At 36.3% G+C, this 288,358-nt stretch overlaps 5 protein-coding genes and 2 long non-coding RNA genes across 9 annotated transcripts in view; 3 read left to right on the top strand and 4 right to left on the bottom strand.

The window, feature by feature from the left end:
- Positions 1–936, top strand: part of LOC117320061 — a 973-nt gene extending 37 nt beyond the window's left edge. The window contains exons 1-2 of the long non-coding RNA XR_004530916.1: positions 1–462; positions 801–936. The exon at positions 1–462 is cut by the window's left edge and continues 37 nt beyond it. This is a non-coding gene — a long non-coding RNA (uncharacterized LOC117320061). The remainder of the gene's footprint in view (positions 463–800) is intronic.
- Positions 937–19,668: 18,732 nt separating this feature from the next.
- Positions 19,669–39,822, bottom strand: LOC117320051 (calcium-binding and coiled-coil domain-containing protein 2-like). Its single transcript, XM_033874745.1, has 12 exons — positions 39,799–39,822; positions 39,182–39,207; positions 32,898–33,194; positions 32,103–32,529; positions 31,084–31,364; positions 30,416–30,649; positions 29,402–29,555; positions 28,749–28,851; positions 28,353–28,433; positions 27,569–27,696; positions 20,407–20,535; positions 19,669–19,821 (listed from the first exon to the last, which is right to left on the bottom strand). Exons 3-7 carry the CDS (start codon positions 33,186–33,188, stop codon positions 29,490–29,492), a joined length of 1,299 nt encoding a protein of 432 aa, XP_033730636.1. The 5' UTR covers positions 33,189–33,194; positions 39,182–39,207; positions 39,799–39,822; the 3' UTR covers positions 19,669–19,821; positions 20,407–20,535; positions 27,569–27,696; positions 28,353–28,433; positions 28,749–28,851; positions 29,402–29,489.
- Positions 39,823–61,816: 21,994 nt separating this feature from the next.
- Positions 61,817–160,339, top strand: LOC117341835. Its single transcript, XM_033903698.1, has 75 exons — positions 61,817–62,069; positions 67,109–67,270; positions 69,596–69,686; positions 70,702–70,848; positions 71,212–71,403; positions 75,622–75,719; positions 76,042–76,211; positions 76,661–76,785; positions 78,962–79,060; positions 79,936–80,080; positions 80,568–80,666; positions 80,945–81,067; positions 81,506–81,827; positions 82,787–82,951; positions 83,252–83,339; positions 83,982–84,125; positions 84,292–84,483; positions 85,265–85,362; positions 86,039–86,208; positions 87,841–88,064; positions 88,326–88,470; positions 88,628–88,726; positions 89,100–89,222; positions 89,605–89,924; positions 90,337–90,359; positions 90,450–90,608; positions 91,040–91,127; positions 92,793–92,936; positions 93,307–93,498; positions 93,992–94,089; positions 94,620–94,792; positions 95,774–95,898; positions 96,429–96,527; positions 97,076–97,220; positions 100,412–100,510; positions 100,924–101,046; positions 102,219–102,540; positions 103,552–103,716; positions 105,146–105,188; positions 105,817–105,963; positions 106,218–106,409; positions 106,710–106,807; positions 107,464–107,627; positions 108,723–108,847; positions 110,500–110,598; positions 110,753–110,897; positions 111,425–111,526; positions 111,758–111,880; positions 112,450–112,753; positions 112,981–113,142; positions 113,659–113,746; positions 113,888–114,028; positions 114,605–114,796; positions 115,827–115,924; positions 116,302–116,471; positions 117,150–117,274; positions 117,816–117,920; positions 119,120–119,264; positions 119,540–119,638; positions 120,093–120,215; positions 122,791–123,075; positions 123,905–123,956; positions 137,626–137,901; positions 141,638–141,793; positions 144,090–144,177; positions 149,733–149,876; positions 151,768–151,959; positions 152,518–152,615; positions 153,273–153,442; positions 154,536–154,660; positions 154,895–154,993; positions 156,074–156,218; positions 156,365–156,463; positions 156,794–156,919; positions 157,310–160,339. The coding sequence occupies exons 1-75, from the start codon at positions 61,845–61,847 to the stop codon at positions 157,584–157,586; spliced, it is 11,043 nt and encodes a 3,680-aa protein (XP_033759589.1). The 5' UTR covers positions 61,817–61,844; the 3' UTR covers positions 157,587–160,339.
- Positions 159,563–185,155, bottom strand: LOC117320026 (angiotensin-converting enzyme-like). 3 transcript variants are annotated; one of them, XM_033874737.1, is made up of 13 exons: positions 184,769–185,155; positions 179,358–179,525; positions 178,700–178,793; positions 174,852–174,995; positions 173,770–173,961; positions 171,132–171,229; positions 169,498–169,667; positions 169,030–169,154; positions 165,043–165,141; positions 164,555–164,699; positions 163,180–163,278; positions 162,585–162,707; positions 159,563–161,902 (listed from the first exon to the last, which is right to left on the bottom strand). In XM_033874737.1, the coding sequence occupies exons 1-13, from the start codon at positions 184,955–184,957 to the stop codon at positions 161,620–161,622; spliced, it is 1,929 nt and encodes a 642-aa protein (XP_033730628.1). In that variant the 5' UTR covers positions 184,958–185,155; the 3' UTR covers positions 159,563–161,619. The 3 variants fall into 3 exon arrangements, with proteins under 3 accessions (XP_033730628.1, XP_033730620.1, XP_033730615.1); XM_033874729.1 differs by lacking the exon at positions 169,030–169,154 and adding an exon at positions 166,301–166,425 and having other exon boundaries at positions 184,769–185,153; XM_033874724.1 differs by lacking the exon at positions 169,030–169,154 and adding an exon at positions 166,037–166,161 and having other exon boundaries at positions 184,769–185,152.
- A 23,727-nt stretch (positions 185,156–208,882) lies between these two features.
- On the bottom strand, positions 208,883–218,951 carry LOC117320014. The gene is made up of 5 exons (XM_033874714.1): positions 218,543–218,951; positions 213,330–213,537; positions 212,445–212,566; positions 209,696–209,784; positions 208,883–209,105 (listed from the first exon to the last, which is right to left on the bottom strand). Exons 1-5 carry the CDS (start codon positions 218,943–218,945, stop codon positions 208,941–208,943), a joined length of 987 nt encoding a protein of 328 aa, XP_033730605.1. The 5' UTR covers positions 218,946–218,951; the 3' UTR covers positions 208,883–208,940.
- A 5,692-nt stretch (positions 218,952–224,643) lies between these two features.
- On the top strand, positions 224,644–226,096 carry LOC117320006. The gene is made up of 2 exons (XR_004530904.1): positions 224,644–225,427; positions 225,492–226,096. It is a non-coding gene; the product is annotated as an uncharacterized LOC117320006 (long non-coding RNA).
- On the bottom strand, positions 226,072–253,475 carry LOC117319995 (KAT8 regulatory NSL complex subunit 1-like). Its single transcript, XM_033874698.1, has 8 exons — positions 251,463–253,475; positions 248,920–249,776; positions 237,132–237,231; positions 236,827–236,912; positions 234,268–234,408; positions 232,432–232,699; positions 232,010–232,166; positions 226,072–229,530 (listed from the first exon to the last, which is right to left on the bottom strand). The coding sequence occupies exons 1-8, from the start codon at positions 252,821–252,823 to the stop codon at positions 228,838–228,840; spliced, it is 3,663 nt and encodes a 1,220-aa protein (XP_033730589.1). The 5' UTR covers positions 252,824–253,475; the 3' UTR covers positions 226,072–228,837.
- Positions 253,476–288,358: the final 34,883 nt, after the last annotated feature.

Below are 288,358 nucleotides of genomic sequence, written 5' to 3'. Positions count from 1 at the left end.
GTAGCACGAGTGTGATATATGCGATACGTCACGAGTACCCATTTTGTATCTGTTTTATCCAATGACAGCCGAGGTTTTGTCACCCACGTGCCTAGGGGTGGAGCTATACAATTGATAAAAACCTGTCACTGTGATATGTTTCCCGCCAATTTCTGACACGTTTCATTCTGTCACAGTAGCCTATTCATTTCTAGTGAGACTGTCAACCATGGCGGATCAGGTACTGATCATTGATGTCGATGTGTTTACCGACCTCGACCAAGTATGAGTATGAACTGGAAGATAGTGACACGGTAGCTACTGACATTGGATTATTTGATACCAAGGAATTAACGCAACCAATTGTAAACAAACTGAATGGTAATGTGAAAAACATGTGAAAGACTGCAGGATTCGAGGGAAATTACACAAACGGTAACTGCTCCGGAAAGAGGACCTGCGCTACTTCCCTTTACCAAGCAGGTAAGTCTAAAATCATATTGGTTGAACAAATTGTGAAATGAAATATTTTTCGTAAATTTCGACGTTCACGATGTCACGAATCTTTCAAAGTCCATGAAATTGTTTAGATACATGGATGAATCGGTTAATCGGTATTTTTATCCACTCGTCCTGTTATTATTTTCATCACTATTTTGTTTATGATAAGATTTTTGTGCAACGAAAATGTACGATTATATTTGGCGTAATCTGAATAACCATTTTTTTAAATGACTGAAATTTTATATGTAATCATGAATGCATTTTTTTACTGATCTGTTAAAATATACTGAACAGGGTTTTATATTCTGTTTCGTCAGGTTTTGATGAGCAACTCAATATGGACAGGACGGAACATCGCAGCACGGCTGTACGTTCATACAAGGTGAAGAAAGAAGACAACAAAGAACATTTCTAAACGGCACTCGTATTTCATTAAATTTTGTTTAAAATGTATTTCCTGTCTTTGTTCATTTGTCACGCCCACATTTGAAATTGGCCCCGCCTCAAGACTGAGGCATGGACCAATCAGAAATGCCATGTGATATTTCAGATATCACATATGTGATATTTGAAATATCACATAGTATGCAATATATCGCCAACAAAAGATCAAAGAAAAACCGAGGCGTCATTGGATAAAAATATTTATCGCGAGATTTGTCACAGAGCCGAGAACGAGGCTACTACATCACACACATGGCCATTCACATATCGAGCATACATGAACAAATGTATGTATGTATATCTAATAATGCTTTTATTTAAACATATTAACAGAATAGTCGCGTAATAACTGAACAAGATAAACATAGTTTACATTTAGATACGTAGTTTTTTAATGTAGCAATATGCATACAACAAAAAATCGATAAAATTTAGATCGGTGAAGTTTGATTGAAATGCAGTGATTTGGTTGATTATTGGATGACAACTTGACTTGCCATACAAAAAGTCAAAACATTAAGATACAGGTTAAAAACTTCGGGTCTTCGTGACCGTCTTGGTTTAATGAGGACCATAAAATACTTACCGACAATGCTTATACCTTGAAACTCATATGTATGGCTGTACGTATAATCTATTTTAATACACTTGCTGTGTAAAACCATTGAAATAGTAGGTGATGAGTAACACTTGTCGGTGCTAAGCAGAATTCATGTCTCAACAGTTGCAATATGTTCGTTCTACTCATTTCTGAGTGTGCTTATCATGAACACCATATTACAAACTTATTGAAGTACGCAATCCCATGGACATATATCTTTAATCGGATGATACTTAGCAATACCAATAATGAACATGAAGCTAACATGTATTTCTTACTTTTAATCATTTCGTTGATTTCACGTAAATTTAAACAATGATAGTTCAATCACTTTATAGTCAAGTGCATTCATCGTGAGTCCCAAACACCGGTCTCATTGTTGCATTATGCCCCCATCACACTTAGACAAAGACCACGAAGACCGCACTGCGTCCTTAAAATTTCGAGAAACGCAACGGGGTCGTGGCAAAAATGGAGAATTTTGCAGTTGTCACGTTCATATTACGCCCTCATTACGTCCTTGCTGGGTTCTTACTACGTCCTACACGTTTCCACTAAGACCTTATCTCGCGCATGTTCGCGCGTGCACCACGCTCTGTGTGTTCTTAATACGCTCTTACTACGTCCAAAAAGATCTTTCTACGCTTGCATTACGTAATTACTACGTTCTCTCTGCGTTTGCCCGTTCCCTATAAATACAACTTGACTTGTTTCTTTTTTCCATTCCCCTGCAATATTCACAATAGGCCGTGGTGGGAGAGGCAGAGGTAAAATGCTAAAAAAATCCACCACCAGTTGCCAGCGTTGTTGCATCCGAAGCAAGCAACGATGATGACGAAGAACCGCATTTTTCGACTGGTACAGGTAGGGCAGAGATAGAGGGCCATGACAGTGGCGACGAAACAGAATTTGAATTGAGTATTTATACAGCCGATCCTCTGGACGTGGTTTTGACGTGGTCGTAACCTGTGACAGACGTGTCGTAAACTTAATGAGCACCGTAAGAACGTACTGGAAACCTAACGTGGTCATCAACAACGTGGTATTGGCGTACCTTGGTCATTGTACAAGCGTAGAGAGGTCGCAATAGGAACTACATTGACGTAGCAAGAACGCACTGACAACGCAATGAGAACGTAATACAATCCTTTCCATCAGCGCTACGCTTCCACTGCGTCAACGAAGTTCTCATTGGGTTTTGGTTACGTCATTACCCCGTCAATACCGCTGGTACTGCGTCCCTGTTACGTTCTTGCTACGTCCTGATTGGACCACGTCCTCGCTACGCTTTTTTTGAACATGCTCAAAGTTTGTTCACGTCCTCCAGGTCCATGAAGACCATAACACGTCCTAATCGGTTTCTATTGAGTCTTTACTACGTTGTACAAGTTCTTTCTGCGTTCGCATTGCGTTCTTCAATTTTTTCGAGGACGTGGTTGGACGTAGTGGAAACGTGACCTAGTGTGATGGGGGTATTACTCAATCCATGTTCAAAAGTTTTTACAAATGATTGTTTTTAACTTGATGGACGTTGGACCATCTATATTCTATCATGTTTCGGAGTTGAGAAGCAGATTTTTGAAATATATGTCATTTTGACCTTTTCTGGCCCCGCCTCTCAGGCTTCCGGGTGGTGGGGACCACATATTTCACAGTTTTGGTTGAACATTCATCGAATTTTGTCGCAGGTAAATTGTTTACAAACGCACAAAGAAAAACGATGGACAAAGGGCAACCTAAAATCATGTCTGAAAGTGGCACTGGAACAAAGAGCTTCACCTTTACCTCTCACCAATTATGATCTTTCAAATTGTTCCTTGCCAAAATGCCAACAACGTATATAATATCTAGATACTAAATGACTTACTAAGCCATATTTTACACTGCGCTCTAATATTCCAAGATGAACTTTTAATGTATGCATATAATGTACCAAACTTGTAGAGTCCAGTTGAACATTACCAGTTTTTGTGTACTCTTAAAACCCGAAATGGCCACTTGGTGGCGATATTGTGATTCTGGTCAGTCCCAAACAGTAAAACGCACAAGGACTAGATTCTACTACATTATAATGTACAACTAAATTAAAATGGGATTTGAAAAAGTTATGTGCAACATTTTCTGATAATAAGCAATCAAAAGCTGAAACTGATCAATCCAATGAAGTCACATGTCCCAACAGATGACTTGCTGCAAGTTAAGACATAGCTAAGTCGTTATTACGAGATACTAAGTCGTTATTACGACATATCTAAGTCGTTATTACGAGATACTAAGTCGTATTATACGACATAGCTAAGTCGTTATTACGGGCTACTAAGTCGTTATTACGACATATCTAAGTCGTTATTACGACATAGCTAAGTCGTTATTACGACATAATATATTTTTTCGCTGTGACCCTAACTGGCTTCCGTAGTTTCTTATTCTCCTCCATCAGAGAGAAATCTCCAAAGTAAAATTGCCACAAAATGCTTCCGTAATCTGTAACCTGTAGCGATGCTCTAAGATTATGAGTTCACCATATGGAAAATGGTCTATACACATTCCCGTAGGGCTAGATATCCCACAGGTCATAATTATAGAATTTATATATGTATTAATACAAATCAATGCCAACATGGGGTGTGTGACGGCCCCTACCGCCCTAATTAACGGATATAGATATACATGTAGGCGTCTTACAGACTCGCCGAACTAGACTTGTTCAACGATATTAAGAGGAAACATAAACATCAGCAGTGTATATGCAACTGCAGTTTGTATCTGGGATGTTATTTGATCAGTTATCGAGAGAAGATAACAGTATCATACGCGACAGAACTAGTCCTACATATTTGAAGTGAGAAAAACAAAATTGTATGCCAACCTCGAATCGAAACCTTAATTCTGTCTCAAAATCGGTGAAATAGGGGTAAATAAGAACAAAATAGTTATGATTGCATGGTGGTCTTTGAGAAACATCAGACCAGATGATCCGGAAGGATAAATGTCTTCTGCTTCTTCGACTAAATCCGATGACATTGCTCTCGTTTATTTTGTTTAACGTCCTATTAACGGTCAGGGTCATTTAAGGACGTACCTGATTGGAAGATGGAGGAAAGCCGGAGAATCCGGAGAAAAACCACCGGCCTACGGTCAGTACCTGGCAACTGCCCCACGTAGATTTCGAACTCGCAACCTAGAGGTGGAGGGCTAGGTATAAAGTGTCGGGACACCTTAACCACTTGGACACCGCGGCCTACTGACACGATATTTGCTTGAAGCTTCTACATCCGAATGAAAATGTTTATGACCTGTTGGATCTGCGGAATCAATCATTCTATATAGTCCCCTACTCACATCGTTACGATTACATGGTCCTCGGAAGTCCTGGGCGGTGTATTAATTCTATATTGCTATCCTAGGGTCTGCGAGATGTATTATCATGGTACCTTTAGGTACGTACAATCGGTACAGTCCTGAGGTTGTGACATTTACTGAGAGTCTAAAGTGACTAGATTTGTGAAACAGACGTAATCTATGGAGGTACCAGTTAGCCTAATCTGTACTATAAATATACAACTGTATCCATTAACCATGTCAAGACCACAAAACTTCCATGATATTTGTACACGTTTTACCAGACACGAACTAGAGGTGACTGAGTTAGAATGCTCTTATGTTAGGGTCAACACGTTCATCCGTTAAGTATATTTTTCACTTGTCTTACGTGATGAGATTTCATCGTGTGTTTCCAATAATCTCAGACAAAAGGGTTTGGCATAGTTGTATATCATGTCTGTAGAAATGACGCATTGGTAGTGTCCGGTGTCCGGACTAAATATTTGTTGTCGTGACAATATTATCGTAACAAGAAAGAAAGAGTTTAAGCGGAAGTTAAACGAGAATAAAACATATTATATTGAAGCAAACTCAATTACATCAATAAACATGACCAAATATATACGTGTGGATGTAAAAAACATCAGATATATACATAGAGATGTAAAGAGTTCAGATATACGAACGTTTGGATGTAAAGAGTTCAGATATAAACGTTTAGATGTAAAGAGTTCAGATATATACGTTTAAATGTAAAGAGTTCAGATATAAACGTTTGGATGTAAAGAGTTCAGATATAAACGTTTAGATGTAAAGAGTTCAGATATATACGTTTAAATGTAAAGAGTTCAGATATAAACGTTTGGATGTAAAGAGTTCAGATATAAACGTTTAGATGTAAAGAGTTCAGATATAAACGTTTAGATGTAAAGAGTTTAGATATAAACGTTTATATGTAAAGAGTTCAGATATAAACGTTTAGATGTAAATAGTTCAGATATAAACGTTTGGATGTAAATAGTTCAGATATAAACGTTTATATGTAAAGAGTTCAGATATAAACGTTTAGATGTAAAGAGTTCAGATATAAACGTTTGGATGTAAATAGTTCAGATATAAACGTTTAGATGTAAAGAGTTCAGATATAAACGTTTAGATGTAAAGAGTTCAGATATAAACGTTTGGATGTAAATAGTTCAGATATAAACGTTTAGATGTAAAGAGTTCAGATATAAACGTTTAGATGTAAAGAGTTCAGATATAAACGTTTGGATGTAAATAGTGCAGATATAAACGTTTAGATGTAAAGAGTTCAGATATAAACGTTTAGATGTAAAGAGTTCAGATATAAACGTTTGGATGTAAAGAGTTCAGATATAAACGTTTAGATGTAAAGAGTTTAGATATAAACGTTTATATGTAAAGAGTTCAGATATAAACGTTTAGATGTAAAGAGTTCAGATATAAACGTTTGGATGTAAATAGTTCAGATATAAACGTTTAGATGTAAAGAGTTCAGATATAAACGTTTAGATGTAAAGAGTTCAGATATAAACGTTTAAATGTAAAGAGTTCAGATATAAACGTTTAGATGTAAAGAGTTCAGATATAAACGTTTGGATGTAAATAGTTCAGATATAAACGTTTAGATGTAAAGAGTTCAGATATAAACGTTTAGATGTAAAGAGTTCAGATATAAACGTTTAGATGTAAAGAGTTCAGATATAAACGTTTGGATGTAAAGAGTTCAGATATAAACGTTTAGATGTAAAGAGTTCAGATATAAACGTTTAGATGTAAAGAGTTCAGATATAAACGTTTAGTTGTAAAGAGTTCAGATATAAACGTTTAGATGTAAAGAGTTTAGATATAAACGTTTAAATGTAAAGAGTTCAGATATAAACGTTTAGATGTAAAGAGTTCAGATATAAACGTTTGGATGTAAATAGTTCAGATATAAACGTTTAGATGTAAAGAGTTCAGATATAAACGTGTGGATGTTAAGAGTTCAGATATATACGTAGGGATGTAAAGAGTTCAGATATGTACGAACGGAGGGATGTAAAGAGTTCAGATTTAAACGTTTAGATGTAAAGAGTTCAGATATATACGTTTGGATGTAAAGAGTTCAGATATAAACGTTTTGATGTAAAGAGTTCAGATATAAACGTTTAGATGTTAAGAGTTCAGATATAAACGTTTAGATGTAAAGAGTTCAGATATAAACGTTTAGATGTAAAGAGTTCAGATATGTACGAACGGAGGGATGTAAAGAGTTCAGATATAAACGTTTAGATGTAAAGAGTTCAGATATATACGTTTGGATGTAAAGAGTTCATATATAAACGTTTAGATGTAAAGAGTTCAGATATAAACGTTTAGATGTTAAGAGTTCAGATATAAACGTTTAGATGTAAAGTGTTCAGATATATACGTTTGGATGTAAATAGTTCAGATATAAACATGTGGATGTAAAGAGTTCAGATATATAAGTTTGGATGTAAAGAGTTCAGATATAAACGTTTGGATGTTAAGAGTTCAGATATAAACGTTTGGATGTTAAGAGTTCAGATATAAACGTTTGGATGTTAAGAGTTCAGATATAAACGTTTGGATGTTAAGAGTTCAGATATAAACGTTTGGATGTAAATAGTTCAGATATAAACGTTTAGACGTAAAGAGTTCAGATATAAACGTTTGGATGTAAAAAGTTCAGATATAAACGTGTGGATGTAAATAGTTCAGATATAAACATGTGGATGTAAAGAGTTCAGATATATACGTTTGGATGTTAAGAGTTCAGATATAATCGTTTAGATGTAAAGAGTTCAGATATAAACGTTTAGATGTAAAGAATTCATATATAAACGTTTGTATGTAAAGAGTTCAGATATAAACGTTTAAATGTAAAGAGTTCAGATATAAACGTTTATATGTAAAGAGTTCAGATATATACGTAGGGATGTAAAGAGTTCTGATATGTACGAACCGAGGTATGTAAAGAGTTCAGATATAAACATTTAGATGTAAAGAGTTCAGGTATATACGTAGGGATGTAAAGAGTTCAGATATTTACGAACGGAGGGATGTAAAGAGTTCAGATATATACGTTTGGATGTAAAGAGTTCAGATATAAACGTTTGGATGTTAAGAGTTCAGATATAAACGTTTAGATGTTAAGAGTTCAGATATAAACGTTTCGATGTAAAGAGTTCAGATATAAACGTTTAGATGTAAAGAGTTCAGATATACACGTGTGGATGTAAAGAGTTCAGATATAAACGTGTGGATGTAAATAGTTCAGATATAAACGTGTGGATGTAAATAGTTCAGATATAAACGTGTGGATGTAAATAGTGCAGATATAAACGTTTAGATGTAAAGAGTTCAGATATAAACGTTTGGATGTAAAGAGTTCAGATATAAACGTGTGAATGTAAAGAGTTCAGATATACACGTGTGGATGTAAAGAGTTCAGATATAAACGTGTGGATGTAAATAGTTCAGATATAAACGTGTGGATGTAAATAGTTCAGATATAAACGTGTAGATGTAAATAGTGCAGATATAAACGTTTAGATGTAAAGAGTTCAGATATAAACGTTTGGATGTAAAGAGTTCAGATATATACGTGTGGATGTAAAGAGTTCAGATATAAACGTGTGAATGTAAAGAGTTCAGATATACACGTGTGGATGTAAATAGTTCAGATATAAACGTGTGGATGTAAATAGTGCAGATATAAACGTGTGGATGTAAAGAGTTCAGATATAAACGTTTGGATGTAAAGAGTTCAGATATAAACGTGTGAATGTAAAGAGTTCAGATATACACGTGTGGATGTAAATAGTTCAGATATAAACGTGTGGATGTAAATAGTTCAGATATAAACGTGTGGATGTAAATAGTGCAGATATAAACGTGTGGATGTAAATAGTTCAGATATAAACGTGTGGATGTAAATAGTGCAGATATAAACGTGTGGATGTAAAGAGCTAGATATAAACGTGTGGATGTAAATAGTGCAGATATAAACGTTTAGATGTAAAGAGTTCAGATATAAACGTTTGGATGTAAAGAGTTCAGATATAAACGTGTGGATGTAAAGAGTTCAGATATAAACGTGTGGATGTAAATAGTTCAGATATAAACGTGTGGATGTAAATAGTGCAGATATAAACGTGTGGATGTAAAGAGTTCAGATATATACGTGTGGATGTTAAGAGTTCAGATATAAACGTGTGGATGTAAAGAGTTCATATATAAACGTTTGGATGTAAACAGTTCAGATATATACGTAGAGATGTAAAGAGTTCAGATATACACGTGTGGATGTAAATAGTTCAGATATAAACGTGTGGATGTAAATAGTGCAGATATAAACGTGTGGATGTAAATAGTTCAGATATAAACGTGTGGATGTAAATAGTGCAGATATAAACGTGTGGATGTAAAGAGTTCAGATATATACGTGTGGATGTTAAGAGTTCAGATATATACGTGTGGATGTTAAGAGTTCAGATATAAACGTGTGGATGTAAAGAGTTCATATATAAACGTTTAGATGTAAAGAGTTCAGATATAAACGTTTGGATGTAAAGAGTTCAGATATAAACGTGTGGATGTAAATAGTTCAGATATAAACGTGTGGATGTAAATAGTGCAGATATAAACGTGTGGATGTAAAGAGTTCAGATATATACGTGTGGATGTTAAGAGTTCAGATATATACGTGTGGATGTTAAGAGTTCAGATATAAACGTGTGGATGTAAAGAGTTCATATATAAACGTTTAGATGTAAAGAGTTCAGATATATACGTAGAGATGTAAAGAGTTCATTCAATTTCTCGACTATTGAATCTCTAAAGAATGAGTCGGGTCCAAATATCATCTTATCTGAAGATCATACACACACAATTGTAGTAAATAATGGTCTTCATATAGAAAAAAAAACGGGCACTATTCAATCAGTCTGTGGACTTCAAAGACAAAAATAGATCACATAAATTGTGGTGAATGTAGATAAGCGTGTTACATGAATTAGATGTCTGCGGTAGTAATATCTAATTTAGTTTGTTAAAAGAAATACTCATTACAGAAGATCGGTGTGTTTGTAAACTATCAGTTGGTTTTTCAATCGTTATCAACATAATTGAGACAGCAAATCCATTTACAGTTACTGTCAAATCAGAACCTTTGATATTTAACATAACACACACACAAATCCTCCTAATGATTTCTCAAGTTTGCTTTCATTTTAAAGTGTGGTCACATTGGAATGCCATAAGTTGGACGAGGCCCATAACGTATAGCAGTCACCAAGTCACATGATACTGACTTGTTAACCAAAATCAACTTAAACTGGACGTAGGCAGAGGGACACAAATACCAAAGACTTTAAACCAATAATTAATCACTCGGACAAACCCTCACACGACATTAATCTAAAGCGAGGTATTGTCGAAGGCATTGGGTATCAAAACAAGACAATGAAGGTAAATGTTAATGGGTGCCTCAGATTTGGGTAACTTTTACAGGAAGATACTTGTTGACGATAAATGGATTTAACAAATTATTCCTCTTTGTAACAGAACAATATATATTTAATTAAATGAACAGTACCACTACTTTATATTATGAGATAGTCTACCATGGAATTGATATTGTTGTTTTGGTTTGAACGTGGGTTTGCTATATATAGTTCCTTTAAAATCAAAATAAGAATACCAGTTATATTGTAAGTGAGAGAGTGTTGTAATGTTTGAGATATATGTAATTATAACAAAGAATATCAATATTCCAGCCGTTCGATTGGTTTATAAAAAAAATTGTGTGATATTGCAATTATCATTGTGGCCATGATGAGTTTATAAACATGTAACACTTATGTCAGATGAAGGTAAGCAGTATTTCATATACGTAATAAGTTAATACTCAACCTGTGTGCCACGTTCCGACCAGAATCCCTACTGCTACCAGTAAATCCAGATTCCATCTGTGTTCCTTCGCCATCCTTAATTATCACCTTGGAATGAATTGATACCTGTGAATTGTATGACTTACATCATACGTCACCGCAAATTGGCTACAAACATAGTATTTAATAAATCCTCTCCATGAAATCAAGTTACATTTCTGTATAAATTTCCCGTTTCCTGTACACAATCATGATATACAAGATAGTATATATATATATATATAAACTCCTATTAATTCCGCTGGAATTTTCTTCAAAATGGCTTCAGTAGTGTTGATTTACATGATATTCCTTTTGAATACACACTTTCACGACAGTATTGACCAATCCGGGAGTTTTAGTTGTACATACTCCGAAAACAGACGGATTCGTTGTACTTCCAGTACTTTTCGTCATTACAACTTAACAAAATAAAGCGCTCAGTAACCATACGATGTTCCGCTGATTCCCTGTTTCATCCATTTCGATGGGTCAGTTATTTGATGTACATTCGAAGATACACCACTGAACCAATATTGCAGACGACATCGCACGCGCGGAAGAGCACACGCGTATTTCCTTTTCGTTATGTATTGAGACGATTTATCCAGACAGCTCCTGTAAAAAGAGTTACGATTTTTATCTTGTACCATTCTGCTAACCTTCAAAGAATTTCGCACGGAATAGATAAACCATGTTTCGATGTTTTCGCTGAAGATCAAATGGTGATCGTAGGATGAATGTGTACATGTATATTACGTGCAGTGCCTTGCACGCTAGCATGCGCATGTTGACCCTCTTTTGCAGCCTCACTGCTACATATATCAAGCTGTGTCATATAACGAATTTAACCTGTTGAAGGGATATCCGGAAATACGATTCGATGCCCCTGTTTAATATTAGTGAGATACTGACAGCCATGCTGAATTGAGTGACATATTTTGATTCATTACTTGTAATCAAATCGAACTGTGCCCTATATTGGCCACTCCACGTTATGTCAGGGACACCACATTTCCCTTTAATTACAACTTCCCAATAATCTAAATCCTACGCTAGATTCCCTTCAATATAATGAAGAGAAGTTAGTGATGTATCGCTTCCTTGTCCAGGAAATTGACTGGTACCTACATGTACATATAGCTGTGCTATCAACGTTAGTCATTATATTTAACAAAACGTCCGTAATAGGTTTACACATATGAACGTTTTTTTTATTCAACCTAGTTACCCGCTTTACTTACAGAATTTTTATCTTTTTTTTTGTTTGATATAGCTAGAGTAAGCCATTTTCGTGTAGTTTAAAGATATATACATCATGCGTCCATTGTAAGCAAAACATGCTTGCCAAGTTCAATTTGAACGTTCAAGGTTGCAAAATTAATTTGATAATCCTTTTTTTCGTATTTCTGAAGAATTTCCAGACCAAGGAACAGCTCATGTAGTCTCCACTTTGGCTGTAGACGAACGTTTTGAGATGTGAAGAGGTTTTTAGCTGAGCAAGTAACGGGATGCTTCGACCAAGATACGCATCAACGAAACCAGTGTCCTCCACAGCTTTGTTAGCTTCGTTAATTCTCAGATTTATCATTTTTAAAATATTGCTGCTTTAATGAAATAAATTTTCGATACAGAGTTAAGTTAATGTGATACTGAAGTTTTATTTTGTGGAATGTACATGTAGATTACATTTTAACTGGTATCTTCAGGTAACTATACTTGGAAAGCTTACACACATTTTCTATGTACGTAACTGAAACTTGATTGGTTTTGGCAGCAGAGTTATACTTTTCTGAAATTAAAGTTTTATGTTGAGACAGGTGATAAGTTATAACAAGCGAAAAACAGATGTATATCGCTAATTGGTTTTAGGCTTCTAGTTGTATTAGCCAACTTCTATAGGAAAGGTTAAGGGCCGCAATCCTACAACAAAACTTCAATATGGAGACGTTGTCATAGACAATATTCTACATCGTTTGGATACACTTCAGGCTTCATAAATCACTTTTTACAAGGGAAAGTAAAGGTGAATTACGGCAGCTGAAGCTGTTTGAAATAATTGTGTGTATTACCACCTAATGTACGCATTCTGATCAGTGGCATGTGTAAGATCCATTGTTATTTGTACTCTACAATGTTATAGTAGGTGGCATTGGTAACTTATAGTACTGAGACAGATACCTACACCGCCATTGGAGATAGGAAGATTTATTTATAACTGATTTTAAAATACTTACAAATGTTGAATAAATGTGACTAATACAATAGTAACCTGGCAACATTACAATACATCTAGAACGTAAGACAATGTTTATAAGTTTGTCACAATGGTATTTTTATTTCTATTTTTGTTCAAAGTACAGAAGTCGTCTTGCTATCCGATGAGTATTAATATTGCTGCATACGTCACCAATGTAACACACACTTGACCATTTTTATTGGCTGCGCCAGTCAAAGATCGATTGTGACGTCATAACATTGACACGAACGTTATAATTGTATAATTTAATTTTGTATGAAACACGCATTTTCATTGACTGAAATAATTTTGTTATACCTCCATAACAAAATTTTTGACGTTGCGAAATATAACGTCATTTTTGATTAGCTGATGACGTTGCGTAATAATTTATCACAGAAAAGAGTGCGCCAAAGAAAGTGAAATATCTTGGTGTGTGTATAAGACGAAATCAAATTATAAGAATTAACATAAATTATTTTTTCTGTTATACAGTCATAACATAAAAAAAAAAAAACTGGAGTGTACTCTCTTCATAAACCGCTTCGCGGTTTATTTAAAGTACACTCCAGTTTTTTCTGTTATGACTGTATAACAGAAAAAATAATTTATGTTAATCCTTAAACATCATTAATTTAAACGGCACAGTAAATGACAATATCTGTTTGGTTTTGTCCTCCATATTTCCAATCATATCATATCAAGATTTTCTGATTTATGCGATAACAAAAATTATAAATTTGTTATCATTTCATGAGATTTCATAACATATTGTTATAACGAGGACAGCGATGTTCGCCTCAGCCTCCGATACTGCCCCTATCCCCTCCTTTTAGTATAACATACAGAAGTAACTAGGACAAAGCGATGTTTTAAAATTAGGTACATGTGCCTGTATATAACATAGAAACACAAATGACGAAGGAAGGCAATGTTCTGCTCGTTTCCTTGAATGAATATACACTGTGATCCAGGTAGCCATATCATCTGATAAACAATTTGTTTCCATAATCATGTCACGGTAATACTAGTCATCAGGTGTCGTAGATCGTGAGTTAGAGGCCCAAACAGCGCACGAGTCACAACTGTCTTCCTTCATCATTTGTTTCTATACCAAAGGTCATTATAACGGCACAGGAATCATTTGTAGCTAAAAACAAGAAATAGAAACGCTTTTGCTACAATGTACTAAGAAGTAAAAATATCAGTAAACGGATAAAAAATATTTCATATAAATACACTAACACATATGTGAAATACACATATTGCTGAACACTCCTGTTCGGTTTCTGAAATATTTGTTGAAATACGCGGTGTCTTGAATGAACAAATGTTAGGGTGATCTTTTAACATCACTATAGGTACTGATAGCACACCGACCATGTCCTAGAAAGTACCGATAAATTAATACTACAAGGATTAGTCTGATATCCAGCTGTGACGTTCGACTTCGCGATGGCGTCTTTGAATAATTTCATTAAAACAAATGTTTTATTAATGAAAACACAAACATGATGACTGTTATACGTATATTTCATATTATAAAATTACATATTACAAATAAATTATATATACATCAGAACTTCATCTAAAATTGACGATCATCTCTATTTACGAACTATATTTTGTCGCGTAGTGATTCGGTTCACATAATTTAGCTGACTAACTTTGAAAATTGACTAACTCGAGTTAGATAAACATGATACACATGCAGTCGTCACTTGTATGGGGGAACGCCTATGTGTATTGAAATATATGTTTATAAATTAGAACAAGTTAATTTTATAAATATTGCGATAAAGTTTGGAAACCTTCTGACTTGGATACATGACATAGAAAATGCGTATAGCTTTACTTCCATTACTTCGATATATCATCCCGATTATATGTCATTATAACGGCACAGGAATCATTTGTAGCTAAAAACAAGAAATAGAAACGCTTTTGCTACAATGTACTAAGAAGTAAAAATATCAGTAAACGGATAAAAAATATTTCATATAAATACACTAACACATATGTGAAATACACATATTGCTGAACACTCCTGTTCGGTTTCTGAAATATTTGTTGAAATACGCGGTGTCTTGAATGAACAAATGTTAGGGTGATCTTTTAACATCACTATAGGTACTGATAGCACACCGACCATGTCCTAGAAAGTACCGATAAATTAATACTACAAGGATTAGTCTGATATCCAGCTGTGACGTTCGACTTCGCGATGGCGTCTTTGAATAATTTCATTAAAACAAATGTTTTATTAATGAAAACACAAACATGATGACTGTTATACGTATATTTCATATTATAAAATTACATATTACAAATAAATTATATATACATCAGAACTTCATCTAAAACTGACGATCATCTCTATTTACGAACTATATTTTGTCGCGTAGTGATTCGGTTCACATAATTTAGCTGACTAACTTTGAAAATTGACTAACTCGAGTTAGATAAACATGATACACATGCAGTCGTCACTTGTATGGGGGAACGCCTATGTGTATTGAAATATATGTTTATAAATTAGAACAAGTTAATTTTATAAATATTGCGATAAAGTTTGGAAACCTTCTGACTTGGATACATGACATAGAAAATGCGTATAGCTTTACTTCCATTACTTCGATATATCATCCCGATTATATGTTAAAGAACCATCGTAAACAAATGATGCAGCAGCCTGTAGCCTCTTCATCATGTTTAAAACCCTATGATGGTTTGTTATTAAAAGCTCGTTATATAGCTCTCCCCGTCCACGAGAATTAATTATTTACACACTAGAATGATATCGACCTACCGCTGTGATATACAAACCGGATAGAGAGTTCCTCTCACACTTCTAGAAACTGGAGTTCTCTAGTTTAAGTTTATTCTCGATGGATAAATCGTTCTCAGGCAAATCTTGTGATGCGCTTTTATCATTCATTTCAGTGTTTCCCATTCAAGTTTGCACAAATTAAATGTATTTTTAAATCGTTAGAGTTTTCAATCTGTGCAATGTTTTCAAACTGAATTGCTGCACCAGCGTAAGAAGCTCGTCTGCGTGTGTCGAACTGTTTTTATTTGTTTCTATTGCGACATTCCCGGTAAAAGTAGTACGTGAATATCACAAGAAAACTGTGCAATTTAATTAACATTAGTAATACCTCTTGTAGTTCGAATAACTTGGATGTAGAACACTGATGTAAACAAGATTAGTGATGATGGCGTTCATTTTCCTTCTAAGATCCGTTTATGTTGGCAATAGTTTCTATCTAAAACCTTTTTTATAATGATTCTTATTATAACTCATTTCAGAATAAAACATTTAAGAAATATCCAATATGTATGTGATTTCTATCACCAACGTTAATTCGATAACGGAACGGAGAGAAATACCGAACTCTTAGCCTTGTTATAACACAAAATATCGTTTACGTATCCAATCATTTCATACATGCTGATAGCTCAGCATCTCACAATGTAGGTAATGAACTGCACCTGTTTACATCCACGCGTTTGATTCATGCAGCAGAAACTTACAAAGGTCAGACATATTTTGCAGAATTAATGTGATGAAAGTATTCAGAGTCTGGTTTTAGTTTTATTCCTTTTTATATTACTAAATTCCAAACCGATTGAATAAAAAGAAAAGATAACAATAACACTTATATTATAAAGCATTTATATATTGATGAAATTACTTATAGACCCGTGGTTTTGGATACATGACAGCAGAGCAAAGTAAGACTTAACAAAGGTTCGGGTTATACTCGCGTCTTGAAAACAACCAGCATTGCTCTAACTTCCGGTAGCAAGTGAAGATCATACTAGGAAGTGTCTTCCGGTTAAACGTACATGTGTCACATGCCAGATTACTAGAATTCGAATCTGACCTTGGTGATGGTAAATGTGATGGCACATATATGTAACAAGCTCTATCTGAGTACCGTCTAACAAACCAAACTATAGCATTCGAAACTCTTTGAGTATAGTAATTTGATATCAGAATACTTACAGCGATGTTTCCAATATGTTTTAAAATGTTTTGTCAACAACTGACCCAATGTTGGGACTCGGTGCAGTAGTACCGACAATAACATGTTTTCCGTGGTCATACAACTGTTGAATTACGAGGGCTGATTGATATGTTGTGAGCCTCATATTGAAGGATTTTAATTTTGCCGGACATATTGTATCATTTTTCAACATAAACACCTTCAGTGTCTAGACACTTATGCCAGCGGTGTTTAAGGGCTTCAATGTCACTTTTATTGAATTCCTTTTCTTGGCTGTTCAGAAAGTTATCCACTGTATGTAAGGGTTAAGGTTAGGGTGCCTGAAATAGCTGTTTTCAGTTTTGGAAATAGATGAAAGTCTGATGGAGCGAGATCAGGTGAATAAGGCGGATGCTTAATCAATTTAAAGCCACAATCGTGAATGGCAGCCATGGCACTGACAGACTTTCTCACCCTAACCCTTTCCCTAAGCGATTTTGTCCATTTTGAAAAAGCAGCTTGTCTTGTTTACTTTAGAGTGCTACCTCGTCAATATAAACTAACCAAATGAGACCAGTCCTTGGGTACACGGCCCTATATAGTCAGAGAACAGTAGGACTTAAATAGAACATCCTTGACTACCTCCTTCGATACGCGGCTCACAACAATAATCCCTCGTATAAAGCTTCCACCCGATAGAATTGTCTGACTGGTTCCAACACTGATCTTCATCTGCTTATTTCTTTCCTACTCTGTAGGTTCATTGGTGTTTGAAGTGTCTTTCCGGGACGTTAACATCCAGGTAGTGATTATTTCAAACCATTTTTAATATTTTCTGCAGTTCTAAATTCGGGTCAAATAGTCGTTTTCTAAGAAATTAAAAAAAAACAGATTTTCGTATTATGCCAGTTATCATGTCTGTCCCTCAGAAAGAATAAATGCCAGCCATGGATGTGATCATTAACTCGATATACACACAATAGTTTAACTTTCATTGTACTGTATAAGCTTTATAATATCATATAGGTACATTGTATGTACTTACTTTAATAGGGATAACCTCTAGTCCAATTAACACTGGGTTTATCAACACAACAAGCATTATCGTTTATATCCAGTAAATATACATTCAGCTATGCATATTGGATATACAATGATCCGATAAACAACTTGACTAACTCTTGACTAATGTAAAGTCACTATACAATAACCACCACTTGAACGGAACCTTTTGTTTACGAAGTTAGGTAATACAACTACTAATCTGTGGGGTTGTTTACATCCCGTAAACAGAATTCTGTATACAATCTTGATGCATGAGATCCCTACTGAGTCAGGTAACCGCCATAACCACAGATATACCGTGAAATGGATAAACCAACACCAGACCTGCTATCTTCACAATCACCCCAAGCTGCTTTGAACACTGCCTGGAAACATCATGTTTAACATTTAACTGTAGCTTAAAAGGAGGCCAGGTGTACTTTGTGGTAAATTAATAAAACATAACGGACATAGTATCCAAAATATAGTTCACTTTGGAACTTATGCAGAGCTTCCATTCATTATTGTCAGTTGTGGATATTTATATATTCAAAACTAATTTTCAAATAATTATATTTGCTATTTGTTATCAACCAGACTTTAAACAGCAAGACCCAAACATCAGAATATCATAGTTGATTGCACGGAGTCTAAGCATCTCCTTCCAGGTTGTAACTCTTTTAAAACCATTCTCGACTATGTTTTAATGTGATTATTTGACGACATTGATAAAGTCATTGACACAGGAAGTACAGACTTCATCATAATGCTAAAACGCACTTGCTAACCATCAATTGTAATAGCATTTCTGTTCCGGTTCAGAGAGAAAGAACATAACATGTTTTAACCTATCACGGTTCCTTTTAATTTCCTAACTTTCTAACAATTCTTGTCTTAAGCATCACTAGGACGACATAGCTGTGTGGTATAAGTGTAAATGTACATGTATCATACGGCAGGTGTATCTATGATTACATATATTGATTTTGGATTAATATTCAATGATATTCACCATTGCGTATTTCATAAAGTTCTTAAATAAGAAAAAATAAAACGCAAGTTGTTAGTTGTATGAAATGTGTTTTTATTCATTTTCGATCCATGCATATAATCATAGGAGATATTATGGTGGCTTTATCTCCCTATGATTACTCCTAACTAGGTGGTAAGTAGTCGGATTTTAACCTTAACCAAAGGATTGTTCTTGATACTGATGACAAATGTATGGAAATTATTGCCATCTCAGTAAAATGAGGTTCTATTCAATATAGTTCTGACGAATGTTTTGATAATTGATAAATTATATATCGCCGCTTATCATGTCACATTTATTTAAGGATGGTACGACCAGTTTCTGATACACACTTACATGAACACCTTCCTCTGACCAAAGCGCTCGTGGAAAAGGAGATGCTCCTCGACCACGTGAGAGGAAACTTCCGGTCCGAAGGACTGCCCGCATGTGTTGCACAATTTAATAGAAGCGTGTGGCCTTTTCCTCCTGATGATCTTGGTATCGGGAGCATTCTCATTCACAAATGCAACTTCAGATACGACAGTTGGTCCAGCTTCTACGGGTGAGGCGCGTGTCGGAACTGTGCTGCACGTGTCATCTGTTTTCTTTGACGTATACGGCGCAAACTTCACAACTTGTTTGGAAGCACTCGAAGCAGCTTTCCCTTTCCTAAGTCCGTATTTTCTAGAGGCTACTTTCGCTTTAACAACAGACTCGGCAGGTTCCTGAAATGGAATACTAGCATTGTACAATACAGAGTGTGGTCGCATGTTGTAAACCTAATGATACGTAGTTCTCAGTATTTTGATAGCAACTACATTAGTTCTGGTATCAAGTTGGTTTTGTGAATGCTATAATGCTTAATTCACAAAGCACAATGATTTAATGAAAACACTTTCAACAGACGGCAACTTTTTTACCGTATGCAGAACAATGTTTTAACCTTCAGAACAGTACACAATATTGAAAGTTAAGGCTATAATAAATGTGATTCACATGATTGTAAATGGATCGCAAAGGGCATAGTAAATACATAAAATAAAATAAGAAAACCCGTTATTCTACAATACCTTGTAAATAATTGTTACACCATCTGATGGTTGCATTGGGTTCTTATCGAACAGTGTAGAACAGTATTGATTCCTTCATATATTTTCATATTTCTCTCTATTAAGCACTGGTGCGTAGTAGTATAGTCAAACATTAATCACTACAATATCTAATTATAAGCTCTAAACTTTTTTTGAAGTTATAAACGTTACAAAATGGATGAATAAAATATTTTTTTAACTAATTTAAGGTACACTTACTCTAATTTTCCTGGCGAAGAGACGCCACTCATTGGTGAGATCTTTACCACGAGAACTGAGAAGAGCCCGGATGCGCCTTGTCATTTCTACTATTCTCCGGTCTTTATCTTTGTTGGCATTTTCCAAAGTCTGTAAAATGTCAAACAACAACAACGAATTGTTAACAGGTTGTTTCTCTGATATGCAGTTCATGATTCCGAGTATTGACATTCACGTCAATTTACCTGAAATTAATTGGTTCATCTGTAAATGTATATGGCAAATATGCGCAATCTTATTGAGTTTGCTATCCGATATATATGTTATAGATACATAAACAGTCGTTACCTCCAACTCTGATAACTGGAAGACCCTGCTTAACTCGAAGTTAACATTCAGTTTTGACAGGAAACATTTTATATAAAGTACACTCGGTTGCCTCGGATAGATGGGATACAAAGTATCTCAAGGTTTTCTCTTGGACTTCGAGCTATTGTGATTCAACTAAATCCGAATAATACATAAATATTTTTCAGAGTTAAAATCTGCTCCTTTTGTGGGAACTTTCGATTGGGAATTATTTTACTACATTTTCCTCGATGTTAACATTGTAGATGATTTTAATACTTTAAAAGCCATCGAGCCAAAACATGTTCAAAAAAGTTAAAATCAGAGTAAACATTATTAAATTATACAAAATCAAAAGCTCGAGAACATCCTTTATTTTGTGAACTCTAACATTGATAAAGGATGTGGAACGTTATTAAATACATTGCTATATATTTTTGATATATTATTCAACTTCATCAAAGGCAGTGCGATAACGAATGTGCTTGTGGACACATTATTAGACAAAACACATTTCAACATTATTGTTTACGCCAAAGCAATTAATATCGCCATTTCGTTAACATCTACTGGTTTATAGGGCAAAGATAGATCTTACATTTTTATGTGACACAAAACCATTATTGTATGTGGTAATGAATATCTGCTTAGAGGACAAAGAAAGCGAAGTAATCTGCTTCATAAACGTTATCCACTGCAGTGAAATGCAGACAGATAAAATCAGTTGTAGTTCTGAAACCCATGGGACTTCTACATATTGAATGCAGAATATTCAAATACAAACTGTAGTTCCGCTGGATATATGCCTACCACTCCTCGTCGTGTTTTCAATAACAAAGCTGACTTAGGTAAACGATACAACCATTATGTGATACGCTAGGTGATCTAACCAATCGGTCATCAGCTGGTTTATGTTAGCGACATGTACGTTAATGCAACATCAGTATTGCACCTCATCCCAATGATTACACATTATCTATCTCCACATTCTGTGTTTCTCCATTAAAATAACACCACATAATTTGTAACTGGTGTTCCTAGTTAAGGCCGCATTACTGTAATTCTTCATGAATAGCATTTTAAATCCTGATGATCCAGTGTAATGGTGCCAATTAGATAGAGATGAGGCAGAAATGTAACCAAGACGCGATGGCAGTGTACATTTGTGATTCAGCACGAATGAATCTTTCGAAATCCCCAACATTATTTATGCTTTTTATTTATGTAAACATAAGTGTTTATTGTTACACATACATATGCATAAACCTTAGATGCCAGTCCGTTGCGTAAGATACCGCAGATAAACATTTCATTTGTTAAATGGGGAATACATAAACGGCATATTTCTGCTGTCATGAAAATATTTGAAGGTGCCTGACTCTAAAAAAACGATAACCAACAAGATTATAAGTAATGTACAGAAATGTAAGAAAGGAATACCGCCATTAAAGGACGCATCAGAGATATTACCCTGTATATGAAAAGTGTTGATTTTACAATTTCAGACACACGGGATATGATAAATGAATATAAGGTTTTTATCATAGAAAATCAAAATATTATAATCAATATCATTTACATTGTCTATAATTATAAAAACGATCTGTGTATGCCCTCCTTCGAGAGGAAACAACTTATACATAAAGGCCTACATATAGTTGACACAAACGATAAAGATTCTGGGAAGTAATCAGCAGCAGGGAATGAATGAATGAAATGAAGTAATGCATGGAACAAATAGATGCAATGAACGGATGAATGAAGTATGGCGAATGCTAGCTCTCATGAATGAGGACATTTTTGTATTCGTTGGTGTCTTTGAAAATATGAATTTATTTAACCTTCAAAAAATACTGATAATTAATTTGCAAATTATACCGTATCAAAATATGGGATATGTCATCATATGTGATTAACCACATTTGTTAGTAATGCGTATCAATTAAAAAAAAAAAAAAAAAAAGCATTCACATTTTTGTGGTAAGCAAATGTTGGAAACGAGAATGAATATTCAAGATCACTTAAATTTTTATCTTCAGTCGTAAATTAATCCTCTGGAAGCAACACGAAATATATATATTTATACGGTTTGTCTACAACAGTGGAGATGAACGATTGATGCGATTCTAACGACAGTAAAAACAGAGGCAATCCTTGCCAGCTTGGGAAGTGTATCTATCATACCTGAGATTCCAATGAGATTTTGCTAGCTACAAAATAACATTCCATTTTCAACTAAAGTTATCTTTAACAAAAACAAATCGTCTTGCAAGTGTGCTGCTGTTTACTAAATAACTAAATCGACATTTCAAAAGCATTTGATTGAATTCCAATTTGAACAAAACAAATATGATAGGTATGGTACCAAGTAAAGGTCACTGTTTCGTTTAAATGATTTAGTGAAAGGGCGGTCAAAATAGTTATTTTGTAATAGCATATCGTATACAATTAATTATCATCGATAAGGGATCATTTAAGTGTTGATTATAAAAGTGCTATCTGTTGGTAGCATCAGTTAATGTCATTTGATAAAACTATTAGGAGTGCATTTTTAAATAAAATTAAATTTAACATCTTTTCATAAATATGTTTTCGGGATGCATTAGAAATGCCTAAAGCAACATGCTGTCATAAAGATAACTTCCTCTTAAGAGTGACCTCCCTTGGCGATGGAGTGCACAACACATTTTGGTTTTTGTTGCTTGATGCAAACGGTCTTGTAATTCGACACTGCTAGTGACACTGTGAAGCGAACAATGTGATATATGTACATGAATGTCATTGGCGTCTGATGTGCTTTGAACTCGAAACCTGACAGACAGTCAGCTTTAACATGGTTGTTTCATTGTGTAGTTAGTAGGCGATTCTTTGTATTTACTGAAGATCTGAAGGTACAGTCAATATACAGACACACAATCATGTGGCTTACATATAATTAAGGCCCAATCTGACAATGAGCAATTATTGGTAACAAGCAAACGTTAATTAAAACCTTTTATATATAACTGGTTTACCGTATCATTATCCTTGTCCTAGCCCCCTCTAAGAGCAAACGACGTAAAGTCATTTGAGTAAGAGTGCTGACGTTGTTTTAAAGTTGGGCTACATTAATGTATTATAGAAACAGGATTTTGTTTGTTAAGTGTTGGTTAACGCCCTATCAACAACTATTGTCCATTAAAGGACGTGTGGAAGCAAGATGTACTCCATCAGTAATAACCCTCTTAGTACAGTCTGGAACTCATCGGCTATAATTAATCTAATAGTTAAGAGCCAATACGAATACACTCAGATTTCATTCGTGCCATATTACCAATTGTCAATTATTGATCTGTCGAAGTCTTCGGTGACATATGAATTTCAAATTTTGACACACACAAAGAGAGAAAATATAGACATAAAAGCAATACAAAATATTTGATATGACGCCAAATATAACAACGATTTATTGCGTGAATGCTCACATCAAATAGCTGTGCCATTATCTACACTTACATCCAACAAACCAATACTATATACGTTTTAAGACAGGAAATGTGAATCATTGACAAGAAAAGATCAAAATTGGTAAGAAATACGACACCGTGATCGCCACATTTGTGGCATTATTACGAATTTGAGTTTCGTGTAGAAAACATTCAAAACATGATAGTGGTTTCTGCGAACATGGGTTGCAAGAACATAACGTTTACGAGTATAGATCTCTAACAAATGCGAGGGATGAAAGGAACACAGGGTAAATGGGAGCGTATATCACCGACTCAAGACTTGAGATTGTACAAGATGTATAACACCAACACACGAGATGTGGTAGTGTATATCACCAACACAAGAGATGTGGTAGTGTATATCACCAACATACGAGATGTGGTAATATTTATCACCAGCACACGAGATGTTGTAGTGTATATCACCAACACACGAGATGTGGTAGTATATATCACCAACACACGAGATGTAGTAGTGCATATCACCAACACGCGAGATGTGGTAGTGTATATCACCAACACACGAGACGTGGTAGTGTATATCATCAACACACGAGATGTGGTAGTGTATATCACCAACACACGAGATGTGGTAGTCTATATCACCAACACACGAGACGTGGTAGTCTATATCATCAACACACGAGATGTGGTAGTGTATATCACCAACACACGAGACGTGGTAGTCTATATCACCAACACACGAGACGTAGTAGTGTATATCACCACCACCAGAGACGTGGTAATGTATATCACCAACACACGAGATGTGGTAGTGTATATCACCAACACACGAGATGTGGTAGTGTATATCACTAACACACGAGATGTAGTAGTGTATATCATCAACACACGAGATGTGGTAGTGTATATCACCAACACATGAGACGTGGTAGTGTATATCACCAACACACGAGATGTGGTAGTGTATATCACCAACACACGAGATGTGGTAGTGTATATCACCAACACACGAGATGTGGTAGTGTATATCACAAACACACGAGATGTAGTAGTGTATATCACCAACACACGAGACGTGGTAATGTATATCACCAACACACGAGATGTGGTAGTTCATATCATCAACACACGAGATGTGGTAGTGTATATCACCAGCACACGAGATGTGGTAGTGTATATCACAAACACACGGGTCCTTGGAGTGTATATAGCCTATATAACGTAGCGAGGTAATAATGTTCACCAACATGCGAGATGAGGGATATTTTTAAAGATCTTTAGATCGGTGGCCGATTGTTTGACATTCTTTGTAAATTAGGCATTCATTAAACAAGTCGAGGCAGTGAATATCATCAACACACGAGATGTGGTAGTGTATATCACCAACACAAGAGATGTGGTAGTGTATATCACCAACACACGAGATGTGGTAGTGTATATCACCAACACACGAGACGTGGTAGTCTATATCACCAACACACGAGATGTGGTAGTGTATATCAACATCACACGAGATGTGGTAGTGCATATCACCAACACACGAGATGTAGTAGTGTATTTTACCAGCACACGAGATGTAGTAGTGTATATCACCAACACACGAGATGTGGTAGTCTCTATCACCAACACACGAGATGTGGTAGTGTATATTACCAACACACGAGATGTGGTAGTCTATATCACAAACACACGAGACGTGGTAGTCTTTATCACCAACACACGAGACGTGGTAGTATATATCACCAACACACGAGATGTGATAGTGTATATCATCAACACACGAGACGTGGTAGTGTATATCAACAACACACGAGATGTGGTAGTATATATCACCAACACACGAGATGTGATAGTGTATATCACCAACACACGAGATGTGGTAGTGTATATCAAGAACAAACGAGACGTGGTAGTGTTTATCACCAACAAATGAGACGTGGTAGTGTATATCACCAACACACGAGATGTGGTAGTGTATATCACCAACACACGAGATGTAGTAGTGTATATCACCAACACACGAGATGTGGTAGTGTATATCACCAACACACGAGATGTGGTAGTGTATATCACAAACACACGGGTCCTTGGAGTGTATATAGCCTATATAACGTAGCGAGGTAATAATGTTCACCAACATGCGAGATGAGGGATATTTTTAAAGATCTTTAGATCGGTAGCCGATTGTTTGACATTCTTTGTAAATTAGGCATTCATTAAACAACGTTTTTAGTCCAGGTACAAACAGTGATACGCTACATCACTTAACAGGCCAGCAGAACAGCAGATGGGGAAATTTGTCTGAGGTAACCTCGTCATCGCCAATGTAGCGATACACTGCAAAAGTTATTTTGACAGGAGAACGGCCTTCTTAATACAAATGCAAAATACACAGAAAATAGAATGATGTGTAATTAGCCTAACGTCAGAGGGATTCTTAAAGTCATGAAAGTAAACAAAAGCTTTTCGTTTTCATTTCTGCCAATATTGATCAGGGTTGTTGGACTACTGAACAAATTTATCTAATGGCGAACACTTACTTGGAATACTAATCTCAATAGTGGCATAGTAAATGAATTAGTTTAACCCATAATCAATTGAGATATAACCCTTACAACAATATAACTTAGACGAGAAATTAGGAGAAAATCAGTTTCGTAATACGTGACAGTTAGTTATCATATCTTACTACCCGATGGATCAGCTGGTTTAATCATCAGAGTGAATACATGTGATAATTCGTCTGCACCAGAACATCTTTTTGTGAAAAGAATGGTACAGTCGTTAGCAAGGGAGGAGTTTCTGGCTGTTTATCTACCAGGAAGCATAGAAGATGTTAGATTTACAGGAAGGTGTTTGATGGATAGAGCAGTCGAATTAAGTGAAGAGGAAATATTTACGCATAGCAAGGTAGTGCAATGTTATCAAGACGTTACCACACCGGAAGTAGAAAATTGTGGGCGGTGTGAGGTTTTGAACTTACTTCAGATTTTCCGATTTGTGATTTTTGTTTTTGTTTTGTTTTTGTCTTTAGATAAGCACATTATATACAAAACTGCAATCTAAACCGTTTCACTATGTAGATATCTACAAGATATCTACTAATGACAATTGTAGATATCTACAAGATATCTACTAATGACAACTGTAGATATCTACAAGAGTGTCACAGCGACTGATTTTACTGTCAACATCTTTAATAAAATGACAGTTACTGGATATATTTAGTTAAAATGTTGACATAAATATCGCGAGGGGATTTATATCATTAGTTCATGTCATCTTTCATATCAATAACAATTTTTAGAGGTATCATTTAAGACTTATATTTGACAACAAATGAATATATGAGAATAGTATTAGGAATTGCTAAATTTCCTCACCACAACCTGTTGTCTTAGATTCTGCACGGTACTTGTATGTCGGGAGACACTCTCCCGCAGCGCAATTACGGCGCCGGCAAGGTTCTGTATTGTTGACGATTGGTTGCCTATCACTGAGCGCATTCGTGCTAAATAAAAAAAAATAGAATCACGTGATCAGGTCAGTTGTTCGTTAGTGTATACCTATTGTTATTGCGCAGTATTTAGTGTATCTTTATACAATTATCGCGGTAAAATTTAACAAACATATACTTATCTATAACAACATATTCATTTCATAGAAACGCATTCTCCATACTGCCAAATAAGAAATGGAAAACAAATTTAATGAAAAATAATCACATATTACTTAAATTAAGTACACTTTTATAGTATACATTCTAATTTCCCATTTTAATCAGGAAGTGTAGCTACACAGTTTCCTTGAATGCACATGTATTTATGGAATCATTCTCATTATTTAATCCAGCGTAATAATAACTTTGAACATTTTATAATCGATACGATTATGTGTTGTGTAGCCTAAGATATATTACGAATTAAAATGCGTGGTAATTACAAATCGTACGGAAAAGAGTACCTTGATCAAGGTGCATGTAACTTGAATAGATCATTAAATCAGATGTTCCAGAAAGTGTTTTTGCAAAACATGATTTACCACTAATGACCATACATGGAAACTTCAATAACATTCAATATCTCTATCTCCAACAAAAACAAGGATTCCGTCGCTATAACAACACGAATTCCTTCAAATTATTTATGAAAACTTTCCGATACTTACTCATTCTTTTGGGGCTCCTTGTCATCCAGCCATTTTCGTGGCTGTTACCCCGGTGCAGATCTACAAGGGCGTGTTTACCTCCTGTGTGGGGTAAATACATGATGAAAAAATACATAGCAATACCCAGAATTACATGACCTTAATGCCACTTCAATAGTATAAAATAACATGATGTATATTCTTACTTATTAAGTTCATAATTTTCATGTCAAAGATTTAACCGTGAATGTTGCACTCGTCGACCAGGCCTTACTCTTCTTTGATTTAAATCTGTATTCGCCAATATATCGGAAACAACAATGGAAATCAAATCAATAATGAATGCCGCCTAAAAATCATCTTGAAAATATTTCTTGTTCTCCAGAATCATGACTAAAGTAAATAAAAGCTAAATACCATAGTTGTCCACAAGTAGTTTGTAACCCCTCTCTTGCAGGAGAAGGAATGCATCCATCAGGTAATTATCTGTCAGTGACCCCGGAGACAGTTTCAATTGGACCTGAAAAGACATGTTTACAGAGTGGAAACTTCTCTATCATACAGACCTGTTGAACTAGGTCATAAGTTTTTATTCTACATCAGCTCACAGGGTAAAAATGTTTACGTGTGATCAATCTACAGCTAACTAAACGGTTCTATAACATTTATACAACGTTGATTTCATTATGAGAATTCATGGATATATCACAAAACAGAAATACATAACAGCATCACATTCAAATGTTATTTAAAGAAAACTCACATTTCCCTACAATGCAAGCAATTTTTCTAAAGTGACTAAACCGTGCTTTGTTGCACGGAAATGAATGTATGTGTCCATAGATAGAAGCTATTTGTCTGCCGTAAATAGAAAAAAGCAATATCAAGATGAAATCATATGTTTAACGTCTTAAACACAAACAGAAATGGCGACGGAATTTCAACACTTACAAGTCGAATACAGGTTTTGTTTCTATTGTCATAATAGCATATATACATTCACGAAACGGGCATTTATGACCTACTCAAATAAAGGATGTTCCCTAACAAAACAAAAGAAGATAGTGTACCTTCACTGCAGATTCCTGTGCTGCCTTTCGTGCCTCATGAAGTTCTTCCTTAAGCGACCGAACGGTTTCTTGGAGAACGGATCTGGTCTCAATCGCTTCGCGGTAACGAATGTCTTTTTGCTTGGCGATCAGCTTTCTTTTGTGTTTTTGCATGCTGAAAAACAAATCGTTTAGAATGGAAAATTCTCGTTATACATATTTTAAATAAAAATTCACTGTGTAACCCTAAAAAGGCGTTGTCCGAGTTTTACGTATTTGGTAGGGCTTATATATGATTGTTTCAAATGTTTCAAATGTTTTACTATGTTACATGTGGAGGTAATGTAACCGCACGTAATATCAAAATCTGTGAATGGAAAAGAAATACACAAATGAAGTCACCCTCGATACATGTTATCACTGCGGCAAACGCTACAGAAAACGGGTCTAGAGCCGTGGCATTAGATAATATAGTCTTATAACAGATGCAAACTCTACAGACAACGGACCTAGAGCCGTGCCATTAGTTCTACTAGATATTGTATTATTTCAACAGCGTCAAACGTTTCAGACAACGGGCCTAGAGCCGTGTCATTAGATAATAGATACTATCATCAATTATTTGATGTGTATCCTGTTTTATCGACGATTTCTACGGACATAATCCAGAGTATCTCTTATCAAAGTCACATGAGTCATTTTTTTCAGTATTTGATCTACTGATGGGGTAACAGAGTAAACTAAGAAGACTTTCGCTGCTGCCGAATTGTCCCATGTCCGTTTACAAAGTAGATACTATTGCACTGTAATAAATAGACGATTAACATATCCCCGGTACAATATTAATAATTATACGATCTCATCATATGTCAATACATGTGTTGACAAGGTCATAGGTAATTCTGTAGCACATATTGGCTTCCTGTTACCTATATATATACTTAACCATATATGGCTTTCTTCATGTCCCAAGATACCCTACATTGTATCAGTATATTCTATATGAAACCAAAGCATGAGATTATTATGCCAAACCTGTATTTGTTTTTTCAGACTCCTGATTTCCTCCCGGAGTTTGTTCATTGCCTTGTCTGCACGCTCTTCCTGACGAATGAAGTCAGTAGCTGTTGTCTTTCCGAATGCACATGTTTTGCATCGTTTGGAACTTTCTCCCATGTTCAAAAGAACGCTTTTAGGTCCAGGCATTATGGGAAGGCGAACTGGAAACTCAAGCTCAGGGATATTGGCTTCCGATTTACTCTGGTCCTGCTGCAATAATAAGAATTCAAATGAAAAGTACAAATTAGATAATGGGCAACATGTCACGTGACGCTACACCATTGATATCTACATGTACGTCCTCATCAGACATTTGCGTATGTAGCATAGCAAAACATGGCATAGTGTGACATAAGATAGCATTCTAGCATGCAGTCTGTAACCATAAGTTTATCATACTATAATACCCGCCACGACGATAGATGATGCAAAGAAACATTTGTTGTTGTCGTCGGTTAAAGTCTTGGTACCAACCATATGCATCAATTTCAATTTGACATCGTGTTCGCGCTTGAAAACACGCCACGTTTTTATATACAAATTTATTGAAATCTTACGACGTGTAACGTGGTTACAAAGTACAAATGCTCAATGCACAGAAAGCTTTTTTCTGAATTATTTTTCTATATACAAGGTTTGCTCACCGGCATCTCTGTGACTTTTGGAGGGGTAGCGATTGTGTTGATATCGAAGATCGGCTTTGGTACGTCGTAAGGAACGACGGATCTTTCTTTGTTCTCCACATAATTCCTCACGACCGGGTACAAATAGAGCAGCTGAAGCATATCAGGAGCAAGTTCTCTCTCAGGGCCAAATGTGCTCATCAAGGTTTCATGGTCTCTCACAACTGTCAATACTTTTTCTTTCTTTGCCACAGCCTTGGAAACAGCAAGTCGGTTATCGGCTACGTTACTTTCTGTTGACTCTGAAATGTTTGATATATAATAATGAAAGAGAGACAAATGTATTTTGTACTATTAAACTTTTATATAATATACAATAATTTGTTTCACCGAAAACCAACATGGAAAGAAATAGAATCAAGTGGCTTTGTGCACTAACTCTTGGTATTTCTTAATTTCATGTACTTTTTTGTCTTGTTTTGTAAGTAATGATATAACTCATCATGTGATGTAAAAGATGCAATATATGTGTTTAACGATAGGACATTTATTTTATAGTACAGTACAGTAATATATATCACAAGACCCCAGTTTCAGCAATATTTCTAAAATTTTGGAAATTATCTCAATTCAAATTTTCCATAAGAACAATATTATAGAATTAAGGAACGTTCCTTAAATAGGGTTTACACATTATGTCCAATAATATTTTTCCTATGGTAAATGTATAAGTTATCGGATTTCTTTTACTTAAGAACAGCTGTATGCGTAAAAAACCACCACATATATGTGTGATATATGATTTGCTTAGATATCAAAACTTAAGTTGATCCATCGTGCTAATAAGAATACTAATTGAGACTTTAATTTATCCATGTTCTCCAAAATTTAATGCAAACGACTGAGCGATGAGAGACAGTAGAGCAATTATTATTATTATTTTTTATTTTATTTTTTTTTATCATAGAACATTCATACATTTGATGGAAAAAATACTCATGATAACAGAACTACTGTATCCTTTCCAGAATAATCGTTACCTGTGTTTTTCTGATTTTCCTGTTCTTGCATATGCTGTTGCTGTTGACAAACCATGTTTTCCAGCAGATCAAATTCCAAATCGCCATCAAGTTTCAGGGGGTGACAAATGTCAGCTGACGCAAGAGGGTGGACAAAAGTGAAGGGCTTCAAGGAGGACTTGGGTTTTTTGACACCTTGAAGACTCCTTTCAAGTACATCAAAATGTAGATCACCTTTGTCAGGGAAAAGTTCAAGGGCCGAAAACTTCCTTTTCGCCAACAAATTCGTATTGAGAGGTCGTTCGATGGAATTCTCCAAAAGGTCGAAGCATAGATCTTCATCTTCTCCTATGACCCCTTCAAGACGGAAGCTTGGGCTCACGCCAACTACGTGATTCCAAGCAGTGACGTAAAGGAATTTGAAATTGTCGTCCAGAGTCTTGGCAGGCTGAATGTCATCCCGACAATAAAACGTTTCATCATTAAATTATCACCAATTTCACGATTTCCTGAGATATTTCTATCCTTTTGATGAAAGTATTTATTCTAACTAATGAATAAGTATACAATAATTACGATCCTAGTGCTTGGTACATGCTCTGGTCGACGCAATATTATGTTGGCTAAAATTAAGAGGGTTAGTTCGTCTTCTAAGAGATTTTACTTTCTGTTATTACAATATAGTTTGATATATCTAACATCTTATCCAGCACATAAAATGGATATACAGTTGGTCGGATGCTTTTTGGAGGCTCTCTCCTTTCTTGTGGAGCAATAAGATATTTTTAGATAAAACCGTTCTGAGCGAAAATTTACCTCAAAATCTTCTGACGTGAAGAGCACGCTGCGGCGGTTCGTGCGCCGGGGGTCAATTACCGTGGAGGGAGCCCAATGGTAGCTGATGTAGTCCCGGTAGGAGTCCCATCCCTCCTGGAACAATCCAACCCAGTCCCAGCTCGAAGGTGTGAATTCTGATCCTAGGCTGTACCTCGCGACAATGTTCTGACCTCGGATACAGGCGCCCCGGATGGGTTGGAAAAGTACCAAATCCTCTACAGGGTTAACACATTCAAGGTCAAGGTCACAATCCTTCACGATGTTGGACATAGTTGGCTGAATATATCGGGAAAATGTTAATTAAGTATGAACAATCGATATCGGGCACGCACATATGTACTACAAGGTTTGAAAAAAATTGTATGTAACCGATAAATATCAGAATTGGAAATAAAACAGTTCCAAGAGTTCGTCAACCTTGATGCTGTGCTCATCAAATGATACAAACCAATACATATCATCAGAAGGTATCACTGACGTGTGGCCGATGTTCCAATGCAAATTAAGAATGGCAGCAAGGATATATAACAATAAAGAAACAATCCCGGAATCGCTTAATTGACTGTCTGAATCCTTATTTACCCAGCAGAGCAATCTTGAGTGAGAAAAACCCTTATTAGAAACTACATAGACTAAGCCCTTAAATGTAGGTTGTTCCGATTTGATAAACCATATTAACTTCCTAATGTTTACATTCAGTATATTTGAAAGCATTATCAAATTGTATTCATTTTTCATAACAACATTAGCCTCATCACAGTGTTTAGTAATGTCGGGGACCCTGTTACCACGGGAAGAACTCTCCGCCGTCACAGTGTGTAGTAATGTCGGGGACCCTGTTACCACGGGTAGTACTCTCCGCCGTCACAGTGTGTAGTAATGTCGGGGACCCTGTTACCACGGGTAGTACTCTCCGCCGTCACAGTGTGTAGTAATGTCGGGGACCCTGTTACCACGGGTAGTACTCTCCGCCGTCACAGTGTGTAGTAATGTCGGGGACCCTGTTACCACGGGTAGTACTCTCCGCCGTCACAGTGTGTAGTAATGTCGGGGACCGCGTTACCACGGGTAGTACTCTCCCCCGTCACAGTGTGTAGTAATGTCGGGGACCGCGTTACCACGGGTAGTACTCTCCGCCGTCACAGTGTGTATAATGTCGGGGACCGCGTTACCACGGGTAGTACTCTCCGCCGTCACAGTGTGTAGTAATGTCAGGGACCGCGTTACCACGGGTAGTACTCTCCGCCGTCACAGTGTGAAGTAATGTCGGGGACCCTGTTACTACGGGTAGTACTCTCCGCCGTCACAGTGTGTAGTAATGTCGGGGACCGCGTTACCACGGGTAGTACTCTCCGCCGTCACAGTGTGTAGTAATGTCAGGGACCGCGCTACCACGGGGTAGTACTCTCCGCCGGTCACAAGTGTGTAGTAATGTCGGGGACCACGTTTCCACGGGTAGTACTCTCCGCCGTCACAGTGTGTAGTAATGTCGGGGACCGCGTTACCACGGGTAGTACTCTCCGCCGTCACACTGTGTAGTAATGTCAGGGACCGCGTTTCCACGGGTAGTACTCTCCGCCGTCACAGTGTGTAGTAATGTCAGGGACCCTGTTACCACGGGTAGTACTCTCCGCCGTCACGTACAGTGTGTAGTAATATCAGGGACCGCGTTACCACGGGTAGTACTCTCCGCCGTCACAGTGTGTAGTAATGTCAGGGACCGCGTTACCACGGGTAGTACTCTCCGCCGTCACAGTGTGTAGTAATGTCAGGGACCGCGTTACCACGGGTAGTACTCTCCGCCGTCGGGTGTTTTCTTTTTCTCGTGTTCCTTTAAACAACCACGATCCAAGTAATTTTTACATAAATCAAATTTAGTTACGGTCTCTTAAATGTTCTTAGCATAAAAATCTCTCCAAAAATCTCGCAGAATAAACGTTGTAGATGGAACTACAATTGATGTGTGTTGTTTGTTTTGACGGTTGTTAACACCGTGCCGAAAACTGTAACTTATCGCGAAAACGGCCGTTCTCTCTCCGACATCACTCCTAGGTTAAAACATGAGAAAATGCTGGGGTTTTTTTTTAATAATGTTAATATGAAGAATGGAATTGATTTTTTCAACATTCATTAGGTCATAGCAACATTGTCGTCTGGAATATTTACCGTGAATCGCTAACCACATTTATGAAATATGTTTAAAAACTAATGATGTTATAACCTCCTGAATGTTGAAAAAATAAATTCCTTAATTGAAAATGCCATTAAACCGTCGATGTACATTTGTATGTGGAACGTTTTAAACGAAAGCTAACATAGGACACACAAGATATTAGCACATTTTAATTAAGCTTTGATAAGGATATTTTCATAGTTTCATGCTGGCATTAAAGAAAAAACTAAATCTCATTTGCGTTTCCAAGTGACAAGATCCGCCCATAACTGAATTTTTCCGAGACTGAAAGTGACGCGAATCAGCTATCAGTGACGTCATGTACGGATCTTGTCACTTTCGAAACAAGAATGCTGTTATGTTACGAGGAAGGACACAGACATTAACAGGATGTAAGTTATCATTGCTAGACACCGATTACTAGTAATTAGTAGCCAGTAGACAAACACCCGGAGAAACACACGTAGAACAGCATACGTGACAAGCATTTTGCGTCATGACCAGTTCTGAAATACAACGGGGGTACGGTACAATTCAATGTCAGTGAGGTAAGGGTACCGCAGGAGAGCATATCGCATACGTGCCAAGTATTTTGTTTACATTCTGTAGTCAAGAGTCGGACGTAAACCTTATACATGTAAGCAGATGACGTTTTCCGTAGTCAACATGTGCAAAAATATAAAATTAATCGTATCATGATAAACCAATTCCGGATCTTTGTTTTATTTTTCTTCTTCGTTTTGTAAGATACAAAAATGTATTCAAATAGTTTACGTTGTTGTAGTTTGGTTTTGTTTACAACATTGAATGACAGTAAGCTGTACACATCGCGTGTGTGTAATCAACAGTACATTGTACTTATAGTAAACAGGAATCTCAATCCATTCATGAAAAAGAAGTAGTTCCGCAAGGTGGCGCGTTGCCCGTGAATATACCAATCATTATCAAGTGGTCGTAGCTTATTTCTTGTATTATCATTTTTTTATAGAAGTATGAAAAAAAAAAAATGACGAATCAGAAAGCAGCATTCTGCGTACAAACTAAGAACCTAAAATGAAGAATTGCTTCCAAAAAGGCGACCGTGGAAACAGAAATAGGTCGAAAGAAATGTCTAAATCAAGCCAGTGAAGTGCAATAGCAGCATAATTAAATACGTTTCATAATTTTCAATAATTCATTTCAAAAGAACGTCAAGTACATGTGTATATTCTGAACTGTGTCAATATTAAAGTGAATTAAAACAAGGCTTACAGATTACGGTAGCCTCGGGGATTTATGCTCACAAAATGCGTCCTAATATATACTAGAACATGCCAGTCACAAACATTAACAGTCTACTCTATTATTGAAATGTTATATTTTACTACGCGGAGCAATGGAAATGTGCCACTAGAAATGGTTCCGAAATTACACCGGGTCACTCTAGTTTCGGACAAACAGGATATATGTATCAATAATTACGATGTTGTAGTTGTTTTGTTACACATTGTATTGATGAATAACCTATTAAGCGTGTGCAAACATACCTCGATACAGAAATACAGATATTCTCGGGCAGCTGGTGTGAACGGGTTTTAGTTTATGAAGAGGGAACTTGTATTTCATTGCTTGCATTACGTGATTTCGAATATATACTGACCGAATATATACTGACCGAATGTATACTGGCCGAATGTATACTGACCGAATGTATACGGACCGAATGTATACTGACCGAATATATACTGACCGAATGTATACTGACCGAATGTAGTAAACAATAAAGTGAAGCAATGATGGTTGAACAACTGTAATCTACTTTGTTTACTATGTGTAAGTTTGACAGAATTTATTACCAGTCACAGTTTAACTTCGCTCCGCCAGGGTTACGCTACACTTTCTAAGTTAGAAATCCCTACTTAAACTGCACATTGATTCAACAAATGACCTAATTATAATCCATGATTCGCATTTGGACAGAAAGTTACTTTATAACATTTCATACGATTTCTAAAAGGTGAAAACTATGGCAGTGACATGCGTTACGGTGTTGTAAAAACTATGACAGTGACATGCGTCAGGGTGTTGTGAAAACTATGACAGTGACATGCGTTACGGTGTTGTGAAAACTATGACAGTGACATGCGTTACGGTGTTGTGAAAACTATGGCAGTGACATGCGTTAGGGTGTTGTGAAATCTAACTTCACAGTAGTATACGGGAAACAACTCCCGAAACTTTGAGCGATTCGCAATTAAGTGCAGACTTATCTCGATTCTTCAATTCATGAAATCGACAAAGACAAGATTAAATTTTCAAAATACACGCAGTTGGATAATAAAAATGGGATAATGTATAATCGCGTGCCATTCATGCTTCCCCAAATAAATCCAAACTTCGTGTTGAACGACATGGTTAGTAGCTATAGGGATGGTAAACATATTGAAACATTATCCTAAGTAGTACAGTATGGGTTCCTCAATATACCCCCTCAAAGACATTTCACAAAAACAAATTTAAGTCTAAACGAATGGTTCAGATAAACACAGTTTAGATCACACGTGTAAGATAATCATACATACTGGGAACGGAGGGATGGAAATATATCGTCCGGTAAAAATGATAGAAAAAAATAATTGATGACAAATGTTGAATTGCATGGTTGGAGACACGTGGAAATGTTTTGAAGGGAAGGAGGAAATTGAAGTTTCACCATCAAGTGGGGGGTATATTGATGTGAAGTGGACTAGATATATAGGGTTACGGAAGAAGGGAAGTTTTAAGTTAGTGCGAAATGGTCTATGAGGAGAAAGTTTTCCTGGGGTCCCAACGCAAAACACTGGGCATCTTGTCGGGATTGTGTCTGAAGTGGGGCCAGAACGCACTGCTATGTAAAAAGGAGGATTTTTGCTAAAAAAAAAAAAATGGCACGAATACTTTATAACATATTTTACTATACTTCCTTTAAACAGATATAATAATAATAGATAAACAAAACCGAAAACACAAAACAAAAAAAAAACAAAAAAAAAACGCTTTTGTTTTTGTTATCATTCCATAACATAAGAATATGTTTAAGTTATTCCGTATAATTTAATCTTTACCATGTAAATATTCACTTTATTGAGGGACTCTTCTGTCACAAATCATTACGTTGATCCAACCGCCAATCAAAAGCGACACACTAAACGGTGACGTCTGTTTTAAGTTATGGACTGATAACATAAATGTCTAAGCCGACGAAAAGGCTTGTTACATATTAGTTTTGGGAAAGAGAAGTGTTGAGAAATATAGAATGTGTGTAGGACAGGAATGGAAAAACGAATGTGTGTGTGGGACAGGAAGGGGGAAACGAATGTGTGTGTAGGACATGAAGGGAAAACGAATGTGTGTGTGGAACAGGAAGGGGGAAACGAATGTGTGTGTAGGCATTGAAGGGAAAACGAATGTGTGTGTGGAACAGGAAGGGAAAACGAATGTGTGTGTAGGACAGGAATGGAAAAACGAATGTGTGTGTGGGACAGGAAGCTGAAAACGAATGTGTGTGTAGGACAGGAATGGAAAAACGAATGTGTGTGTGGGACAGGAAGGGGGAAACGAATGTGTGTGTAGGACATGAAGGGGGAAACGAATGTGTGTGTGGGACAGGAAGGGGGAAACGAATGTGTGTGTAGGCATTGAAGGGAAAACGAATGTGTGTGTGGAACAGGAAGGGAAAACGAATGTGTGTGTAGGACAGGAATGGAAAAACGAATGTGTGTGTGGGACAGGAAGCTGAAAACGAATGTGTGTGTAGGACAGGAATGGAAAAACGAATGTGTGTGTGGGACGGGAAGGGGAAAACGAATATGTAAAGGAATGTGTGTAGGACAGGAAGGATAAAAACGAATGTGTGAAGGAATGTGTGTATCACAGGAAGGATAAAAACGAATGTGTGTAGGACAGGAAGGATAAAAACGAATGTGTGAAGGAATGTGTGTAGGACAGGAAGATAAAAACGAATGTGTGAAGGAATGTGTGTAGGACAGGAGAATATACATGAATATGTGAAGGAATGTGTGTAGGACAGGAAGGATAAACATGAATGTGTGCATTTTCCTGTTATACTTACCTTGTGTTCTGACACGGTGGGTGTTCCTGAAATAGATATTTATATCTATAATTCTGTATTCATAATTCTGTATCGAAAATGTTTAAACGCATTTTAGAATGTAGTGATATAATTATAATTATAATTAACCTAAACAACCTTACGAATCATCTAGTTTGAAATTGCGGTACTAAATTACAATGTACACTTTGTATTTTATGACTACTTTGTATTTTATGACTACTTTGTATTAGTTTGTCTTTTGAATTAAGTACGGCAGTTACGGGAATCTGTGAAAAACCTTTACTCCAGCGCTTTTATTTCGCATGCACTTTCGTCGAACTGTGCCTTTGTATCATAGATTTCTGATGCAGGAATAAAGAATATGGTCAGAAAAAAGGATTGAATTATCGGGAAGCAATGTTTTAACACGGAAACACTGTAACGTTAAAACTAAAATTGGTTAAAATATTGCCCGTTCATGCATATTTTTCCGTAATTAATTGATTGAAAAGTGATTATATGCTTGGTTTGATTATCTAACAATCATAAATAATTAATAGCTAGTAATGTTTTTTGCTGAAAAGCGAGAAAATATTAGTTATCAAACTACTTTTACAGATAAAAAATAAACCCACCTTTTCTTGTTGGTAAGGAGCTCATTCAGTGACGTTACAATAGCAAGGGAGATAACTCGCACAGCTTTGCGCGACACTATGCCCGCGCGTCATTTTCTACCGTCGCGTAATAACATTACGCAGTCTTGTTGTTGTTTTTGATATTTATTTCACACTGTGTGTATTTTGTACAAGGGAGCAAATATGTCATAAATAAACAAACATGATGTTTGATCTGAGCTTATATCAATAAAAAAGATTACGCATAAAATACATGTACACTGTAACACAATATCTTTGAATATTTAAATTTAAAAAATATCTTTATCGATTTATGTGCATTTATTTATTTATTCATTTATTTATTTATTTTTTTAGTTCTATCATATTTTATTTTATCTATTTTATTTTAAGCAAGGGCTATATTTGTCAATTAAATCATAAACGACAACTGGTTGCCTCGTAAAAATGTGTACCAGCTTTAATTTTGGCACCCGTGTAGAATTTCGAAGACCACGGATATATATTATTAGTATCTTCGAAGTTTTATACTGACGCAGGAAAACAACCATCAAAAATAAAATGGTAATATGTTGTCTGATAAAGAACATCTGGAGATATAATGTCGTAATCATTGCAGTAATCACGATTTAAAACATGTATAGATTCTCCTCTAACCATGCTTATCTCCCCTCGTATCTGCTGGGTGTGACATGTTAAAGGCAAAAGCGTGTAGCTCCGAAGTAAGTTCCCGATAATGTTACCGCCAGATACATCACAGAGCTAGCTCAAATACCTTATCATGAAATAACATATATATGAAATTCTTAAGGACGATTACGTACGAAGTCTCGATAAATCCATATACATAAAGCCCCTTCATGTATATTGAGTTTATAGTATGTACAGACCATGGACTAACTAAGGACAAAGAATACAGACTAGGAGCGTACAAACGGAATACAGACTAGGGGCTAACAAGGTGACTAACAAACAGACTAGAGACTAACAAACGGAAAACAGATTAGGGGCGTACAAACAGAATACAGACTAGGGGCGTACAAACGGAATACAGACTTGGGGCGTACAAACGGAATACAGACTAGGGGCGTACAAACAGGATACAGACTAGAGACTAACAAAGGGATACAGACTAGGGGCGTACAAACGGAATACAAACTAGAGACTAACAAACAGGATACAGACTAGAGACTAACAAACAGGATACAGACTAGAGACTTACAAACAGGATACAGACTAGAGACTAACAAACAGGATACAGACTAGGGGTGTACAAACGGAATACAGACTAGGGGTGTACAAACGGAATACAGACTAGGGGCGTACACACGGAATACAGACTAGGGGCGTACACACGGAATACAGACTATGGGAGTACAAACGGAATACAGACTAGGGGCGTACAAACGGAATACAGACTAGGGAGTACAAACGGAATACAGACTAGATGAGTACAAACGGAATACAGACTAGGGGAGTACAAACGGAATACAGACTAGAGACTAACAAACAGGATACAGACTAGGGGTGTACAAACGGAAAACAGATTAGAGGCGTACAAACGGAATACAGACTTGGGGCGTACAAACGGAATACAGACTAGGGGAGTACAAACGGAATACAGACTAGGGGCGTACAAACGGAATACAGACTAGGGGCGTACAAACGGAATACAGACTAGGGGCGTACAAACAGAATACAGACTAAAGACGTACAAACAGAATACAGACTAGAGGCGTACAAACGGAATACAGAATAGAGGCGTACAAACGGAATACAGACTAGGGGCGTACAAACTGAATACAGACTAGGGGCGTACACACGGAATACAGACTAGGGGCGTACAAACGGAATACAGACTAGGGACGTACAAACGGAATACAGACTAGGGGCGTACAAACAGAATACAGACTAGGGGCGTACAAACGGAATACAGACTAGGGGCATACAAATGGAATACAGACTAGGGGCGTACACACAGAATACAGACTAGGGGCGTACACACGGAATACAGACTAGAGACTAACAAACAGGATACAGACTAGGGGTGTACAAACGGAATACAGACTAGGGGCTTACAAATGGAATACAGACTAGGGGAGTACAAACAGGAAACAGACTAGGGGCTTACAAATGGAATACAGACAAGGGGCGTACAAACGGAATACAGACTAGGGGACTTACAAACGGAATACAGACTAAGGGCTTACAAACGGAATACAGACTAGGGGCGTACACACATAATACAGACTAGGGAGTAACAAAGAGAATACATGTTTGGTTTGGTTTATTTTGTTTTACGTCCTTTTAACAGCTAAGGTCATTTAAGGACGGCCTCCCGTGTGTGCGACATGCATGCGTGTGGTGAGTGCGTATGTGTGTTTTGGGAGGCTGCGGTATGTTCGTGTTAAGTCTCCTTGTGGTAGGCCGGATCTTTTGCCGATTTATAGTGCTACCTCACTGAAGCATACTGCCGAAGACACCCAGCAGCACACCCCACCCGGTCACAGTATACTGACAACGGGCGAACCAGTCGTCCCACTCCAAATATGCTGAGCGCTAAGCAGGAGTAGCAACTACCATTTTTAAAGACTCTGGTATGTCTCGGCCAGGGGACAGAACCCAAAGCCTTCCTCACAGCTGCGAACGCTCAACTAAAGACCAAAAGTGAGGTATTGTCAAGGGAGACATTAGGAAGAAGAAAGTTGTTCAGAAAGAAGAGAAAAGATAAGATCCAAAATTTAGTCGCCTCCTACGATCATGCAATGGGGCAGCAGGTACAATTCTTACATCCTACCCGCAGGGCACTAGGGGCGTACAAACAGGATACAGACTAGGGGCGTACACACGGAATATCGATTAGAGGCGTACAAACGGAATACAGACTAGGGGCGTACAAACGGAATACAGACTAGGGGCTTACAAACGGAATACAGACTAGAGGCTTACAAACGGAATACAGACTAGAGACTAACAAACGAAATACAGACTAGGGGCGTACTAACGGAATACAGACTAGGGACGTACAAACGGAATACAGACTAGAGGCGTACACACGGAATGCAGACTAGGGGCGTACACACGGAATGCAGACTAGGGGCGTACACACGGAATGCAGTCTAGGGGCGTACACACGGAATGCAGACTAGGGGCGTACACACGGAATACAGACTAGAGGCGTACAAACGGAATACAGACTAGGGACTTTCAAAAAGTATACAGACTAGGGGCTTTCAAACAGTATACAGACTAGGGACGTACAAACGGAATACAAACTAGGGGCTTTCAAACAGTATACAGACTAGGGACTAACAAACAGTATACAGACTAGGGGCGTACAAACGGAATACAGACTATGGGCAGACCAATGGAATCCATGCTGGATTCTGATAAGTAAATGCGTGTTTAAGACGACCAATAGGCGATTAACCGGGAGAATGCAGTACACACAGCCAAAACAAATCAGTAGTAAGGAGGGGGAAAGGTAAACGGTGATATTTTCAGGAACTTTGATATCATCACGATTTCTTTCATCAGTTTAGACTTTTTGAATCAGCTACATGTAGCCATGGAACATTTCCTCTGAGAGATGACAGGGAAGGTATTATACACCCGCTTTAGATTTGCTTGCGAAAAATAAGACATTAAATCATGTTCGTACTTAGTATAAAACACGGTTCATAGGCGACGCGATATGGCGGAAAGGAATCCTAAATAAAATGGCGCTGTTGACCTGTTACTCCTTTAGATCCGAGATTAAGACACACGTTAAGATCTCCAAGAAAAGTGGGTCAAAATAGGACCAAACGAGGAAGGTAATCTGTATAGACACTATGTGCTCGTTTATCAAAGTCAACTTTACATGGAAATATTAATGGTATGCTATATCTTATCATAGACGAGTTAAATCGAACATTTAATAGAAATATCATGATCTGCCAATATTAGATTGTTCTTAATATAGCGTTGGCTATATAGGCGACATAACATACAGGAATTTCCCCCTGAAGTTACCCATTAATAAGCAGTAGATAATGAAAATATGTCCGTACCTTTATATAAATCGGAGTACCTTTATATAAATCGGAGTACCTTTATATAAATCGGAGTAACTTTATATAAATCGGAGTACCTTTATATAAATCGGAGTAACTTTATATAAATCGGAGTAACTTTATATAAATCGTCGTACCTTTATATAAATCGGAGTAACTTTATATAAATCGGAGTAACTTTCCAGATTGAAACTGTTCTCCATGATACGTTTGGTCTTGGATATATATACAAACCAAAATCCTTGCAACGCCATTTCCGGTTTTCCGGTAAGGTAAAAACAAGATCAGCGATAGAAACACTTCCAATATTACGTCACATTACATATCATATACTTTTAATGACGTCATATCGTCATTTTTTAACACATTCTACATACTAAATGTGTATTGAAGTATTATGAAAAATCACCATTTTGCGAAAGTTGTTTTCAAGATGGTAACGACAAAGTAAATAAATGAGTCCACTTTGGTGAATGCGCTTCTTTTCGACCTTGCAATTTTTGTGTCAGAATCGAAAATGTAAGAAGGTCATTGACCTATCGGGAGGTCATAGACCTGACTATATTATAAATGACATTTGGACACGTCGTAACTGTAACTACTACAGATGGAAGGTTACTGGTAAACAGATAACGCTACTATCACCAATAATAAACTGACATTCACATCTCATATATGTCCTCAGGTATATACTCCTGGTACTCACGTCGTACACGAGCCCGGCTACATACTCACATATACCATCAACCACAAATACAATTCATCTTATATGTGGTACGGTAAGGACCATCAAGGCAGAATACAAATGTATTAACCCACACTCGTCCTGTTTACTGTTGATTTCGTCTTAGATATGTTTGAATATTAAAAATTGTTACTTTAATTGTTGGTATGTATACTCATTGATAGCATACACTGTTTTCCATGTTTCAATGTATTATTGGTCCCTCCTCTGTAGATATGTCAGTAATTCAGTAGTTTTCCGTTTTAACGCCTTACTGATTGATGGTTCCTCGCTAGTCATACCTAACCAACTGGTGGTTCTTCACTCCTACTGATGTTTACTCACTGTGTAATTGTACCTACTGATGGTTCTTCACTACCAATATCTAACCTAATGGTGGTTATTAACTCTTACTGATTTTTACCCAATATTTAGTTGTAACTTCTGATGGTTCTTAAGTCTTACTTATGTTTATTCAATGTTTAAGTTTACCTACTGATGGTTTTTCACTACCAATACCTAACCTTACGGTGGTTCTTAACTCTTACTGATTTTTACCCAATGTTTAATTGTAACTACTGATGGCTCATCATTACAAATAGCTAACCTACTGGTGGTTCTTAATTAGTTTTTACTGACCTTTTTGTTGTGACTACTTGTGGATCGTCATTATCAATACCTATTTTACTGACCTAATGGAAGAGACGATGGCCTTTGGTTCAGTAACACAGATAAAGGCTGACAAAGAAGACGAGTCTTACACGGGGTAATGCTCCCCAAGTGTTTCACGACACAACCACGTCATAGGTACGCTTGATTTGAATGGTATTTGACAGCGTATCAGATATAAAGAAGACCTGTAACGAAGCTTTGCCAGGGGATAACGCTCCGTGTATATTTATAGGGAACAGATTGTACTAATCTTAGAACACACGTGGTTCCTAACGATACAGATGTAGGACTTCCTATAATAGCGTCGAGAAGTGACATCTCCCAGTGTTTCCCGCCTTTCACTGATTTGTCCCCTGTTTTAGCCGTACACATTTCACGCATTGACCATTTGTATCGGAGGTGATCAATGACCTCGCAATGGTTGAGAAACTGAGAAAAAGATAAAACCGTGTTTCTTATTCAGTTACCACAAAATTATATTTTCTTAAAAAACAAGCATTTACGTTTCGCATGATTAAGATATATATCTTATTAATAGTATAGGCTTTGTTCTATTAACCAGAAACTTTTTAATTGTAATTGGTCTTGTTGCCAAATTTATCCAAATCTCAAAATCGCTGTTGTTTGTCCAAAAATGACTCAAAAGTTATATCTAAAATAAAATCACCAAATTATCCTATAGAATGAGACTTGGGGTGTTTATGTATATATAAATACAAGTATATTTCAAGTTTGGTTGTGGCAGCACATATTCTCACAGAAAAGTTAATCTGAACACCGAGCTAAATGCAAAACGTGAATTTTGGTTCGATGATTAGCAAAGTCCAATTAACCGTTGAGATTAGGGTGAAATCAACAGTAAACCCATGTACTGACTATCTGAGATGATCTTGCTTATACATACAAGTAAATATAACTACAAAGTAGGTTTGATGATAATACCACTTATAATTATTGACAACTTTGAGTTGAATACCAATTGTTGACGACGACACCACCACCGAAAAAAGAAAACAAAACAAACATTGAAGTCTAGCTCTGCGGCTCGTTTCCCCGGGAGACAATAAAGATGGTCGTCACGATAGCTTTGGTTCCTTGTTTCGTTGCAAATGTCACTTTAAATACTGAACATTATTTTTCTATTTGGACACCTTTCATTTTTATGATATCTGTGACTGATTCAAGGCTGTCTGAGAACGCCGCATCACTACCGTATTACAAGGGTGTCTGAGAACGCCGCATCACTACCGTATTACAAGGCTGTCTGAGAACGCCGCATCACTACCGTATTACAAGGGTGTCTGAGAACGCCGTATCACTACCGTATTACAAGGCTGTCTGAGAACGCCGCATCACTACCGTATTACAAGGCTGTCTGAGAACGCCGCATCACTACCGTATTACAAGGCTGTCTGAGAACGCCGCATCACTACCGTATTACAAGGCTGTCTGAGAACGCCGTATCATACCGTATTACAAGGCTGTCTGAGAACGCCGCATCACTACCGTATTACAAGGCTGTCTGAGAACGCCGCATCACTACTGTATTACAAGGCTGTCTGAGAACGCCGCATCACTACTGTATTACAAGGCTGTCTGAGAACGCCGCATCACTACCGTATTACAAGGCTGTCTGAGAACGCCGTATCACTACCGTATTACAAGGGTGTCTGAGAACGCCGCATCACTACCGTATTACAAGGGTGTCTGAGAACGCCGCATCACTACCGTATTACAAGGGTGTCTGAGAACGCCGCATCACTACCGTATTACAAGGCTGTCTGAGAACGCCGTATCACTACCGTATTACAAGCACGATAGATGCAATATAAATGTTATCATTAATTTATCTACAAATGTTCTATTCTAATAAACTTCAATTCTAATTTTAAACTCTGTGTGTTGTGTTTATGATTTATTTTATTAGTTGTATCAGTTGCCCCGAAATATAAGATTTGTTTTATTTGCATTTGTTGACGGGGAATTGAAATGCAGTTTTGTTCCAGTCAACGAAAAACAAGTGAACATATAAACGTAAGTATAAGTATATACAGTCGATATTAATACAATTTGGATGACAGATGAATTACAATATCGTACCCGCCATCCTAATTCTATTCCTATCGACTACCATAGCGAAGCCACTTAGAGGATAGAAAAGAAAACATGACATGCAATCCAGCGCGCGTATAGCCGCAATACTGGATTACCTGTCTTAGCACCATTTCTCTTCGCTAGGTTGCGCTCAAGTCATGTATTATGACGTCACTAATTATAGCGTCATTCTAAAAGGTCAAAGTTCGCCGGCAAACTACAAATACAAATACATAGATGTAGGCAAGATTTTACCTACATTTACAAACATTGATAACAAACTCAAACAAAATTTCTAGAAAATTGTGATTTTTTTTTTATTATGTAGATTCTAATTTGATTAAACAACAAAAGGATATTAATTACCGACAATACAATCCTTTATATAAAATAGTCATTTATACGATGAACTCTGAATGACTAATATGTCAGGCAAGGCTCATTAACAAAATGGTCAAACCATAAACACCCATGTTATATATAATTAGTGACGTCAACGTTTTGTGTTGAGACTTCGTTTTGAAGATTACATTTATGGCCGGACCAGAAGTTACAACATTATCACACAAACGTGAATATCATAATATAAATACTAAAAATTAAGATGTAGTCAGTAACAATGCATATAACCTAGTTATGAAAACGATATTGTTATCTAAGCTTTGAGTTTGGTTTTTCTTTTATATGTATTACACTTTGTCGCTTGGCGTCATTTTTGTAATTTATTAGCAACAAAACAATGGAAGAAAGAGATGGGATATATCGAAGTCACAAATTAAACAGAAGTCTATATAGTCCAAGCATCCTCTAATACACGTCCATCTAGATATGTCGACGTTTGTCCGGTAAAATGTCTTCTGTCTGGTGTTGGATCAGAGAAAACTCATTACATTACATTACATTACATTATATTACATTACATTATATCACATTATATTACATTACATTATATTACGTTATATTATATTACATTATATTACATTCCTTCAGATCATACCTGGATATGTTCCCAGATACTTGGTCCGGATTGTGAAATCCTACAGATACCGTGACCCATTTAGACATGTCGTAATCAAAGATACAAATAAATTGGAGAGTAATATCGCGTTAATAATGAATCACAAAATTATTTTACTATAACTAGTAGTACACCTCAAATAGCCAGTGGCTGGTCATTGCCTTCAACACACTAACAAAGATATGTTAGGATTGGATAAGGACATTCGGGAGTCGAACTTATCTATATATACTATTGATTTCTATAATACATATCACCAAATTGGAATTAACGTATATTATGGTTTGGTTAACCAATACTCGATCTCTGGTTAACCTGTTCTTGTTACTCTCACTTCTCGGTACATTCCAGGTCAATGTCCTTCATTAAATAAGGCACCAACCGTCACTTAATACATTCAATTAAACTTGCCATTAAGTTAATACGCTCAGTCAGGCAATTGTTCTTTGTATACCATTTCTCATCGTGTATTACTGCTTCGGGAAAGGTAACGATTTCCGGTCTTTGCCTTTGAAATGTCTTTGTCTTATGTGAGGTTTTCATTAATAAGGTTATTATTTTTCCATTTTAACAGTCAAATGTACCAGATATACGTAAGCCATGATAACAATGGTGACTTATGTGATAAAACGCGTAACTATGGTGAAGTATATATTGTACCGGAACAATGGAGGAACGTCACCACCCCTGTCATTCGGCCATCGTACCGGAACAATAGAGGGATGTCACCACCCCTGTTATTCGGCCAACGTACCGGAACAATGAAGGATCAATTTCAATTTCAATTTCTTTATTAACTGTGGGCCATATTGCCCATTAGCACATATTATAATATACAAAGTCGTAATATACGTGAACAGCAATAGAAATTACAAAGTGGAGAACGAGTTCAGAGTTTGTACATATAGCCAGGATCTTATTGGCTTCGAAAATAAGATTTGCATATACAATTCACTGACATAAGTTATATTAAATATAAAAGTCTATACTTAGTCAAATCATGTACTATTGGTTACATATAATATTGATATAATAACAGTATATTAAAAGCTATGTATTTGATCCAAATGAATGATCTCAACGGTGAGGGAGATGCGAGAGTGGTTGGGGATACCCCTACCAGAAACTCGCACATCCCCCGTTGAGATCAGGCAGATCTGATTGTATGGTGAAATACTTATGTGTATCAAGTTAAAATATATGGAGCAAATGTAGGGGAAAGTGAACAAGTTAAAGACATGCGGCTCGAATCTTATTAGCTTCGAAAATAAATTTGCCTAAACGAGTTAGCTGTTTGATATTATTTACATTCAATAGCTGTATCAATTTAAACATTGAAGGTTTCTGCCAGTAATATTTTTTAATGAGACGACGTCTTAAGTTATTATACATGTTACATTTCAATATAAAATGATATTCATCCTCTACTTCAGTCGTTGACTTACAAATTATACAATATCTCTTATGTCGATCAATATTCTTGTAGCGGCCGGTTTCGATTGCTAAAGAATGCGCAGACATACGAATTTTCGATAAACATATTCTGTAATTCATAGGTATATATTTTGTTAAGTAAAATTGAATGGAAAAATTGTCCACAATATACTGATATAAAAAGCATTTAGAAGACTTTTCTAAGAGATCTCTTAAATATTGCCTAGCTTGATCAAAAATTCTTTGACGTATACAAGATAAAGTAGCTTTAGAATTATGTGATGATTGGCAGAGCCATACATCACCAAAACCTAAGGAGCAAAGCAGATCCTTTACACATTGTACCCAATTAAAACATGACCCAGTGTTCTTAGTTAACAAAAAGTTGTACGCAGTATTTAAAATAAATTTTTCGTGTCATGATCGTCACCACCCATGCCATTTCTGCCGTCGTACCGGAACAATAGAGAATCGTCACCACCCATGCCATTTCTGCCGTCGTACCGGAACAATAGAGAATCGTCACCACCCTGCGTCCTTTCAATCATGATCATTTTTGATACAATATAGCAGGCTAAGGTATGATTATCTAGGGGACCAGATCCTCGTATATTGAGATTGCAACTCTGAGATTGATTACGGAGATGTAATCGGGTTGTGTCAGCCGACATACCGTGACATGTATTCTCGTATAGCCCCATATGTTACACACATGTATCACACGTATAGAAGCTTGCGACGTGCACGTGGTTACATAATTATACAATTGAGATAATAAACAGAATATGGAGCAATCGTCTTTTAAACATTCAAATACCTTTAGCTGACTTCATAGTCAGTACGCATCTAACTGAAAATTATGTAAAACACCGCGTCTGCTAGCGTTGTACGGTGAGAGAAAGAGAACCGAAAACATGGAGTTGTGATAACTTCATACACTGATATCGGTAGATAGTCTTAAAATTAAATAAACAGAAAACATATTTGTAAAAATTGCAATATAGTTTTTTTTAAATGAAAAGTACACTGTGTTCAGCATAATCTGTGATAAAGCTATAGAAATGGAATTTACTTGAGATCCGCTTTCCATCATGACCTTTACAAGGTCACACAAGGTCTAATTGCACCATCATTTTATCTTCGGCAGGTGGGTTAAGCAAATAATTTACGTAAAATGTATGTATTTGACAGATGGCTACATTTACCCAAACACATAGCCGTACATCGTTATGTGATAAGAACGAATGTCCAGAAGCTACGGTGTGGTAGGGAATCTGATACCAGGACGGGGAACGCGCTGTTCAAAATATGTGTCAGTCCTGTATTCTGTGAAGTTCAAAGTCACACTTCATTTCTAATTATGTAGTTACTGGTTGATACATTATTATAATTTTTCACATCTGACATATCTTGTATACAATGAACAGCTTGTTGAGGTTTTTTTAACTAAAGCTCGCTCACTAAATAAAGCAGCATGACTTTCCTGATACAAAGATTTGGTTTTCAAATTAGTTTAACTCTAAATTAACAACTAGATAACACACATCTTAATAATATAATGATGTGTTATGTATCATGAATTGAATCTTACTTGTTATTTAAATACTAATTTTAATATAGGTGCTGCTCAGTAAGAATTTTGATTTCTAAATTTTAACTTCTGAAAACGCAGTGCTATTTTTCAAGTATAGCACTGACTTCACGGAAGATAAAAAATCGTGGAGTGAAGTAGAGAGTACGGTTGATAAGAGAGGTGGAAGGGGGGGGGGGGGGGGTCATATGTGGTATTATACACAGATATATACAAATGTACCTATCAACAGGATCGTGATAACGCCACCCAGCTCACACACGAATCGTTGAGAGATATTGGGTTGTTATGCAACATCTGGGTCGAGATACGGAAGAAAAACTCCAGATTTATGAGCCTCTCGAATGACAACCCGATGTATATTAGTAATACGTCAGTGGTTCGTTCCTTGTTATAAAGGTCATTGGGTATCACTGGGGAAGGTCATATCAATACTCATCTCGTAATTAGTTGGGGAACTATTTACTTGAATTTGGTTATCTATTGGTATTGTGCTGTCACCCACAATGTGAATATCATTAAAACACTGCCTTACTATAGTATACGGAAATAACATGGACCGCACTGAATATTCATGTTTTATTTTCCTTTAGTTGTTGGGCGTTCATATTGCCTTATAACCCCCAACAGAACAACTTCCTTGTGTACTTTTATTTACATTCCCTCGTCTTACTGTACACAGAAAATAAAACAAAACATATCATCTACAGCATATGTGGAATAAGCGGAATAGCCTATAGCGCGTGCTCCCTTTCCATCAACGGAGACGTTCCACACGCCTTCTCCTGGAAAGGAGACTTACCGTGCGTTCCTTTATCGGGTTCGCACCAGCTGTACCAGAACGCGGCGTACCAGGACAACTGAACCGGTTTACGTGATTCCTAAACGTACCACTTGGATCAAAGATGGCCGAACTGCGATATGCTTCATTCGTCACACTAATGTACGTTTTGTTTAAAACGAGACGAGGAATTTCCATTTGCATTGAAATTGGATAAATAATACTTGTTAATATATACCGGAACTATTCAGTTATTGGGTATACATCCGTTACATTGTAAAAAGAAAAATAATAGCTTTTTTGTTTGAAGCGTATGCATGTACTTTGTAGAGACGGCCGCCATCTTGGGAACTCACTTGAGATTCATTAGCGTTCCATTATATGTCACTGTACCTATTCAGTACAACTGGTACAAACCAAATAAAGGAACACAAGGTTAACCTTTTGCTGCCACGATAAAAAGGTGATTCGCTGAATTGCGAATTGAGTTAAGCTGGACTTTCAAAGCCCTTATCTTAACGTCGTTGTTCTATGACGTCAACAATTCATGCAAAAGTTTCGAATTACAAAATTCTGATTGGTTATAGTGCATCAGTTAAAGTTTGGTAAAAATCTAATCCAGACTCTCAAAAAGCATATTTTGATTTAATGTTACATTGTATTCTAATCTAAGAGATGATAGATATTAATTTCAATGGAGCTAAGCATTATTTTTGTATCGAATCAATGAAAAAGAATGGATGCATGTCTTTCGAATCAATTCTCCGAACCGCCTTGGCAAAGACGCAGAAACTATAGTCGGTGTGACAAATTGATATCGACAATAATGGACGAACCGCAATACCCATTAAAACTGTCAGGCAATTCCTGAAATAGACTTTACAACAGTTTAACGTAAAAACCACATCTCTTTATTACGCCCGTTAATTGACGCAAATTGTGAAACATAGAATGTACATACACTGTAGTTTAATAATTATTTTCTGCGTTGTACTCTGACCGTACATTATACAGAATATAACATGATTTCGGTGTCACTAAGTAGACCGGATTTATTGGAGATGATGAGCACATTTTATTTATCTATATTAACAAGCTGGGTATTTTTTTTTTTTTTAATTATTATTATTACTATCCTCCTGCTCTAAATGCATACATGTTAATAAACAAACCGATTCATTGTGCGAACCCTTCAATGGTGGAGCAGCAAGGTAAGATATAGTAATGGCACTAACAGTTAACTTGAAAGCTATTATAATAACCCATGAAACATGCTCTTGTCTTTTCTTATAAACCGGAGTGTAGTAAACGCTCTGCTCCTCTCGAGGGACGAACCGACATAATTGACGCGCGTGCCTACTGATCTCTGCTAGTACATGCGGGTTATTGGTATTCAACTTCAAACAATTTGGTAATGTAATTTGATATTTCTTAAGTATGGAACATTGAAAACTATTTTTGTGATTATCAAACAGACGATATTGGAAATCAGTGAATGAAAGTGCACAGACATTGATAAGATATTTATGTTGGAGCAAGCGTAATGTTGAAGTTCTTCACCACAGACGATAACGGCAAACTCTGAACACTTCGATCGTTTGTCCAGTTTAATCAGACTGATCCATGACATGAACGTGTTTTACAAGTGGCTTTGAAGTACATCAAATGAATTTATAGTTTATGTAGACGGGAAACGTGTGTACAGATAGAGCAAACCTTGGCTACCGGACTGACGGGTTTATGTGTACGGGTTACGTGTGATAGAGTGAACCTTGGCTAGCAGACTGACGGGTTTATGTGTACGGGTTACGTGTGATAGAGCAAACCTTGGCTACCGGACTGACAGGTTTATGTGTACGGGTTACGTGTGATATAGATAACCTTGGCTAGCGGACTGATGGGTTTATGTGTACGGGTTACGTGTGATATAGATAACCTTGGCTACCGGACTGACGGGTTTATGTGTACGGGTTACATGTAATAGAGTGAACCTTGGCTAGCGGACTGACGGGTTTTATGTGTACGGGTTACGTGTGATATAGATAACCTTGGCTAGCAGACTGACGGGTTTATGTGGAGGGGTTACGTGTGATAAAGCGAACCTTGGCTAGCGGACTGACGGGTTTATGTGTACCAGTTACATGTGATAGAGTCAACCTTGGCTAGCGGACTGACGGGTTTTATGTGTACGGGTGACGTGTGATATAGATAACCTTGGCTAGCGGACTGACGGGTTTATGTGTAGGAGTTACGTGTGATATAGCGAACCTTGGCTAGCGGACTGACGGGTTTATGTGTAGGGGTTACGTGTGATAAAGCGAACCTTGGCTAGCGGACTGACGGGTTTATGTGTGATAGAGTGAACCTTGGCTAGCGGACTGACGGGTGTATGTTTAGGGGTTACGTGTGATAAAGCGAACCTTGGCTAGCGGACTGACAGGTTTATGTGTACGGGTTACATGTGATATAGATAACCTTGGCTACCGGTCTGACGGGTTTATGTGTACGGGTTACATGTGATACAGATAACCTTGGCTAGCGGACTGACGGGTTTATGTGTAGGAGTTACGTGTGATGGAGTGAACCTTGGCTAGCGGACTGACGGGTTTATGTGTAGGGGTTACGTGTGATAAAGCGAACCTTGGCTAGCGGACTGACGGGTTTATGTGTACGGGTTACATGTGATATAGATAACCTTGGATACCGGACTGACGGGTTTATGTGTAGGGGTTACGTGTGATAAAGCGAACCTTGGCTAGCGGACTGACGGGTTTATGTGTACGGGTTACATGTGATAGAGTGAACCTTGGCTAGCGGACTGACGGGTTTATGTGTAGGGGTTACGTGTGATATAGATAACCTTGGCTAGCGGACTGACGGGTTTATGTGTAGGGGTTACGTGTGATAAAGCGAACCTTGGCTAGCGGACTGACGGGTTTATGTGTACGGGTTACATGTGATAGAGTGAACCTTGGCTAGCAGACTGACGGGTTTATGTGAACGGGTTACGTGTGATATAGATAACCTTGGCTAGCGGACTGACGGGTTTATGTGTAGGGGTTACGTGTGATATAGATAACCTTGGCTAGCAGACTGACGGGTTTATGTGTAGGGGTTACGTGTGATATAGATAACCTTGGCTAGCGGACTGACGGGTTTATGTGTACGGGTTACATGTGATATAGATAACCTTGGCTACCGGACTGACGGGTTTATGTGTACGGGTTACATGTGATATAGATAACCTTGGCTAGCGGACTGACGGGTTTATGTGTAGGGGTTACGTGTGATAAAGCGAACCTTGGCTAGCGGACTGACGGGTTTATGTGTACGGGTTACATGTGATATAGATAACCTTGGCTAGCGGACTGACGGGTTTATGTGTACGGGTTACATGTGATATAGTGAACCTTGGATAGCGGACTGACGGGTTTATGTGTACGGGTTACATGTGATATAGCGAACCTTGGCTAGCGGACTGACGGGTTATGTGTAGGGGTTAAGTGTGATAAAGCGAACCTTGGCTAGCGGACTCACGGGTTTATGTGTAGGGGTTACGTGTGATAAAGCGAACCTTGGCTAGCGGACTGACGGGCTTATGTGTACGGGTTACATGTGATATAGATAACCTTGGCTAGCGGACTGACGGTTTTATGTGTAGGGGTTACATGTGATATAGCGAACCTTGGCTAGCGGACTGACAGGTTTATGTGTACGGGTTACATGTGATAGAGTGAACCTTGGCTAGCGGACTGACGGGTTTATGTGTAGGAGTTACGTGTGATATAGCGAACCTTGGCTAGCGGACTGACGGGTTTATGTGTACGGGTTACATGTGATAGAGTGAACCTTGGCTAGCGGACTGACGGGTTTATGTGTAGGAGTTACGTGTGATATAGCGAACCTTGGCTAGCGGACTGACGGGTTTATGTGTACGGGTTACATGTGATAGAGTGAACCTTGGCTAGCGGACTGACGGGTTTATGTGTACGGGTTACATGTGATAGAGTGAACCTTGGCTAGCGGACTGACGGTTTTATGTGTAGGAGTTACGTGTGATATAGCGAACCTTGGCTAGCGGACTGACGGGTTTATGTGTAGGAGTTACGTGTGATATAGATAACCTTGGCTAGCGGACTGACGGGTTTATGTGTAGGGGTTACATGTGATAAAGCTAACCTTGGCTAGCGGACTGACGGGTTTATGTGTACGGGTTACATGTGATATAGATAACCTTGGCTAGCGGACTGACGGGTTTATGTGTAGGGGTTACATATAATAGAGTGAACCTTGGCTAGCGGACTGACGGGTTTATGTGTACGGGTTACATGTGATATAGATAACCTTGGCTAGCGGACTGACGGGTTTATGTGTACGGGTTACATGTGATAGAGTGAACCTTGGCTAGCGGACTGACGGGTTTATGTGTACGGGTTACATGTGATAGAGTGAACCTTGGCTAGCGGACTGACGGGTTTATGTGTAGGGGTTACGTGTGATAAAGCGAACCATGGCTAGCGGACTGACGGGTGTATGTGTACGGGTTACATGTGATATAGATAACCTTGGCTAGCGGACTGACGGGTTTATGTGTAGGGGTTACATGTGATAGAGTGAACCTTGGCTAGCGGACTGACTGGTTGATGTGTAGGAGTTACGTGTGATATAGTGAACCTTGGCTAGCGGACTGACGGGTTTATGTGAAGGAGTTACGTGTGATAGAGTGAACCTTGGCTAGCGGACTGACTGGTTTATGTGTAGGAGTTACATGTGATATAGATAACCTTGGCTAGCGGACTGACGGGTTTATGTGTAGGGGTTACGTGTGATATAGATAACCTTGGCTAGCGGACTGACGGGTTTATGTGTAGGGGTTACGTGTGATATAGCGAACCTTGGCTAGGGGATTGCCAGATTTTCCTCTTCCTTAACCAGTCACATTGCAGCTGTTAGTTATCTTTAAAGGATGACGTTAGGCTGAATTCACTATGACGAAAATTTTATCTTGCCAATTAGGAACAGTATTAAGAGATTTAGCTTTATTATAGATTTTATTGTCCGTTGGCGTCGACGTCCAGCATCTGTGTTCATAAAAAAGTTAGGGGTTAAATAATAAAATGGTTGTTCCGTTTATGTGCCCTAATTTATTGTTGGTATGAATGTTTACGAAAGCTGTCAGCTTACTTCACGCCCATACCAAAACGAAATCCAGGATCTGGTTTTGAGAGATGGCTTGGACCAAAGACAGAATCTGTATACAAGTCAGGAATGTAATTAGAAGGTGAGAATGAATGTCGGGATGTGAAGCAACGTTTATGCTCTAAATCGTTATTTATTTATTTTTTTAGATTAAACAGTTTCAAAACCAATCCTGCCTATAGCTAACGGTAAGTATAATAGCCACATGACCATCTTAGAGATAGGTGTTCCATTTAGCTTACATAAATAGCTGTTGTCGACAGGGTTTATGTTGTAACTTGTGATCAATAGCAATACCGCCATTTATATATGTAAGTAAGATAGTTACAGAAAGTGTATGTTTTATCAACCAACTCTCCTTTTGTCGGAATCATTGTTGTCACAATGAGTCTTGTCCTAAGCTAGGTTGTCGGGTCTCGCACACTCACTAGAGAAATCTATATATCATATTTACAGAACAATACTGTCATTCACTGAAAAAGACGGAACACACGAATAATAAAATGCAAATGAACCTCCTTCATATGATAACATTATTGTGTCGGCATATACGGATTGAATGGATATTTTTCATTTTCATGGCTGCTATGTATAGTATACAGTTATTGTATGGTTGTGAGGGAAATAGCACTTTTATTGTCCCTCGAGACATGTACTATTTCCCGAGGCGAAATAGATAATGTCAATTGGGACAATAAAAGTGCTATTACCAGAAATACTCATACAACAACTGTTGTATCATACCAGCATTTTAATAATTTCATCTTATTATCTCGAACAAGTGTTCCCCAAGGCAGTCTTTCAGCATGTTAACTGCCGTTTTTATTACTTGTGTGTTAGCGGTGTCTCTTTCAGAAAAAAATTCTCTCTAGCACTACTTCATCCAGATTATCGAACATTGTAGATGAAGTCATTTTCTGAAATATTCCTGTAGCATTCACTTAAACGATTTTAGTAAACAAACTGTGTCTGCTTCGTATTGGTGTCCAAAACGCTTACGTTCTCGAAAGAGCTTACTGACTTTATTTTAATACAAGGGATGGCGGTAGAGACGATCCGAAGGGATATACCAAATACATTGTCCAGGCAGAATGAACGAATCAAAAAAGAAAAAGAAAAACACAAAGAGCAGGGTCATTTTTAAATCTTGTACTTTTAATAGCTATAATACGAATAGATGCTAACTTCATGGAACAGCCGGTGATCCCGCCAATACACCATCGTTTACTGTGTCCTTCCGCTCCGCAAATTCCAGTCGATTTTTTGTTTTTTGTTTTTGTTTAACTTATCATTCAAGACAAAAACAAATAAAATAACATCGAATACAATAATTCGTGTTAAATTACAATCATTTTAAATGAATAGATGGTAAATAAAACACAATTTACGGAAATGAAACGGGGACTATTTTCCAGGTGTTTTAATATTTAACTGTTGTAATGTGTGGGGAATCAGCACATGAAATGATGTTTTCATACTGTATTCATAGTTTTTCCATGGTCAAATGTTCGTTGTTTTTTATTGATATGTTCATATAAAGAATCAACGCTCAAAGTGTAAATATAGATAAATTCGTATAGAAAATTCAATGCCATACGATACAAGTGTTTGATCACCTTTTTTCACACCCAGTAAAAGATTTTTCTGGCTGGATTTCTTTTGTGATACAATATACAATAAAAAAAACTGAAATTTTAGACGGCAATATTTCTAATTTACTCCAGTGCTACCTCTTGGTCGTCATAAGAAGTTAATAATTCCGCTAGTATTGTCCATTCCTAAAGATATTTTCTCACATAAACTCATGTAATTGGTTTTATTTTCTGTAAAGATTTTGATCGTTGTATTGTAATTTTAGATTGAAAGTATTAAACACAGGAAATATGGTCACACAGTGATAACGTATATTAAGAGGTGTTACAATCGTCCTCGTACTGGCGATTATAAACCACGATCCGTACACAAGTAGTTAAGAAGGAAAAGGATGCAAAACTTGAAACAAACAAACGAAATACGTTTATCGGATTGTTACTTCCGATAGGATTACGACATTTTATATAGGATGACGATTATTCAGGGCCGTATCTATGTATGTCCTGACTTGATTAATAGCTGAAGTTGTTCTTAGGATTAAATTTACTTAAAACCAATCCCCAGTAAATCCTGACAATATCTAAAATTTAGAATAAAAATGTTAAAATCTGCAACTGTATGAAGAAGTGATAGAAAACTAGATAACAGCAATTCTAATTCATCATAACAATTGTATATATCATAACCGATGGATAATAACAATTATGTAAACTGTCACTAATATCACTAACCGAATGTAAGTGATGGGACAACCGGACATCAGAAACATAGATTCTGATGAGGAACCACTGACGTTTGAACCATTAACGTCTGAAATATCGAACTAACGAGTCCAGAGACATTACTGAAATCTGAACTATCGGATTAACGGGTCCAGAGACATTACTGAAGACTGAACTATCGGATTAACGGGTCCAGAGACATTACTGAAGACTGAACTATCGAATTAACGGTCCAGAGACATAACTGAAGTCTGAACTATTGGATTAACGGGTTCAGAGACATTACATGTACTGAAGACTGAAATATCGGATTAACGGGTCCAGAGACATTACTGAAGACTGAAATATCGGATTAACGGGTCCAGAGACATTACTGAAATCTGAACTATCGAATTAACGGTCCAGAGACATTACTGAAATCTGAACTATCGGATTAACGGGTCCAGAGACATTACTGAAATATGAACTATCAAATTAACGGGTTCAGAGACATTACTGAAATCTGAACTATCGGATTAACGGGTCCAGAGACATTACTGAAATCTGAACTATCGGATTAACGGGTCCAGAGACATTACTGAAATATGAACTATCAAATTAACGGGTTCAGAGACATTACTGAAATCTGAACTATCGGATTAACGGGTCCAGAGACATTACTGAAATATGAACTATCGGATTAACGAGTCCAGAGACATTACTGAAGTCTGAACTATCGAATTAACGGTCCAGAGACATAACTGAAATATGAACTATCGGATTAACGAGTCCTGAGACATTACTGAAGACTGAACTATCGGATTAACGGGTCCAGAGACATAACTGAAATATGAACTATCGGATTAACGAGTCCAGAGACATTACTGAAGACTGAACTATCGGATTAACGGGTCAAGAGACATTACTGAAATATGAACTATCGGATTAACGAGTCCAGAGACATTACTGAAGTCTGAACTATCGGATTAACGGTCCAGAGAAATTACTGAAGTCTGAACTATCGAATTAACGGTCCAGAGACATTACTGAAATATGAACTATCGGATTAACGAGTCCTGAGACATTAATGAAGTATGAAATATCGGATTAACGAGAGCAAATATATCAATGAGAACTTAACTATCGGATTTTTTGGTCCAGATACATTACTGAAATCTTATCTCAAATTCAAAAGATGTCTGAAATAATGTTTCATTTAATAAATGTCTGAACAGTAGATTTAGATAAGAAACTTTCAGACCAATATGGGCCAGGGATTAACTACATCTATATGAGGGCTATATCAGGAATGCTCAAGGCAACACTTTTAAAGTTAAGGTGTGTGTAAATATTAGGGAAGGTCAATACGAGTCCTCAAATTCCACTTGTCGATGGTGCACGGACAATGTGCTGATGTATGAATGGAATGTGAACCAAGTGTAGGTACATACATCAGATAGAGACAAAATCCCTCATAGCTACGTACACTGCTCGCAGCGCTCACAGCGGTATTTTTATACCACCGCTGAATATGATTGCATGCAATTGTTCTGGACCTCAAACCCTGTAAAGACGTATAGAGTATCAGGAACGAATGCTGAATACATTTCCGGATGAAAATGGTGTTTTTCTCCAACGACATGCATTTATATTTTATGTGAACCCATGCATCGTGTATGGTCAATGTAATACCGCCCGAGTACTGCGAGTGTCCCGGATGTTAACGTGGTGTTGGATGACTTTTACATAATTCCATCAATATATTTATCATCAAATAGAACCAAAGAAAAGGAATTATAATACTACTGGAATATTTGGACACAGATCGGTACAAGAACATTGTATATGTATTGGTCATGTGTGTATAATATACAGAGCCAAGACTGGGGTCAGTGTTCCGGATAATAATAGATATCGATGAAGTTATAAAGTGTACACTTTTCCTGTAGATACGATATTATATTAAATTGACCAATTTACGTGGTTGATATATTTATAAACGTAACGAAAACGGAGGAAATTCAATTTGAAAAAAACGCTACGTTTTCAAACTTATAGGCGATTAAACAGTTTCAGGTGTAAATGAATTATATATATTCCATATAGAATTTAATTCGCGGATGCTATCTTCAGTATTACGTAAATGTAATCTTCATTCTGTTACGTCACATTCCGAATTCTGGCATGGATGTATCGAGATGTGTGGTTCTAGTGTTATGGTTAATGGTAAGTGTGGAATGCTATGTCCAGAAACGAGAAAGTGGTGATGGTGACAAAATTGCAGACGAGGAGGCTGCACGTGCATGGCTTGACCAGTACAATCAGGACGCTACGGACATGTTTTATAACAGTTCGGTCATCTGGTGGAATTATGAAACAAATATAACGGACTACAACCAAAATCTTACAGTAAGCATCGGTACTTTATTAGATGTAAACTTGTAGATACAATATATATACATGTACTGTACGTATTACATACAGCGGTAGCATGTTTTATATAAAATCATATTGTTTACACACTTTGTTTGGCTAAAATAGTGTCACATGATATACCCGATAAAAAGTCATATCGACCGAGAGGACAAAAATGTCGGTAAAAAGTGCCGGCTAACTGGATGTTTCTAAAAATAGATTCATTTTCAACTACTTCTCCTTGGTATTGTTCAACAGTGTAAAATAAAAGTTTTGAAACATGGCAAGCAGTAACTTTGAAAATTAGAAAATTAAATTATCATCAGATTTAGTGTATTGAATGCATTTTAAGCAGTTTACTTTTTAATTAACTTTTGATTGGGTAATGTTTAAGATATATATGTATAATGAATTACAAATGTATTTACAAATGCTTCACAAATTAGTCTCTATCATTACATAAACACATGTTACTAGTATTCAGTGGGTGATTATTGAACATAAAAACAGTAATTTTATAAGAAGACTAGTATAGCCTTTTGATTTCTGTTAATACATAGTTTTATTAACCTAAACAAAAATGTCAACCTCGAACTTGAGAATTCGTCCTCAGTCCATATTTTTTCAGGTTAACATAACGATGTATCGGCCCTATCAAATTGCTAAAATTGTATAATACATCTACCTATACTAGAGTATCAATACCTGTCGTATTACATATCAGTATCAGGTATAATACATGTACATATACTAGAGTATCAATACATGTACATATACTAGAGTATCAATACATGTACATATACTAGAGTATCAATACATGTACATATACTAGAGTATCAATACATGTACATATACTACAGTATCAATACATGTACATATACTACAGTATCAATACATGTACATATACTACAGTATCAATACATGTACATATTATTATACTAGAGTATCAATACATGTACATATACTAGAGTATCAATACATCTACCTATACTAGAGTATCAATACATGTACATATACTAGAGTATCAATACATGTACATATACTAGAGTATCAATACATGTACATATACTAGAGCATCAATACATGTACATATACTAGAGTATCAATACATGTACATATACTAGAGTATCAATACATCTACCTATACTAGAGTATCAATACATGTACATATACTAGAGTATCAATACATGTACATATTATTATACTAGAGTATCAATACATGTACATATACTAGAGTATCAATACATGTACATATATACTAGAGCATTAATATCTGTCGTATAACATGTCTGTATCAGGTATAATACTTACGTACTGGTAACAAAGTGTATCATGTACACACCTGTATCAGGTATAATATTTACGTACTGGTAACATGGTGTATCATGTACACACCTGTATCAGGTGTAATATTTACGTACTGGTAACAAAGTGTATCATGTACACACCTGTATCAGGTATAATATTTACGTACTGGTAACATGGTGTATCATGTACACACCTGTATCAGGTGTAATATTTACGTACTTGTAACATGGTGTATCATGTACACATCTGTATCAGGTATAATATTTACATACTGGTAATATGGTGTATCATGTACACACCTGTATCAGGTATAATATTTACGTACTGATAACAAGGTGTATCATGTACACACCTGTATCAGGTATAATATTTACGTACTGGTAACAAGGTGTATACTGTACACATCTGTATCAGGTACATGTATATTATTTATCCAGATGTAACATGGTGTATCATGTACACACCTGTATCAGGTATAATATTTACGCACTGGTAACAAGGTGTATCATGTACACATCTGTATCAGGTATAATATTTACGTTAATGTAATAAGGTGTATGCTGTGCACACCTGTATCATGTATTTCATTATGAATGAAGAAATAGAAAAAATTACAAACCTCTATTATGTACACACCGGGAGAGGGCTTAATATAAGTTGGAAAACTTGTGCCCAATCCCTTTGTAACAAATTGTAAATTACAAATAAAATATGTTTAAATCAAAAATGTACACTATTTACATAATGGTAACAAGATGGTATCTGTTCATGCCTGTATCGATTTACACTGAACTGTACGTACAAATGATACACTTCGTATTTTATGCAACAAATTAAACGTTACACCTGTTTACGTACAAAGCATTATTACTGTACGTACAAACCATATATAACACCTGTGCATACAATTATACAATACACCTATCTGTACAAATAATGCACAGCACATGTCCGTACAAATATTACACTACACCTGTCCGTACAAATATTACACTACACATGTCCGTACAAATATTACACTACACCTGTTCGTACAAATAATGCACTACACCTGTTCGTACAAATAATGCACTACACATGTCCGTACAAATAATACACTACACTTGTCCGTACAAATAATACACTACACCTGTCTGTACAAATGATACACTACATCTGTCCGTACACATGATACACTCCACCTGTCCGAACAAATAATACACTACACCTGTCCGTACAATTAATACACTACACCTGTCCGTACAAATAATACACTACACATGTCCGTACAAATAATACACTACACCTGTCCGTACAATTAATACACTACACATGTCCGTACAATTAATGCACTACGCCTGTCCGTACAAATAATACACTACACATGTCCGTACAAATGATACACTCCACCTGTCCGAACAAATAATATACTACACCTGTCCGTACAATTAATACACTACACCTGTTCGTACAAATAATACACTACACATGTCCGTACAAATGATACACTACATCTGTCCGTACAATTAATACACTACACCTGTCCGTACAAATGATACACTACACCTGTCCGTACAAATAATACACTACACCTGTCCGTACAAATAATACACTACACATGTCCGTACAAATGATACACTACATCTGTCCGTACAATTAATGCACTACACCTGTCCGTACAAATAATACACTACACATGTCCGTACAAATAATACACTACACCTGTCTGTACAAATAATACACTACACCTGTCTGTACAAATAATACACTACACATGTCCGTACAAATAATACACTACACCTGTCCGTACAAATAATACACTACACATGTCCGTACAATTAATACACTACACATGTCTGTACAAATAATACACTACACCTGTCCGTACAAATAATACACTCCACCTGTCTGTACAAATAATACACTACACCTGTCCGTACAAAAAATACACTACACCTGTCCGTACAAATAATACACTACACCTGTCCGTACAAATAATACACTACACCTGTCTTTACAAATAATACACTACACCTGTCTGTACAAATAATACACTACACCTGTCCGTACAAATAATACACTACACCTGTCTTTACAGATATTACACTACATCTGTCATACAAATAATGTACTACACATATACGAACGGAGCATACCCTACATCTGTACGTACACTATACAGTACAGTACACCTGTACTGTATGAAATACATTTATCTATGGACACGAATCTACCTCTCTAGTTATATTTTCGCCTAAATTCGAAGTATAACGTGTATATAGAACGTTCATTCGCCCTTACTTTGTATGTAGCGAGAAAGGATAACATCATTGAATATCTGTGTCGTATCCGGCAAGATTAGGCACATGGTGACCTCTATCTTTAGTCCCAGCAGCCGAAAACTCGCAATCTTCTTCATTACATGAATGAATGATTTGATAATGTCTTGCGTACCATATGATAACACATTCATCGTTCGACGCAGTAAGAAATGGAAGTTTGATAATGTCCGTTCCGTGTTCCGTTCCTTGACAGTGACAGGTTTTAGATAAGAAGTCCATACGGTTTGGAGCTAATGTACTGTTGTCATCTGATATCAAAGAATGCTCAAGTTGTAAAAATAAATCACGGGTTTGGTTTACAAACAAAAGTTTGGGAATACATTAAACATACTTATCTGTTGTGCCGACATAGCCTGCCTTTTTTGCTATATTATATTGTAACCAAATAACGTCTGAAAAAAGAATGCTGAACTTAAAATCCTAACAATAACACAGTAAAATGTTGTTGTCCGATAGCCTGGAGAGGAATGCTGAACTTAAATCCTGACAATTACACCAGATGTTTTTTGTCTGATTTTCTTTCTTGCCAGGGTGTACAGTGTGAGAAATGTTCGAAGATTTCGTTTGTTGGTCAGAGACAATGGTATCTACTAGAATAAGTCAGATAAGCACGATATTAATGTGAAAAAGCTATCCATTTTTCAGGAAAACGAATTTCAAGTTGTATACATGAATTTAAAAAGGACCTTAAACATTATATTATTTTCACTGTTATATTCGTAATTAATGAGATACTGATTGTTGTTTCCCGCACAACTTAACGATAATAATTAATCTCCCAAATGCACAATATATAGTAATATCAATAACAGACGATGTTTTTGTGAGGACATAACGTAGATCACGTGCTGTCTACTACATATAGTATGTTCGGGTATGTTCGCCCATCGTCGGACTGTCGGTCTCGTGCGTTTCCGACGATTTTGTGCGCTATTCAAACATGTTCTGTAAAGTTCATAACAAGAAAACATAAAGACTGAGTCATGTTATCATAAGATGGAATATCTATGTTAACATTTAGATAATTAGTTAAATACGGACAGTATGGAGACTGATACGTGTATGTATGTGTGTGTCATTTCGTCCCGTAGAATATCGCATTCCGCTAAAAACTTCCTAAGATGCGGAAATACTATTCTACAAACAGGAAATACAGATATATTTTAAAAAAAATTCGAGCACGTATAGCGAATTTAGCATAGATATTGACACTATGTTTGCGCATTCAGCAGGGAATTACACTTCATATTTTAAACTGATAAGATAATAATTTTTACTCTGTATTGATGACTTATTTTTTTAAACGTACATGCATTTTAATAACTGAAAATATCTCTTATGAATTGTATCAATATTAACATAATTGAAACTATTTTTAAATATCGTCATTTTATTTCATTCTAGTTGGAAACATATTTGGAAAGTTCAAACTTTAATAAAAAGAAATCCGAAGAAGCCAACCATTTTGCCTGGAGGAACTTCACGGACGTGTCCTTACGTAGACAGTTCCGATTCCTCACTAAAAGAGGAATAGATGGAATCAAGGATGAGAACTTATTAAAAGAGGTGAGATAAACATTTCACAACTCAGTCATGGTCAAAATTTAAGTTTCTTTATGATAATAATTTGGAGGAATTTGCACATTTTATATGGATGCCATTTTCAGATTTGCGCAAATTACAATAAGCCCTAAAATGAGAAAAACATCCATAACTACCATTCAATTTATAGAAGAATAAATATCATATACATGTATGTTCATAGAGCAGTGCATTACACGTTACTCCGCACAAATAGTCAAAGATATACACAGTCAAATCGTTTTATTGCAATAACTACGTCACAGTTTTAGTTTTTCATATTTTTTTCATTTACGACTTATTTTAAAAATGTAAAAACAAAAGTTTGTTTTTGTCAACTGTAGAATAGAATCTGCTGACAATAAACAAGTAGTGTAAACGGAAGCTAAACAGGATTATCTCCCCTTCGTCATCATACGAGCCCATTTCAGGTATACCCACTCTCAAGTGTCTGGATGCTTAGACGGATCCAGTGGAATGAGGGATTGGTTGGATCCCTTTCAAATCCAGAGTGCTGTATACTAAATCTATACCCGGCCTATCGAGACAAAATCTTTAATCCTCTCTTCTATTACTATATATCTGTATTTAACGCACTACCTCTCCCCATGAAATCTGTTTAGGTAGATACAGATACAGAGTTGTACTACTTATATTGACAGCACGACTGGAATACGCTTACTTCATCAAAAAATCTGCATTGAGCAACAATCCGAAGTTATGAAAATGTGTTTATGGTGTCCTAACTGGTCTGACTCCGAATATATGTTGGTGTCCTAACTGGTCTGATTCCCAGTTTATGTTGGTGTCCTGACTGGTTTGATTCCCAGTTTATGTTGGTGTCCTAACTGGTCTGATTCCCAGTTTATGTTGGTGTCCTAACTGGTTTGATTCCCAGTATATGTTGGTGTCCTAACTGGTCTGATTCTAGTGTATGTTGGTGTCCTAACTTGTCTGACTCCCAGTGTATGTTGGTGTCCTAACTGGTCTGATTCCCAGTTTATGTTGGTGTCCTAACTGGTCTGATTCCCAGTTTATGTTGGTGTCCTAACTGGTCTGATTCTCAGTGTATGTTGGTGTCCTAACTGGTCTGATTCCCAGTGTATGTTGGTGTCCTAACTGGTCTGATACCCAGTATATGTTGGTGTCCTAACTTGTCTGACTCCCAGTGTATGTTGGTGTCCTAACTTGTCTGATTCCCAGTGTATGTTGGTGTCCTAACTGGTCTGATTCCCATTTTATGTTGGTGTCCTAACTGGTCTGACTCCGAGTTTATGTTGGTGTCCTAACTGGTCCGATTCCCAGTTTATGTTGGTGTCCGAACTGGTCTGATTGCCAGGTTATGTTGGTGTCCTAACTGGTCTGATTCCCAGTTTATGTTGTTGTCCTAACTGGTCTGATTCCCAGTTTATGTTGGTGTCCGAACTGGTCTGATTGCCAGGTTATGTTGGTGTCCTAACTGGTCTGATTCCCAGTTTATGTTGGTGTCCTAACTGGTCTGATTCCCAGTTTATGTTGGTGTCCTAACTGGTCTGATTCCCAGTTTATGTTGGTGTCCTAACTGGTCTGATTCCCAGTTTATGTAGGTGTCCTAACTGATCTGATTCAAAGTTTATGTTGTTGTCCTAACTGGTCTGATTCAAAGTTTATGTTGTTGTCCTAACTGGTCTGATTTCCAGTACATGTTGGTGTCCTAACTGGTCTGACTCCCAGTTTATGTAGGTGTCCTAACTGATCTGATTCAAAGTTTATGTTGTTGTCCTAACTGGTCTGATTCAAAGTTTATGTTGTTGTCCTAACTGGTCTTATTTCCAGTACATGTTGGTGTCCTAACTGGTCTGACTCCCAGTATATGTTTTGTCCTAACTGGTCTGATTCTCAGTGTATGTTGGTGTCCTAACTGGTCTGATTCCCAGTTTATGTTGGTGTCCTAACTGGTCTGATACCCAGTATATGTTGGTGTCCTAACTGGTCTGATTCCAAGTATATGTTGGTGGCCTAACTGGTCTGATTCCCAGTTTATTTTGGTGTCCTAACTGGTCTGATTTCAGGTGTATGTTTGTGTTCTAACCGATTCCTTTCGATGTTGGGTGTCCGTATGTTGATTGATTTTGTGTTCGATATGTATTTCTGTCCTGTTTTGTCCTTTTATCAGTTGGTATTTGGATATTTATTATTTTTTATTTGTTTCATTTGTACTTGTACTATTTTTTTCCAATTCAAGAACGTGTTTTTTTTTTTAAATCACCAAATAATATCACGGAGGAGTTTAGTGAGAAAGATGATTTATTTTAAAGTGCTTTTTTTCAGATTGTTGAGCTACAGTCCGACATGGAGAAAATTTACAGCACGGGAAAAGTCTGCTACAAATCTTCAGATAACTGCTTGACACTTGAACCTGGTAAATACAGATTGATTGTATAGAAAAATTGTACAAAGTGTTGACATTATAATTTATTGCCAGATTCCAGGAAATTTCTTTGGGTTTTCAAGTTGAAATGTTCATTAACTCTCAACTAATTTTGATAACATACATAAATGGAGTATAATATAAAATCATACAGTTTGTATGCTCTAAAACGTTTGACTACATCTTACTGAAATGTTGAAAACTACTATAAATGTTTTGATTTATGAATTGGAGAAGTAGCCAAACTTGCCATGAGCCCCGCCTCAATCTCCGCACTACGTCATTCTATCAGTGTCTATTATCCGTTCATTAAATGTAATATGGAAAGTCAGATTTTAATTGCGTTATGTAATAAATCAGACTGAATACCCTCGGTGACCAATGTGATGGTCTCATATTTAGCTATATTACATTTGTCAATATGGATCCCTTGTTCTGATTATATGAGAGACCAGAACACAACAAACTCTATATTTCAATGTTACAAATATATCGGAAACCCCTAAATGGTAGAATGTGCTGGTATATTTCTGTATTTTCATGTTGCAAATATATCAAAAAATCCCCAAAATGATATAATGTGCTGAGGTATTTTTTTGATATTCACCTTACGGCATTCGTTTGTATTTGTCTCAATATATGATATCACATATTCATAGAAGACAAATTTTAAATCATTAGTAAATGCTACACATCTAATTCAGCATTTAAAGACCTTCGATATTCCAGCAGTAAACTGCCTCAAAGAATTGCAGACAAATTTAATTACGCGCGTTATTCAATTTGTCTGCAATTCTGTGAGAATTATTTTCCCAAAGAAGGCAGCTAGATATGAAAGTATTGACCGAAATCAAAAGACTATGTATTGATAAATATATTGATATGGATATTTAATGTCAATTCAAAAACAAAAAAACTTGGCAAACTCAGCATGAAAGATTGAATCGAAAGAATAATAATCTGTATAATTTGATTAGAGGGTGAGTTTTTTATCATTCTCTTGCAGATTTAACACGCGTACTTGCCAATTCTAGAGATTATTTGGAGTTGCTGCAGGCATGGAAAGGTTGGAGGGATGCTACTGGGAGGAAAATGAAGGATGGATTTGAACAGTTTGTCAACCTCAGCAACCATGCTATTAGATCACTAGGAGGTAAAATTTCGTACCAGAATATTATGTCTACTATTCTATGTACGGGTGAATCTGGATGATCACGGGTAAATCAAAAACTACACACGTAAGACAAACGAGCATGGGAATCCTGCGGTATCTCAATTTGTGTTGAATAAAGACTTATTGTTGGTTTCTTTTGAAATTTAAGTATTTGCAAGTAACACAAATGAGTAATTATTTCACGAAGTCTTAACGAAACAAACAATTAACGTTAAATATACTAACACAGAAACATAGTGTTTTGGGGTGTTTGTTAATCATTTATTGCTACGTTTATTATTGATAACTCACTTTGACATGGTTTTTTTTTTCAAAGAAATGTTCTGATTTTATCATCCTCAGACTTCGATAATTATGCAGATTATTGGTTGTCGTGGTATGACTCTGCAACCTTCGAGGAGGAAGTTATCGCTATTATGGAGCAACTGAAACCTCTTTATATGGAACTACATACATATGTCAGAGAAAAACTCCAGGATATATACCCGGACCACAAGTTCCCGGCCACTGGGCACATACCGGCCCATTTACTCGGTAAGAACATCTTCACCTTCGTTATGTGTTAAGTACGACTATAACTGGTCGACTGTCAAAATAAAAAAGCGACATAATACCGACATAATACCGACATAATACCGACATAATACAGACACAATACCGACATAATACAGACATAATACAGACATAATACAGACATAATACAGACATAATACAGACGTAATATAGACATAATACCGACATAATACAGACATAATACAGACATAATACCGACATAACACCGACGTAATAACGACATAATACAGACATAATACAGACATTATACCGACATAATAACGACATAATACCGACATAATACAGGCATTATAACGACATAATACAGACATAATACCGACATAATACAGACATAATACAGACGTAATACAGACATAATACAGACATAATACCGACATAATACCGACATAATACACACATAATACAGACATAAAACAGACATAATACCGACATAATACACACATAATACACACATAATACACACATAATACAGACATAATACCGACATAATACCGACACAATACCGACACAATACAGACACAATACAGACATAATACAGACATAATACAGACATAATACAGACATAATACAGACACAATACCGACATAATACAGACATAATATCGACATAACACAGACATAATACAAACATAATACACACATAATACAGACATAATACAGACATAATACCGACACAATACCGACATAATACAGACATAATACAGACACAATACAGACATAATACCGACATAATACAGACATTATACCGACATAATACCGACACAATACCGACATAATACCGACATAATAAAGACACAATACCGACGTAATACAGACATAATACCGACATAATACAGACATAATACAGACATAATACAGACATAATACAGACGTAATACCGACGTAATACAGACGTAATACAGACATAATACCGACATAATACAGACATAATACACACATAATACAGACATAATACACACATAATACACACATAATACAGACATAATACACACATAATACACACATAATGCACACATAATAAAGACATAATACACACATAATACCGACACAATACAGACATAATACAGACATAATATAGACATAATACAGACATAATACAGACATAATACAGACATAATACAGATATAATACAGACACAATACCGACATAATACAGACATAATACCGACATAACACAGACACAATACCGACACAATACAGACACAATACAGACATAATACAGACATAATACAGACATAATACAGACATAATACAGACACAATACCGACATAATACAGACATAATATCGACATAACACAGACATAATACAGACATAATACAGACATAATACAGACATAATACAGACATAATACCGACACAATACCGACATAATACAGACATAATACAGACACAATACAGACATAATACCGACATAATACAGACATTATACCGACATAATACCGACACAATACCGACATAATACCGACATAATAAAGACACAATACCGACGTAATACAGACATAATACCGACATAATACAGACATAATACAGACATAATACAGACATAATACAGACGTAATACCGACGTAATACAGACGTAATACAGACATAATACCGACATAATACAGACACAATACAGACACAATACCGACATAATATCGACATAATACAGACATAATACACAAATAATACAGACATAATACACACATAATACAGACATAATACAGACATAATAAAGACATAATACAGACATAATACCGACACAATACAGACATAATACACACATAATACCGATATAATAGACATAATACACACATAATACAGACATAATACAGACATAATACACACATAATACAGACATAATACAGACATAATACACACATAATACAGACATAATACACACATAATACACACATAATACAGACATAATACAGACATAATACACACATAATGCACACATAATAAAGACATAATACACACATAATACCGACACAATACAGACATAATACAGACATAATATAGACATAATACAGACATAATACAGACATAATACAGATATAATACAGACACAATACCGACATAATACCGACATAATACAGACATAATACCGACATAACACAGACATAATACCGACATAATACCGACATAATACAGACATAATACCGACACAATACCGACATAATAAAGACATAATAAAGACATAATACAGACATAATACAGACATAACACAGACATAATACAGACATAATACAGACACAATACCGACATAATACAGACATAATACAGACATAACACAGACATAATACCGACATAATACCGACATAATACAGACATAATACCGACACAATACCGACATAATACCGACATAATACAGACACAATACAGACATAATACAGACATAATACAGACATTATACCGACACAATACAGACATAATACAGACATAATACAGACATAATACCGACATAATACCGACATAATACAGACATAATACCGACACAATACAGACACAATACCGACATAATACCGACATAATACTGACATAATACACACATAATACACACATAATACACACATAATACACACATAATAAAGACATAATACACACATAATACCGACACAATACAGACATAATACCGACATAATACACACATAATACCGACATAATACACACATAATACCGACATAATACAGACATAAAACCGACACAATACAGACATAATACAGACATAATACAGACATAAAACCGATATAATAGAGACATAATATCGACATAATACAGACATAATACAGACATAATACCGACACAATACCGACATAATACAGACATAATACAGACATAATACAGACATAACACCGACATTATACAGACATAATACAGACATAATACCGACACAATACCGACATAATACAGACATAATACAGACATAATACAGACATAATACAGACATAATACAGACATAATACCGACATAATACAGACATAATACCGACGTAATACAGACATAACACCGACATAACACCGACATAATACCGATGTAATACAGACATAATACCGACATAATACAGACATAATACCGACATAACACAGACATAATACAGACATAATACCGACATAATACAGACATAATACCGACATAATACAGACACAATACCGACATAATACCGACATAATACAGACATAACACAGACATAATACAGACATAATACAGACATTATACCGACACAATACAGACATAATACACACATAATACACACATAATACACACATAATACACACATAATAAAGACATAATACAGACATAATACCGACACAATACCGACATAATACCGACATAATACACACATAATACAGACATAATACAGACATAATACACACATAATACACACATAATACACACATAATAAAGACATAATACACACATAATACCGACACAATACAGACATAATACCGACATAATACAGACATAATACAGACATAATACAGACATAATACAGACATAATACCGACACAATACCGACACAATACCGACACAATACAGACATAATACAGACATAATACAGACATAATACAGACATAATACAGACATAATACAGACATAATACAGACATAATACCGACACAATACCGACACAATACCGACACAATACCGACATAATACAGACATAATACAGACATAATACAGACATAATACAGACGTAATACAGACGTAATAACGACATAATACAGACATAATACAGACATAATACAGACATAATACAGACATAATACAGACGTAATAACGACATAATACATACATAATACAGACATAATACAGACATAATACCGACATAATACAGACATAATACAGACATAATACAGACATTATACAGACATAATACAGACATAATACACACATAATACCGATGTAATACAAACATAATACCGACATAATACCGATGTAATACATACATAATACAGACATAATACACACATAATGCAGACATAATACACACATAATACAGAGATTATACAGACATAATACACACATAATACAGACATAATACACACATAATACCGATATAAATCACAAGAAATAATTTTAAGACTGAAATATTTACAGTATTAATTTATCATATTGGACAAACAGCCCATTGCTTTGATTGCAAACGTTATTTTTTAGTGTTTTTTTTTTAGAGCGATATAACAATATTGTTCTGTTTAGGTAACATGTGGGCACAGAGTTGGGATAATCTGTATGACATCATGCAACCATTCAAGAACAAAACTGGTATTGATGTGACTCGAGCAATGGTTTCACAGGTATGAATAATCTATGTACATGTAGAAGGACAACTGTGGAATAAGTGGAGCCTAATTAGACACATCTACCCATGTACCGTTCTGCTGATAAATATAAAGCATTTCATTATAAATGTATAACATAAAGTAAATATGATCATTCTGAGGTTAATGGTTACAAAAACAAAGGCCAGGTATGGAATGTTATTTGAACCAAAGAGCGAATTTTATTGATTTAATATCACCAAATTAAAAATTGAATATGAAACACGTATCAGACATTAGAATTTCCTATAGCAAATAATAAAACATTGGTGCAAATGATCAATTATCATTTTTTTAGAATTACACAGTCGACAAAATGTTTAAAGACAGTGAAGAATTCTTCATTTCACTGGGATTTCCAAAATTACGAAAGAGCTTTTGGGAGAATTCTATGTTGGAGCGCCCAAATGATCGAGAAGTCAGTTGTCATGGTTCTGCGTGGGACTTCTATAAGTATTATGACTACAGGTGAGATGTCAATATATTTATTTGAAGTTAAACACAAGTAGCATGATTACCTACAAAGATGAAAATGAATTGTACAATGTATATAGACAGAACTAGTAGTTTAAAGGGCAGCCAAGTGGAAAATTCAGTTTATTTTATACTTTAACGCTGATATTTTCTGCTATGTTAAGCAGTGTTTTGAATTGTATGACTTCCTTAAGGGATTTTAGAATCTTTAATTCTAATTAAAAAAAAAGAAATGTCATGCGATGCACTGTAATTTTGGCAGGCCGTGATGCAGATGACACATGCATACTGAATTTCAGTAGGGTATAGACTTTTTTTTATAATATGCTAAAATCCTGAAATGTAGGAACATGAAAGAAAACACTTACTTCCTAGAAAATGAAATACAAAAGAGAAACCATAACACTCATGTAGAAGTGTGTATTTAATGATTATGTCCTCAGGATAAAGATGTGTACGGACATTACCCAGGACGATCTGTATACAGTACACCACGAGATGGGTCACACCTACTACCAGATGGCCTACGAGAATCAGTCCGTTCCATTTCGGGATGGAGCTAATCCAGGTAACCAACTGTTAAACACATACTGTATAGATAATATTCACAGGGGATTTGATATCGTTTTATCCAGCTCATTGCATAACGTGCAAAATAAATATTCAGCGAATATATTTTGTAATTACATTGAAATTTGTATAATTTAATACTTGCGAACTAGGTCTGACTGGTACAACCCAAAATTTAACGCCCGAGAACTAGGTCTGACTATGACAACCTCGAAATTTAATGCCCGCGAACTAGGTCTAACTGGAACAACCGCGAAATATTAATCACGTTAAATCGAATGTCTGATGAGGTAAACAACAACATTCAGTGCAATTAAATGTTTAAAATAGCGTGATTGAAATGAAAAGATGTGAATACATTTGTATTACTGCCTTCACATAATGATGTTGAATCCTTATGGGTAGATTTTAAATTAGGTTTATGATAATCAGGATGTGTCAATTGCCTGTCCTAGAGACTCGGAATAAGATTAGGTTCAGACACACTGCTAAGCCATATATTATATTATTGCGTGTATTTTATTTTGAAAACAATAAATAATACAGGTATGCAAACCGTTATGTTACCGTAACGCCGATAATACGAGGGCAAAATAGTAACAGTAATGTGTCCAAAACGAAGGCCTCTTAAAAGTACCATTCGAAAAGAGTAAGCTCTGGTCTTGCGGAAGGTTTCTTTGTCATGCTCACTATGTAAACGGAAGGGTCTTTGTCACGCTCACTATGTAAACGGATGAGATTTTTGTCACACTCACTATGTAAACGGAAGGGTTCTTTGTCACGCTCACTATGTAAACGGAAGGGTCTTTATCACGCTCACTATATAAACGGAAGGGTTCTTTGTCATGTTCACTATGTAAACGGATGGGCTTTTTTTGTCACGCTCACTATGTAAACGGAATGTAAACGGATGAGTTTTTTGTCACACTCACTATGTAAACGGAAGGGTTCTTTGCCATGCTCACTATGTAAACGGAAGGGTCTTTGTCACGCTCACTATGTAAATTGAAGGGTCTTTGTCACGCTCACTATGTAAACGGATGAGATTTGTGTCACACTCACTATGTAAACGGAAGGGGTCTTTGTCACGCTCACTATGTAAACGGAAGGGTCTTTATCACGCTCACTATGTAAACGGAAGGGTCTTTGTCATGCTCGCTATGTAAACGGAAGGGTCTTTGCCACGCTCACTATGTAAACAGAAGGGTCTTTGTCACACTCACTATGTAAACGGAAGGGTCTTTGTCACGCTCACTATGTAAACAGAAGGGCCTTTGTCACACTCACTGTAAACGGAAGGGTCTTTGTCACGCTCACTATGTAAACGGAATGTAAACGGAAGGGTCTTTATCACGCTCACTATGTAAACGGAAGGGTTCTTTGTCACGCTCAATATGTAAACGGAAGGGTCTTTGTCACGCTCACTATGTAAACGGAATGTAAACGGAAGGGTCTTTGTCATGCTCACTATGTAAACGAATGGTTTTTTGTCATGCTCACTATGTAAACGGAAGGGTTCTTTGTCATGCTCACTATGTAAACGGAAGGGTCTTTGTCACGCTCACTATGTAAACGGGAGGGTCTTTATCACGCTCACTATGTAAACAGAAGGGCCTTTGTCACACTCACTGTAAACGGAAGGGTCCTTTGTCATGCTCACTATGTAAACGGAATGTAAACGGAAGGGTCTTTATCACGCTCACTATGTAAACGGAAGGGTTCTTTGTCACGTTCACTATGTAAACAGAAGGGCCTTTGTCACACTCACTGTAAACGGAAGGGTCCTTTGTCATGCTCACTATGTAAACGGAATGTAAACGGAAGGGTCTTTGTCACGCTCACTATGTAAACGGAAGGGTCTTTGTCATGCTCACTATGTAAACGGATGGTTTTTTTTTTGTCACGCTCACCATGTAAACGGAAGGGTCCTTTGTCATGCTCACTATGTAAACGGAAGGGTCTTTGTCATGCTCACTATGTAAACGGAAGGTTTTTTGTCACGCTCACTATGTAAACCTAGGTCAAATCCACCTTCGATTCCTCTATCCAGCTGTCTTTCCCTACCCCGTGTTAGATCGATTTATCCCATCCCTAGAAACCACGGGATCCCCCTGTGAGGTAAGTGAGAAATAATTTGAATAATATATGTGTAATCTACCTTACAACTGTTGTAGCGTTCCACGAGGCTATTGGGGACACCATTGCACTATCTGTTGTCACGCCTGACCATCTACATAAGATTGGACTTCTGGACACTGTAGAAAATGACCTAGGTAATGCTTAAAAGTTGCATGATGATTAATCCATTAAAATATTATCGTTACATCCATATTCACTCAAAATACTTGTGGGGTACATTAGCGATTCATTACCTCAAAATGAAGTCACTTAAAATTAGTTTTTCACCGCAAATCTTCATAATCATTATTGCTTTATTTTAGCGACAAAATAATTTTGAAATTCGGATTGACTTGTATGCTAAACCCCAACAGGTTAACAGAAAAAAATACTCTAGCATACACTCCACAATCCTGACCGTTCCTCTGGTTGTGCTTTCATACATTGTTTGCCTATCTCAATTTACATTTGTTGATGGATATTAATCAAAACTAATATGGAAGGTGTTTATTGACGATACATTGATTACTAGTATGGTAAATAATGAGCGTTATTGGATAATTATTGTGGGAGTCACTGCCATTATTTTTCAACTTCTTGATTGCGCTCCCAATGCTACATTTCTCGATTGAACTTAATCAAAGTGATGTGGAAGTCGAGCATTGACAATGCATTGGTAGAGTTTAGAAACGATTGTTCTCGCTTAATTTTTGTAGGCACGTATGGCCTAGACTGTATATCAAAGATCATTCGGGAGTTTCTGCCTTTTTCACTTTAAAGATTGGATTATTTCCACTGCTGCATTTCTTGACACCATTTGATTGGCTCAATTATGACGTATGAACTGCAACATAATGATGTTAATTAATACGAGTAATTGTAATGTGATGTACCTAGATAATAGGTTCGTGTTACATCAATAGATTATTATGTACAACATAGAAAACATTTCTATATTTTTGTTTGTATTGCACCGGCGGCAGGGACACTTTACTACTCTGTATTAATATTGTCTTATCTGTTCTAACAGAAAGTGATATCAACTTCTTAATGAATGTGGCATTAGACAAAATAGCCTTCCTTCCCTTCGCTTTCGCCCTTGATAGCTGGAGGTGGGACGTCTTCAGGGGGAAAACGCCTCCTCAACAGTACAACTCTAAGTGGTGGGAATTACGGTAAGTAATGATGGGAACTGATGATACACAAATCATGATGATATACAGAATTCTATGTTGATTATTATCACTTCCATGATGCATTAATCAACAACGCACTGCCAAGAAAATGAGTCTGACGCTTGGATAGCGAGTAATGCAACGTGGAGAAACTGGTCAATAAATTAAGTATCATAACAGTTTTAATGTTGATTTGGTTCACATACAAATATTACAAACTAGATCTAACAAAGATCATTATTGTTGGCCGCCTTGAAATAAGTCTATAATCATTTTTAAAATCCTAGTTTTGTGCATGTCAACAACCGGTTTGAATTGAAACGTTAATTAACGCTGGAGATTACACGACCGGGCAGGCTTTTCTCAGAGACACCAAATCCATTATTAGCCAAAGACATCTCCCTGTGTGTGAGTGGTATTGGCCAATGAGATATGAGCAATGTGGAATTGTTTGTGTTTCATTATCGTTGTATAAACTGTGTTCCAGGTGTAAATATCAAGGTATATCTCCACCTGTAGAGAGGTCAGAGGAAGACTTTGACCCCGGGGCGAAATACCATGTACCTTTCCAGGTATCGTACATCAGGTAAGAAGTAAATGTATTAAATATTTTAAGCAATCGGTGTCAATAGAATATATACACGTTATGTCCTTTTTGACTTAATGAAAATAATAAGAAGAAAAACAATAGAAATAAAAGAAGAAACATCTGACTATAAGAGCCCCGTGATGCGTGCGGTAGGTTAATTTCAAGATTTTTATTGGAAGAAAAAAATAAAAACGAAAACAAAACAAAACAAAAAACTGGAACGTTAGGTATGTCAGACAATGCTGAAATGATGTGAGAACGGTTTCATTTTCCAGGTATTTTGCTGCATTTATCCTGCAGTTTCAGTTCCAGAAGGCACTATGCGACGTCGCGGGACACCAAGGTCCACTATATCGTTGTGATATATATAACTCCACTACTGCCGGTGACAAACTGAGGTGTGTACAGGTGGTAAATGCTGGTGTGTTTAGATGAAAAAATCAGATGTTTGATTGCAGGGAGTATACTCAAGTACATGTATAAGTAAAAACAAAATGCTCTGCGTGTCTAGATGACAAGGTCAGCATATCTCACTAGCAGTAACAGACTCATATCATTAGTATAATAGAAACTCTCAAGTCACTCTGTCATGGGATGATATTTGACAAGACAAAGTTATTTTTTTGATGAAAAATAAGATATCAGTGAAGGTTTGTGCAGATAATGGCGAGAATATTGACTATGAGTCTACAGTTAAACAATTGTATATTCTAATATTATTAGCTCTAGATTACTTTATCTCTTATTCAATGTTTATATTGCAAGCCAAGTAATATATACAATGTACATAATCACATACAATATGTATGTACCTTTATACCTTTATACATTTACAGAGAGATGCTTAGTCTTGGCTCATCCAAAACATGGCCAGACGCATTGGAATCGATGACAGGACAGAGAAATATGGATGCAAGTGCCTTCATAGAATATTTCCAGCCCTTAACAGATTGGCTGAAAATTCAAAACAAAGGCAAACGGGTTGGATGGACAGATTCAGCATGTCCTTCGCCGACTTCAGGCTTGATTGACAACGAGGAAGCGGGATGGGAGTGGATAGAACAGAATGATAATAGGTTTATCACTGTACACACCGAGATGGCAGTTGCTGAATGGCAGTATGCTACCAATATCACCGACCATAACAGTAAACTAAAGGTGTAAAATGTTTAGTATTGTTACAGTCAATTTTTGATATTTTGTATTGCATAATTTTCTTCCCGCACTATAGATATGTCATTCAGTTATTTGTATAACAATATATATTACAAGAACAAAACCATTAATTATGTGTCTTTTAACTTCCATAATAAGTCAACCTCAACTTCACAAGTATAAGACATACGCTCCTATTACATTAATACCTCCTTATTTCCTGAACATGTTTTGCCCTATCAACGAATGGTATAGGAATCGATTTCCTTACATCAATATCCTTATTTACTAGCGTTAGAGCTATTAGTCCCATACCGGTTGTGTGGGGGGGATTCGGAATGGCGGTGGGGGAGAAACTACAGTTTCCTTTCCGTCGTCTTGCATGTTCTTATGTACGTAGGATATAAAGTAAGGAATGTACGAACATCGAAGTTTGCCAGAGCTCTAGCGGCTTCAGTCATTGAGGTGAGGGATTGTGATCAAATATTACAAAATTACAAAGGGCCATAATATCTCAGGATATGACAAGACAAGATAGAACTTAAGGGCTGTTGGTTAAAGGTCAAGGTCATCATTACTTAGTTTAGTAAATCCTTTTAGCAGCTTTATTAATAGACGGATGTTGATCAGGGTTGATGAGAGAAGGTCAAGGTCTTCTATAACTATATTTTTCGAAAAGGTCATTTTAAGCCATAGCGGGTAGATTTGAGTGGTTTCATCAAACTTCAGACTCTTATTTATTATCCAAATATCTCGGACAAATGTGATATATTGAAGCATCTTAAAGAATGTGGCGTATGATAAAATCTAGAATGCTTTTCGTTTCAAATATTTTATAAAGTGTACGTTCTTTTTAGATGTCATTTGATATAATTTGTTCGGTCTGACATGATCATATCGATTCCGCATATGCCAAAAACGAAACAATCATTTTAACTGTGTTCGGTTTTGTACTTGTGTAGGTGGAAAGCAATGTAAAATTTGCGGAATATCAACGCGAGGCCGTTTTGAATGCAAGTGTGTTTGATTGGACAAACTTTCAAAATGAGACACTACGGCGTTTATTTAAGTACATAAACTCCACCATCGGCATCAACTCCCTGGAGGACAAAGGCAAACTTGAAAAGGTCAGTTTAACCATTTTGTATTTAAGATATGCGATTAAAAACGTAACTGATTCGCTTTTGTCAGATATTGTAACCATCGTTGTTCTACATAGAATTTACTCGCATGATTTCTTCTTTGCTTAACGATGGTAACGTTTGTCGATTGTTTTAAAATTGGATCTTTAACTAGTTCACCAGGAGCTATCAATAACGTCATCTCCCTTTTCTTGTGAACATTTAGTAAAAGAGATCGACGAATACCTTCAGCTATGTATGATACATTTAGGAAAGGCGTTAAGTCAATCTGTTGCCTTGTTTCAGTACAATTCAGTAATCTCTGAAATGGAGGCTATCACCAGCAAGGCCAATGTGTGTCTGTCAGATGGACTATGCCATCAGCTGACCCCAGGTACATTAATGTTTACTACAGTGATACTCTTACGTCACTTCTTGTCCTGTCTTTCTATTGTTAGCAGCCGTTTTATCTTTCCGAATACTTTTATTGCTATTCTTGCCTTAAATTAAACGATTATATAAAAAGGCAACTACTTGATTATTTGTTCGTTTTCAAGCTTCTAAAGTTTCCATTCATCAACTCCGCAAATCTTCGCTTTATAGATAAGACACATATAAAATGCATTTGTCAGTCTTTTCTTTCCACTTTTGAATTTTATAAGAATCTATCATTTGTGTGAATGTAATAATGATTTGTTTCATAGTGAATTTTATATGAAATAAGTTTTCGGTAATATGAATACTCGTATAAATACACAATATATATATAAATATATTAAAAACAATTATCATGCAATGAAGTGGCCATATACTTTCTTACAAGATATAGATAATTTAACAACAGGGAATGTAGGGAATATTTACCCGCGTTAGAGCTCCTCGAGCTTCATTAGCAGAGGTCCAACATTTTTGAAAACAGCTAGTGCATCCATGCTATATATATATATATTTCGTGGCATTTTACCTTTGGAAAACTACTGTTTTGTAGTCTGAATGAAGAAAATATTACACTGTTGTGATTTATTTTTATTTACAGGTCTGACGGAAGTGTTTGCCGAGTCCCGTAATTACAGCTTGTTGGCGGAAGCCTGGGAGAAATGGCGGGATGTTACTGGTTGTAAAATGAAAGCTCTGTATGAGGAAATGGTTAACATTAGTAACGAGGCATTTGCACAACTAGGTAATATAATCAGGGTGGGTTTCTACAACTGGTAAAGCCATATAAACCTGTGAAAATGCATTGACCTGTACACTGAATGTGTTTATGATAAGTCGCTTTATGTAGCGTATTTTTTCTTCTCGTAATAATGTGATTAAAATTGAAATGTTTTCCATTGTTAACACAGGATATGAAGACACCGGAGCATATTGGAGATCATGGTATGAATCTCCAACATTTCAAGACCAATTGAAGAGCCTCATAACTAAATTAGAGCCATTATACAAAAATCTCCACGCTTATATCCGGAGAAAGTTACGACAGTTTTATGGAGAGGAACACTTTCCTGCATCTGGACATATTCCTGCTCACCTACTTGGTAAGTTTGGTTCTTAAACATTGTGTGCAACCTTCAATCCTTGAGTGGTCAAAGAGACATCAATGTCGCTCACATACTTGACACCAAGTCATAGCCCTGATCAAAGACATGATCAAAATCAATATACGGTATTTTACGATCATTGCGGGTTGACATAGGTATTTGACCGCTCGAGAGATGATACAATCATGATACATATCTTTCATTGTGATTCGGTATTTCACGATTACAGGAGAAAATGAGGGGTTGTTGATGCGATGCTATTTTATTATAAAAGAAAACGTGTGGGGAGGGATGCATTGGAATTGCATATATGACCTTGTGTGACTATTACAGGAAACATGAAGGACATCAATGGAATACCTACACGACGCGGGGCCGCGGTGGCCGAGTGATTAATGTGTCCTGACACTTTATCACTAGCCTTCCACCTCTGGGTTGCGAGTTCGAAACCCATGTGGAGTACTTGCCTTGTACTTACCGTAGGCCGTTGAATTTTCTTCAGGTTATCCGGCTTTCCTCAACCTCAAAAACATGACACGTCCTTAAATGACACTGACTGTTAATAGGACGTTCAAAAACATACACAATCGGGTGTAATCAATTTCAATTTCAACAAATTTTATTGACATCGATGGAAAGTCAATAGGATTAGACATCAGGCATAGCCTATCTAAGTCTTCTCCTTAGAAACAACAAGTGTTACAACCGGGTGTAATCATTACAGGAAACATGCTGGTGGCAATGGGATGGCATATACGATTTTGTGTGATTATTACAGGAAATATGTGGGGACAGCAGTGGAATAACATATACGACCTTGTGGAACCTTTCAAGGACAAACAAAGTATAGACATCACTCCTAAACTAAAAGAACTGGTGAGTAACGATCGCCTGTCAGAAAAGAAACGTAGATATATAAGTAGATTTATAATTAATCGACAGTGTCAATCCTATTGGTTTAGATTTCTCTTTGATGATAGGCTATACAAATCGTTCTTCGTTTGTCGTCCGTCCGTCGTCCGTCCGGCATCCGTAAACAGTCCTTTTTAGCGGAACTGGACTGGACTGAACGCCGGTTGCCAGGTAGCTTACTAGGTTAAAACGAGTCCGAGTCTGCTTCCAGTAACCTTCTGTTACTGTCTTTCCCAAACAGGAAAAAGAAACAATTTTTTTTTCATTTTCATTATCACGACACAAAAATATATAGATGCGTAAACAAAATCGGAATTAAAACTTAAAACCTATGAAAAAAATTGATAAGTATTTTCACTTACAATACCAAATAGATTAGAACAAGATAGAGAAAACCTGTTTAGCACTTACACATATAGCAACGTACATATTCATTGAAAATGTAAGCAGAAAACATCTAGATGAAAAACATCAAATAGTTGCCTAACACTGCAAGCAACTGAACTTCAACTACAACACTGGAGAAACGGGTTTTCTTCCGAATTTCTGACATTTAGGTCTCTATTACAAGCTTAAAATGTGACACAGATCTTTAAGTATATTACATTGTATGTTATTATATATTGGCAATATTTTACAGAAACTAAATGCATTCAACCTATTCAAAGTCGCGGAGGAATTCTTTACATCCCTTGGCCTCATGGAGATGCCCCAATCATTCTGGAATGACTCCATGTTTGTTAAGCCGGACGATCGTGATGTTATATGTCATGCATCTGCCTGGGATTTCCATAACGGCAAAGATTTCAGGTAACATGTTACTTTACTTCGCTAGTCAGACACGTGAGCAGTTGAAGAAGTACGTTGTAAATGTCTCATACACCTATTGACATGGACGTATTGTGTTTTAGGTTGTGAGAGAAATTATCGGCATTCCATAAGTCATGGAGAACTAAATCAGAATTCTCTAACGAGTTTACTATTCAGATGTTAAATTATGTAGTCATCAATGAAGAAATGCAAACTGTTAGATACTGAATTTACTTCTAGTTATTTGGTCGCACTTTAGATTTTACGAAAACTTTATTGCTTACGATGCCTAGCCTACATGTAGATGCCTCATAAAACAAAAAACACATAGGGTTGATTGAAGGTTACTAGGTCAACGGCAAGATTTATTATTACAGTCAATAATGTGATTATTTCAATTTCACATTGATACTAATAAAATTTGTGGAATACTAATACATATGTTTTGAAGTGTGTATCTCTATCAAACACCAAAGCCATGTACTAATTGTATGGAGTTAGAAACAACGTAACAGACGTCATAATTTCATGCACGAATTATGTTCTCAATAAGGTTAAAAAGATTGAATGTCCTAAATACTAGCATCAACTGATGTAGTTGGTGTTTGAATTGACTCCTTGCATTACTGTAAGGATTAAGTATTCATTGAGATTGTTGCTTCTGGATTGCGTTCACGTTCTCTATAGGAAAGCAATTTAATGTTTCGTGTAAGCAACAAAACACATGTATTCTATATTATTAACTTTCTATTGTGTATATGCAGCATGCAGCTTTCTGATTGGTTCCTTTTTTTTCTTTTTTTTTCAAAACAATTTAAGCTCCGCTGGTTTGATAATGATTGGAAGAGTCAATGGCAACGCTCCACCAAGCGGAACTTCTTCTTTATCATGAATGCAATTCCTGTTTACAACAAGTACTATTGTATACGCACACGAAGTGTGTACGGCTTGCTGCCCTTCAATGTTGTAATAAAGGCGAACTGCAACAACGTTAGATATTTGAATACATTTCATAAAGAAGTAATTAAACAGTGAGGCACTAACGAGTTTGTCATATGATAGAATCAATTTCATGTTTTCGCGGAGGTTGAACTGCGGACTAAACTGGGCCTACGTCATCAAAACAAAACGTCGCTTTGCTTAAAATATGAGGTATGCGTTCGACCTTAAATTTGATACTACAGAATGAAAGCAAAATACACTGTTTCTTGCAAGTATGCAGTATGTTCTTTGGCGGTATCTCTACTTCCACTGACATATAAACAGACGGCACCCCCGTCATATTTCGCTACTAGTCATGTCGCACTATGAAAACAAAGATATTCTACCACGTGTGTGACTCCGGTTATTTCACCACTGGCTACTTATTAATCGGCGCCAGGCAATAACAAGTTTCATTCTCTACGTTACTGTCTTCCTCGTTTCATATCTGAACATTTTTAGTTCGAAAGTGACGAACCCCTGACTGAAATTTGCCGAGACTGAAAGAGTTTTGTACAGATCGTGTCGCCATCAATATAATTGGGGGATGTGATAATGGTAAATGAAAGGTTTGTTGAAGGATCCATCTATGAAATAAACATAATATAATTGAATGTTTAATAATCAATAAGATTACATTCATTAATATAGAATCAAGATGTGTACGAAGGTTGACACTGAGGATCTAATGACCATACACCACGAGATGGGACACATCCAGTACTTTCTTCAGTACAAGGATCGCCCGATACCATTCCGAAAAGGAGCTAACAACGGTTTTCACGAGGCTGTTGGTGACGTTATGGAACTCTCCGTCTCAACACCAGAGCATCTTCACAAAATCGGTTTCCTTGACAACCTTGTACACGATACAGGTCGGTAACTGTTTTACATTTTATGTTTAAAATCATCTCAAAACTATAGATGGATACCAGATTAAAATAATTGACATAAAGTGGTTGAGGTTTCCATAAGAGAACGTTTGTTATAATCATGTCTGTTATAGTTAGGATAGATTCTACTCACTAGGGTTGTCTGATTGATCAAGAAACGCTATTATTCAATAATATTTTATTGTATATTTTATCAAACATTTTCCCTGATTCCCTGTTTTGTGTAACGTGAATTATTTGTAGAGAGCGATATAAACTTCCTGATGTCCATGGCACTGAAAAAGATTGCATTCCTGCCATTCGGATATCTGGTTGACCTATGGCGGTGGAGTGTGTTTAGTGGAGAGACCACTCCAGAAAACTATAACGAAAAGTGGTGGCAGCTGAGGTATGTACAAATTTACATAGTTTACAAGAGTTTAAGTGTTGTGTTCTTTTGGTATATATACAATGTTTTTTTTTACCAGAATTGATGTTTTATGTGCAAAAGAAAAGTATATCAATTGTAATTACAACATATGTTTGTGTGCTCTATCATATATCAGGTGTAGACTACAGGGAATGTCACCACCTATCTCAAGGACTGCAGATGATTTTGATCCCGGTGCAAAGTATCATATCGCGTCCAACGATGCCTACATCAGGTAATATGTTTTGTAAATGCGGGATTCAGAGGTTTCTCACGAAGATTACTTCAGATAGGAACTAATATATATGGACAAGGTATTAAATAGCAGATACTACGCTATGGTTAATGATAATCTGGATAAAGGGAGCAATGGAGTATGTGGTTATACAAAAAATACAAATATACAAGTGTACCTGTATTAGCAATAAGACTTGCATTTTCTTAATTGTTGTATATCAATAAGACACAAATACTCAGTTGATATACCTTGTAGGTGAATACAAAATACTTGCTGCCAATGGATTTCCCGGATTTTGTTTGAAAAATGAAAGGAATTGCATAGACCTGTTTACTGCCTTTGTTAAAAATATTTCTATTTTCTAATTTAGGTACTTTGTTAGTTTCGTGCTACAGTTTCAATTTCATAAGGCTTTGTGTATTGCTGCTGGGAAAACTGGGCCTTTACATCACTGTGATATTTACCAGTCTAGAGAGGCAGGTAAACTCTTACGGTACGTACATAAAACAGTATATTCCAGATTACAGCATCGATATTAAATATGGCACAACAGTTTTTCAAAATATTTTTATAGAATGTTTCTGAAATTCAAATATCATATATAAGAACCCTCGTGATGATTCTGCATTATGTTGTACTGATCTACTGATAAACACCTGTAAATATTGTTGTAGTAGTACAGTGGAATACAGATATTTAAATGCATCAAAGAAACCCTTTCGCATTTCGATACAACCTCTATCATTTCGAGTGATGTCACAATCCTAAAACACCGTTGAATTCCTGACACAATGTGAAACGATATGGGGTATTTTTGTTCACCTCTATACCTCCATAAGTCGGGATTAAAGTAATATGTTTTTTCTAACTAACAGAGATATGCTAGAACTTGGTGCCTCGCAACCATGGCAAGATGCACTGGAAAAAATCACAGGACAGCGTGAAATTGATGCGGAACCACTAATGGAATATTTCAAGCCTCTCACTGATTGGCTGATTGAACAGAATCAAAACGATACTGTCGGTTGGTTGAAAGAATGTCCACAGGAAAAACCTGATCTTATCGACGATGTCGAGGCAGCCAAAGAATGGCTTTTGGATTTTGACGAAGAAATGCAGAAAATGGATTGGTATTACGTGTCTGCACTCTGGAAATTACAGTACCAACATGACGGACTACAACCAGCAGAGACAGGTAACCATAGTGATACATTTTATTTCTACCTAATAAGGCTACATATATGCTCTTTGTAAATGTTTTACTTCTTATTTGCCAGAGGCAATTTGAGGTATTTTTTTCCTCGTAATGTCTATTTCTGAAACACAGGCGATATGTTTGTTATTTCTAAATTACAAACTAGTCATTTGTGTGCGTTTAATTATCAATGTTGCATTTATGTGATTGACTTTTCCAAGTGTTGGGACTTTGTTTTTGTGACTGTTTGGTTTTCTAAAATGGTCACTGATGTAAACGTATATGTCAGTAGTCAAAATATAAGACATGAATGAATGGAGGCCAACAAAGGTCATGATTTATATTTTAGTTATATCATTGAGTAATATTAATAATTATTTTCATGATGAAAGCTATATGGTGAATATTTTAGTCAATGGACTCATAATCACCCTTGTGGGTTTTCATTTTCGTACATTATTCTGTTGGTATTATTCTTGTCGTGAGTTTAGAGGAATCAAATAGTGCAGTGATTTTATTTGGTAGACAGAGGCAAGCCTTGTAGCATCAGATTTCAGTAGAAGGGCAGCTATCAATGGGTCCAGGTTTAACTGGAAACATTTCTCTGACCCGGTGATAAAGAAACAGTTTTCCTTGATTGTTGACCAAGGTACCTCTCTAAAGGATGCGGTGAAGACCGAAGAGGTACATAAGCATGGTTTTATGGATAAAGGTTCAATATGAATTATATTTCTGTATGGTATATAGTATATTTTTATCAAAAAAAAATGAAATTAACAATTCTGTATCATTTATCGTGCCATATGATTATTATATTCCTCGTTATATATTACACTTGTTTTTAATTTATACAAGTGCATAGTACCTGCATGTATCAATTTAGTAATACATATAATGGCATATAACAAAGTTGCGAAATTCCTTCTGAATGTAAAAATTACAAAAAGTATGTACACTAACCAAATAATCAACTAAATGAAAGTCTATGATACTTGAAAATGTTACAAGAGCATGTATTATAGACAACGAAATTAATCATAATGCAAGATAAAGTAGACAATATGATGTAGTTAGTGTCATTTCCTGAAATTAAACACCTAATTTAATTACCGTAGCGCAGCAACGTGATGGCTAATCTTCAATCAACATACTCAAAAGCTAAAGCGTGCCTTACAAAAGACAGGTGTTTGACAATGGAACCAGGTATGTTGACAGCGTCAATGTTGTCCATTTCATAGAAATTTAAACTAAAAAAAATCTGAAATGAGAACACCACGTTGTAATGTTTATTTATGCATTGTGTTATCATTTCAACATCAATTTGTTTCTCTTGGATATTTTTAACATCCTGCTACGCATGTGGGTTAATGTTGCGTCCCGTTTTGTTGCTCATTAGTGTATTCATGTAAAAAATACATTGTTGTACATTGTTGCAACTTGTACATTCCAATGACGTCACATTGTTTACAGATCCCGCGTTGTCTGCACTGCCTGACACGAAGGCTTCATTCTGCGTTTTTTAGTGTTTTTGTTAGTTTTCTTACAATTCAATTGATCAGGTATGATTAAACAACCCCAATCAATATGAGGTGTGAATGTAATTTTAAGTTTAAACGGCATGTTGCGAAAAATACTTCAACTTTCACTTTGACAGTGCATTCGTGATCGGAGCTTCGATCGGCTGTCATGGCAACGACGAGGACGGTGGTTTTATCACAGTGTCGAATTTACAAACTTGCATGTACAGCCGAAAACGTCTAACTATACCTTATGTCTTTGGAAATCATCTGTAAATGATTATTTGAATTAATTGCGATCCATTGCATTCGTTTATTAACGTTTGTTCTTTTCTATATGCCGATTTCGATACTTAAAACACTGAAGAGTTCCAATATTGGAGAATGAACATTAACACTTGCTCTATAAATCGTTCTAGAGCACCCGACTACCCTAAATCAATAATTATGAAACAGGTAAGAGTGTGAAGGTAATTGTATGAGAACAACGAAAAGTGCTGTACATTCTTACGAAAATGACAAACATCGACAAAATTACTTAAAAAGTAGTCAATTAAGCGGCACTTCTTCAATTAACACCAGTTTATAACGCCGTTATGTAACCTTACTTGAATAAATAGAAGAATGTACAGCACTTTTTCTCGGTTTCTTAGCACGATAAATAAGTGCATCATATTTGTTTGTACGACAAAATACGTTGGTCGGGTGCTCTGGCCATATTTACCGACCAAGTGTTAATGTAGTCCTTCGTGCCGGTCACGTGACCACGCGAGAACAGGAGGACCGACGAAAACATCCCGATAAAGACGTTGGACACCTAACATTAAAATCCGACCAAGAAAACAAACAGAACTTACCGGGAAATCATTAAATATTGAATTTATATCAAAACATGACGATTTTTGTTCTTTTTAATTATAAATGCAACATTAACCCACATGCGTAATATCAGTGCACTGTTTGGAGGGTTGAAATCAACCATAGGGGATTAACCACCGGGGTCCGTACACGTGCATGTAGATCACTAAATAATAAGTGATCTTGGGGTCGGATCATTTGGTTAATTTTCATACCTGGTCATTGAAACGTGTCATACCCATGTGGATTCAACCCAGACGATAACGAAAAACGTTGTAATATGTTTAGTCGCTTTGATAAACGAGGTGTATGAGACGCATCCGGACACAATCCAATATATCGGATACTTCTCTAGATATGTACAGGTATCATGTAAAAGGCATTAACATCCGTGTTTATGTATTTCAAAAACTGCCCACTTTTTATTAATGATATACAAATCGTTGACTACTTAGATTTCCCCCTAGAATAACAGTTTTCACTCTTTCTTAAGACCTAAAGATACTGATGTCAACATCACGGAATCAAACGGAACTTCTACAAGCTTGGAGATCATGGAGAGATGCCACAGGTCGCAAGATGAAGAAACAGTATGCCAGATTTGTAGAGCTGAGTAATGAAGGAGCAAGGCAAAACGGTAACTCTTAATCAATATCTAATCGCCTTTTTTGGTGTTTGTGATATCTGGGAAAATCTTCATTTTATCCTGTAAAGGAACATAATGAAAAAAAAATTACATCAATAATACACACAATATGATATACACATGTTCTTATCTGTGATAGTTACTATGCTTTTGTTATCAATCCTGTAATTTGATCCTTGGTTCTGTTGAATTGAATCAAAGGTAAAACTGTGTTGATAAATAAAAATTATTAGGATATTATGTTTTTGAGTACACGGTTAGATACGCATTACCCGTCCTAATATGACCCTGGTAAGGTATTTAACTGCCTCTGAAATAAGGTGCATAATTTAACTACGTTGCAAGGACACTATTTTCTTAGGTTACAGTGATACCGGTGAATACTGGCGTTCCTGGTATGAAACACCCAGTCTACGTGACGACTTGGTTAAATTATTGGACCAGCTACAAGTTTTATACCTTCAGCTCCATACGTACGTCAAAGGGAGACTGAAGGAGTTTTATGGTTCTGAAAATTTTCCACGATCTGGCCACATTCCCTCCCATCTCCTAGGTAAAGTATAAATGTTTTACTGCCAAACGACACATTCAAATATAATGAATTTATAATCTTAAAGCAGTTTTTTAATGAAATATGAAAACTCGAACAAAAATACATGTACATGCATTTCGAAATCCATTCGGAACTCGAAAAACCACACCTATTCTAAATTATTATTTGGAACCGTCTAAATCTTTATGGCAATAACAATGGTAATTATAAGGTTAATCGTTGTGAAGGCTGTGTGCACTGTATTTAATAATTTCTCTATATGAGGAAGAGGACTTGGCCAAAAGAGGGCAGTGAAAAGACTACTATTGTGGCTCTTTGTGTTAAGAAGTCTGTTATATCATTGTGTACTGTTAGCGTGGGAGACACGTGTATTTCTCTCCCTGTTGTTGATATCATGGTGTTTTAATATGTAATGTTTTCTCCCTCGTTTGGTATTTAGTGTTGACATAGTTCCGATCCTTTTGTCGTGTCAATGTGTTATATGTTTATATAGGAAACATGTGGGCACAAAATTGGATGAACATCTACGACATAGTACAACCATTTAAAGACAAAGCGGTCCCAGATGTAACTAAAACAATGAAAGAAAAGGTAATACTTTTCCTGTATCTGAGTCACGTATTGCTTGGATAGGCTAATGTTTGTGCTGCAATACAATAATATGGCTCAAGAAACTAGACATAAAACCCACCCGTGAATTGTTTAGATTGAGACTATGTTATTGAATCTCATTCATAGATTTCAACCGAACAAAAATATTAAAATATATATATGATGACTCTTCCTTAATTGTAAGCGGAGCATGTATCATATATACTAATATTGTTGTTAATCTTGAAATGTGAAGTAGTAGCTATACTTTTACTGTATCTAATATCTACTGAAAAAAGGGACACAACGCCATTTCGGTATTTGGAATACTTGTTCATAGACAAAGGATAGATCTTGAGATATCACTTTCAATTTCTTTAATTCCATCATTCATGAAAAAAAATATTAGCATTTCGGGAAATATTCAACTTGGTATTCAACATTAGGTTAACAATATAAAAATATCTATTTGACTATTGTGTAGTAATTTTTTCTTTTTATTAACTGAACAATCATATTTTAATTTTCAGAACATCACCGTAATTCAAATGTTCAAACTCTCCGAGGAGTTTTTTGTGTCACTTAATCTATCTGCTATGCCATCGTCATTTTGGGAAAACTCCATGTTAGAACGGCCGCCTGATGGTAGAGATGTGGTCTGTCATGCATCTGCCTGGGATTTCGGGAACGGCAAGGACTTCAGGTGAGCTTTACAGTATAGAATGTTTAATATGTTTCTCCCCTCTCAAATGTACACGTATATTTTTGTCGCAAAATATAAATATCGCAACACGTTGGCACACAATTTTCTGCAATTTTGATAGCGATAACATTGATTTCTTTTGTGTCAATTCTGGCCATGAAAAAAGTCAGTTTATGTTTTCGATTTTCTTATTTATTTCATACAGAGACAAGTTAGAGAGGATGAAATTTTCCAACATTGTAATGCGTTAATCATGGGCAAATCTTTCAAATTACGATAAAACTTTTATGTGTGCGATTTGCCGAACATCTTGGCGCTGTATATACTTGTAGATGTTAAGTAAACTACGTGAATCCATTTGACAATCGGGATGCTCGAATTAAATACATATATACGGTGTTCGTACCAGGCATACCCTAAAATGTTTGGCAGGGTAATACAATAGTGTACAATTGCTAAACCTTGCAAATAAAATACCGTCTTGATTTAATACCCTAATAGATTACAGAATGTATAGTCTATTGTTATTTTATGTTCAATGATTCTTTATGATACAAAAAAGTAGACCGGCATGTGTGCATAGATGCAGGTACCTACTAAAACAACATTTCCCCTGTAAACCTTTTCCTCTCTAAATAGTTGATAATAAAAAAGCGTTTTAGCGTTTTAACGGATTTCCAAGTTAGGACCAGGCTCAATAAATGTTTGTTCTTTTGAGTTTAATATATTTTTGAAAATGTACGGAATAACGATGATGTATCGGTAATAGGAATTACATTAAAAAATATTGAAATATGTTGTAATATCAGAAACTAAACCACACACACAGAAATAATTCAAGCTTAGTGATGTTAAAAACGCTTTCGGAAGAGTTGATGAAAATCTTATATAAAGTTTTGGAGTCGAGGTGAAGAAATACAAATAGGAAACCTACTTGGTTTGGTATTGTATTTTTTAATTTGCTTATTTAAATATTTCCAGGATTAAAATGTGCACAAATGTATCAGTCGATACGTTCCAAGTTATTCACCATGAAATGGGTCACATTCAGTATTATCTGCAATACAAGGACCAGCCATCGGTCTTTAGAAGAGGAGCTAATCCAGGTATATCACACAAAGAAACAGATATTTTTTAACATTTCATGTGATAACAAAAATGTAAATGATGAAAAATTGCCAACCACAGTTTATATGATACCCTTTACGTCAGAGTATCATCTGTGTTATTTGTTTAAGGGTTGATTGTGCATGTACCATTTCCACGAGGTATTCGAAACTGGATTTATTTGATGTTGTGGTAGAATATATTATCAATTCAAACATCTTACACTAACAAAAACTCTGAAAAATACTAAATGTAAGCCTTTGTGAAGGCAATGCAGACACAACGCGGAACCTGTGAACAATGTGACGTCATCGGAATGTTGAAGTTCCAACAACGTACAACAATGTATATTTTACATGAGTACACTAAAGGATTGAAAGGAAGACAACAAGATACACATTATCACTTTTCAAAACAATTTGAGAGTTATTTACAATAGAGCCCTAATGAAATACATGTATAGGAGGCAGTTTTCATTACACTTTAACATAAAGACATCCGTTTTTATTAACATTTGTACATATTACAGGTTTCCATGAGGCAGTTGGAGATGTCGTAGCCATGTCTGTTTTAACACCTGTTCATCTGCACAAACTTGGTCTTCTGGAAACGGTCGAAAACGATTTCGGTAAAAATTGACTGACTTTTGAAATTGTATTTTCCAATGGGTGTATTTGATATCAATTTTTGTTGGATCTAAGAATATATCATGATGTTTTTGTTTTGTTATTGGTTTGATTTTGTTTGTTTTTATGGGTTGATTTTTTTTTTTTTTTTTTGTAAAAAGTATTGTATTATTTGAAATAAAATTCAAATCACTATTCTATAATGTAGTAATGCTCTATGGAATAAGTGTATCTAATTATTACGGACACTGTGACCTATTATTTAATGTTTGACTTCAGTAGTTAGAAATCTTTATACGGAGCATCTAGACACACTAAATATACCAATTTTTCTATTCGTTTGCACTTTTAAGTGGTAAATTATAGGTGTAGCAAAAGAAAACATATCGTGATTTTGCCCGATTATCGGTTAGACAGAGGTACAATTTAGGTTAATTTATTAAGTTATTGATATAACTGATTTTTTATAGCCTTAAAGCAATGCCAATAAAAACAATAAATAAGTGGGGGAAAACACTGTTTTAAGAGCTCGGACTGTGTTTTCTTATAGAAAGCGATATAAACTTCCTGATGTCAATGGCTTTGGAAAAAATAGCATTTCTCCCATTTGGATATCTGATTGACCAATGGCGGTGGAGTGTGTTTAGTGGGGAGACAACTCCAGACGAATATAATGAAAAATGGTGGCAGCTGAGGTAAGGATATAATTTCCTCTATTCTGGTGGTAGTGTTAATATATATGATTATGTTATGTCTATATCTATCGTGTCCCGTTCGTTGAAGTGCACCGCCCTCTTTCCGGGTAAATTATTTTCACCTTTTCGAGTTTTCTTGATAATTACTGGATTTGGAGAAAAAAGTTAAATGCTCTAATTCATAAAAGTTCGTCTCGTAATATTTAAATCACATGACTAAAGAATATTGTCTGTAGATACCTTTGTCTGTGTTGTTTAAGTCCCCATTTTGCCCTGATTAGAACTGTTTGGGTTTATTTTATGACATTTTGTGTAAGATATGGACATGTCATTTGTTAAAAATTCTTTATATATAAATGAGTTCATATTATAAGTTTTATAAGCAAGGAATGAATTGAAAGTAAGCGGGCTTTGGTAATGGAGACCAAAACAGGTCAATATTAATATCCTTTAAATATTTAAAGTATCTTGTTTGTAGATAATTTTGCGGTTTAATCATACAATATTTTCAAACAAACTCTCAAGATCTCCTCTAAAGCTTATATGAAGGGGTTATCAAAGTTATTTTATATTGGAAATATCGGAACAGTGTTCACATATGCCTCCCGCTATGACTTTGGTAATGATATATAACTTATATATGATATTTGAATAGCTGTCACAAATGACACTTATGTATTCTTCATTACAGTTCCTCGTTGCATTACCGATAAAGCCTCTGGTCATTTAAGTAAACAAGAAACACCAAGATCCTGAAAATTGAATTTACAAAATGATATTTATGTAAAAACTAGAAACCACAAAAGATATATTTGAAAAGTTCATGTTTGTAATTATTGAAATAGTCCAACTTCCGGGGTCAGCCGTCCGCTCGTAAACAATCCTTGTTATCGCTATTTCTTGAGAAGAACTGAAATGATGTTGCTGAAACTTCCATGCAGATTCGCCTGGTCCCTATTTGTGCCCGTTTACTTTTGAGTCTGAGCTGACAAGCATGTGGGTTAATGTTGTAATTATAATTGATCAGAACGAAGATCTTTATGTTTCTATATACATACATTAGTTATATATATTCCCGTCAGTTCTGTGTATTTTAAAAACTGGATTTCAATGTTTGGTGTCCAATATTATACTCGGGATGTTTTCCTTGTTCATCGTGTTCTCGCGTGGTCTCGTAAGCGGCACGAACGACTGCATTAACACATGGTCGGTAAATATAATCATGGCAGAGCATCCGATTAACGTATTTTTTCGTACAAATTAACGTGAAACAATTGTTCATCGCACTATGAAACAGAATAAAATTGCTGTTCATTCTAAGATTTATTCTTGTTCAAATATCTAACGGCAATAATTGACAAAGAGTCTATAAATTGACTATTTTTTTATAATAATTGGTTATTAACGATGGTTGTCTTTTTAGTATGGCAATTTTTGTTGTTCGCGTAAAAGTTGCTTCACGCCCTTATCCGTTTGGTGAGTATTGATTTTGGGCAATGGGATGTTCTGGGACGATTTATAGAGCAAGTGTTAATGTCCATGCTTTTAAGGAACTCTTCGGTGTTTTAGGTATCAAAGTTGGCATATAGAAATGAATATTCAAATGATAAAGGTATTCTGCAGAATTTGTTTTGGTTGTACATACAATTTTGTAGATTCAACACCGTCGTAAAACCACCGTCCTCGCCGTTGCCATGACAGCCGATCCAAGCTGTGATTACAAATACACTGACATATCCCAGAATAATTAAGGTTGTTTTATCATATCTGGTCAATTTAAATATAAGAAACTAAAACGAACACTAAAAACCGAAGAATAAAGGATTTATGTAAGACAATGCCGACATAACACACTAATGGGAAACAGAATGGGCGCAATATTAACCCACATAGGCAGGCAGCCATTTTCAATTTGTACAGTTAAATTTGTTATTTTCTCTTTCCCTAAATGTTTGTAGATCGTCCTTATATTTCATAGGAAGGATTTATTTTATTTTTAAGGGGAAAGAGGAAAAGAGGAAATGTAGGAAAAGGATATGTGCTACATAGAACCAATGGATGAAAGGATGGCGCTTAGATCCCAATCAGATCTCTTTATTTGCGAAGAATGTAAAAAGTCATATTATTAGTCCCCTGCCGTTTGAAAAACGGGGGGACTATAGGTTAACCCTCCGTCCGTCTGTCTGTCCGTCCGTCTGTCTGTCTGTCCGTCCGTCTGTCTGTCTGTCCGTCCGTCTGTCCGTCCGTCTGTCTGTCTGTCACGCAATAGTTGTCCGGACAACTCCTTCTAAAGTACTACTCCGATTTTAATGAAACTTGGTATACATGATCAGTATAACATGTAGTTGTGCATCCCACATTTTTTTTTTTTAAATTCATTTTTTCAAAATGGCTGCCGGCTTCTCATTGGTTGCAGGACTTGTCCGGACAACTCCTTCCTAAAGTACTACTCCGATTTTAATGAAACTTGGTATACATGATCAGTATAACATGTAGTTGTGCATCATACATTTTTTGTTTAAAATTCATTTTTCAAAATGGCCTGCCAAGCTTCTCATTGGTTGAGGACTTGTCCGGACAACTCCTTCCTAAAGTACTACTCCGATTTTAACGAAACTTGTATACATGATCAGTATAATATGTAGTTGTGCATCATACATTTTTTGTTCGAAAAACCAATTTTCAAAATGGCCGCCAACTTCTCATTGGTTGAGACTTGTCCGGACAACTCCTCCTAAAGTACTACTCCGATTTTAACGAAACTTGGTATACATGGTCAGTATAACATGTAGTTGTGCATCATACATTTTTTGTTCGAAAAACCAATTTTCAAAATGGCCGCCAACTTCTCATTGGTTGAGACTTGTCCGGACAACTCCTCCTAAAGTACTACTCCGATTTTAACGAAACTTCGTATACATGATCAGTATAACATGTAGTTGTGCATCCCAATTTATCTTTTCGAAAAAAACATTTTTCAAAATTGCCGCCGGCTTCTCATTGGTTGAGGCGTGTCCGGACAATCCTAAAGTACTACTCCGATTTTAACGAAACTTGGTATACGTGATCAGTATAACACGTAGATTAAAAAATGGGAAATAAATAGTTGCACTCCTGGTTAAGGCAGGGGACTTTGTATTGCTGTTGCAATACTATCCATCCTTGTTTATTTTGTTTGTTATACGTTTCAGGTGTAAGTACCAAGGTGTCTCACCTCCTATTGAGCGAAGTGAAGAGGACTTTGACCCTGGATCTAAGTACCATGTCCCTGGCAACACTCCCTATATTAGGTGAGTCATGCATGATACATACACATATGTATTTAAAATACATTAAAATGTTTTTACCAATTTAACATGTCATGATGTAAAAACTCATCTTCTCCATTACAATTACGTACCATACAGTGACGACATAGGAGGCGGGCTTGTATAGGCATAGGATGTTGCTCATTTCCGTTTGATCATTTTCTGTTTAATTTATGAAATTTACCCATCCGTTATGTGGTTGAGATCGTACCATAAAATCGTATTTCAGGTAAAGTTAAACGTCATTCCTGACCGTATCGCTTATCGTTTATTCGTATTTTCAACCTCAATTTTGTTTAAATATAAAACTTTTTTTTTCAAATTCCAGACTGACATATATTTTTTATCATCTTAAAAAAGGATCGTCCTCTCTGAAATTGAGCTGTCTGTTACAGGTACTTCATAAGTCATGTGATCGAGTTCCAGTTCCACAAGGCCCTGTGTGACGCAGCCGGACACACGGGTCCTCTACACAAGTGTGACATATATCAGTCAAAGGAGGCTGGCAAGTTACTGGGGTGAGTACATCATTCGAACCATATACAAATATAAGATATACCAAATGTAAATCTAGAGGGAAGTACAGCATCTACCTAAACGAATACAGAAATCAAGGCCCGTGATCGAATCAGTTTGGTATATTTTCCTGAACAGAACTCCATGTTCCTTATAAGACACAATCAGCCTTGGGAAACTTATAATTACAACCCAAAAGAGTCCTGTCTGTGAGTACCATTGTAGGGTGGAAACCTTCAATGGCTAAAGGTCAATCAAAATTGTAAATTAGGTGGTATACACCCACGTAAGGAGCGGAGTAGAAAGGCGTCATATTCATTGATATCCTTCTCAAGACTCAAATGAAATAGAACAAAATACTCTTCATAGAGTGGAGGGTTTTTCAAATTTGTTACCCTTATGGCTCACTATATAATTTATGGAAATCGCATTTCTGTATAATTTTTGAAATTGTCATTGGAAATAATACAAACGTAGTTGAATTATCAGTATGGGAGTGTAGTTTGATAGTATTCGTATGGTGGGCCAGACTGACCCCTGGGGGTTGATCTGCGGGGCAAATAAGGGTCAAATTGACCGAATTATCTCAGAAACCAGATACCAGATGAGTGTTAGGACACATGGGTGTCTTGTTTTTCTTTTTAAACAACTTTTACTCCAAATTTTTCCCTTGAAGCTGCCTTCGTTTCGGCCTTAAGTTGATCCTTCGCACCTGTGAGGAAGGCTTTGTGTCTAGTCCTCTAGCCGTTACAAAGGCCATAGATAAGCATTGAATACTCTCTGCATGAGGTGCAGTATTGAGAACTTAGTCGTCCGTTGACGATATAGTTTGACAGGGTGGGGTGTCATACTGTTATACCAGTTGTGGAATTTTAGCGTGATGGTACTATAAGAACCTCCGACAATGGCCAACTTATTTGTAATGTCATCCATAAATGACCGAGTTGTGTGAAAAAAGGGTAGACACAATCGGAACAGGAATCAATAACCCTAGCAAGATGATTTTTTTCAAAGACATGCAGTTGAATAAATCGTATACCAGCTTATATTTTGCAGGGTACCCAAAGTTCACCGTAGTAAGATTGTTATAAAATACATGTCATCGTTTAAGAAATACCTGTTATTGATAAGGGCGAAAATTCATATATTTAATTTGGCTTTTCTATTTATACAGCGACATGCTAAAACTAGGATCATCCGAGCCATGGCAGGTTGCCATGGAAGCTATTACAGGTCAAAGGTCAATGAGTGTGGAGCCAATCATAGATTACTTCCAGCCCCTTATTGATTGGTTGAGTGTGCAGAATGAAGGTAAACAATTTGGATGGATGGAAAAATGTCAACAGCCTCGCTCAAACCTCATTAAAGATGAAGAACTGGCAAAATTATGGTTGGCAGATTACAACAAACAAGCTGAACCTAGACATCAACGGGTATCGGAACTTGAATGGAACTTTTTACACCAAATTGGCTCTTCGCCTGTAAAACTCGACATGGTAAGTTCCTGAATATGATTGTTTGCTAGATTAAATAACATTTCAGTACATTGAGTTTCCCAGTGAGAAGACAAAATAATGCAAAAATGTTAACATACATGATAGTGTCAAACAACTTTTAAAATCAGCTAAGATGAAATATAGATATGTTCTGTTCCTAAAAAAATACTAACCATCACGCACATGTACTAATAATATCCTAAGGGAATATATGTGTGTAACAGTAGTACTGACAGAGTATACTGACCATTGTATAAATGATGTCATATACATGTAACAGCCTAATTAAACATGGCTTATACAGTTGACTTTGGCATCAGCTTCCGTAGGTAAATATATTCTTGATCAATGGTTTCAGACGAATTAATAATAACAAACTCCGTCTCGACGCAATGTATTTATATATATGAAATGGGTATAGGCATGGAGTAAGATATATTAAGGAGGCCATGTGATACCATCATGTATAATAACACGTTGTACAATACATGCATGTAATGTATGTATATGTTATACATTTCCCATAGACAGTAATGTTAACGTTTACCACTGTACTGCTTATATGGAGTTTTCAACACTGGTCCACTAGTCATAATTTTGAAGAATGTCATCTCGGAAAACTGTAAATAGAATGATTAAAAATTCTACCTATTTGAATTTTTTTATATGGGAGCCACCGTCTTGTATTGAATTCAGCAGCAAAAATTCATCTAAATTTACAACAAAATACACACTTAATTAACTCCCCCTGACAAAAACAGGCTAGGAAAAAAAATAACTTTTTTTCTATATATTTTACATCTACCTGGTACATGTATTGCCCAGCCCACACATAAAACTTTGGATACTTCTCTAACCTAATTATCCAATCAGTAGGCCCCGATGCATTCACCTTCCTATTAAGTCTTCTGCCCAAACGGGGAAAACCCACAATCTATTTTTGATTTGGTTTTGTGGTCCCTATATAATTATGTAGTATGTAATATGTATAGGGCATATTGATTTCCACAGGAGGAAGCGCAGGAGGACTTAGCGGAGTTTAATAATGAAGTCTGGTTGAATGCTTCTCGATTTGATTGGGAGAATTTTGTAGATAAGGACCTGCAGCACGAGTTCAGATATGTACGTCAGGATGTTGATACAGACGTTTTAACAGATCCAAAGAAGCGCGGAAAGGTAACATGTGTTTAAGTTTGTAATGAGGCCTACGCCGTTACTAATTCCTTTACGTGACAAACGCCATTTGAAAACCACTCAGTTCCGGTCGGGAATATCTATGCTAGTGATATCACAATAAGAATGGTCTACTATGATCTATATACAGATCACCTTGCTGAATCTGCTGTATGCTCGTGTGGTCATGGTCCTGAAACATCATCGCATTTCTTCTTTAATTGTGTTAACTTCGCTAATTGTCGTGTCATTTTACATAATACTATAAGTAATATAATGTATGAAAATGAAAATCATAACCACTTCTCTTTAAATATCCTTTTGAATGGATGTGAATTGTGTACTATTAATGAAAATACGAATATTCTATCTGCTGTCTCTAACTTTATCACAAGCTCAAAAAGATTCATTTAATCAAAAACAATCACTTTTTTGATACAATTAAATTTTAAAATTTTAACAAAACACATGTACATGAATTCTATTTCGAGATTTCCAATGGGTATATTCATTCATTATTTAAATATTTTCATTTCTATAATAGACTGAATAATATAATACATATTGTTATGAATTATTCATTTCAAATTGTTATTTACATGTTACCTTTTTTCTTTGTTTGTTTTTTACTCTCATGAAGTGAAACTCCAATATAAATTTTTAAAAACAATGTCCCATTGAAACGAAAATACTAAATAAACCTTGATTCCTTTTAAAAAGCTAACTGTTTTGTGTAGTTGTGTCTCCTTCCTCATCAGTGGATGGCCTACTTAAAGTGAAATGGACAGTCCTTGGCCTGTATCTGTATTTGGAGGGGGCCACAATTTCACTAAATATTTGCAAAATATAATCACCAACTAAAAAAATTGAATCATTTATTTTCTTACACCATTTAAATCTCATTTAATTATGATAATCATATTGGAGTTATCTCCCTTCAATTGTTTACATTTTAATTTAGATGACTATTATTGTTTTGTTGTGTGTTGAGTATGTGTACTGTTAATGAATGTCTGTATTTTGTACCACTGTGTTGTTCTTAGGGAGAAGACTTATATAGGCAATGCCTGATGTCTAATCCCTTTGACAATTGTATTTTTGTCAATAAAATTATTTCAAATTGAAAAAAAAAAAAAAGAATGGTCTACGGTAAGGAGGAAATGCCCTATAACCTTTATTAATGTGCGATCTAAAATCAAGATGCTCATGCAATGAATAACAGTGATTTGCAAATCAAAAATGATATGATGAAAAAACTAAATATTCATGTTGACTACTGAACCGACATAAGTTCCAATAACGTTTACGTCTTGAAATCAGCTACGTTATGATATAATACTGATCCTGGTCATGTAGTAGATAGATATACTGTTATTCCATCATGTACACGCTTTCAGGTAATATAATTTGTATTTACTTTCTGACTTTACAGCTGAGAACCCTGATCAACGACTTTAAGGAAATGGAAATAGACGGTACAGGATTTATAGAAGTGGTTTCTAGATTTATACTGAAATGAGAAAAGAAATGCAGTGAACCACAAAAAGGAACACTGGTAACAAGGGAACAGAATTACGTGGAACTAAGTCAAATAATTGTTTGGTTAACTATTAAACTAATACGCTTGTTCCCAGACGATGCTAAATGCACTGATGTGTTCCGATTTACTCTTTGGGTGTGTGGTGTTTAATGTTGGAAACACCACATCAACGCGTTTATTCGTAAAATGGATATATATTACATTTGTTTTCGTTAGCGAGGGACATGTTCAACGGTGGGTCCATAATATCAGAGGTAATTCCATGTGGTATTAAAATACCACTGGTTGTTTCACACGGCTATTTGACATCTGAATATAGGGATAAAAGTGTACTCCGTCATGTTGGTCTTCTCAGAAAGCTGAAATGATTATTGATTACTTTCAATGGATATCGTTTTAAAACACATAGCTTGAATATACACACAAAGCTGAAGTACATTTTGAAGCTCGCTCTATCTATACGTTTCAAGGTATACAGAACAGATCATATTAAATATGAATACACATATTTAGGTACGAGTAGTAGATCTTTGTTTCCATTTTGATTTCCGATTTTCTTTCAGATGATTTGAAGAATTCTCTGGCCACATACAGAAACTACAGTCACCTCAAAAATCTATGGCATTCAGGACAGCGAGTAGAGAGTGGTATTCTCAAGGACAAATACGCAGAAATTGTCGGGTTGAGAAATGAAGCAGCAAACGAACTAGGTATACTTGGCAAAATAATTTTTTAAATAATGCATTATTTGCTAGGAGTAGGAATATGTGTACTATAATATTGAAAGAAACAACAAAACAGAAATAAATGAATCGATATTGAACAGTTTAACCCACAATGACATGTTTTTTGTATCTAAACACCATATATTTTGCCTCGAGACAGTACTAAAGCAAGTCGAACTATGCCCAATTGGTGCTGTTATCGTACATGTCCATTGACGTACTACTTGTGGTGGTTACAGGTTTCATAGATACAGGTGAGGTCTGGAGAAGTCGTTACGAAGGCATGGCATCCAAACAGGACTTGGAAGGATTATGGGAACAAGTAAAGCCATTGTACCAAGAACTGCATTGTTATGTCAGAAAGCGATTAAGGACACTTTATGGTACAGAACGCTTCCCGGTGTCGGGACAGATACCATCACATATCTTAGGTAGGATGCGATCTTGTGCTGCAAAATATTAAAAAAAAATCTGATGCAAGCTTCAAATTAGCAAACCGATTGATTTGATTTGGAAACAAATTCTGTATTATCAGTGTCATTCAATTTGATGGATAAACTACAATGAGTCATTCATTTTCTCATGGTTATGTTCTTACCTTCATTGCATGAATTGGTATTTAAAATCATTTGAATAACATTGCTATAAGAATTTTCTTCTAATTTGTTGCACTTTCTACTTTTTATAATATCTTGATTGGCCATTATTTGTGTGAATTATCAACATTGAAGGGAACCTCATGGGAGATAACTGGGAGAACATTTACGACGTACTAGTGCCTTTTAAAGACAAAGCTGATGTCAGCATAACTCCAGTTCTTAACGCAAGGGTATGTATGGCATAGGTCACTGCTATCCCTGTCCCTAAAATTCGTCTTGTAAATAACTACCTGATGACACAGTGTAACCGTAATCAATGTCTATATGGTAGATATAACTGATGTTGGAATTTCTGTAGAGTATGTCAACTTATTTACCTGGCATGATTTTATAGTCAAATGGATTGAATAATAGACAAGCCTATTCTGTCCACAAGTAGCTAGATTGTTATAAAATATACTTAAATTAAAAATTTTAAGTAATTAAAGGAAGGTAACTCGCTTTTGACTTCATAACAAGATTAGCACAATACTACAAAGGACATGCACTTTTTGACAATTTTAACATATATCAGTTGTATTTTCATCTAACAGTCATTTAAAAATTGCAAGAGTAGGAGAATAAAAAAAAAATTTTTCAATAAATTTTAGATTTTATAAAGATCAATGATATTGCCTCAAATTATGTTGTTTTGCAATTACCAAATTATACTCTACCAATACTTGTATTGATCAAAGGGTATGTCGCACGCACGGGAGGCCGTCCTTAAATGACCTTGGCTGTTAATGGGACGTTAAACAAAATAAACCAAACCAAACCAATCAAAGGGTGGCTGTACAGAATTGTGTATTGTAACTGTAAGACTCTTTGTCTTGTTAAATTACAGAATTACACAACGGAAATGATGTTTCGCAAAGCTGACGAGTTCTTTCGCTCTATCGGGCTACCAAATCTTCCAGCCTCTTTTTGGGAAAGGTCGATGTTCAAGTTTCCGTCCAAAAATTGTAATGTTAGTCCTAAGTTTGTAAATCTGGGATCAAATGACATCAGGTAAGAATAATGCTCTTTTGAGAGCATACTGGCTGGGTTTTCTGTAATAAACATATAAGATATCAGATATTGATGTAATCGAAATTGCTTATAAGCGATATCGACCTTTGCAATTGTAGTTTCTTAGTTACCATTGTCAGCAATCATTGAACTGTATAATTTATAAATAATAACTTATTAATGTATTCATATGGGACATTTAGAGGATAATATATTTCGCGCAACAATGCCATGTTAACATTTTGCAGAAACGCTTCCATAAATTAGGTTGTGTATATAAATATTCTATGGATAATTATCTTGGCGCTATCTAATGACCGCGAATAAAGCGAATTGTTATCCCCCGTTAATATCATCAGCTATCCATTATATGACGTCTGTCCGTACGACCGTCCGTCCATGAATTCGTTTAATATGCATATTGACTGATATATATTTCTTGTAGTGTGTGTAATTTTGTCATGGTAACCTTCGGAATCGGATGCGTTGCCGCGGTGGCCGAGTGGTTAAGGTGTCCCGACACTTTATCACTAGTCCTCCACGTCTGAGTTGCGAGTTCGAAACATAAGTGGGCGGTTGCCAGGAACTGACCGAAGGCCGGTGGTTTCTCCGGGTACTCCGGCTTTCCTCCACCTCCAAAACCTGGCACGTCCTTAAATGACCCTGGATTTTAATAGGACGTTTAACAAACACAAACCAAACCAAAGCGTTGCATACCAGACATACATGAATTGCACTTTGAATTCTTTCCCGGGCACCCCACTATAATTGCGTGCAATGTTCATTAAAAGGAACTTTAATGATAACTATATAGACAATATAACAGACCATACACGTAAAGTATCAACAAAATCATTGATCTGTGGTTGTTAAATGTGAGAACATTCTGATATATAATTAGCATTTGTTATCATATATTTTATGCTATTCGCGCTTTCTTCGTCAAGATGTACAATCGTAAAGTTAAAAGCCAGCTAACACTAGTAGTGACACTAATCACGGCAAATAAGTTTTAAAATTATACAGAAAGGTGGCTATTTTTAGCTGTGCTTAACGTTGCACCTGGTTCAGAAGGTTTTATTTTTATTTTTGCAGACTGCACATATGCACTGATATCGACCAGGACAGCTTTGTGTCTATTCACAAGGAGCTGGCACGTATCCAATACTCCTGGGCCTATCAAAGGCAGCCATTCAACATGCAGACACCAGCTAACCCAGGTCAGGTGTTGTTTAGACTTTATTATAGGACCTTTGTACTTCTGAGTCATCATGTTAAGATGAAATTACAACTTCTTTTCCTTTAATTATAAAAAGCTTAAACAGTTGTCAAATAATTATATAGGCCTTTTATCAAATATCTCCTTGCGTTGGTATGTCATTAGAATAAATATTCTATTCATATAAGGTATCACTTAGATATTCATACAATGTTTTTAATATTTTTAGTTTGAATATGTGTGCATCAGGGAGCCAATTAATGCTTTACTGTGAATGTTTAAGCCACTTACTACTGATAAAATTAATGTAGCAGACAAGCGCTTATATTTGAATATGATAATTATTTGGACACACGAGTGTCCCTTTTAATATCACTATATTGGAATGTTTGTCTGTATGCCTCTGTCTATCTGTTCGTCCGCCAACAAATTTTACTCCTGGCTATAACTTTGGTAAATATTTACCGGTTTACGTCATACATGGAGATGTTCAGTTCACAACAATGTACACTCAGGTAAAAAGTCAGGGTCAATGGTCAAGTTCACCAGATACAAAGATCAAGGTCAAAGTTTTCATCTTTTCACTGAAGCAAAGTTCAGAATTATAAAAGGAGTCTACTGACCAAAGTCTAAGGTCACTGGGTTAATGTCATGGTCAAATTCTGTATATTTTTGGTGATGAACATTTTCTTCTTTTATTATGAAGCCAAGTTGGCCAGGGCTAAGCAATGAGTTCACTGACCAAAGGTCAAGGTCATAGGGGTTCAAAAGCTTAAGGTGAAGGTCAGCCTTAGAATTTTGCAATTATGGATATTTTCTTCTGATAAGCAAAGTTGGTCTGAATTAAGGTATAGTGAATTGACCTAAGATCAAGGTCAATGGTTTATGGGTTGTTTGCTTGGTTTATTCGACCCGTAAACAACTGGGGTCATTTTGAGGCGGGTCTCCTTGTAGTAGATGGTGGATTACTCACTGAACAACAAAGGGAATGTCCGTCGCATGTCATCAAGATCAATAAAGGTAAATGTCTTTGTAAAGTTTACCAATCTTAGCTTCTCGAAAAACACAATAAACCGCTACCAGTAGGGAGTGGCGAACTTTTCATCTTGGATATTCCCCCTGAGGTTATGTGGTTAAGGCTCTTACCAACAGAGCTGTCGCAGTCCTTCGCTGCATTTAAAGGTCAAGATCATTTGGTCCAAAGGTCAAAGACAAAGTGAATCTCTGACTATGACCCTGGCTCTTGGTGGGAAGATTTAAAGATAAAACTAATAAAAACTGTTTACATTTCTGTTAGCCCAGCAAATATGGAAGTGAACAAGAGTAACACAATAGTTAATGTAAAGTGTATCTTATGCTTCGTTACCTCATCTATATTGACATATGTCGTTTTGAAGATTATGAAGTATATATTGCCACAAGATAGGGCCCTTGCTGACTTATCAATGTTCTAGTTGTTATTGTTATCAAAATCAATTCCTTGGCTTTAGATTTTCCATTCAGATATGTATCCGAACTCTTCGTTGTGCCTTATGTCTAGAATGTTAAAGACCAGGACACTTTGGGTTTGGTTTAAATATATGGATTTTATATATTGAATATCTTTACTTGAAAATGTGCGACATATTATCAATGATCATATCTTAATTGTAGGCTTTGAAGAGGCTGTCGCAGGCCTTGTAGGGTTGTCTGTTTCTACGTCAAAACATTTCAACGACATTGGCCTTCTGGAAAAAGCAGCAGATGACACAGGTTCGAAATACCATTTGTCATATATGACAAAAATCGTACAGCAAATGATAATTAATTTTTGTTTACCTAGTTAATACATAGGTGGCAATATTTATTTAAATATTGAGTCAATACGTCAAAGATTATCATCACAATTGCGCCATCTGTATTTCAGAGGAAACGTTTAATTTCTTAATGAAAAATGGTCTTCAAACCATACCATCGCTTCCTTTTGGACACCTGATTGGCTTATGGCAAGCGAGCGCGTTTAGCGGTGAGACATATCCAGAAAAATACAACGAGCATTGGTGGAAACTCAGGTAAATGCATCGATGGAGTATTCTGTAGCCTTTCCATCATATTTAAGCTATGCTATTTTGTTAATCAGCCCATGACTATAGTTAAGCTGTTGCTGGATTTAAGTCTAGGAGTTTGGCTGTAACTTGCTAGAATTGAATTCATTTGAATATTGACACAGTTCAAAATATACACATGATCCTGACTTTCTTTTAAAATCAATTATTGTACTTTCCTCAGCCGCCTCCTTAGCAACACTGATTGATGAATCTACAGTGGTATACATTTTGACTCCAACTTATATAACTCTCGATTTGAACGGTGCTTATATTTTATATTCTTTTTTGAAATCATTTTGGACCCAAACTTGGTCATGGTGTATCTTCTTATTTTAAACAGTATACAGGATATTCGAAATTGTTGTCAAATTTTAAATGGATTAGGGCGAATTGTTATGATTTTACTGTGTAGTCGTTATAAGTAGCCAGACCTATTCAATCATGAAGGGGTATTATCCAATTTATTTTGAAATGTTTATTTCTTTTCACAGGAATAAATATCAAGGATTATCTCTCCCTGAAGATGAAATTCGTGATGAGGTTTTCTATCCAGGGACTGGTGATCATGGCAGCGTTCCCATGCCATACATCAGGTGGAGTACTGATATATTGTAAATAAAAAGTTTTGAGATGTATCAAATTATGAAACTAAAGCAGAGTAATATATCACAAGGGCTGTCATTGGTAGAGATGGATATGAGAAGAATTGTTTCTCCAAGCTGAACGGCATCATTAATTTTAAACCTCCTCAAAAACACAACAAGTTTGTCAGGGACAAAATTAATGTCTATTTGTGTTATATAAGTTACCGGTTTTGTTTTCAGGTACTTTGTGGGAACATTGCTAGCATTCCAGTTGCATGAAGGCCTTTGTATTGCGGCGGGAAATGATGGGCCTTTACACAAATGTGACATTTACCAATCTCGACAGGCAGGAGCTCTACTGACGTAAGAAACCTGCTCTATTGATAAGTATTAGACAGTGACATTATATTTTTATGTCTTGGTTATGTTTGTTATTTTCCAAAAAAAGGGGGGCCACAGTGGCCAAATGTTTAAGGTGTCCCGATACTTTATCACTAACCTCTGGGTTGCGAGTTCGAAACCCATTTGGGGCAGTTGCCTGGTACTGGCTGTAGGCCTGTGTTGTTTCTCCTGGAACTGGCTTTTCTCCACCACAAAAACCTGGCACGTCCTGAAATGACCCTGGATATTTATATGACGTTCAACAAAATAACCTAAACTAAATCAAAGATTTTTTCTCCACCAACTCAAAATCGATCAAAGAATGACTTGCCTTATGTCTCATTTGCTATAATTTATCCTGTTAACGTTCCATACAGTCAATTTAAAGCTAGTTTACTACATCACTTTTGATATGGATGTGATTATATACTGTTTATTCCGCATGAAGTGAGTGTGTTAAATAGTAGGTTTTCAATTAAAACTTAATCATACATACATTCTTAATGTAATGTATGTAGTGCAATTCGTGTCAACACTTCTGTTTTCCTCAGGCAGATGTTAGAATCAGGACGCTCAATAAATTGGCAAGACATTCTTGAACAAATGACAGGTCAGCGAAGAATTGCTGCTACTTCATTCCTCAAATATTTCAAGCCACTATATGACTGGCTTAAAGAACAAAACAAGGGCGAATCAACTGGCTGGAATGACGATTATTCTCCACTTACAATTGAAGAAAGGGCTAATGAATTGGTGAACTCGTTCAATAAGGAGGCGGTAGATGTTTATAGAAATGAAACCCTTGCTCGGTGGAATTACGAAGTTAATATCAATGCTGACACAGAAGAGAGTATGGTAAGTCAAGGCACCATGGATAGTTTCTAATTTTCATCAAAACACATAAGACAGAAAAATTACACTTTATTTCATTTCCGTTTCAGTTGATTTTGTACAATTATTTTAAGCACTCCTGTTTTGATCGAGAAATAGCAAATGAGATTAACTACGTTTACACATCATGTTTAACTATATAGATATCCATGTGCATTTATTAATCCGATATAAACAATATGCCATTGTAGATAACGTCTATGATGAATGCGGCTGATTTTGCGAAAAATTCAGCTGAAGAGGTATCCACCATACCCTGGAAAAAACTCAAGGATCGTGATACAAGACGACAGCTAAAGGCAATTACAGATATTGGAGCAAATGCAATGGCAAACAGAGCGAAGCTAAAACGGGTAAAACTGTGATATCTTGATATCAAAATAAATACTCTTATAAGTAATAATTACCAACTGGATAATAACAACATCGGTCAAAACTTCGCTTTTGGATGCATATAGCATGAACATATTTTGATAAATGCTCATTTTACAACAACCACAGTTGTTGTTCTATGCAATAAAAGCATAGCAAAGTACGTGATTTAAGCAATCCCTACAACATACGAAATGCGATGGTAGAATGATAACGAAGGTGTTGCCAACGAAACTACCATTTATTTTAACATCGTTTAGCATCAATCACGTTTGACTTTGTATCGATCAAGGAAATAGAATATGATTCCCAATGAGGTCGTGATGTCGACCACAAAACTTCTTCGTTGTCTTCTCTAACCTACATCTCGCGAAACCTGCTGTTGTTAACTTTTCTATCGGTAGTAAATTCTAACGAGCTACCTTGAATATCGATTCCACTGGAACATATACTTTTTTTGCATGGTATTGTTTATTAACATGTCTTCTGTTGGGCAGCTGTATAATGTCCAGTCAAGAATACAGAGTATGCACAGAAAGGCGAAGGTCTGTCTAAGTCCAAACAGATGTCTAACAATAATGCCAGGTTAGTTACTTTACTTGGATAACTACCTTATATTCTTTCAATATCAATTAAGAATGCACGATCTTCTCTTGTCAAATGAATATAATTATTTTATACATATGTTGTATATATCAATACGCGTTATCGTTTGTGTTACTATAGGATTGACTGGAGTTATGGCAACTTCGAGAAACCAAACAGTGTTACTGAATGCATGGAAGGGGTGGAGAGAGGCAACACGCAACACCAAGCCATATTATAATGAGTTTGTCGACCTGTCTAATGAGGCCAGCAGAGATATAGGTAGTGTACTATGACAGTGATCTGGTAATCATGTATATGGGTAAAATCAGATCAAAACCTCTGGAATTTTTTTTTCATATCAAACTGAAACGTAAATTCTGAGCATATTTGAAACCGTTATTTTAATAACCTTACATACAGGGTAGGGTAAGAAATCAAATATAGTATTATAATATATATTTCTTTCTTAAATACATTTCCCAAAGGATCAAATCGTCAAATATATTATCATTGATAAATTAGTTTCGTCCGATATATATTCAAAAGCAAATAATAATTCTAAGAAAAACAGAGAATACCGACAAAATAACGAAACCGTCATTCGATGTAATTATGAAATACATTACCTCCTCTTATATGTTTGCACATTTGTTTAAAGTTATTTTCATTTTCATTATGTTATTTGTTTTATATTAATATTTTGGCTTCTACTTTGTCCATTGAAAAAAAATAATCTAAAAATGATACTCACTATTTTGACATTTAATTTGAAAATAATATTCACCTGTTTGTACAACCGTTTGTATATAGTCACTTGTTTATACAACCGTTTGGATCACGCTGACAATGTTTCAGGGTACTCACACACTGGGGAATACTTGAGGGCGAAGTATGAATTGCCTCAAATTGAATCTGACCTTGAGGGTTTCCTGAAATATTTAAATCCCTTTTACGAGAATCTCCACGCTTACGTAAGGAAACGGTTGGGAAACGTGTATGGCATCGGAAATTTCCCTTCCACTGGTCACATACCTGCTCATCTCCTAGGTAAGATTAGCAATGCCGGACTTAGAATTCGTATCTTTCTAACAATATAGCAGTTATATCAAATCAGTCCAAGTATTGAATATATATATGTCTGCTTCTTTATTTCTTGATTTTAGTGGCAAACCATAATAGGCCCCGGTTCCATCCTATTAAGGAAATTAAAATGTTCTATAATGTTAAGGATCCTTGATCAAACTGGCCCTTGTTATAAGCATGTAACGACTTGGCAAGTTGACTTCAAAAAATCAGCTGATACCTCTGTATAGTACACGTCACACACTATACAGTATCAATTAAAGCTGCTTAGATTAAAAGAGCTTTTAAAGTTACTTTTAAGTTTGATGGGTCTGATGGGCGAGAGCTTGTATGTCATAACGCAGATGAATATCTGCTATAATCTTCGGGCAGGGCAATTCTGTTTATAAATTAAGTGATATCCGGATGTTCTGAGGCATAGGAAATACGCATAAAGGGGACAAAGTCTTGATGTACTCTCTTCAGAGGAGCATGATTTGACACAGAGTGATTACCTTTTGCACAAATGAAAAATGTGCCGCTAATTACTGAGGAGTGTTTGAAACATGAATGACATTAATTTTGCTTCATTCCAAATCCTGATATTTCGTGATGACTGCATTGCTTGTTACCAAAGTCTTTGTTAAAATATAAATGCACAGCGCTTAGGAATAATTGTGTTGTAAGTTAAATACATGCTATACATGTACCAAAGTAATTGGATCTCGGCGATTAATCATTTATATTACCTAATGAGTGACCACTTGTATGACTTAGTGCTTGCATCTAAAGCGTAATGATATGATCCTTGTGATCGTAGTTCCTAATTGATCAAATTGAACAATCCTAAGTACAATACTCTTCAATAGCATAAAGGGAGATGGGAACAAATCCCAAGGTCAGAGCGTTGAAATATCATTGTCGGGGTACTCTAAGTAATATGGAATTAGATTATCATGTTAGCAGTTTATTCTTTGTGGATATATTTAATATTTGATCTTGCTTTGTGAAACAGGTGATGTGTGGGGGCAATCATGGGGAAACATCTACGACCTTGTAGTACCATATAATGGAAGTCAAAGTACAGCGATCACACCGGAACTAAAGCGTCAGGTAGGTCCTCCCTTATTCCACTGATGTTACTCTGCTTGTCGCCAGTGTCAAAATACAACAGCCAAATCATCGAATCATTATTCATCCAAAGTCATAGGTTTAGTGAGTGACATTTATATATTTGAAAAATAAAACACATAAAGCTCCTATTAAGATGTCTCTATTGTTAAAGAATATGGCACCGAAGATTCTTTTTTACTACAACCTCCTTAAGATAATCTATACAACGTCGTTATTCTTCTCTATGATAAAATTGAGACGCTCTCTCAAAATAATAAATGACATTTTAATTTCATAGAGTACGTGTAACATATTTAATTGCAATAAGTACTCATGCACATTCAAAATAAAGGACCGTTAATGTTTGTTTTCTTCAGAAATACACTGTTAAGAAGTTGTTCAAAACTGCTGAAGATTTTTTCGTCTCCCTGGGATTATCACCGTTGCCAGTGTCATTCTGGAACAACTCTATGTTCGAAAAGCCAGTTGGACGAGATGTTGAGTGTCAGACATCCGCTTGGGACATGTTCAATCAAAGTGATGTCAGGTACTGTATTTTAGTCTATAGCCTTTTTCACCTGGAACAATTTTGTTAGTATACATGCACAGGTGTTAGGAATGATGTCCACTCTATACTTCAAAATGCGACTATTGTGTGCCAGAAAAGTTGTATTTGATATATCCTTTGTTAATGGGAAATAGTGAAAAAAAACTGTTCAGTTGTCCCTATTGCCACTGTAAGAATAATCTGGCCATCTGGCCATTTTTTCCATGAACGCGTAGACTGACTTTCGTGGATTAGTATTTGGGAAACCAGTACATTTTATTATTAATGTTGAATGTCTTTGATATATTTTTTATGTATACGCTTAATAGTATGCATCTGCTGCTTGGTTGCAGGGTGATATGACGATAAATTTACCCGAAGGTATCGTATTTATCGAGGGCTCATCCGTAGGGAATATGAAATCTTAGGGCAAATAATCATCGCATCACTCTGACTACAGGGATGTATATTATTTATTTAACTTAAAAATAAACAAACACATTTTGAGTCAATAAAACGACCATTGTTCGTATGTAAAACAATCAGCCCACAGGAGATTCATCGATTTATGTCCTACGGATGAGATCTAATGTTTATATGTGCCAACTTAACATGAGTACTGCTACAAACATGAGGTATAAACCTAAACATATTTTAGACAAATGAATTTCATTATAGAATCAAGATGTGTGGTACTGTCGACATGGAAAACCTGTTAACAATTCATCAAGAGGTTGGAAACATGCAATATTTCATGCAGGATCGTAACCAGCCAGTCATATTCAGGCGAGGAGCAATCCCAGGTATTTTCCATTAATATCATGTATCCTTCGGGAACTTACAGCCAAGTATTATTCGAGAGTAGTTTTCGAAAGAGTTTGAAAATAATAAATGAAAATTTGATTTAGAAATCAGGACAGGTGTAATAAGTACATTTTTTAGTGAATGTTTCAAAAGCACTGTATTTAGTGTCATTGTGTATGTACATGATCAGTTTCCCCAGTGACAGAATAAATATTTAAAGACCGGTATGGTTGAAGGTCTGTTTTATGTACAATATTCGTAGACATATGTATAGAGAAACTAGTTAATTTGTTGCCACACTTTTTTTTATCCAGGTAGAGTTTCGATATTATTCAAGATTACATCAAATTAAGTGAACAATTCATTTTGTAGAATAACTTAAAACCAAATATATGTTTTTAACCGAGAGTAACTGATTGTTTGTTGCCTTTTTCCTATTAACAACATTCAATATTTAAGCATGCATCTATAGATATTGTTAATATGCTAGTGAAATCTATGATGTAGTATTTTTTTTCAAATTAAGTTAAATTGCTTCAGGTTTCCTTGAAGCAGTAGGTGGTGTCGTCACATTATCTGTTTCCACGTCATCACATCTCGGAGAAATCGGGCTTTTGAATACTAGTAGTCGTCGGGATGATTTAAGTAAGTCTAAGAAACTATTAATAAACTTTCAATGCCTACTATGTGATGTATTATGTATATTATTAACCGCGGTCTCCATCCTTAATACAATTGAGTCTTGTAAACCCCTTCGAGTCGAACAAAACAACTGTACTTACAATTACAGCCTTCTGATAATGTCTGCATATGGTTTTACTAACGTGAGAAACAGTCCGAGGTTGATGTTACTTTCTAGTTAACAAAGCCTTTATTTATTTTTTAATTGAAAACCGAAAATGCTGGGAACTTTGGTATTAATAGAGACTATAAACGTGTAAATAGTTTAGATATTTTATGTATCATTTAAACACAATGCAATCTAAATAGCAAACTTTAAAAGACATTCAGGATTTTTTTTTCGTAAATAATAAAATAGCATTCAAAATTGCACATCAAAAATATGTTATGAATAAATTTAAATATAGGAAGTAAGACAAATAATTGGCATAAACAAATGCAAGACACTCTTGATACATATTAGTTATGTTAATGCAGCAAATTATGGTATATTTTGTAAAGTTCACAACAAACCATATCAGTGTAGCTACAAAAGTTAACTAAAACAGCTAAATCTTATCTATCATAAATACAACCTTTAATGAAGGAGTTAATGGGGAACTGCATTTGTAATAATCATTCAATAAAACATTCAATAATTTGTTGTGGTTATTTTTCATCCAGATTGATTTTTAATCACAAACAACTGAAAAACAAAATGTAAAAGTAATCAGCTGACCGTTTGTAAATGAGAAACAGAGAATAAGGTGACTAAGAGCCATATCTTAAGTGAGCTAGACGTGCTATAATTTTCCCTTAGTATGAATCATGTTGTTTACAACTTGTCCGTTATAACACTCAATGGTACAAAAAGGCATGTCCTATTAAATGGATTAATGACTCTTTGCCAGAGAGCCCCCAGCAATGTTTTTATTAACATATTTTTATCATATAATCACAAACTTCTCGAATTAATGCCGATTACTTCTCAATTTCCCTAAGAAAGAAAATTTCAACATAATCTCATATATCTTTTTAAACATGAAATTATCAACTTTACAATGCCCCAATGGCATATAAGAATCCCTAGATTTAGTCAAGGTATCGATTTGAAATTCTGGATTGCTTTATATTTTTGTCAGGAGTTAGCTGAAGTTTAAATCAGATGTTTCTTATTTGTTTAGAAGCAGACATCAATTTTTTGATGAAGATGGCCCTGGATAGGATTGCATTTCTGCCTTTTAGCTATTTTATCAACCAGTGGTGGTGGAGCGTCTTTAAAGGGGAGACGACCCCTGAATATTATAACGAGAAATGGTGGCAATTAAGGTGAACCTTTATATTGATATATAATTAAATAATGATATTATAAGTTATCTTGTAATTAGTCTTGCTGTTAATATCACGATTTCGTTGGTGAATGCATAATATGGTTCAACAGACTACTAGGTTTTGGGAATTGCTGTTCGATTGACGTTACATAAATGCTTCGTCATCAAATATCCATTTTATTTAACACTAATATATACTCAATAAAACCCACCCTTTAAATACTACAAATTGTCAATCTACATTACTTATTGCGTTCATTGATTCACTCACAGATGTAAATATCAGGGTGTGTTTCCGCCTGTGGAGAGAACAGAGAAGAACTTCGACCCCGGGGCTATATATCAGAGCCCAGCCAGTAATGAAATTACCAGGTAAATCATTCTCATTAGGGCTCTACTTCAGCTGTTGCGTCTTAGGTGGTTAGCAGATAGTTTGTCATTGAAAAGCTTCTACTTAATTGCTGCTGAGAGACATCATCTGACACGATGAATTGTTGGTAATGAGTTATATAGATCAATTTAGCATGATCAATAGGTATAATTATGTCTTCCTGCGTTACAAAACAATTTAGAGCCATCTTGAATAATTGAAAACGGATCAATCGATAGATTTCCTAACATTTACAGGTCCACATATACATGTATATCTATCAGCAACCATTGCAGATAGTAATGTCATAACTATATTGCATCATGAAGCTACCCAGGTTACATTATTTGGCAAAACAATATATTAGACAGAATATAACAATTTTATAAAATGATTTATATTGTTTTGTATAAATATGGGAAGAAATTTGTCAGGGTCTTTCTTCTGCATCATCAGATATTTTGTCAGTTCCGTAGTCCAGTTCCAGTTCCACAAGGCCCTGTGTGACGCAGCCGGACACACAGGTCCCCTACACAAGTGTGACATATACCACTCTAAGGAGGCTGGAAAATTACTTAGGTGAGTACATATGCCAGTTTGATTAAGCCATTTTGAATTTTGAGAATTTAAGTTTGCTGTCGCTATTTCTCAAAGGTTCTTCATGGATGTTTTTCTAAATTGTTTAAGTAGCATTCCCATGGTTTCTAATAAACGTTTACATTAACTGTCGATTATTAAAGTCAGCTGTGAGAGTGAGCTATATTTGGGGATCATCATATATCTTTCTGATGAACAGGTTTTTATGACAATAGACTATAGTTTAGCAGCGGCTCCTTACAGAGAAAACATGTCTAAGATTAACATGGTCCTGAAGATAAGCTATTTAGCCCGCCTTAATCATCCAGGAACAGAACAAGTATATATTTACGATATTGATATATTTGAAGTTTTCAGAAATAAGTTAATCAAAATTTTGCATTGCGTATTATCTATGTTTTTACTCAACTCGTAACCTGCGAATATATTGTCAACATAAATCTTCTTGAAAATAAGCCAGTGAGGCCATTTTTACGTCACAGATGAAACATCTTGCCTTAATTGCTGAACCGGTATCCTTAGTTTTAATTTGATAGTATAGAGTATATACTTTTTATATGCATTGAGTAAACCACATACAAAATTGTGTAACAGATGTTCAGGCAGATTCATTTGATAACGACGAATAATGAATAATGAACACTTGTTGGGATTTGATTTTGTAATGTTTACGATGATTAATTATCACAGTTTATATTATGACATAATTTCCCTAGCCGGTTTACCATCGGTGGAAATAAATTAGCATTTCTTCGTTAACGTAGACGACAGGATAAATTGTACCATGATAATGCATTTCTTATACAGGAGAGTATGCATTCCGACATGCTCGATTTAATATAATGCAAGCGCGTAATTGTGAGGATGATTATTTAGTTACGTATGCATATTTACATCTTTAAAGATGAACTTAGATATTGCAGCATCTCCAACTGTATATCTTCGTCGCATTGCGGGCGACATAAACTTAGAAAGTTATACATTGTAAAAAGATATTACCTTCAAAATAATCCATTTGCGAAAATAAGCCATGAAATCCTTACTTTAAAAAAATGCAAACTGCGATTTCAGGGTATTTTCATTCTAAGACGATCCCTGTTAGAAGTTCACATTTGCAGCTCATTCTCACATCCTTTAGTTGCTGGAAATGTATATGAGGTACAAGTTGGGGATGTTTTGTTATAAGAATAACTACTAGGCACATGCATTCATAACCATGCGTTTCGCATGGCTGATTACCGTCGCTTGTCATAACATATGGTCGTAGTTACTGCAAATACATAGACAGTTTTGAGACAGCTCACAAATAAAGTTAACATTCATAGCTCACTGTCACATCCGTCAGTTGATGGAAATGTCTTATTGTCCAATGTTGTGGTGCAGTGCTTAAATAATACAAAAGGTTACGAGTGATCAACAGCATACGGCTTAATGAACATCATAATTTTTCCGCCGTCAGATTACATTCAATGTTTTAAACTCTTACATGTCTTTATATCATGTATGTATATACATGTATTCATATAAGAACACGGATGAGGCGCAGCGGTATAAGCTGTGGGTATTTCTGGCTGAGCGATTAGGTGCCGTAGCTTGTGAGTTCGAGTCTCGGTAAATGCACGAGTCATATAACTATCTTCCATCGTCATAAAAATTGTATTCAATATCATATAGTGTTATTATACATGTGTCTTACAATATTAATGACATGGCCGTATTACATGGCAGAATAGGCCAGTTATGTGATAAAACTACATTGTAATAACACTATAGTGACGTTATAATGTATATGTGACGTCGCGCGATTGTCTGGGTAAACTGAAACCTCCCAACCGAGCTGGATTTCGCCTTTCTTATATAGATACTATGATTGAAAGCGCTATGTTTGTATTCTCATAAATATAAGTTAAGTGATAGAATTTTACACTCGTGTCTATGTCATATGAAATTTATTAAACTCTCTCAATAAAATCAATATAACGTAGCTACTTATATAAGATCATCTGTATACAACATGATGTATGGAGGAGATGGCGTTGCTAAGCTGGTGGTATCCAATCCTTATAATCCTAATTTATGACAATAACAATATGTTTAAACTCTAAACTTGGTCCCTAGTCGTGTCAATTCAATTTTGAGTCTGATCGAGGAAACAGCGTGGTTGACAGGCAGCCAACTTTTATTTTGACCGTTGATATTTGTTATCGCCTTTTCTTGAGAAGAAATTGAATGATATTGCTGAACCTTTGGGCTCCCCTTGATCTCAGTTGTGTCCATTTGATTTTTGTCTCATCTAGAAAATAAAATTGCAAGGCGACCATCTCACATTTTGACAGTTGAAGCTGGTAAAAACTATTCGAAGAAAATTTTCAGATCTTTCTTAGATTTCATATGATGGTTACTTGTTATTAAATTATTAGAGAAAGGATGAAAAGTAGATTAAAGATTAGTCTTACATATAACTAATAAGACGATTCAATGATAGGCACCAAGATCCCTCAAAGATCTGTTATTGACGAAGACTTTTACAAGTGATTTCATTAATTTTTTCTAACAGTGACATGTTAAAGCTTGGATCATCTGTTCCCTGGCCAGAAGCACTGAAGGTTTTGACAGGTCAAAATAATATGGATGTCGGGCCGTTACTTGAATATTTCGAGCCTCTGATTGACTGGTTACAGAAAGAAAACTACCGAGAACGTCCAGGATGGTCGGATGCCTGTCCCACTGAAAAGGGAAGGTCATTGGAAGTGCCTTCTTCCGACAGTTCAGGGACATCTCGTAAAAACATCTCTTTTGTTTTCCTTTTGCATGTTGCAATTTTATGTCAACTTTTATTAGTGTAATTGATTTGTGCTTGTTGCGACACTGGACAATGGTACTTTATACAGATATACATGTATTGTTACACATACGTTTAACAAGAGTCTTTACTATTATTTCATCAAAGGATTTGTGCTTATCGTTTGCTTGGTATTGCATTTTATCAGGAAGTGCTTGGGGTTTTTGACATTCCTGAAAGTATGTGATATACACAGGGACTTTTTATCACATAATAAAACTGCAGTATATATATTGTATGTGTAGGCTGATTAGATTAATAGATAGAAAAACATAAAAGATGAAATCCTTTTCCGTCTTTCTATCTTGATTATTAGATTAAAGATGATGCATATCCGACACAAATACAACATGATAAATATTTCAAAAGTCTGGTGGAAGTTTTCCAAGTTTATTTGGTTTTTGATTCCCTTTTCAAGGAATTCTTTTTTTACATTATGTATGTACATATACTTTGTAGTTGCATTATAATTGGTGTAAACGTATTATCATTCGCTTGTCATAATAGTATACATGTATTTGTACGATGTTTGGGTTCTAGATTTTATTATACCAGCGAAATAAATTGTTATTAACATGATTACATGCATGTGTGTAAATATAGCAATACCATGTATTCAGTAAGAGGATGTTATGAGGAATATCATGCGTTTTGGTTTATGTGTTACAGTGGTGGGTGAAATATGCAAGCGCGAGTGATTAAAAATGATTATTTTAAGTAACAAGCAATTTGATCGCTCACCACTTCAACATTAAAGCTTACAAAACAGTATGACCATGGGGTTGCTAACAAAATACAAATCTAATGTTCAAAACCTGTATTTTTGTAGAATTGACAAGCATTCGGCCTGTTCCATGGACATGCATATTGTAGTGTATGCAGTATTTTGGGTTCTTTTCATAATTATTATCATTTCAATAATTTTGATATGTGTAACAGGAATTTGATTACAATCTTAGCGATTTTGGTCCTTTTATTGTGCATTTAGTATATAGTATTAGATAGCCTAATCCTTCTATGGGTAATTTTATTTTCAAATAAAACAATTATCTTCCAGTTGCTTCGATGTGATTTTTTTACCAATACACACACACTATCATGGAATACCTGTATTGTCAATACGGTTTCCACAACTACTTCCATACATAGCCATGACAAAATGATTGGAATCGTAGATCTTATTAGATGTAGGGTGATAATTTGAAAACAAAAACTGAATGTATGCTCCCTATATAATAGCAATGGTATACTTGAATATGTATAAAATAATGCGCTATAGCACATAGTTAATTGTTTACAGATTATATTCACAGCAAAATGTGATACAAATAAGAATGATGCTGTTTACTAATGACTCTGTTGAGGCGTAAGGGTCATATTGCAAATGCTAATAATGATTCAAGTATTAATGGCTTAGTCAAGTACAGAAATATGTCCAATTGTCATAACGGTTTTGCAACAAATCCTTGCAACTTTGTAATATACATATCAGTTCAAACAAACAGGTTTATCTCTCTGGTATGTAATCTTGGAGAAAGGGGATATGACGACAGAACGGAATTATTTGTTGTAATAAATTCACGCCGGGGACAAGGTAAACTGTATCTATTCTTAATTAATATTTTATTACTATTTACCGTTTTAATCGATTAACATATTCCTGTTCTCTGTTTCAATAGAGTTATTGAAACAGAAAGTCTTTGTTACAATGCAATGAATGGCACAGTTGTTATTCGAGAAACTTCATACAAAATTAACTCTAATCTAATTACTGTTGTCCGCATAAAGGGGACAACTGTAACATATGCAACGTGACAAAGTTATTTTGTTTATTTATTATGCAGCTCATTACCATATGGTTTATGGAATAGCGTTGTGATTACATAATATGGAACTCATTATGCGCTCTCATGCTGTTACGGGCAAAACAGAAACTACATCAGCGACAAACACCTGCGTCCCTAGTATGAGTCTCAACACCTTGTCAGCTGAGGCGTTACCTGTCAGGTGATTTACTCAGGATATTTATACACATATAAAGTAATATTTACAATACCTAAACTAAAACTTGAAATTCATACACATCTAATTGAACCACCTCGTTCCATGCGAACGACGCAATATTATATTCAAACAATAATTAACAAATATTGCATGGCACTGAGGGCAATATGGGAGTTTATGGACTGGTCAGTCACCCAAATATATGTATATGGACCGAAGCGAAGCTGAGGTCCATATACATATATTTGGGTGACTGACCAGTCCATAAACTCCCATATTGCCCGAAGTGACATGCAATATTTGTTATATTATACCGAATATGACCAACATGACATGGAAAAAAAATCTATCACTGCCAGACGCCATTTCGCTCAGTGTCTGAAATGATGACGTCTTAATATGACGACGTCAACTTGGTATTATGACGTCATTTTCATATAGCGTCGGCCCGGAGTCAAGGACTTCGGCCCTTGACTCCGGGCCATATACTATATATGGACCGGAGCAACTACTAGACTCAAATAGGCACTGACAGATTACCATCTCAATGAAGCCTGTGTCTGTTTTTATGATTCGCTTGCGTGAGTTTCTACCACAGTTTAATGTTACTTGCGACACTATCCGATATGCAGGGCCACTGTGAGGTAATGGTGACCCCTCCATTGCTATTGCGGATATTAGAAATAAGTATATTGATTGATATAGTTTGGTAGAATGATCTACTGCCTGAGAATGATTGCATATGGTATATCACCCAGTAAAGGTTAACAAAAGGAATTGACTATTTCGGGAAATCTGCAGGAAATGACAACCGGTAATAACGATAATGCGTTACTATCTTCATAGCATAGCGGACTGATACTGAGGTACAAAGAATTATTTAGACCGTGTCTTATATGTATTGATAGTGCCTTATTGATTTTCTTCCATTCTGTACTAATCATACCTACGTACAACGATATCCCAATAACAGCCAGGTTTTTTGGGGTTTTTTATTTGGTTTTGTTTTTTGTTTTGTTGGGGGTTTTTTTTTGCGGGGGGGGGGGGGGGGTGTGCAGGACACATTGACACGCTGTAGTGGAGACAGCCTCATAAATGCCAGCCTTCCTAAAGAAACCACAAAAACAATTTTTACGACTGTATCTTAAATTGCCGACATAATAGCTCCAAATTAGATTTGCCATTTACTCCATACAACATGGACAAGATACCGGCTACTATCAGCACCCTTCTACTTGCTACCTGGGAAAGAATCAATCAATGTCTTATCAGCGTAATTAACTGGTTGGTGTTTGAGCTAACAAAAGTCGTAAAGTCACCTGAACTAAAAGCAGACATGGATCATACAAACCTATGCTATCTGACTAATACATTTGACTCATTACGAAATCACAAGAAATTAGTAAGCCGATTTTGAGCTTATAGTTTAGCCGAAAACGCTTGGAATGTATAATTTTCAATTAAGCATTACTGTGTATGTGTATCACCTGTAAACATCAGGTTTATACATCTGCGGTCAACATTCCGACATTAAGGCATAGTTAGTATATGGACGATCGAAAGTATCCATATTCGGATTAAGAAATGGACGGTCGAAATCCTCCATTTTTTATAAGGAAATCGGCGGTCGAAATTCTCCAATATTCTGATAAAGAAATGGACGATAAACAGTATCCATGAAAAGGAAGATCGGCATTAACCATTATTCTGATAAGGAGATGACTGATAAACGACGTTTGTGAAGTTAAAGGGTTTGGTTGATATACTAAGCTTATCTTTTTCACATAACATATTTTATATAAGAGAAACGTTATTCACTCCAGCCTGAGGGATAATCGAACCAACATAAAGTTTTTTAAACCTGTTCATTTAACTGACTTGAACGATTGCAGAATGATTGTTGAGGGAATCATGCAATCGGATGCAGGAAATAGATAGCCCCAAGTTGTTTTGTTTTTTTTTTAATGTTTTTCAAAATATTCAATATTTTACTTCCCTTTGCAATCACCGTTAATGTATATTATCGTTCAGAATTAATCATTCCCAGTAGCGAGTGTAACAACAATATTTTCAATCAGGAAGGATTCATTAATGTCAGGACTCAGATTGTGTACAGATACAACATTAAAATCCCATCGTTGTCAGTTTGATAAACACAATATTTTTTTACTGTGTGATGTAGTAGCGTATCCGTCGTCGATAGTTCCAGTCAGAATCTCGATAATCCATTCACTAGAGATCTGTTTATGGAAGGGTATGTTCCTGTCACGTTCGATATCATCATGTAGTCTCCTAGACTCGATACGTGAAGACAGGTACAAAGCGAAAACATGTAATGTTGTGAAGTATGTGGATCCTGTGTAACGTTGTGAGATATGTGGGTCCTATGTAATGTTGTGAGATATGTGGGTCCTATGTAATGTTGTGAGATATGTGGGTTCTATGTAATGTTGTGAGATATGTGGGTCCTTTTTAATGTTGTGAGATATGTGGGTCCTATGTAATGTTATGAGATATGTGGATCCTATAATATGTAATGTTGTGAGATATGTGGGTCCTATGTAATGTTGTGAGATATGTGGGTCCTGTTGTGAGATATGTGGCAGGTAAAATCGAGGTGGTTCGAATTTTCCTTAAAACAGATGTATTATGAGTTCTACTATAATACGAAAAACATTCATTTATTGCAACATGTCGCATATACATTATAACTAATACGGAGTGTGTTTTATCATTAGACTATTCAGTAATCATCCTGTAGTGCATGGTTTATTGTCAAAACAACACAATAGAAATAAATGTTTTATATTGTACCCTTTGAAACATGTATTAATGTTCAAATAATATTTAATGGTGGACTTTCACCCTGGTTACATAGGGATTGAATGGAGTTTTTTTCCATGGCGGCTCTGAATATCAGTAGCTATCTACCCATCCCGTGGTGCGCTAGCTCACCTAGGAACATAGTGTTTTCCGGAAAAATAAACACTGGTGGCAAAGGCAATCAACGCTATGCAACATGTTAGATAACACCATTTCTTAACATGAGGTGTAATCTATGTATATAAAACATCGATCCAATTTAAATCGACTTTTTAATCAATTCAGTAAATAGGTCTACTCTGTTGTCGACTAATTCTTACCTGATACCCACAGCACTTTGAACCAGTATCGTATATAAGTCCCACAATAAACATAGACGTACTGAACAGATGAACTCCAACTGGACGGTTTCTATCTACGCACACAAGATCAACAATAGTAAAACTAATAAGCATTTTATACCGAATGATTAACCCACATTTTGTTGATGAAATATGTCTTCTGTTAATCTCGCTTGATGTTTAATCTGTTAATCTAGCTTGATGTTAAATGTTTGAAATAGCTATAACAACAATGGAACCGCCAATAACGACCAAAGTGGTATCTGGTATAGACAGAGAGTATTTGGCATTGACAGAACAGAAACTGCAGTTAAGGAACTATCAACACTGACATTCATACATTGTAGTTATTGTAATATATAACTAATGACCTCGAAACCATAAACGATGAATGTGAAATGGTGGACAATGAAGTAAACATGGGAACTGTCTATGCTAAAACCGCCGGAACTGGTAACATTTGCGTCTATGATTATATGAACACTTAAATTTAGAAACTATGAAGACTTTAATTGCCAGAATCTTGGACACGTAAACTGTTGACATATAAACTTCCAAAATTTTGGAAATTAAAACTTCAAGAATGTTAGACAATTGAACTATCGGACTGTTGACAATTAAACCCCAGGAGCTGTGGACAATTCAACTCCCACGGTTGTGGGCAATTAAACTCCTGGAACTAAAGACAAATAGATCCCCGGAACAGCAGCCAAGTAAACCCCCAGGTTTGTGGGCAATTAGACAAGATGACCCCCGGGCCTGTGGACAATTAGATACCGGGCACAGATACCTTAGCTAAAGAATCGATACTTTAACATGACAACATCATTCCTAGAGGAGACGCATATGTAAACAGACCATGGTCACCATAAGTCCGAGCTGTGAATGGAGAGTATTTTTATTGTGATTATTTGAAATACTGCTCATAATTAATCTTGTATGAAACAAGCAAAATCATAAACCCATAATGTAAATTATGACTTCACCTTAGTATGGCTGTTACAGCGGAGTAGTAATGTATACGTGTCCAACAATAAAGGTAGACTGTGCACAGTAAATTAAATTATCAGGATTAACTTGAATACAGTATCTTATGTTATGAAGACCAAAACAGAAAATACTCCCATCTTTAACACAAAAATGTATTTAAGATAATCGTAAGATAATCTACAAACCCCTTTTAAATGATTTGAAACAACTTTTGTATTTATCTATTCATTTTTATTTTTTTTGTCTTATGTCAATTTTGTTATCTGACACGATAAAGTCGACATATGTTACAGGGCTATTCTTTGTTAGTTATTTTGTTGTACAGATTGAATACAAAAAAGTAAGGATTGCGTTTATTCACCAGTAAAGATCAACTGTCGATAGTGTTAAATGGTTCTGGGTGTAATGTATCGTCGCGTGACCTTTGATCTTTTTGTGACTATTTACCTGAACTGCTCAACTCAGAGAGAGTATAAGCTATGGGCGTTCACCAAATCTGTACATAAGAGTTAAATTATCGTAATTTTGGTATATAACTTCCTGTATGTCGTAGGTTCCATTTAATGGCATAGATGTTGTAGTCATTTTGGTCTCCTCGTCGCTGTTAGTTACGCGTGGCACTTTCCTGGGCTGGTTATCTGCTATTTCTTCACTACTCTGTGACAATGTATAATGCACCAGTTCAGTGGATAGCTTGTGATATGTAACACACAATTATCAAACAGAAAACACGGACGGTCATATACAAAAGCTATCAGTTTCACCATTAAAGAAGATATATTAAGAAATTTCCAAAAGATTTAAAAAGTAACCAGTATTAAAATTGCATACTGTATACGCACAACCATCCGTCATCCCGAAGCAAAACACGGTTTAGCATATGTTAAATAATTTAATATTATCCTATCGTTTTTCTTTAAAAAAAAAAAAAAAAAAAATTGTGCAGAAAAGGACCGGTAATGTCCTGGAATACAGATGTATTTCCCCTTCAGCAATTAATCTCAGGAACACCACGTCCTGGTACAATTAATGCAAGGTTGTCACAGCGGAGAAATCCAATCCAGTGCATGTTGGAACGTGGTACTTTTTTTTTGCAAGAAGAGTGGACAATACTTATTTTGAGTTTGATTAAATTATTCATGGATATCATTGTTGAATGAGATTAGGTCTACGGCCACAATTATAAGTAACTGGTAATATTTTGTGTCGTACTGACCAATAAACATTGAAATTTTAACTGATACCAGAACCATAAGACGATGCTTAAATGAAAAAAAAGGAGAAAGTGATACATTACACACGTCAATGTCATCATGAAGGGGGAAATGAAACCGCTCCATGAATTATTTGATATCTTACAAACAAGTTAAACAGGCACAATCACTGATAAGGTCACGTTATGAAAATGTTTAAAGATTTAAATGTATGTTTTGTCACGAAGCTTATAAGCAAAGTAAGTATTTGTTGTAGTTTATTGTAGTGCTAAATATGTTATTTTGTTCCGATATTTATTGGACAAATATTTCAGTCATTTCACTGACCGCCATATCGGTAAGACATGTGTCGTTTTCGAATGCCAACAACGAGACATAGAGTGGCCAAGAACACCACATGACGGAGTATTTTTTACAACCATCTATTCGCTCTATGCAAACCTGTTTGGCTACATATTCTATTTTCAACGTGTTTTAGATCATGATCATGTACAGTGTGTATGCACCTTTTTATCTTATCTGCGCTTTTAAAAATCGCTGAATATTAACCCTTCTCATGCCCCTGCAATTTTTCTACGCTAATATAATCGCCATTTCTGACGGAATTAGCAGACCATTAAGAAGAAGAAGAAACAGGTAGGTTAGGCTAGGTACGGGTTTGCGTCACTCAGGCGTAACTTGTTTACAGGCTCATCACGCGACTGCTGTTGGCCGCATCGATGTATAGTACACGCTATATTGTAGATCATACTACTATCTACTACCTGTATTTTATACTATATAAGTTGTATAAATAATCATTTATTCTGCTGCGCAGATTTTGTCATACGTATATAATTTTATTGTAGTAACTATTTGGTCAATGCTGATTCATTTATCTATGTTATTTTGTCCATGACATAAATATACAAACAGAGAAAACAAAAATCACTATATTCGGATGTGTCTGCAGACAGACGTCCACGGACTGTTACTGAAACAATCATTCCAACCAAAACCATACCTAATAACAGGTACGACGAGGAACACAATTGGTCCTCCAACAGGCAGAAACAACAAATTGCTTATAGGTACCAACATGATCTTTTTTGTGGAAACGTCTGAGGAACGGCCGACCACCAACCAAGGTCAGTAGAACAAAAGAAATGCGACAACATAGATCCTAAAATTATCAACATATCCTCCAAAACACTTACAGATGAGGAAATGAAACTCTTAAAACAAGGATTAAAATTTTGTCCAAATCGAAGTGAAAACAAACCAGAAATAGGTCAATATATTCAAGAGTTTGAAAGCAGACTGAGACTGCTGGAGTCTTTTTAAGGGAAACTACACCAAGATCAATTATTGGTTAGAAGCAAGTCAAACTTGTTTGCGCCGAAAGCAAACGATGGATGGTTGGAACTCTTCTTCCAATCTTTAAACGGCTCTCATTTGAGATCAACTAACCGTAAAAAGGAAACATATCAAAAGAAGCGAAAAAACATTTGATGACCATACAAAGGATTTAAGTAATTAAATTAAATTACAATAAATTGTAACAATGGAAAGGGAATGTTATAAGTCTAAAATTTGAGAACTTCTAGAGGAAACTTAATTACAAAGAAAAAGATTCAAACAAAGATGAATATATTTTAAAGATTGCTAAAGTGATTTACTGACATTGACAGTGATTAACACCCATATCTTGATCTTTGCATCCAAGATTTGTTTGTTGATATTCATCGTCCGTATCCGTCAATAGCTTCAATAGATCGGCCTATAATATTCACAACCATAGACAACATTTCACTTCGCCATTGTTCGACAGCTGCGTTACCGGTGATATTATTTTCAATAATTCAATATTAGTGAAGATTTAATCTATTGATCATAGAATATTGGTTGCATTTAATTGCACATGTTGTATTTGTTTACATTGTGTTAATTTTCTTCGTAAACTTGTGTTCCATATATGTATGAGGAACTATATTATTCAGCGGAGTAATCGATAAAGGTGAGAAGAAATCCAGTAAATGGAACATTCCTTATGTATATGTGAATAATAGCTAGAGTTTATCGATTGTGGTGAAAACTGATATTTTTCACTTCGCACTCTTAAAAAATACTATTCATCAAGAAGCAAGGAAAATCCTCTACATACATTTGGTCGTCCTTCACGACAAAATATGTTTTAAACAAAATATCCTAATGATGTCACCTATTTACAAGACGACGTTCAGTTTAGATTTCAGAGTGGATATTCTTCGTGAAACAAAGTAAATCATGTAATTTAACAACAATCTATACTTACCATTCAACACCGCATTACTTCTAAATCATATGCCAATGTAATTAGACGCTGTGTAATTGTTAACAATTGAATATGCTTGGCGTTTATAATGGCAACAGAGACTTTTATTTTGGTACTAAATGACGTCAGTAAAGGGGTAACCGAGAATTTCAAAAGGATTGTTGGTATTCAGTCGATAGCAATACAAACTGGTTGACCGATAAAGAGAATGTCGCCTGTTAGTCCCATGCCTAAGTTTGGACAGGTCAGTCACCATGGAAGGCAAATAATGTAAAAGTAACGTCTTAGTAATGATGCTTATCAATTCAGAAGTTTTAATGATACATCTGTGTAAAGGAAAAGATATATCAGTTTTTGTTATTTTTTTGTGTGTCAAATTGTGTCTTTGACGACTGTTGGGCTACATTAGAGTTTATAAACTCGCTCTGTGGGATGATGACCATATTCAATCGCAACAATTCGGATGTCTTTTTGTTCTTTATGTGTCAAAATGAATACCACCTTTCAATATGCAGTTTCGGTCATTTACGATTCTTCGCTGGTGTTATGGACTACACATTTTAATATCGGAGGTGAGTCAATTAAGTGTGAAACCAGTTTCAAATCCCTAAAACTCAATTCGTACCCAGAGAAATAAGTGTTTAACTGAATTATTGAATAGCATTCTCAACATCATAAATTGTCATATTTGCCGCTGTTCATGAATATAGCAGAAGTACCGACTAGGATCACCAAACCTTCCACTACATGTATTGACCATATATGGACAATTATTTCTACTGATCTCACACGCTGTGATTCAACAAACATTGATGTAAGTTACCATAGTCCTGTCTATACTGTAAAGAAACACTCTAAAGATATTGGAAATAAATCCAGCGATGTCAATACTATGAAGTACAGATGTACAAAACTTTCAGTGAACAAACATTCCAAAATGGCCTACACGAATTTCTGAAGATCCTCTATACACTACAAGTGATGAAAATAAAGCCCCTTTGGAGCATGGGATAGAACCTTTTCCGAATGTTTAAACAAATACCATCCAATTAAGGAAAATAAATGAAAGACAAACCCATTCCTAAGAGGTGGAATGAGGACATTACTATCAAAATTAAAGATACTTTTAAAGTACAGAAAATCATGATATGTATAGGAAATGGTAATGTCTATCAAACGAAAACCAAAAGAAAATTTCTATGCACATGTCTTCGATTCCTGTAAAAAAGAACCAAATACTGAAAACATTTTAAAGAATTATTACCAAGTCAAGGTGATACTAAGCTATACCATGTTATTTATAATGATAGATAAGCTGATGAACCATGTGAAATTAAAAACATTTCCAATTACTTTTTTTACTTATATTGTGAAAGAGTACAAAAACTCGCACAAGAATATGACCTGAGAGTTTGGACACTATTCATCTTTTGTTTCCAAACATTTACCAGGAAATACCTTATACGACAAAACTGGAATTACTGTATCTTTTGACAAGAAATTCTGCGAAGTATAGATTGCGGCAAAGCCACATGGCTAGAGGGCATATCTGCAATGTATTAAACTGCTACTTTTCTAAATATGTATATAAACCAAAATATATTTCCAAAAATTTTAAGCATGATAAAGTAAATCCTGTGTTAAAACACGGTGAGAAAAATGCCGTTAGCAATAACAGACACGTATTTGTCTTACCTGTATTATCTATAATCCTAGAAAATTACATGATCCAGATGTCTTTACTTTATATAATGACATGTGCCTCTCCACTCTAAGCTGTGTGAAATGTACATGTACGCAGAGGACAATATAATGCAGAATTCTGCTAAATGTATAGATGTTATTGAATCATGTATGCACTCTGGTTTTGTGGATGTAGTGTGTGCAAGCAACAAAATGGTTATTAATGCAGAAAAAAAAGCAATGTCAATAGGAAGCAAACTGAAAAACAGAGAGTAACTTCACGTTGGTTACGTAGTAATGTTATGTATGAGTCTGACAATTTGAAATCAGAACATATTAAACATGAAAAACTACTTGGTATGTATATCGATGATTCTTTTACATGGACCAAGATGTTATCAAAATGTCAATTATAAAATCTATCAATTATGTTTGAAAAAAAGTTCTTACCAATCTCATCCAGGATAACCTATCTAAACTGGTTTAGTTTACCTTACCTTGACTATTGTTCCAATATTTGGGGACACTATCCTCTATTAAATGTTAAAAAATGGAAAGGTAACAAAAAACAGTGTTACGTTTAATCAAGGATGCAGCTTACTCTGTACCAGGTGGAGAAATGGTTACATTTTAGCAAGAGAATCAATTACAATGAATGAGTTGGGATGTATAAAGTTAACAACAAACTAAAATTACATGGACTGTAATATATTAATTTCTAGTATCCATGCTAAACAGACCAGGGCATTTACTGGGGGAAAATGTATCATTCCCAAACACAAGACTAATAAATTTAGAAATTAATTTTCATTCAATGGCCCAAACATTTGCAATGAGTTATCAGACAATGTTAGGCAGTGCCAAAACCTTCCACATTTTAAGCTTAAATACAAGAAGCATATGTCAAATTGTATAACATGATATTATCACTGTCTGGACATTTAAGCAGAACATAATCAGTATTATAGTATTGTATCCCTATCTCATTACTTTAATTTATGTAACTCTCAATCCCGAACTTTGATACATATTTTAAAAAAATGACATTATATTGATATGTACTGTATGTTTGTACAAAACACATGATTTTGTACAATCATTGCAAAACTCTAATTGTGACGTTTTTATCTATACCCTTTAATTTACATTACTGTGATATAAATGTTGGTATGTGATGCTTTAATTTTGCATGTCGTAAATATTATACATGGATAACGTCACTCGGAAAAATAGCCTTGCGACTCAAAGTGTTATGGACCCTAACAAAAATTTTTTTATCACTATAAAGTGTCTATTCTAGAATAAATTGAATTGATATTTTATAAGAATGTATCAATCTGATGAGACAGTGTGACACCTTGTTAGAGGTTTGGTGTTAATACTAGGGCATTGCTCACTACGCTTTACGATGTGTTTTAGATGGTATCCAAGTCAACAGCATGAAAAATAGGTAGCTGTCAATTTGTAAACGTATCCTATTCCTTTTATCTGACCTTTATATCATGTCTATTCATCTGTTTCATGATTTTACTGATGTGACACGTGATAGCATATGTTACTGATTAAAACAAGTTATGATAACAACTCAAGCAAATATGTAAATTGCTCGGCAGGTTTAAACCTTTGTATGTATACTTAACAAATATATTTCACACGAAAACATAGTTCAAAACCAACATGGTGTAGCTAAATTCACTGACGCGATCTTATGTATCAGAAACAAACACACATGTATATATCTATAGAGAACGAAGATTAAGAGCGAGTCAGAAATGATCGTGATGCCCTTCGGGCTTGTTGAAATTCACTGGTGTCAGAGTTGTTGCAATGGTAACACTGTAATGTGTCCACCACAGCATAAAGTCAAGTTTATGTATTTGTTTCTTACAAAATAAAACTAAGTGGTTAAGTTTCCTCGTTTTACTGTGTTTTGTGTAAACACTACGACTACACCAAGACTACAATAAAGTGGGTCACAGAAAAGACCAGCTGTAAGCCAAAATGGATATCTGCTAATGAAAGCGAACTATCTTCAAACTAATACCTATGCACATATGATGAGAATCATATATATGTAATATTCATGTATCTGATCCAGAGAGAGTTTCTCTTTTAATCTGTCGACAGGCAAACATGAGATGTGAATCTATCTAATATGTTGTGAAGCTGATTCATATGGAAATGATACCATCAATCAGTGTCGTCTACTGCAGATAATTGTGATTTAAAAATATTCTTTTGGGAGGCCTCGCGATTCTTCACTGTATTCTGTCAGTGTGCTCCGATAAACTCGGTTAGCGTTGCCCACAGCAAAATGTGTATTACAGCGGCACATGTCGTTGATTTATCACAATTGTAAGTGACATGCGTCGTCGTGTGTATGTGTACATCAGATATTGAAAGTAGCAAGTCGTGTGTATGAGTGTTGACTCCACCCTTATAGGTATCATTACATAATATATAATTCCATGCATCGACTTTTCAAAAGAAACATTTCGTTTTACACCTATTTTAGATCTTGATAATTTTTCACAGGGAAATGAAATGCAATGAATCAAATCGTAAAGAGTCTGATCTACATAAATACAGACACTAAGTAGTTGTAATATAGGCGTCATGTAAAACTCACCTGGGTACACAAACATTTCTTCAGTTGCCTATTGACATGTATATCAGGGTCACCAGATGAAGAGTAAAGTCATTGTGTTTTTAACCTTTGACAGTTTTCTTGGTACGTTTTGTGGTAATAGCATAGTTTTGAATTATTTTAGTTCAAATAAGAAGAACTATAAATGCTCTGTCGTTATGTCAAAGGTCAAATAACTATTGATTATAACCGCATACCCAATGACAAAATGTCAAGTTCAGAGGAGAGTTTGTCCTGTACTCTTGAATGTAAAACCTTCTGTCTCCTATTTAGCGGAAATTTAAAACAAAATAAATAAAGCATAATACTGAATTTGTTTTACTCTGTCATCACATGCTATTATATTTTCATAATCTGAATCTGAAGAAACTTTTGTCAGAATATTAACATGCATCACAGGTATTTGTGTTTTATATTTGCTTATATAATCCAGTTGGCTGTTTCACTAATTGAAGGGGGCCGTCTAGACTTAAGGTTTTACAGATATCAAGGTCAGCAGTGTATGACGAGAATCCTACATTCCCCTTAAGAAAACATACCTTTAACTCATAATAGACTTGCCCACTGCTATTTATATCCTGCATATATCGCTGCATAGTTATGTTCACTGTGCAGCATCATAAAATGACAGACACAGTCAACATGATTTGGATGTATTTCGCTACGCTGTTGTTTGTTAGATATTGTTCAGCAAGTCTTATAGATTCCGAGCCTGAAGGAAGACAGTTCATGTCAAACTTTGGTACCGAGGCATCTTCAGAATTAAGTGCAAAAGTATCTGCAAAGTGGAAGTATGTCACGAATGTTACCAACATAAATGGACGTGCTTCGGTAAGTATTACAACATATACAATACCTGTGTTATGTAATATTTTTTGTACATGTGGCAGGCAAAATAATATCGTACCTGTGTGATGTAATATTGTACAGTACCTCAATACCTGCGTTATGTATAAGTGTACAGTAAATTTGTCCTGTAAAATAGTATCGTACATGAGTGATGTAATATTGTACAGTACCTCAATACCTGCGTTATGTAGTAGTGTACAGTAAATGTGTCCTGTAAAATAGTATCGTACCTGAGTGATGTAATATTGTACAATTCGTTTGTCACTAAATATTGCACAGTACCTGTGCCATGTTATAATGTACATAACCTGTGTCATGTAATATTGTATATAACCTGTGTCATGTTATTATGTATAGAACCTGTGTCATATAATATTGTACAGTACCTGTGTCACTTTATAAGTAAGAGTACCTGTGTCATGTTGTAATATATAGAACCTGTGCCATGTTATATATATAGAACCTGTGTCGCGTCATAATGTACCAGTATCTGTGTCGTGTAATATGGTACATTACCTGTGTCATCTTATAATGTATACAACGTGTGTCACGTGATATTGTACAGTACCTATATCGTGTAATAGTGTACAGTATCTGTGTCATCTTATAATGTATAGAACCTGTGTCATGTTGCAATGTACAGTGCCTGTGTCATGTAATATTTACCAGTACCTGTATCATGTTATATATACAGAGCCTGTGCCATGTAATATTTTACAGTACCTGTGTCATGTCATAACGTACAGTATCTGTGTCATGTTATAATGAACAATATCTGTGTCACGTAATATTACACAGAACATGTGTCATGTTATAATGGACAGTACCTATGTCATGTTATAATGTACATTACTTGTGTCATATTATAATGTACAGTACCTGTGTCATGTAATATTGTTTAATACCTGTGCCGTGTCATAATGTATAGTAAAGTCGTCTGCCATGATAAGACAATACTTTTTGGTGATAATGTTAAAATATTTGGCTGTTGTATGTTGTATCTTTGTCTTTTGCAATAAGACAATATTTTTGGTAATTATTGGAGGTTTTTACGTGTGACATGCTACGTAATCAATGTAACTTAATGTATTGTGCATCCTTTAGCAAATACAGAAAATATTTATCATGTTATTTCTACACGAAATATATTGTGGCTAATAGAGTGTGCATCACAAATATCGGAAGTTTTATAAAAAAAATAATATTCAAGACCAAAATCATGTTGATACATGTTGGTGATCGTAAATTGGTTGGTTCTGGAGATATTGATTAGTATATCTACTGTCCCTATATAACGTAATACTATAGCGATGTCTTACTATAGCGAAGACTCATTCTCGCTGCAATCCTTGTAGCGGGAGAGAGAGAGCTATGAATAACTGTTTAGGTAAACGTATAAAGCCTGTCCCATGACAGTGCACGTCTGCACATTTAGTCATTAAATCCACCTGTGGTTTCTGTTATCAATTCTATGAAATATTACCCAAATTGGATATTGAATAAAATAAAGAGGTTTCATTTTTTATAGAAAAAAAAACTAAAAATGATAACTTTACACTGTAAAATATTGATTTGGATCCCAAATTATTTCGCTTAAGAAAAAATATACTCAATATACTCTTATAATTATACAATGCTACTACATTTTTTTAATTTTCATTTTTAAATGACCACCATAGCAAAATATTGATAGAGAATATGATTTTTTTTAATAATGATCTCCTGCACCAATATCTTTCAAGCTTTTGATCTGTTCTATGCGGTATTTTCATTGTGCAAAATTATAATGTTTTTATAATGAACTCATATCAATAACTAGTCTTTAAAGCAGATGAATCCACGAATAGAACATTTTATGAACTGTGAAATGTCTCATAAAAACAAATACATCCGTGCTGTATGTACTGTCGTCTAGAAATGACTAAAATGTAGCCTAATTTGTGTGAGTTGCATATATAGACATACTACAAAACAGATTAGAGAGTACAGTACATTAGCAACACAGCTATAGATATATATATGGAGCCCAATGGTTCATATTAGTTCTGATAATGGATTTAATCCAGTGGCCGGAAATACAGACATATTTATCAGTTTTAGCTGGAGTTACCTCTTCATTCTAATTCCGTTTTTGTGTCATAAACAAAATAAACAAACGAGTTTTACAATTAAGGCATTGAGACGCCAGAGACCTGCGAGGCCATTGACCTCATTTTAGTCTTTTTGTAGAATGTATTTACAGATTGTGTCGCTATGTCACATGATGAAAAGGGTTTGATTATTATTCACAGATTGACGAAGACCTACTTGGTAGTTGTTGTTTTTTTGTTTGTTTGTTTTTTAGTTTGACATTAATCCCTGCCTATGATGTAGTTCTATTTCGAATTTGAGTTAGACCCTGGGATATAATTTAATGCCAAGTTTGAAATATACCTACAAGATTAGATGTAATTTTTATTTTCAATCTGAAATATATCTACTGGCTAGCAGATATTTTTAATGATTCACATATCGATGTTTACTACTTGAAATAGACCTACAGGATATATGTCGGATATGATTTGATTTTGTGAAATATTTCTACTGGCGGTGATAGGAATGTTTTCCAAATTTGAAATATTTCTACTGTTTGTGATAAGAGTGTTTTCTATATTTGAAATATTTCTACTGGCTGTGATAGGAATGTTTTCCAAACTTGAAATAAATCTACTGGCTGTGATGATAATGTTAATTTAAAAAAAGATTTAATATCTAAAAAAAATCACCTGTATTCAGCTTAAAAAAGACCCACTGGTTGGGTTGTGATTTTTATTCAAAGATTTGTCTACATTTTTAGATGTGATATCTTTTTCCCATTCGGAATATAAACCTTCTGTCTGGAGTATGTTTATACACAGGTTTATAGATATTACTTGCTATCTATAATATATAGCATGAAGCTTTTAAGGAATGTAAATGTATATTTGTTTTATTTCAATGTCTTATATAAATCTTTCCTTTAAAGTCTGTTCTTGTTTAAGGATATCGCACTATATCATAAAACTGGGCAATACGCAAACATGTAGGGTGAGTTTAGCTGACAATTCGAGTATACAAATGGTATAAAATTGTCTATAAAGTAAAAAGAACATAAGGGAGTCTAATTTGTTCAGTTTGATAAACAGTTTTGACCGCTGAATGTCGCTGCGGGAATCAAGGTGAGTGAAGAAACCTGAATATGATGCATTTAGAAGGCAACACTTCAATGAATATTTTACATTAAATGACACCAATGTGTTTGATTTGGAAGTGATCGGGCGGTTTGCACGGTGTTCTGTGACAGGATACCCAATATTCACTCCAAGTAATTAAAGAACAGCAGTATGATAAACAAAGCCACTTACTATTACTTTAGAATCAAGATCTATCCCTGTTTATGCCACAATTCTCTATATCTTCAGTACCGTTCATTTTATTTTGGTGTGCCCGACCTTCAGTTTGTATGGTTATGTTCACCAAAGTGTCTTTTCTCGCCGTTGGTTCATAAAGCGACGTTCAGCGACCATATTTGCTCATCATACCAAATTACACTACCATCATACACAGCAATTTGAACCTCTGAACATGAGCATGTAGTCAGTGCAAAGATTTCCTCATTATTCAAGGTTTTCTGAATCTGTACCTACTGTTGATAAACATAACAATTGTATGTTTTCATTGGTTTGTATCGGATTTACAGTCAGATGTCTCTAAGGAATACCTCGAATTTCAAAACACTAAAAAAGAAGAAGCAGAAAAGTACAACTGGAAATCGTTTACAGATGGAGCACTTCGACGCCAGTTTAAAATATTGGAATGGATCCCAAAGCGTGATACTACCAGCATACAGCGAGAGGTAAGACTGATAGTAAGGATTAGTTACCAACGACAGACAGCAGTCGAACAACTTATGTTTTTTATATGTACAAGTCTCGTGTGGATTGCCACACTTTTGGTTAATAACATTAAAAGTATGTCTTAACAGCTATATGTTGCATTTGCATTCATATATTTGACAGATACATTTTTATTATTGGATTCATATTTTAGAATGGTTTATACCAAGAAGCTATTTTTTTTGTAAAATCTGTGAAGGTTTCCACAGTGAAAGAAAACCCACTGCTCTTTAGTGACTATATTGTTATCGTGAATAATATAGTCATCATGATTGACTATATTGTTACCATGAATGACTATATTGCTGTCATCAGTGACTATATCGGAAAATAAAACATCTAAAGATGTTCACTAGAAACTGTTCTGTGTTTGGTTAAATGCCATTTGTTTTTACGTTCCGCGTAAATTGAAGGTTTATAACCTAAATAACGAAATATTGCGTCTTATACCAGCTAGGTGTTGTTGTGTTCTCCTACAAATACAATGAAAGACTAATTCTGACATTCGGTGAAAAATTGCAAAAAAACAATAAAAGCGTCAATAAACATCTATTCTTACAAGTTACTAATTTTTTTTATTCAAACTACGTACATAGATTTGGAATTCAAGTGGTTTGTTTCAGAAAAACAGAAAAAAACACGTGATACACGAGAAAATTTATTTGAAAAGCATTATAAGACAAAGAGAAAGAAAGAAGAAAAAACTTTTTTTTCAGATGATTCACGAAAATATTTATTTGAAATACCAGAATACGATAAAAAAAATGAACAAAAATATTTTCAGCGGATAGTAGGAAACGATTTATAACATAACACGATACAATGAAAGAAAAAAAAAGAGAAAACAACTTTTTTCAGCTTACACGAGAAAATGAAGTTGAAATAGCATAATATAATAAAAAGAAAAAATATTGTTAGCTGACTCATGAGAAAAAGTATTTGAATCAGAATAAAGCAATCAGAAGAAAACTGTTTTCAGGTGATACACGAGAAAATGAATTATACTACTATAATAAGATTAAAAGAAAAAATAAGCTCATATAAGAGAAAAAGAATAAAGAAATAAATTGCTGATGCCAAAGAAAATATATTTCAAATAACATAATGAAAAAAGAAACAAAATATTTTCAACTGATACACGAGAATACTTATTTAAAATAGTACCATACGATAGCAACGGATGATATAGCATTGTATTGACAGGGGTTTAATACTTAGTAAGTCGCTTTGTCGATTGCCATGGGCATCCTATGTTCAAACATCAATTGAAACAAACTAACTTTATAAATGCAATATCATTTTAAAGAAGGTTTGATTTAGTTTAAGCAGAAAAACGAAGGCCTAATAAATTGATAACTTTTCCACAATATCCTATATATATTGAAAATTATTGTGAAAATATCTTCACTGATGTGTATAAATGCCCCTTATGTTACATTTTCTTTCTTTTCCTGATATATTAGCCAATAAGTGCCATTTGTCTGATGTCTTTTATACATGATTGATAAGGTACAAAGATCATTATATCAGATGTTCGCAAAGATTGAGCATGGCAGTTGCAACGGATTTCCTATGCATATGAACGAATTGATATTTGTGGTCATACATTTTCACAATTTACCGAATATAAAAGATATGAGGAAGATTTGAGTTGAGAAATCTACCATTGGGTAATTCATACATGTACGTGCTTAACAAATAAGTCTTAAATTTGTTGAAATCGAATTTATTCATATACTTAATTTTCAAATATGCCGTTATACACTCACACAACTAAATAGTTTACTATATGATATCACTGAACACTTTAGCAAATAACTAATAATTGAAGTTCAACACCTGTAACAACTGTCTAGATTCACAGATATATACCTTTCAAAGGCTACAAAATGACTCTCTTGACGCGTTTAATGACAAATTATTGTGTTACGGCCTCTAGTAGTCCACACAGACTAGAAAATTTATATCAAAAATATACATTTTTAAAATTAATATTTGCACATTCCATTCGTACAAACGTCTGTCATCAAGTCCTCATTAAACAACCATTACTCATTTTTGATAATAACTACAATCAGGCGATGCTTGACGCTTGGTTAATATAGTTGAGTTGAGTCAAAAAATCTTAGTACTGTATTGCTGATTTGTGGATATATCGAAAGTAAAAGATTGTTATATGGTACAAAAAAAGTGGTTTCGTTTTGTACATACTTCACATGTATGAGTGAACTTAAGATGTACTCTTTACACCAATAGGTTGTGCTGACAGTGGCACAGATGATGAGAATCTACCACTCAGCAAACATGTGTCAGGGTTCTGGTAAATGTATACAATATAGCCCATGTAAGTATGTTCAACTTTCCATTATCCGTTTAGATAATTTGATATGACAAAAATGTTCAGTTTGTTACTAATTCACTTCGAGTTTCAAGTCTCACTCGACTTTAAGCCTATCGGTTTACTAAATATATATGTCATTGACAATGTAAAGAGAATTATGTTACCCTTAATTTGCAAGCCTCAAAAATGATTTTTGTTTTCTAGAAGACATAATTCTTTGAACTTTGAACACTCAATAATTGTTTAGCAACATCAACTTTTAATGAGACGAGATCTGAGGTTTCGGAATTTAGACCATCATTAAGGACTTCAAAAGGATAGTAACACTCTTTATACATCTCTTTTTATGTACATAATTGTACCTCCCATATTTTACAGCCGAAGAATGAGTGGATAAGCGAATTTGAGTTAAGATATTTCTTAGATGTATATTTTGTAAGGTAAAATTGAACGATTACCTACAATTTATATATGTTGAAATGTATTATATTAAAAAAACATTTAGGAGAATAATATGGTCTTAAGAAAATACAAAAGACACAATTCTCTACATTTTTAATTTTTTTTTTTTTACATATTTATCACAAACATCTATATCCAAAATACATAATTAATCATGTTTCTACATATGTGGTACGTTATGTTCTTTTTCCTGTCATGTCCGTGATGCAACAGTTTCCGCTAAGGTCACATGGGTACGTATAATCGAAAGACAGTAACTCCGACATTTACACTGCACTGGGGAACCCGCGCCTGGGGAATTCCCGCCTTTTTACACCAGAATCTTACGTCATTCTATTTTCTCAGTAACAGTGTGTATTTGTGATTTTCTAAATCTCAACACACTACTCTTTGTCCTCGTATCATATATAAAGTACCCGTTTCATGTCTTGCATGTATTTATTCGGGAAAACAGATACAAACCATAGAAACGCATTCTACACAGGGACTTGGTTCACGTGAAACACCGGCTAATTGGCCGATCGGGTTGTACGAGTTGTGCAGCAAAATTTCAAGAAATCCGGAAATTGAAATTCCGGAACCACCTTAAGTGCAACGGGATATGTATTTAACATTGGCGTTGACCGGTAAACAATTTACACTGGCGTTGACCGGTACAAATTTTACACTGGCGTTGACCGGTACACATTTAATACTAGCGTTGACCGTTATACATTAAACACTAGCGTTGACCGGTATACATTAAACACTAGCGGTGACCGGTACACATTAAACACTAGCGTTGACCGGTATACATTAAACACTAACGTTGACCGGTACACATTTAATACTAGTGTTGACCGGTACACATTAAATACCAGCGTTGACCGTTATACATTAAACACTAGCGTTGACCGGTACACATTTAATACTAGCGTTGACCGGTACACATTTAATACTAGCGTTGACCGGTATACATTAAACACTAGCGTTGACCGGTATACATTAAACACTAGCGTTGACCGGTACACATTTAATACTAGCGTTGACCGGTATACATTAAACACTAGCGTTGACCGGTACACATTTAATACTAGCGTTGACCGGTATACATTAAACACTAGCGTTGACCGGTACACATTTAATACTAGCGTTGACCGGTATACATTAAACACTAGCGTTGACCGGTACACATTTAATACTAGCGTTGACCGGTATACATTAAACACTAGCGTTGACCGGTGGTGTTAAATGTATACCGGTCAACGTTAGTGTTATATGTATACCAGTCAACGGTAATGATAAATGTATACCGGTCAATGCTAGTATTAAATGTATACCGGTCAACGCTTGTGTTATATGTATACCGGTCAACGCTAGTGTTTAATGTATACCGGTCAATGGTATTGTTAAATGTATACCGGTCAACGCTAGTGTTAAATGTATACCGGTCAATGGTATTGTTAAATGTATACCGGTCAACGCTAGTGTTAAATGTACACCGGTCAACGCTAGTGTTAAATGTATACCGGTCAACGCTAGTTTTAAATGTAAACCGGTCAACGCTAGTATCAAATGTGTACCGGTCAACGCTATTGTTTAATGTATACCGGTCAACGCTAGTATTAAATGTATACCGGTCAACGCTAGTGTTTAATGTATACCGGTCAACGTAGTATTAAATGTATACCGGTCAACGGTAGTGTTAAATGTATACCGGTCAACGCTAGTGTTTAATGTATACCGGTCAACGCCAGTGTTAAACGCACACCGACCAGCGCCAGTATTAAATTCAGATTTATTTGAATCGATTTACATTTTTTTTTTAATTTATTTCAAATGTATTTATAATTTCTTAAATGCTTTCCAGTCCAGGCCAGTGTTAAATGCACACCAGTCAACGCCAGCGTTAAACACAGATTTATTTGAATTTATTTTAAAATTTTAAAATTTATCTTAAATTTATTTTTGAATTTATTCAAACTTGTAAAGAATGAAGTGTAGTAAGGGACGATAACTCGTTATCGTTCCTTACGGAACGTAATGATAGTATGAGCTAATTCGCCATTTTTGCCGGCTATTGTAGCGATTTGGGAGCGGAAAAAATGGCACATACAATTTTGATGGTCTTTTGAACCGTTGTAAAACTCGGCTCGATCTAGGTCTGGATGTATTTGGTATCCCTGTGGAAATTCGTATTTATGAGATATTTTGGGTCAAACATGCCAAAATCGTCACTTTGACCGGTAGCTTCTGTTTAACAGGTCTTTAAAAATCAGCGTTTTAATCCAAAAATCTGAAACTCCAAACATAACAAGAAGAGATAGTTCTGAAGAAAAGCGTATCTTTAGTTTTTCTATATCTTTCATAGAACGGACACAATAGGGTTTTGAAAAAGGGTCGTATTTTATTGAGAGGTGGCGGATGTTACGTCAACAGTCACCTAAATATCCAATCAGTAGGCCCGGATGCATTCACCTTCCTATTAAATCTTCTGCCCAAACGGGAAAAACCCACAATCTATTTTCGATTTGGTTGGGTGGTCCCTAGAAGCCCTGATTTTGACATCATAATGATATAGATGACATTTGTTGTGATCTTTAATCGTATATGTAATTATTTATCGATTAGAATACCGCGAGTACATCTGTTACTAAGATGAACTTAGGGTTGATTGTTTGGTTGTTTTATCACCACGTGTATATATTGCAATCAGGATCGTTTTGAGTCTGGGTCTCCTTATAGTAGTGGGTGACTACCTCACTGAACAACAACACACGAGAGACCATAACGTATGCTTGCATAGATGCCAATTGATGTCTCATAATCAATTAATGTGTCATATTCCAGAAAACTGAACAATTGTGAAAATTATTACAGTGGTAACCCTCAAACTTTCAATTTCCTCGCGCCAGTATTAATTTGTAAACGTATTTTTGAGTTTTAAATGTCGCGGGAATAAATTAAGTGCAAGTCAGAAAATTAAGTGAAAGTGAGGAAATTAAGAGCAAGTGAAGGTATTTATGCTAAAGGAAAGGAAATAAAGGTTTTTGGGGTTACCAGTGTTATAAGATAACCAATAATCTATTTAGTAGCCAACTTAAAAAAAAATTGACATAAAAGTTCTTCAATGTCATGGGGTTTGCAAGTGATCTTTTATTTTCCGATCGGTCAGCCAAGATGGCCGCCACAGACTTATTTGCCTCTGACTGGTAAAAATTTAGATATTGATGGTTTCGATTACCATTGGTATATGGTGTATATTGGTATTAGGGGACTGCGAATTCCATTGCATGGGTATCATTGCCATCTCAAGGTTTCTGATTTGTCGAAGTTTAGACAATGGATTTGGATGCAAAATGGTACATTTTTGTAAATAGGGGAATTCGAATTCAACCACATGGGATTCATTGCCATAGCAACCACATTGAGGAATTCAATCGGTCAACTTTTAGATGCAAATTCAACCTCACGGTTTTTCTTGCCATATAACCACGCTGATGCTTCTTATTTGTCGAAATATTGACATTGAACGATTTTGATGTAAACCAGGACTCGTGCATGGAACCTCTGAACTCAAGACGGACATTTCTGTATCACTCTCAGCATTTATTTTTTTCTGTCTTTCATGCTCATCCAGAGTTATCTTCCCTAACTACACTCCATTCTTTCTGTGACACTCCTTTAGGTGTCACCCCACTAGTAATATGGTCTTATCAATTGCATGTCTTGTAAAAACAATTTGCTTCGTCAAGGGAAATACTAAATTTTGCTGTGCGATACCACCGAAGATCACTAAAACATAATTTAATTATTCCACAACGGCCCAATCAACAGTCCAGTTGCAATCATTCTAACACAACATTATAATTGCAAATTATACAGGAGGTGGATATAATGCAAATTTCAGATATGATGTTCTTAAACCAATTATTTCATCATTTTTTTTTCCCGGCCAAGTTAGTGGTAAACGACCTAATTAAAAATATGTCATGCTGTCATTTGTAGATTTCTTCAATTTCTTGCTTTCTTACAAACATCTCAATGCACATGTCTATTCTAGAACCTTTGTGCTTACACTAGATTTCATTTGCAACAAAATGGCTACTGCCTATATATTAGCGATTTATACTTCCATTAAAAGCTGAACACTTTGAAAACTAGTACAGCTCTACGTCCTTTTCATAGCTGTATGTTTTTAATATGGTTGAATGTATTTTTGTTATTTTTAATGATACTAAGGTAAGGCAACTGAACAACACATTCAACCCTCTTTCCTTTATATACCATTCAACATTATATAGTCTTCCGCCATTTCTTAAATCTACTATCTTAATTTACATTTAAAACCTTTCTTTTAATTACTTTAAAGAGATAGAGCGTAATCACGCTCAACTTCATAATCCCCTATTAGGTTATCTTGATTTGATTTCCTTAAAAACATCTACAAATAGAATTTATCGATTCGTGAACGCCGAGGTACTTTCTCAGATAATTGATTGAAAAGCATTATTTCTTTTATTTAATGCCGAGATTTAATGCCGAGAAGTTTAACTGTAATCCATGATTACTTTTCACGTTAAGCTTATCTTTTCTAACAGACTCACGTTGTCTCTGTGAATCGTAGATGATGCGGTAGCAAAGAAAAACCTTTTCCTTTTTTTTTCTTTTTTTTTTTTTTTTTGTTGCTTTCCTCTCTCTTTTTTTTTTTTTTTTATTAGACAATTATATTAAATGTCAGTCAAAATTATTTATACAATTGTATATAGTAATATAAATATTGGGTACAATATTTTCCCTTAAAATAACCCAACCTTATCTGGGGGGGGGGGGGGGGGGGGGATGAGACATTTTCGAATTTTGGATTTTTGACTTATCATGATATGCTACTTATCGAAAAAAAAAATCGAAGCAACAACTGAATGTGGAACTGTTTGCTCTATAGATGCATGATTCAGTCCTAATTACTATTGTCTTAATTTAGACACAGTTTTAAGCAGCGAAGGTAAATTCTGGCATCCAGATAATTACCTTTTATATTTCGCTATTCTTCATATGAGTTGTGCTACCGAGATTTAGATATACGAAAATATCAGTTTTCTTATTAACGATTCCAGTGATGGATGGACATGAGCAGGTCGATCGAGACGAAGGAAACTTACTGAAATTGTGGAAAGAGTGGAGAGAGGTCACTGGACGGTTATTGCGGCCTAAGTATATTGAATATGTCGACTTTATGAACCGATTCTCAAAATTTAATGGTTAGTACTACCACATAAAAAGTTTACCGCTGATCACGATCAGACAATCACAACATTTACTGGAACACGGTTAACTAATAAAAAGATACATCTATTGACTCTTAATATATCAAGTAATATCTACCACAGAAATGTGTTATTTCACTCTAGAACCATTGCGTAACTTTTCCAACTGCTAGATAAAAATAACGATATACCAATAGTGGTATTATACTTTCATGTTGTTGTTGTTGTTGTTGTTGTTGTTGTTGTTGTTGTTGTTGTTGTGTGATTTGTGTCGGATGGTCTTTTAAATACGTAAGAAGCATACGTTGTCCCCACCCATTACCTATATTCATGATTAATGTAACGACTAATCCGACAAGGATTCCCTCAATGATTTTGATATTGGTGGCTGAAGTGCAACAGAGGTAAGACAAACAGTCGGTGACGTAACAAAATCAAGATTCCTTTCTCTGGAAAAAGAAGGCATTTTTATATTAAGCATTGATAATACGTCCATCCGAAAGTAACTCGCAAGACAAAACAGGTTTTTTGGCAAACTAACATAGGTTTGCCATATAGTTGTTCTTGATTGAAAACATGTTTTTAAATATGAAAGCCACACGACTTGTGTTTGTTGGATATGGTATTTATTTTACTCGAGATAGCTAGATTTCAAAAGTTACAAAAGACACTCGCTAAAGCTCTTGCGGTGGACGTCAGACCGTTGACGGTATCGGCAGCCGAACGGGTATTGAGGTCGCTCAATTAGCCTTCAAGTAGGTGTAAAAGTCTTTCTACAAGGGGTATACATTGAATGGCAATTGTGTAGGCGGGGCTTGGGCTTCAGCCACTGGAACTCGCCTCGTCTGCCAATACGTAGTAGGAAGCATGCGTTGAAAACCTATGTATTTTATCATTAATCTTCATCTTATACGTGATGGATTGTGCAAACATCAAGAAGTAAATGGTTAGATATTGTAAACATGCTATATTAGTCTGTTCTCTCCAACAAATGCGGTACCTGATAGAGATCTGTCTGTGGTCAGCCGACTCGGATCTCACCATTATTGGTATGGAATATGGACAGGCGTTCGGTCTGGTATTTATAGAAAATGTATCATCCCATATACCGGCTATAGCTTTATATACTAACCAGTTCAAACGTCTGCAATTGATCGTGTTGTTTGGCGTTGGAGAGGTTTATAAGATCGATGGATGTTTGGATGCATCAGCCATGCATGAACAGACGTACGTATTGATCTGTAGCTCAGCCTCATTTCGCTTGCAGCGCGAGATGAAACGTCATACAACTGACAGACAGACAAATACAATTCAGCTAAGGAGCAGATTACTACATATTAGGCAACTGATATCACCAACGCCCTGGTGTCTACCGCTGTAAAAATTAACTCGGGTGAAATATATACCATATTCAGTTACTACTCGTTGTGCAACCTCTACACGTCCATTATGATAACGATATTTTGTACGTGTGCGTTTTTACGATAGCGAAAGAATTATTACCATTTACTGTAAAATATTCAGCTTGTAAAATGTCCTTACTCAGCAAGTTATAATAAATTTCAACCAGAAATATTAAGTCATGAATCTTTGGTGTTTTAGATTACTTTAATATTTCGTGTAGTCACCCTGACTTAATACAGATAATCTTATCTGAGCTTCACTTACCACCAATTTAAAGTGAAAGGTATTATTTACGTGTGTGTCCCTTCTGTAACTACTTTGTATCAAAACAAGGAACATATAATATTAATATCATTGTGTTATTCCTACCGTGACATTTAACAAATATGTCTGCATTTGTCCAAATGTCGATTATTTGTGTCCCATTAAAATAAATGTCGATGATTTGTGCCACAATTGTCCAAATGTCAATTGTTCCCAGGGTACAGTGACGGGGCTGAGTACTGGAACCGTAAATACGAGTCGACAACGTTTGAGAATGATATGCATAAGATCTTACTACAACTACAGCCATTGTATAAACAACTACATACCTTCATTCGACGAAAACTCATTGCTCGCTATGGCGGAAACTCATTCCAATCAAGTGGCCAAATTCCCGCTCATCTCGTTGGTAAGTCGACTCTTTAATCTATGATACCCCTTGGCCAAATGGCTGATGTGGTATGATAGTCAATGTGCCGTCTGTCTGTCCATAACTAATTGTAATCTTATTTCTTGCATTTCATTATGTCGGAGATAAATATTTTACATTCTACCAGGTCGTTAGAACATCATATTGACCTTATCAAAGGTCCTTCTTTTTTTTCATTAGATATAAATCTTATTTACAAGATGGTAGAATCGCATTATGTTTGTCTTGATAACATGAACTTTAGATGTTTGTATTGTTGCATTACAATGGTTATTGGTAATTAAAATTTACTCAGTGTGTTTAAAAAGAGATAAATCAGGTCAATATGTATCATCTTGATTTCCATGTGACCATGTTTTAGCCAATGTGAATTGAGAAAAATCATAATCAATATTAAAGATGCCTAATTTATTAAGCATAATAAGTCAATTTAATGGTACTGATATGTATGGTGGGTAGCTCGTTAAGACGATCCGGTGAAGGAAACATAGGCTAAAGATAAGTTTTAATTAAGATTTTATAATTTGTGTATTACAGGAAATTTGTGGGGCGGCAACTGGGATAATATGTATGACCTTGTGAAGCCATATCCCAAGGCCAACATTATCAACGTCACACAAGTGCTAAGGCAACGGGTAGGTGTCTATATATACACGTTCTATGCTGTTTCTGAATATACGCTTTCATCTTACAGCAGACGTCAGAAGATTTGTTATTGTTTTCAAAACCTGAATCAAGCAAAAATACACTATTCACTTGGTTTTTTTTTATTGGTTTAATCAAAATCAATTAACAAGCAATTTGATTTACGTAAGGCATTGCGTTTCGTTATATTCTAAACGCTGATAACATGAAAACATTATTAATTATTGACCTTTGGTGATGTCTATATACATTGTATTATGTTATACCGACCTGGTAGAAGGGCGAAGCCCGAAGTAAATATTACAGATTATATCAGGTGGGTATAACACCATAATAACCGAGGCAAAGGTCCTTAAATTGTACATTAGATATGAAACTTTTTGCAGAAGGGTGGAATTGCATTATACTTATCTTGATTGCATGAAATTTACACTGGGACATTCATTGTGCTGTCAAAATAGTGTTTCTGAAAATAGTATCATTATATCAATATAACAAAATACTGACCACACCAGGTGACCATGTTTTAGCCAATTAGGACTGAGAAAAATCGGACCATATCTAATATTTACTATCATGTGTCATGTTAATTACTAATTCATTATTTCACTTATTTGAATGTGCATTATTTAATATATTTCAAACAGGGTTACACAGTAAATGATTTGGTTGAAATGGCCCAGACATTTTATACATCACTTGGTTTTGAACAAATGACGACGGACTTTTGGGCCGAATCGATATTTACCAAGCCAAAGGACCGAGAAATGGAATGTGAACCAGTCGCGTTTGATTTCTCTAATAAACAAGACTTTCGGTAAGAAAAGAGATAGTCGGAGAAAGTTATATGTTTTCGTATTGTATACCTTATTATGACATACCGAGATTATTAAATATACACTGCCGGGAAATCATTCCACCAATTAAGACAAAAAAGAAGAGAGAATACCGACATAATAACCAAATTAAATTTTAACTCAAAGTTGATAAAACTCCTCCAAAATATGAATACAAAACTGTATTGACCTTTGAAAAGGTGCGATAGTATGAGATGTTCCGATATAGTAAGAGTCGTCTACTTCATAAACGTCATATAAATCTATGTCAAATCCCGGGTAAATAATGACCTCAAAATTAGAACTGCGGGGACGACAATGAAATCACCAGGCAATTCAACAAGTATCAAACACGTTTGACTTCATATCACACAGGGGAAATAGCGAGTTTTCAAATGAGATTATTATTACCAGTATACAACTGGCCCATGGTTATGTTTTCTGCAGTAGTCGACATCTGTCACGGGAATGAACTTGGATATGTAAACACCGTAGTTAGTGGAAGGATGGATGTTACGATCGGAAAATGAAAATTAATAATTTGGAAGTTTAAATCGTCACGCTTATCAAAAAGCTTACATGTAAGCTATCCCTGCTGGTACTTTGTAAATAAAGATTGGCGGCTGATAAAGTCTGTATTGTGCTTGATTTTAGATTATAAATTGTATATCCGACATGGTCAATAACGTTTCTGTTATTTTTACCAACAACAACACCAATATACCTAAAGATGAAGATGGACATTACAAGGTCTTTGTTACCTCTTCTGATAAGCTCATCAATTTCAATATATCAAGCATCGTAGAGGAAAAGTTTGTTCTCATGGGAATGCCAATAGTCTGTTGGACGTTGCTCTAGAACAATTCAAACTATATTTCATTTTTCCCCACAAACATCTGATGATGTTATTAGCATGCGGGTTGTGTAATATAATGATAGGTGTTGACTAGTCTGTCTTAAACCAACTCTACTCATTAATTTATGATATCAACAGAAGACCATGCTTTAAATATCCAGAGAAATTTAAAATTATTTGAAAATTGTAACAATTAGGACTTTTCACTTTTTGCTTAGGATTAAGATGTGTGGAGTTGTGACAGAGGAAGATGTGCTCACCATACATATTCAGATGGGTCATACTGTATATCAGATGAGCTACAAAAATCAGCCCTTTCTTTTTAGGGCAGGAGCAAATCCAGGTAGGCAACCAGATAACCTAAAACTACATATGTGGTTTGCGTTTGCATATTATAAAACGGAATTTACTTGCCCTTTATTTATTATTTTTTATTTATTCATTTTGTTCTATCTTTATGATTTCCCAAGTAATTTTGTCCTGTCATTTAGCTCACTAATGCTAATAGATATAAATAGTATGTGATGCTACAGTCGAAAAAGTGTTGTAGTAAATTAATACTGCAATCTATTTACAGCTTTTGTTGATGCGGCGGCGGGACTCTCCAAATTATCGTTTCTTACGCAAGAGCATTTTAAATCCCTTGGATTTATTCCTCACATTTCGAATGATAACGGTAAGTTGACGCTTTTGCCGTGGTGCAGCGTCCGTTGTCTGGCCGTTCGTCCGACCGGCGTCAACATTTTCCTTTAAACAACTTCTTTTGAATACCTGTGGGGCACTGAGACCTGATTGGGATGAAAAGGTGACAAAGTTTGTTAAAATAAATGACTTTGACCTATATTCAATGTTACATGGGGTAAAATAGGCTAAAATCTTTAAAACAACTTTTTCTCAAATAGCAAGAGGCCCAGGAAGATGATATTGAGTTTGAAACACGCGGTGTTAAAGGGCTACCAATTTTGTTCAAATAAATTACTTTCACATACATTCAAGATGACAGGTGTCAAAAAGGCTAAACATCCTTAAACTACTTCTCAATATCCTTGAGGCCCATTAACCTGATGCTGTGCCTGTGGCTTTGGTTTAGGGCTACCAACTTTGCTCAAATAAAAGGCCATGACCTATATTCAAAGGCAAAGGGGTGAAATAAGATTAAATCTTTAAACGATTTTTCTCAATTAGCAAGATGCCCAGGGAGATGTTCATCTTCAAAGTTGCCATAAAAACAAGTGAGTGAACAGGCTGATTTGTCTCTTGTTCTTATATCTGATGATAATATACTGTAACAAACATGAGCATTTGTAACATTGTGATAATTATTATTTGGCCAATTGTGACGTGTGAGAGATGAAATTCTGATCGTAGTTATTTAGTATCTATCTGATATTGTACATGGGAACTGGTGTGTATGTCGTTCTGTACTCGGCCCATCTTTGTTGATGAGTGAAGTGATGAAATGACATTTATCAGAGTACTATAGGAATAATGAAAGGCTTATAACTTAAGCAATTATGTAGGAATACTCAAAGAGTGATTTAGGAGAATGTTGTATCACATTGTGACTCCGAAGCGTATATAAGTCAAATATTTAGATAGAAGGACATGGACTATATTATGTATGAGAATGAATCAGTCCGTTTCCGGCACAATAATAGTTGTGAAGTCCAAGTGTCATATACTTTCCGGTAACATGTTCATGTCCTGTACTCATTACTGTAATGTTTTAAAACATTTAAATTGTTTTGTCTTGTAGAACTTGATATAAATGACATGATGAGGCTTGCTTTAGAGCACGTGGCACCCCTTCCTTTTTACTACATTGTTGATAAGTGGCGGTGGGATGTGTTCCAAGGTAGAACTCCTAGCAACACCTTCAACCGCGATTGGTGGAAACTACGGTAACCTCTCATTTCTTAAAACACAAAAACAAGCAACTGAAGAACTAAGAAATAGATTAAATTATAATTTAACAAGACTAAATATGCTTAGATATATTCCTTCAAATAAATAGATCTAATTCATCTAATGTTTCTTCTTTTCGAAGATGTCAGTATCAGGGCGTTTCGCCCCCAGTGAAGAGGACAGAAGAGGACCTTGACATCGCTTCTGCTTACCAAATTGCTGGTAACAAGCCTTATATCAAGTAAATATCCATTTTTCTATGATAAATAATAAAACATACAGTATTTGTAATTGTACCTGTAGGTCATTCAATAATAGTTTGAACATTGTATTTCTATTGTTTCATTTTTATATGGACGTTTTAAGTAATTGCGTCTGAGTCGTTTTAGGTTAGATTAAGACCACGATAGATCATCCTTTTAAGGCGGCTTCTGAAAATGTCCAAGCTTTAATGTTTTAAAAAAAATGTTTTGTATCGTGACTGTACGAAATCGTCTTATACCGTTCATTTAAAAACTGCATTAATTATATACCATAATTGATAATGACAATGTTTTCTCTATCTCAAAAGAAATTTCGTCAGCACTATTTTGAAATTCCAATGGCAAAAAGCTTTGTGCGGCATGGGACAACAACAAGATAAACCACTACACAAATGTGATATAACAGGACTCACGCAGTCCGGAAGAAAACTGAAGTAAGCACTGATCTCCTTTATTGCGGAAACATGCACATCCTATGTGATTGAATGAGCGTTATAATTTTCTGACATAGTCTTCTTTACGTTTAGGTCTTGTTATTAAAGATTTCAACAAGGCAAATAAACATATAGTTGATGTATCATAAACGCTTTCAATGTTTTATAATGCACAATGAAAGATCTATTATATTGCTACATACATATTTTGATGTATCCACAGTATTAATGGCAGCTTAGAATATAGGTATTAATCAGGTATAGAATGTTTGATGTCATCAAGAGCACATACTTTTTCTATGACGTAATTTTGACGTTTTAAGGTATAATCTAAAACGACTTCCACAATATGCCCATATCATAACTGTTTATGCGTATTTTTTTCCATAGAGAGATGTTGGAACTCGGAGCATCTCGTCCCTGGCCAGAAGCTATGCAAGTGTTGACGGGGACACAGACGATGAGTGCAACTCCATTACTTGAATATTTCCAACCTTTAATGGAATGGCTGACCAATCAAAATAGTGGACACAAAGTAGGTTGGGATATTGAATGTCCAAAGTTTGAAACGGCGGGGAACACACCAGATTCTGCATCCGAAATAACCCCAGCACCATTGTGTAGTGTTTTGACAGTAGCCTTTATCCTGATCCACGCCATGGGATAGAGGAATATGTTTACCAGGGGATAGACATTTTGCATTTGATCTATTGATATTAATTCTATATAGTAAAAGTATATCACTTCATTGTGTGCTTTCATATTTGAAAAATATGTATTGTATGGCTTTTTTTTTATATTTTACTTTCATGAAAACATGTATCCAATAATGTGTTTCCATATATTCCATGATATAGTGGGGAGTAGAGTTAGTGCTAACACTGCGGACAACAATACAATGTGTCTATATTTGGCATAATCATCTCAACAATGATATGTACACTACGAAAAGTGTGCCCATATTTTACGAAGTGATGATAACGTTCGGATAGTTTCCTATACTATGTTGTTTAGGGATAATTCCTATATATACTCACATATCTTAGGTCTTTTCCTTTTATTAACTTATTTATCCTCAGTCGTGTTCTTATATTAATTACTTATCTATAGTCGTTTTCTCATCTTTATATTTACACATTTATCCTTAGTCGTTTTCTTATATCAAACACTTATCTTTAGTCGTTTTCTTATATAAACTCACTTACCCTTAGTCGTTTTCTTATATAAACTCACTTACCCTTAGTCGTTTTCTTATATAAACTCACTTACCCTTAGTCGTTTTCTTATATCAAACACTTGTCTATAGTTGTTTTCTTTTATAAACTCACTTATCTTAAGTCGTTTCCTTATACACACTCACTTATCCTTAGTCTTAAACTTTTCGTCAAATTAACATACTGTTTCTGATTTCTGATATTAGCATGTTTATTATGGGTTGAGGCTTGATAGTAACCTCATTACCCCGATATGTCATCTATTTTAACATATATTTGTTGGGATATGTTTCCATAGTTCCCTTTGACTATATGATAACCATTATTATTTACCTTTCTTGTACGTCACTCTGAATCAACTCCAACGTAATGCTAACGTTTCTATATTAACCTTACTTCCCTGTAGTCGTTCTATCCATGTATTAACTTACCTAACAATATTCGTCCCTGTATAATTTCTTTTCTCAATAAGCTAACCCAAACCAAAAGCTCAAACCTCATACCACAACCCTCAACTCCCATTTGGGAAAGCACCACCTCTTTGATTGTGTTGTAGCGGATTTATATTGCTTTATGCAGTACTGGGTTTGAAGTGAAGGCCTAGCTCTGTGTTTTTATGTTGGTTTTTTTGTGTTACGCGTGATATCATGTCTGATTTTATATATATACTATAATTCATTTTTGCCTTACATTCCTTCTGATTTGCCATAATTTGTGTGTGTATTATAATGTATAGTTAATATTTTGCAAGAACTTGTGTGTACTGTAACGTATTGCTTATAGTTTGCCAGAACTCATGTGTACATTTATAGATTTAAGGCTTAGTGCTAACTATGTATATATTGCAATGCGTCAGTAAGAGAGGTTGTTATGTGAACATTATGATACTTTATCCTGACGTTTCTATACATTTTGTTATTCAGTGTACACCTCGTACGTATCGGTTTGAGTATCATTCAATCGAATGCGACGAGATGTATGTGTTTAACGAATCGAGTCTATTATCATCTCGGACACCACATAAATCGGTGCTAGTACGCTTCACATTGGTCATTAGTCTAATGAAGGTGACAGATACCAACCTGAAGAAAATGTTCCAATTTTTAATCCATGATTGCAAGTTTGTATTTTCAATGTATTCATACTATGATGAATGTTATGTACGACTGTTTGTTATTTAAGAACATTAATGAATGTTCATTGTCAACAAGTAGGGTTTTACAATTATAGACATTTTATAATTCTGTAAACAAATGCATAATTGTAATAATGACAAAATTAGAATGTCCTCTTTCATATTATAAATATATATGTAATAGACAACATAGAGTAGAGTAAATGAGAACCCGAAGAATTAAGGTATAACCCAATTGTTTCCCGCTGAATCAATCATAGCCCATTATTTTCGTATAAGTATGTTTTTTTTGTTTTGTTTTTTTTGACGGATTACCGTTCCATAAGTTTATATATGTTTAGATATATCGCATTCGTGAACAGTCTTAATGTCTATATTACTTTATTGTAAAATTTCAATGTATTCAACGAATGTGACGGTAAATATGCCTAGATCATACATATAAAGATACGCCTTGTACAAACATTACAATATACATAGGTAAAGTGCTATATGCTTCATAGCTTATACATTCATCAAATAGGCATTACATATTCATATACATTTGTATATAGTAAAAGGGAAATATGAAGCTGGTCTGGTATGTCAATGTGAGTGAGTTGACGAAAAGTTTCCGCGGGCAAATTCATAATTGATGTCTCATTGTACAATGTGAAATTAAAGACCGACTCATTCCAAGTTCTGGACAAAGTGGACACCGACGATGATACAGTAAATCTTAGAATCTCTTAAACGGTCGTCGTTGAACTTTGACTTAAGCTATCTAATTGGTATTGGTGTAATCGTCTATTTGATTAGACGAAGGTAACAATGAATGACGGAAGTTTGGATGAATTCCCCACAATAGGATGAATTTGGCTCCCACAAGCTATATGTGTGCCTACATAATGTAAATATACACACTTACTTAGTTTCTAAATTACCTATCAAATGACACGAATTGGATCTTTCCTCCTTTGTCTCTAAGAAGAGTGAGTATCTTAATAATAATTGTTTTAAAACTTTTGAAACTTTTGTGTGTTGGAATGCGGTTACATTGACTGCTTGCATTAAAATTATTATTTCATTGTCCTATAATCTTGATCTACTTTTCTCTATTTGTGAAGATAGGCGTGGTGTTCAGATAACTGCCAGGACATGTATTTACAACACTGGCAAGTAAACGTCAAATTTAATGCCATGCCGCAACCATCCAAAAAGCTTCACTGACATTTATTCTTATCAATAAATCTGTTATGAAGGAACGCCCTGGCTGCTTGTCTGATATCTATGAAGAATGTAGCTGTTAGTGTGTCTCCAATACACCTACGAGTCGTAAGTTCGATTCCAGCAGGCGGCATTATCGGGCTGTTCTAGTGCGAAACATTTATCATTATTCCTCCTCCATCTCCCCAAATTATACAACGTGATATATGGGCTAGGTATCCCCTGTCTTTTTATTGAAATGGCGTAACACTATTAATTAATATTTGGGAAACAACGCTTTTCCGTCACAATTTTCCTGTCAAACTCAATTTCACGCACATACCCCAGATATTATCCGGCCAATTCCCAAAATGCACACGCATATACCTGTATGTTTCATGTAAAGAAACATACACACTTACCTACAGAGACAAAGTGCATCTCGATATCTCGTTTACTGTCGCCACGTATTACTAACAAAGACATGGATGTGCAATCAACGAATAATATATACGACCTACACGTCATTGTTAGAATGTGGGAGGAGTCCACTTGATATTAATAGCCTCATTTTCTCACAATAAATTGCTATTTGATTATTATGCAAATACATGTGCAGTTCTGCCAATTGATATGCACTACATCCCGTTGAATGATAAATGATAACATTAGATGCAGGCGGCTCTGTGATAGGAAGCATTTATATGTGTCCTTCCATGTTACGTAACAGATTTATATTAACATTGTACAAGGTGATTTGACTGCTTTGGATGGGAAATGTCATTGTGCCTCATGACTTACTCTAACTTAGTGCTCTTTTAAAGGACGTAACGTATAAAGTCGTAAGATAAGCTGCATGTCAACAATAAAAAAACAAATTGTATTTTAAAATGATATAATTAGAAAATAAACTATTCGTATTATATATAATCCATGACATACATTACATTGATTTTTACAAACAGTATTTAGATTTAACACTTTAAATACTTTACATAACATCAAACACATACTTGATATGTTGTCATTTGCTGCAAGCCTGTTAACAGCTCGTGAAACATTAAATTCAATTTTAAAGACAGAGACTAGACATTGATATACCAAGAAATTCACAGCGGGTAATATAAAAAGGTCTACTCAAATTGAAAGAAAATATTATTCATTATCTAATAAAAAATTATTCCCAAAACTAAAATTAGGCCGGCAAGAAGCAGAGCGGTCGGATGTATGTTGCTGGAACCTGATGCAGATCTAGGAGAATCGGGAGATGGGATATCTGTTGGACATATGGAGCTCCATCCAATGTTCTCCTCCTTGTTCTGTTCCTTTAGCCACTGTAACAGAGGATCAAAGTACTCCACCATAGGAAGGACACTCATTTCAGGAGATCCCGTAATCACTTCCATTGCTTCCTGCCATGGTTTTGATGAACCCAACATCAACATATTTCTGAAACATGGTATAAGAAGATTATTAGGGGAAATCATGAACATCTGCCTGAAAATTATTGACCCGGAGAGAAATTATGAAATATTTTAGCAAGGGCTTCTTTGCTTTCTTCAAACTCCTTTTGACTATGTGAATCAGGTATAAACTAGAAAGCTAGGACATCACAGACTTTTCAACACCAGACGGTTACTCGATGGTTACTTAAATCGTTACCTAAAGGGCAAGCTTACAACTTACATGTAAAAGATACTATTTTTCATATCCAAGTTTAATCCATCTTCAAGTGAATGATCACAAAAGCATGGTTTTCGTTATAAATGCCAATAGCTGATGGAAAACAGTGCTTACAGAAACGATAGTTTATTTTAACAAGGGTAGGCTTTCGTTGATATCCTGACCCCACAGGAAAGTATTACACTTTCCAGTACGATACGAATTTAGACGTATTCGATGTTTGTTGATATTCCTATTAGCCCCATTTTCACAAGCTGGTCCTAATTACGAGAACGTGACATTACTACCTGGATTCGACATAGATTTACATAACAGGTTTCGGGAATATTTGGTCATAACCTTTGTCCCCCCAAGTATTCAATACGGTAGACGTAAGACCATGGGAAATAACGCTAGTGTTATTAACCTATGTGTGACATATTACTTTGTGTATTGTATCATTACTAACCTCAACAGATCCCCGGCAGCTGAGTCACGATACACGTCACATCTATGTAGTGGCCCGACGTATCCGATCTCGTCACACAGTGCCTTGTGCCACTGGAACTGCAGAATGTAACTCACAAAATACCTGTACAAAGAGGGGAAATCATATAATCAGCAACATTACATTTGTATCAGTGTGCTATAATGTCACTGATTAGATTTTTCTTCACAAAAAACACGTAATCTTACCCTACCTATAACGTGTAGGTATTACAATCTTGAGACGGTACCACCCACAGGCTTCTGTAGGGCATTTATACTGTAAGATATCAAACTGGAATACCAAGTTTTCTGGGGTTTTATTACCAGAAATAACTGTAATCTAAGCGAGTGCTGTGTTTATCATTACGTACGTATTCACACCTTTATACACCAAATATCATGGAGATTTATTTGAGAATGTTTATTACAATACCAAGAATGAAAATGAACCTTTAGTTTCCAATGTCAATATTATGTATCACTTATATCGTCCATCTTCAAAATACTGTGTATTTGGTTAAGTAATACGCACAATCGTGCCACTGCTACATAGCCACCTAAAAGGACGGACTTGCCTTATATAAGGTGTATTTCCAGGAATGTGATACTTTGCACCAGGATCAAAATCATCCTCAGACCTTTCCACTGGAGGGGATATACCTTGGTATTTACATCTGCAACAGGTAATATAATGCTAAAATTAACTGTTATTTTAAAAGTTGATATCGAAAATTAAATAACATTAAGATTTTAAGCATGGCATACAAGGCGCACTGGTTAACAGCACACAGGTCACCAGCACGCAGATCACCAACACACATGTTTTAACAACAAACATGTTATTACAACATACAGCTATAAACACACAGGTTAACAATTCGCAGGTTAACAGCACATAGGTCACCAACACACAGGTCACCAATACAGGTCACCAACACACAGGTCACCAATACACAGGTCACCAATACACAGGTCACCAATACACAGGTCACCAACACACAGGTCACCAACACACAGGTCACCAACACACAGGTCACCAACACACAGGTCACCAACACACAGGTCACCAACACAGGTCACCAACACACAGGTCACCAACACACAGGTCACCAATACACAGGTCACCAATACACAGGTCACCAACACACAGGTCACCAACACAGGTCACCAACACACAGGTCACCAACACACAGGTCGCCAATACACAGGTCGCCAATACACAGGTCACCAATACACTGGTCACCAACACAGGTCACCAACACACAGGTCACCAACACACAGGTCACCAATACACAGGTCACCAATACACTGGTCACCAATACACAGGTCACCAACACACAGGTCACCAATACACAGGTCACCAACACACAGGTCCGCAACACACAGGTCACCAATACACAGGTCACCAACACACAGGTCACCAATACACAGGTCACCAACACACAGGTTAACAATTCGCAGGTTAACAGCACATAGGTCACCAACACACAGGTCACCAACACACAGGTCACCAACACATAGGTCACCAACACACAGGTCACCAACACACTGGTCACCAACACACAGGTCACCAACACACAGGTCACCAACACAGGTTATATCAACAAAAATGTTATTACATTACACACGTTAACAGCACACGGGTTAACAACACACAGTTGATAACAACACACAGGTTAACAATTCACAGGTTAACAGCACAAATGATATTCTAACACGCGGGTTAACACAAAGGATATAACACACAGGTTAACAACAGATAAGTAAACGACACAAATTAATAACTCACAGGTTAACAGCACACAAGTTAACAACACACAGATCAACGACACACAGGTTATCAGCATCTTAAAATGTGAATTTGCTTGTAGGGTGTATCGGGAATAATGAATATAAAGCTGAAATAAAAGGAAAATCGCTGACTCGTTATTCCGGTAATGTAAACTTTACCTGAGATCCCACCAGTCATGGTTGTAGGTTGCTGGAGTTGTCGCCCCATTAAACACGCTCCAGCGCCATTGATCGATCAGGTAGCCAAACGGCAAGAAAGCAACCTTGTCTAGAGCCATCTTTAACAGGAAGTTCAGGTCACTCTCTGCAAGTGAGTTTGGTTGATGAGAATAGCGAGCTTTCTTTATAACTAACTCAAAAACCCGATATGGCATTTGAAATAAAAACGTATTGACAGTATACAAACAAATCTAGCATAAAACAAAACTAGAAAAACACGAGGTAAAGAAAAACGAAAAACTCGATTAATTCTTCTATTGCCAGATTTTTATGCATATATTTTACGTTGAGCTCAAGAACGTTTGAAATTTTATTAACCTTTCTGTTTCAATTTTCATTGTTTTCTCTGTGTGCAAGAAAAACATATTTTGTGTTTGTTTAAAGTATTTCAGTACATTTTCAGACACGTCTAATGTAGGTATACCTACTGTCATCAGTAGGAATTTCATCCAACAGGCCAATCGCCTTCATATGCTCGGGAGTTTGAAACGACAAACTGACGATATCAGCCATTCCCTCGTGAAACCCTGTAATGGCATTGCATCATATCATGAATATTGGATTAGAAGCGGATCGATAAAATGCCTCTACACATTGACGCTATTAAAACCAGACGTCTGAATGGGGAATTATCAACATTTACTTCAAATCTCACTGCGCAAAAAATCATATTCAGAGATATTTACTAATGTCCAGAACAATTGTTTATGACATTCTGATGTAATGCAATATCTATCATATAAGAAATTGTTTAGCATCTTTAGATATACCTAATTTCAGATGAAGTATTGTTCATTATTCCATTACAAATACAATGAAAAATAGTTACATGTTCAATGATTTTCTAATCCCACAACACCTTCATTTTTTATAATCATGCAACACATCATTCCACATGCTTAGGTAACATCAATTTTCAAATTTGAAAGTAAAGTAGCCTAGCAATGCGACTATATTAGGTAAATAACCATATCCATGCGTAACATGCTTAAAACGAAAAAGGGTACAGACAGCAGTATGATAAATTTGTATGATAGTAGTTTGTATATAGTGACCGTCAATCGTAGTAAAGAGGTTTTTTTGTTTTTTGTTGTTTTTTTGTTTTTTGTTTTTGTTTAGTTTTTTTCTTTAATATGTTATTAAGACAAAGTTATTTGAAAGCATTCGATTAATATGCATCTTTGAATGTACATTTGTTTATAAATCGAGAGATTTATAAACAAATGTAAATAAAAGAGAGATGTTATAAGATGCAATGATTATTATTCCTCACTGAAAATCTGATAATATAATGGATAACATTACTTTATGATTCTAATATTTGACTTTCTGAAAGAAGAAATAATCTAATCTAATATATATACAGATATAATATTTACACTAACAGGCATATTTCTACTACAGAAATAGTAAATGGATTACCGGGGTTTGCTCCCCTACGAAACAGAACAGGCTGATTGGCGTAAGTTAGATAATAGATGACATGCCCCATCTCATGATGAACGGTGAGAAGCTGACTCTCTGTTACCGTTGTACATTGTTTAATCCTACAAATATATGATACATAACTCTCGATTTTACTTATTTCAAAGCATTGGTGGGGCATATCTTTTTTTGATAAATACTGATATGCACACCTATTGCAAGAGAGAATATTAAATATATTGGAAAGATGTGTTGAATTACCAGGATTAGCTCCATCACGATAAATAACAGGTTGGTTGTTGTAGGCCAAAAAATAGATAACGTGTCCCATCTCGTGGTGAACCGTGAGAAGTTGACTCTCAGTCAGTGTTGTGCATTGTTTGATCCTACAAAGAAAGACTCAGCATTCTGGGGGCACTTTGATCAAAGGTTCCCATGTGTTGCTATTTTTAAATGATGTATACAGAAAATGTATTCACATAAGTACAAAATTGTATATATATAATGTATATAGGAAAGTTGTGAGCTATTCTGATATTATGATGTCCGCATCCGAAGAGAAAACACACGACTAACATTTACGTGTAGGACTATTAATCATTAATGCAAAATGACCACATTTTTCAGAGGTTTCTCGGCAGTGGAAGTTATCATAATATGTATGTATTTAGTATATAGAGAAGGGGGTTAGTAAGTATTAACGACGGTATGGCATAGGTACTCAATCCTAAAAAACCAGACGCTCGCTTGATGCATATTAATAGAAATAGATTATTGGTAATGTTGTAATAACGACAGTACAGACAAGTAAATCGTCGACTTTTGAGACAATCCACCCTCTTCATCAAGACGCAAATAATCTACACGAAAGAGAATAATCAATTCCACGAGGACGAGCATTCCCCGAGAACAGCAAAAGGGCAAATCTATAAACACACTGCTTCTATTCTGCAGGTATGTTGAAACAGCGGAGATGTTGTCGCCAAATACGGATATTGTTAACATGTAATATTGATCTGCGCTCCCTTAAATTCATGTAATTAAAATACATTAGAAAACGCATCAGGGAGACAACAATATCAGCTCAGGTTTACACATGTACATACAATCATACAATCATACAATCATCATACAATCATACAATCATACAATCCCAATTATCAAAAACGTGTTACGCCTATTCTCATCTTAACGTTTCGACGGGTTTCGGTTACGACATTCATGCTATATTATGCATTTCCTCCAACTCGGAACATGTTTATACACGTCTCTGTATAATTTCAAGTCAAAACATCCTAGCCAACAAACATTCGTGAACTACTACCACACAGGCAAACACTTGTAGTGTATTACATTTGACAGTCTAAGATCATATCTAGTAGTCAAGTAGGTCAACATGCTGCAGAAATGATAAAACGCAGTCGTGTGTGTATAGAGGCATTATCAAATTACAAAACATGACATAACACAGATACACAAAATAATGTGTATTAATATACAACCTTATTCAGATTGATATTAATAGAAAATTCGTCATTTTTTTCCGGTAATGATATGAAGTGTATAATAAACCTGAAGGACACTTATGTATTGAAGATTTCAGTATAATGTTACATCAATCATATCATTCCTAGTCGTATAACGTAAACAGAGGAATGATTTATTTGAACATCAACTAACGGGAAGCAACTCTGCATTGTATGACGGGAGAGTATGTCATGTCACATTCTGTTTGCAGCTTGAACAGTTTAAATTATTATGTTCTTCAAAACAATCCGCTCTCGATAACAGGCCTTGAAATCTCGATTATAAAATATATATCAACTTTGGCCTATTTCAAATATAATAAATATTATTTTATTTATATATACATATATATTTTTGTGTATTTTTACTTGTTTTTTAAGTTTCGTTTGATTGTATTAACTATTTGTGTGTTATGTGAACATTAACGTCCTGATAAAACATGTTAGTCTAGTACAGACTTTAAAGCCTTTGTTATATACTTTGACAGATGTTAATGACAAATACATATCTACTCTTTTGTTTTATGTAGCACAACTGCAGGCATACTACTGTGGTTTTAAAAACTGTAATTTGTATTCTTTAGTTCCATTTGACCAATTAGTAAACAGACATCTGCAGACATTTGATGCCTTTAGAATGATGCCTTTCACATAGATACACAGATACACATTCCTCGTCATATGACATTAAGATCTGATTTCAGACTAGAATTTGATGCGGTGTCTTCACCGATATAAAAAGTGTATATCTTATGTTTATTAAATTATCCTTTTTTTATTTATTTTTTCAGTTTGTTTTATATTTTTATATAAAAAGGGGAATCAATAACACTAGAATCAGCATTATGTCAGCTGTAAAGCAACACCAGAAACAAGAAAAATGCCGAGTGGTAGAATGAAACCAGGAACTGAATTCTGTAACGAGAAATGTAAGTTGTATGTCCGGTTACCCGGGTTGGCTCCCCCACGGTAAATCATAGGCTGCTGTTTATACTCTTGGTCATATACAATGTGCCCCATCTCGTGATGTATAGTGAGTAGACCGACACCTGTTATTGTTGTACAGTGGATGATCCTACAAATCAATACAGCTCAAACATATTACCAGGATGTCCTTTATACACAAACACGCAATATACTCCCTAATAACATATTGTACAAATGCGTACGCGAAAGGTCACTATCATACAATATGACTTACATCAGTATTGGAAAGGTGACCTGCCCACACCGCATAGCTCTCTATGAGCCAAAACACACAAAAACATAAGCTGAAGTCACTAAGATAAAACCTGTTATACCCATCCATCCGATCGAGATAAAGCCTTAACGTTCCCAAGTTAAGTAAAAAAGACATCCGAAACCATTTTGTTTTAAGGCCTTCCCGCCACAACAAAAAATATATTTTCGCAAAAAGCCAGTGTTTTTAAACATGCATCTTCACTCTGCTCCGTGAAATAATACCTGGGTTGGCACCCTTTCTAAATATACGTGGTAACTTCCTGTATGCAAGATAATATATCACGTGACCGATTTCGTGGTGAACTACACGTAGCTGCTCTGCTGTAATTGCTGTACACTGTTTTATCCTAAAACAAGCATGTCTTCCAATCAATACTAGTAATGGCTTCGACACATCATCAATAATTAAAATATGAATAAGTCTGAGTTTAAACCTTATTTAGGTAAAAGGTATGCATTAAATTCATCTGTCAGCACAAACGGCTAAAATATTTTTTAATAATTCGCAATTTAACTTGTGAGTTAAGTGTTCCTTATCTTATAGATGAGATGCTTCGGCTTCACAATTACAGATCTATCAAACTGTAGCGTAATATGGCCATTGATTCACATAGCTTTTTTAAGAACCGTTAACATAGTAACATCGTGGTTTGGTAGGACAGAAAAGTTTTCTTAAACTTACAAACTTACCTGAAGTCCTCGCCGTCATAGAAATCCCATGCAGAGGCATGGCACACTACTTCACGGTCTGCCGGTTTCTCGAGCATGGATTTTGTCCAGAACCCTTCCGGCATAGCGTCAAGGCCAATTGATGTGAAGAACTCTTCCGCTACTCGGTACATATGTGTTATATTATAGCCCTGATCAAACGAAAATTTTGAACATTTAACAAGATTTCACCATACTTCTTGCTTCAATATTCAATTACGGAATAAGAATTATCTATACCCATTATCTGAGATAGATAAATCCATACATATGGTTTAATTCGAGGTATTCTCAACAAGAACTTTAGGTGAAATGGTTTGGGAACATATTTCGGAAAATTTGCACCTTTAATAACAAATGATTAATTTGTGTTTAAAAGATCTAAAGTACAAGTTATCTTTCTTTGGTAACATACGTCTACGAATGGAGTAACAACAGTCTACGAATGGAGTAACATCAGTCTACGAATGGAGTAACAACAGTCTACGAATGCAGTAGCAACAGTCTACGAATGGAGTAACATCAGTCTACGAATGGAGTAACAACAGTCTACGAATGGAGTAACAACAGTCTACGAATGGAGTAACAACAGTCTACGAATGGAGTAACAGTCTACGAATGGAGTAACAACAGTCTACGAATGGAGTAACATACGTCTACGAATGGAGTAACATCAGTCTACGAATGGAGTAACAGTCTACGAATGGAGTAACATCAGTCTATGAATGGAGTAACATCAGTCTACGAATGGAGTAACAACAGTCTACGAATGGAGTAACAACCGTCTACGAATGGAGTAACATCAGTCTACGAATGGAGTAACAACAGTCTACGAATGGAGTAACATCAGTCTATGAATGGAGTAACATCAGTCTACGAATGGAGTAACAACAGTCTACGAATGGAGTAACAACAGTCTACGAATGGAGTAACAACAGTCTACGAATGGAGTAACATACGTCTACGAATGGAGTAACAACAGTCTACGAATGGAGTAACAACAGTCTACGAATGGAGTAACAACAGTCTATGAATGCAGTAACATACGTCTATGAATGGAGTAACATCAGTCTACGAATGGAGTAACAACAGTCTATGAATGGAGTAACAACAGTCTACGAATGGAGTAACAACAGTCTACGAATGCAGTAACAACAGTCTATGAATGGAGTAACATACGTCTATGAATGCAGTAACAACAGTCTATGAATGCAGTAACAACAGTCTATGAATGCAGTAACAACAGTCTATGAATGTAGTACCATCAGTCTACGAATGGAGTAACAACAGTCTACGAATTGAGTAACAACAGTCTACGAATGGAGTAACATCAGTCGACGAATGCAGTAACAACAGTCTATGAATGGAGTAACAACAGTCTACGAACGGAGTAACATATTTCTTTTATTAACAGCTGAGGAAAACGGATTTATATAAATTACTTCTATTTTCTATTCTTAATGTTGAATATGAATGAAATAAAGTTTAAATAGCCCGGTAATTAACCCGTTTATCAAACCAATACACAATCTATTAGACTTTTAAGAACCTATTTTTATTGAAAACCGCTTTCGGTCCATAGTTCCTAGTGACTCCCAATTCCAGTATTCCTTTACCTTTTCCACCATCTTGGCTGTAATATCCACGCTGGTAGCCTCAGGGTAAGGTTCTACTAGGTCGTATATATTAACCCATTCTTGTGACCACATGTTGCCTACAAATACAAATGGATTAAAACATATTTGGTACAAGGAATGGTATTCTGTTTGAGGACAGCTTACTGATCATCACTAACATCCATGGGTTGAGTTTATAATGATAAGAGTAGCTCGCTCATTAATTATAAAGATAAGAGTAGCTCGCTCATTAATTATAAAGATAAGAGTAGCTCACTCATTAATTATAAAGATCAGAGTAGCTCGCTCATTAATTATAATGATAAGAGTAGCTCGCTCATTAATTATAATGATAAGAGTAGATCGCTCATTAATTATAATGATAAGAGTAGCTCACTCATTAATTATAAAGATAAGAGTAGCTCGCTCATTAATTATAATGATAAGAGTAGCTCGCTCATTAATTATAATGATAAGAGTAGATCGCTCATTAATAATAATGATAAGAGTAGCTCACTCATTAATTATAATGATAAGAGTAGATCGCTCATTAATTATAATGATAAGAGTAGATCACTCATTAATGAACGTTTTAAACAGTCCTTAGTTCGGAACTCAGTGGTTTATTAAAACACACCGGGATCACGTTTCCTACAGCTGTGTGGAGGAGTCAACTCAATGGTTCATATAGCTGTGTGGAGGAGTCAACTCAATGGTTCATATAGCTGTGTGGAGGAGTCAACTCAATGGTTCATATAGCTGTGTGGAGGAGTCAACTCAATGGTTCATATAGCTGTGTGGAGGAGTCAACTCAATGGTTCATATAGCTGTGTGGAGGAGTCAATTCAATGGTTCATATAGCTGAGTGGAGGAGTGAACTCAATGGTTCATATAGCTGTGTGGAGGAGTCAACTCAATGGTTCATATAGCTGTGTGGAGGAGTCAACTCAATGGTTCATATAGCTATGTGGAGGAGTCAACTCAATGGTTTATTAATACACACCGGGATCACGTTTCCTATAGCTGTGTGGAGGAGTCAACTCAATGGTTCATAGAGCTGTGTGGAGGAGTCAACTCAATGGTTCATATAGTTGTGTGGAGGAGTCAACTCAATGGTTCATATAGCTGTGTGGAGGAGTCAACTCAATGGTTTATTAATACACACCGGGATCACGTTTCCTACAGCTGTGTGGAGGAGTCGACTCAATGGTTCATATAGCTGTGTGGAGGAGTCAACTCAATGGTTTATATAGCTATGTGGAGGAGTCAACTCAATGGTTCATATAGCTATGTGGAGGAGTCAACTCAATGGTTAATTAATACACACCGGGATCACGTTTCCTATAGCTGTGTGGAGGAGTCAACTCAATGGTTCATATAGCTGTGTGGAGGAGTCAACTCAATGGTTCATATAGTTGTGTGGAGGAGTCAACTCAATGGTTCATATAGCTGTATGGAGGAGTCAACTCAATGGTTCATATAGTTGTGTGGAGGAGTCAACTCAATGTTTCATATAGCTGTGTGGAGGAGTCAACTCAATGGTTCATATAGCTGTGTGGAGGAGTCAACTCAATGGTTCATATAGCTGTGTGAAGGAGTCAACTCAATGGTTTATTAATACACACCGGGATCACGCTTCCTATAGCTATGTGAAGGAGTGAACTCAATGTTCGCATAGCACAATAAAAACCCGTAAACTGTTCTAGCTTTAATCAGCTTGGTCAGTAGGTATGCAATGAGGATTGTGTTAATACTTGTTCCTAATCTAATTAAAATTAGACTTGTAATTTCAGCTCCTCTATGATACACTGCAATACAAGATCTAACAACACACAGTTCGAGGTCATCTCAGCATTACCTTTGAGCTTCCAATATAAGTCAATGAAAACTGGTCAATGACGTCATAAGTCAACCAATGACAAACAGTCTTATACGAGCCTTCGGTTGCGTGTCCTTAGTATTAACGCCTCAATTCAGCGTCGATTTGAAATACGCAAAATTTCACAAACATTATTGGTAGACTATCTTAATGGTCACGGTAATAAAACAAATTGCTAATCCTCTGGACGTTACATTGAAAGAAGAACAGAAAACGATTATACATTGTCTTGTCGACAGGACGGATTGTGTCGCCAACTGGATTTCGAAAACCGTTATCGTACACGTTATTCCCTTTCAAACTATTTTTTTCGCGACACTGCTGCCTTCGCTGTCTCTCTCACGTACGATTAAGGACAAATACACACAGGCAGCACACGTTTGTAAAACTATTAATTCGCTTGAGGTGGTCTCAGTTAGGTGGATTGGGCGAAGCCATATTGTTAACCGTTGCTATCGACCATCGGGATACCTCGGGAACGTTACGTACGTATGTATACTTCCGAAGAATGAAATCACACCGAAAATTGTATAGGCGACGTGCTGATTGGCTGAGCTCAGGGGTCATGCTGAGGTGACCTCCGACGGGGTGTTGTTAGATCTTGTATTGCAGTGTATCGTAGATGAGCGGAAATTACAAGTCTAATTTTAATTAGATTGTACTTGTCCCGAAAGCGCAAGAAAAACCGGTATCGATATTGTTTTACCAGTTTGGTAGTGTTATAGAATCATTTTTAAAACAACAAGCAGAATACTGTACCAAACAAATGAGCGGGAATGTGTCCGTTATCAGGGAAGTACTGTGCCCCGTATTTGTTCATCAACTTCCGGCGAACATAGGCATGTAGATTTTCATATAGTGGACGCAGCTGCTCATACAGATTTTTGACGTCCTGCTCAAAAGTAGGCGTCTCATACCACGATCTCCAGTACTCTCCAGTGTCATTGTAACCTAAAACATGTCAATCATTTCATGTGATATAATGTCTACTATGTATTCTTCAAAACTGATACTTTTTCATTTTTGTTTGGGTATACACTGACTTATATAATTATGTGATATTTCCCTTCAATACTTTTTGCTATGTTGTTTTATTCATTATGGTCTTGTCATCGTTAAAGCAAGCGGTATTATATGACAAACCAATTTCCAAAACACATATAAACAAAAGTTCCATCAGAATATTTGTAACACTAACAAATGTGGATGTGCCTTAATTAACGATATACGCAGTATCGGATGTAGTTGTATTTTCTCGACTGAAATTTACATGCATTAATAAAATCTCAAAATATATATCATTATTGATTACTTGGATTAATTTTATTTATCGTTTGCATGTCAGCATTATTTTCGATATCATAGCTACCCAGCAGGGAGAGCGTAAGAATATCACCATTGTAAGAGGTGACTATAAAAGATTTGTTCTTCTTTTTAAACACACTTTCGTGTTAATTACTCCTTTATTACCGTCCCGTGTTAGGTTTTAATTTGAGAATAAGCCATGTAACAGGTTGTGGGTTCTCTCCCCTTACCGGGACAAATCGAAGCTTGTAACTTGTAAGGAGTTATGTCCCCTGACCGAGACAAACCACTCTGTAACATGTATAGTAGAGGAGATGCTCTCCACGAAAAGAAGCCAGCAACAATGATTTACTCACGAAATATCCACACGTTTAACTATTCAAGTTATATACTTTTGATACCAAGGAGTCTAACAAGACTGACTTACTTCAAATCTATGAAAATCGTAGTACGGTATACGTATTACACAATTCAATACACTACATAATATCGAAATTCAAACTTGTTAAAAAATATGGATTTGGTACACATCATACCACTGAAAGCGATGGCCTCGTTCATGACGTTTACAAAATCTGTGTACTTCGATTTCATTTTCTTTCCTGAAGCGTCACGCCATCCTTTCCACGCAGCTGCCAATTCCTGATAGTTCCTACTTTCAGCCATCAAATCCGTAAGCCCTGGTGTTATGAAAATCAAAGACTTTTCATTGCTTTGATAGCATACTCAAGATAAAAAAAGATATAAAAATAAAATGGAAAACATAAAGACTTTTCTGTTGAGTCTTTAAAGGTAGTGCATTAATCTTTCAAGAAAAGATGTTATTTCCATTTAATCTAAAACAAAATCTTCAGCAGGGTAATTAATATAAACCTCGACATCATAAACATTTAAACAATATTATTATCTTTTTTATTCCTATTTTCCTCAGACATGTCATGGCGTGCTATCTTTAAATAACCAAAAAAGTGTATCTGTGATAGAATACATCCCCTGAATGTTTAATCAATGACGATACAGACCTTTTGATATCATCTTAAAAAATCTGCATGTTTTCACTCAATTTGAATTTCCCTATTGTGATTTTTAAGAAAGCAACATCCTGTTTACTGCATCTACTTTATTAACAAATATCTATGAGAATAACCTATGTATTGTAACACTAATAAATGCGGTGTGTCTTAATTAACGACATACTTGGTATCGGATAGAGTTGTATTGTCTCGACTGAATTTGATAATTCTATTAATAAAATTTTAAAATGTATAACGTCACTATTGATTTCCTGGAATAACTTCATTTGCTATTTCAAGCTTGTTGCTTATGTCACGATTTCGATTGTAGAACTGGCGCAAACTTACGCTTTTCTAATAATAATAACAATACAGAAATACTAAATACAATACAAAAACATTTATGAAATTTCCTAAATTGCCCTACGCTTGCGTAGGTGCATGGAGGATTATTATATTCTTTTCGTAAGTACGTTTATTGGTTTTCGCTATTGTTGTTTAAGCGTAAGTACGTTTGGTTGTTTTCGCTATTGGTGTTTAAACGTAAGTACGTTTGGTTGTTTTCGCTATTGGTGTTTAAACGTAAGTACGTTTGGTTGATTTCGCTACTGGTGTTTAAACGTAAGTACGTTTGGTTGTGTTCGCTATTGGTGTTTAAACGTAAGTACGTTTGGTTGTTTTCGCTATTGGTGTTTAAACGTATGTACGTTTGGTTGTTTTCGCTATTGGTGTTTAAACGTAAGTACGTTTGGTTGTTTTCGCTATTGGTGTTTAAACGTAAGTACGTTTGGTTGTTTTCGCTATTGGTGTTTAAACGTAAGTACGTTTGGTTGATTTCGCTACTGGTGTTTAAACGTAAGTACGTTTGGTTGTGTTCGCTATTGGTGTTTAAACGTAAGTACGTTTGGTTGTTTTCGCTATTGGTGTTTAAACGTATGTACGTTTGGTTGTTTTCGCTATTGGTGTTTAAACGTAAGTACGTTTGGTTGTTTTCGCTATTGGTGTTTAAACGTATGTACGTTTGGTTGTTTTCGCTATTGGTGTTTAAACGTAAGTACGTTTGGTTGTTTTCGCTATTGGTGTTTAAACGTAAGTACGTTTGGTTGTTTTCGCTATTGGTGTTTAAACGTAAGTACGTTTGGTTGTTTTCGCTATTGGTGTTTAAACGTAAGTACGTTTGGTTGTTTTCGCTATTGGTGTTTAAACGTAAGTACGTTTGGTTGTTTTCGCTATTGGTGTTTAAACGTAAGTACGTTTGGTTGTTTTCGCTATTGGTGTTTAAACGTAAGTACGTTTGGTTGTTTTCGCTATTGGTGTTTAAACGTAAGTACGTTTGGTTGTTTTCGCTATTGGTGTTTAAACGTAAGTACGTTTGGTTGTTTTCGCTATTGGTGTTTAAACGTAAGTACGTTTGGTTGTTTTCGCTATTGGTGTTTAAACGTAAGTACGTTTGGTTGTTTTCGCTATTGGTGTTTAAACGTAAGTACGTTTGGTTGTTTTCGCTATTGGTGTTTAAACGTAAGTACGTTTGGTTGTTTTCGCTATTGGTGTTTAAACGTATGTACGTTTGGTTGTTTTCGCTATTGGTGTTTAAACGTAAGTACGTTTGGTTGTTTTCGCTATTGGTGTTTAAACGTAAGTACGTTTGGTTGTTTTCGCTATTGGTGTTTAAACGTAAGTACGTTTGGTTGTTTTCGCTATTGGTGTTTAAACGTAAGTACGTTTGGTTGTTTTCGCTATTGGTGTTTAAACGTATGTACGTTTGGTTGTTTTCGCTATTGGTGTTTAAACGTAAGTACGTTTGGTTGTTTTCGCTATTGGTGTTTAAAGGTAAGTACGTTTGGTTGTTTTCGCTATTGGTGTTTAAACGTAAGTACGTTTGGTTGTTTTCGCTATTGGTGTTTAAACGTAAGTACGTTTGGTTGTTTTCGCTATTGGTGTTTAAAGGTAAGTACGTTTGGTTGTTTTCGCTATTGGTGTTTAAACGTAAGTACGTTTGGTTGTTTTCGCTATTGGTGTTTAAAGGTAAGTACGTTTGGTTGTTTTCGCTATTGGTGTTTAAACGTAAGTACGTTTGGTTGTTTTCGCTATTGGTGTTTAAACGTAAGTACGTTTGGTTGTTTTCGCTATTGGTGTTTAAACGTAAGTACGTTTGGTTGTTTTCGCTATTGGTGTTTAAACGTATGTACGTTTGGTTGTTTTCGCTATTGGTGTTTAAACGTAAGTACGTTTGGTTGCTTTCGCTATTGGTGTTTAAACGTATGTACGTTTGGTTGTTTTCGCTATTGGTGTTTAAACGTAAGTACGTCTGGTTGTTTTCGCTATTGGTGTTTAAACGTAAGTACGTTTGGTTGTTTTCACTAATGGTGTTTAAACGTAAGTACGTTTGGTTGTTTTCGCTATTGGTGTTTAAAGGTAAGTACGTTTGGTTGTTTTCGCTATTGGTGTTTAAACGTAAGTGCGTTTGGTTGCTTTCGCTATTGGTGTTTAAACTATGTACGTTTGGTTGTTTTCGCTATTGGTGTTTAAACGTAAGTACGTCTGGTTGTTTTCGCTATTGGTGTTTAAACGTAAGTACGTTTGGTTGTTTTCACTAATGGTGTTTAAACGTAAGTACGTTTGGTTGTTTTCGCTATTGGTGTTTAAAGGTAAGTACGTTTGGTTGTTTTCACTAATGGTGTTTAAACGTAAGTACGTTTGGTTGTTTTCGCTATTGGTGTTTAAAGGTAAGTACGTTTGGTGGTTTTCGCTATTGGTGTTTAAAGGTAAGTACGTTTGGTTGTTTTCGCTATTGGTGTTTAAACGTAAGTACGTTTGGTTGTTTTCGCTATTGGTGTTTAAAGGTAAGTACGTTTGGTGGTTTTCGCTATTGGTGTTTAAACGTAAGTACGTCTGGTTGTTTTCGCTATTGGTGTTTAAACGTAAGTACGTTTGGTTGTTTTCGCTATTGGTTATTATTGTTATGGTTATTCTACTGGATATTAATATTAATGTCAATACAGAAGGGAAGTGGTACATCCGGGACTTCAGGTCTTACGTCTGTGTATTTACGTCTGCGATGACTTGTATGATGTTTCCTTTCTCAGAAGAAGAAGATAACACTTAGATTTGTTCACTTTCTTCAGCCTAGCATCAGTAAAATCGTCCTAGAGTGGTGACGTAAATCAGTGATACGTTGTTATTCAGTATTCGACCGTGACTCTATTGGTTTACATGTCAAATATTTGATTAATTCTGTTATTTTAAGACAATAATTACTACATTGGAATCCTATTATTGCATACAGAGAGTATCGACTTTTCTAAAAACAAAAACATGTACCAATAAAATTGACAATTTTACAAAATATCCCGTTACAGGGAAGCTCTTACCTGGTTCCAGTGACAGGCAACCCTTCCCGAACTCCGGAAGACACACCTTGCCAGTGCTGTATATACCTGTCAACTCGGCTTCAAGTGTGGATATCTGGAGGAGAAGTATCTCATTAATTATCTAGCTATATTATATTACATGTACCTAAAATATATATCATTGAGAGTAAATTAGAATATATGGTGATTGGATGTTAGCATTTCGAAAAAGTTCTATATATCCGTTTTTAATCTAAATGTCAATATAGAAATACTTCAAATTACGTAAATATAGCTACCAACATTTAAACACTTATTTTTTTTTTCTTTGTGGTATGTCAAAATAACAAAATCAAAAATATGATTAAGTCCAAAGTTTCTTAAAATGTCTTTTTAAATCATGGACCAGAAATAGCTATAGACATTTTATTAAGGTCACAAAAAGGTTCGTTTATTTGGTATGATGCCTGGTATATTTCAGACATATTTATGCATTACTGTCTCTCGCTATTGCTGACGACATAGTCACTCCTATACGCTTTTATAACACTGACATTACACACTGGGCGATGTTAAGTATCACCACTGCTAAACCGAGATTCCAACTGATGTCATCCCGTCATTTTTCACACAAAGCGGATGCCGTTTGTCTAAAACCTTACTCACACGGTAGACTTACCGATTTTAGTTTCTCAGTGTCGTTGATAGCTGAAAACCCTAAGTCAACAAGTTTCTTGAATTGTCTTCTCACGTCTGCTCTGGTGAACGTGTTCCAGTTGGGAAATCTGGCGCTTATGTTTCTCGCAACATCTTTGGAAAATTCAGCAGATTCTAAATTAGATGCCGTCTACAAATAAAGCTCCAATTTTAAGTTTCGGGATAATGCACATCGAAATAAAAGCATTCGTGTCATTTAACTTACTGCTTTATCACGAACAGGACATGAGTAATTCATCTAAGAACATAACTTAAACAGCGCCAAAATCGCCCTTTGGCAACTCATTTTAAAAAAGATGAGTTAATAAAAAAGCCAGATGGAGTTTAAATACATAGAACGTGAAATAAAACCAGAAATATAGTATTTGATATTATTTACATGTGCAGAGAAACATATAAAGTCCTTCTTAAATGCTGTTACCGATACTGGTGCATTATACTTTTTAATACATTAATCAGCGTAAGTTGAGTATCCTATGATAAGTGTTACAGTGGAGAATGGGCGGCAGCAGAAACCAGAACCGTGTAGTCTCTAATATTTACTTCTGAATTCGGAGTCACTAACATATAGTAGTACTTCTGAATTCGATCCGTCCATAACGTTCTATGTCATAATGTTATTCAACAACAAAAATGAAAATTTAAACAACTTCGTCATTAGGTGATATCACTAACTGGGAATAAAAATTAAAACGGGGCCCAGTATAAGAAGGTGTTGGTGGGAATAGTTCTATCGTAGTGCCATCTTGGACAGTGCTGGAAGAAATAGTTCTCTCATAGCATCCATTAGGACAGCGTTTGAGGGAATAGTTCCCTTCAAGCGTCCTCTGGAACACAGTTGAAAAGAACAATTCTCTCATAGCGTCTTTGGGGACCGCTGAAATTCCCTGGGATGGTGTCTTCTTCGGACGGTGTTGGCGGAGACAGGTTGTATGGAGTACAATCGTCTGGAACGGTTCAGTGTTCATAGAGTATAAACATCGTCTGGAACGGTTCAGTGTTCATAGAGTATAAACATCGTCTGTGACGTTTCAGTGTATATCGTGTGTAAACATCGTCCGGGACGGTTCAGTGTGTATAGAGTGTAAATATCTTCTGGGACGGTCCAGTGTGCATAGAATGCAAACAAAATATGGGACAGTTCAGTGTGTATAGAGTGTAATAATCGTCTGGGACGGTTCAGTGTGTTTAGAATGTAAACATCATCTGTGACATTTCTGAGTGAGTGAGTGAGTGAGTGAGTCTGAGTGAGTGAGTGAGTGAGTGAGTGAGTGAGTGAGTGAGTGAGTGAGTGAGTGAGTGAGTGAGTGAGTGAGTGAGTGAGTGAGTGAGTGAGTGAGTGAGTGAGTGAGTGAGTGAGTGAGTGAGTGAGCGAGTGAGTGACCGAGCGAGTGAGTGAGTGAGTGAGCGAGTGAGTGAGCGAGTGACCGAGTGAGTGAGTGAGTGAGTGAGTGAGTGAGTGAGTGAGTGAGTGAGTGAGTGAGTGAGTGAGTGAGTGAGTGAGTGAGTGAGTGAGTGAGTGAGTGAGTGAGTGAGTGAGTGAGTGAGTGACCGAGCGAGTGAGTGACCGAGCGAGTGAGTGACCGAGCGAGTGAGTGAGTGAGTGACCGAGCTAGTGACCGAGCGAGTGACCGACCGAGCTAGTGACCGACCGAGTGACCGACCGAGCTAGTGACCGACCGAGTGACCGACCGAGCTAGTGACCGAGCGAGTGACCGACCGAGCTAGTGACCGAGCGAGTGACCGAGTGAGCTAGTGACCGAGCGAGTGACCGAGTGAGCTAGTGACCGAGCGAGCTAGTGACCGAGCGAGTGACCGAGTGAGCTAGTGACCGAGCGAGTGACCGAGTGAGCTAGTGACCGAGCGAGCTAGTGACCGAGCGAGTTAGTGACCGAGCGCGTAAGTGACCGAGCGCGTAAGTGACCGAGCGAGTTAGTGATAGGGAAGGTATATATAAAAGTTCATGTTTGTCTGTGGCAGAATTTTGATAATAAAAGACACTCATTAAGTCACTTATATAGAGATTACTTTTCTCTCATAATGCGTGTCCAGCGAAAATATGGCATACTTCCTAAGTTACAAATATTCAAAATAATGAAAATGAGTTACCGTTTAGTTGCTAGCTAAATGGATGAATATAACTAAATTAACATTTAAATGTTCTATTCACATATGCTTCTTTCGTAAATAACAAATTCAATATTGACCGCTTGGACACGGCGATACATTATTTGCTCATGACATACCCCTTAAATTTTCAATGCATCATGTTTATGTCGGTGTTGGGAAAACGTCATATATATCCGCCTTGTTCATAATGCGATTATTCCAGACTTTTAACAGACAGGTAAATAAAGATACAGAATTAGTAATTAATATTCATGAAACCCTTGTGCTTCTCTAGTGTGTCAATCATTTGTCATTTTAATGTCATTTACAAGGTGAAGTGCCAATTTGTAATTATATATTCACCAATATAAGATAAATTGTATAAGTGAAATATTATACATTGTATTATGTATATTAAAAGCTACTGATCATCTACTTGTAATTAATTCGAATATGAAACATTGATGGATTGTAAAATGTTATCAATGTTTAACACAATATTACAGTAAAATTAATGGGCGCAGGTAACAAAACCATTGCAAACTGTTCATATAAGGTGTAACAAGTAGGCGGAAGATATTTGTTTTCTTAAAAGAAATGTTAATTCGATTAACAAAATAGTAATTGCGCCAAACACCGCCTCCCCTAAAAATCGACAACATTCTACCGTACTGTCGGCAGGTGAACTGTAGACACCTTTCACCATACAAAAAAAAAGCGCGTTTGAGAACAGCATAGCTCGTCTGTTGGTGACACGATTTATGTAAATGTCGAGTGGATATTCAAAGTACACTGATGAAGAAAACAGAAACAGGATATAAAAGATACTATTCCTATTATCATTTTTAAAGCCAGATAAGCAAAGAGAGTTAAAATATATATCAAAAATATTATCAATTAACTAATTCCAGGTACCATATTTCTCTTCCAAAAGTATAAGACATATGGTTTAATATTTGTCTAACACTCCTTCAAAATAATTTAGTGTACAATGGCCCAGTAAATATGATAATATGGTTCAGCATATCGGTAACAACCCATATCAATAAGGTTCTGCTACAAAAAGCAGCCTGCTAAAACATTGCACCTGTCCAAATTCCAAACAAAACCGAAAGTCTCCTTTAAACTTTGCTTAATGAACCTCACAATCCAAAACTATCCTCTAACCGAACATCAGCGTCCTAGTACAAGTGAAAAAGGGTTACCGCGATAACGCTGTTGCCGTTGTGATTATATGTGAAGGAAATGAACACCTTGGCGACCACTGGTTACTGGTTATTTATTTTATCGTATTAGTATTCAACTCGCCGCTAAACCATCACTTAATATTTAAATTGGAAGTAAACGTAGGACATATTTTTAACGATAATGTGACGATGAATTACTTAAGCAGTATAATTATTGTGCGATTCATCACGTGAATAACACCGATACACTATCAATTTTTAAGATATCTTGAGCATATGTACATGTGGTCAAATTAAACAACCTAGGAAGGAATGCCTTAACGACTGTAATGAATTCATCCCATAAGTTCATCAAGGGCTCATACATAAACTGTCAGGGTTAAAACTATGTCGGCACACACAGTCTTTTAACAGCAGAGAATAATAGAATACAAATCAGCCTGATCTTGCATGAAAAAAAATTGTTGACTTAGTTCACTCGTCACAATCTGAGCATATCTTCATGCTGACAAGATAACACGTGGGTTATATATTAAAATGGTTTGTGTTATCTTCAATATCGTTTTGATTACGGTGTGCAGTAATTTGCATGCAATATATTCGAAATTTGATATCAATTTTTGAAATATATATATATATACTAACCGGGCCTCGACCGCACAAATTACAGCATCTTATAGCTTGGTCAGAAATACTTACTGCATACACCACTAAACCATATCGACGTTTTCTTATATCATATATAGGGTTAATATTGGAAAGAACATTTAATTATATTCAATTTACACTTGCTTATTCGCAAAAAAAAAAACGTGTGATTTATACTTCTACATTCTTCATCGTTTTTATTTTACCCTTGATGCAATCATGGGTGATATGGAGTTACAATTCATTGTGTAGCAGTGTTTCCCATACATTTACATAAAACGATTAATCACAATTCTTGAATGCATGATGCGAATTTATAGAATGAAAGATAATGCATAGATGATAAGTGTTCCATTCAGTGATTACATAGACAACAATGAGGATAATCATTTTGACCTAACCACATAAATGTGAAATATGTATATCGCGCCAAACGTTCTAAATGGTAGATATCTAGTGAATTAAAGTCACTCAATTATGTTTTTATTGTTCCATCGGGTTGTCAAATCTTTTGTTTAAAACTTGTCGGTATTTGAAAGATTGGTCAATGTCTGATGATTAGTCATTATCTAATTATTTATATTTTAAACTTGTCTACGAATTCATTTTGTGATGCTCATATGGGTTTTTTTTTAATTTTGATTGTTGATAATTTCCAGCATCAATATATACATTGTATATATATTCATATTCTATAAGTTTTAATTTCTAATCAAACTGATGTTATTGGTATTAAATGTTTTTGATGTTCAATTTTTGTTGGTGTGTTTTCGATATGATTTGCTCACAGCATGGGTGATTAAAATATCTCCACGTCCAACAAGGGCTGTTTTTTATCAAACATTTTCGATAACAACGGTATTTTCTGGTCATTGTCCTAGTTCGAGCAGGAGTTGGCAGCAGTATCAGATAACCATACCATTTAACACCTGCAGAACACGCATCTCTCTTTCCTATAGATAAATTTTCTAAATTGGCATATCCGCAGTAAAAATACGTTTATATAATGTTATCAAAATATTTGTGTTATTAGTTTCTTAGGATGCATAACTTACTTGCCCGATGCCATGCATTGTTACATTATAAACTGGGTCGTGTTGGAATTTAACGGAATACAACAGAGAAATAGGTGGTTGATGTGTATTACTGGCACTGTTTCTGTCTGCCTTGATCAGATGGACACCAGCAGGCTAACATACATCTATACATTCCGTTATTAATAGGCAAGGGCGCAGAGGTTACAGCAGAAGAGATGCACAAATGTACAGATACGTCTTGATAAGAAAAGAGCAGTGTAATTAATCTTATGTAATACAAACTGACACTTAATGAGAGTAGTAGGGTCGACAGAAAATTATTTGATGAACCAGAACATAGAATTGATAACGAAATGTTTGAAAATATTGTAGAAATGATATGAATGCCTCACCATTGCCTCGAGATTTTCGTCTGTGATGTTGGTATAGTAATTCCATGCTGCCTTGACATTTTCGTTATAAACCATTCCAGCCTTTGTATTGTATTCATCCAAAAACTGTATTCCATCCGCTTCGGTACCTGCCTGTGCTTGCAGTCTCCCCAATGTCATTGACATCACCACCAATATTTCAATCCACATGGTTTTTTTTTACGTTTTAGCACATACGTGATGCCTCCTGTTCTCAAAAATTTTGTTTCCTCCAAGCGGACGGAGTCTGAAAGCTTCTTAGTCCGGTTTGAACTTTGTGACGTTCCTGGGCACCTGTTCACTGTAGGATAGTGTACACAACACATGTACGTGTATCTGGGGATACTCACCACGCGCCTAATTTACATATTAACGACTAAGTATCCGTCCTCGTGCGGTGGTAAATAAACTGACTTGATGTATACATATACTACAGGTGAAACACACAGAGGTTACTTGCCTACTTACTTATCTACTGTAGAATAAATGCATTACCGGGGATGTAGGTGCTACTATGAATTGCTATATGTAATTATAAGTGTTCACATCCCATGCATTTGATTGCCCGACACCTGTATATTACGTAATTTAGGAAAGCTGAACCGAAGACTCTGGTGACATCTTGTGATAAGTATGCCATCGTTATCTCCGTTGTGAGGTTTTTCAGGATACTATAGCAATTTTAAGGCATCGGGTTTCTAGATATATTCCATGACTATATCCGTTTCGTGCGGTACATGTTACTATGTCCAGAAAGGAAATAGTTATGACTTCATCAATGTTGAGGAAAATTTTAAAGTGAGCCTTTGATATAATATGGCGCCAGTGGTAACTGTTTAATAGGAATAAACTGTAATAAACGCCATTTTGAACTATCTTTGGACATTTAATTTGAAAAATACTAAGCAATGATGACTTATTTTGGGACTGATTTTTACTGAGGCCATATTATATCAAGGGCTTTATCATATCACATCTGTGTTGGTATTAAATAGTATACAAATATATCATGGGTGTCTATGTAATAGTCTAGAATATTCTTCAAGAGGTAATGGTAATCGACCGATGTTCTATTGCACAAGGCTGAAGGCCGTTTATCACATAATCACTATAACACACTTAGAATCACTAAAATCTCCCATGACTGTCATCTTGCAGTGTTGACATCTGATTGGCTAAGACGACTGAAAGGGCAGGACTAAATTCCGAAACATCACTGGTTTTCAATAGTTTGTACGAGACCAAATTCCGAAACGTCACAGGTGTTCAATAGTTCGCACGTGATCGTGCAATAGTTATTTCAGGCATGCAATAGTTCAATATATAGCTTATGTGTTTACTTAAGTAAAATCAAACGCATTACGTAATAAAAACTCTTATAATAGAAAATCATTCCGAATCCTTTTCAGCGAAATCAAAGGTTGCGTCCTCATGACTCTCTCAAATATGGGGCATAGTGTCGAAAATGATATGTCCTCTACACTGAGAGGGCTACAAGGCGCATTGCTCATCGCTCCGAGATCATTACCTTGAATAACATTCTGCAGGGATCGTCCAGCTGGAGGTCAGTCTGATAACACGGGTCCATAACATCCCTCTATGAGGAAGTTGCTTCCTCCCTATATCGGTTACCGCCTCCTTACATTGCATGTGCATGCACTCTCTCATAAGTAATTAGATAGAATTATTTTAGAATAGTTAATTACAACTTAATATCGCATCCTCTCTCGTTCATTATTTCTGAACAATGGAAATTTTATTCAACACTGATATTTTTGGTTAAATGGCGGTTAAATGAAAAGTATTTTCAATGTTTGAATGTTATTTTCTAAATGAGTGTGGGTAATTATTGATTGACAGAGTCGGGAACTTTCAGCAGTCCAGTTTGAAGGGAACTGTTCCAGTTATGATGGACGAATTGTATTTAATTATGACATGGTCAATGTTTTACGAGATACAATAAATATCCCATGATAGGTTAATTGGTTTAATGGTCCCTAGAAACTGACCCGTTGGTATTGACACTGCATTGGCCCTTGACACCGTTTAATATGGTTCAGGCTTTCTGGATCACACCTGTCGGTAAACCCTGGTCTATCTGGAAAGTGTCCTGCTGCGGTAATTACCGACGCTACTAACTTGATTATAGAAACACTATTGAAGTAGTCTCTTTGTCACCATAACAGTCATATTTACATGTTAAGGAATTTGATTTCATGTAAAATGTATTTTTTCTTTTAACGATGTTACATTGTATATTTCTAACAAAACATGAGTTGTCATCTAATTTCGGTCAGTTTATTACAAGTATAAAACAAATTCTAAAACGTTTGCTATGCAACGCCAGTTTTCATTGGTTTAAAACCGTGTATTATTTGCCAGTAATACACTCTCGTGTCAATAATACACGCTCGTGAGTCACGGCTGTTACAATCTTTCCCCTCCAAAATCGTGCATTTGCAAACAAACATGGCGGCGCCAAAACGTTTGAACGTCGGAGACCGTGTATTTTACAACGGAGAAATTTGCCAGATTGTTAATTTCTATCCACCCAGAGCAGACTTTGCTAAACAATATGTTGTAAGGTCAATTTCCACAGGCAAACTTTGGAGAGCATGATTCTACATGAATTGCTGGCCGACATCTCCGAAAGTTCTCGTAACGTTGCCGTCAACCGGCATGGGATTGACGTCAGCTTTTGAATATTCATTAGCACGCGCGTCTTATCGTTTCTTGTGAATTGTAACAGCCATGTAGCGACACATTTCCCGGGGTTTCGTTGCCGTTTTCTATTAGGAAGAGTTAATCTCAGAACTAAACAGTACATGGTAGAATAGAAATAATCAACTTTGACTCGTGTATTGTTGCAGGTTATACAACGAGGACGAGGATATTTTGCAATTTTAATTGATAACTCAGGCCTGCGGCCTTCGTTATTAACTTAATTGCAAAATATCCTCGTCCTCGTTGTATATCCTGCAACAATACACGAATCATCGTTAATTATTTCTTAAATATACAACATCGTAAAAATAACTAAATTATTTAGTTTCATCTGGAGTAAAAAGGATCTTGGAATCATCAATTACTCGTGGTAGAGGTGTAATATAGTAATTGTTTTTGTGTATGTGTCCGTTCGTCTGTCCGAAGTAAAACGCCCATCTCATTATATATTATATATCATAATCATCTACGTAATAACATGATAATACACATATCAGCGTCAGGTAGGTAAGTGTGACCGTCGGTTTAGATCGAAAGGTCAAATGTCACACAAACTTTCGGATGGAGTAATCAAGTTGTTAATGTGTTTAATTTTAAAAATAAATAAATGACATTGTGAACAGAAATAAGGTCCTCTTCCAAACAGGTCGGGTGTTACAATATAAACATATACTGATGACTATAGAACGAACTGATGACGGTAAGGGGTGTTCTCTGAACGCCAACATTTTTTTTAACAATAGGTAGGTGTTGTTTCAGGAAACAATGGGAGGGTAATTATATACTGCTTCATATAAGCTGTCTGAGATTTACCTGTGTTTTACAAATCATACAGTAAAATTGTATTTGGGTTTTTCCCCCCATTTTCTTAGAACACACATGTATGCATTCAACAAAATGAGCAATTAAGTAATATAGAACATATATAGTTTTGAAAAATAGCAACAAATCTATGTAATAACAAAATTTGTTCATAAATATACTTATATATGCCACTTACAGTTCCATCATAGCACTGAATAGTTTTTGTTAACTAATTACTTGAAAAGTTTATTTCACCAATCTCAGCACTAAGAAATCTATATTTATTTATTAATATTGTACACATAAAATACATATTAATATGTTAAATGAACAATGCATGTTAATATTCAAATGGAAATGATTAAATATATATAATAAAAAGTCTTATATAGAGAAAGTAAAAATATCTGAAATAAAAACTTACATTACTAAAAATCAAGATATCTTAAATAAAAATATGCATATACAACAATGTAGAAAGTTGAAAATGACTGCACACACATGCATGTACATGTACCTCTCAACAAAGGCAATATAGGAAGCACCTACGGAAAACCAATCCACGTTATAATGCAAGAACAAACCCCATTCTGATAATGACCAGCAGAATACTGATTTACATGTTGATATGGACTCTAGATCTCTATTTTTGGAGCTTGACCGAGATATCTATCTACGGATGAATTTAAAAGTGCTATAAAGCTTCTGAAGGCATACAGCATTGACAGTCTCAATATTACAATGAAGATTTTGTAAATCAAGCCTTGCTTACTATTTTTAACAATTGTATTGGACTCTGGTGGAAATGGAGACCTTTTACGAAATGCATTTTTTGACGGAAAGAAACTAGAAATTAAGTTAATTGGGTTTTCTTCCCAATTGCGTATTTGGTTTGTTTTTGTTTAACGTCCTATTAACAGCCAGGGTCATTTAAGGACGTGCCAGGTTTTGGAGGTGGAGGAAAGCCGGAGTACCCGGAGAAAAACCACCGGCCTACGGTCAGTACCTGGCAACTGCCCCACGTAGGTTTCGAACTCGCAACCGAGAGGTGGAGGGCTAGTGTTATAGCGTCGGGACACTTTAACCACTCGGCCACCGCGGCCCCAATTGCGTATACCCAGTATTATAATGTAATTAAGTATTGATTAAAGCTATTTAGTACTAAGAACTGCATTGAGATACTTTTTTAGTATTAATTTTTTTTATTGACAATGCGCGACAAGATATGTTTACATTATTTAGTAGATTATATATCACTACAACGTTATCTATATTAATATATACCAAAACAACCAATAATTGCTTTGAATAGAATACATTTATCAGCACATACTCTGAATATTGAAATTCGTCGATATAAGTGAACGCCTGTGTAGAGTTTGCAGCTCTGGTGACATAGAAGATGAATATCGCTCTTTGTAATTTGTCAAATTTTCAAGTCCTGTATTGAGAGGTAGTCAATAACATGCGACCAAAGTAGTAATTAGTAGTTATTAAATGTGTACCTGGTTGTACAATGAAACTTTCAAGTTTTGGGAAGTTATATTTTCAGGTATATTGCTGTTTGTGCAGACTTTTATGTAGCTGTATATATTATCATCAATATAGAACAAAACTTTCTTAAGTTGTGAAATTAGACTCAATTAATTCAAAATATCCATATGCCTATATGGAAATTAGTGTTGCAACGAGAGAGTTAAACCATTTTATTTATCTAAATGCAAATGTATAGATATTCTAAAAATGAGTATAAATGATTGTTTAAGACTTAAATAAGATAAAATATAATCATAATTTTGAACATAAAGATAATTTTCAAGCAAAAATATTGTATTGTCGTTTTAAATTTGAAACTAGATATCAAATAAAATAAATATTTTTGATATGCATATAAATATGATATTTAATTATAAATCCTTAATTTCATCTACAGGTAGTATCAACAGGTAACATTTACAGGGAAATGACCTGTTGGCATTGAGACTACTTTTAGGGAAAAGACTATAATCGCAATCAAAACAAACTGCCCTACAGGTAAATTCAAAATGTTGGCGTTCAGAGATACACCCGACGGTAATGGGACACTTCTGAAATCGGATAATTTTATTTTGTATGTTTGTTATTACATACTGGCATTTGTAATACACAGGGGAGCATGTTGATACAGACATGTGTTCATAGAAAAGCTTTGTCGTGATTAAAATCAAGGCATGTGATTTTTCCTCTTAACAGCCTCTTTCTTTCCCAGGCTCAGGTGTACCGTGCTTGTCACCTTTATGAGTAATGTTTCCTGGGTAGCTTCGATATACATTCACCGATGTGTCAGCTGTAAAAGGGCATTAAAGTCGGGCATAAACACATAAATATCAAGGATTTACGTGATTTATTATCTGGCACGTTAACACTTAATGAAACAAACCATCAAACCATCTAATAGACGTTCTCCAAAAATATCAATTGTTTTAACAAATATGGAAAACTTTGTAGTTATGAACAACGCCAGCATAGCTTTAATTATGATGATAAGAAATTACGGAACTGCGGTAGTGTCATTGATTAACGCCATTACCGTCCGTCTTGTGTTGTACACCTACCTAATAAACTCGGCACTAACAGCGGTATCATTTCACGACCTGTTTGCTCCAAGCTTTTGATTATACTTCACGTTTTATACCCAATTATATCACTTGCCTTGACCTGCCTTGACCTTTGAAACTTGATAAGAAAGCAATGATTCATATGTAGCTTAAATATCTTATCTCGTGAAATATATCAAACAGGTCACTCCAATAAGTACGGTACAGGTAGACACTTTCCTACAATGCTTCTGTTAACGTCTGATATCTAATGTCATCTTATCGAGAGATTTGTAACAAATAGTAATTATATTCTAATGCAGTAAGCGCCATAACTTCATATATGGCATAAAATTACACAATACTATATGGATTGATATTTCCATTACATTATAGGGCTTCATCAATGTCTGATTGATTTTATCGTTATGGTATATGATAACATCATGTGGCTAATATTCTGATATTTTACAATCGTGCTAGAAGTCTACGCACTTTTGAAAAATATTAAAATATTAGCCATACTCGTGAAATATATTTGGTATTACTGAAGACACTGATATATATCCTTTGTATATACAATCGGGGAAACTTAATATTGAGTAGGAGCTTGGAGGTAGGCTTTATCATAACAAAATCAAGTCAAACAATGAAGAAATCCTACAATATAATCAAAACACCGAATCATACTATTTTTTACAAAATACGTGACAGCTATGGTGTTCCAAACTACTAAGTAGCAATATAGGGCTACGAACCACACACTTTAAATCTGTTTAGAAATATCAGAAATCACCGGAGGTATACTCTATAATATATCTACATTTGCGCTACAGTGTTACTGCAATAGACTAGAATAACCAGTATCGCTGTCCGCAATATGTGTCGGAATATTCAGTATCACTGTCCGTAGTATGTGTCGGAATATCCAGTATCACTGTCCGTAGTATGTGTCGGAAGATCCAGTATCACTATCCACAATATGTGTCGGAATACCCAGTATCGCTGTCTGCAGTATGTGTCGGAAGATCCAGTATCGCTGTCCGCAGTATGTGTCGGAATACCCAGTATCGCTATCCGTAGTATGTGTCGGAATATCCAGTATCGCTGTCTGCAGTATGTGTCGGAAGATCCAGTATCGCTGTCCGCAATATGTGTCGGAATACCCAGTATCGCTGTCCACAATATGTGTCGGAATACCCAGTATCACTGTCCGCAATATGTGTCGGAATATCCAGTATCGCTGTCCGCAATATGTGTCGGAATATCCAGTATCGCTGTCCGCAATGTGTCGGAATATCCAGTATCGCTGTCCACAATATGTGTCGGAATACCCAGTATCACTGTCCGCAATATGTGTCGGAATATCCAGTATCGCTGTCCGCAATATGTGTCGGAATATCCAGTATCGCTGTCCGCAATATGTGTCGGAATGTCCAGTATCTCTGTCCACAATGTGTCGGAATATCCAGTATCACTGTCCACAATATGTGTCGGAATACCCAGTATCACCGTCCGCAATATGTGTCGGAATATCCAGTATCACTATCCGTAGTATGTGTCGGAATACCCAGTATCACTGTCATCAATATGTGTCGGAATATCCAGTATCGCTGTCCGCAATATGTGTCGGAATATCCAGTATCACTGTCCACAATATGTGTCGGAATATCCAGTATCGCTGTCCGCAATATGTGTCGGAATATCCAGTATCGCTGTCCGCAATATGTGTCGGAATGTCCAGTATCTCTGTCCACAATGTGTCGGAATATCCAGTATCACTGTCCACAATATGTGTCGGAATACCCAGTATCACCGTCCGCAATATGTGTCGGAATATCTAGTATCGCTGTCCGCAGTATGTGTCGGAATACCCAGTATCACCGTCCGCAATATGTGTCGGAATATCCAGTATCGCTGTCCGCAATATGTGTCGGAATATCCAGTATCACTATCCGTAGTATGTGTCGGAATACCCAGTATCACTGTCCACAATATGTGTCGGAATATCCAGTATCGCTGTCCGCAATATGTGTCGGAATACCCAGTATCACTGTCCGCAATATGTGTCGGAATATCCAGTATCGCTGTCCGCAATATGTGTCGGAATATCCAGTATCGCTGTCCGCAATATGTGTCGGAATGTCCAGTATCTCTGTCCAAAATGTGTCGGAATATCCAGTATCACTGTCCACAATATGTGTCGGAATACCCAGTATCACCGTCCGCAATATGTGTCGGAATATCCAGTATCACTGTCCGTAGTATGTGTCGGAATATCCAGTATCACTATCCGTAGTATGTGTCGGAATACCCAGTATCACTGTCCACAATATGTGTCGGAATACCCAGTATCACTGTCCGCAATATGTGTCGGAATATCCAGTATCGCTGTCCGCAATATGTGTCGGAATACCCAGTATCACTGTCCGCAATATGTGTCGGAATATCCAGTATCGCTGTCCGCAATATGTGTCGGAATATCCAGTATCGCTGTCCGCAATATGTGTCGGAATACCCAGTATCACTGTCCGCAATATGTGTCGGAATATCCAGTATCACTGTCCACAATATGTGTCGGAATATCCAGTATCGCTGTCCGCAATGTGTCGGAATATCCAGTATCACTGTCCACAATATGTGTCGGAATACCCAGTATCACCGTCCGCAATATGTGTCGGAATATCCAGTATCGCTGTCCGCAGTATGTGTCGGAATGTCCAGTATCTCTGTCCACAATATGTGTCGGAATACCCAGTATCACCGTCCGCAATATGTGTCGGAATATCCAGTATCACTATCCGTAGTATGTGTCGGAATACCCAGTATCGCTGTCCACAATATGTGTCGGAATACCCAGTATCACTGTCCACAATATGTGTCGGAATGTCCAGTATCGCTGTCCGTAGTATGTGTCGGAATACCCAGTATCACTATCCGTAGTATGTGTCGGAATACCCAGTATCACTGTCCACAATATGTGTCGGAATATCCAGTATCGCTGTCCGCAATATGTGTCGGAATACCCAGTATCACTGTCCACAATATGTTTCGGAATACCAAGTATCACTGTCCGAAATAAGTGTCGGAATACCCAGTATCACTGTCCGCAATATGTGTCGGAATATCCAGTATCGCTGTCCGCAATATGTGTCGGAATATCCAGTATCGCTGTCCGCAATATGTGTCGGAATGTCCAGTATCTCTGTCCACAATGTGTCGGAATATCCAGTATCACTGTCCACAATATGTGTCGGAATACCCAGTATCACCGTCCGCAATATGTGTCGGAATATCCAGTATCACTATCCGTAGTATGTGTCGGAATACCCAGTATCACTGTCCACAATATGTGTCGGAATATCCAGTATCGCTGTCCGCAATATGTGTCGGAATACCCAGTATCGCTGTCCGCAATATGTGTCGGAATATCCAGTATCACTGTCCACAATATGTGTCGGAATACCCAGTATCACTGTCCGCAATATGTGTCGGAATACCCAGTATCACTGTCCGCAATATGTGTCGGAATATCCAGTATCGCTGTCCGCCAATATGTGTCGGAATACCCAGTATCGCTGTCCGCAGTATGTGTCGGAATATCCAGTATCACTGTCCGCAGTATGTGTCGGAATATCTAGTATCGCTGTCCGCAGTATGTGTCGGAATACCCAGTATCGCTGTCCGCAGTATGTGTCGGAATATCCAGTATCACTGTCCACAATATGTGTCGGAATATCCAGTATCACTATCCACAATTTGTGTCGGAATACCCAGTATCGTCTTCAATACACGACGTACTTCCACAATGCGATAACGCGTTATATAGAATATGTCAGTATCCCATTGCGTTCATACCACCGTAAACACAATCAAAACACCGTTCAGTCCCTATCCCTATATATTGTATTCATCCTGCACACCATAATTTGTCATGAATAAATTATGTTAGTGAACCGTTTAAAATTACATGGTTCACAATATCAATATAAAAATATCCACAGTAATGACATAAGGATTATGAATTTACAATTCGAATGGAAACAATAATTTTGATCATATAACTTATATTGTCGAGACAGCTTGGGTAATGCAGTGCTTGTTTCCAAAAAAAAATAGTGTGTATTTAACGAGTCGTGCAGTAGTAAAAGTAGTAAACAATTTGAAAAATCTGCATCCTCAGAAATTCTTTGTGACCAAGCTTTTGTTTCACGATTAGTTACAGATTTATAAACCATTTTTCTTCCAATATATTTTGCTACAGTGTGATTCATACTATTTCCCTATATAACCCGGAATTTAACCCCCAAGTTAATCATTGTCACTTAATTCCCAGGCATATTTCCCGGTATGATGCGCTGTTGGCGATAACAGCCTGCGTCGAGGTAAATAACGAGGTCAATGGCAAATCTAAAACAATGTCCTACCAACGTATTATCAAGGAGAAATATTCAACAGACAGCTCTTATCTCAAACAGCACAAATATTTGCCATATTTTGCTATTGACCTACGATAATTTGCCTCTGACAATTTACATCCGTTATTGTTTTCGTGGTTTTTTCTTACCATATAAATACTTATACATATCATATCTGATGGATTATTTTCAAATCCTGACATTGCTTCAGCAAAATCAAGGACTGAAATCAGGGGGTACAACATGTTTGGTATGGCGAGCGTGTAATATGGTATGGCGAACGTGTAATATGGTATGACGAGCGTGTAATTTGGTATGGCAAGCGTGTAATATGGTATGGCGAGCGTGTAATATGGTATGACGAGCGTGTAATATGGTATGACGAGCGTGTAATATGGTATGGCAAACGTGTAATATGGTATGGCGAGCGTGTAATATGGTATGACGAGCGTGTAATATGGTATGACGATAGTGTAGTTTGGTATGGCGAGCGTGTAATATGGTATGGCGAGAGTGTAGTTTGGTATGGCGAGCGTGTAATATGGTATGGCGAGCGTGTAATATGGTATGACGAGAGTGTAGTTTGGTATGGCGAGCGTGTAATATGGTATGACGATAGTGTAGTTTGGTATGGCGAGCGTGTAATATGGTATCACGAGCGTGTAGTTTGGTATGGCGAACGTGTAATATGGTATGGCGAGCGTGTAATATGGTATGACGAGCGTGTAATATGGTATGACGAGAGTGTAGTTTGGTATGGCGAGAGTGTAGTTTGGTATGGCGAGCGTGTAATATGGTATGACGAGCGTGTAGTTTGGTATGGCGAGCGTGTAATATGGTATGACGAGAGTGTAGTTTGGTATGGCGAGCGTGTAATATGGTATGACGATAGTGTAGTTTGGTATGGCGAGCGTGTAATATGGTATGGCGAACGTGTAATATGGTATGGCGAGCGTGTAATATGGTATGACGAGCGTGTAATATGGTATGTCGAGCGTGTAATATGGTATGGCGAGCGTGTAATATGGTATGGCGAGCGTGTAATATGGTATGACGAACGTGTAATATGGTATGGCGAGCGTGTAATATGGTATGACGAGCGTGTAATATGGTATGGCGAGCGTGTAATATGGTATGGCGAGCGTGTAATATGGTATGGCGAGCGTGTAATATGGTATGGCAAGCGTGTAATATGGTATGGCGAGCGTGTAATATGGTATGACGAGCGTGTAATATGGTATGACGAGCGTGTAATATGGTATGGCGAACGTGTAATATGGTATGGCGAGCGTGTAATATGGTATGACGAGCGTGTAGTTTGGTATGGCGAGCGTGTAATATGGTATGACGATAGTGTAGTTTGGTATGGCGAGCGTGTAATATGGTATGGCGAGTGTGTAATACGGTATGACGAGAGTGTAGTTTGGTATGGTGAGCGTGTAATATGGTATGACGAGCGTGTAATATGGTATGGCGAGCGTGTAATATGGTATGACGAGCGTGTAATATGGTATGACGATAGTGTAGTTTGGTATGGCGAGTGTGTAATATGGTATGGCGAACGTGTAATATGGTATGGCGAGCGTGTTATATGGTATGACGAGCGTGTAATATGGTATGGCGAGCGTGTAATATGGTATGGCGAGCGTGTAATATGGTATGGCGAGCGTGTAATATGGTATGACGAGCGTGTAATATGGTATGGCGAACGTGTAATATGGTATGGCGAGCGTGTAATATGGTATGACGAGCGTGTAATATGGTATGGCGAGCGTGTAATATGGTATTGCGAGCGTGTAATATGGTATGGCGAGCGTGTAATTTGGTATGGCAAGCGTGTAATATCGTATGGCGAGCGTGTAATATGGTATGACGAGCGTGTAATATGGTATGACGAGCGTGTAATATGGTATGGCGAACGTGTAATATGGTATGGCGAGCGTGTAATATGGTATGACGAGCGTGTAATATGGTATGACGATAGTGTAGTTTGGTATGACGAACGTGTAATATGGTATGGCGAGAGTGTAGTTTGGTATGGCGAGCGTGTAATATGGTATGACGAGAGTGTAGTTTGGTATGGCGAACGTGTAGTTTGGTATGGCGAGCGTGTAATATGGTATGGCGAGCGTGTAATATGGTATGGCGAGCGTGTAGTTTGGTATGGCGAGCATGTAATATGGTATGACGGGAGTGTAGTTTGGTATGGCGAGCGTGTAATATGGTATGACGATAGTGTAGTTTGGTATGGCGAGCGTGTAATATGGTATGACGAGAGTGCAATATGATATGACGAGAGTGTAGTTTGGTATGGCGAGCGTGTTATATGGTATGGCGAGCGTGTAATATGGTATGACGAGCGTGTAATATGGTATGACGAGCGTGTAATATGGTATGACGAGCGTGTAATATTGTATAGCGAGCGTGTAATATGGTATGGCGAGCGTGAAATTTGGTATGACGAGAGTGCAATATGGTATGACGAGCGTGTAGTATGATATGACGAGAGTGTAGTTTGGTATGGCGAGCGTGTTATATGGTATGGCGAGCGTGTAATATGGTTTGACGAGCGTGTAATATGGTATGACGAGCGTGTAATATGGTATGACGAGCGTGTAATATGGTATGGCGAGCGTGTAATTTGGTATGGCGAGCGTGTAATATGATATGGCGAGCGTGTAATATGGTATGGCGAGTGTGTAATATGGTATGACGATATTGTAATTTGGTATGGCGAGCGTGTAATATGGTATGGCGAGCGTGTAATATGGTATGGCGAGCGTGTAATATGGTATGACGATATTGTAATTTGGTATGGCGAGCGTGTAATATGGTATGGCGAGCGTGTAATATGGTATGGCGAGAGTGTAGTTTGGTATGGTGAGCGTGTAATATGGTATGGCGAGCGTGTAATATGGTATGGCGAGCGTGTAATATGGTATGGCGAGCGTGTAATATGGTATGACGAGCGTGTAATATGGTATGGCGAGCGTGTAATATGGTATGGCGAGCGTGTAATTTGGTATGGCGAGCGTGTAATATGGTATGGCGAGCGTGTAATTTGGTATGGCGAGCGTGTAATATGGTATGGCGAGAGTGTAATTTGGTATGGCGAGCGTGTAATATGGTATGACCAGCGTATAATATGGTATGGCGAGCGTGTAATATGGTATGACGAGAGTGTAATATGGTATGGCGAGCGTGTAATATGGTATGACGAGCGTGTAATATGGTATAGCGAGCGTGTAATAATGGTATGGCGAGCGTGTAATATGGTATGGCGAGCGTGTAATATGGTATAGCGAGCGTGTAATAATGGTATGGCGAGCGTGTAATATGGTATGGCGAGCGTGTAATATGGTATAGCGAGAGTGTAGTTTGGTATGATGAGCAATTATGACCGCAGAACATCGTTTCGGGAGCCAACGGTGAAAAATAAACATAGTTATTGGATTTTTGCCAGTAAAATATAGAAATTTATTAAAATGATTAAACTAACATTTTCATTGCAGCGATGTGCAGTAAAAATATTTATTGTATTCATATCGACTGTATACTACCATTTGGTAACAGTTCAATGCTTATATTTACATTCATAAAGATTTTTTATTTACTGTAGGTTATGACGCGTTTAAATTTGCCGCTTACCCTATCACTGACGTCATCAAGTTCAAATACCGGAACAGCGAAATTTCCAGAAGAAAAGATATAGTCCCTCATGACGTTATTAATAGCAAACACATAAAGTGGTTTTTGCACAAATTTGGCTTTATTTTATATTTCATATACGTGTGTAGGTATCGTCAAATTGTTCATAATTACATAATTTCTGATTGTTTAAAATCGAAACCGTTTTATGCGCAATGATGTACGATTAACATTTAGAAGTGATGCGGCGTGGAACGGGCATTGCACAGGACAGACTCGATTCCTCGGAAACACTTATGTTTCTGGTATTGACTGGATTTACGATATTTTCAGAAGAATAACAGCTCTTAATTCTTAATAAAAGTTGTCTTGATAGTATATTTGTAGGTGAAAACGATTCCAAGGATATTTCGTTCGAAACAGATTCCAGTCTAACCGGTCACATCAGTGTCGCTAACTTAGCAGACGATTTTCAACTTCACAGGGGCTCGATTTTGTAAGGTAGGCCTTTGCTATCAGTGAATAATCACAAAACTAAAATCCAGTAGGCATATACATACACAACCGGAAACTATGTCGATACTCCCGATTTTTTTTACAAGATTTTTTTTTATAAATACTTGACTTTTAATGTTGTCGTGTCTTTCATTTCTGAAAATTTGGAAACGAGCCCCTGTGAGTGTGACGACATTGACAATTTGATAATTTCGTATAGATCAAGAATGGCGCTTATAGTAATTTCGTGTTGACTACATTTTTAGTATCATAAAATTATACTCTCATAACTTGTGATATTGCTTTATTTTTTGTTGTGGCTTCGGTTAATAAATGCTAGCATTCGAAAGATCTCTAACCGTTAGGCCGAAAGTAACTGGCCATAGCGGCCATTGTTAAACCTACAACACCTGGAGCTGTAATATTCCTGCACTGACCGAATCACTGTAAATTGTAGTATACACTCTCATGAATACAATTTGGTTTACTAACGACATATAGACAAATGCAACACAGAATGTAAATATAATATTTTGAAGCGAATCAGAGCGAACCTTTGTATTCACCTCATTGAAACTTGCCTGATTTTTCCAATCGAAGTTAAGATAGACAAATAGGTTATTTTGCTGTAGTTGGAAATATTCAGACCAGTTTTTGACAAAATACTCAATTGATGTTAGCTTTACATGCACGGATTCTCCGATAACAGCAGAAAACGCTTAAATTGTGTTGACCAGCCCTTTCATAATGACGCCGTAAAGTTGACGTGGAGTAACGTCACAAAGAGACGACGTCATAAGTTGTGTAACTGATTCCCGCACTTTTTGGCACTATTATTTTTTCTATGTTTTTAATTGGGGTTTTTAGCATAAAAATGCGATAAAAAGAAAATTGAATGGTTTTCCGTTGAATATAACATATATTTCACTCGTATGACAGAATATGTCTGTACTTTTTCACTTGTGCACTCAATACCCTCTCTTTATATTATGATTGTAGAAAGCGCAGGACTCCTTTGAATATTGCGTTTCGGTGAGATGACAAAAAATGCCTGTTCCATTCGTAGCAGACATAATTACTGCCATTGTTTGGTTTAGAAGTGTCTGAGCAGTTTACACTATATGATGGGACATAAAACAGCATCCAACATTTGCCTCTATGCTGTCTCAGCTGGATAAGTATGACAAACACAGCCAACTATGTCATCTTTAAGTTGAACATTTCCATGCTTTTGTCACTGTTTGTATATTTTGTTTTTCATTGTTTAACGTCCCCCCAATAGTCCAGGGTTGGCCCTAGGGCCAGGTGTCGGGACCAGAGGAAACTCGGGCTATCTCTTCTCTAACAGGTGTCTAGACATCTCGAGTGTGTTCCGAGTCTGGATAGCTGTCACAAAAAATAACCAAGCAAATATGTCATACATCAATAAGTGTCAACCGTTGCATTTTTATTTTTCTTATTGTATTCTTTTATTATCAGGTTACGCAGACTGGTACGCTTCGAAAACAGTCAATCACTTTGTCTTTCAATGTCTAAACAATGACCGAATAAATCACGATGAAGGTCGTTAAACAACGGTACGTAAGATATAGGGAATCATCGTGACGGAAACAAGGATAAATATTGATTACAAAGTAATAAGAAGTGGTTGTTTGTCATACACTTGTTAAAATGGACTTTAGTCCACATACAGCGTCAGGGGGCGAATGTGGGGCGCTTTTTTGTCGCAGAATATCGGGTTAACTGCTCAATAATTATAAACCAAAAAATGTGTGCCATGAATGTAAACGACAAACAAACGCGATAATCATTAGAATCTTGCAGTCAATATACATAATATGTCTGGGTTTCTCTCCTAATTACTTCCCAGAATCGTTATCGTTATAGCAGCAGAATGAATGACTGCGTGGTTAAAATGAATTAATATATGTAACAGATAGATGAAATGAATGGATGAATGAAGTATGGCGAATGCTAGCCCTCATGTATGAGGAAATTTTTGCATTTGTTGGTGTCTTTGAAAATAAAAATTTATTGAACCTTAAAAAAATTAAATGTCTTGGTTTCTGTTCTCACCGTTGGCTCGCGACGCGCCGTTCTGCGGCCATGTTTGCTCGTCGTAAAAATAATATACGCTCGGCATACGAAACAGGTTGGACCTCAGAAAACCATAGTCTGCAAGCACGTAGGGTGTAGGATGTAGGCCCCAAAATCATAGTCTACAGGCACGTAGGGTGTAGGATGTAGTCCCCAAAATCATAGTCTACAGACACGTAGGGTGTAGGATGTAGTCCCCAAAATCATAGTCTACAGACACGTAGGGTGTAGGATGTAGTCCCCAAAATCATAGTCTACAGACACGTAGGGTGTAGGATGTAGGCCCCAAAATCATAGTCTACAGACACGTAGGGTGTAGGATGTAGTCCCCAAAATCATAGTCTACAGGCACGTAGGGTGTAGGATATAGTCCCCAAACTCATAGCCTACAGACACGTAGGGTGTAGGATATAGTCCCCAAAATCATAGTCTACAGACACATAGAGTGTAGGATATAGTCCCCAAAATCATAGTCTACAGACACGTAGTGTGTAGGATATAGTCCCCAAAATCAGGTCTACAGACACAAGGAAGGTGTAGGATATAGTCCCCAAAAGCATAGTCTACAGACACGTAGGGTGTAGGATATAGACCCCAAAATCATAGTATACAGACACATAGGGTGTAGGATATAGTCCCCAAAATCATAGTCTACAGACACGTAGGATGTAGGATATAGTCCCCAAAATCATAGTATACAGACACGTAGGGTGTAGGATATAGTCCCCAAAATCATAGTATACAGACACATAGGGTGTAGGATATAGTCCCCAAAATCAGGTCTACAGACACGTAGGGTGTAGGATATAGTCCCCAAAATCATAGTCTACAGACACGTAAGGTGTAGGATATAGTCCCCAAAATCAGGTCTACAGACACGTAGGGTGTAGGATATAGTCCCCAAACTCATAGTCTACAGACACGTAGGGTGTAGGATATAGTCCCCAAACTCATAGTCTACAGACACGTAGGATGTAGGATATAGTCCCCAAAATCAGGTCTACAGACACGTAGGGTGTAGGATGTAGTCCCCAAACTCATACTCTACAGACACGTAGGGTGTAGGATATAGTCCCCAAAATCATAGTCTACAGACACGTAGAGTGTAGGATATAGTCCCCAAAATCAGGTCTACAGACACGTAGGGTGTAGGATATAGTCCCCAAAATCATAGTCTACAGACACGTAGGGTGTAGGATATAGTCCCCAAAATCAGGTCTACAGACACGTAGGGTGTAGGATATAGTCCCCAAAATCATAGTCTACAGACACATAGAGTGTAGGATATAGTCCCCAAAATCATAGTCTACAGACACGTAGGGTGTGGGATATAGTCCCCAAAATCATAGTCTACAGACACGTAGGGTGTAGGATATAGTCCCCAAAATCAGGTCTACAGACACGTAGGGTGTAGGATATAGTCCCCAAAATCATAGTCTACAGACACGTAGGGTGTAGGATATAGTCCCCAAAATCAGGTCTACAGACACGTAGGGTGTAGGATATAGTCCCCCAAACTCATAGTCTACAGACACGTAGGGTGTAGGATATAGTCCCCAAAATCAGGTCTACAGACACGTAGGGTGTAGGATATAGTCCCCCAAACTCATAGTCTACAGACACGTAGGGTGTAGGATATAGTCCCCAAAATCATAGTCTACAGACACGTAGGGTGTAGGATATAGTCCCCAAAATCATAGTATACAGACACGTAGGGTGTAGGATATAGTCCCCAAAATCATAGTATACAGACACGTAGGGTGTAGGATATAGTCCCCAAACTCATAGTCTACAGACACGTAGGATGTAGGATATAGTCCCCAAAATCAGGTCTACAGACACGTAGGGTGTAGGATATAGTCCCCAAAATCAGGTCTACAGACACGTAGGATGTAGGATATAGTCCCCAAACTCATACTCTACAGACACGTAGGGTGTAGGATATAGTCCCCAAAATCAGGTCTACAGACACGTAGGGTGTAGGATATAGTCCCCAAAATCATAGTCTACAGACACATAGGGTGTAGGATATAGTCCCCAAAATCATAGTCTACAGACACATAGGGTGTAGGATATAGTCCCCAAAATCATAGTCTACAGACACATAGAGTGTAGGATATAGTCCCCAAAATCATAGTCTACAGACACGTAGGGTGTAGGATATAGTCCCCAAAATCATAGTCTACAGACACGTAGGGTGTAGGATATAGTCCCCAAAATCATAGTCTACAGACACGTAGGGTGTAGGATATAGTCCCCAAAATCATAGTCTACAGACACGTAGGGTGTAGGATATAGTCCCCAAAATCATAGTCTACAGACACGTAGGGTGTAGGATATAGTCCCCAAAATCATAGTCTACAGACACGTAGGGTGTAGGATATAGTCCCCAAAATCAGGTCTACAGACACGTAGGGTGTAGGATATAGTCCCCAAAATCATAGTCTACAGACCCGTAGGGTGTATGATATAGTCCCCAAAATCATAGTCTACAGACCCGTAGGGTGTATGATATAGTCCCCAAAATCATAGTCTACAGGCACGTAGGGTGTAGGATATAGTCCCCAAACTCATAGCCTACAGACACGTAGGGTGTAGGATATAGTCCCCAAAATCATAGTCTACAGACACGTAGAGTGTAGGATATAGTCCCCAAAATCAGGTCTACAGACACGTAGGGTGTAGGATATAGTCCCCAAAATCATAGTCTACAGACACGTAGGGTGTAGGATATAGTCCCCAAAATCAGGTCTACAGACACGTAGGGTGTAGGATATAGTCCCCCAAACTCATAGTCTACAGACACGTAGGGTGTAGGATATAGTCCCCAAAAGCATAGTCTATAGGCACGTAGGGTGTATGATATAGTCCCCAAAATCATAGTATACAGACACGTAGGGTGTAGGATATAGTCCCCAAAATCAGGTCTACAGACACGTTGGGTGTAGGATATAGTCCCCAAAATCAGGTCTACAGACACGTAGGGTGTATGATATAGTCCCCAAAATCATAGTCTACAGACACGTAGGGTGTAGGATATAGTCCCCAAAATCATAGTATACAGACACGTAGTGTGTATATATAGTCCCCAAAATCAGGTCTACAGACACGTAGGGTGTAGGATATAGTCCCCAAACTCATAGTCTACAGACACGTAGGGTGTAGGATATAGTCCCCAAAATCATAGTCTACAGGCACATAGGGTGTATGATATAGTCCCCAAAATCATAGTCTACAGACACGTAGGGTGTAGGATATAGTCCCCAAAATCATAGTATACAGACACGTAGGGTGTATGATATAGTCCCCAAAATCATAGTCTACAGACACGTAGGGTGTAGGATATAGTCCCCAAAATCAGGTCTACAGACACGTAGGGTGTAGGATATAGTCCCCAAACTCATAGTCTACAGACACGTAGGGTGTAGGATATAGTCCCCAAAATCAGGTCTACAGACACGTAGTGTGTAGGATATAGTCCCCAAACTCATAGTCTACAGACACGTAGGGTGTAGGATATAGTCCCCAAAAGCATAGTCTACAGACACGTAGGGTGTAGGATATAGACCCCAAAATCATAGTATACAGACACATAGGGTGTAGGATATAGTCCCCAAAATCATAGTCTACAGACACGTAGGATGTAGGATATAGTCCCCAAAATCATAGTATACAGACACGTAGGGTGTAGGATATAGTCCCCAAAATCATAGTATACAGACACATAGGGTGTAGGATATAGTCCCCAAAATCAGGTCTACAGACACGTAGGGTGTAGGATATAGTCCCCAAAATCATAGTCTACAGACACGTAAGGTGTAGGATATAGTCCCCAAAATCAGGTCTACAGACACGTAGGGTGTAGGATATAGTCCCCAAACTCATAGTCTACAGACACGTAGGGTGTAGGATATAGTCCCCAAACTCATAGTCTACAGACACGTAGGATGTAGGATATAGTCCCCAAAATCAGGTCTACAGACACGTAGGGTGTAGGATGTAGTCCCCAAACTCATACTCTACAGACACGTAGGGTGTAGGATATAGTCCCCAAAATCATAGTCTACAGACACGTAGAGTGTAGGATATAGTCCCCAAAATCAGGTCTACAGACACGTAGGGTGTAGGATATAGTCCCCAAAATCATAGTCTACAGACACGTAGGGTGTAGGATATAGTCCCCAAAATCAGGTCTACAGACACGTAGGGTGTAGGATATAGTCCCCAAAATCATAGTCTACAGACACATAGAGTGTAGGATATAGTCCCCAAAATCATAGTCTACAGACACGTAGGGTGTGGGATATAGTCCCCAAAATCATAGTCTACAGACACGTAGGGTGTAGGATATAGTCCCCAAAATCAGGTCTACAGACACGTAGGGTGTAGGATATAGTCCCCAAAATCATAGTCTACAGACACGTAGGGTGTAGGATATAGTCCCCAAAATCAGGTCTACAGACACGTAGGGTGTAGGATATAGTCCCCCAAACTCATAGTCTACAGACACGTAGGGTGTAGGATATAGTCCCCAAAATCAGGTCTACAGACACGTAGGGTGTAGGATATAGTCCCCCAAACTCATAGTCTACAGACACGTAGGATGTAGGATATAGTCCCCAAACTCATACTCTACAGACACGTAGGGTGTAGGATATAGTCCCCAAAATCAGGTCTACAGACACGTAGGGTGTAGGATATAGTCCCCAAAATCATAGTCTACAGACACATAGGGTGTAGGATATAGTCCCCAAAATCATAGTCTACAGACACATAGGGTGTAGGATATAGTCCCCAAAATCATAGTCTACAGACACATAGAGTGTAGGATATAGTCCCCAAAATCATAGTCTACAGACACGTAGGGTGTAGGATATAGTCCCCAAAATCATAGTCTACAGACACGTAGGGTGTAGGATATAGTCCCCAAAATCATAGTCTACAGACACGTAGGGTGTAGGATATAGTCCCCAAAATCATAGTCTACAGACACGTAGGGTGTAGGATATAGTCCCCAAAATCATAGTCTACAGACACGTAGGGTGTAGGATATAGTCCCCAAAATCATAGTCTACAGACACGTAGGGTGTAGGATATAGTCCCCAAAATCAGGTCTACAGACACGTAGGGTGTAGGATATAGTCCCCAAAATCATAGTCTACAGACCCGTAGGGTGTATGATATAGTCCCCAAAATCATAGTCTACAGACCCGTAGGGTGTATGATATAGTCCCCAAAATCATAGTCTACAGGCACGTAGGGTGTAGGATATAGTCCCCAAACTCATAGCCTACAGACACGTAGGGTGTAGGATATAGTCCCCAAAATCATAGTCTACAGACACGTAGAGTGTAGGATATAGTCCCCAAAATCAGGTCTACAGACACGTAGGGTGTAGGATATAGTCCCCAAAATCATAGTCTACAGACACGTAGGGTGTAGGATATAGTCCCCAAAATCAGGTCTACAGACACGTAGGGTGTAGGATATAGTCCCCCAAACTCATAGTCTACAGACACGTAGGGTGTAGGATATAGTCCCCAAAATCATAGTCTATAGGCACGTAGGGTGTATGATATAGTCCCCAAAATCATAGTATACAGACACGTAGGGTGTAGGATATAGTCCCCAAAATCAGGTCTACAGACACGTTGGGTGTAGGATATAGTCCCCAAAATCAGGTCTACAGACACGTAGGGTGTATGATATAGTCCCCAAAATCATAGTCTACAGACACGTAGGGTGTAGGATATAGTCCCCAAAATCATAGTATACAGACACGTAGTGTGTATATATAGTCCCCAAAATCAGGTCTACAGACACGTAGGGTGTAGGATATAGTCCCCAAACTCATAGTCTACAGACACGTAGGGTGTAGGATATAGTCCCCAAAATCATAGTCTACAGGCACATAGGGTGTATGATATAGTCCCCAAAATCATAGTCTACAGACACGTAGGGTGTAGGATATAGTCCCCAAAATCATAGTATACAGACACGTAGGGTGTATGATATAGTCCCCAAAATCATAGTCTACAGACACGTAGGGTGTAGGATATAGTCCCCAAAATCAGGTCTACAGACACGTAGGGTGTAGGATATAGTCCCCAAACTCATAGTCTACAGACACGTAGGGTGTAGGATATAGTCCCCAAAATCAGGTCTACAGACACGTAGTGTGTAGGATATAGTCCCCAAACTCATAGTCTACAGACACGTAGGGTGTAGGATATAGTCCCCAAAATCATAGTCTACAGGCACGTAGGGTGTAGGATATAGTCCCCAAAATCATAGTATACAGACACGTAGTGTGTAGGATATAGTCCCCAAAATCATAGTCTACAGACACGTAGGGTGTAGGATATAGTCCCCAAAATCATAGTCTACAGACACGTAGGGTGTAGGATATAGTCCCCAAAATCATAGTCTACAGGCACGTAGGGTGTAGGATATAGTCCCCAAACTCATAGTCTACAGAAACGTAGTGTGTAGGATATAGTCCCCAAAATCAGGTCTACAGACACAAGGAAGGTGTAGGATATAGTCCCCAAAAGCATAGTCTACAGACACGTAGGGTGTAGGATATAGTCCCCAAAATCATAGTATACAGACACATAGGGTGTAGGATATAGTCCCCAAAATCATAGTCTACAGACACGTAGGGTGTAGGATATAGTCCCCAAACTCATAGTATACAGACACGTAGGATGTAGGATATAGTCCCCAAAATCATAGTCTACAGACACGTAGGGTGTAGGATATAGTCCCCAAAATCATAGTATACAGACACGTAGGATGTAGGATATAGTCCCCAAAATCATAGTCTACAGACACGTAGGATGTAGGATATAGTCCCCAAAATCATAGTCTACAGACACGTAGGTGTAGGATATAGACCCCAAAATCATAGTCTACAGACACGTAGGGTGTAGGATATAGTCCCCAAAATCAGGTCTACAGACACGTAGGGTGTAGGATATAGTCCCCAAAATCATAGTATACAGACACGTAGGATGTAGGATATAGTCCCCAAAATCATAGTATACAGACACGTAGGGTGTAGGATATAGTCCCCAAAATCATAGTCTACAGACACGTAGGGTGTAGGATATAGTCCCCAAAATCATAGTCTACAGACACGTAGGATGTAGGATATAGTCCCCAAAATCATAGTCTACAGACACGTAGGGTGTAGGATATAGTCTCCAAAATCATAGTATACAGACACGTAGGGTGTAGGATATAGTCCCCAAAATCATAGTCTACAGACACGTAGGGTGTAGGATATAGTCCCCAAAATCCAGCGCTTTGTTTAAGAGAAACTACGATTCGTGTAAAATTTTACGCCCATTTTATTTATATCAAATATATTGCACATTAGAAGAGGTTTCCTCAACGAGAACAATCTTCTTCGAAACTTTGGCTGCCTTCAATACTCCTGGACATAGAAGGGTCGCTAGCCTGAGCAAGTGCACTGGACTGAGATTTTGCAAGTTCTCGTGTACGTCTCCGCTGAGCACCACTGCGCCTTCGTTTGTTTTTCTTCATGCACTCGATCTAAAACCAACCAAATAATTAATATTGTTCTTATGATGCAACGCTGAATTGACTACGAAAATCATAACTTTGTTTCTAATCAATGCTACATGACTTTTTTTAACTACATGTCCACGTGTATATGCCATTACGATACACTTGTGGTATTTGATTATTAGCAACAAATTGATATAATTTAATTTTGTATGAAACACGCATTTTCATTGGCTGAAATAATTTTGTTATACCTCCATAACAAAATTGTTGACGTTGCGAAATGTAACGTCATTTTTGATTGGCCGATGACGTTGCGTAATAATTTATCACAGAAAAGAGTTCGCCAAAGAAAGTGAAATATCTTGGTGAGTATAAGACGAAATTAAATTATAAGGATTAACATTAATTATTTTTTCTGTTATACAGTCATAACATAAAAAAAAACTGGAGTGTACTCTCTTCATAAACCGCTTCGCGGTTTATTTAGAGTACACTCCAGTTTTTTTCTGTTATGACTGTATAACAGAAAAAATAATTGATGTTAATCCTTAAATAATAAAAATCAATTGTAACTCAAATATATTCCATTTATACAACTAAGTACCCCAACTCACCTCAGCCATTAGGGTATCACGTGACAGCGTCATCTTCTCCAGTTCCAATTTAACTCGCCGCAACAAACCATTTGCTTGCTCGAATTGGTCTGAAATCATTTTAAAAGAAAATGAAAATATATAAATATTAATGTTCAACGTGGTATCTTAATAAGATCGTCTAAATTAAGATGAATGTGTAATTTTAATAGAGCAGGTTCTCAGCTACCAATGAAAATTTACTGTTTAAAGACCGGTTTATCGGCGATACTGATTAGGCGAATTGGGGAAGCGGGGTTTCTCACATAGACAGCTGGCACGCTCTATGACGCTGCTCACAATAGCGTACCGTAAAGATTTCATAAAGAATTGTACCTGCTGCCCCCATTGCAGGATCGTAAGAGGCGAATAAATTTGGGGTCTTATCTTTATCTTTCTCTTCTTTCTGAACAATTTTCTTCTTCCTAATGTCTCCCTTGAAAATGCCTCACTTTTGGCCTTTAGTTGAGCGTTCGCCGCTGTGAGGAAGGCTTTGGGTTCTGTCCCCTAGCCGAGACATACCAGAGTCTTTAAAAATGTTGTTGCTGCTCCTGCTTAACGCTCAGCATATTAGGAGTGGGACGACTGGTTCGCCCGTTGTCAGTATAATGTGACCGGTTGGGGTGTGCTGCTGGATGTCTTCGGCAATATGCTTCAGTGAAGGTAGCACTATAAATCCGCAAAAGTTCCAGCCTATCGAAAGGAGACTTAACACGAATATGCCGCAGCCTCCCAAAACACACATACGCATGTCGCACGAACGGGAGGCCGTCCTTAAATGACCTTAGCTGTAATAGGACGTTAAACAAAATAAACCAAACCAAAGCAGCGTAACCATGTCGTCACTAGTTCAGTTGTGATAATAAAACCAATTGGAGTAATTATGAAATGGGGAATATCCTTGACTAATATGCTTACGTTTTAAAGGTGTCTCAGAAGTCAAGTTTTTTTGGTCGGGTACTGACCAAATATTAGCTTGCCTTTTATATAGATCTGCATTATACAATATGCTGTTCAATGACTGGCACTAAATACACTATTATACTGAGATTTTCTGACGAGAGGGAGACCTACCTACTACACACTGTTTATAATGACTTTGTTATAGCGGCCATAATCATAAAACCATTGTGTCGGTACGTATCGCCCAGCTCCCCTCATGTAGATCTACTCATAAAATTACGCCATGAAACATCATTACAACGCTACAAGTGGTCGGGCAGACATGGCACAGATACCCCGGATTGGTGGCACAGTATATTATGTAGTGACATATTTTGTCACGCCCAAAATTTAAATAAGTATCGGTGGGACATTCCGAGGCTGAAACGTGATCTGAGAACAGGAGCGGGGTAAAGTACGAATGCCTACCATATCTCGCAAAGTGTCATAATAATAATCGGTCCAGGCCCGGGATCACGGACAGTCGCAAGCCTAATCTTGGATTATGTTTAAGATTTTAAACTTAAGCCAATAAACACACTTACATTTAGGATCATGAAATACACACTGATCCTATTTTCTATCTTAAATCCGAACTTAGCTATAGTATAGACGAAGAATCGGTATGTGAGAACACTAAGCTGGAGTCAAGTGTCTGCCGTATGTGAGAACACGAATCTGGAGTCAGGTGTCTGCCGTATGTGAGAACACGAAGCTGGAGTCAAGTGTCTGCCGTATGTGAGAACACGAAGCTGGAGTCAAGTGTCTGCCGTATGTGAGAACACGAATCTGGAGTCAAGTGTCTGCCGTATGTGAGAACACGAAGCTAGAGTCAAGTGTCTGCCTTATGTGAGAACACGAAGCTGGAGTCAAGTGTCTGCCGTATGTGAGAACACGAAGCTGGAGTCAAGTGTCTGCCGTATGTGAGAACACGAAGCTAGAGTCAAGTGTCTGCCTTATGTGAGAGCGTCAGATGTCAGCCATATGTGAGAACACGAAGCTGGAGTCAAGTGTATGCCGTATGTGAGAACACGAAGCTGGAGTCAAGTGTCTGCCGTATGTGAGAATATGAAGCTGGAGTCAAGTGTCTGCCGTATGTGAGAACATGAATCTGGAGTCAGGTGTCTGCCGTATGTGAGAACACGAATGTCGAGTCAGGTGTCTGCAGTATGTGAGAACATGAATCTGGAGTCAAGTGTCTGCAGTATGTGAGAACAGGAAGCTGGAGTCAAGTATATGCCGTATGTGAGAACACGAATCTGGAGTCAAGTGTCTGCCGTATATGAGAACACGAATCTGGAGTCAGGTGTCTGTCGTATGTTACAACACGAAGCTGGAGTCATGTGTCTGTCGTATGTGAGAACGTCAGGTGTCTGCCGTATGTGAGAATATCAGGTGTCTGCCGTATGTAAGACATAGTCCGCCCTACATGTCCTACTAGGAGCACATTAAAGACACCTAACTTGTGTTGTTGTTGTTTTGTTGTTTTTTGGGTTTTTTTACTTCCTTTTCTATTTGTTTTGTCGTTTTTCTTTCTTTTTCCCTAGACACCCTTTACGGTATGGCCCTTGCTGTTGCGAAGACGGCCGGGAGACATCAATCAAACAAATAAAAGCAGAGGAACTAGACTAATATCTAAGTACTGAGATAGTTAATAAAGACAGCACACATCACACTCAACCTAACACTCCGATTAGCTCTTATTCAGCAAAAGAATTACACTAATTACAGCTAGGACTGTCTAAATATATACATTGTATATCCCCTGTACACAGAACCGAAAAGCTACCTTTCCATGTGATCAGACTTCTGTAGGCTTCTATACGGTCCCTCTGCATATTATCCCACTGGTACAGGTAATAGTCGTGAATTATACGTGCCTTTGATTCCACTTCTGAGTTGACAAGGTATCTGGAAAAAGATAGCATCCAAACTAACTCGTTGAAATATTTAAACTGTTGGGAAAATATGGTGTCCTGCCGCTAGAAACTTGTTAAAATTACCAGAAAGTTTCTAACAAATCAAATTAAAGGCCATACACATATTTATCGACAGTTCGTACAGTTACGTGTGATTTTTATGTGATGTCGTCTGTAAGACATCGCTTTCCATCGGAAATATGTCCGATCAGCAATATTTTAATGTGAAGGTGCTGAAATATTCCGTGAATTAAAGGGTTTAACTTCCACTAATACATAACTGAGTACGGTCATTCATTGATAAACAGAAGGCACACTCCGCGCATGCGCCAAATTTAATAACGCACAGAATAACTACATGCACATGCCAGTGAAATATAGAAATTTATCAAACTAATAAAAAAAAGATTTTGTAGCGAAAATATATGATCGGAGCACCTTCAGATGTTAAGGCGCAGTGCATAGTAAACGTAGCCATGTAACAGCTGATTTTAATCAGATTAAAATGGCGCCGTCAAGTTGACGTGGAGTAACGTCACAAAGAGATGACATCATTACTGATTTGTGCACTTTTTGACACTATAATTTTTCGATGTTTTAAACTATGTTTATGGACAGTGAATGGTTTTGTTGATGACTTCTTTTTCTTCCGATCTTGACCCCAATATTAGTGTAGCACACCTATCAATGCATGTAAGAAAACTTGGATACTACATTATCTCATTAACGCTCAAGCATACCACAAAATCACTCACCGGAACTCCTTTAGAGGAACCGACACCATCTGTGCTGTTGATTGATCACAACTCTCTGTGACCAAATATTCTTCCGCCATTTTTCGCTTCTTTTCCTTCTTGTTCCACTTTCCCTTCTTGTCCTTTTTAACTTTCTTTTCAAATCGGCTATCTTCGAATGCCTGCATTAGAGCTTCCGGATTTGTCACGTGACCATCGTAGGGATCCACTATGGTAAAGAAAAGCAATGTATGATGCAATGTTACATATATTGGTAAAATATGGGACACGTGGACGTCGTTGTATAGTGGTGTCCAGAAACTCCTTATCCAAAGCAATGTAAACCAATAGAAACAGGAATTAAGTCAAAGTACACGTGTGACTTTTATTCTACGGTGCATGTATTTTTATCCACGCAGCTTCAGAATTAAAAAATACGCTTACGCAACTATTCAAAAAATCTCTTCAGATATAGGTATCGTCCTTTTATCATGGGAAGTAGGTAACATCACATCAATCTTAAAAATTGGAAAAGAAATTGATTTAACAACAACGGCCCTATCAGTTTGACGTCCAGTTTGGTTTGGTTTGGTTTTGTTTAACGTCCTATTAACAGCCAGGGTCATTTAAGGACGGTGGAGGGCTAGTGTTGAAGTGTCGGGACATCTTAACCACTCGGCCACCGCGGCCCCACGTCCAGTGTCTAGCAAAATATTCCAAAGGATAATACGGGATGAACTTTTAAAAGATATGGGAGACAGAGCCTTGCTATCTAAGTGTCAGCACTGATTAAGAAAAGCGCACTCCTCTACCACCTTACCGCTATAAGCATTAGAGGACTGGGCCAAGACCATTGACATGTAATAACGAGACAACAAATGCTATTTTTGGACTATAGTAAAGCCTTCGATTAAGTCTCACACAAAACACTCGTCTACAGACTCGGGCACTATATATGGAGTTTTAGATAAGGTCTGGTATTGTATTCAAGATGTCCTACAAAATCTAAAACAACATGTTGCAAAGGGACCCACATCCACATAGACATCAGTGTCTTAGGGCCGGTCTTGTTACTCATAATACACTAGTTTACAGGGCAATCCATAACCAACACGACCAAGAATTCAAAGCTAAAAGAACTAGATTTAGTCTTTACCTCAAAGGCCGATGAAAACTAAACATTATTAAGTTTGATTTGATGCATTGGCGATTTTTTTTTTAATTTTCAAAACAACATTAGCCTCATCACAGTATGTAGTAATGGCGTTTTTCTACTGATAGTACACTCCGCACGACACACAGGGTCAATGTTGTAGATGGAACTACATTTTGTTTGTGTTGTTATGCCGGTTGCTAAGACCGTGCCAAGAACTGTCTGACACTTTCTCCGCGAAAAACGGCTGTTCTCTCTCTGAAATCACTCACGGGTAAAAACAAGAAAAATGCAATTTTTTTTTATTATTGAGTGCTTTAACAAATAAAATTTAAAAAAAAAAACAACAACCATAATGTAAATATAAGGGATAAAATTTATGTTTTTCAACATTCGTGAGGTCATAACAACATTGGCTTTTAGCCATATTTATCATAATTCACGTTTATGGAGTATGTCCAGAAGCCAATGTTGTTATGGCCTCATGAATATTGAAAAAAAGGACATTTCGAAAATGTAAACACGAATGCTTTATCAAGCAAGATCAATCATTGCTTCATAGTAAAACTATCAAGGGGGGGAAATCTTGGTATTATAGTATTAAGTGTCTTGAAAGCTTATCTGCCGCAGTTTTGAAAGCAAACAGAAACCTAATCATATCCTGCACCTTTCCATTCATGGACCTAGTACTAGTCCCTTGAATATGCCTCGGTTTCGTTTCCAAACCTAAAACACTTATCATATCCAGAGAGACTTCGCAAACTTGGACTGCAAACCCCTGTATATCGTCGAGAGAGAGAGCTGACGTGATACAACTGTGCAAAATTATGGAAGAGATAAACATTGTAGAAGCAGTAACGAGGGACGAAAAAGTAATAAACCCCGGGGGAGATTGAAACAGTATCGGAGGTAGAGGCATCAACAGGGGTGTAAATAGTATTGGAGGTAGAGTTAGTAACGGGGTAGAAATAGTATCGGAGGTAGATGTAATAACGCGGTAGAAATAGTATCGGAGTTAGATGTAATAACGGGGTAGAAATAGTATCGGAGGTAGAGTTAGTAACGGGGTAGAAATAGTATTGGAGGTAGATGTAATAACGGGGTAGAAATAGTATCGGAGGTAGATGTAATAACGGGGTAGAAATAGTATCGGAGGTAGATGTAATAACGGGGTAGAAATAGTATCGGAGGTAGAGTTATAACGGGGTAGAAATAGTATCGGAGGTAGATGTAATAACGGGGTAGAAATAGTATCGGAGGTAGATGTAATAACGGGGTAGAAATAGTATCGGAGGTAGAGTTAATAACGGGGTAGAAAATAGTATCGGAGGTAGATGTAATAACGGGGTAGAAATAGTATCGGAGGTAGATGTAATAACGGGGTAGAAATAGTATCGGAGGTAGATGTAATAACGGGGTAGAAATAGTATTGGAGGTAGATGTAATAAGTGTTTAGAATAGTATATGCGTTGGGAAAGATGTAATCACGGGGTAGAATAGTATCGGAGGTAGAGTTAATAACGGGGTAGAAATAAAGTATCGGAGGTAGATGTAATAACGGGGTAGAAATAGTATCGGAGGTAGAGTTAGTAACGGGTGAAGAAATTAGTAATCGGAGGTAGAGTTAGTAACGGGGTGAAAATAGTAATCTGGAGGTAGTAGGTTAATAACGGGGTAGAAATAGTATCGGAGGTAGAGTTAGTAACGGGGTAGAAATAGTATCGGAGGTAGAGTTAGTAACGGGGTAGAAATAGTATCGGAGTTAGATGTAATAACGGGGTAGAAATAGTATCGGAGGTAGAGTTAGTAACGGGGTAGAAATAGTATCGGAGGTAGAGTTAGTAACGGGGTAGAAATAGTATTGGAGGTAGATGTAATAACGGGGTAGAAATAGTATCGGAGGTAGATGTAATAACGGGGTAGAAATAGTATCGGAGGTAGAGTTAGTAACGGGGTAGAAATAGTATTGGAGGTAGAGTTAGTAACGGGGTAGAAATAGTATCGGAGGTAGAGTTAGTAACGGGGTAGAAATAGTATCGGAGGTAGAGTTAGTAACGGGGTAGAAATAGTATCGGAGGTAGATGTAATAACGGGGTAGAAATAGTATTGGAGGTAGAGTTAGTAACGGGGTAGAAATAGTATCGGAGGTAGATGTAATAACGGGGTAGAAATAGTATCGGAGGTAGAGTTAGTAACGGGGTAGAAATAGTATCGGAGGTAGATGTAATAACGGGGTAGAAATAGTATCGGAGGTAGAGTTAGTAACGGGGTAGAAATAATATCGGAGGTAGAGTTAGTAACGGGGTAGAAATAGTATCGGAGGTAGATGTAATAACGGGGTAGAAATAGTATTGGAGGTATAGAGTTAATAACGGGGTAGAAATAGTATCGGAGGTAGATGTAATAACGGGGTAGAAATAGTATCGGAGGTAGAGTTAATAACGGGGTAGAAATAGTATCGGAGGTAGACGTAATAACGGGGTAGAAATAGTATCGGAGGTAGATGTAATAACGGGGTAGAAATAGTATCGGAGGTAGATGTAATAACGGGGTAGAAATAGTATCGGAGGTAGAGTTAATAACGGGGTAGAAATAGTATCGGAGGTAGATGTAATAACGGGGTAGAAATAGTATCGGAGGTAGATGTAATAACGGGGTAGAAATAGTATCGGAGGTAGATGTAATAACGGAGTAGAAATAGTATCGGAGGTAGAGTTAGTAACGGGGTAGAAATAGTATTGGAGGTAGAGTTAGTAATGGGGTAGAAATAGTATCGGAGGTAGATGTAATAACGGGGTAGAAATAGTATCGGAGGTAGAGTTAATAACGGGGTAGAAATAGTATCGGAGGTAGAGGCATCAACAGGGGTGTAAATAGTATTGGAGGTAGAGTTAGTAACGGGGTAGCAATAGTATCGGAGGTAGATGTAATAACGGGGTAGAAATAGTATCGGAGGTAGAGTTAATAACGGGGTAGAAATAGTATCGGAGGTAGATGTAATAACGGGGTAGAAATAGTATCGGAGGTAGATGTAATAACGGGGTAGAAATAGTATCGGAGGTAGAGTTAATAACGGGGTAGAAATAGTATTGGAGGTAGAATTAATAACGGGGTAGAAATAGTATCGGAGGTAGAGTTAATAACGGGGTAGAAATAGTATCGGAGTTAGATGTAATAACGGGGTAGAAATAGTATCGGAGGTAGATGTAATAACGGGGTAGAAATAGTATTGGAGGTAGAGTTAGTAACGGAGTAGAAATAGTATCGGAGGTAGATGTAATAACGGGGTAGAAATAGTATTGGAGGTATAGAGTTAGTAACGGGGTAGAAATAGTATTGGAGGTAGAGTTAGTAACGGAGTAGAAATAGTATCGGAGGTAGATGTAATAACGGAGTAGAAATAGTATTGGAGGTAGAGTTAGTAACGAAGTAGAAATAGTATCGGAGGTAGAGTTAATAACGGGGTAGAAATAGTATCGGAGGTAGATGTAATAACGGAGTAGAAATAGTATCGGAGGTATAGAGTTAATAACGGGGTAGAAATAGTATTGGAGGTAGATGTAATAACGGGGTAGAAATAGTATCGGAGGTAGATGTAATAACGGGGTAGAAATAGTATCGGAGGTAGAGTTAATAACGGGGTAGAAATAGTATCGGAGGTAGAGTTAGTAACGGGGATAATAAGACTATCGGAGGGAGAGGAAGTAACGGGGATAATAAGACTATCGGAGGGAGGAAGTAACGGGGATAATAAGACTATCGGAGGGAGGAAGTAACGGGGATAATAAGACTATCGGAGGGAGGAAGTGATGGGGATAATAAGACTATCGGAGGGAGAGGAAGTGATGGGGATAATAAGACTATCGGAGGGAGAGGAAGTAACGGGGATGAAATAGTATCGGAGATTGAATAACTAGGCTAACCACCGAAAGAGTTGTTAATCACTTTTGAAGATCGCGTTATGTGTTTAGATAAGAAATTTAGGATAAAACAAGAACTAAAAGTTGTCCGCTCTAAACGATCAAGAAAGGCAGTTAGATATCACAAACCTAAGAGTTGTGTACAAGTATTGTGTACTTACTTATTCCGTAATTGTCTCTTTCTTCCATAGCAGCCGCTAGGCAGACTCTCCCAATATAACCGTCCAAAAGTCTTTCGTCAACTTCTGTTTTCCTTTCCCCTCGTTGCTGGTATTGGTCAGGATTTACTTTGATTTCATTGTCCTCATAAGGAACAAGTGGTTCTTTCCTGATACCACCGCTGTTCAATATGTCATCTACTCCCGGGTAACGTAAAAGTTTGTCCCGGCATTTCATAGGCTCCTTAAAACGAACCCTGTGTCCCTTTTCTCCGAAACGAAACGTATTCGAGTCTCCCATATCAATGTCCAGCGTTTGTTTTGGCCGCGCCTTCATCCTGCCGATGTCGTAAAGAATGCAAGGCAAAGTTGAACTTGTTATTCCACGCGACGTCATGGTTGTCATGACGTCATGATGAACAATTTGGACGGGAAATGTACTCTCGTCATTTGTTGCGTAATTTTTGACAGTAAAATATGGATGATATTCCCCCCTCAACAGTTATACAAATCGGCGCCAATATTTCCCGACCTGATTAACGGAGATGTTTTTACTAACTACTTCTCATCTTACTTTATTTCACGCCGATAAAAGATATTGAATATCACAAAGGGTTGCCAAACTTGCCCCGACATAAGATTTTAATCTTGCCGCAAGTACAATTATTTTTGTTCTAATACCATAATATTTGAGCATTGTTTTACTTTGAAAATGATCATAGTCATCAGGTTTGAAGCTAACTATTGAAATTCAGAGTCAAAAAGAATTAAATTTGTTAGAAAATTTACAATAGTCGTGTTGTGTAAGCATACAATATTAACCTACAATTTGGCCTTTTGTCATTTTCTTCCGTCCGGCCGTCTGTCTATAGCAGTGCAGCAGTTACATGTTGTTTTGTTGTTTTTTACCGGAATATACACCTGTAACTACGTATTAAGAACTACTGATCACTGTGGTAACCACTTCTGTACTGACATGGAACAAGTTACATGGATTCGACCACTCAGCGTGCCAAAAATCAAAACTTTAGCCCATATGATTTTTGATTTAAACATATTTTTATTGCCTTTAAGCAACGGGATTGGGCACAAGTTGTACAACTTATTCAAAGCCCTCTCCCTGTGACAAAACATTGGTATATATACAATACAATTCAAGATGGCATAAAATAATATAACATGTATATATACACTCTCATGCAATTTTGCAACCTATTTACACAATGAGAGAGAGAGAGAGAGAGAGAGAGAGAGAGAGAGAGAGAGAGAGAGAGAGAGAGAGAGAGAGAGAGAGAGAGAGAGAGAGAGAGAGAGAGAGAGAGAGAGAGATGAGAGAGAGAGAGTTATTCATTTGATTGAGCGTTATGTACTTTCAGTTTTTTGGTTTTTTTTCATTATTTTATTATGCTGTGGAGGATCATTTCCGACACCAAAGGCAGTGCAGTTACACAAGTCACTATTCAGAACTCACATCTTGTACTAATGTTCATAAATCCAATCCATGATTAGCGTTCACCTGGTCATTCCTTTCTCTCTTCAATATTCGTCTCCCTGGTGCCTTCGGCATCAGAGTTGACCCAGCACAGCATTTAAAATAAATTCTACACGATAGTATTTGCCAAATTTTCAAGATATAGAGGAAATGGGGGGGGGGGGGGGGGGGGGGGGGGGGTGTTCTAAAATCTATCAGAATCCTGGATGAATTGCTGAGTGTGGATAAAAACTTGTTCGTTTTCCTGAACAGACATATTTAAATCTCCAAAAAGAAGAAGGTTCACAGATAGAGGATTGTATGCAGACAGTTTTCTGAAGAGTGTCGTTCTCTGTTCAGCATAAGTAATACAGTCAAAAAAGAAATGATAGTTGTCTTCACTTGGAGAGCCACAGTGGCACATCTGGTCATCAACTATATTGGCTCTGAATAAATGACCCTTCAGTATACTGGCATGATTTCTTAATCTAGTGTGTAATATATTGTTTTTTCGTTTCCCATAGAAATAAAAGGTAGGTACCTGAGGCAGTTCTTTATTACGTATCTCATTTTTAAAAATAGAAATAGAGACGCTATGTCGAATATTAAGCGACAGTTGGTTCCATAGTCTTATTGTAGAAGGAAAAAAGGATAGATTGGACGATTCTAGTCTATTATTTGGTAAGTCATAATTTTCTGCATTACGGAGATTGTGTCGAGAGTTATTTGCAACAGGATTAGGAAGTAGGGCATTAAGATAGTTGGGAGTAATATGATTATGTATCTTATAAAAAAGGAGAAGTTTTCGACGAGATCGTCTCTGAGCTAAAGGTTCCCAACCCGTTTCAATGTAAAGTAATTGTCTACTGGTATAGGAAGGTAGACCAGTGACAATGCGACCGGCTTCGAGTTGTAATTTTTCTAATCTATCTCCATCTGATAATGTGCAACCATCCCAGAGCTCGCAACAATATTCTAAGATTGGAAGGATGAAGGATCTATAAATTCTATTTAGCGTTTTTCGCGACAGAATGTATTTTAGTTTTCGAAGGGCACATTGTTGTTTAGATACAGATTTACATATGTGTTCTATATGAGAGCTCCACTTACCATTTGAGTCTATGTATACTCCAAGATGCTTATGACAACTGACAAATTCAATATTGACACCATTAAAACTTATATCGATTATATGATCCAATTCAGTATTAGAGAAAAGCAAAGCCTCTGTTTTTGAAGGATTAAATTTAACCAACCAATTATCAGCCCAAGATTGAATTTTTAACAGATCATTATTAATGTGTTGTTCAATCAGATGTGGGGATTTATCAGAGTACAAAAGAGATGTATCATCCGCAAAAAGTTTTGACAGACTGTCTAAATTATCGGTAATATCATTAATATAAATAATAAATAAGAGTGGACCAAGGACCGAGCCTTGAGGTACACCAGCATTAGTATATTTTACCGAAGATTTACTATTTCCAAAAAATACTTGTTGTTTTCTATCTGACACATAATTAATCAACCAGGCTAACAATTTGCCTGATATACCATAACTCATTAGTTTCACTTCCAGACCCCTATGCCACACTCTGTCGAATGCCTTAGAGATGTCACAAAAACTAGACAGGTAGGTCGTTTTTTTTCTAAATTTTCACATATATTGTGGTAAATTTCTATAAGCTGATGAACAGTAGAATGACCTGGTTGGAAACCCGACTGGTACTGATATATAAGAGAATTATCTAACAGATAGTTGTGCAAGTATTTAGCTACAACTCTTTCAAATACTTACCAATTGTACAAAGTAGTGCAATCGGTCTATAGTTTGAGGGATCTTGCTTATCTCCCTTTTTAAAGATTGGCATAACTAGTGCATGTTTCCATTGAGTGGGGAAAGATCCAGTTTCCAAAGAGACTCGAAAGATTAAAGACAAAGGGTAGGCAATAGTATTAGCCGTATTTTTAAGCATAATGTGACTTATGGTATCATTACCTACAGCTTTACCACTTTTTAATGTCTGAAGAATGTCAATAATATCATTAATGTTGAAAGGTATGTTTGTGATTCTGGAGTCTGTTCTCGGTTCTACAATAGGTACGTCTGTGTTACTATCGTCTATAGTTGATATGGAAACAAAATAGTCGTTTAATATATTTGCCTTTATGTCGTCGTCCATTTCTATATTTCCAGTCGCACTCCTCAATGGTGGAATGGAGTTTGATGTATCAGATGATTTAATTAATCTGCGAACAAGTTTCCAGAAATTGCGAGGATTCGCATTACTATGAGCATCTAAGATTCCATTTATGTCCGCATAAAATGTTTCTTTTTTAAGTTTTTTAATATTATTAACTCTATTACGTTGTTTTTTAAAATTATTAAGTTTATGAGGAGTACGACTGGATTTAAATTTTTGCAGTAACCCGTCTCTTATCCTAATCTCGCGTCTCAGTTCCGAGTCAAACCATGGTTTGTCATTAGGTCTAATTGTTACTAGCTTAGAGGGGATACATTCTCTGGCTATTTCTAAATATTTATTAGTAAAAATGTTACACATATCATCCGGGATCGGGCTCGTAGAAAACAGTTCATTCCAATCGGTTTCATCAAGCTTACTATTAAAAAGTGGATAATTAGCGTCATTATAACATAGCCCATATTCAATATTATACATAGTTTTTCACCAAAACATTATTGATTTATTTTAATACTAAAACATATTCTTTTATCGAATGAACAGGTTATATAAATAATTTCAGATAACAGGTAGCAAAGTCCCTTTTCATTCTTTTACCGATATACTTTCTGCTACAGAAATTGATGTACTTTCGTGACTAGTCAGAAGGGAGCTAACTCTCTCAACATTTCCCTGACTCATAGTATGCATTTTTCCCTCTTCTTTTAGGTAACAAAATGATCGAGTACACGTTATTATCAACATCCTCTACCAGTCCACAGAACACATATGTACATAAAAAACTAAAAGCATCAGCCTGACTGGAGAGTTGGTTATAACATTACAAGCCGAAGAATCGTGAAAGAAATGAAAACATCGAACGATTCAGACCTTGATTTCCAGATATTAACAAGCCCTAGGTTATGTAATGCATGTCCTTGTAGGCGTGTGGCGGAAGTCCGAATGATAGGTTGGAGCTGTCTGTGGGCCAAACACAAATCAATGTCGAAAGCAAGTCGCGAAAGGCCCACCATACGCCGTTCTGTTCGTGAGAAGTGACGATATAACAAGATGTTCAACATTTCAACATGTCTTTTCGATGGAGTATCATATTGGTCGGAGTTTCGTTTTTTTTATGAGTAGACCTTACGATCACAGAAGTCGTATTTAGTGTGGAGTCTGTATTATCAAATATGGCCGTTACACTGTGGTCTTCATATCCACGTCGAACAATAAGGAACCATGAGGCAGACGATGTTTAACGACACGAGATAAGTGATTTGGAATGTATACATGGTCAGCTTAAGCCATCATATCCGTCTAGCAGCCATTTTATTAAACTTGGAGATACACAACAGAGGAAAAATGGGGCCTTGTACATTCACGTCTTCTACACCTTGTTGTTATTCACTTAAACAGTCTTATTTTCTTCCAGTTTAAAATTTTGAGAAACACAAAACGAAAACTACACCATAAGATCAATCCAGGAGGTAGACTCGTTCAAGATCATGAAGATATTGTGGTCATTTTCAGTTCAATCCATCTAAAAAAGTATCAAAGTACTTACTAATAAAGGTACCTCTATAGATCTCATTTGGAAATATTCCTATTCATTGCGCGGTATCGTCAGAAGTGTGGTAGTTCCGTGGTCATCCGATCTGATTTGATCATAGAAAATCTATGCAAATTGCTTACCTGTCAAAAAATGAGCACCACACACAACGTCTTCAGTATGAGGAGTCCAAGTAACTTTGGTTTTCGGGTCAACACGAGAAAGTTGTGCGATCCATTCCTGTCTCTTGACAGCGTACCTGTTTGCATTTGGGATGCGAAAAAACCCTAATTTCTTTCCGTTGGTGTTAGTTCCCCACCGGTTTGTGCACTGATAGACGCAACAGCTCTTAACCATGACTACTCAAATATCTTTATTCACTTCTGATAATGATGACAAACATTTAAAAATGGCGGCGATGAACAGGTAAACACAGGTAACTTTTCCAGTGCGATGCCGGCTTCACGTTTCAGTGAACTGTGCCCCACATTTTGCCCCGCAGCATGGCGGAGGGTAAATCTGTGACGTCACGGTAAATCGATCTATAGTTCGTATTTGGACGAGGAAGCTTATCCAGATTAGACCTAGAGTTACATGGCGGGTATTGTCGATGGAGCAGAAGACCCTTACACTCACGAAAAACATTTCTTTTTACCTTTTCAGTGATCACTACACAACTATCTATATCTTACCAGATTCGTTTGATCAAGTCAAATCTGGTTTGCTTTTTCAAGTGGCGAATTCTTGCAAATTGACTATCCTTAGGGTATGAACTCTCCTAAAACAGTCAATATATTACTACATTGTATCTTCAAAATATTTCTCCGGTCACTCTAACAGTGACCTAACTAAGGAAACCAATGTAATACGTAGAAAAATAACAAAAGTAAAGTATTTTGTGATTTCATTTTAATTGCACTAGCTGCAGGCTATTGGTCATTTTTTCTTCCACTCATCTTACAATATTCAACAACTAAGCAACAACCTCCAATCAAGAGAACAAAACGCTAAGTAGATTTTTTCTTATGCTTTTTCATTCTTCTGAGTTTTTATTTGATTTTTTTTACATTTGTATACTCTGAAACCAGAAGTAACATATAATATACACAACAGTAAATGGTAACTCATATATTTGTACATCATGGTAGTAGTGTAATTCACATACCTTTGTACACAGTAGAACCATAGTTTGTACAACATACTTACTCACTTGCACACATGTAATACAGTCTTTGTACTAAATCATAGCCAAAATGAAAGTCTTATGAAAATTTAGTATTAGTATTATGTAACCCCAAAAAGACACATTGATACCAATAGATGTCCACGTAATTAATGATTACTGCATAATTGGTTAACGACCCCTTTGCTTCCTGCTATTACCTTACATTTCAAATAATGAAAAGAAATACTATTTATTATCCAGGTGAACATAACATATATTTTCATACTATATCATGCTTCATTGCTTTGGAAAACATCCATAAAAGTACAACACTAATAAATTAACACAACTGATATGCATCATGTGCTAAATATATGTACCCCTTTCCCTGAGGGAGGTAGAACATATAGCTATTATGTACCCAATTCCCGGAGGGAGGTAGTATAGATATTTTGTACATCATTCCCTGAGGGAGGAAGAACACATAGGCTAATATGTACCCAATTCCCAGAGGGAGGTAGATATTTTGTATCCCATTCCCAGAGGGAGGCAGATATTTTGTATCACATTCCCAGAGGGAGGTAGATATTTTGTATCCCATTCCCAGAGGGAGATAGATATTTTGTATCCCATTCCCAGAGGGAGGTAGATATTTTGTATCCCATTCCCAGAGGGAGGTAGATATTTTGTATCCCATTCCCAGAGGGAGGCAGATATTTTGTATCCCATTCCCAGAGGGAGGTAGATATTTTGTATCCCATTCCAAGAGGGAGATAGATATTTTGTATCCCATTCCCAGAGGGAGATAGATATTTTGTATCCCATTCCCAGAGGGAGGTAGATATTTTGTATCCCATTCCCAGAGAGGGAAAGAACATGTAGCTATGATGTACACCATTCCTAGAGGGTGGTATAACATACAGCCGCTTAATGCATTCCAGCTTTACACTACACGTCCTATTCAACCTAATTAGCAGTTAAGAGAACAAAAAAAATCATGGATGTTGTAAGAGATATCTATACTTGTTGTCATTAGGCAAATGAAGCACTAGTTAAATTTGCTTGGAAATTTCTTTGTTGAGATTTTATTTTGTGATGTTTGTTCAGTCAACTGCTAAATTCAGCAGTTGAAGACTTGGGTATTTTTTTTCTCTTGCTCTCTTTTTTTTTTTTTTTTTTTAAATATCAACAATATTCATAAATCATGAAACTTCAAAAGATTTTTTTCACAAAACGCTGGTGCTAATTGGGAAGAATGTGGTCCTCCAGACGATTTTTGTGTCCAATTGCAATAAAATGACATTTTCTGAATACCACCTTAACAGCTTCCGTCTAAAATGGCAAAATCTGTTTACAAAATGCAAAAACTAAAGATATTAACAAATCTTTTTTCTTTCTGTATTTTTTTTCCCCCTAAATAAATTGAAAAATTCCCAATGAATGAATATCTATGAAAAAGATACTGTCATCAGTTCAAATTCTGAAATGACTTTTTTCATGGCAAATATCATCAAACTCGGAACTTCTTCAGGAAGTTTAGAAATTAAAAAGAAATATTTATTCAATTTTTTTTTTATCTTTTTATCAATGAGAAAAGTTTTGCATATGATATTAATGAAAATTGAAAGAGTAATAAACAGTCTCTAAATTCAACATTATAAACTAAAATGATTATGAACTTGCAGAACAATATTGAAAACAAATTACTGTGTCATCACTACCACATTAGAAATATAACAGTTAACAAGATCATAATAACTATTGACAATATTCCCCTACATAACAAAAACTTTATCACCTCTGTCTGTAATGATTCCCATACCTTAAACATAATTATTTGATTTACAGATATATAGGACTATACAGTTAAGTATATCAGTTTGTGTGAAAGTGAAAAGCACCTAAGCAAGGAATGTTAACATGTTTCTACTGTAATTATGGTAATATGTAATGAAGATAGTTTTATGATCGGTGTAAAGTTATCTCCCTTTACAAGTTCAAAACTACCAAGATAAATACAAATACATTTTTACCAAAAATGCAGGAAACATTACAAGATTATTGTCCATTATATTAAAGGAAATTAATTTCAAGATGCAATCTACAATAACGTTCTCTTCTGAATTAAGAGATATGTATTATACTGTGCAGTACCTGCACTATACAAAATTACAATAAAACCTATAGAAATAATTAAAAATTTGCATCCATTAAAGAATATTTCAAGAGCTTCAAATTTTCTTAATTGTCAAACTAAAGCAAGTACAAAACTAGTGAGTTATGAATTGATAAACATTGCTATAAATGATTAGTGTTGATAAATAAACTTCTTGATCAAATCTTAAAAAAGAGTAGCATGATTTCATAAACCTTGAGCACTGCAAAATTTAAAGAAAAAGCAAAAGATAAGTGTCCAAAAACGTCAAGTTTTCTTGGTTGTTATTATGCAACTATTGAAAAAGTCATACATCATGGGAAAAAAGAATTACGGAGATATTTTAACAAAAATGCATAATATTTCATCAACAGCACTATATATCAAGATCAGTGGGCAAATAATGGCCAACCTATACTCAATAGTTGTAATTCTTGACCATTACACATACATACACAGTTGACAACAGGGTTTGTGACCATTTGTAGGTCTGGTGCAGACATGACTGGTAATCAACAGTTAACAAATGCCACAGTAGACAAGTCTATCTTATCAAATCACTCAACAATTAAATGCAGTCATTACATGTAAATAACTACACTGGTGCTCCAATGGAAAATGCAAAAAGTTCTAGAATTCCACAAATTTCAATACATGATTCTTGGTCAATTAAAAATGACTATTTCATCTAAACAGTCGAAATTATATGCAATTTCAGTAAATCCACACAAATCAGATTTCCAGTCAATTCTTAGTATTTTCCTACATATTGATTTGAGCACAAAGGTTTCCTATAAAGTAATCTACATAGTATATAAGTGAATCTTTGTATACAAATCAACATAATTCTTCAAGACAAAAAAAACCATTTGTTGATCGATAGAACTTTGAACAATAGTAACATCTGACCAGACCATGCATTACAATGCATGTGCAGAAAATAATCAGAGACCCTTGCAACTTTCAAGCACACCTATTTACAAAATCATGGCATTTAGTCAAAGTCATCTACTAGCTGTAATAAAACCAGAAGAAATTTTGACACCATAGTCGATGGTCTCTACCTCTTTCCTCCTTCAAAGCATTTCTTAGCACTTCTGATATTATGGATTTTAATTGATCAATAAACTCAATCTGACCTCTCACTGATCTTAGTCTATTCCGACTAGAATTTCCTTGGGTTTCCCTCCGACTTATACAGATATATACAAATCTGTGTGAATGGGACATGTTTGTGTAAATATGTAGAAAGAATAATACAGCACTAATTACTTCCATAACTATAGGATTTACTTGCACCTCGACTATCTTGCAATAGCTATTGTGATGTGCGGTGCCCCATCTCTTACAATAACAACATTCATTTCCTTCATCTTTTGAAACATACTTGAATACTTCATAACAAGTATTGTATATTCAAATCAAAACAGGCCCTCAAGTATTTTCCAATGAGGCAATCACTAACATTCCACACATATGCATTAGCATACAGTCCTTCAAATACGATCTTTCTCCAGAGATTCTTAGCTATCTCCAAAGGCATCTGGTTGTTCCTCGGAGAGTCTAGCTTATATCCAAAGCCTTAGTTCTTTCTTGGGGAGACTCTAGGCTGCTTTAAGTTAATCCATGATTTGGACCAATCATCAGCCTTCGTTGGATATAAGCCTGGTTAACAGTGCTATCTCCAGCATGGACCTCAGGCAACCATCTTTGCCAGGCCAAGAGTGATCTTCCTAAACGTTGATTTATTCCCAACGCAAATTGGAACCATCTCAGCGTTTCAGTTTGAGGATGACAGACTGTTTTGGAGGAGCCTTTTCCTTGTCTTTCTCCCCACTGATCATCCATTCTGGATCATTTGGATCCTCCCCTACAACTGACCCTGATGAAGTGCTTGGTAGTGGGGAGCAAGGATGACTGCTTCCTGACATGGAATCCTCCTGCGGGTGATGGCTGCTGCTGTACTCGCTCATAAGGGATATGCGTGTGCTGGAAATGCGTGCACGACGTACACGGATAGCTGGGGGCTGTACCATCTTCATTTGTTCATACTCTTCTTCAGTTAATGGGAAAGTTCTCTCTGGCCATGGGTCAACAGAGCACATCTCCACCATTTCGAATAACTGGGAATCTCTGCTGTTTTCGTCCATACTTGCACTCATACTGAGGCGTCTAGAGGAAGCTGAACTACTCCGCCTCCTGAATGCCTCATCTTTGAATGCCTGAACCTGTGGTGTTGGAGAAGGGCTTGTGGAGAGAGAACTCGTCAAAGGAAGGATTGGCTCATTAACACTTATATCCATTTGAATATCATCAGTCATAGCAGGGGTGCGTGGCTGGTCCTCCCCTCTTGAACCTCGTTGTCGCCGACTTGGGTATTGGATAAAGGAGGTAAACCTTTTCTTTTCCTGCACTTCACAGATCTTGTGTCTTTCTATAAATGATTCATCCGTTAGATCTTCAACCTAAACAGAAAGGACTGTAATTAGACATCTGCCAGTGATTCAGTGTAATAAATGAACATGACATGTAAGATGACACATCAAGTTTTTTAGCTGTCAAAACCTTTTAATATCAGCCTACAGAGGCCTAGTATGTGAACTTTGTGTCGGGGCATCCATTAGACCATTGAGTGTTAGATTCCACAAAATAAGATTTTACACCATTTTGAAGGGTCATGTCTATTTGACATGTTTTGACCCTTCATGTTTCTTACACATAGTGACTTGACTTCTGAAATAGCTAAAAGTTATAGGTCAACTGGAAGCCCTGTGTGTAATACCAGTCTCAATAATGAAACATAAAATTTCAGTCCAAAAGTTGAAGCGTTAAAAAATCGCGGAAGCAAAATGAAGAAAAAAATCTTGAAAATGTGATTATTTTTACCCCAAGGAGGTTTTGGTCATTTCTATGCTAACAAGAGGCCCATTGGCCTTATTCGTCACCTATGTTTTTAAATATTTCTGAAATTTGACCCTTTCTGACCTGCCCATCAGCCCCTGGGTCCCAGTAATTGCATACCAGCAAACTGCCTTCCAAATATAGTTTCAATAGAAATGAAACAAATGATAATCAAAAATATGTTAAAAATCACAGATGGCTGTCTGTCGACCATTTTGTTTTTCTAATCAACAAGAGGCCCATGGGCCTTAACGGTCACCTGAGATTTGAAATATTTCAGTTTATTTAATTGCCCCTTTTTGAATTCCAAAACCAATAAAAGTCAAAAATGTTATTTCCCTATATAAACTATAGTAAAGTTTAGCCCCGCCCCAGGGGCAAACTTGAGACCCCAGGGTCATGAAATTCACAATTTTGGTAAAGAACTTTCAAACCCAGCCATCTATGAAGTGTATTTGATTCTATCATATCTGAGAGTAGAGAAGAAGATTTGTGAAATTTCAGTCAATTTGGCCCGTTTTAGCCCCGCCCATCAGCCCCTGGGGGTCAGTCAGGGCCAACATGTGCATGCCATCAAACTGTCATCCCATGCTGACAATGTTTACAAAATTAGAATGAATTCCAATAGAAATAAAACAAATTAAAGTCAAAAATGTGATTTCCCTATATAAACTATAGTAAAGTTTAGCCCCTCCCCAGGGGCAAACGTGAAACCCCTGGGTCATGAAATTTACAATTTTGGTAAAACACCTTAAGACCCTTCCATCTATGAAGAGTGTTTGATTCCAGCATATCTGAGAGTAGAGAAGAAGATTTTTGAAGTTTTAGTCAATTTGACCATTTTTGGCCCCGCCCCTCAGGCCCCTGGGGGGTGGGGACCATATAATTTACAATTTTGGTTGACCTTTAGCCATAGAAGCTTCCTGCCAAATTTCATAGAATTTGGTTTGTGGGTTTTGGAGAAGTCGAAAATGTAAATTGTTTACGGACGCACGACGCACGACGACGGACAAAAGGGGATTAGAATAGGTCACTTGAGACTTTGTCTCAGGTGACCTAAAAATCTAAATTCAAATGGCACAACTAGGGACCAAGGGAAACCTTCTAATAAAATTTGAGGAATATCCCTCCAATATGGACCACTGACAAACCTAGCTTAAATGAAGAACAAGTGGTATTGAATGCAGTGTTTCATCTTTCCTGACTTTTGTTAATGACATCATATATCCTTGTAACGTCAAACAAACAGTCCACCTGTAGACGCCTATAAAGGCTGAGAGACTTTGTGGTAAATCTTGGTTTTTGTTTTATTTTTGTTACATTTATACTTCGCAAACACTTCACTTCACTTAATTTATGTATGTATATTCATAAAATGGTAAAAATATTAAATAAATAAAAACAACCCTTTCAAATTGCAGATTAAATAAGCACAGTAATCTATGTTAAAGGATAAAAAAAGTATTATCTCCCTTTGATCAGAGAACATTGTTAAATACTAAAACAAAAGGACAGAACACTGTTAAATACTAACAAAAGGATTAAACATGTGTCTAATCCCATTTATATATTTGCAAATAAAATATGTTTAAATCAATAGTTTTCAGTCAATTACATAAAAAACTTAACCATTATCAGCAAAATTTCAAATTTTCAGGTATATTTTTAGTTTGAAAACCAGATAATTTGTAGTAATTCAAATAGTATGTTCTAAGGAATATTCCAGTTAAATAGAGAAGACTCAGGGCTGTTTTTGTTAAATCAGTTTGACAAGGGTTGTTCATTTATGAAATAAGGACAGACTTGTTGATTTTATAGTTTTCAGACAAGACAAAACAAAAGATGACCCAGTTGTCTGCATATATAAACAAGCTGCATGTTTGTTGAAAAGGAACCCACAAAAGTGATACTATCATAAAATAAGATATTTCACTGAAATAGCCCTCTTTAAATATAATTTCCATAAACAATAATTACCTCCCTTGGTATGTAAAAGATTCATCAGATTATGATAGTCTGGTCTATATATGTTAATTTGTTTACCTCTTCTTCCTCCTCCTCTGTGCTTTCCTTGGGAACAACTGCCTCTTCTTTGATCATAGTTTTTTCAGACTCTGTTTCCATCTCCTTGCTTGGATTTACTTCCTCCTCCTCTTCTTCTTCATGGACTTCCACATCATCCTTGGTTAGGTCTCGCCACCTACAATATCACATATATTGATGGTTGTAAATTTAATGATACTACTAATATTGTAATAGTTATAGTTACAAATTATCTTTGATTATTCAATAATGACCTAAATTCAATAAAATAAATGAACATTGTCCTAGTCAGAATGTTAGGGAAATACACAATAAACATACTCAAAAACTCATAAATCAGACATGTCTTTCTGAAATGCATTTTTTATCATCAAGTGTCGTTTATCTTCATTTATGATAAAAATAACCAGAGCAAGTCTTACTTGGGTGTTACTATTTCCTTGTACTGGAGCTTCTCCACACGTGTTGAAGCAGCCATGCTGTAGGGGATAACAATGTTGTTGATGTCATACTCGCTCTCTCTTCGTCGTCGCCACTGAGCTTCTTTCATCTCCTTCAAGGTGGATGATGGTGCACTTGATGAGAGTGTCCCCCCTTCCTTATTGAGTGGAGAGGTGAGTACATTCTTGCCATCCATGCCTGAGTAGCCATCTGTATAGGACAATGATAGGTTGTCGCTTTGCTTTAGTGCTACAAAGAAGAAAAAATACTGTAATTAACTGAAATACATTTGCATCATGTTAGATGGGACATCAATTGAAGTTAGTTCTATGTTTATATCAGCTGTTTTATCCACCCCACTTCCACTTGCAATGTTGAATTGCAATTTTATACAGGAGAAAATTGTCCATTGAAGTTACTCTTTACACACCAGAAGACTTGCAATGGCTGGAAGTTCATATTCTATTAAACATCCCGCTTTAAAGAATTTCACAAACCCAGATATCTATTAGAACAAGAGCTGTTGTTTGCAAGCAGCAGCATGATACGCCCATCACTGGAAAAGCTACCAATTGAAAATGTAGTGATAAGCAAAGAGGTAGATATGTTGGAAGTTAAAAGTTCCAAGTTTGGAATAACACAAGCCAAAAACCCTTAATATACAGGGCTTTCTCTGGGGGCTTTTTTGGGCCGTTAATGAGCCCCATTGCCAATTGAAATTATTTCATATTTAAGCTAAATTCCCAAAATTTGCTGTTTACTCCTGAAATAATCTTTCCCAATTCACCAATTTTTTTTCCCAAAATGAGACAAAAAGGCCCCTTCCCAAACCAGTGAGTAAAAGCCCTGATATATGTTGAACATAGTTGCTTCTAGTTGTAATCTTAGAGAAATTGAAGAAGAAATAGAAAAGTAAAGCAGTACTTTTCATCACCGAGAGTTGTTGTTATAAGATTCCAGACAATTTGTTTAATGAATTTCTCAAACATTTATAATGGCAGATAATAATCAGTAGGTTTGTAGTGCCGATACCTTCAGTATTACAAATGGAAATTTGATCTTGAAAATGTCGGCGTTTACAACCGATTGTTGTTAGACTAAAAAACTATAAGTTACCTGGACCGGAGTTATTCGATCATTTCAAGTAGGATATTTATTGTTTGGACAAAATTTTCACTTCATGTTATCAGAGTTTTTCGAGTTTTCGAATTCAAGTTTTCCGAGTATCTTTTTTACCAGGATAAAGAGAGAATTCAGCTGGGACTAACGAAGTTCTCCGAGTTAAGCAGAGTATTCAAGTTTTCCAAGTTCAAGTCAACGAATTTCCACTGTACCATAATACTACCCGTCGTTGACTGGCGTATAAAAACTACCGTAGAGGTGTTTTTTTGCATATCAGTAAATAAAACTAAATTTTGCTTTTTATTGTTGTTGTATCTTATGCGAAGGCATCCGACAAAAAAAAAATTATCTTTAGTGATTTGAAAGAGTTAAATACATTTTATATGAGGAGAAATTGTTAACATCAACTACCCACCAACATAAGAATATCATACTGCGGATAGATCAGAATCTTTCCTGAAAAGCTGGTAAGATCCTGAGACACAACATGTCCTGAGTGGATGTTCTATAATTATTTCTGCCAGTGCAATTTCTATCAAAGAGCGAAATTTCAATTTTCCTTGAATCACTAAAACATGGTCAAGGAGGTCTTTGGAAGCTTGATTCAGCAATATCACTCATACCCATAGCTAGTTGTGATTCAGCAATATCACTCATACCCATAGCTAGTTATGATTCGGCAATATCACTCATACCCATAGCTAGTTGAGCCACTCTCCGCCTCTTCATGTCTGAGCGTGCTAGACGCCTTTCTTTTGCACTCTTTTTGGGTGTCATGGACAATCCTCCAGATCTTGGCTTGGTGGGTGTTCTTCTCTCATATTTGTTACGTAACTCTGAAAGAGCAACAGTGTGTATGATTTAATGTTCTGCTTAAATAAAAACATATGTTCCCTTCAGATTTTGTATTGTGCAACACCTATCCCTACCAAATGATAAAACTGTTTCCATAAGAATTAAAAAAAAAAAATAATTCTGTAACTGCCCTAAAACAGCCTAAACTTGGAGCAAGTTTCTATGGCATAAAGTGAATAAGAGTCCTGATTCACTTTTAAAAGTACACCACGCTATTCACAGGATATTACTATATAACACTGGGTAGCAGGACTAGCTCTATGGTTTCGCCAAAAATAATTTGCCTGTTAAATCTTCAAAGTGCTCAATAACCTGTTTTATTTCCCGTTTTATTTCTATTCTTGCTTGAATCCAACACATTCTATAAATTTTGAAATAATTCAATTTTTTAGTTGAATATTATAACTACAGTTGTCTCAAAAAATGTATTGAATTTATTATCTTTGCCCAGATAACACTCAAATACGAACGAAACTGTACTTTACTTCTCAAGAATGAAAGGAGATGAGATATGGCGAAAAAACGTCCTCGCCATTCAGACGATTTTCACGAAATTTTGATAGATAAAAATACAAACATTTGCTTGAGAAGTATGAAAAAGAGTGAATAAACAGTCAACTTACTGTTTAACTGAAATTTATGTTCTTTTTGAGACATTAGGACAGATATTTGCCAGTTAAAAACGTCTCCATCGTTATGAAGGAAATGCAGTTACGTGACTAATAATCCGGACGGAAGTCCGGACCAGGAATTCAGGAATGAAAAAAATAAAAAAAAATAAATAAATTTGTAAATGTATCCGGCACTGGAAATAATTAAATTAGCCATTCAAACTCTTTGATTATTTTGTGTATTTTAAAATTAAAAAAAAATTACTGTAATATGCTAAAAGAATTTAAATGCATATATTAAGTGCAACTTCACAAAACCCATCCTTCTCAAAACAGATCACCTATTGATACTGATCAAAATGACAATGAATGGAATTAATCCTTCTTTAGTTTGGAATGAATAGATACCCCTTATGCCCCTTAAGCACAGAGGTATACCTACATGTAGCAACTTGGTGGACGCAGGTCAATGTTGATGATAGCATTAATTGTGAAGTTAAATTATATGATTGTGCCATATGTTCGCAAACAGTAATAGAACTTATTCAATTAGTTTAATTTTTTATGAATTCTTCATTCTGTGTATTCACTAACTACCATAACACAGCTTCAAAAATACGAAACACCATCTGATCAATATTGTCCCTGGATCAGGACCAGTCGAAATGATCACTTCTCAAAACCGAACCCTCTCAAAACCAGCATGATCGATTACCATACGTGATCGATGTAGGAATGTTCCACAAAATTGTATTAAATGTAATTGATTACCATGCGTGATCGATTTAGGAAAGTTCCACAAAATTGTATTAAATATATATGTAAATGTATCTTTTAAAATATCTATACAATTTTGTTTTACTTCATTTTAATACTTAACATAACAAAGGGTTATTATATAATATCTTAACATTTAAAACCAAAAATTATCTAGAAACAATGGCAGAAAAAGGTGATTTTGTCTTTTATTTAAAATGCTCATTATATAAAAAGGAATAAAGAAAATGATAAACAGTAAAACACCTATAATTAACCTAAGTAACTACTTATTCACAACTTTTTTTTTATTTACAAGAGAAATTTTTTACATAAAAATTGAGACCTATGAAGTAATTTTATTTGTAAATCTAATAATTATATGTCATCCTCGTTTTCGTTAATATAAAAAAATCATAATAATGAATTAACTAAATTTGTACTACTTTTACTTCCTTGTCATTAAAGATGTTTCTGAAGTTAAATTTTTTTCTGATTACAGGCTTCTTGGCCTTTACATTTATGTGAGTTAATTATTGACAGCTATACCCAGTGTTGTTTTTGAAGTCCTGCTCCCTAGTTGTAATCTTAAAATCAACTGACCATGTCTAATGAATCCCCCAGAGGCCACGTGCACCTGGCTTTCATACCTTGGGCAGCAGACTGCAGTTGTAATACACACACTGAACCATGACAAACTCCTTTCTCCCCCTAACACTAGGGCAACTAATTGTAACACTTACAGGTGGTGGGGTTTTGAGGTCTTTTGTGTACATAATCAAGCAAGTGCCTGAGTGTCTGTTCATGGAATAGTAGGTATGGCCACCATTAGCGAAACAAGCAATGGAAACCTGGAGTTTAAATTTTATTCTACTTTTGCCAATGCATTTTCAAAATCAACAAATGTTTTTTGTTTTTGCTATTGCAGCTGATGGTGACAGCCAGGGCGAGCCCAGGGCAGTCTACAACAATTAATGTTTCAGCATTTTTTTCCCAGCCAGAATCCAACTTTTCTGTTAATAGATGACTTACTGGCAGAAGACAGAAGAGCAGCAGCAGCACCCTTTGCATATTTGGTCTTCTTGTTGACACGCTGTTGGCTCATCAACTTTTGTCGCCTGATTTTCAAAAGAAATATGTTAGTATAATAGTTATCAATTTTCATAATTCAAACATTAGTAATAAAAAAATCAAGCAAGTTGTCAGAAAATTGAACACCCCAATGCAATCTATCTTCACATCTTTATAGTTTGCTATTTAGCAGTTATATTATAAAATGTAGTTCATTCTAGATTTATCAGAACTGCAACTTGCAAGTACAATTGTCAAAATCTTACCTTCTCTCCGTTGCCAAAGCTTTTGCACTTTTTGGGGGTGGTTTGTTTTGCCATTCTCCACTCTTCAGGAGAGCCTCAAAATGGATAGGAAGTGGAATTTCTGTAAAGACATTAAACGATAAATTTAAAGTCAAGTTTTTAGAAGGAAAGAAATAATAAACCAAGAAAATATTTCAACTCCATCTTTCTTCAACATAGAGTTTTTATGAAGGGAAATATTTTAATGTTCACAACTAAACTACAATTTATCCAGACATGGATACCAATACCAATACTCCTCATCAGATTTTATTTATAATTTTGATTCAAAGAAATGATTGAATCCAATTATTCAACTACCCATTAACTTTTTTCACATAGCCAAGCTTAAACAGGATTAAATGACAAAGCCAAATCTATTTAAAGAAAACTTGTTTTCCTGAATCACACATGCATACGGTTTTTATATGAAACTTGGAAATTGTTTTTTACATGTTTATACAACTTTGTCCTACATTTATGATTCAATGCACAGCAACAGGCTTGCTAGGTCTCATTACACAAGGCCATAGAATGAAACTGAATACATAGACATTGTCAATACAATGTCATATGGTAGGCTCAAGCTCATGGCTTCACTCTACCATGACCAATAATACATGTGTACAGTATATAGTACTCTTACACTCTACATGTGTAATACACTACATCACTTTACATTGTATAGCCTGGTTCTATAGTTCCTTCAATCATTTCATCCAATACCTTCAATCAATTCAAAGTGCCAGAGCAAAGTGAATGATCAAATGGATCCATATTATATTTCTTTATCTATCTAGATCTTTCAAAGCTATATATGTAATCCTATCTAGATGTGTACCCTAGACATACCAACATTTAGACATTTGTTACAGTACAATTTAATGAATAATAATGAACTAGAATAGCATACATGCACTGCAAGTATTTGTCGACATGTATCCATGGCCTTTTAACTCCATGATTCATCCAGACCAGAAAACTCATCGACCCTGAACTACACACTGGAATAGTCTTGCCTTTGTTAAAAAGTTATGATAGCGGTCGGAAAAGAGGAAATCGTCCAGCAGATTTATACACAAGGCTATATTTCCTGTATGCCCTTTTATTCAACCGCAGGCCTTACACAATTAGATAGTAATATACTGTAGACATCTCATCTTTATTTATCTGTTTAACATGTACACTTCAAAGTTTTATCAGTTCCTTTAATTAATCTTATTTCAAAATACTGAAAAAAATATTTCATCATAGTGATGATACAAGCATCTATCTATGCTGAATAGTATACACATATATATATATATTGGGAAAAACAAATCTAGGTCACATAAGTGTTTGTTGTGCTACACAATTTATGATCAACCTGCCTTTTATTTTTGAAACAATGCATCATTTTCATGGCATGATGGGACATTTGAATAACATTGATCAATGAAATACAATGATTCATTTGTGTCCTTAATTCCTGGCCTATAAATATGTGCATTTTCTAAACAGTAATGGGTCCAATATATGAAAACTGACCCCAATGACACATTAGTATACTAATAGTCCAAAATAATCAAACATATTGAACAAAACATATATCAAAATTCCTTTTTTTTTTCCAAAGCAAAGCCCCAGATAAATAAAATCTAAAATCAGCATCAACTTAAGCTAATCAGTTTGAACAAGATTTGCCTCTGCTGTGATTTATAAAAGTTACTGCTATGATGCGACTTATACCTATATACAATACATGCACATGAATGATATAGCGTTATTATAATACCTGTCCAATCTGAGGGTGTATGTTATATAATTACCGGATACAACAAATGCAACCAAACAAACTAAATTTCCCAGAGATCACTCATGCATACATGTACACCAGACAAAAACATTGGCATTGTAAACATGTACCACTATAGCTACCAGGTGTACAAATAAGACCTACATTAGACAGAAGGTTACTTTTGGCTTTTGTCATCAATGTGCACATATATATTAAACATACATTTGCAAAGACACCAGGGATCAACGACACTAACAACAGTAGCCTGGCAGTCCTGGGCTGCCTTGAATCTGGTCGGGCTGCCACAGAATGTCTAGACCAGCAGCTTTGTGAGCTGCCAAAATATTCAGCTAAACTTATGATGTCCAGCTTAAGCTTCCTTCATTTACTTGAACAATCTTATTTTCAAAACTTTTTTATAACACCATTAGGTGCAATATCTAATATTAGTATGCTTAGAATCAACTAGAACACAGCAAACTGCATCTAGAATTCATTTTTTTCCCCAGTATTGGGGTTAGGGCCTGTAAGGACATGCCCCCAAATCCCCTAAGAGGGCATATAGGTCTACTCCAGATTTATCAGTGATATAAAAATAACCTATATTTGATAAAATTTATGCAGTTCTAAGAATATCATGTGTTATATCCACTAAACGTCATGCTTCATTGGTGGCAGTATGTTAAATGATCAGTATACATATACATGTATGTAATTAAATACGGCAAGTCAGCGAAGTCCCTAACAAGAGGCCCAATGGGCCTGTATCGCTCACCTGGCTCTACCACAACTTTGAAGTTGATTGAGGTCATTTCTACACATACTATGCTGATTACCTCTTTATTCAAATATCAGTGTATGCTGGGTTTATTCATATTAATAAATGCTCTAGTCCTTCATTCCAGTATAATATCAGATTTTAGAGACTCTTGGCTATCGTAAAATTATTGTTTACACATTTAAGCCGATTTCACCCCTGTGACCATGAATGTAGGTCAAGGTAATTTATTTGAACAAACTTGGTAGCCCTTCACTCCAGCATGCTACAGGCCGAATATCAAGTCCCTGGGCATCTTGGTTATTGGGAAGAAGTTGGTAGATTTTAACCTATTTGACCCATGCGACCTTGAATGAAGGTCAACGCAAGGTCATTTATTTGAACAAACTTGGTAGCCCTTCACCCCAGCATGCTACAGACTTAATATCAAGTCCCTACACTCCTTGGTTATTGAGAAGAAGTCGTTTGAAGATTATAGGCTATTTGACCCATGTGACCTTGAATGAATGTAGGTCAAGGTAATTTATTTGAGCAAACATGGTAGCACTTCACACCAGCATGCTACAGGCCTAATATCAAGTCCCTGTGCCTCTTTGTTATTGAGAAGAAGTTGTTTGAAGATTATAGCCTATTTGACCCATGTGACCTTGAATGAAGGTCAAGGTCATTTATTTGAACAAACTTGGTAGCCCTTCACCCAGCATGCTACAGACCTAATATCAAGTCCCTGGGCCTCTTGGATATTGAGAAGAAGTCGCTGGAAGATTATAGCCTTCTTGACCCATGTGACCTTGAATGAAGGTCAATGTCATTTATTTGAACAAACTTGGTAGCCCTTCACCCCAGCATGCTACAGGCCCAATATCAAGTCCCTGGGCCTCTTGGATATTGAAAAGAAGTTGTTTGAATAGTATAGCCTATTTGACCCATGTGACCTTGAATGAAGGTCAAGGTCATTTATTTGAACAAACTTGGTAGCCCTTCATCCCAGCATGCTACAGGCCCAATATCAAGTCCCTGGGCATCTTGGTTATTGAGAAGAATTAGTTTGAAGATTATTGGCTATTTGACCCGTGTGACCTTGAATGAAGGTCAAGGTCATTTATTTGAATAAACTTGGTAGCCCTTCACCCCAGCATGCTACAGGCCCAATATCAAGTCCCTGGGCATCTTGGATATTGGGAAGAAGTCGTTTAAAGATTATAGCCTATTTGACCCATGTGACCTTGAATGAAGGTCAAGGTCATTTATTTGAACAAACTTGGTAGCCCTTCATCCCAGCATGCTACAGGCCCAATATCAAGTCCCTGGGCCTCTTGGTTATTGAGAAGAAGTCGCTGGAAGATTATAGCCTTCTTGACCCACGTGACCTTGAATGAAGGTCAAGGTCATTTATTTGAACAAACTTGGTAGCCCTTCATCCCAGCATGCTACAGGCCCAATATCAAGTCCCTGGGCCTCTCGGTTATTGAGAAGACGTTGTTTAAATGAAAAGTTGACGCCGGACGGACGGACGGATGGACGGCCGGACGGACGGACGGACGACGGACGCCGCACCACGGCATAAGCTCACTTGCCCTTCGGGCAGGTGAGCTAACAATGCTGGAGCTGGAAACTAATCATGTCCAGTTAACCCTTTGCCACATGCAGGTTATAACACTTCAGCACTCTGTGCTGATGGTGCAAAGATACATTGTTGCAATGCAACATTATTGCGCTGACTGAAATGTACATACACCATCTCAATGGCAGTTTTTGAGAAATTAAGCTTTGTTTTGAATAATTTTTCTAAACCTAATTTTGAAAGTGAAATAGTTGTTTTAGACATTTTTGGTAAGTTACAATTATGTTAAGAATTTCTTAGATTTTAATTATGTGCTCTTTTCTTCATAAAACCAACAATACATAATCATGAAATCAGCTGTATATGAACAGAATAGACAAATTTCAAAATATTTTGGCAATGTAATTTATAATTCAATGAATTCCTGTACATGAAATGATTCAATGTTAACTCCAAAATGAAACAGATTGGATATCCAAAGTTTTCAACAGTTCAGGCTTCAGCCTATATCCGATGTCGCGAAAAGAATGTGTCTCTGAATATGTTACTTCAAACACAGAACTGATTATGGAACCCATCTTTACAGAGGTGGACACCACACACTACACATCCATAAACAGTTTAAAATTCAATGAAATAATGCACATGAAATGATTAAACATTAAATCCCAAATGAAACAAACTGAATCAATAGTTCAGGCTTAAGCGCTAGCCTATATCCAATGTTGCGACAAAGTGTTTCTGAATTTGAAATGTTACTGAAATGTTACTGAACATGGAACTGATTGTGGCACCCATCTTTACAGAGGTGGACACCACACACTACACATCCATAAACAGTTTCTTTTCTTTGCTTGTGGGCAGTAAGATGAAAACGACATCTGCGTTTAGGGCCAGGAAGACGGGAATTTATGTGACCACCTACATTTTCTTGCAGGACAATGCCTGGGTTATCCATTTGTTGAGATTGGCGTTTGCGGGTTGTGTAACCACCTATCAGGTCCCTGACCAACTCATTCCTAAAGTCAAGGTGGCGATATCTTTTCCTTTTGGTCCGGCGCTTTGACACCATTTTGTAGACAATAAACGAGTTGACAATAGCACAATTGACCAAGAACCAAAAGATATATCGCCACCATCTCTTCGATGCCCGGCCAACATCATACGCCATTCTCAACTGGTCATGCCGATCAACACCACCCATGTATTTATTGTAAGAATACACGGTCAGAGGCTGTGGAAGATCCAGGACATTTGCACCAACTCGACGCGCTGCCCTAACTTCCCCTTCAGGATCACTGAGGGTAGACAAGTTGAAGACAGGCTTTTTGTCCTTCCAAACTGTGGCTACCAAATTTGACTCACCCTTTTGCAAAACTTTGTATTTCCCCCTGTTAATTTTTCCCGGTTTCTTAAATTCTTTTGGAAACCCAGAACGATTAGAACGACAAGTACCACATGCATATATGCCATGATCATGTAAATCCAGTGATATAATTGTCAAAGTAGACATGGTGATTGTGGTAATGTATGTCATCACACAAGCTTGTGACTACATTATATCCAAGGCCATGTTCCACACCACCCTCTTTTTCCCCCAAATATATCTGAAAGCGAGAGAGGTAAGCAGTTTCAGCATCACACCGCATCCAAATCTTAATACCGCGCTTGATGGGTTTAGCGGGCATGTATTGACGAAATGACAATCGACCAGTGTACTTCACCATGGCTTCATCCACAGAAATATTACATGAATGTCTGTATCTGTCCAGAAAAGTTTTTGAGACATGGTCAATTGTCACTCTGACTTTATACAATTTGTCATAATTTTCATGACCACGAACTGGTTCATTTTCCCTGTACATGTCTGATACATGAAAATACTGTGAAAGTTTTTGGAATCTATTGCATGGCATGACATTTTTTACTCCAATATTTCCTAGGTAATCGTCACTTGACCAATACATGTCCGTTTCTGGCATATATTGTATACCCATCAGTACGTTTATGCCGATAAACGCTTTTATTTCGGCCGAATTGGTATCCGACACTTTTGGGTCAACTCTATTTTCGGTTTCTAAACGCCAGCGAGCGTAGTTGTTTGTGTGCCTAGCGATGGCAGAAAACTGATTTTCATTGAAGAATATATGGAAATAGTCAATGGGACTTGCAGAATTAACATCGAAGTTTTCTGGTAGTATAGGTCCCGTTTCCCTAACAAAAGCATTAACAGTGATGGGGGAAAAATCTCGCGACCATTCAGGATCGTCAACATTAGGCCTACCTAATGGCGGCAGTACATCTGGTCTCGGTTCATCCTCATTCTCTGACTCGTCGTCAGTTGACAGTTCATTAAGAACATCGTTTAAGTCAATATCAGACTCGATGACTTCGGGCCCGAAGCCATCAAATTCTAAATCCTCATCATCGTCCTCAAATATGTCACGCAATATTGTAGCGACAGACGCCATCACTCCGGTTGTTGTGACACTTTTCTACACTCATGACTCACACTTTCTAGGTTAATTTATTCAAAAACTTTCGTATGAATGACGTGTACAAATCTGATTGGTCGATGCAAGGATATCTTCTTAAAATAGTATCGGGGATTTCCAGATAGATGTCGCTCTCAATCACAGGATTTTCCATGTCTAAGTTTACCGAACCGGCATGGCGTCGAGAGGCGCTTACATTGAGATAACGTAGAGGCGTCGAGAAGCGCTTACATGGAGATAATGCAGAGGCGTCAGGAAGCGCTTACATGTGGCAAGGGGTAAAGGCGTCCAGAGGCGCTTACATGTGGCAAAGGGTTAAAGGAACTAGGCTGGGAATTCTGCAGATTACAAAATCAATGCAAGACTAGTATCAGCTGTCTGTCCATTATCATTGTCCAATTATAGTACTAAGTAACCATCAGCAATTAGCATAGCTACCCGTTACCCTACAGTGTTGGATGAATATATATACATATAGCAAGTACGTACACATGTACACACCACAACATATATATATGATGCCAGTTCCCATTATAATATATATATACAATTTATGATCAGCCTTTTCTGGTTTTATAAAGTAAACATTTTTGTAGATCTCTGCCTTTAAATTTTGCATGAATTGTATTACTTATCCTAAAAGAACATCTTTAAATCATTCATGGAACCCCAGTGTGTCATATTATTGATTCATGTATAGTAATACTGTATAGTATACAATGGCAACACATGTACATGGTTGTCTATCAACTCTATTTTCATCCATAATTACATATATTAGGATCAAGAACAACAAAACTTTATTAAAACATTCAAAAATACCTAAGTGGGTTAATCGATATTAGATAACTTCAACCCGAGGTAATATAAAATAAAGCTTGAAGTTGAAATCTAAAGGGCTATTCAAGAATTATCTGTGTAGGCGGTAGGCTAGGGATGTCACGGTTCGGTTTGGTTCTGTATTCTTTTTTTCCATTCGAATTTCGGTTATTTCGGTTCTGTTCAAGGCAATTTGTTAAATTGCCATTAACTGGAGTTGCCATCATATAGGAACGACAAAAACACCCATTTAACACTTGCATATATATTTAATATGTAAATTAACGAATTGAAAAATAAAACAATAATATAAAATACCTCATCACAAGGTTTTCGCTTTATCTTACACACCATCATTCATAAGAAAATCAAAAGTCTCCCACACGCCAGATTTAAGTTTGGCGGCAATGATGCCATGGTGTCGTAACTAATCAATCCTAAATAATCAAGTCGCTGTTTTCACTGCTGTTATTGATGCTGCGTGTAGACAAAGGCGTGTTCCGCTATCGTTTAAACGCAATCAGAACACGCCTTTAGTACACTGCTGCGATGTGCCAATGATTACGAACTTCTTATTCAGGACCGAATCGAAAGTCAGAAAAAGCCAACCGAACCGAACCGTCACGTCCTGAACGTGATTCACCGTACTTTCGGTTAACCGCAACATCCCTAGTAGGAGGGATGGAAGGCACTTGTATAAAATTTGATGAATGGTTGAATTGGGGTAAATCCCATTTCCTTACACCAATAATGTATATTGATATACAAATGGGTGGACTGGTGGGGTTTCTGAAAAGATGATTCTATTTGTTTGATACTTTTGAAACAGCATGCACACAATCCAACCAACAAACCCATAACAGTATTGTATTCTGCAACCAATATTCTAGTAGTAATTAATAAATTTGCTGTCAGATTATGGAACGTTTTCATTTCAGAAACAGGAAATTAGCCTTGTTTTCTAACTGCTCTCTCCTAACCATACACTAGCCATGAACATGACGTACTCATTTTTTTGACACAAGATATCCAGTCATTACCAATTAATGTTCACAATGTACCTTGCATTGTGATATATACGCATGGCTTTGCCTTTGTAACCATGTCCAATAACATGCAGTACACCATCACCATAACATGATCATCTGACTTTTGAGAACTGATCCTAAATTTTTTCATAACCATTCTACACAATCACACCACATGTTATATATACCCGGTATGTACAAATACAAAACAATAAACACAGGGGATGTCCTTGGAGTATAACCTCATTAATCCTAATTTATAATCAGCTAATTAACTATAACAAGACCAGGTACAACTTCACATCTTTAGTGCTAAATATCGGTCATCTCATCATTCAAATTCTCTCTACAACCAAAATACACTAGTACTCTTGATACTGAACATGGGTTTGTCCTTTGTGTATATTGATTCTAACTTGCACACTATACTAGCTATCACCTTGGTATAAAACAGGAGTACTTCCTTTAGGTAATGTATTGATCCTAATTAGATACCATGCATACACACGTCACCTTGGCAGCCTCAATACATGATTCTGCACATGCACTGTACAATTCACACTTGTAAGTTAACCTCTGTAACACTGTAGTACATCCTTTGTCTACAAATAATGTGGACCAATGCTTCCTTCCTTCAAAATCATCAATTCCTCATGGGATAGGAATTATTAATTTATAAACTCATAGAAAGGCAATACGACGCAGTTTCATTCCTGTCAAGAATACAAGTGACTACTAGTATATATACTATATTCAATTCCTTTGTCCAAATTTTGTGAACCAAAAACTCAAATACTTTTCTACGTTACCTACTAAATGAATATCAACTGAATTATCTCTAGATCTGGAGCCATAAATGCATTATAACCAAGTAGGAAAAAAAGGGTTCCAAATTAAACAGAGTACAATATGAAGATATGTACAAAATTAGCAGGATGAAATTTCATAATCTACTGTACCATGCACCTTTCAGCAATTTGCTTGCTAGACTCGTTTTAATTATTTACCAGATAAAAGATGATAATTTTGACTTTGATCCTTGACCAATGGTTACGTATTCCTAGAACATTGGATTTCAATCAAATCTTTATTAACTACGTATACAACTTACAAGAAACTCATAAAAGAAAAAATGTGACATTCTTTTTACTACTTTGGATCAGATTTTGGATTTAAAGAACAAGAAGAACAAGAGATCCCAGAGGGATCTTGGCGCCCACCATTGAATGATCTTTATAGGTTCCATGTCAGATTGATCTTTTCTCTATTTTTCCCTTCCTCTTACTAATCTGTGTAAATTGAGAAACATCCCTCCAGTACTTTTCAAAAAAGGGAAACCCATATATGAAATCTGAAATTTAGCGATAATGGCTGTCTGTTGGCCATGTTGTTTTCAGATTGGTCCCAAAATGCAATACGCATAACTAGGCACCAAGGGGAACCTACATATGAAATTTGAGAAAGATCCCTCCAGTACCTTCTGTAAAATAGCAATAACAAACTTCAATTGTCAAAATCCAAGATGGCTGCCTGAGTGCCTGTCGGCCATGTTGTTCTCCGACTGGTTCCAAAATGCAATATGCATAACTAGGGACCAAGGGCAACCTACATATGAAATTTGAGAAAGATCCCTTCAGTTCTTTCTGAGAAATAGCGATAACAAACTTCAATTGTCAAAATCCAAGATGGCTGCCTTTCAGCCATGTTGTTTTCCGATTAGTCTCAATATGCAATATGCATAACTAAGCACCAAGGTGAATTGACATATGAAATTTGAGAAAGATCCCTTCAGTACTTTCTGAGAAATAGCGATAACAAACTTCAATTGTCAAAATCCAAGATGGCTGCCTGTCGGCCATGTTGTTTTCCGACTGGTCCCAAAATGCAATATGCATAGCTAGGGACCAAGGGCAACCTATAAATGAAATTTGAGAAAGATCCCTGCAGTACTTTCTGAGAAATAGCGACAACAAGAATTGTTTATGGACGGAAGGACCACAGACGCAGGCCGATTTGAATAGCCCACCATCTGATGATGGTGGGCTAAAAAGGAGTCTACAACACAAACAATAAAATTTCTTTCAGTATTGTTTGCTGGGAATTTATTTAGTACTCGAGTCAGAAGGTGCATTAGTAGTATCTACTCCACTTTACTAGATATATTACAGAGCAAATGGAGAAGTTAACATAGTGTATTGGAATCTTAGTAGAGAATACTCTGTTAATTATAAGATATAGATGCAGACAAGATATATAAATATCAAGATATACCCATCATTAGTAGACTATATTTACTGTATATATATAACAGCCCTTTGATGTCAACACAAAGCACTTTAGAACTGCTTAGGGACCCATATGTGGCCAGGCATCACCACAGCCTAGGTGCAATTTGTCTAGCTATTTCTATCTCAGGCAGAAAAAAAATAGACCAGTGAAAAATCAATCAAACTGATCTGAAAGACACGGATGGATGGATGACCATGCAGGATGATATTATAATCTAATGACCTTGCCTTGTGTATAACTTTGCTCCCCATGAACCCCCACATCTGGTTCTCACCCTTGTATGACCCAGACAGATTTCGATCATAGTCATACCTCCTCCGAAGATTGGCAATGCTCTTTACAGACACAGTATAGGTTAAATGTGATGGATCCTTAAATATAACAAGTCTATTGGACTTTGGAGTATACTCTAAAGTCAAAATTTGTCTATATTTCTGACTCAACATTGCTATATTTTTCACAAACTTTATTACCAAGAATTGTAATTGAATGTAAATATTAAGAATTCTATAGGATGCTAAAATATCCAGACTAATATTTCTAGTAAAACTACACGTAGATGGTTTAAACATGCATGGCTATTAGGACATATGTAGTCTGCAGATCTATAGGTATATATAGCTGGACTACTATCAATAGACAGTAAACCTCACATATATATATACACACACATTTGTAAATGCCCCTGTGCATATTCGCCATTATTGATCTCCTCAACATACTGTCTACTCTAGACTCCAGAATGCGTAATCTTTAATGAATAGTATGTATATAAGCAACATCAAGTTATCTTGCTTTAGGATGGAATATGAAAATACTCATTTCATTATTATGATAATTGATTTACTTGTACTTCTACCCATTAACAAGCATTTACAAATCCAAACAAATATGTAATTCCTGCATACATACTTATTAAATCCCAGGTTTTCGGTAAGAAATTCCAAAATATAAAGCCCTTCCAAAGATAAAATAAAACAAAATCATCACAGCACATAAAAATCACATTGCTGATATTACCTTGTGTGAAAGACAAAACGGGATGAAATGCAGGGTCGAGAATGGATACACGCTCCTGAATTGGCATGTTGTCAGGGTTGACGCTCTGGGTATTGTTATACCTCCCACCACACATAGGACACGACGATTTTGGAGGATAACATTCACATCGGACAGTTGATAACCGTGCCGCCTTTCGACTACGTTGGTGCAGGCCTGATGTCCAAAGAAGCTTCCGTTTCCGATAGCTTCGAACAGGCCGACACCTGGCCGCCTGACAAGTCATATCGGGTGGGAATGGTGATGTTGGGTTCTCAGGTGTTGATGCAACACTATCCCCTGCTGGTCCTATAGCTACTTGTGTATGCGGCGTACTTGGAGCATCAGAGGATGTTTCTGATGAACCGTGTTCATGAGATTGCCCTATCATGCCATTCAGAGGCTTTGCACTATGATTTTGCTGTCCTCTTAATTTGTTATTGTCCCCTAAATTATTACTATTGCTAACCCCCTGTGCAGGTGACAGACAATTTCCTAAAGACTTGGTCAATTTAGTCGCCTGCACATTCACATTCATGAGCAAAGTTGAGATGTTGCATGGCGAGGCTTCATTTTTCTTTTGCAAATTGGCAATTTTAGCATCCAGTGGGGACAATTTGGAATCTGCTGCCCTTGCTTGTTTAAGTCTGATACTCAAATCTTCTGGAGAAGGAGCCTCACCAAGTATCACACTTCCCTTTGTATGTCGTATCTGTTTAAAAATTTCACTTTGCTGTCGAATACGGTATTCTAAGTCTGACACTTGTGCTTGAAGCCATGTCCATCTTGATGCCACTGCTGCACGATCTGTTGCCCATTTCCACTCTGCTCTACGATGCCTACAATAATGCATAGTTCCATTCATTAGAAATTTAAGTGATTTAGCAATGTAACCATCACTAAAATAAAACTACACACTCAGTCAGATACAGATTATTAACTGTTAATTATTTAGCCATGTTTTTCAAAGGTTTGTTTGTTTGTTTTTGTTTAACGTCCTATTAACAGCCAGGGTCATTTAAGGACAAAGTTTCTAGCCAAACTTGATATCAATCTATCTAATTAGTATCTATTATTATATGGCCATACACATGTACCAGTATACATACATAGTGTGCAATGATTATACTTTTGCCCTGTCCAGTCGATATCTAGCTATGTGTTTCCCAAAAATCAAAAAATATCTTTCATATTAATTTATTATTATGGTACTATGATTCATAATTTCATATGGTACAGGTTTCTGTAAGAATTTTGGTACAAAAAAAGACTGACAGTCAAATATCAATACTACACATACACAGTAATGCCTCGATGTTCATGTGCTATAAATAGCCATGACACACTTGACACACTGATGCAATACACATGAACAGCTGCAAGGCATTTTTATACTAGTCAGTATTGTACTGTACTTCTTTATATTTTCCACAGTTAAATGGCAATAATTTTGTAAATAAGCATAAATATTGCTGGTTTCCTGTTTAACCACGATCCTTCCCAATACATGTAATTTTTTATTGTAAGTTTCAAAGCAGCACTATTGAATACAGATCGTTTTCCCATCAAAATATCCAGTCCTGCACAATTTTTTTTCAAACATTAAAATAACAACAACATGGAAGGGCACAAACTCAACTAACTGTAAATGTATGTATAACCATTGATATTAATTCCCACAAATAAAATAACAAAATATCACAGTACACATTAGAAAATTATATATTATAATATTAACTTGATGCATTTCAATTTGGATAATCAAATCAAAACCTCATTTTGTCGCATGAATAATATATATCGATCAAATTTTTGTCCATATTTGAAAATAACCAAAACGCTCAACCTTTCCTTTAATTCACCTATAGATAACTCTTGGATAATTCTGTGTTCGTTGGAAAATTTTAGGGTTACTTCTTATTTGTGTGGTATAATCAATATTGAATAGTGATTTATCAATAAAAGCATAATCAGAATCAGAAAGATTTTTAAGTCCAATTGTTTGGTTTAGTTTTGTAATGGTTAGTGATTACATCTTATCAACCGCTAGTCATGTAAGGACGGCCTCCCCATGCGAGAGATGCAGGCATGTGATGAGTGCATACATGTTATATTATAAGGAATCAAATGGCGAAAACCTTTAATTTTACACTAGAATAAATTACATCACAATATTAACAATAATAATTATATTCAGTTTTGTTCCTTTTCCTTTTGCCATGAAGTTAATCATCACTATAATCTGGTACATTTATGCAATTTCTTAATTTCAAACATGCGTTGCAGGATGTATACAATACAAGGTGTGCTATCAAGGCATGGGTGGTGAACAAGGTTTATTTCAAGACATGGGCTTACTACAGGATATGAAGAGTAATAATGTATACCTGGTGTCATATATTTGCACTGATAAAGATCCTTATTTAACTGTTAGTAGCCTTGATTTTATGAAGCCCAATTATACATTTTCAAGAACATCTGCATTGGTTTCAATGAGAGATGCATTATGGGACAAGTATACTTACAAGGGATTTAATGTTGCCTTTGGATCTCTGTCATAATAAATATCATCTTCATCACAACTCTCTCCTCCAGAACTACTTTCTGTAGCATCAGAATCTATGGCACTTTGTGCATGCTTCAAGTTCATAGTTAGGTGTCCTGCAACGCGGCTGGACTCTGTACATGTCTCCTCATCTATTGATAAGACGCCTTGTGAGACAATATCCTTTTCGGTTTTAGTCTGACTCACAAGGCGCTGTAGCGATGTCTTGTTGTTGTTGTTTGAGGACTGCAACTTCCTAACAAGATTAACAAGTGCTGCTGTTGACAAACTCTTAACATCTTCACTCTGAAACAAGTCTGTTTTTAGATCATTGTTATTACTATTGCTTGATTTAATGGTCTTTGCAACTGTTTGTAAGTTACTGTTCTGAAAATTTACAAAACTACTTAATTGATTTCGAACGTGTCCTTCAAGATGATTTCCTTGTATGCGACGAAGCCTCCTAAGCAATGCCTGTGTGCGCCTTTCTAACACATGCTGCTTTCGACCAACTTGTTCAGATAATTTTAGTTTTTTAACTCCTGATTCACAGACTGTTTCTGTCTGCTCCTTTGATTTGCTAATTGGCGTTTCACTGACATCTGGTCCGTTCCCCATTGAAGCAACCATATCAGATCCAGATGAAGTTATTGAATTGTTGACTTGTGCTGTGTGTTGAGTTTTAGAATCAGTTTCTTTTTTACTGTTAGAAGTATGCTGAGCTACTTCACCCAAAGTCAAACTAAAATCTTTCACATTCAATGATTGTTTGATGCTTGGGATATTACGCTTTTCTGGAATTTGAAAATCTTCGCGTTTTATTTGACTTATCAATCCTCCTTGTTTACCTGTGCTTTTTGTCTCATTTACAGAGTTCGTCTTGTTCATTTTCTCATCAACGTCAATTTGATTGCTGTTCTGTTCTAAAACAGAAAAAGACAGAGAATGTTCTTGGGAGATTTGGGGTAATTTTTGAACTAATTTCAAGTGTTTCAAGTTCGCTGCGGTTATTTGTTTACATCCAACCGGTTTGAGTAACCCCTGTTTGTGAGCCTGTTGTAATTGTTGCAAGGTCAAATGCGAGGTGAACCCCACGATGCCTCTTCCTTGTTTACCTTTGGCGCACGTTGCGCTTAACTTTTCGCGTTCAGACGATGCCGTCGGTACCTTCTCTGCTTTGTGATGGGTCAATCCGTTCCCGTTTAGAATGGGTGTTGGCAGCTCAGGTGGAGCTGGGGGTGGGGATTCAGAGAGTTTGATACGAGCTTGTGTGGCCGCTTCCGTAAGAGCGGGAGCCATAGCGGCCATACAACATACTCTCAATGAAAGGGGGACCGACATAAACGCGACCTCCCCGTGATGTCTACCATCGGATATGGCAGTGTCTAACGATCACGACATTCACGAAATACATTAATAGTTATAATAACATTATCAAAAAACACAGAAATATAGTGTGACTATCAAATCTTGTCGTCTTGTCCTAATATAATCACAGAGCACGTGACTTTTTTGTCAATTCCCTGTCGAGTTTGCAAATGAAAACAAACCGCAAATCAGCTGTTGTCTCCTTCCAAACGGTGTCTACTTCACCATTATGTACATCCAATTGTTAGATAGGAGTTCGAAAAGATGCACGAATACAAAAATATTGTCATTTCTCTGAGAAACGAATAATTAAATAGCAAAAAGGAGCGGACCACGTGATCTGGCCACGTCCCTTAAGCACACATGCATGAAGTTATGTCTGAATCATTTTCCGACGCTTATTATGCATTCATTTTATGTCCTTGGTGCAAACACAATATCTGAAATGATGTAAAAAATCCTCTTCTTTCTGTTGATATGCTGTTCAGTGTAGATCATGTCCCAAAATCCATGAATTTCTGCAGTAAATTGGAGTACGCCCTGCCATTCTTTCTAGCACAGTAATGGCGTTGGATAAGGTGTATATTCATAGGGCTCAATCTTCCATAGAGGAAAAATGCGGGCTGTCATTACCTCGCACGTAATGCGTCATTTCTCGTATCCCTCTAGGAGCAATTGTGTGATTGGTCAGTTGCGTGAGATTTGACTGAGTAGATCAATTAAACTTCCTCCCATGTATAACTTAATGTAAACCAAGTATTGATAGAATTTGAACGAATTGTTCAGAATTTTTTATGTGCTATTCGGCAAATATGATTAAAATTGAAATACTACAAACATCAACTTAATACCATATTTAAACAAATTATTAGAACATTTCTACAGACGAAGTCGAAAGCTGACAGAATAGTAGACAGAACAGCAGAATGAAAGTGTGTGTAAGGTGGTTTCCCTCGTGTGTGTAGTCTATATTTCGGGGAAAATATAGGACTGGCACAAGTTTATTACAATAATAAAGACATACATGAAAGTTTGAATTGTTATTCATCAATATATTCGTAAAATTATTGAATTAGTTGATACCTACAATACTCCATGACATATTTCCATACAACCGATAAATAAATCCTGTATTTCTGAGACCAAATTTATAAATTTATTAGCCTAACCTACGGGGGGAAAGTTAAGGAACCCGTCTTCCTGGTTATATAAACACATAGGCCTAGTATGTAACCCAAAATATTTTAAACGAAGAAGAATTTTCCAAACCTGCATAAGATCTTTACATGTATGTTCATTTTCTTTGTTTATCCACGTACATGCTATTATGTGGATAATATAAACAAAAAGGTTCCGTGAAAGCCACCATGCAAATCGATACCAATATATAGCTAAACAAATTTCAACAGACCATATCTATGTGTGTGCGTGACATGAAGTAATAATTTTTGCTATGATTAGGCAATTGAATTGAGTATGATATTGGTTGGAAAAAACTTTCAGATTGAGGTTATATTTATGATCAAGGGAAAATCGGTAAAATGACACGAAATAAAACGTTTGAAAACCACAACATACTTCTACAGTTTATCATCCTACCAACTGATAATTTTCCGGATTTTCCCCGATCTCAACGATTGTGTGTCAATCCACTTTTTGAGCATTTTTAATCAAGCAAATTCAGAAACAATAAATAGTTAAAAAGAGTAATTTTACACACGTAGGCCTATAGCATGCAAATTGATATACATGTATCATGTGGTTGATGAATAATGAAAACAATGAATATTTTAAACTTGCTATCTATATTCATTCACTAAAACCTCATTTTATTCACAAATACCTACTTTAGATACGATGTATAGATTCTTTATCCAATCTAGACATTGTGCAATTTGTCAGTAGAACTAGGCCTAATTGTATGGAACGCCCAATTAACATATATTCTATTAATTGGACATATCTTCAAATAATTGAAGATAGGTACAATTCAATTAGAGATAGGTACAATTCAATTAGAGATAGGTACAATTCAATTAAAGATAGGTTCAATTCAGTTGAAAATATAGGTTCAATTCAATTGAAAATATAGGTTCAATTCAATTGAAGATAGGTACAATTATATTAAAGATATATGTTTAAATAAGACTAATTGAACCTATCTTCAATTGATTTAAACCTATCTCTAATTGAATTGTATCTATCTCTAATTGAATTGAACCTATCTCTAATTGATTTAAAGATAGGTCCAATTCAATTGAAGATAGGTTTAATTTAATTAAGGATATGTTTATTTGAAGATAGGTTCAATTCAATTAAAGATATGTTCAATTCAATTAAAGATAGGTTCAATTCAATTAAAGATAGGTTCAATTCAATTAAAGATAGGTACAATTCAATTAAAGATAGGTTCAATTCAATTAAAGATAGGTTCAATTCAATTAGAGATAGGTTCAATTTAATTAAAGATAGGTTCAATTCAATTGTACATATCTTTAAATAATTAAAGATAGGTACAAATAATTAGACCTATCTTCAATTAAATTGAACCTATGTTAATTTGGCGTTCCATATAATCGGCATTTGTATGTGCTTGTTAAAACATAACCGGCTCAATAATCACGCATGTGACTAACGTCATTGAAACTCACTGTGGGAACACTGCCATTTCTGCACACTTCCTTCCGTGACAACGAGAGTGATTGGTTTGATATAAGTTGGTATAACTTTCGCAATTGTTGTAAAACAGATAAAGTTTACCTTTTCTAAAATAATCCCTAGCCGATGTTAAAAGAGTAAAAAAGTAAAGCATAACAGCAGTTCAGTTCATTTTATCCCGTGGACCTATCGGCCAAAAAGTAAAAATAACAATATATGATTATACATAAATATTCAACATAAAAAACGGAGAGTGATCAAAACGATATTGTAAGTTTATTCTAAAAAATGTGCATCTCAATATTTTAACATAACAATATTCAACAATTTATTTCTTCTGTCCTTTTATAAAAGCTAAATGAATAAATTTACCAATTTTATTTACCGTAGTTCTTTTATATTGTTTACACTTGATAATTTTACTAATTTGAAAACTGGGGCACTTCCATGGCTTTTTGTAATAATAATTATAAATATTTTTTTAACGAAGATCAGAGTAAAATGGACATTGTAATAAAAAATGACACTTCAATTTCTTCTAAATTACAGCAAGGGCACAATCTGTTAGCCCTTGGAACATTGTTTTCTGCCATACTCTATATTTAGATTATGCGACGGAAGTCTTATTTCAGATAAACACTTTTTATAAACACTATCGATAGGCTTAATTAGATAAAATTGTAAACACAAAGTATCAACTAAATGTTGATATAATACCATTAATCCTATAAGTGATTTCTTGATGATACACATCCTTAATTATTATGGGAAAACGCCACCATACATAATAGAAGTCACACAAGACTGATATTGATGTCATTCAGTGATTCTATTTTCTATTACACCAACGCCAACCAGAGATAAGTTAGTCCTATTTTATCTAGTTCATTATAACATCGAGTGAAGTTCATTATCACACGTAGTGTTAAACTCCCACTGTAAATGAGTCTTCTTGATTGTCACATCATTTATATTTGATTGTGTCTGTAACAAAATAAAATGTTAGCAAACCATAATTCTCATATAATTTCCATTGTTGTAGTACGTTGTAATTTGAATTATGATGTTCTTGACGTCGTCACTTAAATGAAGTCGTTTTGTCAGACGTTATTTTTATAAGTGTAATTTGAGGTCGCGAAAATTCGTACTTCCGGATTAAAATTACGCGCGTTATTCAATTAGGACAATAACTTTCCATGGAAGGCAATGCTTCAAAAATAAAGACCTTAAACAAAACTTAAAAAAACAACAACAATATAATGATAGTCTATATACGGAGACTTCTACCTCCACCAAGATTTGATGTACAGGGCACAATACAAAAAATGCTGACCTTTTCATTTGAATTACTTCAAATTGTAAAAATGATTTTTTTTTTTATGTCAAGTGCATTACTCTTTTCTTTTTAGCTCAAGTTTGTAGAGACCAGTGTGTTTGGTAGGTAGGGGATTCTCAATCACCTGCTCTCTGTGCTGTTAATTTTACAATCTTCATTTATTAGAAATTAACTGTATTAAAGTTTTCATGATAACCTTTATTGCCTTTTCTTTGGAAAATGATATTATTTTATTTTAATGCTACTGGAATGATACGTGAGATAAATTTAAGTGTTGATTCTAAATCATGTAATTTATGAGGAACTTTATTCTGTTTATTTACCAGTGATATATCTTAATGTTGTATTTGTTGTATCTAATTTTGTTATCATACTTATGTTTGTCGCAATAATAGCTCATGTATGCGACATTAAATGATGTTTCTTGTTAGCATTGAATGTTGTGACCTGACCACTGTATATATATATATGCTAGATAAAATTATGCTGAACTTCTGAGGGAGATGGATTGATATTTAAGCTTTAAGCTTGTTTCCAGATCCTTTTGAAAATTATGAACTGATGTCTTGTGTTTGTATGCAATGTCTATGAATTAAGATACTATTTAACTAATAATGATAACAACGTCAACCATAAATGCTAACGCCGAGTCATTGTTTTACTTATTGAAGGGAAATAACTCCTGTATCTTTTCTATCACGTCATTTTATTGGTAAAGTTTGCTACGAATTTAACTTACAAAAACTGACCATATTTGTACAATAAAATCTAGATTGTACCATTCATGTTGACATACTGATACGTATCACCTTGTCCTCTTCAGGTACATGATTGTTTTGGTCGATCATTTGTCAGTTCTCTCATTTATATTTGCATCTGCACTTCTCACTTATATGTATTTGGTCTCTTCATTATTACTCTGATTCGGGAAAGTAGAGAAAACAGATATATACTAAAGTGATGTGTTTGTTCACTGGAAACGTAGTAAGTAGAATACCATTGAGCGGAATAATTGAACATTGAATTATGGTCAGATATGTTGGAATAATCAAGGACACTGTACTATCTGGAACTGCTCAAAAATCATATTGTCTCCCTTTATCCTCACTTCTCTCTAAAACACATTTTTTTTAGAAATAAAATACACTATTAACACAACTTTATACCTGTACTTGGACGAGGAGGGGAATCATTCTCCACGAGAGGGTGCATGTATATAGTGTAATTTAGTTGTTTTATCATGACAAACAAACATATAGTATTTGTGATAATAAGAATTTCCCCATAAACTCAGCAGATTTCAGTGAATCCGATTGTTTCTCATTCCAGGCGAGAACAATTTCGTCTGGCTACTGCAATAAAATGGATTTTGTTTAATAACATAAATTATTAATACTAAGCATTTATGATTTGCTATGTCCATCTCAAACATTTCCATGCTAAACAGTAGTAAATTCTGTTATTGAAATGATCATCCAATAAATGTTCGGAACTCCTTGACAGTTATCGAACTATTAACATAAAAATGTAAACATGCAATTATGAGTAACCGTTAATTTAGCAAATGAAGCGCACAGGTAGAAAACAAATCTTGTATGACAGCTTCAAATCTCACAGAACACTATATATGTGTCCCTGTATTTGTATGCGTTTGAGTATTTGTAGAGTTCACCCAACATATCGAAAGAATTTGTCACAATATATGTATGTGTCATTTATAGAGATGAGAGGAAAGCTTGCCATGTCGACACCTCACCTTGGTGAAGAAACCATACTTCTGGTGGGCGAACTGATCGGTAATAAGATCTATAACTGTCTCTTCTAATTGTACACTAGTATGGGTCCCTACACACACAGATAGTAACACATTATCAAGTCCCTGTGATCAATAACATCGACCTGTTATTGACTTACCACGTTCTATAATGGATGTCTTCCTACTCAGCCAACATATAAACTAATATGGGACATATAGTAGTGTTCATTACAGGTAGGCCTAAGGCTGTTCGGGGTAACTGGCTGATTCTTCGTTGAGCATTTACCTATGGGTTTTTTTTCAATTCAATTTATTTGCCAATGCAACACAGCATATAGGATTCGAAGATATGTATAAATTATACAACATTTCATGAGTACAAAATGGCGGAGAACACAACCGAATTAGTTCTAATACTGAAACATATATAATCAACCCACTCAAAAACCAAGTTGATCTCTAGATGCGGAATAACATAACATTTAATTGTGGCATTCTTTCGATGTTGCATGACTGAAGGATTTATGAAAACAATTTCGATTTTTGTTTTGTGAAGTACCGTTCCCATCATATCACCCTCCAGTTAAGGTGTACATCATATCACACTCAAATTAAGGTGTCCATCATATCACCCTCTAGTTAAGGTGTCCATCATATCACCCTCCAGTTAAAGTGTCCATCATATCACCCTCCAGTTAAAGTGTCCATCATATCACCCTCCAGTTAAGGTGTCCATCATATCACCCTCTAGTTAAGGTGTCCATCATATCACCCTCCAGTTAAAGTGTCCATCATATCACCCTCCAGTTAAAGTGTCCATCATATCACCCTCCAGTTAAGGTGTCCATCATATCACCCTCCAGTTAAAGTGTCCATCATATCACCCTCCAGTTAAAGTGTCCATCATATCACCCTCCAGTTAAGGTGTCCATCATATTACCCTCCAGTTAAAGTGTCCATTATATCACCCTCCAGTTAAAGTGTCCATCATATCACCCTCCAGTTAAGGTGTCCATCATATCACCCTCCAGTTAAAGTGTCCATCATATCACCCTCCAGTTAAGGTGTCCATCATATCACCCTCCAGTTAAAGTGTCCATCATATCACCCTCCAGTTAAAGTGTCCATCATATCACCCTCCAGTTAAAGTGTCCATCATATCACCCTCCAGTTAAGGTGTCCATCATATCACCCTCCAGTTAAGGGGTCCATCATATCACCCTCCAGTTAAGGTATCCATCATATCACCCTCCAGTTAAAGTGTCCATCATATCACCCTCCAGTTAAGGTGTCCATCATATCACCCTCCAGTTAAGGTGTCCATCATATCACCCTCCAGTTAAAGTGTCCATCATATCACCCTCCAGTTAAAGTGTCCATCATATCACCCTCTAGTTAAAGTGTCCATCATATCACCCTCCAGTTAAGGTGTCCATCATATCACCCTCCAGTTAAGGTGTCCATCATATCACCCTCCAGTTAAGGTATCCATCATAGCACCCTCCAGTTAAAGTGTCCATCATATCACCCTCCAGTTAAAGTGTCCATCATACCACCCTCCAGTTAAGGGGTCCATCATATCACCCTCCAGTTAAAGTGTCCATCATACCACCCTCCAGTTAAGGTGTCCATCATATCACCCTCCAGTTAAGGTATCCATCATATCACCCTCCAGTTAAGGGGTCCATCATATCACCCTCCAGTTAAAGTGTCCATCATATCACCCTCCAGTTAAGGTATCCATCATATCACCCTCCAGTTAAGGTATCCATCATATCACCCTCCAGTTAAAGTGTCCATAATATCACCCTCCAGTTAAGGGGTCCATCATATCACCCTCCAGTTAAGGTGTCCATCATATCACCCTCCAGTTAAGGTGTCCATCATATCACTTCCAGTTAAGGCGTCCATCATATCACCCTCCAGTTAAGGTGTCCATCATATCACCCTCCAGTTAAAGTGTCCATCATATCACCCTCCAGTTAAAGTGTCCATCATATCACCCTCCAGTTAAGGGGTCCATCATATCACCCTCCAGTTAAAGTGTCCATCATACCACCCTCCAGTTAAGGTGTCCATCATATCACCCTCCAGTTAAGGTATCCATCATATCACCCTCCAGTTAAAGTGTCCATTATATCACCCTCCAGTTAAGGTATCCATCATATCACCCTCCAGTTAAAGTGTCCATCATATCACCCTCCAGTTAAGGTGTCCATCATATCACCCTCCAGTTAAAGTGTCCATCATATCACACTCAAATTAAGGTGTCCAACATATCACCCTCCAGTTAAGGTGTCCGTCATATCACCTCCAGTTAAGGCGTCCATCATATCACCCTCCAGTTAAAGTGTCCATCATATCACCCTCCAGTTAAAGTGTCCATCATATCACCCTCAAATTAAGGTGTCCAACATATCACCCTCCAGTTAAGGCGTCCATCATATCACCTCCAGTTAAGGCGTCCATCATATCACCCTCCAGTTAAAGTGTCCAACATATCACCCTCCAGTTAAGGTGTCCAACATATCACCCTCCAGTTAAGGTGTCCATCATATCACCTCCAGTTAAAGTGTCCATCATACCACCCTCCAGTTAAGGTGTCCATCATATCACCCTCCAGTTAAGGTGTCCATCATATCACCCTCCAGTTAAAGTGTCCATCATATCACCCTCCAGTTAAAGTGTCCATCATATCACCCTCCAGTTAAGGCGTCCATCATAACACCCTCCAGTTAAAGTGTCCATCATATCACCCTCCAGTTAAAGTGTCCATCATATCACCCTCCAGTTAAGGCGTCCATCATATCACCCTCCAGTTAAGGTGTCCATCATATCACCCTCCAGTTAAAGTGTCCATCATATCACCCTCCAGTTAAAGTGTCCATCATATCACCCTCCAGTTAAAGTGTCCATCATATCACCCTCCAGTTAAGGTGTCCATCATATCACCCTCCAGTTAAGGTGTCCATCATATCACCCTCCAGTTAAGGTGTCCATCATATCACCCTCCAGTTAAGGTGTCCATCATATCACCCTCCAGTTAAAGTGTCCATCATATCACCCTCCAGTTAAGGTGTCCATCATATCACCCTCCAGTTAAAGTGTCCATCATATCACCCTCTAGTTAAAGTGTCCATCATATCACCCTCCAGTTAAAGTGTCCATCATATCACCCTCCAGTTAAGGCGTCCATCATATCACCCTCCAGTTAAAGTGTCCATCATATCACCCACCAGTTAAGGTGTCCATCATATCACCCTCAAATTAAGGTGTCCATCATATCACCCTCAAATTAAGGTGTCCATCATATCACCCTCCAGTTAAGGCGTCCATCATATCACCCTCCAGTTAAAGTGTCCATCATATCACCCTCCAGTTAAGGCGTCCATCATATCACCCTCCAGTTAAAGTGTCCATCATATCACCCTCCAGTTAAGGTGTCCATCATATCACCTCCAGTTTAAGTGTCCATATCACCCTCCAGTTAAGGTGTCCATCATATCACCCTCCAGTTAAAGTGTCCATCATATCACACTCAAATTAAGGTATCCATCATATCACCTCAAGTTAAAGTGTCCATATCACCCTCCAGTTAAGGTGTCCATCATATCACCCTCCAGTTAAAGTGTCCATCATATCACCCTCCAGTTAAAGTGTCCATCATATCACACTCAAATTAAGGCGTCCATCATATCACCCCCCAGTTAAGGTGTCCATCATATCACCCTCCAGTTAAGGTGTCCATCATATCACCCTCCAGTTAAAGTGTCCATCATATCACCCTCCAGTTAAAGTGTCCATCATATCACACTCAAATTAAGGTGTCCATCATATCACCCTCCAGTTAAGGTGTCCATCATATCACCCTCCAGTTAAAGTGTCCATCAATCATCCTCCAGTTAAAGTGTCCATCATATCACCCTCCAGTTAAAGTGTCCATTATATCACCCTCCAGTTAAAGTGTCCATCATATCACCCTCCAGTTAAGGTGTCCATCATATCACCCTCCAGTTAAGGTGTCCATCATATCACCCTCCAGTTAAGGTGTCCATCATATCACCCTCCAGGTAAGGTGTCCATCATATCACCCTCCAGTTAAAGTGTCCATCATATCACCCTCCAGTTAAAGTGTCCATCATATCACCCTCCAGTTAAGGTGTCAATCATATCACCCCCCAGTTAACGTGTCCATCATATCACCCTCCAGTTAAGGTGTCCATCATATCACCCTCCAGTTAAAGTGTCCATCATATCACCCTCCAGTTAAGGTGTCCATCATATCACCCTCCAGTTAAAGTGTCTATCATATCACATTCAAATTAAGGTGTCCATCATATCACCCTCCAGTTAAGGTGTCCATCATATCACCCTCCAGTTAAAGTGTCCATCATATCACCCTCCAGTTAAAGTGTCCATCATATCACCCTCCAGTTAAGGTGTCCATCATATCACCCTCCAGTTAAAGTGTCCATCATATCACCCTCCAGTTAAAGTGTCCATCATATCACCCTCCAGTTAAAGTTTCTATCATATCACATTCAAATTAAGGTGTCCATCATATCACCCTCCAGTTAAGGTATCCATCATATCACCCTCCAGTTAAGGTGTCCATCATATCACCCTCCAGTTAAAGTGTCCATCATATCACCCTCCAGTTAAGGTGTCCATCATATCACCCTCCAGTTAAGGCGTCCATCATATCACCCACCAGTTAAAGTGTCCATCATATCACCCTCCAGTTAAGGTGTCCATCATATCACCCTCCAGTTAAGGGGTCCATCATATCACCTCCAGTTAAAGTGTCCATCATATCACCCTCCAGTTAAAGTGTCCATCATATCACCCTCCAGTTAAGGTGTCCATCATATCACCCTCCAGTTAAAGTGTCCATCATATCACCCTCCAGTTAAGGTGTCCATCATATCACCTCCAGTTAAAGTGTCCATCATATCACCCTCCAGTTAAGGTGTCCATCATATCACCCTCCAGTTAAAGTGTCCATCATATCACCCTCCAGTTAAAGCGTCCATCATATCACCCTCCAGTTAAAGTGTCCATCATATCACCCTCCATTCTGAGGTGCTTACGTTTCACTTTGGCTTCATAACTTCGGGTGTTTTTGATCTGGTCAGATTGATTCTATGTTCTTCAGACTTTCAGCTGTCAAATTGATAACGAGCAACTTTATAGTTAAGACTTATCTGGTTCTCTACAAGTTTTCTACAAACACAGCCAGACAGAAAATAAATGAATAAGTGATTAGTTCGTATGCATATTCAAACGTGCGGGAAATATTGTATTTCCTTATGTATATTCCCATTCAACTGTACGTTAATATACTTTGTATATATTTTTGAAATAGGCTATACTCAAATTTTGTCCAGGTAAAATCAGGTAATATTATTTCTACAAATCAACATGTTAATTGGCTGGGTGGGAATGACCGCATCCTGTAGCCGTAATTAAGTGACACGGGGTCGTCCTCGAACACGAATCATTCAATCAATCAATAGTTTATTTAAGTGTCACATGTTAATACATTACATAATAAAATAGGTATTTGAGGCACAATAACTTTAAAAAAAAATTAACCTCCAGCCACTTGGTGGCTTATGAGACACCAACTCTGGTTATTTTGGGTGTTTACATACATGTATACTAGGGGTGTGTTGATAGGGAGTTATACTCTGTTACAGAAATGTTACCAAAGTAGAATTTGTCCACACTGTGATACCAATGACATCGGTGATGAATTTCATTATTTATTAAAATGTCTATTTTTGACTGTTGAACGAAAATTATATATTAAGAAATACTTTATACTATACCTAATATTGTTAAATGTTTACAGCTAATGAACTCTACCAATATCAAAACTTCAAGAAATTTATGTAAAATCAAAGTACTGTTTAAAAAAGTGATAAGATTTGTCCCCCATATATATTGTATTTGTTGAATGTTGTAAATATGTTCTATCTATACATTGTATTCTTTGTACTCACCTGTTAGGTGATCAGAAAATCATTATCTGTTAACAATTGCCAAACTGTTTCAGAAATAGTGTATAAAACTGTGGCACACTTTTGAAAATCATCATATTTTGCTCTGATATTATCAACATCTTGGCATATGTACTTATTGAATCTTGAATTATACAACAATTCTACCGTTGAATTCTTTTGAATGATATTTTCTGTAAACATTTTGATCACACTGTTAAATGTTGTGTCATATTGATTTAATTTGTGCTTGTTTCAGATTTAGTGTAAAAACTTAAACATACTATAATAGGATTGTTCAATTTACATTCTTTTATATTATTTCAGCCTATTCAGCCATCTTTGATGGTGTATATATACATGTATATATCTGATTATCAACATTTTATCGAGTTGACCCTATTTTTTTTTACCTGAGTTGGTATTCCATATTGAAACAGACTCTAACTAAACCTCAAAGAACTTCCTACAGAAACACCTTCCTTTGTTTATACCAGAGTTGGTGTTCGGGGAATGAGCCCTTTGTTTTATACCAGAGTTGGTGTTCGGGGAATGAGCCCTTTGTTTATACCAGAGTTGGTGTTCGGTTAAGAAGCCAGTGACACCTACCTGAATTAACATTGTCATCCTGTTTCTCCCAAAACTGAAAAATATATATCCTGGTTCTCCCAAAAACTTATGTAAACAATTTAGGAGGAGTGTTGTTTTAACATTTAAGTTAACTGCTACCTGTACAGGTAAATCAACGTTCCAGTTACCTGTACAGGTAAATTAAGGTGTCTATTACTGAATGTATCAGTTGACAAATAAATAAAAAATAATAGAGTTATCCATATATTCACAGATGGTTTGAATTTAAAAATTAAACGTGCACTTTAATAAGATGATAAATTGTTTTAAGTTATTTATATTTTAACATTTTTGATATAATTGACTTATTTTTATATGTATCCCCCATATTACAAATCATCAACTTCAGGAGAGGTGTCACTAATTAGGCTATGTTCATCTTCAGGAGAGATGTTGTAACTAATTTAAGCTAATGAAGAAAATTGAACACCCAAGCTACATGCCATGCACTGAACACCCAAGTTTAAAAATAAGTATATATAACAGTCTATCACCAGAAAATGCATCATTCTCAGTATGGCTAACTATCAAGTACACGTCCAGTTTACTGCAAACAAACATGGTGGTAGGACTCTACTCCAGGCTGGATACCGGTACATGGTGAAGAACAACTACAGAGACACTATCTACTGGAGATGTTGTGATAAAGACTGCCCTTCAACCATCAACACTACCAACGATATTCCTGTACAATTCGGTTATTAACACAACCACCCACCCAACCACCCACCCAACCATTTCCAGGGGGAAGTTCAGAAGATAATGAACAGCATCAAGAAGAGGTGTAGTAAGAAACGCAAACCCACACCGACATCTACGACGAAGAAGTATCCAAACTACAGACACAGGACTGGGCAGCTGACAGACCACTACTTGAGCAGATTCCCACCTACGCAACCTGTAAGACATCCCTTTACCACTCCAGAAGCAAATTAAACTACTACCAAAGCTACCGACACCCTTGGCAGACATCATTTTGGAAGATGAATAAACTCGAACCAATAACGGTGACGACTTACTCCTCTTTGATGACATGACAACACAGACAACCAACGCATGCTAGCTTTTACGACTACTAGCAACCAAGAAGATACCACACGCACACCCAAACATTAACATCTTCATCCGTGTACTCAAAGAAATCCGGGCTACAAACGACATCACCCGACTTCAGCTTGCTCCCGGAGGACTGCAAATGCCCAAGAGATGCAAATACCGACAACTAAACAACCATCTGACCAAACTGAAAACCCTTCTACGCAATGGCAACATCGACTACATCTATTATGGCGACTGAGCAACATATTTATTACATATGGATCCGGAGTGAAATAAAACATACTACATATATGTAGTTACATATAGTTCTGTTAACAATGTACCATCCTAAATATAAATTCATCTTTTGTAATACAGTACAAATAGTGTACAGAAAAAGTTAACTATTGGTTTATTTATGATATAAATAGTGCTAATTTGTAATGTATGTATGAATGTATATGTGGCGCTTATTAGTGTATTTTGAAGATAATAGTGCATATTAGTTATCCATTGTATAAGTATTATATCATCAGTAAAAAATTCATACAGTGAAACTTCGTTAACTCGAACTCGACGGGAACATGAGAAAACTTCGAGTTATCCGAGTGTTCGAATTAAGCGAGTTGTCGTTTTTGGTGCAAAGTTTGGTCAATATTTGTCAACATTATAATTTTTTTTTTATAATCATTATAACTCCGCTCTGTCGCTCATCAAATTCAGTGTAAAGACTGGTCAATACATGTAAATGTATATGTAATATTTTGTTCTATCAATCGTAGTTTGGTGTAGTTTTGCCGATATACAGTCTCAATAAAGTTTCTTTCACTTAGTCACTTCAATAACTATCTGATGTTCATTTCATGTTTGCAAAAGGAATAATGATAAAATTGAATTCAACCGAATAACAATTTATTAATGTTATATCAAATAACCGTTTAAATTTAACACTGATTATATGTAAAACGTAACAGAACCATTACCGTATATTGGACATATAAAATACTGTTTGATAGTCCAACTTACGTTTTACCGACAACCACCCCATTTCCATGTGTATTAGCACAGGAAGTTGGTACTGCGCATGTGCGTATAAAATGTTACTGTTACTGAGTTGGCGTTTTATCCGATTTAATAGACAGCACTGATGGTTACAGTCGTACTCTCTACACCTCGGCAGCAATTACGCTATTGTTTCTGCAGTTTACAGATTTAATAGGCACCGGTGACTGTTTCATTTCTACACCTAAATATATCGGTCTAGCCCTTGAAAGAAGAAAGTCAAATTTGATTTAAGACCAGGTGTATTTTTTGTACTCTCACTCTATCTCATATGTGTATATTGGGTTTGTATGTGGCTGGGTAGGGGATACATGTGAGATTGTATGAATGGTGGGTATGGGCATAATCTGATTGAAGTTATGTGTAATTAAGTTTCCATCAAACACACTAATTACATCTAATTTCAAATAGATTGAATGGGCGAGAGGCGTATGGTGAAAGTTGTGTGCCAGGTAGATACTTGTGCTGTTATGTTTGCCTTTGTATATAATGTATCATGTCTTGTGTTATTGTGATAAGTTGTAAAACTTAAGCAAATAAAGAATCTGAATCTGAATCTGAATCTGACACCTGTAAAAATATCAGCCGGTAGATCTACCGGTGTGTCAGAGATTAGTTCCACTTGAGCGATCAGGTAGATGAGTTGTTGACTAGTCGTGTGTACTATTATCGGCGACCGCCTTAGGAAATTACCTGATGTAAGTGAAGCAGTACTTTTTATCACCGACAGTTATTGTTATGAGATTCCACCGACAATTTTTTTCATTCTTTTTAATTTGAATTTATGAAACACTTATGATCGCGTGTAGAATTGTATTGCTGATACTTGAACGGAATGTTGATGTTGAAAAAATGTCGGCGTTTACAACCGATAGTTGTTGGACACAAACATGATACTTCATTCAACAAATAGCAACACATATATGATACAATGTACCATGTAATAACATAAGTTGTTTTTTTTCCGCTTTTGTCTTTATACTTATACAGATCACATTTACTAGAAATATTCAAAGAGTTAAATATAGTTTGCTTAGCTTGATCCTCTAAACGCTGTTTGATCAAGGGGTTAATAAACTGAAGTCTCATCCATATACATGTACATGTAAAACCCAATCCAAGTTCAAAATATTTCTGTTTTACAAACTCTAGCCAATTAGATTTTGGATAAGCTTTTTCAGTTTCTGCTGACAAAAATCTGTAAATTTCATTCAAAATACAATAATCATGATTTAATAACTTTTGAGTTTAAAACTTAAAAAAAAAACTAATATTTTATCTGATTAAAAAAATGTGGTTATTTCTTTAAGATTATTTTCACCGTATGTAAAATTCAAATCATCAGGAATTCTTTTCCTTCTAAAAATCATTATTTTGGTTTTGCTGGTATTTACTTTTTGATGCCAAAGGTTGGTATATTTCACAAATGTATTTAGCTGCTTACTGAAAACATAAGCAGTTTCTGATAGTAATATAGTGTCATCCTCGTACAGCATTACATACAATTTCAATATACATATATCTAATTCGTGTTCCAATTTGTCACTTATATAAAACAAACCTTTATAATCTCGAACTTAATAAAATCTTCTTAATCGTTAAGAAAAAGTGAAAATAAAACCTGAGATAGATTATCGCCTTGTCGGCACCCGGAAGAACTGAAAAATACAGTTGAGAATACACCATTTTTACTTATTTTGGCCTTGATACCGTTGTACAAATTTTTAATTATCCGAAAACATTTGCCATCAATATCATTGATCAAAAGTTTATTCCAAAAAGACCAATTCGCCATACACTATTAAGCGCCTTTTCAAAATCTATAAAGGCGCAAAATAATTCTTCGAAACCCATCCTGATTTTCGAGAATGAGTTCAACGTTATCATATTTATTTAAATGTTCGTTTATTATAGCTATAAACTATTTACCCAGGCAACTAATCAAAGTAATAGGTCGATAATTATGTGGATCGCACAAACTACCATTATTTTTAAAAACAGAAATAATAGATAAAAAATCATTTAAGTGATGAGTAATATACATAATCACGTTTTGAAAAGTAGGAAAACATCTTCTCTTATTATTTATTTTCAAAGATCCAAAGAAACTGTTAACGTAATATCGAAATGGATTTCATTTGAAAATCGTACGCTTTGCATAAGCATCTTGTATTTATAAACAAGACAAATATACATTAAGTTAAAAAATGGCAAATATGAATGATATATTAACTATTTATAAGTGATTTTCTCCTAATCGTAGCATTATTATTCTCTTTATTTCCTCCACAAATGAAGATTCACAAATAGAATAATTACATCATACAATCAACATATAAACAAGAATAGTCTGAATATACATATACAAAGTTATTTCACACACAAGTAATTATATTGAAACATCAATTGTTAGCAAATTGGGTTATGTTTTTAAGCATTTCATTCAGAAAATTTACATTTGCTAATCTTACATATTCGTTGTCTTCGTTAGACATGTCATAGTCTAACTTGCTTCCTAATAAAGCATTAACTAGTTCAAAATCTGATAAATTGTGAAGGTACGCAATAAAATCAATACCCAACATATTAAATAAAAAACACCATAATTTATCACGAATAGCAGTATTCTTTTCACAATATAGAATTATATGCATTAAAGTATCGTTGTATAAAATACCACAGTAGTGGCATAAAGCCATATGGTCCAACATACGAGATGTTGTACATAATTTTATGATACAGTGTATAGATTTATAATACTGAGGATATTTAATAGCCAATTTCCATAAATAATGTGGTTTAATCTTAGAATGAATAAATTTAAATCTGAAAAAGTCATTGTGGTTATGCATACGTTCTAACCATGCAGTTTCCTCTACTCTATATACATTTTCATAGACACTTTTTTTCCATTGTAGTTTCCCCGGAAAATACCCTAGCTTTATATAGTCAACAAAAGTCTCATACAATGAATATTTTCTTAAAATAGAAATAATGTCGGGTATAAATCCCTGTTGTTTTTCGTTGTTTACAATGAACATAAAAAATCTAGTAATAAATATCTTGTGTACTAGCATACTATTATCGATATTATAAATTCGTCCCAGAAATAATAATTTCTTGATATTAATATAAGATTCAATACTAGTCCAGCCAAGCAATGATACACACATGTCTGTCCTAGTTCTCTTTTCAAACCTTTGAATACTTTTCACAATAAAATTTTGTGCCTTTTCTAATAATAATACTTCAGTTTTGGAGAGTAACCATAGTTCACATCCGAAAAGTGCAGAAGGATACACTTTAATTTTGACTATTTTAGCAACAGTGAGAGGGTTAAGTGCGTTGGGATGAGCCCCAGATTTTAGAAGAGACATAACACCAGTTTTTAATTTACAACATGCTCTAGTAGTTCTTTCAACTGAATTTCTTCTGCCGTTTAACAATATTCCGACATGTTTAATTTCTTCAACTACAGGCAGTACAAATTTGTATAGGTAGACATTTTGTATATTATGGGATATGCGTTTTTCAGAAAACAATACAATTTTACTTTTCGTAGATGAGAAAGTGAATCTCCACTTCTTACTATAGGTTTCACATATATTAACCATTTTTTGTAGGCTTTGAAAATTTGTACTAACAAGACAAATGTCATCTGCCTGAGTTGGGATGTTAACTTTTAAATCTGCAATAACTGCGCCGTTTCCACAATTTTCCATTTCATTCAATAATTCGTTTATGAAAATTAGGTACAGTTTGGCAGACAAAGATCCCCCTTGCAAAATCCCTCTCTCCATTTTGATCAAAGGTGATGTTAAGCCATTAAATAAGATTGAACTTTCTACATGTGTATACATTTCTTTAAGAATAACCCATATCTTGCCTCTCAGTCCAATTTCATGTATTTTAAAAAGAAGACCTGCGTGCCACACTGTGTCGAACGCCTTGTTGCTGTCTAAAAATGCAACATATACATTTGATCCATTTTCTAAATTATAATTAATACATTCTTGTAAGTTAAAAGATGTGCATAGGCTACACAGATTACTTTGGTATGCAGACTGCTGCTTATTGGGAAACGTATCAGAACATATGACTGGGCTGATTCTATTTGATATAGACATTTCAAATAACTTAAACATGACTGGCAGTAGGGTGATGCCTCTATAAGTATTGGGATCATCTTTTACTTTCCCTTGACCTTTGTGCAACGTAACAATTAATCCCTTTTTCCACTGTTTTGGGATGTATTCATTTTTTATTATCATATTGAACAACGCAGCCATATGTTCGAATAGTTTATTACTTCCGTACTTAAAATGCTCATAAACTAAACCATCATGCCCTCCAGCTTTATTTGTGCTGAGTTTCTTGCATGACGTCGATATCTCTACTGACGTAATGACGTCATTCAGGAAATTATCCTGTTCAAACTTAACATTGGACTCAATATTGTCAATATGCGTGTTAATATCATTTTCAAAGCCTGTTTCAAAACATTCATCCGATTTATCTTGAAATATCGTACCAAAATGTAACGCCCATGCCTCTACAATGTCAGCAGGCTCACGTAAGGTTTTACCATTGTACCTTAATTCAGTTTGTGATTGGGGTCGTTTATTAACTTTACGTTTATACAATTGCCAAAACAATGTTTGATCTATCTCACCACACTTATCAATTTCAGAAAACTGATTTGACATATAAGTATGAAAGGCAGTACGTAAATTTCTGCGAAAAATAGCTTTGTTTTGTTTATACTCCAAAAAACTGACGCTTCCGGATCTTGGCCTACCTTCTAAGATCCAACGTTTCCTTTTATTAGTCATTACCTTATGCATTTGTGATACTTCGTCGTTCCAATACGGTTTAAGATAACTTTTGTATTCACTTTTAGGTAATGTTAAGTCAGCAGCTTTCTTGACTGACAATACTATGTTAGAATAATATCCGTCAATGTCGTTATTCGATATAATACCTTCAGGTATAATCACTGAACTTAAATTATCATCTAGACATATTGTATAACATTTCAAGGCATTGATTGTTTTTGCCTTTTTCCAATTATATTTTACATATGCAGATCCCGCAGAATGAGGGGCAGAAACTGGTATGGATATGGAACATATGACAGGGTGATGTTCCGATAAATTATGAAGATCATCGTCTAGTACTTCACAGTAATTTATCAAGTCAAAAACGTTTGACTGAATTAAGATATGGGAAAACATCTTCTCTTATTATTTATTTTCAAAGATCCAAAGAAACTGTTAACGTAATATCGAAATGGATTTCATTTGAAAATCGTACGCTTTGCATAAGCATCTTGTATTTATAAACAAGACAAATATACATTAAGTTAAAAAATGGCAAATATGAATGATATATTAACTATTTATAAGTGATTTTCTCCTAATCGTAGCATGAATTAATATCTTCCAAAATTCTTTAAAGTTAATACTATTGTAGTTCCGTTATTTTGTAAACCGATGGTTGGCGGTAAAAGTATAAATTGTCACTCTTAATTCAGAATAAGTTGACACAACCAACAATACATGATGATTTTCATCTACAACTAAATTCACATGGCGTATCTACCAGTATCAAAATTCAACGAATGTGCACTCAACCTATATGTACAGAGTGTATATGTATGTCGCTGAATATATTTAATATTTCATCTATCTCAATATACATTTTTTTTTTGAAAAAAGAAAAGTTTTAATTTAAGACTTGATAAATTAAAATAATAATTTTTGACATAAAAATCATGTTCACAAATATAATATGGTATTGCATTTTTATTTTAGGAATAATATATTTAATTAAAAAAAAATACACATATAGTACATGATGTTTAATTTAAAACCCTTCATTTTACCTACAGGTGAGTATCAACGGGTAACTTTTATAGGTAAATTTACCTGTTGGCATTGAGACTCCTTTTTGGAAAAAGACTATAATCACTATCAAAACAAATTGCCCTACAGGTAAATTCAAAATGTTGGCGTTCAGAGATACACCCATTCACAGATATTCGCGGCCCCCGGCCACTCTAGATTAGCTGAGGTACCCGATGAACACCTCCCGGCTACTCTAGATTAGCTGAGGTACCCGACCCCCCGGGGCAAATTTTCTTTACTACGACTTATCGGTGAACATTACAAACAACGCTACAGGATACACGTACACATCATATTTTAAATAACATAACATTTTATAAATGACATTGAATGCACATCTAAACACATATACTCATTACTGGATTCAGATTTCAGATTTTTATTGATCGAGGTCAAACATAAACAGCAAATATACATGGCGGAACACAACAAATCTCACACACACTTTATAATTGTTTCAAGCCTTTCAACAAACTTACTTACATTTGAGAGCACACGAACATTACATAGAGAAACTAAACCTTTCATTTATGTCACATTAGTATTTGTATGAAAAATAATAATTTGGCATATATGAATTTCTAATTTGGCATACTAATTCATGATTACAGATAAATAAATAATGATACTCATCACCAACACTACTGGAGCACAAAGGACAAACTCGATCATTACGAGGTTTACCAGCCAATCGCCCCGTTTATATGGGCAAATGCAAATTTGATGTACGGAATTTTAAAATATTTTTTCATTCTCTTGCAGAATGACATGTTATACTACTATATGTATACTATCTCCTGCCCAATCCTATCTCCTACCAAAACCTATCTCCTACTCAATCCTATCTCCTACCCAATCCTATCTCCTATCCAAACCTATCTCCTATCCAAACCTATCTCCTACTCAATCCTATCTCCTACCCAATCCTATCTCTTAACCAATCCTATCTCTTACCCAATCCTATCTCCTACCCAATCCTATCTCTTACCCAATCCTATCTCCTACCCAATCCTATCTCTTACCCAATCCTACGTCCTACCCAATCCTACGTCCTACCCAATCCTATCTCTTACCCAATCCTATCTCTTACCCAATCCTTTCTCCTACCTCCTACCCAATCCTATCTCTTACCCAATCCTATGTCCTATACCAATCCTATGTCCCACCCAATCCTATGTCCTACCCAATCCTATCTCTTACCCAATCCTTTCTCCTACCTCCTACCCAATCCTATCTCTTAACCAATCCTATCTCTTACCCAGTCCTATCTCCTACCCAATCCTATCTCGTACCCAATCCTATGTCCTACCCAATCCTATCTCCTACCAATCCTATGTCCTACCCAATCCTATCTCCTACCAATCCTATGTCCTACCCAATCCTATCCCGTACCCAATCCTATGTCCTACCCATTCCTATCTCCTACCCAATCCTATGTCCTACCCAATCCTATGTCCTACCCAATCCTATGTCCTACCCAATCTTATGTCCTACCCAATCCTTTCTCCTACCCAATCCTATCTCCTACCCAATCCTATCCCGTACCCAATCCTATCTCTTACCCAATCCTATCTCCTACCCAATCCTATCTCTTACCCAATCCTATCTCTTACCCAATCCTATCTCTTACCCAATCCTATCTCCTACCCAATCCTATCTCCTACCCAATCCTATCTCGTACCCAATCCTATCTCCTACCCAATCCTATCTCTTACCCAATCCTATCTCTTACCCAATCCTATCTCGTACCCAATCCTATCTCTTACCCAATCCTATCTCCTACCCAATCCTATCTCCTACCCAATCCTATCTCTTACCCAATCCTATCTCGTACCCAATCCTATCTCTTACCCAATCCTATCTCCTACCCAATCCTATCTCCTACCCAATCCTATCTCGTACCCAATCCTATCTCTTACCCAATCCTATCTCCTCCCCAATCCTATCTCCTACCCAATCCTATCTCGTACCCAATCCTATGTCCTACCCAATCCTATCTCCTACCCAATCCTATCTCTTACCCAATCCTATGTCCTACCCAATCCTATCTCCTACCCAATCCTTTCTCCTACCCAATCCTATCTCCTACCCAATCCTATCTCTTACTCAATCCTATCTCTTACTCAATCCTATCTCTTACCCAATCATATCTCTTACCCAATCCTATCTCCTACCCAATCCTATCTCTTACTCAATCCTATCTCCTACCCAATCCTATGTCCTACCCAATCCTATCTCCTACCCAATCCTCTCTCTTACCCAATCCTATCTCTTACCCAATCCTATCTCCTCCCCAATCCTATGTCCTACCCAATCCTATCTCGTACCCAATCCTATGTCCTACCCAATCCTATCTCCTACCCAATCCTATCTCTTACCTTATCCTATGTCCTACCCAATCCTATCTCTTACCCAATCCTTTCTCCTACCCAATCCTATCTCCTACCCAATCCTATCTCTTACTCAATCCTATCTCTTACTCAATCCTATCTATTACCCAATCCTATCTCTTACCCAATCCTATCTCCTACCCAATCCTATCTCTTACTCAATCCTATCTCCTACCCAATCCTATGTCCTACCCAATCCTATCTCCTACCCAATCCTCTCTCTTACCCAATCCTATCTCTTACCCAATCCTATCTCTTACCCAATCCTATGTCTTACCCATTCCTATCTCTTACCCAATCCTAACTCTTACCCAATCCTATCTCCTACCCAATCCTATCTTCTACCCAATCCTATCTCCTACCCAATCCTATCTCTTACCCAATCCTATCTCCTACCCAATCCTATCTCTTACCCAATCATATCTCTTACCCAATCCTATGTCTTACCCATTCCTATCTCTTACCCAATCCTATCTCTTACCCAATCCTATCTCCTACCCAATCCTATCTCTTACCCAATCCTATCTCCTACCCAATCCTTTCTGCTCTTTATTGTTTATTGCGAGAGATACGAGCATAAACTTTTCCGATCCGAGAGAGATATCGATAGCTAACCTAATTTTAATTAATTTTTGCATGTTCAGCAATAACTAATCTATCGTTGTGGGGTGTTGATTTCAGCGAAGAGTTCGCGATTTGCTCAAGCTAAGGCACATTAATGACGCGAGTGGAGACGAAGGATCGTTGTTTACGTTTTCACTGCTATAAACAGCGAACCTATGACGGTCTTGCATATACATGTACTATAACTTCAAAAGTAATCAGATTTAGATGTTATTGTAATCAGTAATATTCTAACATGTTTTTGGAACTTTATACGTTTTGGTTGCTGTGAAACGTGTCTTTGTTTTCATCAGTCTTGAAGGGACGGCAGTATATGAAGGAGGGCCCTCGTAACTGGCGATGGCGAATATATGGAACACATTCCCTAGACGAGTGTAGGACAGAAGCCCCCCCGGACATTAGCCCCTAGGACAAAAGCCCCTCCGGACGAAAGCCCCCCCCGGACATTAGCCCCCCCCCCCCCCCCCCCCCCCCCCCCCCGGACAAAAGCCCCTTCATTATAAATTTAGCTGGTATACTTTATATAAATCTGTACTTTTGAAAAACAAAAACTGTATATATACTGCTGTTTTTATCTCTGAAATTTGTAATATACTGCAAATATTGATAATCAAAGAAATGCCTACAAAACATGTTGCTCTGTGTTGTAATTTTAATTTTAGGAATGATTAAGATCAAAGAAACAATATAAAAACAATTTATACCTGTGCAAACATAGAAATTTCACTGTTGATACACATGAAGCCATTAATGATATATTTCCTTCGAGGAGAATACAACATCAATGAAAAACCTACCAAACACCTGTGTAACAGCTTATTGTTTATGTAACAGTAAAATCAATGAAAAACCTACCAAACACCTGTGTAACAGCTTATTGTTTATGTAACAGTTCAAGTAGTTGTTTACATTGCAGAAGCCACTGGTGACTGAAGTCACTTACATATATATGTAGCACTTAATATAACCACTGCTAAAACATATATTGTAATTTAAAAAAAAAATGAATAAATAAAAACATAAAAAATAAAAAAAAGAAATATAATTTTTTTTATGAAGGGGCTTTTGTCCACTTTTTGATTAGTGTGAAGGGGCTAATGTCCGGGGGGGCTTTTGTCCTAGGGGCTAATGTCCGGGGGGGCTTTTGTCCGTACCTCTTCCTAGACGACTCTGTGCAGAGACTTATATACTAAATAATATAGGTCTCTGGTCTGTGTTATAACTGTATATATGTTTAAAATGATCTGAACATAAAAGAAACACAGAGATAGTAAATAAGTTCTTGTAAAAAGCTTGGTCTTAATATTGCTTATATCATATAAATGTATATTTACAATGAGTTTTATGTAATTATTAAAGAAAAGAAATTGTAACAGCTTCACGAGCTTGTATGCATAATTGCAAATGTCAAATCAACAGGGGAAAAAAATGATTTTCAGATTTGATTTCTTTTGCATTCAATTTTTTTGTACTTATATTAATTGCACAAGTAAATATGTTTTAATGCAATAGAAGTGTAACTAGCTCAGTAGCTGGTTTTCTAATCCGATAGGTAATCAATTCCCCCCCCCCCCCCCCCCCCCCCCCCCCCCCTCCTCCTCCTCCTCCTCCTCCTCCTCCGCTGATACAGGTATATGACAACCTTTTATTACCTGGACAGTTCAGGTATAGCCTCGGGAGATCTTCCAATACACTGGCCAATTAGAGTTACACAGGCATGTCAATTATCTTTCCAGGTGTGAGAAAGTAATCTTCAAACAAACAAGATAGAAATAACTTCCATATCTGTAAATGTATTAGGTGGTTAAAAGAGAAGGGTGGAGTAATTTATATAGTTGAACTATGTTGAATGTCTTATTGTCCAGTAAACTTATATAAAACAAGCTATAATAGCAAGGAAAAGTAAAGAAATATTTCATACTGAAATTAAATCTAATTAGTCAATCATATATAGTTCATAATCTTACATCAAGGTAAAGTAATAATAGAAACTGGTAATGGCGTCACATTAGTATTATCAATAAACAGAAGACCACATAAAAATGGAAATCATCACACTTTACGGTGCTCTGCACACACTATTTCTTGCATATCATGTAATATGTATAACAATAGATAATATCTTAAATTATTTATTATTTTTCTAATTTTGGGTTATACAAGTTCATGTGGAATTTGCATAATGAGGATGTTGGAATTATAAAACATAAATAAGTGAAAGAGTTATGATGTAACATAAAAATTACAAGATTCTAAAAAGTTAAATGATAAGAAACCTTTGTGTTGATTATTGAATCATATACAGTTTATTCAAGTGTCTTCAATATTTTAATTTATGTCTATTATTTATTTATTTCAACAACCATGATATATTAAATTAATATTCAACTCAGACGGCAATCGGAACGCGAATCACGAATGATAAAAATATGATTTAAAATACTTCTCGGTCAAATAAACCCCTAATATTTTACATAGTTGTGCAACATGAAGAACACTTTGGTCTATTCTCTGAAAATCATGCAAATTTCACCCCAGTTTTTCTCCTTGTCAGTATGGATGGATACGATATAACGACGGAACCAATAGTATGTAGTTGATGTACAAGTTAAACAAGTGCAATCAATGATCGCGTAAGCTCACCGGCGGCAGCAATCACACTATGCATTCATTTTTTATGGCTGTATAAGCATGTCATTTTGAAATTGTACGTCACATGATATCGCTCCTAGACCTCTAATGGTTGTTTAAACCAAATAAGAAGGGTGTGGACTTTTCAAAACTTACCCCAAAAATCTTTAAAGAGGGTGTTTGTGCCAAAAAAAATAAGTCCACTAAATGGTAAAATGCTAAAAAAAAATCACATTTGTTTCTGCATGATTTTGCTATAACGTCACCTCTAGACTTCTAATGAATGTATAAACCAAATTAGAAGGGTGTGAGGTGTATACTTTTGGACTTGGAAGCTTTCCAAAAACTGATCCCAAAAACTTTAAAGTGGATTTTGGTGCTAAAAAAGCTAAGTCCACAAAATGGTAAAATGCGAAAAAATAACTTTTTTTTTCAGCATGATTTTTCCATAAAATTGCTCCTAGACCTCTAATGAATGTATAAACATATGCATATCGTTCAGTACTGACTGAATGAAATATACATTGTAGTTAAATTATGCGGTAATCTAAATGGATTGTAATTTGACATACATACCTCTAGAATTCGGAAATTAATGCTCAACCACCCAGTAATGTAAATGTAATATCCTAGCACAGTTATATGTACAACGTACATTATCTTATTATGTATCATTCCCCCTCATGCACCTGCAACTCCCCTCTCCAAATCGTATGATGGAACCAATTTCCGTCATTTACGTATTCCGTATTATTTTACCCTCCTTCCCAACTGTATCCACCTTCTCCCTGCACAATAATTACCTCCCCTGTCACATTTCTAACACGGAAACTGTTTATGCATTCTTCATAAATACTAATCGTGCCGATTACTACATTTCTTATCCCTATCCAGACACTAAATACACTCATACTTCTCTTAGGGCCATCCTCAGTAACCTGAATGCCTATTTGCCATAGTTTGTATTGTGTCCGGATAGGTCTTTTCTATAATCGCGCTTATTCCCCATCATGCTTTTCCACTTACATCACCAGGTCTGTAATTATCGACAATTTTATATCTACTAGTTATGTTACAAGTATTACGATTCCTAATTCACACGCTACGAGTTGCAAATAAACTGAAACATTACTTCTATTACAGTTTCAGACATGTTCTAAGTGTAGTAAAGAATGTTATATCTCCTTCTTCTAACTTATGTATCTCTTTTCTATTAATCAAGCTGCTGCTCCTTCTCTGTGGCGATATTGAATGTAATCCTGGGTCCCAATTTTACAACATTGTTTAATGAAGCTATGTACACTTTTGTTCACCTTAACGTACAGAGTATTAAGCAAAGATACGACATACTATAAATACCGAACTACACAATTTTGATATTTTATCGTTTACCGAAACCTGGCTCACTCCCGATGATACTGCTTCAGACTCCGACTTTCCCGGGTTCTCTTCTCCTTATTGTTACTGTAGACCAAATAGACAAAGAGGGGGAGTGTCTGTATATGTCAGTAACAACTTATCGTCAAAACGTAGACCCGATCTAGAACTACTCTCTACTGAATGTGTATGGCTAGAACTTAGTTTAGCTGGAAAACCTACTTTATATGGAACGTTTTATAGACCCCCAAACGCCCCTGTCTCTTGCTGGGATCACATTGCCCATTCCATTGAACTTGCATTTAACACTGGAATTTCCAATATTATAATAACTGGCGACTTCAATGCAAATCTCTTAAGCGATAACAACCGCTCCACACATCTTCGTAACTTACAAACTACTTTAAATCTCACGCAGAGCGTCGCGAGCCCCACCTTCATCACTGAATCATCCTCCTCCCTCCTTGATATAGTATGCGATAGCGATCCACCATTAGTTAACATTTGTCATGTTGGCGAAAGCTCGACCAACCTTTGAGATATCACTGTCCTATTTATGGTAGTATCAATATATCTAAACCTACCCAAAAATGTTTTAAACGCAGTATATGGCTATACGACCATGGTGACTATAATGATTATAAAGATAGACTTTCTAAAATCGACTGGGACACTATATTTGATTATGCTGACATTGACAAAAGCACAAACCAATTTACCGATATTATACCCAGTGCAGCCAAAACATGTATACCATTCAAGACTATAACCGTAAGAAATAATTCTCCTGCATGGTTAACCAACATGGTAAGGAGAATGATACGCAAAAGAAAATACCTACATCGTAAAGCTAAACGATCTGGAAATGAAGACGATTGGGCTAATTTTAGAAAACTCCGAAATCTATGTGTTAATGCTATTCGTAAATCCAAAAGTAATTACTTTAATAAACTCTATAATAAGTTAAACAATAATACTAACACAAGTGCAAGGGATTGGTGGAAAATTGTAAATAACTTCATGACTAACTCTTTTGAAAAAAGCTCAATTCCCCCTAGCTGCGATAACGTAGCTCTAGACGACGGACGGACAATTTCTGACAGATGGTCGTCGTCAGAGCTACGATTCCCTCCCATTGCTCGTAATGTAGCAAAACAGTGAACCTCGAAAATGCTACAAATAGCGGATATCGTTTAATTTTGGAGTAATAGTTCGTATAATTAAACATTTCTAATACAATTTTGCAATGTATTGGCCTACCGTCTAATCTAGAAATCTTTAATTCGCATATTCTGATATCATACTGCTCGGAGTTGTCTCCGTGATCCGCCATGATACTTCTCGAAGAACTCTCGCGAGGATTCTAACCCAAATATGGAACCCGTGATCCATATATGGATGAAGCTACTACGATAAATAAATACATAATCAGAGATATTTAACCACTCTTTTGTAACTCTTGTGAAGAAAGCGAATCTTACTTTGCGTAATTAAATAATTTCAGAATGAATTGACCTTCCTTACCGAGATATATTACTCCGAATATGTTTTTCTGTTGAAATCTCGCGGAAACCTCATTAGCATCAATTTGTTTTGATTTCCTTATAAGTCAGATTCACCACGCACGACTCAGGATGCATTGTATACATATATAGTTCTCTGAACAGTCATTTATATATACGCAATCTAGTTAACAGTCCCCTGTGTTCATGCAACTTATCTGACGAAACTACAGAGCACTTCCTTCTTCACTGTCCAAACTACCAGCACATCAGAATTCAATGTTTTAGAAACTTACCTCCCGACTTCAATGTTAACATTTTATTATATGGTAACCCTGATATGCCAGACCAGTATAACGAAAATATCTTTGATATTGTTCACCGTCCAATATCTTTATTTGTCTATTATTGGCAAATTAATGGAAAGATGTGTGTATAAATATGTCTACAATTTCCTTATCGATAAATCACTTCTAACCCCGTACCAATCTGGCTTCAGATCTGGTGATTCTACCATCAATCAACTTCTATCAATTTCCCACGATATTTTCTCTAATCTTGATAAGGGTAACGAAATCAGATTGATATTCTGTGACATAAGCAAGGCGTTTGACCGGGTTTGGCATCGAGGCCTACTATCCAAATTAAAATCTTTCGGAATAACTGGAAATCTCTTTTTATGGTTCTCAAATTATTTACGTAATCGTTGCCAAAGTGTAGTTATCAACGGTAAGCAATCCAACTTAGCCTATATTACAGCGAGTGTTCCGCAAGGTTCAATCCTTGGCCCACTACTTTTCTTAATTTTCATAAATGACATTGTTAATAACATTAGCTGTGCTATAAAACTGTTTGCTGATGACACATCTCTGTATGTCATCGTTGAATCTCCACATCTTAGCGCTAACCTGTTAAATGATAACCTTAGTAAAATTAACGAATGGTCTAAAACATGGCTTGTTAACTTTAACCCTTCTAAAACTCTAACAATGACCGTAAGCAAAAAAACTAACAAACCGATCCACCCCTCCCTATTCATGAATAATACCATACTTACGGAAGTCACCTCACACACACATCTAGGTATCACACTCTCAGCTAACGGAAACTGGACTGATCATTTAAAGCACATTATAAGCAAAGCCTCTAAAAAATCTCAAATTTAGCATTGATCGGAAATCCCTTCAAACTTTATACTGTTCATTTATTAGACCTTTACTAGAATATGGAGACATTGTCTGGGACAATATAACATTAGGCCAAAGTAAATTATTGGAAAGTATACAACTTGAAGCTGCTAGGATCATTACCGGGGCTACAAAACTTACAAGTCACGACCGCCTATATTTAGAGTCTGGTTTAGATACTCTTGTTAACAGAAGAAGAAAACATAAAATTATTAAATTTCATCAGATGGTTCATGGCCAATGTCCTACCTACTTAACAAACTTGCTTCCAGCTCGCCACTCCAATATCCACTCCTACAACACAAGAAGAGCCGACTCCTTCAAATTAATTCCCTGCCGAACTAACCTCTTCAAAGACTCTTTTCTTCCCTCTTCTGTTGATCTGTGGAACGCACTCCCTGAGGTCATAAAAACTAACCCCTCTATTCTTAATCTTAAAACATTCCTCAATGCTGGCACTGAAACCGTACCCCTATATTACTATCGTTGTAAAACTAGACACAGTCAGATTCACCACGCACGACTCAGGATGCATTGTAGTTCTCTGAACAGTCATTTATATATATACGCAATCTAGTTAACAGTCCCCTGTGTTCATGCAACTTATCTGACGAAACTACAGAGCACTTCCTTCTTCACTGTCCAAACTACCAGCACATCAGAATTCAATGTTTTAGAAACTTACCTCCCGACTACAATGTTAACATTTTATTATATGGTAACCCTGATATGCCAGACCAGTATAACGAAAATATCTTTGATATTGTTCAAACATTTATTATGCATTCTAAAAGATTCTAGAGTCACTGGTACACGTCTAACATCACATTCTTATAATGTGTGCTTTTTATATGCGCAATATCTATACGTACCGAAAACACCATACGATTCCATACCGCAGACCTGGTTACCGATATAAGGTTGTAAGGTTGTAATACAATTATTTCGGTTAATACATGTGCAAATATATTTATATACATATATATATATTAACAAATTAATCCTATCGGTAAATCCATGTAACAGTTTCCTCTTCTCAACCCCACACGCTTTCCTCCCCTCCCCGCACCCCCTCACTACCTGTATTAAATAATGTAGTCCACTTTGTCAGTACCGTAATTTGGCCAATGTTACAACTTATGGAGACAGATTAATATAAGTACACTGTACTTGTTTCTGAATCCGATCATTTTCATGTATGTTGCTGTACTACATGTTGTATCGAATCACAAATAAAATACAATTTAAACTAATGTATAAACCAAATTAGAAGGGTGTGAAGTATACACTTTTGGACTTTGGAAGCTTTCCAAAAACTGATCCCAGAGGGGTGGGACGCCGACGCCGGGGGTACACCATTAGCTCATGGTTACTCGTAACAGGTGAGCTAATAACCTTGTACTTTAGCAATTTGGTGAGAATAAGGGACGATTATCATATGAGAAACAAGTTACAATGTGAAAAATCTACTACATGCATTTTTAGATCTTGTCCCGATTTCGTTACCAATGTGTCATTACATTCCACAATATCATCATAACATCATTCTAATTACAATGCAGTTATTTTGTATTACATTATAACATTGACCAAAATTTAAACATTCTGATTATCCGGAATATGGACAACGGTAATCTACCTAATTGAAAATCATATACATTATGTACATTTGTACATCGGACTTTACTGATGACTATAGTTAAACATTTGAAACTAAATTACTTCAATGCAAACCAGTATAAAAATACATCTTCACGTCATTCGGCCTTTAGATGACAAACCTTTTCACCATCAACATGATGTCCCGAACAACTTAGAAATATTTTTGGTGTATAAAAACTATGAATGAGTTTACCACTTCCACATAAAAACATGATGTAGCTAAAATGTGCCGCAACATTTAAACATTCATTTTTTTCCTCTATTCTGGATTATGTTTGCATATTTATTGTGCAATATAAGAAGTTAATTTAGAACATTTCTTCCAAGAAAGAATCCAAAATTTAGTAATCGAACATGTAAAATTCCGGGATCAATATGCACCGTAATTAACACACATTTTGATTGTTACATTAAAAAATTGTGGAACTCTTCTATTTCCGCGAAACCTAGTTCCTCACTGTCTATTGGTTTATACTGGTAGATACAGATTAAATGCGAAATTACCACAAATACATGCATATTTCTCGGCAAATATAATGTCCGAAGGGTTCAGTCTTTCCCCCCTTCTTATTCTTTAGGGTCGTGGTTGAACTCCCGTTTGATCTGTTGGACAGGCATTAAATAACACAAGTTCGTCGGATTATATATATTTTTTAACAATCTCAAATAAGATTCGTATTTGATTTTATGTGTGTGTTCCTATTTGTTATTCCTCTTAAATATGTCATTGTATGTATATGGTTCAAATGTCAAATGTATTTTTACTGAGGAATCTTGGTTAACATTAAATCAAAAGCGACCAGATACATACAGACTCGTCTCTGATACATACGTACCGTTACACTTCATATTGACGTTCATGTCATCGTTACAGGACAATTTAATAACAAAAACAATACACATGTACTGTATGTACATGTATCATATTTATAAATATAATGTCTAATTCAATGTTTAAGGCACACGTGGCTAGATGATAAGGTGCTGTAGATCATGAGTTCGAGGCCCGGTCAGGCCACGAGTTATCAAATTGTCTTGCTTAGTCATTTGTGTTACTATCCATGCATAAGCCTGTGCAATTACAAGTTGACCAGGGGCATATAGTTGTTTAATTTTCATTCTGTGATTTGAATTTTTTTTTATATATTCATATACATGTACATTTCAAAACGGCGACAACGCACCATAAATCGTCAATTGAGACTAAATATAGTCGAAGCTCTGTTAGGAAACAGTACAATACAATAGACTCTCTGATGCTTCATAAAACAACACCTCCAAATAAGTTTAAAATGGCCATTGTGGCAGTCTGGTAAAAGTATTCACCAGGCCGAAAAATAACAACACTTTGTTGGCTCAACTTCCTTAACATCCTTACCAATTTTCAGCTCAATGACAAAAAGAAGAACAAGAGAATAAGTTTTTCAAGATGGCTGTCATGACGGCCATCTTGTGTTTTGGACCGTCTTGAAAAATAACAACACTTCATCAGAACCATCTCAGGATCATTTCACCTAAGTAAGAGAGGAAATCCCACTTGTGGAACTCCAGAATAAGTTTAAAATATGTGATGTTCAAGAAAACCATGATTGTGCATTGATGTTGAAGAGTGGTCATGACTGCTATGTCAAAGTTTTTACGAGGCTTTAAAATAACATTTTGTTGGCTCCCCTTTCTTAACACCCTACAAATTTTCAGCTAAATATGGCACCATTGAACTTCAGAAGTTTAAAATGTGTTTTTCAAGATTGGCTACCATGGTTCTTGTAAATTTTATTTCTTTTACAATAATTGTGAAACAAGTTATATCAACTTACATGTATATTAATCATTAATAATTATTGATGGCCCGGATGGATGCGGGAGGGGGGTCTCACTGGGGGAGGAAACAGGGGTACCCGGGGAAAACCCACATGGCTGCAATCTTGGATTTTGCACCAACCCAAATAATAATAACACTTGGTCAGGACCATCTCAGGTAAGTAAGTGCTGAATCCCAATTTGAAACTTGAGAATAAGTTTAAAACCATTTTTTTTCAGGAAAACCATGTCCCAATCATGTCATAATTTTTACAAGGCCAAAAATAATACGTTATCAACTTCCCTTCCTTCCCTACTAATTTTCAGTTCAATGGCACCAGTGGAACTATAGAAGTTCAAACTGTGGTTTTCAAGATGGCAGCTATGGTGTTCATCTTGTATTTCGACGACCCAAAAAATAACGACACATGGTCAGGACTATCTTATGATCATTTCAGGCAAGTTTAAAATGAATCCCACAAGTGGAACTTGAGAAGAAGCTTGAAATGTGAAAAGTTTACAGAAGATGCACTGTGTAGGATACAAGACAACAGACGAAACACAATGGCTACTGGTCATCCTGACCCTTCGGATCAGATGACCTTATGAAGCTTATTTCTATTTCCTTTGAACGAAACACATTTTGGTGACAGACCTGCACACAAGAACCAGTAGTTATGGTTCCTGGTAAACAATTAGTGTGAAATACTCAAGCTGGATTTTCAAATTTTAATATTATATTCATTTCACTGTGATTTAAGCACAGCTCATCAGTGATCTTCAACAGCCTTTTAGGACTTGTGATAGGTCAGTCCTATCTGACTTGTGATGCGTCAGTCCTATCCGACTTGTGATGGGTCAGTCCTATCCGACTTGTGATAGGTCAGTCCTATCCGACTTGTGATAGGGTCAGTCCTATCCGACTTGTGATGGGTCAGTCCTATCCGACTTGTGATGGGTCAGTCCTATCCGACTTGTGATAGGTCAGTCCTATCCGACTTGTGATAGGTCAGTCCTATTCGACTTGTGATGGGTCAGTCCTATCCGACTTGTGATGGGTCAGTCCTATCCGACTTGTGATGGGTCAGTCCTATCCTTCAGCTTTGTTATGGCATAAATCAAGGACCTTACATCTCAAATGTCATACCCAGATAATGCAGATATACAGATGTATAACTGGGAAATGTATAGATTTAAAAATAGCAAACTTTTGTAACATTTTTATTTTTATCATATAACATTTACATATACATATGCTTCTTTCATAACAGGTCTGTGGATTTTCGAAAATATAAACGTATCATATAATGCAATAAATAAAATCAATTACAAATACATATTTAAAACAAATTAACAGAAACAAGGTCATTTGTACGAAGTGTATAAGAATATCAAAACAGCATACAATATTTATACAGGAAAAGTATTACGTAATTCAGTACTGTTGATGGGTTTGTAATGTTTGACAATAAAAGACGTATCTCCTCATTTTTTTTATATCACATTAAAGTCTCCCCTGTGTGTAACCCTGTGTGCAAGATTCATATATGTATTTGTGTGTTTTGCGAGATTGTAGTAAGTTTGTGTCTCTTTGTGATAGTGCAAATCTGATTTCGACTTTTTAGTGCTACCACACCAGAAAACAGGTGATGGTAACACAGTCTGGGAGAGAGGGGAGGACAATACAGTCTAGGAGAGAGGACAATACAGTATTGGAGAGGGGAGGACAATACAGTATTGGAGAGAGGAGGACAATACGATATTAAAGAGGGGGAAATTACAGTATTGGAGGGGGGGGGGGGGGGGGACAATACAGTATTGGAGGGGGGAGGGCAATACAGTATTGGAGGGGGAGGACAATACAGTATTGGAGAGAGGACGACAATACAGTAATGGAGGGGGGAGGACAATACAGTATTGGAGAGGGGAGGACAATACAGTATTGGA

This window comes from Pecten maximus, chromosome 2 (genome assembly GCF_902652985.1).
Source record: "Pecten maximus chromosome 2, xPecMax1.1, whole genome shotgun sequence".
NCBI classification, from domain to species: Eukaryota; Metazoa; Mollusca; class Bivalvia; order Pectinida; family Pectinidae; genus Pecten; species Pecten maximus.
Note: the sequence above shows the minus strand (reverse complement) of the source record. Positions and strands in the feature narration are given on the sequence as shown.

What these genes read in the sequence shown, in the direction of transcription:
- LOC117341835 (XM_033903698.1), top strand. Translation starts at nt 61,845, where the DNA reads ATGGATGTATCGAGATGTGTGGTTCTAGTGTTATGGTTAATGGTAAGT. An exon ending in CATACCGGCCCATTTACTCG is followed by an intron (nt 71,404 to 75,621) that starts GTAAGAACATCT and finishes TGTTCTGTTTAG; the next exon opens with GTAACATGTGGGCACAGAGT. An exon ending in GTTCCCATGCCATACATCAG is followed by an intron (nt 111,527 to 111,757) that starts GTGGAGTACTGA and finishes TTTTGTTTTCAG; the next exon opens with GTACTTTGTGGGAACATTGC.
- LOC117320051 (XM_033874745.1), bottom strand. Translation starts at nt 33,188, where the DNA reads ATGTCCAACATCGTGAAGGATTGTGACCTTGACCTTGAATGTGTTAAC. An exon ending in TCACGTCAGAAGATTTTGAG is followed by an intron (nt 32,530 to 32,897) that starts GTAAATTTTCGC and finishes GATGACATTCAG; the next exon opens with CCTGCCAAGACTCTGGACGA. An exon ending in GTCTGAAAAAACAAATACAG is followed by an intron (nt 29,556 to 30,415) that starts GTTTGGCATAAT and finishes TTTGTTTTTCAG; the next exon opens with CATGCAAAAACACAAAAGAA.
- LOC117319995 (XM_033874698.1), bottom strand. Translation starts at nt 252,823, where the DNA reads ATGTCGGTCCCCCTTTCATTGAGAGTATGTTGTATGGCCGCTATGGCT. An exon ending in CGTTTTGTCTTTCACACAAG is followed by an intron (nt 237,232 to 248,919) that starts GTAATATCAGCA and finishes ATGTCTTTACAG; the next exon opens with AAATTCCACTTCCTATCCAT. An exon ending in TGCTCTTCTGTCTTCTGCCA is followed by an intron (nt 234,409 to 236,826) that starts GTAAGTCATCTA and finishes TTGCTCTTTCAG; the next exon opens with AGTTACGTAACAAATATGAG.
- LOC117320014 (XM_033874714.1), bottom strand. Translation starts at nt 218,945, where the DNA reads ATGACAACCATGACGTCGCGTGGAATAACAAGTTCAACTTTGCCTTGC. An exon ending in AAGTCTGATCACATGGAAAG is followed by an intron (nt 209,785 to 212,444) that starts GTAGCTTTTCGG and finishes AAATGATTTCAG; the next exon opens with ACCAATTCGAGCAAGCAAAT. An exon ending in GTGATACCCTAATGGCTGAG is followed by an intron (nt 209,106 to 209,695) that starts GTGAGTTGGGGT and finishes GGTTGGTTTTAG; the next exon opens with ATCGAGTGCATGAAGAAAAA.
- LOC117320026 (XM_033874737.1), bottom strand. Translation starts at nt 184,957, where the DNA reads ATGTGGATTGAAATATTGGTGGTGATGTCAATGACATTGGGGAGACTG. An exon ending in CGAGGCCATCGCTTTCAGTG is followed by an intron (nt 173,962 to 174,851) that starts GTATGATGTGTA and finishes GACATGTTTTAG; the next exon opens with GTTACAATGACACTGGAGAG. An exon ending in CATGACTGGTGGGATCTCAG is followed by an intron (nt 163,279 to 164,554) that starts GTAAAGTTTACA and finishes TACCTGTTGCAG; the next exon opens with ATGTAAATACCAAGGTATAT.